At 42.9% G+C, this 288,358-nt stretch overlaps 1 protein-coding gene and 2 long non-coding RNA genes across 22 annotated transcripts; 2 read left to right on the top strand and 1 right to left on the bottom strand.

The window, feature by feature from the left end:
* Positions 1-20,524: 20,524 nt before the first annotated feature.
* LOC120554423 lies at positions 20,525-21,398 on the bottom strand. 6 transcript variants are annotated; one of them, XR_005638435.1, is made up of 4 exons: positions 21,207-21,398; positions 20,922-21,065; positions 20,830-20,887; positions 20,525-20,783 (listed from the first exon to the last, which is right to left on the bottom strand). It is a non-coding gene; the product is annotated as an uncharacterized LOC120554423 (long non-coding RNA). The 6 variants fall into 6 exon arrangements; XR_005638431.1 differs by having other exon boundaries at positions 20,830-21,065; XR_005638433.1 differs by having other exon boundaries at positions 20,525-20,759; positions 20,830-21,065.
* A 16,271-nt stretch (positions 21,399-37,669) lies between these two features.
* LOC120554425 lies at positions 37,670-39,652 on the top strand. Its single transcript, XR_005638437.1, has 3 exons — positions 37,670-37,854; positions 38,729-38,921; positions 39,063-39,652. It is a non-coding gene; the product is annotated as an uncharacterized LOC120554425 (long non-coding RNA).
* A 60,727-nt stretch (positions 39,653-100,379) lies between these two features.
* pou3f3b (POU class 3 homeobox 3b) lies at positions 100,380-284,812 on the top strand. Of its 15 annotated transcripts, XR_005638395.1 has the most exons (10): positions 100,380-100,517; positions 103,345-103,433; positions 108,701-108,829; positions 110,681-110,784; positions 110,886-111,052; positions 114,314-114,382; positions 114,617-114,724; positions 189,590-189,657; positions 235,201-235,313; positions 284,130-284,812. XR_005638395.1 is itself a non-coding variant. In XM_039793297.1 (2 exons), exons 1-2 carry the CDS (start codon positions 273,553-273,555, stop codon positions 275,219-275,221), a joined length of 1,311 nt encoding a protein of 436 aa, XP_039649231.1. In that variant the 5' UTR covers positions 272,860-273,552; the 3' UTR covers positions 275,222-276,272. The 15 variants fall into 15 exon arrangements, 1 of the variants encoding a protein (XP_039649231.1); XR_005638401.1 differs by lacking the exon at positions 189,590-189,657; XR_005638397.1 differs by lacking the exon at positions 235,201-235,313.
* The last annotated feature ends 3,546 nt before the right edge of the window (positions 284,813-288,358 follow it).

The raw sequence follows: 288,358 nt of genomic DNA, 5'->3' as shown, positions 1-288,358 counted from the left end.
ATCTGTGCCAGTGTCAGAAGAGGAGTGCTTCTCCTGAGATTGGGAGCATCTGACGGTGCTGGAGAAAACAGTCGATTCTATTCTGAGAACAAGTTTCTCTCTTTATCTCCAACGCTTGTTTTCGACTGGCTGACAGCCAGACCGTTTGATTGGCAGACACACAGGCAGGTTGGTAAACTGTAACCTCCAAGTTACCACGACTCCATAGCGCTGAATCCCATCTGTATGAGTACTTTACTGTACATCATTGTGTTGCTATATTTAGTGGACCATACTGCAGGTACATGTAGTGGGAGCTGTCGCATTAAAGTCAATTTGGATGTAATGCGAGTAAAAAATAGGACGAGGCGTGCTCAACTCACGTAGCTACTTAGAAAGCTTTGAAGGCTGGGTGCTGAATCCTAAAAGTGAATAATCATAAAGCTACTAGGACAGCACTCCAATTTGATAGTTTATTGCCACACAACGGACATTGTGGGGCAATTGCAAACCAATTGCAATTGCCTGTGCACACACTAATGTAACATGAGTACGAGCTGAAATAAATGAAAATAAACACAAACTGCCGGTGATACTGTAATATTTAATAAGAGGAGCGTGTAGATGGTAGATGCCACGAATGGTAGATGATCTTTTTTTAATTTGTATTTTAGTTCTATTCATTTATTTGTCAGGGACAGTGCTCATTGATCAAGACAAAACAGAATTATAAATAAGCCAGAGTTAGAAAGCTAATTGTCAACCAGCCACAAAAAGGCACCCTCAAAAAATTATAAAATGCCATACACGCCACATAATATATCAAAGATAAGAGTACACATCCAATTAATTCAATGCCAGAGTATGAAACGTGGAAAGTTACTGTGCAGGTTATGATTTTATGTGCAAATCATTCATGTTTATGAAAGTTGATGCAGTTTTGAAACTACCCAACATTATATAAACTGTGATTGACCTACTATACAATCATACAGAACACATTTTGATGTTAACTATTACATTGTGGTATTGATTTATTTAAGCAAAGGATATTAATACTTCTTTCGCCACTGCTTTAAATTTAAAGTCAAACGATAGAAACGACAAACTTGGAAGTTATATTCTTAATGCCGGACATGGAATTTTGTTCCTATTTGTGGGTAAATCTAATACGTGAACGTAGCACAGACACCCAGCATTAAGTCAACAGACAGGCAGCCTTCTGTCTCTGTTTACCCTGGAAAGGCAACAAGACAATGGGAAGGTCAGAGTTCAAACGGCTGTCTGGGGTCACCCCTTCGTCTGGGCAGGGGTCATTCATTTGAACACCAGAAGGCAGTTTAAGACCCGCTTAGGGAAAAATTATATCTGCTGAGGACATTAAACTGCCCCTGGGGCCTGAACATTTGTGTGACAGGTAATTATTTTGAAGTAAACAGAAAAATCTCACACCAATAATCTACAGATGGAAAAACAAAAAACCTGAGCAATTTACATCTCTGTTACACAATCAGTGGCCTTATTTTTGTCTTAAATGTACACAGTAATTAGCGGCTAAACCCTGTACAATAGCACAGTATACCTCTTAAGCTGAACAATACCTTAATAATTGCCACACATTTCAACCCCGGCCTCCGTAAACAATCTTCACAATGTGAATAATCACTTATTGTAATTATAAATGTAGAATGAAAAGGATTTTTTTTTTTTTGTTGCTCTTTTTAAATTTCACACCTCCCTGTGTTGACGGCTGTCAAATGTCAACTTAGGAGCAAATGTCTGATTTGGAAAAAAACTGACCCAGCTACTTCTTCACCAACTTTTAGTGGAAATAATTTGACTCCAATGGTCAGTCCATTGTTCCCTGGCAATATTCCAGTGACCCTGAGATGATCAGATATGTAACCTCAAAGAGTTACATGTGTGAACCAGACAGGTACAGTAGTAGGCGAACCATCAGAGCTCAGACCAGGAGGTCAGTAAGGATGGCGAGGAGCAGCTGGTGGTTGTCACCAGCGGCGGACGTCTCCAGGTTGGGCGGATGGGCCACAGTTTTTATTCCAAAGCTGTTCTCGCTGATAACTTCTCACTTGTACCGTTTTAAGTGTGGGGATCCTTGAGAGATAGCGAGATAGTGTTTGCTGTCATGTTTTCGCTGGAATTAACATCTACATGCAGCTGTGCTGTGATGGCACATGGCTGAAGTGTTGCTCTAAGCATTTTTCTAAAGTCAGACTTTTTTTCTGCCACTATACTGACTGAATGGGACCAAAATCTTGAAAATCTTGCTCGTCTGGGTGATCCAAAACATAGAGAGCTTAAACTGATCATTCTACTATGAAAAAGAATGAAACCTATTGCTGGATGCAGTTGTCTGTCTGTAAAGTAGGGCAAAATAACCTGTGGAAGTTGATGTTAAAAAAACAGGAATGTACATCTAATCACAGACTGAATCTTATGTTTAAAGCCGCAGAGGGCAGAATGCAAAAAAAACGCCAGGATTTGAAGTAGTTAGACCTTTTCCTGCAGCTCTCCCTCTCACCTCTGTTGCATGCCCAGAACAGCCAATAGGAACGCTCTCTCTCTATAAAACTGACCTATGATTGGCCAAAGTCTCCCGCCACAGGCTTGATTATCTAAAGCCTGAAAACCGAGCCAAGAGGAGGTGCAGAAGTCAAGTTTTCTTTCCGACCACTTAGAATTACAATATGCCGAAAGATTACTATGGAATTTGTGCATAATGGCGCAAAAATAAAGTGCCTACCACAGCGTTAATAAAGCGTTCTTTGGATGCAGATGTTTGAAGTGGAAGCTCAGTAAAGGACCGGGTGGGTGAGCAAAACATAATTGGCTCAAACAATATTTCATCAGAGGCAAATAATGTGATTAACAATTGGTCTTAGGTCAAATTTAAACCTTGGGAGTTGTGTTTTTTTTGAGCCACTGTTCAAGGATAGTGAAGACTTAGAGGAGAGTGACAGCTTTATTTGAAAGTTAAGCACATTTCGTGTTAATGTTTGAGTAACGGCCTTCAGAGTTATTTTTAGTCTTTGCCTCACTGCTCCAAAACTGATAAAGAGCAACTGTCCTTTTCTCGTCATAATAATCTTACCTTCCAAAGCCAGCAGGAAACACTGTAGCGACTGTGGTGTTTGTGGATGTGAGTGTCAGCTCATGTTTGTGTGTCCTCGCTGCAGCTCAGCATGATGGAAAAAACACTCCCTGCTCCCGCTAACTGCACACAATAAAAGCCTCGCTGACTTTATTTGTTCTCGCCCGTGATTCCCACTGAATGTGGCACCGGCAGCACAAACAGCCCCGCTTGTAATCCAATTGTGCCTCTGCCAGGTACGGCTGGGCAGAGTAGTGTTTGCGAAAGTTGACTTGAAGTACCGGAAAAGCAGCCTCTCTGTGACAGCCTGTCAATCACTGCCTATGGCAGGTTGCCTGGCACAGCGCTCTTACACACTCCGCCAACATCGACTGTTCAAACTGTTGTGTGTGTGCGCTGCTAGTTTGTCCGTGCGGAGATATCTGTCATTTTGCTCGGAAGCCCGCTCCTGTTGAACTTTTATTTCCAGCTTCTCCTTCTGTTTATTAGCCCCTGCTGCACTGTACATCTCTCTATGTCCCTTCCTGGATGTTTTCAACCCAGTTAAACCTTCTCAACTAACAGCCCCGCGACATCGAGCAGCACACCTCAAACCATTCCTATTAATTACTATCAATCTGAGCTGGCCAATTACAACCCAATGACGCCATTATCACTTCAAAAACAGACAAAAAGAGAATGAGAAAGGAAGGGATGGAGGGAGGGGAGGGACGGAGGTAGAGATCCAGCCTGTAATTAGTGGTCCTAACTGGAAGAGAGAACAGGGGGCCACATGGTTAGGGCATCTGCGGCCAAGTGTGTGTGTGTGTGTGTGTGTGTGTGTGTGTGTGTGTGTGTGTGTGTGTGTGTGTGTGTGTGTGTGTGTGTGTGTGTGTGTGTGTGTGTGTGTGTGCGTACACACACACACACACACACGGTCCCGCTGGCGTCTGGGGGTCCGGCAGTGTCAGCCCTACTCTGGGCCAGCGGCCAGCGCCTCTGTCCCTGTCATGTGGGCCCGTTAATGAGGAAGTCGCATATGGACTAGGGACCCTCGTTAGGCAGGCGGGCAGGGAAACACACACACACACACACACACGCTGTAATGTGGGAGGAAACGCACTCATTGAGCAAATAAGTAATGCATACATGCGCACACAGACACACAAACAGGTGCAGGTGAGGGCACACTCACAGATTGATGGACACGAGGCAAGGCGAGCAAGCTGGGGGCAGAGAAAGAACATGCTGTCATGGGCGACATGAGGGCAGCGCCAGACGGGCCCCCCCCACACACACACACACACACACACACACACACACACACACACACACACACACACACACACACACACACACACTCCTGTAGGTCCATCTCATCAGCGCTCACTCAAACACGCACAATACTACAGGCCTTGGAGCAGCACAAGCTCCCCCTTGTTAATGAACTGAACTGACTAGAGAGCCATGCTGAGAGCAGACCAACTACTGTATTTTAGGGAGGGCAGTTGGATCAAGTAGCTGGATACTGTGGAGCCTCGTTGAAATTCCACCAAGCAAGTTCAAATTGTTCCAGGTTACTTTAAATGACTGTTAAAGTCATAATCGTTGACATTTTTACACACATTAATGTGTTTGGTGCTCCAGTGTTACCAAAAGTGAATCAACCTGTACACTAGTTGTTGAAAGTGAAAGTGTGAAGAGTCTATTTTTGTTTTTACAGTCTGGGTTTGAAGTAATGCAGCAGGTTCCCTACCTACAGTATATGAGGCTCATTGTTTTCATTTTTCATTGAAAAGACCCAGATTGTGTGATATTTTTTTTTTCAGCCAGATTTCCACTGCTGCAAGAAACTCTCTGCAGTTTAAACGAGATCCTCCTGTAACGAGCAAAAAAAATGTCCCTAAAGATTTTGAAAGTGACAAAAGAGAAATGTAAATGTAATTGCTTTTCAAAATCAGATTTTCTTTTCTTTCTTAAAGATAACTCCACATTATTAAATCCTTGATTTCTTCTTTTAAAAGTGACATAGTCAGCAGCAATAGCAGAACAGATACATGTGGGAACTCAAACTTCATCAACAGATTCTGTGGTTTGATTGACGGGTGATTTCTGTGTAAAAAGCTTGCAGGGATGACCACAAAGAGCCACCGAAAACCAAATTGCAGATTGACACCTCAAAATGGCCAGTTTGCACCGCTCCACTGCCATTCTTGAACTCTCCAAAGAGACTCAAAGGGTGGAACGGACACAAGGGATGACGAGGCAGAGACGGCTCAGCTGCTGCCCAGCCCTTCGCCCCGGCCTTAGCTGTGTGTGTGTGTGTGTGTGTGTGTGTGTGTGTGTGTGTGTGTGTGTGTGTGTGTGTGTGTTTTTTGTGTGTGTGTGTGTGTGTGCGTGTGTGTGTGTGTGTGTGTGTGGGGGTGTGTGTGGGAGAAGAAACGGCAAGAGGAGGGGTGGCGGAGGCATCATGGGTGCAGCGCTCTTTCACACGGGCCTCTCACCAGCTGTCACCCCCAGCACACCGCTGAATGGGGCCTGTCACTCGGCCGGCCCCGTCGGGATTTAACTGGTCAAGAGAGGAGAGGAGAGGAAAGAGGGAGTGGAGGAGAGAAAAGAGGATGGAGGGCGGGGAGGCGAGAGGAAAAAAATGAAATACAAAAGCAGCTCAGAAAAAGCTGGAGAGCAGGGATTAGGGCGCACATGTGTAGAAGACACTAATGCATCTTATAGTAACTTCAACCTCAGCCCCCTTCCCCATGCATCCCCCCCTCTCAAAGCCCAGGATTAGAGATCACGGGCGGGCAAAGGAGAAACGTATAGGCCCGGGTCTCCACATCTCCTACTCAGAGGGCTATTATCCACGTAGCCCCCTTTTAGCTTATTACAGGCCTCATCGTGCTATTTCTCATCCCTTTGTGTCATAATATCTTTTCTGCCTTTGGAATACATTATATTTTCCTTTAAGTTAAGATGCGGATCAGATGCTTTAAGAGACTCGGAGGGGGTTGCGTTTGCGTGTGCTGCCACGACAAGGGCAGCACACGCTGATGGCGAAGAGCTAAGAAGAACACGGGGGTCGCTTTCGAAATCTGAACCTGCACGTCTAAATCTCTCCCCCGTGGTTCACTCGGGTCCCTCCCTCCTCTAACTCATCCCTCCCCTCTCTCTCTCCTCCGCTTTCTCCTTCTGTGTTTCTGTCTCTCGCTCGACTGCGTTTTGTTTGTAGAGGATGATAGAATAAGAGCAGCAGGTTTCGGCTCAGGCAAAGTCCTCTTTTCTGAAGACCTGAGGGAGGGGAGGGGAGGAGAGGTGTGTGCTGTTTGCTGCTGATACTGCTGCTGCCACAAACCTAAACCAAAACCTTCTCTCTCTCTCCCTCTGCCTCACATACACTCTGCCATTCGAATTCAGATTTAAATTTGCTTAATTGGCATGAGTAAGTACAGTATTGCCGAGGAAGGTTGTGCAAGGGTTAAAATGTACTAATACTTTCCTTGAGAGGAGTCATAATTTGAAGGAACTTAACACAGTTTAATGTGCTCCGCTTCTGTAGCAATGTTAGTTTGCTTAATTTTAGTAAACTGCTTGATTCCTAGTCTTCATACAGGCTGCATTGTAGCGGGAAGTGTTGCTCTGGCTCGACCTCTTGTTGGCAGAACCAAGCCGTCTGTTTTCTCTTGAGTTTGCCAGGTTCGTCTGTATCCACCAGTCTCAAAAGCCAGGTTGTAGTCACTCAAGCTGTTTATGTCTTTCTCAGCTGTTCATGGTGCCCAAAAAATGTGCCCTTCAGTATTGTGTGCTCTATGCTAAATAGCAAGTTTCCTGGAAGGACATGCTGTCTTTCTGTTTGGATATAAATTGGTTGCTCCTGCACTACTACAGTATTCAAAAACTTGTGAAAAGGGCAACTGAGTCATGCCTAGGCAGCGGCTTTAATTTTATTTATTTTTAGAAATGTTGTATGGCTTTCATTGTTCCGATCGCTGCCGTCCTCAAAAAGGAAACTAGGACTTTAAGAGGCAAAGAGCAGATTTAAAATGTTTGCTCTAGTTTGGGTAGTATTTTCAATATGGTTTTACATGGCGTATGCATGTTTCTTTTCCTTTTTTTTTCTTGTTTTTTATTGGGTTAGTGCAAATTCAGCCATGCACATCATGAATAGCCAAAAACCACAGTATCTTGCCCATAGGGGTCACTAGCACTTCACCAAATGAGTGAGGATTTGCAATGGAAAAGAGCTGCTGGTGGCTTGTCAGAGCATAGCCATGAGTGTGCGTGTGCTTGTGGCCTTTCCACACACACACACACACACACACACACACACACACACACACACACACACACACACACACGATACCACCCCATATGCTGAACTCCGAGCTAACCCACCAGCAGCTCTCACTCCTGCATGTATGTAGCATTTTCCCAGCATGCCTCTCTCTCTGTAGCGTGTGCCATTATCTGCATTTCTTCACATGGTGTGGAGGGAAAGCGAGGCCTCGGCTAGTTGGCCGCAGCTCAAGCCGGCCCTGATTAGCCGGGGCTACATGGATATGACATGTCCTCTCTGCCAGCGCGCGATGTCCCCCCCCCCCCACCTCCATGCACACACATACACAGACACACACACGCACACACCAGTGTACTGCCTGGAAGAGTAGACAGGCCTAGAGCGAAATCCACCCCCTCCACCCCATCACCCTACACACACCGCTAATGCAAATGAGCTCTCTGGTCAGCCAGGCTGAAAAGGCAAGAGAAGGCAGGAGCGTATGGCCAAACAGCGGGGCTCCACCCAACCCCCCCCCCCCACCCTCACCCCACCACTTCCTCACCCCTCTCCATCACTCACTCCCATGAGCACACACACATTTAGAAACCCACACGAATAACACAAACCAATAACACAATATCTTCCAACACACACCCAAACCCACCTGCTTCTCACACACACACACACACACACACACACACACACACACACACACACACACACACACACACACACACACAGTTTTTTGTGATGAGGAGAAAGTTTAGTTTAGAGAAATCCATAAAATATGGTTCACCATTGACACTGTACTTTTGGGAACAATTTTAAAGTCAATAAGAATAATAAATAAGATGACACTGACTCCAATTTTACATTTTTCCAAACAGAATATATGACTAGTATTGTGTACAGTCAATTTTAGCAATTTGACCCTTTTAACTAACCACAGAAACACAATTCCTCTCACCCCGAGTGAGGGACATACGTTCATTTTATTTTTATGAAAGAAAAACATACACTTTGAATAAATAAATATATTGGGATGACCTTGGATAATATGCTATATTCTTTTAAAGCTTGTTAAATATTTTGTCCCTAATGTCAAAATATCCCCATGTAGTGTGCGGAAGAGCCACAGGTGGCAATATCCCAAAAAGTATGAAGTTTGTCACAAGTGATAGCGGCCTAAAGTATGTTTTCTCGTGGGGTTGTAAAACCTTCACACACTCTAATACTAGTTAATGCAATGGAGATGTTACACATGATCATTCGTGGTGCTGCAAACTGAAACCAATATTTAAAAAAACAACCCATTGTCTTGGGATGTTTTCCACCCATGAGCCCTGGTAAGGTTAACAGTATTCTATTGGTGCTGTATTGACCCAAAGTTATTTTCAGTGCGTATAATCCCGTTGTGAAAATGTTCGATAACTGACCCTTCATGGCAACGTCAACGTTTTAAGATTCAGCCCAAGATCAGCCCAAATCTCCATTTGTGCATTGTGGTATTGTTTTCCCTGATGGAAAACAAATCCCATTTCAGGTATGAAAAAAAAATCATGTTGCCGTATTTTTTTTGCGCAGTTGGTATTAGCCATAATATATTTACATGAAGAGGATGGCCTACTTCTTATTCCTCCTCTCTGCCTCCTCACAGCTCACCTCTCAGTTTCTTCCTTGAAATATGATTAGAGCTTTAATAGTTCACAATGTTTGTTTACATAATTACAGACCCGCAAGTGACAATTGCTGTTTGTTCGATATTACCAATGACTTTTTGTAGATAACAATTATTGCTTTAAAAAGTAACATAATGTGCATGTTAATAATGAATGTACTTTGTTGTAGGGCGTGAGAAATGCTCTGATCGCTGAGGGTGAACTAAGTGGCGTGTGCACGTGTACCTTTGGAGTCCCTAGCACAACGTTTTAGCCGATGCACAAGACCGCTGTTAAGGCAAGTGGCCTAATTTCCGCTCACTAGATTCACTCGCAGCATCAATTTCTGCCTCTAATTCTCAATCACAGCAGAGCGACTTTTATTCTTTCATCACACTGGCATTGTCTTTAGCTCTCATTAGGCAGCTCTCTCTCTCTCTCTCTCTCTCTCTCTCTCTCTCTCTCTCTCTCTCTCTCTCTCTCTCTCTCTCTCTCTGTCCTCAACACCCATTCTGTTGACTACACAGTCAGGTCTGCAATCATAAATCAACACTCAGCAGAGGGAGAGCAGGGAGGCAAAGTCCAGAAATGAAGGGGGTCGGGAGAGAGATCTTTTTTGGGTTCATCTTTCCAAAACCAGTCTTCATTCAATTCTCAAAGTATTCCCTTCAACCTGTTTATATATTTGGAAACATTTCAGAATGGCTACATTTCAGAGGGTGTGTCTGCACAAATTAACCTAGTAAGTGTATTGTTATACCTTTTTTTTTTTTGTGAGTACATTTAACTGTGTTAAAATACTTGCATAGGCTAGTAAAGTGTGTTAAGGCTGCTGTAAAGGGTTGCCATGTTTTTTACTTTTTAAATTTTTTATATTAATGACTGTATGTCTTCTAAATTATTTGGTTTGATGAGAAATCTATTTAATTATAAGTCATATAAACACACTTTGTTGGTAATTTAATGTTGAAATATTAAAAAAATCAATTAATCTAATGAATGACTGTGAATGAAATTGAATAATTGGTTAATAAACAAGCATAACTGGTGCTCTGGTAGCAGTTACAAAGTGAAAGTTACCCTCCCATGAATGGTGCATACTTTGCAGTCTGACTCATTAAGCATTTAAATGTTTTTTTCCTGTATATGCAAAAACTCCATGCAGATTAATACAATTATTTTACAGAACAATGCCAAAGTTACAACAATTATTACAACGTTATGACAGCGCAATAGGTCAAAACTAGAAGACATGCTGTTTATTGGAAGTCATGTCTGTTCAATCATCCTTAGTGTTTCCCTCCTCATCCAGATGGGGGAAAAAAACCCTCTATAATTTCAACCAGGTCAGGGTCAACAATTCACATTTTAGCGAGGTCGTGAACTTGACCCTAAAGCGGTGACCCTGACGTTACAGAGGAATACCTGGGACATTGTTTAGCAAGCACTTAACTCAATCTCTCCCCCTCCTCGTCCCACGAGCTACAGTTCACGCTCCATCCTGCCCAGCTCCTAGGTGTGCAGCCGCCCGGTGATAAAAACGTTACCGCAACATCAGGGCCTGTCAGGGAAGTAGACGGGAGAGGGGCGTGTGGGGAGGCTACGGGAGGTTTTCACTCAGCAAAGGAAAGAAAATAGGGGGCAGAGAAAAGAGGAAGAAAAAAAAACACACACACACAATAACCGATGAAAAGATGAGATGTGAAGAGGGAAAAATGTTAGTTCTGGAGGCATTTTTCTCAAACCAATGAGAACAGAGATTTTCACCTTTTGTGGTGCAAAGGTCAGCTTTCGCCTCAGGCCAAGTCAGCCCAGACTTAGAGAAGCTACTTTCCCTTTTTTTTTAAACCATAGAGGGGTAGGGGTGTGTGTGTGTGTGTGTGTGTGTGTGTGTGTGTGTGTGTGTGTGTGTGTGTGTGTGTGTGTGTGTGTGTGTGTGTGTGTGTGTGTGTGTGTGTGTGTGTGTGTGCATACAAATTAGAACCTGTACATTATCATAGCTCATATAGCTATCTTGTAAAAATTGTGTATCTCAAAACATTAACTTTTTAAGGCAGGGAAAAGGTACGGGAGATAAAAAGTCCTAACATATGTCAAAATGTTGTCTGAAAAAAATAAATCCTAATATCCTTAATAAGCCTAATGTTTATTTCCTACCTACAACAAAATTTGTCAATATGAAAATGGGAAGCAGTGCAAAAAGGGAGATGTGGAAAAGTAGCTGAAAATGATTGACTCTGTCTTTAGAGTTATTATTCTAAATATTATGTTCTATTGGTTTAATGAGAGTCCATATAACAAAAATCTTCCGCCTTTTCCTGTGGTTGACCACTATAGTTTCAGCCATTTAGTGCTTTTATGCAACGATGTAAAAGTATTCCGGTCGTTTACTTGAGTAAAACTAATACCCTGTTTTTAAAAGTACTCCAGTACAAGTGAAAGTCCTGCAATCAAATATTTGTGCTAAAAGTACAGAATCATTAGCAGCAAATTGTTTATTAAAAAGTAAAAGTACCCGTTCAAATAATCTCCTCCTGTATTTTTATGTAAAATCTTAATCTGCAAATGAACATGAAACTACAACTGTCAGATCAATGTAATGGAGTAAAAAGTACAACACTTTCTTCTGAAATAGAGTAGAAGTACCAAGTAGCATAAAATAAATATAGTATATATCATGTACAAAATAAATACCTCATAAAATACATTGTCGTTGTATCTCAGTAGAGCTCAGTCCATCTGTGATAGGAGACTTTTTGTGACGGTAGTTTTAACAATCGTTCCTTTCTCTCTCTCTCTCTCTCTCTCTCTCTTTTTGACCATTAGATTTCTGCATGTAAGTCTTTACACTGTACCCCTGTGAAAAGGGGAGAGAAAGAGGGGAACACTTTGACTAACTAATGAATAGAGCAAAAGAGGGAGAGAGAGAAAGCGAAAGGAGTGAAAAGGGAAGGAAAAAAAAAAAAGAAGTCTGATTAATAATTGCAAGGCTGCTAGGTGCCGATCTTCTGGCTTCTCACTTCAGTGGGCCGGTGCGGGGATCTCGCCTTCGGCCGTGTCGGAGGGGCTCATTAGGGAACCTCGAGGGACCTGACAGAAATTGTTAGCGGGATGTGATGGCCGAATCAGACTCCCCACACCCCCCCCCACCGCCCCCCCACCCTCCTGCTCCACCACCACTATTCCCTTTACCCTTGCTTCCTCCCTAATTCCCTCCACCCACCCACCAAACATGCCCCTTATCCAGACAGGGAAAAGGAGTGAAAGAAGGAGAAGAACGGGACCACCGTTCCTCTCAAACACCCCCCCTCCGTCCACTAGTCTACAACAAGGCCGCCTGTGCTACACCTGTAATCAAACTGTTCCCAAAAAGCAGCGGGGTGGGGGGCGCGCGACCGGCTACAGGCCCCCGCTCTGATTGGAGCTGACGGTGGACAAGGCGAGGAGCACCACAGCCCCCGCTCCCGTAATTGATGTGTGTGCACAATTACAGGCCTCCAGACATCAGCAAAGTGTTGCACAAGCGCGCCTCAAGGATAGTTGAATTTTGAACAGCCGTTGCATAAAAAATCAAGGATCACTCTTTTCCTCTGACTGCCCACCCCCATCTCCACCTTTCCCCCTTCCCAATACATCTCCCGCTTTCCTGAATTTTGATAGAGGTGTGTGTGTGTGTGTGTGTGTGTGTGTGTGTGTGTGTGTGTGTGTGTGTGTGTGTGTGTGTGTGTGTGTGTGTGTGTGTGTGTGTGTGTGTGTGTGTGTGTGTGTGTGTGTGTGGTGTGTGAGAGAGAAATGTGCCAAGCTAGTATAATGGATGGGTGAACGTGGGCTCACTTCACTGGATGTGCATACGATTTCTCCGTCTGGTGCATATTTTTGACTTTAAGGGTATTCATTTGCACTTGTCCACTCCCATGAGCTGCACACAGTTGATCTATTTATTTTCTGTCGACCACTGGCAGCATAATCACAACCCATGTTTACCTAAAACTTGGGGAAAAAAAGAAGAAAAAAAACCTGGATTAAGTTTGTTTCTTTGTGGTCTTGTGTAATCTATGATATTACAGTACGGCTCAAAGGGTTTGGGTCAAATTACTTTGGTTTCTTTTAAAGGGTTGTTTTTTTTTATGAATTTTTAGGTTCATTGAAGTCATAAAAGGCTTCGCAAATGAACTTGACTTAGCAGTATCCATCATAATCAACCATTTCAAAGTGCTATGGCTCGAAACAAACGCATGAATAAGTTACTAAAAAAAAAAAACAGTGACAAATGAGGATTAACTTTGTTTATTGAATTTCATGGTTTATTCGATAGCATTTAATGATTTGTCATCTCCAACAATGACCAACAGTGTGAGAAACCTCCAAATTAATTAGTTAGTATACAGAGCTCACATTATGCTTTGAAAATGAACGCAAGTCTGTGCTCATTTAACCTTATGTTACTTTATATGGCTTATTTCTGAGAAATATTCCAATTATTCATTTATAGTTTATTTTTCTTTCATTAAAAGCTGCGTTTCAACTGATCTAAACTCAAGAGCCAAAACGACACAATAGCAGCCCAAAGCACAGAAGTACGTGAGAAGTGTTTTCTTATGTGCAAGTGCAGCGTCGAAGCACTTTGACCAAAAGGCCCCGCCGAATAATCTCTCGCAGAAATGAAAAGATTATTAATGATTAAGTCTCTGTACGCATGGGCGCTCCAACACTAATTTGGCAGTTCAGCAAAAAAATGGCCATTTGCAAAGTTTAAAAAAAATTTACATAAACCCTCATTTTTCAAGGAGGTGTGTGTGTGTGTGTGTGTGTGTGTGTGTGTGTGTGTGTGTGTGTGTGTGTGTGTGGATAGAGATTGTGTCTAGTACAACTAAATACTTGAATGCAACAGTTATATTCACTTAAGCATAATCTATTGTAAGTAGAAAAATGTATTTGCATTTTCAGATATAATAGACCCCTTTTCTCATTTTTTTTAGCGTTGAATCCCTCAGACAATGAAAATCATAGGTGCTACTGTATATGTGTGCTAAACAAACTGCTTTTGCTAAATAAAACAAAGTATTTACCAAAATGCAGAGACATGCTATTCATTTCAGACCATACCTCCCCCTTCTGATTGACATTTTTAACACTTTGACATATTTATAATACTTGGGCTGCATCTGTTTAATTTTTTTGTGTGAACTTTCCACCAAAGGATAAACTGATTGTATGGCAGCCAAGAATATAATATGATTCCTGCTACTCAGTGTTGCATTGTTAGAGAATAAAGTTAAACAGAATGAATAAGTTGAACTCTTGCATTTTTGAATAAAAGAAATCCAGTAGGTGAACTTGTTCATTAATCAGTGGATGACCTTTATGAGTTTTTTTCACAATCAACTGCACACTTTTAGTCGAATCTTTTAGCTGGTATGTGCCTCTGTGTGGGAGTAGGGTTAAAAACATATTTAAGATACAAACACATTCATGTAGGCACTCGTGTATGCACAGTAGGCTGACCTCTGAGTTCAGGTGGTTGCATTTTCTTTGGAAGTCAACCAAATACTTTTTAGATGCGAGCAGTCGAATCAACCCGCCTGAACCAGCCAAACAAAGTAAATCTGCATCTCCGTGTCCTCAGCGGAGAAGGAAGCTGCATAGGCTGAGAGAAGAGGAATTGGACATGTAGCACCGCTGAATCTAGTGTCTTCACCCGTGAGTGTCAACAGGTGAAAGTGGGCGATAACACTGTTTGATGTTGCCAGACAGAATTTCTACCACCCAACTTCACTTCTTCTTCTTCTCCTAGACCTTTCAGCAGACTTCAAAGCCCCCCCCCCCTCCTCTATCTCTCTCTTCTCACTTTAATCCACTGCAGCAGAGCCCTTCAGTTCAAAGCGCTCAGGAACACCCCCTCCACACTAAAAAAAAATAAATAAAAAAAGTAACTGCAACCCAAACTTTTTCTCCAACCTCCTACTCCCTCCTTCTCCCTACCCCCCCTCCCCTCTGCTGAGTAGCAATTACAGCTCAGCTAGCGCGATGACCAGCTCCCGCTATTAATTAATCCCACAAAGAGCGTTCATTTCCTGGCTTTCTCGGATTGACAAGAGATGAAGGGGAGAGAGGAGGGAGGGAGGGGGACGCAGAGATGCCTGTTTCAAAGGCAATTCAGTCTGACCAAGCCAAAGAGAGGAGAGAAGAGTAAAAAAAAGGAAAAAAAAATGAAGAAAGACCTGCACTCCTAAAGAAGGTGGAGGGCGCATTTGATACAGGGACCCAACTTGAATGTGATTGAATGCTTTGTTGCCGAGGGCTCTTTGCTAATCTTTACCTGCAAAAAAAGCGCTGGAAAAATGCCTCTGCCTGAAGGGCTTGTGAGTGGAGAGGGCTTTGGGCCTGGGTGGGCGAGACGGTTGGGAAGAGGGTTTCATGTCCTGTCTGCGCGCTCTCTCTTCCCTTTTTTTTTTTTCCCCGTTGGACTTTCTTCTCCAAAAAAGAAAGGAAACTCCTTCTCCTCTAACGGACAGTCGGTTGGTTGGTCGGGTGGGTGGAGGGGGATGAAACCACGCTGAATGAAAAGAGAGAAGAAGGAGGTCGAGAGAGTGGAAGGGGCGGAGCTGGAGAGGAACGTCGCCAGGAAGAGGGGAGCAAATGACAGTGAAGGGATTCAGACGTTCCATTCATGGCCTGTGTGCCGTTATGTTTGAACGGTGTGACAGAATCTAGTAGATTAATCATATTGTGCACTGAGGTATTATAACATCATTCAAATCGCACCTCAAAACCCACCTGTCTGAACTGGCTTACTCACTCCGACTTATTATTAATGAAATGCACCGATTCCCTCTCCACAACCGTATTTTTGAACTAGTGTCACATTTGTCTCTTGTTCCGTCGTGTCTTGTCTTTTTCATTGCCTCTTTTGTTGTTTTTATTATGTTTTTATCTAATGCAAAGTAGTCTCTAGGGCTGCTCCCTCTTAGTCGATTAGTCGACTAATCTGTCGTTTTGGTCTCAGTCAACTTAGATTTCTTTAGTCCATTAGTCATGTCTGATGCTTTTTTCATGCTGAATGACTTATTTCCAAGAAACGTACCAGCACATCTCTGGTAAACACAAGAATTAAAGTGGTGCTTTTGCATGACTCTTTGCAGAGAAACTCAGATTTACAGATCTGTCGATTAAATCAACTAATCGATTGGTCGATACAATTGAATGAGTGTTAGTCGACTAAGAATTTCTTTAATCGAGCACAGCCCTAGTAGTCTCGCATTACCAGACCTTCGTCCGTAGCGCGGCGGAGGAGGGTCTGGCTAGTCCACACAGCATTCAGACACATAAACCAAAATGAAACTTGTCTGTTGGTTAAAGCCGCGGCTGTAACTCGGCTAAAGAGTGTTTGCGATGGAAGAACCTCCACTCCGTAAGACTATAAAACGGAGTTCTTCTTAGTTCCAACAACTCTTCCAGAGTGAGACGCCTCCTCTCCCATTATGTTGATTCCAGGAGTCGTATTCTTTCACTTTCGTTCATATCATATAAAGAATTTAACCTCATAGTCTTAATAGTTTTAAACCAGGAGCTTCAGTATTTGGATCAAGTGAAACAAAAGATTAGTATTCCCCTGCTGTTAGTGTACACAGTACCCAACAGTACCTGAACATAAAGTCAATATGAAAATGGGAATAATCAGGCCTATTTTCCTAATATGACGTGAGTGGCTTTAAGCTACTTTGAAAGAAAATGCATAACCCGCTTTAGCCTGATGCTGCATCAATAAAGCCTTCGCTCACCTGATGAAGCATCAATATTTCACGCAATCAATTTCTTTTGGCGGCTGATTGAGAGCCTGAAATTCATTTTGAGACGTTGCACTCAATACAGTTTCAAATATTAAAGCATGGTCAGCTTCTCTTTGTTTGGTGCATCCATGAGGTGCTGGTAAAAAAAAAAAAAAAAAAAAGAAGCTGAATAAGAAATACCCTTTATTCCTTCTCGACTGGCATCTGAGAGAATCTGGTCTTTATTAACGTTTCACACAAACGAAGTAAGAACGGTGTATTTACCGTCAGCTGCTGCTTTAGTTTGCCGACTTCTGTTCTTCTGTTTGTGGATATTAAAGGCTCAGTGCCTCATGGCGATGCACAATTCCTCCACTCCAAAGTGTGTGAATTGGGTTATATATTTGGGATTCAATCGAATTAGCTGTAACAGTGAAGATACACCCAAAATGTAGCAGACCTTCCTCACCAAAAAAAACGACTCTATAGGTTGTTTGTACAAGCAGCTTATTACGACCCATATTTACCTTGTGCACAACATCTTAACTTAAGCAGAACAAAGCAGCAGTGGCACCAGTTAGTGTGGCGTTAGCTCCTCTGTAGTTTTTAGTATCTCCATTTTTTTCTTCAATTTTGTGTCTTTTATTTGTGGTTTATTTGTGGTCAGTTTTAGAAGAGAGAGAAATGTGATTAAGTTTAGAAGTCTTCCTGCAAGAATTTACGCTTTACGCATTAAAGTTATGAGTTTTAAAGAATAAGTTGTTAAGAGTACTAAATTGGGTTTGAACCCCAAGCCTTGGGTATTCTTCGGGTAAAAGTTCCAAGGTGGCATTGTCGATATGTTTACCTGTTATACAATTTTGCCATAACCCTACAAGTGGCGGGTAATGTAAACCTAAAAGTAAAGTAAAAAAGCACTTATTTTAACCCAAACCATGACTTTTCCTAAATCTAACCAAGTAGTTCCGTGTACCACAACGTTAACCACGTGTTTAGTACTGTGACCGTTTCACAACGTTAAATAGAGCGGTCTCTATGTCGTTTTGGGAAATATTGGCAAACCTATTCTGTAGTTTAGGTATGAGGAAGTGTTGACATGTACTGTACATACTGTACTGTATGTCTGATTGTGTCTTTGACGCTTGCCAAAAGTGTACCTGACTGACGGCTTCTGCCTTGTTTGCTGAATGAAATCACATGTTAGCAGTAGATCATATTTCTTCATCCAAGAGCAAAGCACTGGCAGGTGTGAAGGGAGCAAAACTCTTCGACAGAGGGAGTCGAAATTTGCATATTCCCCCAGAGGGGGGAGAGAAGGGGGGCCATTTTCACTGACCCCAAATGTCTGCAGGTCCAATGCTGGTCCTCTCTTTAGGCGAGTCCAGATGTTCTCGCACGTATATTGGTGTGAACATGCAAACACGCAAACCAGTGATCTCAAAAAAGGTGCTTGCACTGAGGGACATTGGTTGTTTTTCAATCATTCATCACCCTGGTGTCAGAAGTCATTATTTTTAGCAGTTGTTTTTATAAATGAAGGGCCAGCAAAAAACCTTGAAAATTAATGGCCACATCTGATTGGATGTGATCTCCACTTCCTGTTGTATGTGTGGCCAGACCTTCGCTTGTTTTTCTTCTATCAGGGTTAAGACATTTCCTAATTCCAACAGCTCGCTGAGGTCTATTTGCGAATCAGACAATGACTAAGATATATTCCACACATGTTTGAGCTGCCAGTTTACCAATAGCCTAGCTACTTCAACGCTCGGCGCTGTGTGGGCGTTTGCCCCCTTCTGCAAAATATGAGCTGGCACTCTGCAAACAGAGAGCTTCCTTCAGGATAATTTGGTCCTCAGGGATGGACTTATGAGCCATTAACAAACTTCCCTCTGCTGTTGCAACAGGCCATGATTGTAAGAAAAACTAACACTTGAAAAACTTAATTTCCCCTCCTTGTTTGGTCGACCTGATTAGCAGACTGCTAATTCTCCTCCCTGGTGCAATTAATCACATTGACACCTGTACTCCAGGCTTCAGCAGAGTCTTCATTCTCACCTTCTGCCAAGCGGCTTGTAACTGGTGCGCTGTAGGCACGTCAGAACGTGTTATTTTTGTTATCTCATTACAAGAAAATACAAGTCCAGAACCTCATGATGTCTTTTTCTTTTTTTTTTTTTTTTTTTTTCTTGAAGCGATGTGAAAAAAGTGAGTTTTTGCACCTTTCTAGAATCTGACATATCTTGATACTGTTTGAAAGATAATGAAGCAAAGAGTAGCACTGTAAACTCATCTCATCTAAACTGCATTATGTATTTCTGCTATCAAATGGAAAGCTTTATGAGAGCATGTAACCATGCTCAAGGCTATCTTGCTGTATGAATACACCCATTAAAAATCATTAGAATAAAGACTTGAGAAATTGTTTTTGATAGTGTTGCCTCTTTGGCTTCTTCGCAACTTTTAGAAAACCCAACACCAAGAAGCTGTACTTATCTGTGGGAGCAATCACAAATTATTATTATTATTATTATTATTATTATTATTATTATTATTATTATATGTATGTGTATGTTATTGGACCTTAAATGAGGTGAAACTGAATTAAAATCATATTAAATTATCTCACCACTTTACCAGCTTTTATGAAATTTGATTTCAGAAAAATACCAAAGGAAGATTAGCAACTCTTTTATGGTAACGTATAGGCATCTAAATACATAATAATATTAAATGACAACTTAAGATAACACTTAATTTAGATTTGTCTTTTTATTGCCTCTCAAGTGAGGAAAAAAGTACAATTTAAAACAAGCATCTCTCACATATTTACTTATCTATTATTACAAACTTTTTATTATTTCAGGTAAAGTTGGGAATCATGTGAGGTCACCAAACTTAAAATACCAGTACGAATGGCTGTTGTCTTGCCAAGCTGTAGATTGAGCTCAGGAAAGGTGTAGAAGAATTGAGTCGCTAGTGTGATGTCAGTCTTTATCCCATGCAGCATGGAGAGGAGGCTTCTGAATGCAATCCTCTCCAGACGTTCAGAATCATTTGGCCTTAAACATGTAATAAGTAAAACAAAGGAACAAATGCTAAACCTCATGACAATGTTGATTCAGTCTGGCAATGCAATATACATTTCCTGAGGCCTTCCCGAAATCCCAAGTCACATTTCTGTACTTCACAATGACCTTTGTCATGTGTTGCAACTGCCCACCTAGTGTGACCCACAAACAGTTTGTCAGGAAAACATGAACCTTTGATCATATGAGACTTTTGTCTCTCAGTTGACTGTTAATACATTTCTAACAATCTTAATACATGAAATAATCTTAAATCTACAGTCAAAATTAATCTTAGCGTTAGTTCATGACACATCTTTTAATATTGGAAACCCGATGAGTTTCCTATTTTCACTTGCCTTTAAGAAACTTAGGTTTTAGGACTTACTTTCCACTGAAACAGTGCAAATTATATAATTTTTTTATATTATTTGCATTCTTGCTAGGACTGATTAATTTAGAAAGAGTAGCTGGCTATTCTCTGCAGTGTTAAAGGATGGAGCAACACGGTATCACTTTTTAGAGATAATGTAATATCACATTTTACGAGTAAGCTTTAAAAGAAAATGTGAAAAAATAAGTTACTTGAAAATATTGTTCCTGAATAATGAACGTCTTCTTCACTTGAACTGTAATAATCTGCACCGAGCATCACACTTTACTGCAGCGTCCTTTTCGGAGCATCATAGAGCAGGCAGGTATTTAAGTGGCACCAAAATCTGTGTTGTTATTCGGTCCGATAGATACCGGTCGTTAAGGCACCGGTGTCGTGTTAGCACCGGGTGTCGGTACCCAACCCTACTGCTGCTGCTGCTGGCAACGCTTTGCCTCCACCACCCCAGTCTCCACCTTCCTAGTTCACCCAGTCTCCACCTTCCTAGTTCACCCAGTCTCCACCTTCCTAGTTCACACAGTCTCCACCTTCCTAGTTCACCCAGTCTCCACCTTCCTAGTTCACCCAGTCTCCACCTTCCTAGTTCACAGTCTCCACCTTCCTAGTTCACCCAGTCTCACCCAGCCTCCACCTTCCTAGTTCACCCAGCCTCCACCTTCCTAGTTCACACAGTCTCACCCAGCCTCCACCTTCCTAGTTCACCCAGCCTCCACCTTCCTAGTTCACCCAGTCTCCACCTTCCTAGTTCACCCAGTCTCCACCTTCCTAGTTCACCCAGCCTCCACCTTCCTAGTTCACCCAGTCTCCACCTTCCTAGTTCACCCAGTCTCCACCTTCCTAGTTCACCCAGTCTCACCCAGCCTCCACCATCCTAGTTCGCCCAGCCTCCACCTTCCTAGTTCGTCCCAGCCTCCACCTTCCTAGTTCACCCAGTCTACACCTTCCTAGTACACCCAGTCTCACCCAGCCTCCACCTTCCTAGTTCACCCAGTCTCCACCTTCCTAGTTCACCCAGTCTCACCCAGCCTCCACCTTCCTAGTTCGCCCAGCCTCCACCTTCCTAGTTCACCCAGTCTCCACCTTCCTAGTTCACCCAGTCTCCACCTTCCTAGTTCACCCAGTCTCCACCTTCCTAGTTCACCCAGCCTCCACCTTCCTAGTACACCCAGCCTCAGCTTAGCATGCGGCTTGGCTGGTCCAGGGAGCATTATCAAGAGCAGAGCAATCAGCGCCAAGCATAACTGTATTTCCCTTTGTTGGAATAAATGGTTACATCTATGACGAGAGTGTTCCTGACTGAAGTGTTCATTTCCCAGAATAAGCCATGGTGATACAGGTGGGAGTTGTCCCATCTCTGCAGGTGCAACAAGATATCAGTCAAATCCCAGTCTGCACACGGCCCTGAGGAGAGCTCTAATCAGCCACAACTGAAAACACCTGTTGGCGTGTCTCAAACTCTCTCAGCTGGCGCTGCGTGAACATGCAGACCAGACCAGACCAATAGGTACCTCAGCTAAATCACAGAACATGTTCCTATATCACTCATTAACCCCAAAATCCAATTTATTTAAAAAGTGATACGGCTGCAAAATTCCACTTTCTTTTGTTGCATGTTGAGGACTGCTGAGTTCCACATCTACATAACTAAATCCTGCATACCTCACCTATTATGCTAAGTATCCTTAAAAATCAATTGTCCAAAAATGGTTGCTATGGGCAATTACTTTGTCATAGCCATCATCATCTTTGTAATGACTGCCTTCTAAAAAGCAGGTAATGTTAGAGGTAATGACACTACATAATGCATAATGAGGACAAGCTTCACTGAGATGCATTTGTCGTGTGTACATGTCTACAGAATAAAAGTTTAGCTTAAGTAGAAGAAACTGAGAAGTTCTAAGGAGTTTTACAGAACTATACACATCTGATCTGATGTATTTGCTCCCCATTTTTTTGTCGTCACCGAATTCAGAGTGAACTTTCACCGCTCAAAGTATATTTATGATCCTAGAAAGTTATCCTGTCACAAATATCACCTTCTACATCCACGGTGGCACTCTGGATGCTACCCTAAACGCTAATGTAGTCACTGTGGGAACAACTAGTTCAATATCAGAATTGTCGTTTGGTATCACAACTTTAGTTTGATTTTGGCGAGAACTTGTCCAAAAGTTTGTGTTTGGGAGTCGAAAAATTATTTCTACAGACTTGTTTCGTGGCTTTTGAAATCCTCACCCAGGCTTTTTTGAAATTGATCGTGAATTGCGTCACCTTCCAGTCCTCAAAATGGCAGGCCTGCTGTTGTCTGAGAGGTCAGGGGGGCAATCTGTGCATCGAAATGTCCTGGAAGCCCTAATGTGACGGTGCACCTGCATTTGCATTTCGATCCTCACACCCGCAAACCTCACACCAGACATCGCCATCAAAGAGCTCGGCCCGCGCTGACTCACAGGCAGCAACAGCCAGGACATCTGTGGAGTGCTGGCAGCTGTGTGTGTGTGTGTGTGTGTGTGTGTGTGTGTGTGTGTGTGTGTGTGTGTGTGTGTGTGTGTGTGTGTGTGTGTGTGTGTGTGTGTGTGTGTGTGTGTGTTTGCATCCAGACAGTGTGTGAGACCTCACATTCCACCCAACACTGACTCCTAGTCAGACTATGTTTTGCTGGCAAGCCACTGGGAGCCGTGCCGCGTGTTACAAGCCGGCCACATCGCAAGCGGAGGCCTGGGGCTGCATCTCTGCCGGGGGAATCACTTTTACAGCATCCTGCAAAAAAAAACAAAAAACATACACACACATGTAGGCTACTCACTCGTAGTTTTTTTTTTCTGTTTTTGTCGCCCTAAAAACAGGCACACACACGTAAATACTTTACTCTCAGGCGCCCTTCGCCGCATGAATATTCATTTGCAACTGTGATGAGCTGTGACTTGCTTTTCCTGGCAGGGCTCTGGGACCACATGGCCGGGGTGTTGGAGGAAGAGAAAGGCCGTGTCGGAGCCTGTTACTCAGGCCTGCCTCATTCAATTGGATCCAACCACGATGGTCGGATTTCTCAATCTCAGATGGATTCCAGACGTTCCCTCAAAAGCCTGCTCCTCCCCTTTCTTCACTCTTTGATTTCAAAAGAGGGACTTTGGGGCTGGTTAAGGCTGCAGGGTGCATGCGTGTGCATTGTCCACATGTGGACGTTTAAGAGAAGAAAATGGAAACCATGTCGGTGAAATAGGTGCACCTTGCTCTACATCTCAGCACCTTTCTCAAATATGAACCAGTGCTTCTGGGTGAAGAAAAAAACAAATTCAGCCCCACTTTGATGAGATGTTGCTTTTGTGCGGGCGTCGGCACGGGAAAGCTGGCATGGCCAATCATGGCGGAACAATGGCGCCTTTCCACAGCCGCCCATTGTGCACAGATCTTTGCATTGTTGGGTTCACTCCTCACCCCCTTCGCCACTCACGCCCAGCCAGCTGGCACGGAGATGGCAGCGCCGTTGACAAGGTTCACAATACCCCCTCCAGTCCACGCCACAATAGAGGGACATGGACACAGGCACCTCTATGGCACACAAGAGGCTGAGGAGGGGATACTGGGGCCTCACAGGCAGGTGGTGCTGCCAACGTCTCTGTGATGTGTTGGTAGCTTTCAGTGCTGACAAGGGGCTGGCGGAGAGGTTTCTTCTTTTAAAATCCACATTGTTCACGAGGGACTCTAGAGGATGAGTGTTTGTGTACTGTTTTTTTTTTTTTTTTTCTCAGAGAACTGGGGAGCTTAGTCTCCTCATTTCTACTGCACACACATGCAGCAGAGAGAGGTGAACACATGAAATCCACCTTCTTCCTCTCCCTGTTGGCCCCTCAGGTTATTGCATTATTGCACTGACTTGAGACTTTTGTCAAAGCTTATCAATAAGGGAAAAGTGGCAGATTCACATGTCTTGGCAAACTGGTGGGGGAAGGAAAGGAAGGTTTTATTTTCCGAGAGAGGCAGAATGCGGAGGTATTTCAAGTCTCGGAGAGTCTAAGTGACAGCTGGATGCCAGTGTGCTGTTCCTCAAGTCCTGATAGAGTGTTTGCAGCGGGTGTCGTATTTGTATGGGTTCTCTTACCGGTGCCTGAGCTGCTGGTTTGTCATTTCACAAGGAGCTTTAGTGTCTCTGGGAAGCTCTGACTGGGTTACAAACACTCAAAGAGTGTTTGACAGCAGTGTCAATAAGAGAAAGTTGTTGTGGCCATTTGATCCACATGTCTATTATATTTCTGCTCTAAAGACTTGCAGATGATGCATCCTTTATTTTTATAATCCCTATCATATTGTAAGGGAGCTTTCATATGAACTAATGTTTTTCTTTGCATCTGTGTTTCGTTCCATAATGCCACACAGTACAAGCATGGCTGTTTGATTGGTTGTTTTCTGTTATTTATTCATTTCCTTTAATGGCAGGTTGCAATTTAGAACCTTTTCACCCGTGGACACCCGCAATGTCAAATGTTAATGTATGTGCTTGCATACATTCTGAGCAGTTCTGTTGTCAGTCGGCGGCTGTGTGTGAATTTCATTACTGTCAGGGAGGTAAACAGAAGGCCAGTGGCAGCGCCAAGATGGTTTCGATGTTGGGATGTTCCGCTGGTTTGGGTTTGGCAGCGAGGCCATGTGGCTGCGGTGACATCAAGAAATACCTGATTGGGGTAAGAGTCATCCTGAATCATAGCTTTATACAGTATTAACAGTGATTTAATTTATTTTTAAGAGCTTGTCTCCATACTGTATGTTGTATTAGAAACATTTTTAGCAGCAGCAGCATGACTATGCACAGCAATGTCCATTAGCATGTCTGTAAAGTCTTGAGTTTGCTTAAATGATGTAGCAAAGAGGACAAAAAGGAGTTGGTAATTGTTAGCATGTTAGCTGTACCTGCCAAACAATGCCTCCCTGGTCTGGTCCACTTTCAAGTTCTACATGGAATATGTATATGGTTCTGCATATAATGTGAAAATATGAAAGCTTAAATCTTTATGATGTAAAAAAAAAAAGGGCATTTGCTATGATATAAGTGTACAAATTTGACTTTTGAAGTTTGTTCATCCAGTCACATTGCATAACATATGCAGCTATAATGTTGCATGGAAATGTCTTCTGTTCTATTCCACTGCATCACTTGTTAACATATGTCCACTAGCATGGCTGTATAGTTTTGAGTTTGTCTAAATGATTCAGCGCAAAAGTATGCTAGAAAGCTTTTTTTTTTTATACAAAGAGGACAAACAGGAGTTGGTAATTGTTAGCATGTTAGCTGTACCTGCCAAACAATGCCTCCCTGGTCTGGTCCACTTTCAAGTTCTACTTCAAGTTTGTTTTATTTTCTAATCAGTCCATCCCTGTGGACCCCTCCCCCTTAATCTTACCCTCCTCTTTCCTCCCCTTTTCCCCTTCAACCCATCCTGCCCCACCCTGAAGGTTCTCCCCTTGCTGCTGTCAGTTCAGCACTTTTAAGGGAATTGGTGCTCTTTGAAATGCATATTCTGCATGGCCCGATACTGGCATGTGTACACTGCTGAGTAATTGTGGAGGGCCAAATGTTTAATTACACATGGCAGGCCAAGCAGCGGGAGGCCACACCGCAGCGGGGCTCAAAAACAACGGCCTAGCTTCTCTTCTCTGTCTGATGCGCCAATAACAACCAGCCCCCACCCTCCAAAAAACATACTGAGAGTACAGACGGCAGGCCGAGAGGAGGTGAAGGGAAGGGAGGGAGGGGAATTTGTTTTCATGTTTATTTGTGTAAAAGCAGCTTTAACTCTTAATTTCCCCTGCAGTTGATGTGTGTAAGATATCCTTCATGAGTGGATTTACCAAGCTGCAGTTGCGTGCCAAGACTTTGAGCAACAATACAGTTCACTGAGCAATGCATACCTACGGTACAAGGTGTGCAAACACTCAGCCTGAATATGTTCTTCTGCTGAATGTGCTTTAAGCTTTGCATTAGCCCTGTGGTGGTCTTTGGTCTTCTCAGCAGGCCTGGGGTTTGCAGTGGTTCTGCTAATGGATCAGGACTGGTCCTGGGGAGCCGGGTAGAGGAGGTGGGGCTGGGGGCAGGGCAGGGAGACTGGGGCCCAATGTCTGCGACCCCCGGGTGGCGGGAGGAAGTGCAGAGCAGCAGGGGAAGTGGGAGCACCTGTGCAGGTCAGTGGCAGCCTGTCAAGCTTAACTAATTTTGAATTTGACCTCCAACCTCCATTCCCACGGTGCACCGGGGTCTCGGGCTGAGAAAGGTCTGGTCTCCTCTTCCAGGTTGACTCCTGCTTCTAATTACTGGGTAGAACAAAGTTGTTATCTGATTAAGCCTCCTTATAAAACCATATCATTGATTGTATCCTTTGCTCGGTGTCGGTACAAATTAGCCCATTAACACACACAACAGGGATGTGGCGATTTAATAAAATGGAGCTAAAGCCGATAATGGTTGCAGTTCCTTGAGTGGTTGACCTACTGTGAGGGATTAGCAGGGCCGTCTCTCAGCCCTACACTGATACCAACACTCACGCACACACACACACAGGCAGTCAACTGCTTGCATATCCCTTATTGACCCTAAATTCTACATTAAAGGTGTAAAAAAAAAAAAAAGGCAAAAAAAATATTTAATGTAGATTTTATTAGTAAAAAAAGTCACTATTTACTTTTTACGCTTCCTACCATATGGTTACAGTTGATCAGTTTACAGCTTGGTGATTGGCTAATCTTGCATGTCAACATCAATGAGTTGGTGAAAACAGTCTAATCTGTTTGCGGGAGCTGTTAAAACTTTCTCCCACATGCAGAAGCCTTCACATACAGTACAGTACACATGTGTGAACACCTGCGGGGGTGTGTGTGTGTGTGTGTGTGTGTGTGTGTGTGTGTGTGTGTGTGTGTATGCACATTAAAGTCTGTATGAGTGTGTTTCTGTCTGCTGGTGTGGTCTGTGTCTATGTGCCTACAAGCTGTAACATGCTCAAACAATCACATAACGATTAAACCGCGGCGGCCCCTCAATTTTCAGCCGCACTCTGTGTCACGGGGAAAGCCGTCTGGCGAAAGGAGCACTGCCAGATGTCTGGATGGTACAGTTGTTTTATATTGAAAGAGGAAAACACATTTACTCATGTACTTCTTAGTAAAACCATTCTGTATATTAGCTGTCCTGCAAGTTGTCTTTAAATGATTCAGCGGTAAGGCATAATGTTTGTATTTTTAATGCATATTCTTTGTTCTTTTATTTATTTGATTGACCGTAATATACAGCAAAGGCTGCAACTAACAATGCACTTAATTGTCATTTAATCCAACAGTTTTTTCAATTAATCATAATATAATATCCAAATATAGTTAAGTTATTTCTGAGTCAAAGTGAAACTTAAAATTCCAAGCTGGAACCGGTAAATACTAGGCATTTTTTGCTTTTCAATTACTTTGTTACAAAAAAATATTGTTGTTGGCCAATGAATGAATTTTGGTTTGAGTTTTGGTTTGCTTATGTATTTTTTTTCTTTAGATGGATTTCTGTCTGGCTGTGGTGTTTATGTACTTGTCCTTGAGTGCCGAGAAAGGCGCCTTTTTAAATAAAATGTATTATTATTATTACTTGCCAGACACCATCTGTCAAACAGCAATAATGGGATGTCCTTATCCTTAGATTTCCTGTTGATTAAGTTTTTTTTGGCAAGCGGTCTTTACTTTGCTGCCTTGATGGCTTTCTGTTTCACGATGTGTACTCTTTTTCACTTTTTCAGTTTATTCCAGGCTACCTGCTGCAAACAGAAGTGACATATACTTCACTTATATATATATAAAGCTTGTCATTCTAAACACAGGAAGTGATGTTATTTATTTATATATATATATATATATATATATATATATATATATATATATATATATATATATATATATATAATAACATCACTTCCTGTGTTTAGAATGACAAGCTTTCCTGAACGGGCCGTAGGTTTGAATCTCAACCAAAAATGGCTACAAAACAATTTTAATTTGACGTGTCATCAACCTCCCATTTTCCTTTCATTCCTCTGCAGTGGAAGGACGAGTATGGATTTCAAGATGTGTTTTAAGGTAGACTGACCGATGAGCCTCCTTGTGGAGGGCACCTGAATGATGGCAAACAGTAGACGACAACATCCGACAGCAGGCTTATTTTTCATCCTAATTGTCAGAGCCTTTTGTCGGGGAGCAGGGGCGGCCGGAACGTTAGGCATTCTTGACTTCCTGCCAACTCTCTCTCTTTCTCTCTCTCTCTCGCTCTCTCAGTATCTATCTTCCTCGCTGGCTCTACCCAGCACTAATAAAAATGTTCCTTGCTTGTCGTTGCCATGGCGAAGTGGTTTATTGCCAGACGTGTTGTGTGTTGACACATCCTTTTGCTGTGCAACCGGAGTGTAAACGCTGTGAAGGAAAGGAGGCTGGCATTGGCAGATTGCTACTGAGAATGTTGTGAGGGAGGACAGGGAAAACCTGATGATGACCTCTGACCTCTGGTACACACGTGCAGATGCAGAGACCCAAAGTTGCAACAAAGCACCTGCATACATACATACATACATACATACATACATACATAGATGCATCCACACGCTTGCACACAGATGTGGATTTTTGTGTATGTATTTAAATTGTTTTAGTGCTGCAACATTAAAGTCAGTGGTTAAAAAATAACAAACGTACATTTGCACTTCAGTACAACATTGAGGTACTAGTACTTTACTAAAGTAATTCTTTTCTTCCTATTCTACTCCACTACATTTCAGAAAATACTATACTTTTTTACTCTACATTTATTAGACAGCTTGAGTTACTCTGAATATTACGATTTACTTACAATCATGTTTATAATGCAATGTTATAGATGAAACCACCCGGATACAAACTAGGTCAAATTAGCTCCACCACAATAAAGTGCTGCTTACACATGTATCTTAAATTACTTTTACTTCATATGTCATGGAGTTGTTTTTTTTTACACTGTGGTATTGCTACTTTTACTGAATACTCCGAGTACTCCATCTATTCAGGTAGACATTACGTGTTGAGGTGTTGTAATTGTTCTAATTTAGATACAGTTCAGAGTATGCAAATGCCCATGGCTTGTGTATATGGTTCTTCATATAATGTGAAAATATAAAAGGTTAAATCTCAGATAAAAAAAAAGGCATTTGCTAGTAGGCTGTAAGTAAACACTGCTACATCTTTATTTAAGCCACCTGTGATTAAAAAGATAAAAGTGTACAAATTTGACTTTAGGTGCATAACAATAATCCAAGTTTGTTCATCCAGTCACATTGCATATCACATATCAGCTATAATGCTGCATGGAAACATGAAACATTTTCTAATCAACTGCATGTCTTGTTAACGTATGTGCCCTTACAGATGCGGGGAGAATCATTTATTTATTATTTTTACTCTGGAAATACACCATACTCTGTAACAATAGTAACATACAGTACCCCTCAAATATTATAGATAAGCAATGGGTTATCAGCCATTGCTTTTAGGATTATCTTTTATCAGCAAGCAGGTGAGAAATGATTGGACTTGTGCATCATCTGAGGGGCTTTAAAGGCCCAAAATAGCTGTTTTTAAAAGAACAAAATCATCACTTTTTGCAATGATCAAAGTTGCATTTTCTGCCTAAAAGCATAATGTTGTGACAACCTTGATTTTTGCAGTTTAGGAAAACAGAAAAGAGGTCTGAGTTGACATTTCGGAGGCTTTCAGCCATCAGTGACACACACACAGACAGACACTCACACGCACCTCCTCTTATTTCCCACAACCATAACCCCTAAATCCCAGCATTCTCCCGTCATTGTTCCTCCGCTGCTACTCATTACCATCATAAAGGCTGCGAGGATATGCATGGTTTCATTCACAAAATCATCTCCCAGTGTATGGGCGATGAAATCTAGGGAGGAGTAGGAAGAGGGGGGAAAAAACTGCCCCGGGAGCAACAACTAAACGAAAACAGCAGTCTCAACCCGACGCGTGTTCACTCAAGCAGCGACTCCCAGAACAAAGGGGCTGTTGTGTGTTTCCAACAACCCTGGTGCTGTACGGGGGGCTTGACCTTAGCTGAGCTTGACCCTAACCTGTAAGAGAAGGGGTTGTTTGTTTGGAAAAGACACATTACACCTCATGTGTTGGACGACAAAGCTGCTGTCAGTCACAGCACTGCGTAACATCTTTGATTCTGGGCGTCACGGATTCTCATGAGCTGGGCCACTTTCAGCTCCAACAAAACGTAGCAACAAGTTTGAAACAGGGGTTAGCGTTGAACACCCTGTTGTGTGCACAAGCGCTGGGCCTTTTTATTACCATAAGTTTACATGCACTTGTCTGCTGATTGGGTATCACCTGTGACATAGTCTCTATAGTCCGCCGGATGTGCCTCTTTACAGCCAGATGTCCGTCCCCTTCCTCTTTATTTGTGTTAGAATTTGTATACTCCGGTGGATTTCTGAGGACTATGGTTAACTGCTCCTCACATCTCTGCAGGGTAAATCCAGACGGCTAGCTAGACTATCTGTCCAATCGGAGTTTTCTGTTGCACGACTAAAACAACCTTTAAATGTACACGTGTTCCTCCCCGAAGCTGTTTTGTAGAGGCACCGTTGCTCTGTCCGGCGAGTAGCGCCGCCGAACAGTTATGATTGGTTTAACCCTCTGAGACCGAGCTCGTCGTACACGACAAAAAACATCTCTGATTCATGACTTAATAATTTTATACTACCATACTGAGTGCTGTCAATCTGACAATTGTGATTCCCATTGGATCAGCGTGCTGTCACTTGGCTGCCTGTTCTGCCATTTTTTTTCCAGCCCTTGTCACATGACCAATTAATGTTTCCATGATAGCTATCCAAAATTCTGATACCATGGAACCACTGAAATTGTTTTTTGTTTTTTGTTTTTTTTAAGTGAGCCTATGGAAAATGTGTATAGTATTCAGATATACAATTTGTTTAAAATGAAAATGAGTGAAACTAATAATGAATGGGATGTTTTATTTAGCAGAATTACATTATGATGTTCTATCCTATACAATATTTCCAATATTTCCAATCATATTTTCTATGCTGTATTCTGATAAAATACCCCCCCCCCCCGACTGATTATTGGTCCCCCCTGTGCTACCCCACTTCAAAAATCTCCCTTGGTCACCCAGTGCAACAGTGTGGTTAAGCTTGAGCTCTATGGCACAGAGAAATAATATACAGTAGGCTTTGGCAATATTTGTGAGTACGATCAATTCATTTGGGTTTAGCTGTTTTCGTGGGATTTGTCGACAATAAGAAAAATATAAAACATGGCCAGCCTTATCGTTTCAAAATATATGTATATACTGTATAATATAACCTCTGTGAGTGACGGTAGGAGCTGGAGGTTGGAACCTACTTTGAATCAACTGTCCACTGTGACTGGTCTGAACTGTAAATACCTTGTTAGTGTTTCTAGCTGTTGTCCACTCTACACTAGTGAACGAGGCTTCCCCACTGCCCTTAAAGACTACGAACATGAGGCGGCACTCAGTGCATGCTGGGCCTTCAGGCCTACTGGGAAACATGGTAAATTTGAACAATGCTTTCCCCGAGAGAGAAGGCAGGCACAGAGAGGATTTGAGCCTGACCTTCTGACCTTAAGAGTGGAATTAACTGCAAACAGCTAAAGCTACAGTCAACAATAGAGAATATGGGTGGAAAAGGATATGCTTATAAAGAAATACATCCCGCAGGATATCCTGATTGTCCTGTGCAACGCCTATCAAAATCCACGTTAAAGAGTTTCAACATCAAGGCGTGGCTCCTGCAAGCACTTAGACAAATGCAATTTCAGTTTATCGGGCAGAACATATTTTAACAATCATCTCATTTTCCACTTGGTCTCCCTCTCACGTTCCCAATCTATATTATTTTCACACGCCAATATGGTGATCATACAGCTCATCCACCGGAGGGGAGAAGGAATTTGCATGCAGGTTCTCATGGTAAATGTTGGGACTGTGCTATCAGTGCAGGGGAATGAAAAACAGACATGGACAGACATAATGTATATGCATACATACAGAACGACTTTTGTTTCAAAGTGGTTCATGAACATATAACTTCCGCTTACTTGCAAAGGGATGCACAAATATGCCAAATAGTGTGTAGAGTGAGTACAACATCTCCTCTACAGTATATATGCCTAAACATGCATTTAACAGGGATTTAACACAGTATACTACAATTGCAAACATGCATGCAACACACATGCTGCACATATTCAGTGTGTGAAAAAAAACTTAGCATAACTGCTGAGCAATTCACAATGTATTGTTTAATTAAAGGGACACTACACCAATTTTAAACATGAAGATCTGTTGACTCGTCATGGGGAGCACTACTCGGCTTGTGAACAGTTGTATAACGACTGCCGGGACTCTGGAGGAGCTTTGCCAAGTCTGGGAAAATAACTCTGATGATGTCATAGTGATGTAATCAGGGTTACTTAACCTTGGGCTTGGATACTATACATATTTAAGTCTTTAAGTCTGTGTTGCATATTAGGGGTGTCAAGTTTGAAAAATGTGTGCATTATGTAAGTGGCAGGGAGAGTCTAATGATAGACACCATCGAGTTGCATAGTGGGAAATGTAGGATTCAGTGTTTTTGGAGCTTGAACCAAGCGCAAGAGATTGCATCAATCTGCTACTTGTCGTGTTCAGCGAAAAGTTGTAAAAACTGAAAATGATCAGATCACAAACGTTCCACATTTTCATACATGGACCCGAGTTAATGCACCAAGTTATAGCCTGCTCACATATTAATAAGAATAACCATTTCAACTCACACACTGTCCGTGTACACAAATTGCAGTTCATACCACATACCGCTGCCCTCGCAGGTACATTCCACATTCACAGAAAATTAAAACTCTCTTGCAATAATTAATGGAGAAATATAGATAATTGCCTCCCACTTCTCTCCCAGCAGCTTGTCTATGTATGTATGCCTGTTTAAATATTTCACTTGTGATATGTAATATGCAGGGGGAGTACGGCAGTGAAATAGCCCTCAGATGGTGAGTTTGATAATTGTAGGGTGCAGTTTTCTCTCTCTTCCTCACTCCTTCTCCTCTGCCCTCCCTTTCAGTTTTGCGTACCTTGCAGACCTGCGTTTACCGCTGACTTCTGAATGCCTTTGTTAAACATCCATTTACACCCGTGTCCCGTGAATACATTTCCTCTGGGCTGAATTCCATAATTTCTCATGTGCCAACGTGATGGATCGTCCCGATTTTAGATCCCAACTTTGACAAGCAGCCGAGGAGGGACCACACCACTGTGGAGTGGCCTTTGTTTTGCATTGCAGCCCATTTACTGATAGACAATAAATCTTCCCCATGCAAATTGTTATCTCCCTTATAAGTGCATGATGCTTTCTGAAGGTTAACACGGATTGTGATGAAATTTAGCATTTTAGCCACAGAATGGCGTCCGCGCTTGTCCTCACGAGGAAATAAGCCTTGCAGATAAACCGGCAATACAGTCGGGGATTAGTGACGATGAGTGATTTTATGTTGGTTGTTACAATTTGATGGCTCTTCCACTGTAAATGCTTGAAATAAAACCCATTAAAGTTTTTAGTGTACACTGTCTCTACACTCTCCCGTACTTTTACAAAACCATCTAAAATTGCCCCTTCAGGACTCCTATGAGCCGTGTGTGTGTGTGTGTGTGTGTGTGTGTGTGTGCGCGTGCGCGTGCGCGTGCGTGATTAAAATAAACCCACCAGCTTGAGTACCTGCAACCCGAGCGCCTGCGCGCAGAAGGAGGCACAACAAAAGCGGGCGGGCCATTCTCCCTCTGATAAACAGACATAATTCAAATGTCAGCATTTGAATGTCATCCTCAAAGAGCCCTCTCCATCAACGCTCGAGTCATTACAGACGATAGGGGGAGAAAAAAAGGAGGGGGACATTGTTTCATCTGTTTGAGCTTTCTACCCCTCTAATTATTAAAGCGCCTTTCTTCCTCTCCCCTTTTTTGAAAATGCACAGAGGGAGAAAGAGATTAGAAGTATTGTTGCCTTTTGACAATTCTATCCCCCCTCTCTCTATACAGGTTGAGTTTTAATTTGTGGCCGTTGAAGAAACAGAGCCCAGATGGCGAGGCACAACTCGTCATCCCTCTGTCTATCTTTCCTCTCTACCTTTTCTCTGCCTCAGAACCAGCACCGGATAACAAAGATATGCAGATGAGGCCGAAGCGGCGAGCTCTGGATCGGCGCCAGAGAGATCGTCTCTCACAATAGCGGGGGAACAAATTGATGTGTCCTGCAAACTGTGCCACAGTAGCAGCGGGTGACTTCGCGAGCCCCCTGCCATCCTTTCTTTCCAGTGTCCATGTATACTCCTTTCTATCCTTTCCTTCCTCCCTCTTCCATTATCCTTCCATTTCTCTCCATCCACCTTCCTTCACTCTGCTCCATTCCTCCACTCTTTCTTTATTTATTTATTCCTTCTTCTGCCATCTCCTCTATATCTATTCTATCCCTCCTTTCTCTTCCTTCTTCATTTCCTTATTTCCTTCCCTCCATCCTCCACTTTCCTTTCTCCATTTCCTTATTTATCTCTTTCCTGTATCTTCCACTCTTCCTCTTCTCTCTCTTTCCTGTCCATTCCTCTCTCTCCTGTCTCTATCTCTCCTCTGTCTCTCTCTCTTTCTCTATATACTCTCCTATTTCTCTTTCTCTTGCTTTTCTATATATCCTCTCTCTCATTCTCTCTTTATATATATACTCTCTCCAGTGTCTTTTTCTCTATTTTCTTTTTCTCCTGTTCTCTGTGTGTGTTTCCTCTTTGTCTTTCCTCTCTCTCGTCCCTATTTTCACTTGTCTGTCTCTGTTGTCTCTCTGTTGTTTTCTGTCTCTGTTTTTTCTTTTTTTTTCCTCTTTCTCCCTTTTTTTTTTGTGTGTTTTTTCTTGTGTGTTTGTGTTTGTGTGTTTGTGTGTTTTTTCTTCTTTGTGTGTGTTTGTGTGTGTGTGTGTGTGTGTTTGTGTGTGTGTTGTGTGTGTGTGTGTGTGTGTGTATGTGTGTGTATGTGTGTGTATATGTGTGTATGTGTGTGTTTTTTTGTGTTGTGTGTGTATGTTTTATGTGTGTTGTGTTCATATATTATATATATATATATATATATATATATAAACTTTTTTATATATATATATATTATATATATTTATATTATAATTTCTCTTTTAACTTATATATATATATATATATATATCAATAATTTTTATTGTTATTATATTTTATATATATATATATATATTATATATATATATATATATATATATATATATAATATATATGTTTTTTTTTTATCTTTTCTTATATATTTATTTTGTTTTTTAATTTATTTTTTATTTTTTTTGTATATATTATGTATATATGTATATATATGTTATGTATATGTGTTTTTTGTTTTTTTGTGTGTGTGTTTTGTGTATGTGTGTTGGTGTGTGTGTGTATATATATATATGTATGTTGTATTATATGTGTGTGTGTATATATGTGTGTGTGTGTATGTGTGTATATATTATATGTATGTATATGTGTATATGTATGTGTGTGTATGTATATATGTATATATATGTATATATGTATATATATGTTAGGGGCCATATGGGAGGTAACATACTTTGTCTTACCACACTATCATAATCTTGATATACACCCTATACTCATACACACACACACTATTATAATCTTTTACATGTATGTGTATGAGGAGGGTATAGTTGTGTATGTGAGGGAGTATAGTAGTGTGTGTGTGAGAGTATAGTATTGTATGTGAGATAGTATAGTAGTATTATATGTGAGAGTATAGTAGTGTGTGTGAGAGTATAGTAGTGTATGTGAGAGTAGCTATAGTAGTGGTGTATGTGAGGTATAGTAGTATATGTGAGAGAATATAGTAGTATATGTGAGGAAGTATAGTAGTGTGTATGTGAGAGAGTATAGTAGTGTGTGTGAGAGAATTATAGTAGTGTATGTGAGGGAGTATAGTAGTATATGTGAGGAGAATATAGTAGTATATGTGAGGAGGTATAGTAGTGTATGTGAGAGAAGTTATAGTAGTGTATGTGAGAGAATATAGTAGTATATGTGAGAGAGTATAGTAGTGTATGTGAGAGAGTATAGTAGTGTGTGTGTAGGAGTTTGATTGAAACGGAAGGGAGTTTGATTGAAACGGAAGGCAGTTTGATTACTCAGCTCCTGATTGGTTGACAAAGAAGCCGGTATTTGTCGGTCAAATTCCGGCACTGTCATTATAATAGTTTGGCTGAAGTGGAGCTGTAATGGATAGAGAGAGGCTAACTGAAGCTGTGGGTCTTCTAAATAATAATTTAGGAAATGGTGAGCTATTGTCAACGATGTCTCGACAATTAAATTAAGTCCAACAGATTCTGATTCGGAGATGCAGAGATTATTCAGGGGTGGAACTGCAAATCCAGTCAGACCTGGCTCCAGGCTAGCACTGCTACTTCTAGCTAGCTCAATGCAACACGGAGGACCCCGTTACCAAGGCAAGACAGCGTTTGGTTGGATCGTCGTCGAAATCAGAGGAAGAGGTAAGTTGATAAATCTGCTTACATAAGATGTATTGATTGATAAACCACAGTTTATTTACTGTACAATGTACATTTGACTTTGACTAGGAGAAAAAGCTAGCAGCTAGCAGCAGCAGTTATGGAAGCATACTGGTAATTGTAATACCCATTGCTGCGCTCCTGTTATTAAATTTCAAACACATTGTAATTTGCTATTCAGTGCGCAGCTTATTGCAATGTAGTTCTGCATTTATTGGATTTCACCTATCTTTGGGTAAAGAGAGAGTAGGCGTAGGCGTTTTACAGCAAAGATAGGTTAAATAAGAATGCTCGGTCTTCCATCGGCTGGCTAGCTAGCTAGCTGAGTTGCAATCATCTGACTGGGTGACGATATTTAGCCTGTGTGTGTCTTTGAGTACCATGAAAAGCGCTATATAAATAAAATGTATTATTATTATTATTAGTAACGAGTGCAATATACATGTTTACATATGTTTATTACAGTGAATAATAATCTAAATACTACTAAGCAGGGCTCTCAAGTGCTTATTAAGCATTTTAGAATGTCACTCTTGCCTGTCTTCAAAACTTGAGAGCCCTGATTAAGTGTGGTGAAGCCACATATTTGTTTTTATATTTCTGCAATCTGTGTGATTTGTTTCTGACTTTCATATGAATGTTTAAACCAGGCTTGGTCAGTGCTAAATATACTACTGTGATTAAAGGAGTTAAATAAAAGATGTCATTCATATAAATTCATGCATCACCTAATTTCATCATCACATACAGGCCTGGCCTCCAGTAAAGAACAGTTTGTTTAATATATCTAATCTTGTGTTGTTCATACTATACAATGATTTATTACAGATTATCTGGCCAATGCTGGGTGTCTAAGGCCTTTGAAACGCATAGAAGACAAAGATCTCTTGGTGGAGGATATCATCATGTTTCAGCTGGTTCATCGAGTTAGTGGAGCACTTTAAAGGTTTGTGTCACTCAATTTTTTAGCAAACAAAATTAACCCTTCTAAGGTGTTCATATTTTTGTTCCACAGCCAATGTTCCCGGGTCTGGTGGACCCACCACATTATTAGGCTTTTAAATCAATACAGCCATAAAAATTATGTAAAAAGGTTTACTTAAGCTCAATTACCAATGATATATACATCATTTATGGTTCATATTTGCCATTTACTCCTGTGAGATCATATGATCATGATTTTGTGAGTAAACAAGGAAATTCAATTATAAAAAAGGTAAAAAAAAAAATGGAAACAAGATTTTTCATTCATTATCATCAGTCATTATCAGAACAGGTGAAAGTACTTGAAATGTAACAATTTTGTAACTTTGTGTGAGAATAGCAGGTACAAAGTTTCACAGCACCTACAATTATTACACTTGGGTCCAGTAGACCGAACACCTCATTGTATTAGTTATGTGTAGGGGGGTGTACCGTGTACACTAATTGAAAATAAGTTATTTTTTATGTTCTTCAAAGAAAATGAGCCAAGGCCAATGAGTTTGAGTTACAAAACATAATAAATAGCATCATTTGTGGGACAACGGGTCCCACAGACCTGAACACCTTACAAGGTTTAAGAATAATGAAAGATTTAACATATTTTTAAAAGCCAGTGTACAACCAAACACTCCGAATAAAGGCTTGCATGTATCATATAAAATCTTAAAATCTTAAAAACGTAAAGAACATCACGTTTTAGATAGTGGTCAAAGACAAGGCCTTTTTGCATAATCAAAAACTGAACTGTCTTATAAGTCATCCCTTTCATGTGCTGTGTGATAATTTATCCAATTTGAAAAATTATATTTGTATCTTCTCATGATACATTTTTACAGGTTCAGGCAGGGGATGAAGACCCTTGGTGTTCTTGATGCAATAAGAATGCACCCAGATGCTTTCAGACCGCTGTTTTGTCACGAGCCATCCCCACTCACAGCGGATGTACTAGAACTGTCAGCAGTGGGCAGGAACAAAAGAAGGGCAGAGGAATGTGTGCATTTTGGAGGGACTACCTGCTGGATGTTGAGGGTAAGTATTATTGCTAGTTATGGAATAAAAATCTTTTCATATGCCCTTCTGTCTGTCTTTGTCTTTCCCTCCTTTTTAAAAGTTTTCTACATGCTAGGTTTAATTTATTTTTTGGTGTTCTTTGGTGTATTTCTTTTTCAGAGCAAGAGGGACCCTTGCAACTTGGGGGTATCCTGGCCTTTGCGACGGGAGCAAACGATATTCCACCCCTGGGCTTCTCCCCACTACCTTCAGTGGTTTTTCTCCATGAGCTGCCCCTCAGACAAGGCCGTCATTTACCCACCGCAAACACATGCATTAACTGCCTGCGGTTGCCAGTCCTGAAAAAATTCGAGGATTTTAAGGAAACTATGGATTTTGCATTAAAAACACTCAGGGATTTGGTCAGGAATGACTTCCAAGAACTCCTTAATATACATTATTAAAATCTGTTGCCTGTTGAACTTGACTAAATTGAAGAGGCATCGTTGTCAATAACTCACCATTTCCTAATACATTATTAATGTCTTGTTTAAACAATTGAAAATGGAATAATCATTTGACTGAAAAGGAAACTTGTCAATGGCCTTTTATTAACCTTTATTAATTGTCTTGACACTAATGAAGTTGCTCACTGATAGAGTTCACTAGGCTCAAAAATAATTGAATGTCATTGGCTAGTGGGTCTACAGTTTCTAGAATTCTGTTCATAACTGTTTAATTGAAAATAAAGTCATTTTCTGGAACAACAACATTGAAGTCTCAAAATGTACTTTGGGGGGCGGGGTCTTCATTCATTTCAGCGTTGTCACTCCTAACTAAAATGTTCTGCATTGCCTCTGCACTGTTGGGGCCCAGCCCGGAGCCACGTGTAAAAGATAGAAATTAAGGTCCCGTCGTGTTCGGACAAATATCTTCAGCTCTACACCAAAGCTTCCCTGATTGGCATCCTCTTCAAACTGCTGGTTAATCAAGAGCAAGAAAGAGATTGTCAGAGTATAACCATTGAGCTCAGAAATTTATCTTTCCAAAATGACACTTTCATGGCCCAAATTGTCAGTTTACCTCACAATTCTCTGAACACACCACAGTGTATCAGTGAAAAAAATAGCAATGTTTTCCTCATAACTATATACTTCCACAAACAATAACTGACCTTGAAAAGAAACTAAATAAAATAAGAATAAATGTTTTTGTCCAAAAAGGTTGTTTTTTTCCTTAAAGTTTCTGCTGCTTGATTTAAATGTTCCTTGTTCCTCTGAGTTGGTGCTAGCTGTACTTTCAAAGCAGCAAGCCCACCAGATAATGATAATTTAAAATGGCCCCTTTAGCCAATGAGGAAGTGAGAATTTAAACTGTCTTCCTGATTGATCAAACCAACTTCCTTTTCAACTATACTCTCTCACACACACTACTAAACTCTCTCACATACACTACTATACTCTCTCACATATACTACTATACTCTCTCACACACACTACTAAACTCTCTCACATACACTACTATACTCTCTCACATATACTACTATACTCTCTCACATACACTACTATACTCTCTCACATACACTACTATACTCTCTCACATACACTACTATACTCTCACACACACTACTATACTCTCTCACATACACTACTATACTCTCTCACATACACTACTATACTCTCTCACATACACTACTATACTCTCTCACACACACACACTACTATACTCTCTCACATACACTACTATACTCTCACACACACACTACTATACTCTCTCACATACACAACTATACCCTCTCATAAATACATGTAAAATGATTATAATAGTGTGTGTGTATGAGTATAGTGGTGTATATGCAAGATTATGATAGCGTGTGTAAGACAGAAGTATGAATTACCTCCTATACGGCCTCTCATATCATATATATATATGTATATATGTATATATATATGTATATATGTGTATATATGTATATATATGTATATATGTATATATATATGTGTATGTGTGTGTATATATATATATGAATGTGTGTGTGTGTATATGTATGTATGTATATGTATGTATGTATGTATATGTATATATGTATATATATGTATATATATATGTGTGTGTGTGTGTGTGTGTGTGTGTGGTATACAGTGTCAGTATCTTGAGTTAAGAGAGAGTTAAAGAGAGATTTGTATTGGAATAGATTCACACAATTTCCTTGGAAATATATATTATTCCAGCTCTTCAGAGAGCCCACCCTCAGTCTGAGTATTCATCTCGACCCGATCATCCAAGCTGCGGACCATGCAGGCCTGCAGAGACACCACTTGGCCCCTGGTGGGCTCTCTGCGTCTCTGCCTCCGTCTTTGATGCGTAATGAGTCTCCCTGCTTTCTTACAATCAGCACAAATCAATATACATGCAACAAACATGCCTTATCCCCTTCTGATGAATGGCCGGGGTGGGGAGAGAGTAAGAGAATGTAGAGACGGGGGGAGAGGGACGGAGGAGGGGATGAGAGATAATCATATCTCCACCCTCAGTCAATAAGCCTACGCCTCATTACCAATGCATGAGGGAGGGATGTGGGGGGGGGGAGATGGAGACAGTATGCACTCACATACTGTCATTACCTTAAATTAGCAGCAGAACATGATTATCCCTAACTTAATGCCACTCTGTTCATATATGAAAACTGTCGGGTGTCATCTACACTTTGAGCAGGAGTGTAGTGGACCACATTTGTACTGTAATTGCTAGTCACAGATTATTTATTTTTGGGTAAAAATATTCACTACTTGAGCAGAAGTCGGAAAGATAACTCTAAAAAGGTTGTGACTGCAAAATGTTCCCTCCCACAGTGGTTTTATATTCTAACAGTGCACCGTATTATTATGACTCTGAAGGTCTAGAGGTCTAAAAATTGCTCTTTTTTTAAGTAGGAGACTAGCTTATTTAAATGCAGTGATTCAGAATATCAATCCTCATCACCCACAACTCGACAGCAAACACAATGATATGGCCACTGCCCAGATCCAGAGAATCTGCACGACATTTGTTAAGGTGGTATTCTGCAGATTATTTTGTCTCTGTACGCTATAATAAGAGGTCATGTGTCAATCAAACAGTGTGAGGGGAACTGAGATCTTGCTTCTTTTTTTTGGGTGTGATTTGAAGTTTTTTTTTACCTTCTTTTCAGCATCCTTTGAGATTGTCTCTTGTCACTTAAAACATGTGAATCACATTATTATGATCATCACGTAACTCATCCGAGTCGAGCGTCTAATGAAAGTGGGTGTCGCATGCTGAGCAGATTGTTAAGCCCTTTAAGGCAAATTTGTGATTTGGGGCTATATAAATAAAATTGACTTGACTTCACATTTGCTATCCACTCACTCACAAGTTCCCACATTTTACTGGACTGAAAAGAGGTAACGTTCCGACTCTACCGAATCTCCAAAAACTAAACCATGTTTAGCAGGAGTCAGCATTTTGGGTAACGTTGGAGGTTCATTAGGGTTTCTCTTGCCAATATATTTTCCTCCACAGCCTCCATCCCTTCTTCTCTACTCTATGCAGGCCTTGAACCACAGATCTGGGTTTTTGGCTTTCACAGCTTCCAGGGGCCATCTCTCCTGAGGCTTTAAGGGGGCCCGCCAAGTCCCCCCCTCCCAAAGGGCCAACTGATCCTGAAGGTCCCCGGAGTTTGCCTCCTTCAGCCAGATTGACAGATACTAATAGCATGGATGCTTCTCATCCCACGGAGACGGCCTATTAGGGCAGGGAGCTGAGAGGAGACCAGGAAACTAGCCAACTAGCAGGCTGACTTATTAGCGAGATTGGCTAGTCTGTTCGCTGCTGTGGGGTGCTGCGCCGATATGTAAATGTCACATCGCCCTCTCCTCCATTCACTCCGTTCACTCCTCCATCCATCGTCTACTCCTATATTCCATCCCCCCCTTTGCTCCCTCCTCATCCCTCCCTTCATCACCTCCACTGCTCCTCTGCTTCACTTATTCTCTCATCACTTTGTCTACTCCCTTCTCCCCCCCTCCCCCTTCCTTTCCTCCCTCTGAAGGGCAGGTCCCCCATCCGAATTGATCTGTGGAGATTTCGGCTAACCTTCTTCCCCTTGCAAAGAGAGATGAGAGAGCAGAGATTAGAGGTGGGAAAAGGGGAGGAGGAAAGAAAGATGGATGGCTAGTCTTTATGCTGCCACTGATATAGCAATGCAACAGAGCCATTATGTAAACAACATAGAGGAAAATGTTTTTTAATAAGTGGCCACTGTGTTCTCGGCTTTTAATATATGTTTACTTCCTCACCTCGGGTTGGAATATGAACTGGACTCTCATTATTATGAGAGAAGAAGATGATTTAAGGTGCACTGCAGTTAATAAACAAAAAGAGAAAGAAGAGAAAAGGGATGAAAGACGCTGAGGATGTCCCTGAACGGTTCTGGCTTTTGCCCCTTTAGAAACCAGTGAGGTGATAAGCAGAACCATTATCCGAGCGATCGATGACTGGGGGACCGTGATTAATGTCACCCCGAGTTTGCATGTCCCAGGGCTAGGCCACAGGGACTACTACTGTCCCCTCTCAATACACTGCTAACAGTGGCTCATAACAGGCTTTATGGACATGCCAATTACTGTTCTGTTGCTTTATGGTGGACAATTTACTTTGAGCGTCATCTTGGATATCTTTATTCTCTCCATCTCTACTACTAAACTACTAAAGCAGATGTGAAATCACCCCCAAACCTCTTAAGTGTTTGTAGATGTCAGTGGGGTTTCGCAAAGATTTAGACTATTTCGGAATGTGGAAACATATTTTATTATTACAAGCAATTATCCCATGGTATCGCAATTAATTTGGCATTATACTGATGTGTAGAGACACTACCTTTAAGTGTGTACATGTACCGTGAAACCACCTATCCATCCATCAATCCTCTCCGTCCAGCTCTCTTCCCTTCCACTCAGCTATCTTCAGTGTCACTCAGCGATCAGAAACCAGCTCTCTCCTCTCTTCTCCATGCAGCTATTATTTACAGGATTAGAGTGGTAGAGATCTTAGCGTGAACAACACTCTACTGAGGAGTGGAGAAAAAAGACAGGCAAATTACCAGCTAATGGACCACCGGGCACTAATATCTAAATCCCCAATCTGTCTGTAATTGCTGCAAAATGCTCCGGCTTGTGCTTTATGGGAGACTTCTAAGCGACTACCTCTTTTTTTTTCCTCCACCCTCTCTCGTTCCTTTTCCTTGCTTTTATTAAAGCAACAAGGAACAGTGGAAGGAAAAAAAAGTACAAGTAGTGCTCTCATTTTCCCTTTGAGTCCTTTTACTTTCCCCAGTGGAATCCCCGAGACATCATTAATGTCTCTCCTCTCTTTCATATCTCGACAGAAAAGAGAGTGAAGTGACCGTCCCGCAGCTGGCTGCCTTCCTCCGCCGTCTTCCCCTCCGCCGAGGAGCGAGTGATTAATTTCCTCGCGAGGAGAGATACAGAGAGAGGAGAGCGAGCGGCGGAGCTCTGTTTGAAAGGTGCTTTATTTGCATTAGCATTCATAATTACTTAATGACGAATAAGATATGGTTCATTGCGACTAAGTGCAGAAACAAGCTGTCGGAATCATGTATTTCAATTAGAATACCGCTAAAACATGGTCCTCCATGACCGTCCAGTATAAGGAGGACTTTATTTATTTAGCTGGGGAATTATTGTTGGGGGACGAGTAGGCCCACGTTTCATCCTTCGTCATCGCACTAGAAGACAATGTTCCAATTAAATAATGAGTGTGAAGAGCTGGAGTCCTATTAGGAATGTAAAAATAATTAGAGATGAAGGGTGGTGGGTTTCAAGACAGCGCCGAAGTTAGGGTAACACCTTACGTCTTACTATCCTTATTTTTTTTTTACATTTTAAAGTATTTAACTGAGCCTATATCTTCACATATTCACCTTGTGAAAAAAACACATACATTAATGATGAAGTTATGGCTTACGTAGAGACATTTTATGTCTTAAGAAATGAAACAATTTGTTGGAAACCAGTAAAATGACTGTGTAGAATTGATATTGCTTTCTAACGGGACATTTTTTTTTTTAACAATGCTAACCCAGACTACATGAAGTAAGCTCTTGCTGGTCATGAGAACTATTTACAGATAGGAATGGTTAAAAGCGCAGAAGGCTCACACAACGCAATGTTAGCATTAAAACAAGCACGAATTTGCAATAGCTGCGACCACCAGTGGTGGAATGTAACTAAGTACATTTACCTCTTCAGATTAGCCTTCCACCTATAATAGTCTCACATATTATCCACTGTTAGTTACTGGTTTAATTGATTCAACTGCTTTTAAAATGCTCATTTGCTGTTGTTTTTATTGCTTAATCTGTTTTTAAGGTGCTAAATGTGCTGGTTTTACTGGAAAGTGTCTTTGAGTACCATGTAATGCTATATAAATAAAATTTATTATTATTATTATTATTATTATTACTTGATGTACTGTACTAAAACACATTTTATTGGATTCTGTCTCGAAATCTGACATCTTTCTTCATTAAACCGTTTATATCATCCAATTTCATTTTTAACATCAGAAACTCCTGCTGTGCAGCCAAACTTTATTCAAACTTTCAGAACTACATTTGAAATTCAAATGGAGTTGCCATAAGTTACCAAAAATAGCAAAGGTGTCAGGCAAAGTTTTGGGGGAAATTAGTCTAAAATGATTTATCTATTCTTGAGATACGGAACCCCAGGTTGTAGTATATTCGACTCTGATATAAAGAGAGTGGAATACAGTGGTGGAATGTAACTACGTACATTAACTCAAGTACTGTATTTAAGTACAAATTTGAGGTACTTGTACTTTACTTGAGTCTTTTCTTTTCATGCCACTTTCTACTTCTACTAGAAATATTGTACTTTTTACTCCACTACATTAATCTGACAGCTTTAGTTACTAGTTACTTTAAAAAATAAGATTTTTGCACACAAAACACATGTAGTTTATGAAAAACAATGTTTTATTATAAATTAAACTACCCAACAATATGACGACCTACAAGTTTTACATTAAACCCTTAACTTGACAGAACTGTTTTGATCGTTTCCAGTTTCTAAAATGTAAGGAGTACTTTTACTTTTAAAGCTTTAGTGCGTAACTTTCTGATATTAATGACTGTTACATTCAAGCCGTTGCCAAATGAGTTGCTACAAAGCTAATTAAGACTATCAGCTTCACACAACTCTCTCTGGATTTCTCAGAATGGCTATCTTCTGAAGATTGGGTCATCCGACGACTTTCTTGCGCAGAAACTCCAGTGAAGATAATGACCTCTTCTGAAGAGTCCATCATGTTTTTTTTAATCCTTCGTGTCCTCCTTGGCTACTAGCAACTGTGTGAAGGAGGGGTGGAGCGGTGCGTGATCACGGAAGGCTTGTATCATGTGGACGCGCAGACAGTTTTGTTGTCATTACTTAGAATTCCTCAGGGGGGAGAAAGAAACTACGCACTATAGCTTTAATAGTATATTTTACTTATTGATACCTACACACTTCTCCTTAAGTTACATTATTAATTCAGTATTTTTACAGTGTGGTATTAGTACTTTTACTTAAGTATAGGATCTAAATAATTCTTCCACCACTGGCGACCACGTACACCCACGCATCTACGGATTCATGCATTCACATGCACAACCTCTGACCTCCATGCCAAACTTCTGCCTCCAAGGGTGAAAACCAAGGGGGTAAGCTTCGCTTCTGAACGCGAACTTCCGATGGCGCCATTTTGTTGCTACAAAGGTATCACCTCTTGTTAGCATTCCACTGACCGCCATTTTTTTTTTACGTCACTTGACTACGAATAACTTTACATCTGAAGCGTTTAAAGACTCTATTTTTCCGTTGTTTAATTCTAAAGAAACAAGACAATGTATAAAAGGCTCCATTACCTTGTACCTCACGTTATGGCTCCGTAGCAGACGTTTTTGTAAAAATACGCTAACGATTGTGTCATAACTAAGTGACTTACTGTCGCACAGTAGAGGAATTACCGTATAGTACAGGAGAAGCTCGCAGGCAGTTTCGACTTACATTAGCTGTTTAGGTTTAATTACGAATGTTAACTAGCATGTTAGTTAGCAATAATTAGCCTGTGCTTATGTTATCTCCTTACATATACCTACACTCTCCGTCTCTGTAAGATTGGAAATGATTGAGATTTCTCTTGGCACAGCTACAAGAAGACTTACAACTTTCAGACACGTTGCTCACGTCACATTTACGTTGTCTCTGTCAGTTGGAGGCTGCGCAGTAAAGGAAGAGATCACCGGAAAAGTGCTTCTAATAGCCTTCACTGGTCTCCGTCCAGAGCAACGGGGTCTATTGGTCCATTAATATATATGTCAATGGTTAAAACTGTTGCTGCCACACCCACGACAGATGGCTTGTTAACACCGAACTATCTGAGAAGCCGTCACTGGAAACTGGGAAAGGGCAGGGGGAAAAAAATACCTGGCAGGTGATTGGATGAAAAATCTGTCTATCATGTCCGCCATTGTTGTATTGAACAAACAGTTGCTGCCGTCAGACAAGCACAATTGAACCACGCTTGTCGCTGCCAGTAGCTCCTCACAGGACGCTGATTGGTCGGTTCGATGCTGTTCTGACACAAACGCATTAATTGAAGCTGAAGAGATGGATGTACATGTAATACGTGGTAATATCGGGAGAATCCAGTTGCCTTGCAAGGTAATTAAAATTCCTAGCTCTGAGGAGAATGCTAATAGTTAAGTATACACGGATCTTACAGGGATGGAGGAGGCTCTCAGCCATTCCAGTGTGTTTCTAAAAAACATGTTTACACACATCTCACAAGTACATCCCTTCGGAAACCCTACCGGTGTAACCTTCTCAGTATGATCTTTGCGGAATTTCCATCGTAAAGACAAATGAAGAAGCAAAAAAGACTTTAGTTGGGTCTGCTAAAGTACATCCCTGAAAATAATGACTTAACTTGCTGACATCTCTGTAAAGACCTAATCATTGAATCTTTGTTCATCTTGAAGATGGAATGCAGCTAGTAGGCTTGCTTTTAATATAAGAACCCATTTCTGATAGTATCTTTAGGTGGATCCACAAAACTTGCAATACTTCAAAAAAAGAACTAGGAAAAGTCCTTCGCAACAAAGTAACTTCTCTTTTCCCCTATCACAGTGTGCTAAAAGTGCCACCTTAGCAATATCCCTTTTAATCAAGCCAAGCCACAATAGGAGACAGCAGGAAGCGTGTGTAAATAATGCATTAATAACCATCCCATCCACACTCCCGGAGGCAGCGCCGGCACGTAGGGAGTTTAAATATCTCTAAGGGATACCTTCATCTGAAAAGTGCTCAGCTCTCTGCTCTAAGCCTCTGCTGGAAAGAAAGGGGGGAAAAAAAACTCAAACTAATTGTGAGGAGTTCAATGGCAGTTCAACATTGAGTGCACTTTCCGAGGCCTCGGCAGAGAGCGATGCATGATGGCCGATCATGTCCGCCTCACCCTCGTTGACAGCTAGTCATTAGCTATTGACAATGGTTTTAAAACTTTGTTTCCCCCCTCTTGATACTGACATTGAGAGAAACCAAAATACTTCTCTTCATGGAGCTATATTTACTGCAGCTTACTTTACGTGCAGACTTCAGAGAAGACACTGACCTGAGGGTCAATTTTAAAGATCATCAAAAATATAAGAATCCTCCGCCCTAGGACATGTGTCCAGATAATGAATGAGCACCTTGTTTTTCTTTTCTGCGTTTGATGTTGTTTCTTGGTGTATTTTCATTTTTATTCCAATAGATATCTGGCCAAACATAACTGTAAACAACCTCATTGGTAGGCAAAATTTGTGCAGGTACAACTTTTTCATAGTTGAAACGGAGATGGCAACCTTTACTGAGTAAATGATGTGTGGATTACTGTAGGGAAACTGAGTGATTTGGTCAAATATTATATATAACTCCAACAGACCCCAGTGCATGCTTTAAGTCAGTGTTGACTTTTTCAACACTTAACCAAGACCACAATCTTTCTGAAACCTTAACCATATGCTTTCAGTTGCCTAAACATAACGCAAATCATGCTTTAGTTGATATTTTACAAAACTTTTACAATTAATCTTTGGCAAATACTATGTTCAGTTAGCCTGACAAGCCAGACCCACATCCAGATGTTGGGTCTGGGAACTCACCATTGACGGAGCTCAATCCAAGGGGCGTGATAAATGGTTGTCTTTCAAATTCCCTGTACATGCAATAGGATAGCGCTACAACCGGGCAGAGCAAGGAAGAAGGTAGCGGAGCTAGTTGATAGATTAAACTTTTGCCGTATCCGGTCGGCACATCTTCCTTTTTTAAGAATGATTTCTGTGCCGTTCTTTTCTCAAAGAAAAGCTTAACTCCAAGTCTTTCAGAAGACCGCTGTTCCCAGCAGCAGCAGCCATAAGCCCGCCCACCGACTCTATACACGATGTGATTGGCCTGACCAGATTTTGGTTTTTCCAGCTCGCAAGTCAACGGAGAGTGCCTAGACACCCCTGGCTGCAAATTAAATTTGCTGCCGCTAGGGTGCATCTAGATTTCTAGGCTAATGTTTGGTGTTAAACACTTTCCATTGGCAGAAATATTACCATTCTCAGTCCAGTCTCTGGCTGGTAATGTGATGATTATTTTGGGTTGTAAACAGCCAATGCATTAAGTATGGGCACATCTGCTCTGATGGACTTAAGATGAATATGCAATATTGTCAATTTTGAGGTGTTATTGATCAAAAGATAGATAATATGTCTGGTATGCTCTTGATATGTAGAAACAGCTGTTAGGGCTCTCAATACGGTGTAAATAATATGCAAATCAGCTTTCTGAAAAATATATATGCACCACTGTGGCTCAACTAATTCATATTTCACTGAATACTTTACAGTATGTTAGCCATACTGTGCATACCAAACACACTTTGGCGTTGAACCAAAGTCTGCTGGCCTTGCCTTTGCTCCAGGAAACTTTGATGAGAAGCCCAATCAATGTGTTGAAACCTCAACCAGCGCTACTTCTAATCCAATACTGTTTATGTCTGCTGCAGTCGACAGCCCGTAACCTTGGAAATGGGCGCGGCTCTCGCCTCCACATCACTGCTGTCATCGTGCAAAAAAAACTCACGAGTGCGATTTTCCATTTTCGCCACAGTTGACGGGGCTTTGCTGCGCGTTGAGAGAAAACTCAAACGTCTTGGGTTCACGAAGCTTTTTTAAAGCCAATCGAGAGACGTGGAAAACGCTCTGTCATCGCGCTTAAACCGAGGCTGTTTCACGGAGTCGCTGAAAAGTTGACATTTTAAAAGTACAAGGTTTTTACCCTACAGCGATGACATAGTATCCTGCTGTGGAAGCCTGGTGTGTGAATGAGAACATCTGGTCGGAGAGGGAGAGAGTGTGTGTTTGTGAACAGCTGCGTGTTCGTGTACACAATGACACAAACTCCCTCAATCCCTGCCAAAGCTTTGGTATATGAAACCCTACAATGCAAGTCCCTGCAGTGGTCCCATTCAACACGGGGTGCAGGGGCGCCTCGGCTCGCCACCAACGGAGAGCCTCTGCCAGTGTTAAGCCCTTTTAATGACTGGATTTCCTCCTGATTGCCAAGTTCCCGTGTAATTGCTTGATGGTCAGCCCGGTGCTGTGCCAGAGCCAGGGCTTGGCAGTCGGTTTGGTGTTGGCTTGGACAAGGGTGAGCAGAAATAGCTGCAGCGGAAGCTTTCGGAGTCGCCGTTCGGACAGTTACAGCCCCGGGTTTTCACACTGAGAGGGACCGGAATGAAACAGCGCCTTGTAGTCAGAGAAAAGAGGGGATAATGGAGAGATTGTTTCTGTTTGCTGAATCCAATAAGGATTGTGTTACCCCCAAAAGCATCCCTTTTACACACGCACACTGTGTTCCTCTTGCCTTCCTTCTTATTTTTACTTGCTATCACAGAGCTCCTTTTTCTGCCAAATCATTTTTTACTGTCCCTTTTTAATTGTCTGCGCTCATATCTGAAAATAGAAAACGCAGGTTAGCAGAATTAGGATAACTTCATGAAACGACAGACATTTTGTAATGGTTTTCAAGTACATAAATGGAATGGACGTCTGCCACCGTGGCTGCGGGTTGTCACTCCCCTTTGAGCATGTCAACTAGAACTGGGAATCGCTGCCCTTTTTACGCACATATCAGTGACCTTAAACCCACCACACTTAGCCGCCTTTTGTCTTAGCACACAAAGATATCCAGACTGTAGTTTTAAAAAAAAAAGAAGGAAGGAGATGTATGGTAATGCGCTGTCCGGCTGCACTGGCACTGCCGCTGTAGCAGACAAAACACTCTCTAAAAGACCCATAGAAGGGGGAGAGGTAAGGAGATACATCAATCAATTAACAATTACCCCTGCTGCTAATCAGCTGTCCCCGGCCTGCGCCGGCCGGCCCTTTTGTAATCCCAATGGCAGCATCAATTAAATTCTTAAGGTTAGTCTATTGAATTTTCTAGATAGTGAAGATGGGGGTGGAGGGGGGAGTTCGTGTGGAAGGACAAACTGTAGCCCAAACCTTCACCTCCTTTTCTTTTATCCTGCCCCTCCTGGCATTATACTGTATGTGGTATTCCATAGCATCTAACCAAGGCAGACAGAACTTAACTCCAACTGGAGTGGAATTAATAATATAGAATCAGCTGGGATAACGAGTAAAAGAGGAGACAATAAGATATAATAGGAAAGGAAAGGCTAACTGTACATGATAGAGCCGGGCAGGGGAAGCTACTAGAATACAATAAAGCATAATACAACAAGACAGAGCAGGACAATAGAACAGGAGAGGTGAAGTCTCAAGTGTAAAAGCACCGTAGGCTGGAATAAAAGTGAACAGGGTGACGGTGTTGTAAGCTGAAGGGTAAGAGGGTGTGATTTAATGAAGCGAGGTAGTGAAGTGAGACCATGTAGGAGCAGGGCTGTGCAATATGTTGGAGTATTTCTACCTCTGTGAGAACCAGTGCGAGGTTTAGACCTTGGAAAGTGAGAAGATTTTTGAAAAGCGCAAGGATTTTTGTCCAGTTTTCACATCTTTGGATCTTGTTTGTTACTTTCTATCTTACCCCCGAATCTCATTTAGTAAGTAGAAATACATGAATGAGACGTTTAAAGGTGCCAGTTACTTAGAGAAACAACGTCTTGTATTAGGATAAAACTCAAGATTGTAGTTTACTTCCTTCTTCTAATGGACAATTTATTTGAAACAGCGTCTGAATCCCCCTCTTCGCACACTTTCAGCTACACAACATACATAGATATCTCGTACTTTGTAAGAACTATTCATTTCAAGCGTACCAGGGCCTTTTAATAACTGTGATTAGGGTTAGGCTGAGGGAATACATGTACATTTATGTCAACCAAGGTCCTCACAAGGATATAAGTACAAATGTGTGCATCTCATTTGGCAGAGTCAGCACAAATGCACACAAACATACATGGAGCAAACAAAAGGTGGAGGAGAATCTTTGATAATGACCCGTAGGGAAAGCAAGAATCACATCATTATGTTAAAACAATCCGCCTTCCATTCACATTTGCTGACCATACTAATTACCCATCTCCTAATCAATGTATTTTTTAATCTTCTTCCCAGTAACACAAAGCTCTCTGGAAGATCCGAACGAGTCCTTTTTTTTCTTCTTCTTTTTCTTTTATTGCTTGCTGTTTATTGCTTGCCTCCTCAAAAAGCGTTATTAGTAATTTAAACTAGAGGATGCATGTGAACCTGGTAGGAGCGCAGCCTGTTAAATATAAGAATTCCCCCACAGAATTAGATCTTCAACATTTGGAAAAGATCACCGTAGTGACAAAGCGTCAATCTATTGCCGGAGGAAGATTAAAAGGAGGAGGATGATTAAGCTGCAAGGCATTTTCACTCCCATCGATTGAAAAGCGACGCTTGGTCAGGTGTTTGTTATTGATGCAAAAAGTCTCCTTTAGCGTCATATTTAGACGCGCTTGGTCGGGACTCTTGGCGTCACCATTTGATGCTCTCGGGACTTCCGTCCAGCCCTTTGGCATCATATTTAGATGCACTGGGTCGGGACGTACGTTAAACTGACATGCTACACAACAACGGGACAGTTAGGTTTAGTAAAAGTTTGTGGGTGGGGTTACAAAAATGTACATTTCAGTGAAACACGGGACAGGAACCCCGGTCTCCTGGGTGAATGTCCTGTGTTGTTTGACCCATTCACCACCCCAAACAACCTTCTTACGCAGGTTTTAGGTTTTTCATACTACTTTTTCATACTACTCGTATTTTTTCATACTACTCATACGCTAGGTCAAGCCTATAAAAAGTAAGACATGAAACCCTTTGTTTGAACTACTCTCTGAGGAAGATGTATGTAACTTGTATGAAGGGCTCCCAAATAGACTTTTTAAGTTTTTGTTTTGCATCTCCTCAAATGGACGGTTTAAGTCAGCGTAGCTGTCATGCTTCATCACATCATCTTCTATGCGCTTACCGTTACTTAGATATTCGACAAGTTGCCTAATACATGTAGTGTTTCTTGAAGAAGTGATCTCTCGAAAGTTAGGGCTTTAAAAACAAGGAACTTCCAGGTCAATCTGGGTGAAGAGAAGACATGAGGGAGCTCACAGTGCAGGTTTTTCAAACAAACACCCCGACTGTACTGTAGCTACTATGATGAAAGACTCTGCCAAAACAAAAGCAAAGGGGTGTGTGTTCCTTCTGCAACATCTCCCCATCCCGCGCCCTCCATCAGCGCGTCTGGCATGCTCGTCAGAGCGTGAACGGGCAGATTTTCCGGTAGCACAAGCCTGAGATGGGCTCCTGCGTCTCGGTGAGCTCGTTTCGCCGGGCCTCCCGCCGAGTTCCCCTACTGCCGCTGCACAGACATGAGACTCTGCAGCCCCAGGACACAGTCACCGCAGGGGGAGAGGGGATATAAGGGGGGTAGAAACAGAGGGAGGGAAGGAACAGAGATGGAGGCTGGGTGAAGAAAGGGATGGAGGAAAAAGATGCATGAAGTGTAGGGGCAGATAATGAGAGGTAGAGAAGATGAAGGGGCAGAGATGAGAAAGAAGGGAGAGAGGGGAGGGGAAGCAGAAAGAGGTAAACAGAAAGCAAGGAGAAGTCGACAAACGCAGTGAGAGATGGAGGGGGGGAAGAAAGAGAAGGAGAGAATGATTGCTCGCGGCTCATTTCTCCACACATGAGCCCATCTGTACAGCGCCCAGGGTGGGACGGCACCACTGCTCTGTCTGAAATGACTGAGCGAGCCAAAGACACCCCAGCACCACAGGAAGCCAAATGCAATCCCGCGAATCCCAGGCTCGCCTATTATTCTGCAGAAAGCCCTTTTAAAGTGCCATTTTTTCTCGCTGATGGCGCCTTGTTGATTTACTTTCGGTTCCATCATGACTTAAGTTGACCGTAATGTGTTTGAAAGAGGTTCATGGTTTAATGTCATGTTTGAGAATATTTTGGCCTTGCATACTCGTTATATATACTGTGTGTATATATATATATATATTTATTTATTTATGTCTGTGTGTATGTATATACAGAGAATTTCTCTCATGGTTCCATCTTGGTTTCATCAACATAGCAGCACCACAGGGGTAAAAAAAAAAAGGAGAAATTGACTGGCAGAGAGCAAAAAATGGTGTTTGCAGTGAGCATCTTGTGGTATTGTAATATTTACTGTTAGCACCTCAGGCTACATGATACGCTCCGCTGTCACCATCAAACAAGCAGCTCTCTGAAGGAGGGAGCACATCTGTTGTCACCCCTCCAACCCCTTCCCTCCCTCCCTCTCTCTTTCCTATCTCTGGAGTGAGAAAAAGAATTGAGTAAGAAGAGAGTAAAGCAAAGGAAGAGAACCCTGGAGTTAGAAAATACACAACTTTCTGACACCCCCCCCCCCTCCCACACACACCCACACACACACACACCCTTCCTCTTCCTCTGACCATGGCTTAGGATGCAGCCGATTCAAATTGATCATCCCTCTGACCAATAATTCATTGTGATGGAGCAAACATGGTGTGTGCGTGGCGAGCGCAGGCCGTGCAATGGCACCTGCATACTAAACAGCCCCGCTGGCCAATCGTGCTGCAGCGATCGCGGTCAGGTGACCCGCTGTTTATCCTCTGATAAATGGCAGGTCAAGCCAGGTGGCGCTCAGCCCCACATCCCTCAGCGCCATGTCACCCACACTCCCGACCACTCATCAAACCCCCTCGCTCCCTTTCCCTCAAACCCCTCTCGGTCCCCTCCACCCTTTAAACCCCTTCTGTAATCACTGCACCCCAACCACCCCCAGTATTTGCCCGGCATGCATCCATTATTCTCCACGCTCGCTGCACCGTCAGCACAGTCATGATTGCTGACTTCTCCTTCCACTGCCAGCCTCCACTTTGAACACAATTAACTTAGTAATTGCATTTGTTTTAGGAGTATGGGAGTGATTATCAAAGCCACCTATGATCCTCCAAGCATACACACTCGCTGCCTTGCCTGTCTGTTGATGGGCGCTTGTGCAGGCGAGACCACGGAGGGGGGGACACAGATAGGGCTGGGAGCACTTCAAAGCAAACCTCGCTTCCGTGCTCAACCTCATATACCTTATTAGAATCCCCTGATTGCCAAACCCCCTCTGTTGCTTTTGTTTATCTGTTTGTTTCTTGGGCGGCCAAGCCACCAAGGCTTTTGAAATCCAGGGGGGTCATTTTCGGCACAGCTGCCACTAACAATGCAAAATACAAGGAGAGATTGAGCAGTGGAAATAGCGCACACCTACACTACCCCATGCAGAAGCAGTTTTGATTTGAATTTGAAGAGGCTGATGTGAAAATGTGTGTTTAGGGTGAAGTGTTTTGCTTTTAAGTTGGTCTTCTGTTGTAATCAAAGGAAGGAATGGTCTGTGTGTTGCATTGGATAGGCCTAGACCTTTAAGTTATAGTTAGCATGGTTTAGATGTAATAAATTGGTTCCCATAAAAAATCTCCATCTTTTCAAGCTCTTGAAGTCTTGTTTTTTTTTAAATGGGTAAAAAAAAAATATATATATATATATATATATGCCAGTTGTGTTCAGCATCTTTCTTTTCCATTTGCAAATCTAATTGTGTCAGGATTTTCTAAATAGAAATTAGCGTCATTATCTTGAAAGAAGTCAGATTGCCGGATTACAATAAAAAATAAATAAGACACAATTTGAGAAATGTATTTTGTTTTAAGAAAATAAGACTTAGGAGCCAACAATAGACAAAACTCGTTTTTCAAAATGTATCCCGGGTCATGAACTCCCCACCAAAGTCTTCAACAATGCTTCCAAATGCTTCACTCATCTCCTTTTACAGCGTGGTAAAAACTTAACTATTCAGCCGTGAACATCCATTTCCATTGAAATACTGCATCCCTGCATTATGAGTCCAAACACAAGCTTGTGTGATGTCCCCGCATTATTACACTATACACAAAATACCCTATTCTGGCTGCATTTTGTGGATCCTTCTTACGACATTGACTTTGAATAAAGGACCAGTATTGCAGCCCTTTTTTTAATTGAAATGCAAACTACATCAACGGCCAGGCCGCGGAATTGGCAATACTCTCCTGGCGGCGTGATAAAGGCTTTTTTGCTGTTTCTGTGGCTATCGACTTGGTCATGTGTGTAATTGCCTAAAGCGTTTTCTGAAGCCTCCGATGCACCAATGTAAATATTAAAGAGAGCGCTCGGCTTAATAAAATGCTGTTCAAACAATATGGGGCCCAAGTTATCGCCGCCTGTCCGTTTTTCAGCGGGGGCCAGGGAGTCCAGGGGTTCTGCGTGGGAGATGGGGGTCAGTATCAAGATGAGACCCGCTCCTTCATAAGAGTCGGCGAAAGAAAAAAAAAAACGAAAGGGGAGCGAGGCGACAACCGATTAAATGCATCCGCTAAAGAGTGAATAGGGCTGAGGTAAGAAAAAGGAAGTGAAAATAGGAGATATTATGGCCACTGAGGGCTGTACTGAGGGGGGGGGAGAAGGAAGGAGACAGCAGGAGGGAGGGGAGTGATGGATCAGACAGATTCTCTAATGGTATCGATCCTGGCCAAGGCCACGGTGGAGACGAAGGCCTCCCTGCACAGATACCCTGCTGTCACCTTGGCCTTGGACCAATCCCTGACTTCTGACCTTGTGACCCCTCCAGCCTGGCCTTTGCTGACCTCCCATCACCTACCCCGGCCGATCCCGCTGCGCCCGCGCCCCCTTTCCAAATGAAAATTGACTTTGCTGCTGCGTGCAAAGGTGGAAATGCGGGGTTAAAGTGTGTCAATAATGTTTCACGAGAACATTTTCTCTGGCAGGTTTTTGGCAGACGGCGCGACGCTTTTGACATTTGCTCGCTGCGCAGATCCCGTAGCGTGTCCTGAGAGGCATTTGAAGGGAGTAGCGAGGCCCGCTAACTGCCTTTAGCTATTGATCCGTCAGGTAAATTGCATGCACACAGAGCGAGCAGAGAGGGAACATTGAGAGTCAGCCGCTAGGGTGACGCACACTCGGCTCAGGATAGCCACCATCTAATGGTAATTGCTTTCGATCTCTCCCCAAAGACACACGATTTACCGAGGCTCCTCTCCTCAATAGGTGACACCAAATATTTAGTGTGTAACGTTTGTGTGTGTGTATGTGTGGGCGAGGGAGGAAAAATGTATCACAGTTTGCTCTCACGCTCAGGTAGTTGAGGAACTGTACCAGAAAGAAAGACGCCAGAGAGAAAGAAGAGTTCATCGACACCAGGAAGAAGGGAAAAAAAGAACAACGGTTGTACAAACACGATAGTTGATCATCTCTAAAATGGACACTTGGCTTTCTCCTCACCCTGCACTCCATCAACGTGTCGCCGCTGAATGGTGTTTAGGGAGCGGAGGGAAGGGGGGGCAATGCTTCTCTCGCGGCCCCCAGGTGATTACGCTGAATGGATTACAGCGGGAAACGGCTGTCCTTCTTTCAAACTGCCAGGTGGCGTCTATTTTTCTCCCGGCCTCATTGTTCGGGCTCTGTGTACGGGACAGATTTAGACGGCCCAATGAGGTCCCATCTTTAGACGCGACAGTTTGATGCAGCACTTTCTGATCTCAACGGGGATACAGTAGATCAACTGCCTCGCCGTTAACTTGATCGCGCAAAGACAAAAGGTAGAGCCCTGAAATGATGCTCGGAGCTCGCGCAGGCTTGGAAATCCTCCATAAGCCGTTAAAACTGAGCCGCTGGACATTTTCCAAACTAATCAATCTTGTGCGCATTCGTTCGTCCCTCAACTTTTTTTTTTCTTTCTTCTTCTCTCCCAGCTCATCTCTTTCCCTTGTTACAAACAGCCGAGTTCATTAGCTGGTATTTGCATCAGTCCATTCCCTACGGAGCGAGGAGCTGTTTGTATCCCTCGTAGCCTGCTACCTGCCAATGCTAATCCTGTTTACAGTAGCACTAAAACACAACTTAGTGGGCCATCCATCCCAAACATCCTTTCCACCTGTCAATAGGCTTAACACATACACCAAATTTACGTCAGAGTCGTTGCATGGGATTATGTTAGTCATTTGGACCACTTGTCCTGCCATTTGCTCACCTTTCACAAACAAATCACAGTTAAAACCTTGTGTTAGTACTTTTCAAAGCTAACCCTCAGACTGTGTTTGAATCCTTCAGTTTAAATGCCCCTGAAACATGGCTTTCTACTATGAATAATGGGATCCTACATTATAAACACAATTTTCTGCCACATTCTGGACAGTTTTCTTTATTCCACATGAAGGATTTCTGTATTTCGTTCCTTGTTTTAAAGTTGGTGGGGCTTCTTTGGAACTAGGTGATTTCATGCACCAATCAGGATGTAGCAACATTTGAATTTGATGACAGTTAGTGGGCTGTTTGGTCAATCATTCCTTTTCTACTTTGATTGATTTTTATCCAGTCATGAATATTTGATCTTTGCAAAGAAATACTTCCGATTTGAAGCCAGGTTTTTCAGGGGCAACAACAAATCAACAGACCTGGAGTTGGGAGGTTTTTACCCAGCAACAACAAAATAATGAGCTTGACAATTAGTCAGCTGCTCGAAGAGGAAGCTTGTTATCCATCATCCTTTTTAAACGTGGATTTGAGGCAGCTTGGAGACAATATTATGAAAAAAAAAACTCAATACTGGATCTCATTTTAATCAGGTTGCATAATATGGATGCAGCCCTCAGTGCTGTCATCGGCTTCACGAGGACCTGATGTATCCTAAATCTTTGATTTCACCCGGAGCTGATGTTAAAATGGATTCCTGGAAGTTTTCCAATGCTTTTATTTTTTTTGTTCTGTGCCTTTATTACGGCTCGAGTATTGTGTATGATAGAGGGGCCGCTGGGACTGTTTGTCACACTGATCCTCTTATGCCGCCTCTATCCCTTTGTTTAAAGCAACAATTAAAACTGTTAAGCCACCGACTGTTGTATTTTTTTTCCCTCTAAGAGCATTTTTTTTATCACTTCAAAGAGTTTAAGAGCCTTGATAAAAATACCATATTTTTGAACAGCACTCGTTTTTATGTGAACAAATAATGTCACTTTATATTATAAGCAGGGGGAGAGGAGTGCTGTAGGTAGAAGTGCCCATGACATGTTTTTCCCTTTATTTTTAGCTTGATCTGGACTTTACACATTCATGTCCCGCTCCATATACCTAAACCCCTTATATTGTGTTAGGGTTTGACCGGTTCAGTTATGTAAAAAGTACCATTTATTTTTATTGTAACAAGGCTTCATGATATCCTCAGAAACAGGTATTCTAACACAACAAAACATGTTAGTAAAATTCTAAATGTTTCCAAAAAAAAATTAGTTAAATCACGGGTCAATTTTGACCCACTAACAAAAGAGATGTGTGCACCTTTCGAAAACATTACAAGAGTTATGAGAAAATGACTCCATTGACTGGAATAGCCAAAATTGTTACCTTTTGTTTACAAGTTCCAACTACCCAGTCAGCACAGTGATAACTCCCTCATAATAAAGTCATTTTCATTTTTTCGGAGTATCCTTGGCCTTGCTCCAGGCTCCCTCAGATGGCGACCAGATGTCGAGACGTATCTCTAAAGACTCCCGACACTTCAACATTTCATTTTTACAGGATTCTTCTCTCGACATGTGAATCTGTCATTCACACATGAGGGGAGGAAAAAAGCATGGAATCAGTTTTAAGCTTATGTGTTTGTTTTTTTTTTTTCCTCCTTCGTTGAAAACCCTTTAGACTCGAAAAATATTGATCGGCATCCATGAATCCTTTGAGTGAGAGGGTCTGGTTGTTGGCAAAACATTTAAACATGCAATTTGGTAGTATCGGCCTGTCTCATTAAGCCACTGCACAAGGCTGAATTTAAAGCAATGACAAGTAAGTGGCGAGTGTAAACAGGCAGGGGTTTGTTTGCCAGCAGAGGGAACAGTGTTAGTAAGAGGTCTAGGGAGCAAAGAAATAGTCTTGAAATATTTATAGGGGTTGACTTGGATCCCTCCCCGAGGATCGAGCATTGAAAACTTGCAATCTGTGGAATCGCCAAAGGCAAACTGACGCAGAGGTCAAGCCTATAGGTTTTTCTTTACATGAAAACAACTGGTAAAAAGGGAAAAAGACAGAGCAAGGGGAGAGAATAATATATTCTGCACCCGGGAGCAGGATTTTAACTTGAGAGGGTTATGGATTTTCTTTCCTTTTTTTCCGTTTCCCAGTTTTTTTGTTGTTACAGACATCTCCCCTCATTTTCCCGGGATCAAAAATCCATTTTGGATCATCCATTCAATATTAAATCTGGCAGGTACTTGTATACACAACAAACTCAATTTGTCGAGGCGATTTTGAGATATTTCATGGATGTGTCAATGACAAACAACAAAGATCCTTTCTTTCATTTTTAACACGACTGGCGACAGGTCGAGCGACATCTAGATGCCTTTCTGATGCACTAAGGGGAATGGACAAGTCACTGTTTTTGGACGTTTGTTTTCATTGCCATGCAGATATTATATGAATATTGAAAATGCTATTCATGTCATAACATCTATGAAATGGGGACCTTATCGCACTTTCTTCTAAGATACCCTCAAATCCATTTCAGACCAAAATGAGTGACCACTCCACTGAACCGCCACCCATGACTCCCGCCAAAACAAAGAGAGGTCGGCTTCTCATTTCCTCATGGTTACCCAGGTAATGAGGCCAGGAAATTGGACAGTAGGAGGCATCCTCTCAGTGCACCGTCTGAGATGCCTCAAATCCCTCTCAAAGGAGTCCCTTAAGAAAAGCAAGACATATGCCTGATTACTTTGGGCCATCTTTATTTCAGCTCCTCCCTCCAATCTGAAATATTACCATTTCTGCAGAAAGCAATTATTTTCCATTCCAGCAACAAGAACTCTGTCTGCAATTGTCCGTCCAGTGCGTGGTGTAATCTCCTGAAATGAGGCGAGACTCGCGTCCTGTGGTCTCGAGTGCTCTCGTGCAATATTCCGGCGCTTCAAATTGCCGTTGTGTGGATCCAAAACGCAACGCGCAAAGTAATTACGAGGCAACAATTACCCAGGCGAGCCCAGACGTAATCGATAGGCCATCAGACAGATGGGTCAGGGGGCCAAATGTCAGGGTTCAAAGTTCACCTTCTCTCTAACTCCGTGTGTGTATGTGTGTTGTTGGGTTTTTGTTCTCTGGAGGAAGAGGATGCTGACTCATAAGTAGCAGGGGGATGGACAGTGAGGTGGAGTCCAGCTGTAGCTCCATGATCTATTCTTCTTGAGGCGTTGAGTATTGATTAGAATCTAGCACGTTATTATAGCCCCGAGGAGAGGCAATGCAAACAGCTGGGATAACACTCGGGGTCCCATCACCAACACACCTGGGGAGTGATACGGTGAAAGTGATAACATCACGTGTGTAAAATATGCCGTTCAGTTGATGCGCCTCGCAGAGAGAAATCCATTTTCCGTGAGGTGGCCTGAAGTTGTGTTACATGAAAGAAGTCAGAATTTAGAATTTTTTCCTAAAACAGAACATAAAAATGAGCTAATGATACAGGGAAGTTAGCTGTTGCAGGCTTCATCACAATACACAGTGTAGAAGCATTCGCCTTCTACTTGCTATAAGTGAATATAATATAATATCTTTTAAATCAGAGATCTTCAACAGGGGGTCCGAGACCCCTAGGGGGGTCCTCAGAGTTGCACCAAATTGGGTGCAATAAGATTTTATGAAAATTAAAATGTCTTCAAATCTTAACAATATCCAAACTTGATTGTTTTTAAAGAACTGATATTATTTCTTATCCTATTTATTCTATATTTAAACCTTATGTTTTTTTAATCATAGGCTAATGAATTACTGCCACTGCCGTATTGCTTGTCCTGAGAGCAAATTTCGTTATCCGTGTGTCTAACATGCTGAATGACAATAAAATTGAATTGAACATATTATTAGCAAATAGAAATCAGCTTACTTGTAAAAATAATACCATTGATACTGGCCTATAGGTTATGTAGTCACTAAGGTAGATCCACCTTTCTCCTGCATCCACAGAAACAGTTATGGTTTTAAGGATTCACTGAGCCACATATATGTTTAACATTAAAACATGATTTAAAAAATCATGCCAACAATTATTATTTGAATAGCTCTGTCTCTCTTTAAGTTAAAGGGTCCTTGGCTCAAAAAACATTGAAGACCCCTGGGCTAAATAATGGGAATCTTATGCTACGTTTACACGTGGCCGGCTATTTTCATAAACAGACATTTCAACCTCACCGTTTTCAAAAATAACATCGTGCACAGCTGTCAGTTTTCAGAAGTGTTCGTTTACACGTACCCGTTTATATATATATATATATATATATGCCGTCAATGCCGCCAAGAGCACGCCAAACCTGTAGGTGTCAGTGTAACAATCAGAGTTACCGAAAATAATCAGCCTAGAAAGTTGTAATCGGTGCATCTCTGTCTCAGTTTTTCAAAATAACCATGTACGTGTAAACAGGGTATTACTCCACATGTTCTTTCTTCCAAATCACCAGAGTCTGGGCCTGTGACATCGTTATTCTGATTTATGTTACTTAGCAACCAGCTGGCACACCTGGTGTGTATTAGCTGTTGATTGTGCCATCTCTCCCAACTGATGGTGGTTTTTAAAGTAAAACTGAAGACAGAAACAAGATTCTTTGGAATAACCTTTTTGGTTAGCAGAGCATGTCCTTTTTTTGTCAAACCTGCTTACAGGTAAGATTATTTGTTCCATGTTTTGCTGTGATTCTGAGCAGTTTGGGTTGAACTATGTGGCTGGTGCAGTATGTTTCTGGAGCCATCGGTGCAAAATGAGGCCTTGGAGTAGGCCCATTTTAGATGGGTTTTTATTTTCAACCACATCCTCTTCTGACTCATTAAATCTGTTGCTCGCATTGCTGTCAAACTTTGTGCTGCCGAAGTGAGGGGGGGCGGGGGGGCAATTGTCCAGAAGGAGGATTTTTATTGAAAAGATCCTCTACCATTTGTCTCACTAAATTGTGGATTCCAAGGAGCCTACATTTCATTTATGATTAATGGAAACACGGAGAAATACTTAGCCGTAATAGCCCAAATTTGGTGGCCTCTGGCACATTCTAATGTCATTATTCCATCATATACACTGATCTTAATTATTGCCTTTTAATGAGTTTTCCTCTGTATATTTGTTGAATATATTTTTATTATATATTTTACTATTGCCTATATCTATGAGTCTATCAATCAACTGACAAAACCTAAGTAACATGCATGTCGCCTGCTTATAATGCGTTCATATCAATTCAGACGTGTTGTAAGTGTGGGGGACAGAGGGCACCGACATGGGAAGTGCGGGGGTTAATTGCTTAAAAAGGTGGAATGGATGTAAAAGTGAAATGACCTATAGTAGAAGCAGATTTACGGAGAGAAAAAAAAAGGACTTGCTTGAGTCCAAGTTGTGAATTTTCCAGTGAGAGATGGTGACACATTTTGAACAGCATGAACTTAACACTATGTCTTCCAACACTGTGTCCAATCAAACTTGTTCAGGTGACATCTAGTCTATATCGACGGCGTTTACGGGACAGTTATGCTGCTGCCAGAGGTTCCGCCGGATGTCCCTCATTTTCGTCTGGATGTCCATCACTTTCTGCTTTCTTTGTGCTGGCATTCTAAACTCAGGTCGATTCAGGAAACATCCTCCGAGCTAGAACCGACAATCAAATTATAATCTTTTTTTTGAGTAAAATTCTCATCACACACTCGACATTTTAATTCCAGAGATCGCCTACCTACATGCGCATGTTCCACCAAAACAAGTTCCTTCCCGAGGCAGCCTGGTCTCACAGAATTCCGTGAAATGATCACGGATTGTTAACAGCGCATTACGTGGTGGTGGCACGGAAAAATCTGTGTGGCCACCACAGAAAGCAATGCCAATGTAAAGTCAATGAGAAGATGGCGTAACTTTAAGAGCGACTACGGTAGCGAGAAGTATGTAAGGCCGAAATTCTGCGTAAGGAGGTTGGTTAGGGTGGTGGCTGGGTCAAACACAGGACTTTCACCCAGGAGACCTGGGTTCGTGTCCCGCATGTCAAGTTTCCTAAAGTCGCTTTCTTCTTTTCCGTCCCGTTGTTCCCGCGTGTCACGGAACCGTGAGCCCACCCACGACCTTTTCCTGAACCCAACCGTCCCGTTCTTCCCACGTGCCACAGAACTGTAAGCCCACCCATGACCTTTTCCTTAACTTAAGGGGCCGTGTTCATTTCACGGAATTCTTCCGTGGGCCCATCACGGAATGTTTAGCGATTCCGTGAAACTGCCACAGATTTTGAGTTAAGGAGCCGTGTTCATTTCACGGAATTCTGTGAGATCAGGTTGCCCGAGGCTATTTTGCAAGGGCACCGTACCTGCGTCCACCCAAGACGATTGTGATTGGTTTAAAGAAATGCCAATAAACCAGAGCACTTTTTTTCTCCCATCCCAGAATGCTGTGTGGACTAGCCAGACCTAGGTGACATCAAACTGTATCAGCTTTAGAGAGGCAAGCGGCTGGACCAAATGATCCAGAAGCTTCTCTTGTAAAGTGGAGGGCCTGCAATGCACAGGAGGAAGAGGTACAGTCCATCATCAGCCTTCCCCCCCCCTACTCTCATCCATCCCTCCCTCCCCTCCCTAGCAGGGATGTATCCATGAAATATGTGCAACTTCCCGTTGAAATTAGAGGGCCCTGAACCATGAAAGGCACTACAGGTACTGGCTGTACGGCAAGCAGCGGCGGCCCCCGCTACACGCCCGGCCTCTGTGTTGTAAAGCTCCGACGGCGGAAAAGACACACGACCACTCGTCTGTAACATATTAAAACGAAGGGAAATAAATTACCCCAGTGCTATGATGAATTATGAGTTGTGTCTCAGGAGCTGGACATGCTTGGAAGTCTTCTTTGGAATATGGTGAGCATCACCTGATTTATTTTCTTTTTCTCCCTCCGGACTCTTCGCATCCTGGTTAATCACTATTTTGAGTTGCATAGCACGATATCTCAACAATCGGACAATGCTCTTATAAAGCTCTTTTTTTTCTCCTTGCATTAATAATAATAATAATAAGAAGAAGAAGAAGAAGAAGAAATGTCTAGATTTATCCAGAAGCACAATGCACATTCTGGAATGTGTACTTCTGGACTTGCAAATCCAAGTGATTATGTAAACAAACAGGAGGTTTTTTTTAGTGCCATGTGGCAAAATAAAGCAATTTGTAAAACTTCATTTATGAAAGGATGCATCTCAAGAAGCCAAATATACAGAACTCAGAAGCACTCCGGAGCTCGCACAACAGTCAACAGGAGAAGTGAGCAACCAGGCTGCAGCTTTAAATTAATATGCAATGAGAGTTTCTTCTCTCCCCTCGCGCTGTTTCAGAAGCACTATTATTGTTTAATATTTTGGCGAATGTTACACTTTTGCTCAGTCATAGCTCAAAAGCACGTGTTATTTTATGTACAGACTGAAATCTAACTTTGACACTATTTATAGCAAAAGGAAATACATTGACATTTTGGGGGTAATTTGAACGCAGAGTACAAATACAGCTCGGCAGTAAGCTTAGTCACACAACCATGTTTACACTTCTACAGTTAGTCTATATTTTCCTGTCGGTAAATCAATACGAGCGTCTATGATAGATCCAGGCGTGTTTCCCTCTCTGCATCCTTGGTGCTCAGTAGCTTGTGGAACAATGCAAAGCAATGCTGTTATTAACTTACAACAGTAAATGTGTAGGAGGAGAAATCCAATCGGAGAGTAATGAGTTTAGGCCACAGGCAAACAAAGTAAATATTTGTGGAGTTAATAAATCCAATCCATTGTCCGATTCAATTAGGAGGCAACCTTATTGCAGTCCTACCCCTCTCATTGGTTCATCCGGCCATGTATGACCGGTACAGTGCAGCCTGGAACATCTTCATCAAGCTGACTGTGCACCAGAAAACTGGTATTTTGAGGGGCATCTCTGACATCTCTGACACGTTTGGCATCCATCTCTGCACCGTTTAAAGGAGACCAACTTTATCTTGCGCCACGTTTAAAGAACATCACCTCCGTGCAATCTCGGAAGATTGATACTGTCAGAAGTGAAACATTGTCAAGCCACGTGAGTGATGGGCCGCTCGCAGGAAAAGTGGAGCGCTTGATGAGATATTAATCAGGCAGCGGCGGGAGGGGTGGAGCAGCAGCGCTGTTGCGCGTGGATCCTAAAATGCGAGATGTGATGGAGATGTTGGAGATCTGAGGTGTCTTTGGCGAGGCGGAGCTTGTTTGGAGGGGAATAATGAATCGCTCCATTAGCATATTGTCACTGGTTGTCTTGTTTACTCCGAGGTGTTTGCCAAGCAGCTCTCCCCAAGGAGAAACGGGCGCTTCACAGTAACTTCTGGAGTAAACAGTGATATGCTAATGCACATACAAATACACACACATGCCCCGCACACACATAGTGTACGCTCACAAACGGCAAACACACAATAAACTTTGCTTTTAACAACCTGTGACGGGGCGATGGCTCACGTTCTTTGTCAATATTTATTGCAAAGAGGGAGGATGGGAGGGCTCAACACGGTAATGCAAGGCCTCATACTTCTCATCTAATACCGCTTGTTGTATGGAATCAAAGGGTACAAAACAGCCAAATTTACCCACAGCAAACACACGAGCTGCGCTTCCAAATGTCTATATTATCCACATGGGCAAAACAGTCCCGCGCAATCATGTTTCTGAAGCTACTTTCATTGACGTTTCCATCACCGCTCACGACCCGTACATGCCTGTATCATTATTTACCGCTGATTACACTTGTATTTGCAAAAGGGGCTGGAATGTTCAGGATCAGACACAGCTTTGTCAGTTCATTCTGTCCCCCCCCCCCCCTCCCCTTGTCTTTTCCCCACCTTATTTCTTTCTCCACCATCTCTTTGTCTGTCTATATCCTTCTCCCTCCTAAACTCTCTGTCGGTGCTCGTTCAGGCTCTCGTAATTGCTGGTAGTCTGCTTAACAGTCACAATGCCTTACTGTAATCAAAGAACTGACAAAAGACCTTTCATTTCACTGTCTGTCTCTGTGTACAGTATAATAAGCTTCCATCTTGCTCACATGTCGAGAAGCCAAGGACCCCAGCGCAGTAATTTTGCATTGAATGAGATGAAGGTGATCAAAGTCCGCATAGTCTTTTTGATTCTCTCGAATAGCCAGGCCCTCCCTCTGCTATGCCTTTTGAACATCTTAAGATTCCTTAAAAAAAAAAAAAACCGGAGGACAAAAAAAATATGCTATTCCTGCATTCTTCTTGTAGATATTTCCCCCATACACCTCTGCCTGGGAAGCTGTCTCCCCAGCATTTTTTGGAGGAAACTTTAAAGGAAAGAAAAGGACAAGCAGCTTTTGGCGGAATGAAACCCAGACTTTGTCTGTACATCTGTTCAAGTGCAATGTGTACAGCAGCGGTGAGAGGGCCGGAATTATTAGTCTGGAGGGTTTATTTGTGTGCTAAATGTTCATTTCTGGTGCATTTAAACCCTGAAAAGAAACTGTGATGTAATAAATAAATATGAGGGTCTTCTTTTTTGGTAAAGTCGAGGGACTTTCTTGCTTTACTTTAATGTCCTGTAGATTTAGATTTTCAAAATCTCAAGGTTTTTTTACTTCTGGTGCATTTCCTTCATGATGAACAGGTCAATATGTAAACATTAATGGATGCATGACAAGTTTATTTTTCCCTTAAAGCTATAGTGCGTAGTTTCTGTCTCCCCCATGAGGAATTCTAAGTAGTGACAACAACACTGTCGGCGCGTCCACATGATACAAGCCTTCCGTGATTGCGCACAGCCCCCACCCCTCCTCCACACAGTTGCTAGTAGCCAAGGAGGACACAGAGGATGAAAATAACATGACGGACTCTTCAGAAGAGGTCATTATCTTCACTCTGCGCGCGAAAGTCACCGGACGCCACAATCTTCTGAACATAGTCATACTGAGAAACACAGAGAGAGTTGTGTGGAGCGGATAGTCTTAATAAGCTTTGTAGCAACTCATTTGGCAATGGCTTGAATGTAATTAATATCTGTAATTATGTAATAATATGCACTAAAGCTTTAAAACAACTACATAAAACTTCATATGAAAAGAAGCAATAGAATTCCCCTGAGACAAAAGTGTGACTCTTCCGGGGTGACCTCTAGCTCACCCAGTAAGAGCGTTCGCCCCATGTTGGCTGAGTCCTGCAGCGGCACAGGGTTCAAATCCGACCTGCTGCCCTTTGCTGCGTGTCATTCCCCATCTCTTTCCCCTTTCATATCTATCCATTGTCTAATAAAGAGAAAAAGGCCCAAAAAATAATCTTAAAAAAAAGTGTAACCCTTCCTCCTGATTCTTTTTCAATGTTCTTGAATAATCAATTTTCTTAGCAAATGTCAGCCTCATGCATCACGTGGGTTGTGGTGGTAGGTGGTGTCTGGCAGGCAGGCAGGCTGAAGTTGGGAATACCTGCAGAGCTGCGCTCCGCACTCCCACATTCAATTAGAGGATTTCTCAGGTGATAAGGCCAGCCAGCGAGGGCAATATCATGGGGCTCGCGGCCGTCCCCTCTCCTCCTGTCCCTCCATCCGTCAGGGGCTCCAAATCCATTGTCAGAATTATGGCGAGCAGTTCAATAATTCAGATTAGAGCTCATGTTTATTAATGTCCTACATCTGTGCAAACAACGTGTCAAGCCGAGAGTTTATTGTAATTGCCTGAGCAAACAAAACCTGAAAGAAGCAATTTCCAGTTACAATGTGCTATGACAAGTAATGAGGCCATTGGCATTCCGCTCCCATCGTCACCGCTGCTTCTTTTCATCGCCCCAGTATTGTGTGTGATAGATATTTTTATAAGGAATGAAGGTGCTGGATAATGTGGTGGCGCCACTAGAGGCAGGTTAGTGATTAAAGATAATCATCATTTCCCCCCCCTCCTGCAAGATCTTATTAGGTTTCTCTTAGCATTACTTACCCTGACTTCCACGTGGGAACAAACGGCGGCACGGCCGTCCCCACAATGACCGCGACTAGATGACATCTATTCATTTGCATTCTTGGAAGAAGGAAAAAAATAATAATATTGCTTTGTGCCACCTGAGGGATGCACACTTGCCTCACAGTTATAAAAATAAATAAATAGCTGTTGAATAATCTGCCAAAGCAGCTTTAAAGGAGAGCTCTAAATAATTGGAATTGACACAGGATATCAACCCTGAGTTTCCTATCTGTGTCTAACATATGAGCCATCTCTGGAAATGAGCTATTATTGCCTAATTGAATTTTGGCTGCCAAATGTCTAATTAAATGGCAGTTGTAGGTTTATTGAATTCGTCCTGTATTTTGTATAATGGCCGAGACCGGTGAGCAGATTACGGAAAAGTGCTGCGGATTGATACATTTCCTCTTCCCTCTACGGCGTTTTAATGTGATCACAGTCTTTGTTTTCAGTCACAGATGGTTGAGAGCAACCAGGGGCTTGTTCTGCAGTAGACAGCCATGCTGTTACACTGGAGCTGATGGACCCATGAGGACTCAGGATGCCGATTGATGTCTCTACTTAGTATTGTGCGATGTACCTAAACTCATCTCTTTTGGGTTAAATAGAGCTATACGCTGCTGAAATGTGCCGGGGAAGACATTAATCTTGTCGGAGCCTCTTGTATCTGGGGAGTCAATGAAATATGATTTTGCTTTAATACACTCCAATTAATCTCATATAATTTCTGTTTTTAAAATACCAGGACAGATATTATTTGGGTGGATTTATGTTTGGAAAGCGTTACATGTACATATATTTTAAGAAGGTGGTCCCACAGCTAGGGTTTAAGTTCCCCACTTTGTTTCTGTCATAAAGTGTTGTCCATGCTGTTTTAATACTACTCTTTGGATGAAAACACCAGGAAGGCCAAGCTACCACGCTGTGGCACGCTTATCAGTTTCAGAAACAAAATTTCTCAGCTTGACCCATTTCCTGTTTACATTTTTGCCATTGTTGAATTTCAGGATTTACACAAGGACTAAAAAACTGATCATTAAACAGTCGTGTGGCCAACACAGTTGGGTATGGAAACAGAAACATGCACTTCCACTCTTCCAACAGTTCCACTCTGAAAGTGATTGTGCCTCTGTGTGTAGCAGTTAACTGTACGCTAAGTGTGTGTTTACAGCAAATGGGAGGAGGGGGGGCTCACTCCGTGACAAAATGTTTAGGTTGCAACTCTGTCTGATGGCTCGGGGATTAGAAAATCCCTCTTATGATTGATAGATTTATTTGTCACCGCTGTCTGGACACGAGCTGCTTACGCCCCGCCAAAGCCGGGGACCATTAATCAGTGTAAATAACGCTCTTCTTATACACATATCAGGAGTCCGTACATGGAGACATCTGACACGGGGGGGACAGCAGCCAAGCATATTTGCAGCAAATAGGCGTGTGACCGGATGATCAGAAAAGTGGCGTGCGGAGGAGCTGACTCGCTGCTCGAGGAGTGCTGCCTTTGCTGCTGACGCTACCCAAGAGGAAATTGGTATTTTTCGCTGTGGGGCTTAGGTTGTGTAGTTTTGGGACAGTAGGGTGTGATATGATTAATGGCTCTATCGGATGGCCCCCTGTTGAGGACCGCATCTTACTCTCTGAAAATATCGATGGATTTATAATTGAGGTTATGAAAGGATTGCAGATAAAACATTTTTTTCCCGTGAAAGTTGCAGATAAGTTTGTCTCCAAAATTTCAATCCGCCTCGGAAATGCAACACAATCCCCCTCATTTGTGTGTTTCATGATAGCCGGCTAATTATTCCTCTATTATTCATCATTCTTAATACATTCAGGGCAAATACATATTGTGATGATTATCACATGGTTTAACACACTGCATAACAATGGTCAAACATGTTCGCCGGATGCATTTAATCTCAGCCCATTGTTGTCCAAAGAAATGATCTGATTGGGCAACTTCTCCAGGGTATCGCCTCAACCAAGGTTTGCTATTATCTTTGCATAAATGCACACCTTGTCATTATTTATTGCTTAATTAGCGAGCTGCTTAATTAAATCGGCATTAATCAAGGAGACAGAGGTGGCGCTTGGGGAACACTTTACACATGTTAGCGATACTGTACTTTATTATCCAAGGAAACATAAATCAAGCGTCCCTCACTGGAATTAACTGATAACAGTTGGTTGTTAGTGGTGAAAAAGAGGGCTCCTGCGTTCAGGTATCACCACAGTGCCATGGAGGTTTAGCGTGGGAGGGTGGGCAACAAAGGAGACGTTATCACCTCATTTCTCCCTGGCAATACTAAGAAAATGAGGTCTTTGCTGCTTTATGGGCCAAAGGACAGAGAGGGAGAGGTGATAACATTACAATCTGTGCTTTCTAATCTTTCCAGAGATACTGTAGTTAAAAAACCTAGTTGGTGCCATACTTTGGCATCTGATCTGAAACATCGTGCCCATACACACACACACACACACACACACACACACACACACACACACTCCAGATCTCTCCAAAGTTTGTCCAAATTTGTTGAAAGCAAAACCCCAAATACATTTGGTTAGATTTTTATGAAATCATTCCCACATATAAGCATGCTCAAACACATGAATCATTTTTAATTTGCTTCACGGATCAAAACATTTGTCATGTCTATGGGAGAGAAAAAAAAAAAGAGAGAAATAAAACCAATCTGTGAAAAGACATTTGAAGCTGAAAATGGTATTTTCTCCCTGCTGCATGTGTGGAAGTGGCAGACTCTGCAGGCTCCTCTACCCTCACTCTCTCAATCTTAATGGAGAGGAGACAAGGAGGGCTCCCCTGTGGAGAGGGAGAGATAGGCATGGCGGGGGGGGGGGTGTATGAGTCGGAGGAGAAGGGGAGGGGGACCGGAGGAGTCATCTCTGTGTAATTAAAGCTGTTTTAAGGGGAGGTGCCAGGCAGTGGAATGGAGGTCAGTCCCGACGGAGACGAGCCCCAGCACAACCAGCCCCGTGCCCCCCCCCCCCAACCCCCTTGTGAGGTGGGTGCAAACTCTCCTTTTAGCCCGCTGCCACTAAGAGGATTTCCCCGCCGGCCCTCATGGGGAAGGGTGCTGTGGTTAGAGGGAATGGGGGATACGAATGGGAGCCCCTGCTACGGCACCATGGAAAGCCCTGATTAACTCTCTCCGCCAGTCCAAACCCCGCCATGCAAATGAAGGCAGCCCGGCGCTTTTTATGAAGGGGCGGGGGGGGGGGAGCGCTTGTCAGTCAGGCTTGGCCGTCCCTTGATGTGCTTCCATTGTAATTCTAGGTGTGCTGGTTGTACCGTCTTAGATAGGAGCACAAGGTTGATTCATCCCCATAGGATTGTTAAAAGGTGGATCCGCTAAGTTTTCAAAGTGACTCAAAACGGGGGGGAAGGAGAGGGGTGGCTAGCACTCTCTTGTCAGCTCTTTCTTGGCCCATCACAGACATTGGTTTTGAAGATTTTGCTGTCTGACTTTGTGATAATACATAATGGGGATTCTTTGACAGCATAGTCGTCCCCTGAGGACAGGAGATATGTTTGCACCCTGAAGCTATGGTCTGTGCTGTCTGTGCATCGTTCACAGTCATTTAAGTGCTCTATTGAGCGAGGCTTCTCCCTTTCCATTAAGTGTTTCCACAGCCATTTGTAGGCAAGATTCTTTACACTGTTAATTGCCACTGTTTAAAAGAGGTCACTTGAAATTGTGCACCTTTCAGTGTTTAATGGAATACAAATAAAATATATCAGGGCCTTTTAATAAATGAGCACACAGCAAGCGTTGCCAAAGAAATCTTTGGGGTCATGGATTCACATTTTTCAACTAGATGTTTGTTCCGTTGTTCCTACACGGTTCTTTGGACTTTCTCATGAACCCTTTGGATGCTGTGTGAGAGCTCATTCTAGGAAAGCAGCCCACTGTAAATTAGGACCGCAAGGTATGTTGCGGTTTTCTGGGGTAACACACACACACAATTTCTCTCGTCCTATTCTGGCTCCTCTCCCTCTCAAAGATTGTAGCTAAGCAACCTTTATAATGAGCCCCGCGTGACCTTGCCAGGGCTTTTTCCTTCTGCTCCGTCCTCCTCTTAATCACTGCCAATTCCCTCCAAATGTGATCATCATTAAGGGCAATGTGGAAGCCAAATTTCAACTCAAGCATTTTCCCAAACATGCCAATAATTCCTTCGACCTGCTTTTTGACCTGCTGTTTGATCTGCATTTTCAGACATTTTCAGAAAAATATGAGCATTATCTCACATATGTGAAACAGATCATTCAATCTGCTTTATAGTGATGAAACTCTTCCACCATTTAGACTTTCTTTACGACTTTAGTCATTTGTAAGAGTGAATTAGTTCTGAAAAGAGAAACGTGTGCTCCTCCTCACCCCTGGCAGTGCACTATTGTTGATGTTAGGAGAGGAAAAATACTGCCTTGAAATGAATGGATGGCAACCTTCCCATCTCCCACATTTGTCATTTTGTGAACGCACTTGACCTCATAATCAGACTGCAGGCGCAACAAGGCAGCAAACAAGTTATGTCATGTTATCAATTTATCCAACATGACAAAGTAATAACAGCAATAAATGAACATGTACTTTGGAACGGCGGCGTTGCAAATTGAAATGCCGGAGTGTGAGATGTGCTTCTCGCCAAAAGAAGGAGCAATGAAGATGATGGAAAATCTAATATGAAGGAAGACAAGTGTTTACATTGCAGCTTTGTGCGTTTTACATCCTAAGTACTCTCCATCTCTTGGTTAGCATCCCCAGGGCTGCTTCCACCGTTAGCAAAGCATATGAATGCAGTTCCAGCTCTGCACAAGGAAAAGGAGCACTGTGAATGTAGCGAATAAAACGTACTTACTTCATCTAGTGAAACGGGGCAAATTGATTCATTTGGGCTGTATTTGGTTGACTTTGCACACCCTATTGGGTGTGTGTTTCTCACACATTAGGGCAGTTCAGTTGGTTCCAGTTTGAGAGTCTAAATCAATCCATCAATCACAGAAGAAAATGATTTCAAAGACAGTTCGACTCAAGCTGGAATACATCTCGATACATATTTCATGCACCTGACCGGCCTCTGAAGTCACTCTCATTTGACATCAATTCTCTGTGCGGTGCACGAAGGCCTCTGGCAGTTCACCTGCACAGAGGACAGGCTGGCCAGTTAATTTACCGCCAGTCCTTCTTTATTCTCAACGCCCCGGGCACTTCACAGTTCAGCAGCTCTGCACACCAAACAGCACATCGGCTCGACAAATCCAGAAGACTGAAATATCACCATGTCCTCCGCTGTGTTTATTCACATGCTGCACAAGAGCAACAGGCCTGCCAGACCACATGGAGGAGTCACCTGGAACCATGAAGCATCAGGGGAACCGTTGAAATCGCCTGTACACCTCCAGGTCTGGGATCAGATCAGGCCAGAGACCTCTCCTCCACTTTCCTCTGTGTCTTTGGTAGAGAAAAAAGGATGGAAACAATCAAAGGTGTGTGTGTGTGTGTGTGTGTGTGTGTCTAATCCTAATCATAGCGGTGGCTCATTTCTAAAGTTAATTTATTAATTAGGATGGAGAAGTTGTTGATATATTTCGGAAGGTTACAAACAGTGTCCCATAAAGTGGCATTGTTATTGTCACCCTGATCCAGTTTAGCTATCATGACAGACGGTTTAAAATACAGTGCTTACTTCAAGTGCTTACTTCAATTGCCATAGCGCTCTTGCAATGCAATGTACATTGAAAATCATTCTCAGTAAAAGCTGCTACAAAACTATTAGCATTAGCCATGAGCAAGTGCTTCTGTAAAATTCTGCATGCAGGTATAAATGCGAAGTATTTTCTAATTATAGTACGTTGTCAAAATTAACGTGTTAATGTATTAAAGGGTAAATGCTGCATGTTGTATACGTCAAAATGTTGTTTTTTAATTAGCTTTGAGCTGTCACTCTTTCTTTGTAGTTCTTTGTGTTAGTGAAGAGTTCCTAGACACATACTCTCAATCTGATTGGCTGTCAATGAAAGTTTTAAACTAATTATACAGCAGCTAGTATGTGAGGGGGGGGGTTGAAGTATTATAATGATGACAACAACACACAGATGACCAGCGACGATGACCAATAAGTGTTTGCATGTCATTAAATACCTGCTCTCTCCCACTCATGGCACTACCAGACCTGTCCCCTCCCAACTTCCATCCCCAGCTCCAAACAGGATCTGAAGCTAAAAGTATACCCTGTCATCTTTAACTTGTAATTGCTCGACTTGCCGTTGCCCCTTCGTTCTCCCAGGCTCCAGCAATTACAGAAAATACAATGTGGTTGGCTTTTCTCGCAGGGTGTAGAATGTATATACTAATTCAGAATAAAGTGCTACAGCTGTCACTGCATTTTCTGCTCGGTTACTTCAATAAATTGGAACTCAGAGTAGGAAAAAAAAGAAACGTGAATATCGTATTATGTGCTTCCCACACTAGATGTAGGGACTCCTCTTGCAAACACAATTTGAACAATTCCATTTTCCTCAGATGAGAAACTGTGGCTTGTCGTTTCAGAGATAGACAAACGCTGATGCCTCAGCGCCCTAATAATGGATTTCACTTTTCAGGAAACAATTATTACGGACTAGAAATGAAACAGCAGCGCAGTTTTATTTTCAAATTATGGAAATTGACAGGAACAAAACTGCTTGATTACAGTTGGCGACCTTCTTCTTTGTCTCATTGAAGTGACCCGCTTCACCTTATTACGTATATTGTTAAAAACTGATGCTGTGTACGCTCTGGCTTGACCCTTACCCATGGTGCTTAGAACAGCTTCCTCATTGTTTAGTATCAATGATGGCCAGGGCCAGCTGGAGGGTCAGAGTCGCTTCCAGATGATTAGCCATTTTTTCGCCCCTCCCCGATCATTGGGATCTCTCTTTCCGTCTCCCTTTCTCTCTTTTTTTTCTCAGCGCTGCTGTCATTCACATCTGTTCCCAATGGCTTATTCGGCTCGTCTTGGAATCTGAGCCGGCCAGCATCCGGAAGCGCCGCAACCGCAATCCAGAAACTGTGCCGGAAGCGTCTGAAATCAAGGCTCTAATGATGCCACTGCATAATGCAGGATCTGCAGGGTGATGATGTGGGGAGGAGGCAAAAGGGGGGGAGGGGGGGTTGAGGAAAGAGGGGGTACCCAGCAGCCAAATGAAAGCAGAAGGACTGACAGAGAAGTGAAGCCAGAGTCAGTGTTAGCAGTGTTGTTCTGTAACTGCATGGCGTTAACAGCTGCCCCTGCCATTAACACAATGGGAGAGAGAAAGAGAGAGCTCCTTGTTAGGGATCATTTATTAACTGAGATCATCTTTTGCGTTAGCCTTGGGGGTAATGACTAATGTCAATGGCAAATTTCACAGTTGTCTAGAGAAATGAATTAGATTTGCAATAAAAAGGCCCCTTGGCTTGTTGTACATGCTCATTTGCGGGAGTTGGTGAACTTGGAGAACTGTAAAGAGACCAAGGTTCCTGGCTTAATACCCTCTCGCTTTTCCCCTCCTCCCCCTCGCTAGACACTGACCTTTTTCTCTCATTATAAAGGGGGGGGGGGGAGAAGCACAAAGGGATCTACAAGAAGCAGCATTACAGTATGTGCCATAGTGCTGGTAACATCATTGCTGTACAACTCATTCAGCAATGCAAATGAGACCTATGGATTGTAGTGTAACCGCCAAAGTGAGCGTTTAGCGAAACACACACACAAGCTGCGTGGGACCCGACCCTGACAGACTCAATTCAGCTGTGTGTGTGTGTGTGTGTGTGTGTGTGTGTGTGTGTGTGTGTGTGTGTGTGTGTGTGTGTGTGTGTGTGTGTGTGTGTGTGTGTGTGTGTGTGTGTGTGTGTGTGTGTGTGTGTGTGTGCAGTTCAAAGATTAAGATTCAGGCGTATTCTTTAATCCGCCCATTGAGCAGGAGCAGAGTGTGGAGACAGAATGGACTGGGTACAATGACCCCCCGTCGGTGGCGACTCACGCCATCTCCGACGCTGTTGATGGCACCACAAAACCGGCCCTCACCTACACCAAAACCCCGCCCCCTCCTCTCTGACCCAAACCCCCCTCCTTACAAAAGAACCTGTCAGGATGGGACCCCCTCCCCCTCCCTGCACACACACACACACACACAGAAACAAACCCTCCACCCTACACTGCTGTCATCGCCCCTGGGGGTACCCGGGCTAAGAATAGTGGACCCCCAAAAAACAGCACTCTTTCTCCCTCTCTGTGTCTCATTCCCCTTCTCCCCACTCTTTTCTTTACAGGACAGATGACACAATGCGGTGATTCACACGGGGCTGGGCGCTCCCATACTGTAGGCAGCCTCTATTGGCCCATGTGTGGCTGGCTCGCAGCGTGGGGTTAATTGCGACCGAGGTTAACAAAATAGGAGACAAAAATCAGTTTCAGAAGAGGCCGGGGACCCAGGAGGCTGCACTGGTCTGTGTGTCTGTGTCTGTGTCTGTGTCTGTGTGTGTGTGTGTGTGTGTGTGTGTGTCTGTGTGTGTTATTCGCAAATAGTTGTTGCTGTTTGTCTTTGTCTGGTCATCTCAACAGCCAGGGGTGTGGTTTACAGGATGTGGATGGAGTTACGAATGACTATACTAACAGTGACTTTATAGTAACACACGTTACTATTTAGAAATGTTTATGTCCAATAACCAATGCAAGTCCGATATTCACTCTCCTTTTATCTCTGTTTTGGAAAATAGCCATCTCTGTAGCTGCTAAATGCTACAGTATGTTCACTAGCTAGCTGTTAATTTTGTCCATCCATAGTTTGGTACTGTGCAGGTAACACCCAGCTGTTTTTTTCGGGGGGGGGGGCGCAAAACTTAAACAACCAGCTTAAAGACGCTAAAATGCTCCGTGGGGATGAAGGGAACTTTAGCTTTGGTTGATAATTCTCTTGTGGGTTTGTCACTTTGAGTGATGCCTTTCACATTTCACATAGTCATTTCATCCATTGCTCATATAGAAATTTTATTCATTAATCAAAGAAAAAATGCATAAACAGCATTTCCTCTTCTGAGAGGTTCTGTTTTTCTCAGTTTTATATCATTGTAAAAGGAATATCTTTGGGTCAGGTAATATAAGCAATTTGAAGATGTCACCTTGGGATCTGGGAAATTGGGGTTAGGACGATTATGTGACAAACGATTTCTTATAAAAATAATCAAGATTATTTATAATGAAAATAAGCATTAGTTACAGCCCTACATAATAAATCATACACAGTTTTTTCACCTTTATTCAACCAGGTTTGTCTCTTGAGATTGCGAGAGTTGTATAGTCATGCCATACGAACCGGTTTTCTCAGATGGAACTGACCAACATGGGGATTAAAACTATGGCACAAAATATTCTACAAAGCAGGGCAAAAGACGTGGTTTGCATGAATGGATACACGATGCAAAGTAGGTGTAACACCAACATACCACGCTGCATTAGTACCGTACAGTGCCATAAAGCCTCAGCTGTTGGTTATTAGGGAGCATTCTAGCAGTCACTTACTGTACAGTTTCTCCACAATTGCATTTTTGAAAATGGATGTAACATTTAGCTGTTAATACCAGCTGCTGGAGTGTTCGTCTTCAGATGATTTAATTGCCCGGCAATTTTCTCCTGTCAAAAAAGCAATGTGCACCTCGGATGAAAACGAGAGAGCGCAAGTGGGAGAGTTAATTAGCGACCTCGTTAGGGACCTGAAAGTGTCTGGTGGGGCCTCTGTGTGTGTTTGTGTGTGTCCGTGTCGGCTGTGTGTGTTTGAATGTGTCCGTGTCGTCTGTGTGTGTTTGTATGTGTCCGTGTCGGCTGTGTGTGTGAGAAAAAACGGAGAAGGCATATATTAAAGGCCTAGTCTCTCATTGTATGTATACATGACCAGTTTACCCTGTGTGACTGACAGGATGTTCATACTGTGAGCCAATTGCTTGATGTGTATGTTTCTACTGATGCATTGCAGGCAGTGGCAAAGGTTGCTATGGCACCTACATGGGGACATACAGCTAAATCCAGCTATGTGTTTATAAAGAAATTTTTTGATTTGCTTTGGGAGATTTGTCACTCCGATATTTTAAACATAGCTAGACACAGATGCTAACAATTAGGTTGTATTAACCACGGATAAACAGAAATGTAATGGATAAAACATGTCCTTGTACCAGCGACAGGCACACCTGAGATACAGTGTGTGTGTGTGTGTGTGTGTGTGTGTATATATATATATATATATATATATATATATATATATATATATATATATATATATATATATATATTAGTACAGGCCAAAAGTTTGGACACACCTCATTCAATGTGTTTCTTTATTTTCATGACTATTTACATTGTAGATTCTCACTGAAGGCATCAGAACTATGAATGAACACATATGGAATTATGTACTTAACAATAAAATGTGAAATAACTGAAAACATGTCTTATATTTTAGATTCTTCAAAGTAGCCACCCTTTGCTTTTTTTGATAACTCTGCAAACCCTTGGTGTTCTCTCAATGAGCTTCATGAGGTAGTCACCTGAAATGGTTTTGCCTTCACAGGTGTGCTTTGTCAGGGTTAATTATTGGAATTTTTTCCCTTATTAATAAAAAAGCAAAGGGTGGCTACTTTGAAGAATCTAAAATATAAAACATGTTTTCAGTTATTTCACACTTTTTTGTTAAGTACATAATTCCATATGTGTTGATTCATAGTTTTGATGCCTTCAGTGAGAATCTACAATGTAAATAGTCATGAAAATAAAAAGGAAACGCATTGAATGAGAAGGTGTGTCCAAACTTTTGGCCTGTACTGTATATACGTTGTGAATGGAAAAAGTCTAAGAAAAGATCATGGTTTGGGTTAAAATAAGTATGTGTTTGTTGTGTTTGTACATTAGTAATTTAAGTATATCATTTATGTGACTTAAGTTAAGTATGTTATGTAAGTTGCATAAGTAAGTTAAAATTCCCGTGGTTGTTTAACACATCCATCCACCCTGACATCTTCCCTAAGCAGACCTTGATTAGAAACTTATTTGTGATATGTCAAAAGTAAATGTAATCCCAGGAAAAAAAAAAGAAGTTTCCCTTGAAACATAAATGAGAATGCCGTTTAGTTGTATGGAAAGGTATTTTTTAGGACACAGAGCTGTTCTGTCTCACCAGTCTCAAGGCTCTGTGGGAAAGGAATCCATTTCCAGTGTTTGTGACGACTTGGTCAGGGCTTGTGACCTGGCAATGAAAACGAAATAAGAGAGTTTAGGGCGGACTCTTAGAGGTTGAAGTTTCCATTTTTTTGGAGCGGATGAAATTGAGGTGTAAGCTTGTGGTTTGGCCCGTGTATCATCTATCAATTTTGTTATTTAATTCAATCCAGAAATTGGAAAAATTGTGTTTTCATTTTTTGTCTTCAGGTGGTTATGGTTACATTGTGCAAAATTGAAAGTTCTAACGGAAGCTATTACTCTTGAATATACTCGTGGTTATACTTTTTAATTCTCCAGGAACAGACAAAGCAAGCAGGCAAGTATACAGTCATTGCTACTTGTATTAAACCTCCATGCAATATCATGGGCCTAAGTAATCGCAAACCACACCTTGTGGATGCATATACAGTGAAGGAGAAAACTGTACTAACTGTTTGGTTTATCAGTGATGATGGGCGGCCTGTAGCTTCAGTTCAATTTCTTCAATTCACAAAGGAAACATCGAAGCAGAGTTTATATCATCATAGTGAACCTCTCAAAGATCAGTGGAACTTCTTTTCGGGTTACGTCAGGAAACCCCCTTCTTATCTGTCAAGACAAGGAGATCACACTGGAGATGTTCTCTCAGACTGATTTGCTGAGACATGTCTCGCTTTCAGAAATCATTGAATTACACTTGAGATTTAGTGCCTTGCAAAAATGTCACCATCATATTCCAAGGGCATGTCGGAGAGTGGAAACGGGCTGCGTGTGGCGCTCTGGCTGAGTGAACTCTGTTGGTTTGGGGAGCGACGCAGTAATTTGTTAAGACTGGGCCCCTGAATTATTAAAGGCATATGAGTGTAAATAATTCACTGATCACCAAACAGCATGACAGGCCATTCATCAGCGTGTGTGTGTGTGTGTGTGTGTGTGTGTGTGTGTGTGTGTGTGTGTGTGTGTGTGTGTGTGTGTGTGTGTGTGTGTGTGTGTGTGTGTGTGTGTGTGTGTGTGTGTGTGTGTGTGTGTGTGTGTGTGTGGGGTTGCAGTTTAGATTCTGAGTTTTGAAGAGAAAAACATGTTTGGAGGCCACCTTCCGCATGGTTTTGCATCGTCCCTGTTTTGCTGCTAAGATGTATTTCTGCACCAGTGTACCTTATTACACTCCTACGAATTCACATATGACCAACAGGATAGGGTAAGCAAGAGGAGAACTCCCAGTATGTCAGCTTTTGCACTTTGTGGAAATATCTGAATGAAAGTGCTTCATCATAACCTGCTTTGAATTTTTATTCCCGGGAATCTAGCCTTGCACTGTCTACCTTCCCCCTCTTTAAAAAAAAAAACAAAAAACGTGTCTTCTCAATGGCAAAGCGAGTATGGTGACAAATTGCCATAAACGTGCGGAAAGCATGCAAATGCAGCGAGGAGACAAATGTCCAACCTTGTGTTTAGTCGGAAGTTAAGGTCATCCACCCTCCCATCTATCACTGTTCTAATCAGCTCCACGCAGCCCCAATGCATAGCTCAGTACCTGCTGCATAGATAACACAGAGAGAGGGAGAGGTGGAGAGAGATAAAAAAAACAAAACTGATAAAAGATTCAACAAGTAAACATTCATATTGCTCTGGAGCAGCTTGTGTTTTGTTCAGGGTTTTGCTCTGTTCAATTCTTCTGGCTGTTTTTTGCGTGTTTCCTCTCTTTTGCTGGTCAGGTGTAGACAGAGGGGTTTGACCTAGGCTCGCAGAGCTGTATTTGAAGGTGATTGGAGAGGAGTTGTTATTTGAAACCTTTTTTTTTTGTGTGTTTTTTTTTTCCTGTAAACGGTTCGAGGAGAGAAGGCAAGACAAATCCACATGTCTGGCTCGGTTGTAATTGCAGTTGCTCTTGTCTTTTCAGACTGCAACACCCAGGTCCATAATTGAAAAGATAGAGACTGTCTCCTATTTTGATTTGACTTTTTATCGCTCCCATTTGTTCTTTCTTCAGTTCATTTTCACATGAATTGAAACCCAAACTGCCTGCTATTTGATATCTCACCCTTCCGTTCTTTCTGTCTTTGTGCTCCTGATGTTTGGTTTGCCCCCATCAAGCGATCCAGAGATAGTTGAATTAGAGCCCTGCCCAGCGCAATTAAAATCGTATTATTGCTCGAGTGTGACCCGGCCTAATTTAATTGCTGTACATGCTCAAAAATGATTAATAGATAGAGTTTGTAAATAGCCTGGGCAATGACGATAACACCAAAGATATGGTTAGTTGAGTGCATTATTTCTTGCTAAAATAAACATTTGGAAAACACATTTGGCTCGGCACATTGGATTCCTGAAATGTTAGCAGCAGCGGGAGGGCGTAAACTAGGGAAAAGAAGAGTTATGTCTCATGCATATAGCCAATTGATCATTCAGCTTGCCTTCTCTTATTACTCGCACACTTATTTTAGCTGGGCGACACTATGGTGGATATTTGTGATTAGACATTTTGTCCCGCAGACACAATGCAAGTGTTGCCAAAAAATCTTGCTTAACAGTTTGAGGTGGTGTGTGTCTGGATGTGTGTGCCTGTACCTGCATGTAAGCGTGGATGGGTGTGTGCTTACATGAATGTTCTCAAAAGGATAGAAATATACTAACCGTTAGGACTTAAAAAATGTTAGAGAATATTTTTACTCAATAGAAATTTCCTCACAAGTATTGTTGTTCAAATCTAAGCATGCGTTTTTGTCCATGCGTATGCCTTTGTGTATCCCGTTGTCCAGCGGTGCAAGGTAAATGGGTGTGTGCTCATTAATCTCAGAGTGTGTGATGGAGCAGAGTGGTCGGCCAAGCTGCTGAATGTCTAAGCAGGGCGCTGTGCATGTGATTTATCGGGAGGAGCGTGCATTAGGGCCCATTCGTAGCCATTAGCCCGGACAGCTAAGAACGCCGTCACCTCCTGCTACAGCCACAGGGACGGAGGGCGGGGCCTGTCGTGTACAGCTTGGTACATTCTGTCCAGGATGTATAAAGGGGGCACAAATGACATGTCAATAAGTGTTGATGAAATAGTGAGATTTGATGTACAGTACGTGACAGGATTGTGTGGTCTTTTTGGACTGCACTTCCCCGGCATCATCTGTCAATCAATCAGCATGCACACTTATGTCTTTTTCTTTGGATTTTCTGTTGGTGCGGCTTGCACTTCTATAGCTGGCACGCTTTTCTTCATGCCCAATATACTTAGAAAGGCAGAGTGGCTTCTTCCTCGTGCAGATACTCCACACGAACCCAGACAGCAGTTGTTATACTGGCTCAAGGTCGAAAGTGAGCCCAGATTAAAGAGAAATACAAATGTACTCTACTCACCTCCAGGAAGCTAGTGTGTCTTTGGCTCTGTAATGGTTCTGTAGCTCATGTGGGCTCAAGATTAGAAGTTAGAAGAAGGGTATCCATGCTAAAACATGCATGCTCAATGGTGCAGCAAGGTTGAGTATTCACCAACTGGCATATGTTATGAAAAAAAGAAAAAGGAGAGGGACAGTCACTGGCTCGCACACCAGTTTTGTTGGAATTTTAACCATTTTACCATTTCTTGTATTTCTTTTAACCCCTTAACAAGCAGCAGTACCATTTTCAATTAAGACATTGTCTGAAAGCACAAAGCCTCACAATTCTAACAGTTTAATCCATTTGCCAGCAGTGCCTAATTTGTGCATACAAAACAGAACACTAAAATACATATTCACCATGTTTGTGCCTCTGTAAATTCAGTTAGGTATCACATAGACAATACATACAGACATAAGACATTTTGATTGTAGACTCCAAAGAGATACCTTTCAGAGGAGACCAGGGTCATGAATGTAATCGAAACAGTGCAAGAACAGAGCCACTTTATTTGGGGTATGTTAGGCTCAAACCAGGGGGGGTGGTTGTTAAGGGGCAGCAATCACAAGACACAGAGCTCGGATATGATAAGTGTTTAATGCACCTTTGCAAACAAACATTGAATTAGTGGCCTTGGCAGCACTTTCTGAATATTTAGATTATAAGTCTTGTGTGTGTGTGGGTGTGCGTGGGTGTGCGTGTGTGTAGCTAGTCTATATCATCCAATGTCACTGGCTGTGTGAATAAGCGCGGTGGGCGGGTGGGGTTATGGGGGGGGGGTGTCACTCTATTTTGGCTGAGGTAATCCATCCATTGTGTTGAACTTCTTCATCTGTATCAATTCATTGAAAACACACCAGCCCTGTGGAGTGAAACTGAGCCTGCCCGGCCCTTTCTTGACAGGGCAACGAGAGAGAGAGAGAGAGTATCACGGGATGAGTGTGGGGGGGGGGGGACGGGCTGGTTCTGGGGGTTTGGGTGGGGGTCCATGAGGGGAAACTTTGGAGGGGGGAAAAAGGGGGTAGCGGACCATGGGAAAAACACAATCCCTGGCCCCTCTATAGCACTTGTTCCACCCCACTTCACCCGCACACCCACCCTGTGTGTGCCACTTGTCACTGACCCTTGCAACCCCCTTCTCATTCTCCCCAAGCCTTTGAGCCGGTCTCTCTCACTGGGCTGCAGATGTATGTCAGCCTTCCCCCATCCCCAACCCACCTCCACCACCACCACGCCCGCTCCTCCTCCTCCTGAGACCTGTGGACCTCCACACTCTAAGGCCCCTACCTTTACCTCGCATGCCCAGGGATGGTGAAGCGTGGTGGGGCAGAGGCTGCGCCCGGACCCCCGCATCGTATCCCAGCGAAGAATGGACCAAAGGAATAAAGAATAACAGAGAGGATCCCTTTTCTTTGTGTTTGCACAAAGAGGAAGCAGGCTGGGGCACGCAGTAGAAAAAAAAAATGTGTCTGTGAGTGTCTGCGGTTATTGTGCACATACACATGTTCAGGCTGTGTGTATTAAGTATACTGTGTATATGTCTGGTCTATGGGCCGTGGCAGGAGGGGGAGGATTATTGCTGCAACATGCGCCCTCAGTGACAGTACAGTAATTGGTGTAAGGCATCCGTTCCCTTTGCCACTAGTGACAATGTAAGCTTTCATTAAAACATACGGCAGAAATACTTATGAAATGAATCATTACCACGGACCATTAGCCCGTCTACTTTCAATAATTGAATTTGTCAGCAGTATCCTTTTCAACCACGAAAGCCTCCATCATATTCTGATGATGAAGGCGATCACTAACAACAGTTACAGAAATATCTGTATCCCTTAATTATTCTCCTCCTTCTTCTTCAGCCTGTCAATCACTGTTGTTGATGAACCTGAGTCAGATGATTAAGAATCAGCGCCGACATTACAAGATTGATTTAATCTGTGACGAGGTGTTATCAATGTCATTGATTAATTGTTAGCACGTGCCATTTGCTGGATGCTTTAATCCGGAGTAATTACAGTAGAATGAGTGGCTGTGTTTATAGCCTGGGTGGCCCTCTGGCAGTGTCGGAGCCACACTTTCAACATTCAGATATGCAAGCTGTTAAGTAACATTTGATGCTCCTTTGCCATGTAAAATGTAAAAATAATGGTAATTGCAACAGCACCGAGGGATTTCTGCATTTCCCAAACTCATGACACAGCACTTGGCGAAATGCAAATCTGCATTACAGCATCGCCCCGGCTCTTTTCCTTATGTTAAGCTCTTCTAGAGCTGTAATGCTAAAGCAAGCCTGTGAGAGTCTTTTTAGAGGGAGGAGGAAGGAGAGAGGCAGCCAGCAGGGGGAGGTAAGACAAAAGGAAAAGTAAAAGGAGAGCAAGAGAGGGAGAGGGAGAGGGGAAGTGGGAGAGGACATGGGAGGGTAAACAGAGGAAGGATGGGGAACGGAGGAGAAGGCAAGGGGAGGTTGAAGGAAGGAGGGAGGCTCTCTGCTGGGGGCTCTGATCAATCCCATTGGTTTTTTGGTCGTACATCAAGCGCACCCCCAGCTGAGTGGCCGCCTGGCCGGACCTCCCCCATTTGGTGGCCTGGGGAGAGGAGGGCAGCGTGCCGGCGGTGCTCTGGCCTTTCCTTGTGTCCAGCTGTGTGCTCCGTAGGGACTACAGTACAGTATTGTAGCGCTGACCGGCAGAGAAAAAGCACCTTACTGTACATTTACACCAGGGAGGAAGGAGGGAGACTGAGGGGGAGGGAGGGGAAAAGAATCATATGTGTTTACTTTTCAGCCTTGCCATTAAACAAGATTAGCACTTACTAACATTATTCAAAAAAATTCTTTGTTCAATTTCGAGGGAATTCACTTTTCCACAACATTTCATCTGCTAAATTGACATAATTTTTCCTATAGCCTGGGGACGGCTGATTGACTTCAGTAATATCACATAGTGAGTTCATGAGTGTCATATTTAGCGAATGGGGCCTACAGTATGTTTCGGTTTGTATAAGTGAGCGTTCAACAGCCAGAAATGAGCAAGAAGTGTTTGTTCTCCCTCCGAATCTGTAATATCAAACTGATGAATGTGCTTCGACCCAAAGAGAATCAATTGGAACAGAGAGAGAAGGAGGCTGTCAGAGGCCCCCTAGGGTTGTTTTTTTTTCATGGTATATTGGTGTATTTTCTCATTGAACTTTCCCAAATAGGAGTTCTGTGTGATTTAGTGATGCATAAATGTCAAAAATATATACTTCTAAGCACATAGACAGCATTTAGGGACAAAGCTCTCCTAAGTCTAGCAGCATTCACCTCTAAGCGGTGTGTTGGCTGTTTTAAATAATATATCACTTAGTTCATTTTCATTTTTATCAGAGCCTGAAAGAAAAGAAAGCGTTTAAGTTCACAGTCTATTTTCAGGGTGTCAAACCAGGAAGGGCTGTGAAGTTTTTCCCTTTGCAAGAGTCTCACTCAACTGCTGACATGCTGCTCAGCTGCAGTTTCCACTAAAACAACAGGAGAAAAGAGAGAGACAGGTGTGCAGGCGCGTGCGTATTGTTGGTATAATCCTATTTTTACTCTACCTGTACTGCAGCTACTGTATCACACCACATACAGCAGTCTATGCTGTTCAAAAGAGCGCCACTGTATATTTAGCCTCTCTAAAAACCAAACAAACGCCATGTTTGACAAAAAGTGGACCTTGCAAATTCTTATTTCTTATTCTGTTTATTCGCAGGGGTTTTTGTGCATGGTAAAAAAAGCTTGGTACCCCTCTTCTGTACTTCATGCTTTGACATCCTGATGGACCATACTGTCCTTTCACCATGTTCTCTCCTCTGTTGCTCTTCCTGAGGTTTCTTTCATTTTTTTCATGTTAAAGGAGTTCTTGGGGGGGAGTTTTTCCTTATCCAAATCGAGGGTTTAAGGATCAAGGGTGTCGCATGCTGTGTACAGATTATAAAGCCCCTTGAGGCAGCTTTGTTATTTGTGATATTGGGCCGTTTAAATAAAACTGGCTTAAATCTTTTCTCCACATAAAAACAAGCCACTTGCTGTTGTTAAGTATTTTTCTTTATCATTTATGGCTGCAAACACGAAGCCTCACTCTGGCTTTGTGAAACTTTCCGTTTTATCACAATTCCAGAGCGCCAAGTATTGCTTTACATGCTGCTCGCTGTCAATCACCTGACACCCACAGGAAGAAACCGAAGCCTCCTCCAGGAAATAATCCTTCAGAAACATGCTGCTTTACAAACTGTACTGTCACATCCAGGTCTCTTTTTTTATTTAGAAAGTCTTTGTTAGCCAGGATAGCAGTTACTTTAAGGTTGGATTCCAAACTAGAATAAAAATAAATAAATTCAATTAAATTCAACTCAAAACAGGAGTAAATTAGCGCTGAGGTGTTGCAGCAAATCACAATGCGTGTGGAGGTGAGTCATGCTTGGTTGCTTGAGTGAAAGGTGTTAATGGTGATGGTGGAGGACAGATCGGGGAGAGCGTCCAAGAGCCCTCCAGTTTGCTCCAACGCCCGGAGCTGCCTCCATGCGTGCATGAGCCTCGTTTCTCTGAGTTGAGAAAAAAATAAAATAAAGGATGAGGGGTTTTCGAGGGGGGATGAAGGAAGAAGAGGAGAGGTTGGAGAGGTGAATGGGGGAGGGGGGGCTTGCTATAGCTGTCCGGTGAGATCCGCTCACAGCTGCCTCCCCTCCTCAGCGGCTCCTCCGGTGAAAAGGGCCCTGAGTGGCGAGCGGATCCATTTCAGCGTGGAAACCCCACACACACAAAGCTCTGAAAGCTGCTCTTATGCCACCTCTCGGTATCTCTTACCTGTTAGCCCGATTAATTATTCCCCCAAGTACAGGAGCCAGGGAAAGGAGACACCGCGGATGGGCCAGCAAGATAGGACTGCACTCTCTCAACTGAACGAGAGAGGCCAGATAAAGAGAGAGTGGGTGGTGGGGTGAAGGAGAGGAAGAGGAGGGGGAGAGCTCTGTTGTCTCTTTTTTCCTCTCTCTCAGCCTACACTAGGAACTTACAGTCTCCAGCTAATGTACTAGAAAGTTGTTCTTACACTATACCCACACTTTCTTACAGTACAGTCTGGTGAAAGAGCCAAGAGTGGGGGTTGTGTTTTTTTTTGCATTCCCCAATCAGCTCAGGCGGCAGCATGCCGGACACGTGAAAGACCCTTCATCCCTTCTGGAAAAAAAAAGTGAAGTTGTGTTTCTGCTGTTGGTGTTGCGCACCCTGGAGCATGTCGTGTGGATGGCGTTTTTTGGCAGCAAAACCCCTGACGCAGTGACCAGGAAATCCATTAAACGTGGCACTCGCTGCACGCCTTGATTGCTCTGACCAGCAGGCCCTGGTGTGTCTTTGTGTGAGAGTGTATAGGCAGCTTATGAGACAAAGAATATTTGTCAGTGTGATGTCTGGTCAGCACGTTTTAATTCAAGAAAGAGTTACATTCCAAAGACCAAAGAAATATTCCAAAATTCAAAGGCATAAAGCGGTCCCAGCAGTGCTCTCTGCGACTTCTCGACAACATCCGTTCGCCCTCAGGTCTGAGCATCCAATCGCTTTCATGAACGAGCACTTCCTGGTTATGCAGAGCAGTGGGTTTCCATGGCTATCAATCGGCCAATAGTGGCGCAGCTCCTCAGAACAGCGTGTTGAGAGCGAGGGTCTCTGGGGCAGCCTGTCTTTTTAAACAAGGCCAGACACTTCACAGACAGGGAGAGGGCCAATTAATTCTGCCGGGGGCAACACTCCTAGGTTAGCATTTGCTTATAGTGATAAATTGGCGCTTTGTATCCACAGTAAACTTCCTAGGCTCCCCCTGTTTTGGCTGGCTTGGCAGGTCCAGGAGTGATGTCATGGGGTTCAGGCTGATTAGTCGGGTGTGCCTCGTCCTTTTTCACGGGGTCACTGCACTACTGTCTGTGTAAAATTAATTAAAAGCTGGCTGGGGTTAGTGTCTGCGCTAATTCCAGCTAGTCGCCAACATCTGCTGAGGAGGGAAATTAGGGGGAGCATTAGTGTGGATGCGAAAGTGAAAGAGAAACCTGGACATTTATAATATTGGTGAACTAAATGGGGAAGATGGAAAGTATGCAAATGTTTCTTAAATTTGTACATTTTTAGATCAACTGATGTCCAATTTGAGAATCCGCTAAAATAACATTTGAGTAACCGGCCATTTTGCAAAAATAAGGTCACGATAGGTTCAAGAAATGAGACGGACAAACAAAACAATCAGTAGTGACGTAGAAATCACCCCACTGAGCTTTCCCAGTGGAACTTGACGACTCTGCAATGATAATAAGTATGAATAACCGAATCTGCATGAAAACCGAACATCTTCATCCCCGCTCCCCTTTCCTCTCTTATCCCAGTTTCCAAAAGCTACCGTGACTAGAAGTAGCCTCTGGTGACTCCACTTGTACAGCCATGTGGCCATGTGGTCTGAATTTAGCCATCCTTTATCTCCCTCTCCCATCCGGCTTCCTTTCCTTACTCTCAGTCTTTGCTAAGTGGTTGCATACATACATGTGTCTTAAGAGTCCAGAGAGCACCAAAGCAGCAATATTGCAAACCAAACTGTGGAGGAAAGAGGGGGGGCGGGGTGCGTCTCGGATATTTACTTATTATTTAATACTTTCTTTTCCAATGCCTCATTATTTCTTAAGCTACAGTGTAGCACGTCAAACATCCTCGCAGCGTTCCCTTTAAAATCTCCCCCAAGGTGAAAGAGGTCGATCATTTTTCTTTCTTTTTATGCGAGCAGCGTGAATGAAAGTCACGGCCAATTTCCCTTTTAACGTGGACACGGGAAAAACAACAAGTACTAGAGCAACAAAACAGCCTTCAGTTGCTGAAGCAGGATCTTTGATTTGGCATATCAAAGGGGAGCGCGATCCCTGGGTTGCTGTGGCTCCCAAGGTCGGAACACACAGGCCTGAATCCGATTGGCTGGCGCCTCTGGTGCTGCTGCACATTTGCCTAAAAAGGGGGCTCCATTAGAGTATAGGTAGAACATGTATTTTCCACTAATAATAATAATAATTTCCACTAAATAATCAAAGTGCTTAAATTAATTTGGAGGTGTTTGTGACTGTAAATTATGATGAAATAGCACGCAAACCCTAAACTGCCTTTTATTTGTTTATCACAGAGTTGTAAATTTAATTTCCATCAAGGACTCTCACGAAATCATGAAAATGCAAAGCACACCCATATTGATGAAATGAATGCAAAAAGAAAAGACTTTTGGAGCAAAAGAAGAGCTTTTTGTTGCCAAAATTGTCCTTTAGCAAGTAGAAATTTGTAAAAACTAGCTTTTAATTGAAATAGTGAAGCTCTATATATAATATAATATCAATAACACATACGCTTTTTGGAATACGCAAAAGCAAGCAAAACAAAATGCACAAAATGACAAATATTGCATGCACATAGCTGTGTATGTGTCTGTCGAGCTGAAATAAAGCCCCTGTCTCCATAACACACACATTACTTTCAGCTGACTGGTTTATCAGAGCTGTTTGGTCTCGTCTGGTTGCAGGCCGAGGGAGCCGCTGATCCTCCGGCGGATCGACAAGGGAAAGTTGATATCATTTCCACTGTCGGCTGAGCCGGATCCAGAGGTTTCCCCTCATGGGGGGGTCCTGAGAATGTCACTCCCTTACAGGAGACCCCTCCTCCTTCTCCCTCCTGCTGTTATATTCACCTACTTTATCTCCAAATGTCACAGAGTATAGTCTTGCTTTGCCTGACCCTCCTCCAAAGTGCGCTGAAGGAGGGTCCGGCTACTCCACATAGCATTCAGGGATGGGAGGAAAATGTGCTCTGGTTTATTGGCATGTCTTTAAACCGATCGTCATGGGCGGCGCTAAGCTCCACACAGAGCCACTGCAAAATAGTCGTGCGAGAGAAAACTCCAATTGGGCATATAGTCTAGCTAGCTGTCTGGATTTAGCCTGCAGAGATCTGAGGAGCAGTTAACCATAGTCCTCAGAAATCCACCGAATTTAAAATTCCAACACAAAGAAAGCTGAAGGAAATGGAAAATACACGCATCCGGCGGAATTTCCCGTGGCACTGGAGCGATCCCGGAAGTGTAACGTGAAGGATATAGACTACAGAGAGTAAAACCAATAGAACAGGGAGGATTTATCAAGGAGGCTCTGTCAGGTGCTTGAAGGAAGCATGTAAACCTGCAAAAGTGATTTTTAGCTCCATGTACTCTTTGATACATTTATTATACACTCAACTGCTGCAACTGAGTATTCAGGTCTGATTATAATGTCTAAATGAATACTTCTTTTACAGTGTTTATATGCTCAGCTCTAAAAAAGGCTAAGAAGTTATTGCAAGCAATTTGTCCTCCTTTTTGTATGATATGATATGGTACAGTACCATACGGTACAGTACCATACGGTACGAGCCGATTCTGTACGAGCCGATACGGTACGATACATTATAGTACGGTATAGTACGATATGGTACGAGCCGATATGGTACGATGCGGTACGGTACGATACGTTATAGTACGGTATAGTACAATATGGTACAGTGTGATACAGTGCCATATGGTACGATGCGGTACGGCACGAGCCTATACGGCACCATGCGGTACAGTAATTTGCAGTATGGTGCGATACAATATACTTAATGTCCCTGTAGGGAAAGTTGTCCTTGACTCAAAAGCTGCACACTGACGCATAATATATTGTCTTATCATATAGCTGCCTCCATAGTAGTACATAATAATACAAATTAATAATAAATATATATAAATAAAGCAACATTGCACATACACAAACGGCGATAAGAACAAGCAACATATTACACAACCCCTCGCATCATATCATGAATCTGTTGCACAACCCTGCCGCCTCAAGCAAAATTATTTAAAACTGTTTATTGAGGCACAAATTAGTTTTTAAAACGGCTGAGTTCACATTGGGGTACTCCATATCGTCTGCCAGAGGGTAAGAGCTTATATTCGATATTAGATGTCTATTAAAAATAAGATGTATGTGTCATCCCCTGCTAATATCAGACATTCTTGGGATCAAATTGGTCACATTATAATACAGTTATATGAAAATATATAACATTTATTTTGAAATACTTATTCCTTTTAGAACAAAGAGTGCTGCAGAATAGGATATGGTGTAACATTTTGTTAGTTTCGATCCTTTCATAGGGTTTTTTGACAATAACAAAAACATAGAATATCACCAGCCTTATCCTTTAATATGCATTGATCCATAATGGTACAATAACCCTGTGCATTCATGTATTGGACCTACTGCACATGGAGGAACGGCAGAATGTGTACTCCATACTGCAAGTGCCTGCATCTTTGTACTTATTCCTATGTTCATTGTCCTTCTGATGAAATTCAGTAATATTCTGAGAGCTATTTAGCATGTTAAATACAGGATACATGCACATTTGAGTACAACTACTGTCAGCATATTTCCTCTGCTGGCCCAGCTCATTATAGCTGCAGCTTTATGAAATTTGACACTGTGAATAGTGAAAGTTTTTTTGCATGAGCCTCGAGTTCAATTGGAACAGTGGGATATAACGGATTTCTCCTGAAAGGGTACAGACACCTGGTGGTTATGGGTTTGGACAGCAGACATGTCATATTGACGGTTTCCCCCCACTTCAGCAGCACCCCAAGCTCCGGCTTTTGTGGATTTCTTTTTTTTTTTAACACTCTGAAATTGTCAATCGAGTCAGTGGCCTGGACAAGCTCTTTCTTTGTGGCGCTGGGGCTTTAAAATGGTGCCAACCAAGCAGCATGGACGAAGGATTTTAAAAAGGCACAATGAGCTGGGGGAAAGAAAAAAAAACCTAGCTACCTGGGAAACAAAACCAGGGGCAGGCGAGAAAATGTCGAAGAAAGAGAAAAGGGGGGCGGGGAGGGGGACCCTCACTCCCCTCTATTCCCCAGCCAATTCTGAGTCCTCAGAGTAAGCGGCAGGCATTTCTAGTCTTGAGAGGAGTGACAGAGAAAAAGGCGGGGACAAAAAAAAGAGAGAAAGAAAGTGAGAGCCCGTCTGAAAGAGGAGGAGAACAAGAGAGAAGAGAGTGGCAAGGGGGAGGGATGGAGGGAGAGCAACTGGTGGTAAAGGAGGGGGGGGGGAGGGGGGAAAAAAAAAAAATTTGTTTGGAGGGGCGGGGGCCAGTTTTTCAAGGCAAATAATACCGCCCAGATTTAATTGGGAGCAGGTATTGCAAGGGGCTGTATTACTTTAATTGGGTAGGGGTTCTCTAAATGGAAAAGACAAAGTATAATGGCCAAATTGTGGTGCACAATAGCACTTAGCCCGGGATTGTATGCATTCGCTAATCTGCCCTGGAATGAGGCAATTCTGAACAATTTTCTCAGTGAAACCAGCTGCAGAAAGCTTGTCCCCCTTTTTTTTCTTCTCCCTTGGGAAAGTGTAAGATTGAAACAGAAAATACCTTTACCCGGGCAATCATCTGCCACGTGTGGAAAGCGGATACAGCAGTGAGTGGTGGAAAGAAAAAAGAGAGAGGGGAATCTTTGTAGCAGGGAGAATGGAAGGCAAAAGGAGATAAAGCGGGGCTCAAAGTGGGGCCTGTCACGGTCGCCAACGAGAGAATAAAGTGATGACATTTACAGTGACAGATGAGACTGCAAGGGAGAACTGCCCACTATTTAGAGGAAGGAATCTGATATTTAACAGACATGGCCTCTGATAATTAACAGTGGACATGTATTTAGTGGTGGGCCTTGTCATTATTAATGACAGACTGAGATCCTGATATCTGCACCATCTTAATGAAGTACAGCCAGCCATGCCAGTATCGGGATGCACGCCGGATGTTTGTTAGGCTTGTAACAAAGTTCCATTTCATTCTATTGTGTTCTAACTAGTTTTAATTCGAATGCACTCCTAAGTTTATCTGAAAGGAGTTGAAGAAAACCATCCCAGTCATAGGAAAAATGCTGCAACTATAACCCCTGCACTTGCTGTGGACAGGAAGTGCTTAGCAGCACGCTGCCACATTATCCCAGCATGCACTGTGCCAGTGCGCTCAGTCTTGTGTATCTTATCGCCAAGGGAAATGGAGGGAAGAGGAGCAAGCAGCAGAGAAGTTGAAGCCATGTTCGCATCAAAAGAAGTCTTTTTTATTTATTTTTTTATTTTGCTCTCCTACTCTCACTTTCTGCTGGGAATGGAGGAAGGCAGGGGTGCCAAGTTGTACAGTAATTGTGCCGGTGAAGTGAGAATGATTGCTTTTTATTGTCCATTGTCCCCACAGGTTAGTGCAAGGAAGGTATTGTGTATCCTCATGGTGAAGAGGGAGAGGGGGGGGAGGGGGCAAAGCCTCCATTGGCGAGGGCCTCTCCTTTAGCCCAGGTGGGTTTCGCATTTAGCCTGAAAGCCGGCTGAGATGAGAGATAGCGGCTGGACACTGCGCTTAAAAAGGATACCCTGCTGGGTTTGTCGCCGCTGTGCAATCCAGAACACTCCTTCCATTAAAGGCACATATGCTTACATTCACAAGGACTCAAAGATTCTGAGTACGGCAGCGCCACTCTCTTCATTTTGTCGTCAAGAAGTCCAATGACTATATCCCGTATTCTGCATTGTGACGAGAAAAAAAAAAAAACCCAACAGCAGTATTGTCCCAAGGAAGCAAACCTTGGCATATTGTTTGAAGGCTAAATTGCTCCCTGCGAAATGCACCCTCTGCTTTATTGCAGGCGTCTCTCCCATTAAAATGTGTGGGTATTGTGTATGGATTACAATAGCTAAGAGGAACCCAGGGACAGCTTAACCGTTCAGAGAAAGTGAGATGGAGAGTCTATAAAAAGCACAGAGTGGCTGGGGTTTTGTCAGGAGACGCGTACTCTCTTCCCCACCTGGTGAGGAGAGGAGAGTTTTTTTTTTTTTTTTTAGGGAAGAACTCACTGTCATGAATATTACATGTGAAGGAGGAAGTAGCCAACTCCAGAATAGAACATTCCTGTATATTAGATTACAGTAAAGGGATTCCTTAGAGGGAAATTCTTGATTAACTTGTACCAAGTGTGTCTGGCAATTAGTTACACTCTGCAGCGGGTAATCCATTGGTATCAGAATGACTTAGTAATGATATGTAATTAAAAGATGAATGAATATGTTACTCACGTGTAATACAAATTGGATCTAGAGCGCACTTTGAAAATATGCTGGACTCATTTTTATTGGATTAATACAACAATGCATCAAATTCTTAATTTCACCTGTCAGCCTAAACAGTCTGGTCTTTGTCTAACAACTTGAAACAACCTCAAGCCATTTTCAGTGATGACGGGGTTTTTTTTCCCTCCATTACACTGATCAGGAAATGGATTTTCTCATCAGTTGCATCACTATAGATAGAGCTACTGAAGTTCTGTTTACTGGTGTGATTATCTCAAATCGTGCTTTTTCTGCAGCTTTACAGATCCACTGACGCTAAAAAAATGTGGGGAAATAGGCGCAGAGCTCTTACATTCTCACACTTAAACGACGGAGTAGGTTATTTGGAATAGGTTGTTTGCCACTGACTCCCAAAACGATATGTAAGAGCACACGTTGCGAAACAGTCACAGTTGACATTTGGTTAACGTGAATTGAAACAAAACTACTTGGTTAGGTTTAGGAAAACATCATGGTTTAGGTTTGTTTGTTCCCCAACTTAATTTACGTACGTAAGTTAAAATGAGTCAACAGAGTTCACACGGGACATGAACAGCGGTCTCCCGGGTGAAAGGCCTGTGTTTGTCGCCTGACTTCCTCCTTTGCTCTCGTCATAATTATTTCTGTATGTGTCCACTACAGGTCGCTGCATACCAAACGTAAAAATGGGTCGTAATAAGCTGTTTGCACACACGACCTTTATGTCTGTTTTTGGGGGGAGGATGGTCTGGAAATATATGTTGCAAAAAAAAAATGTTTTGCAACATAAGTGAGGTTTCTTAAAGAGTTTTGTTACCTAATCGCCAGCAGTAGCTTGTTCATTTGCCATCTGTGAAAGACTTAATTTAGATGACCACTGGCTAACCAAAAATAGTTAGCTCTACCAATGTGAGCTGTCTAAACCTGGGTGTTTTCGGGGTCTAAGCCCTCGAATGCACCACCATTACAGAGCATTAGAGCTCCAGGGCTATGACAGAGCCATAGTAGCAAAAACGTTGCTACATAGTGAAGCAATGGATTATATTGTTTTATGGTATGATGCGGGAAAAGGCATATGACTTCATTTCTGTATCTTAATGTGTATGTGCATGTGAACGCAGATGTGGGGAGAATCTGTGCGATGTATCGTTCCCTCTCGCTTGACTTCTTGGGTTTCAAAACACTTTTTCACAAGTCTCTCTCTCACCATCCACATCACACATGTCATTCTAGCACGTAGTACTTTCAGTGACTTCTTTACAAATCAGGTATTTGTCACTTTTAATGAACATTACTTCACACCCGGAACGAGGACAATCTGCCGTACAGATGTACGTTATTCCAGCGCTGCTGCAGCTTGTGTTGGACCGAAAGATTCACGGAGGTGTTATTTTGTTGGAGCAGGATATATTTTTAACACATCAGATTATCAAAAAGCTGAAGATGTAAGAGGAGTGGATGGAAGGAAAACAGTCACTGTATCAGATTCATTGGGTGGAAATGTAATTAACTGCAAATGAACTGGCGCCTGATACTTCAAAATGCAACCAAAGCAGCACTTTGAAATGATTACTTTGTTATCTGCTCTTTTAAAAAATTGCCATCTTTTCCGCTGATTATCCATTAAAACAACTATTTATTCAATTCATCTTTAAAAAGACAAAACATTTTCCTTTCAATACACATATTTTTAACCGATATCAACATCTGATTGAAGCAACAGAAAAACATGTCAACAACATAACAGACCTCGATTGTCCTACTTTATGGCTCCTTTCTCCAATTAAGGATACATTATTTCACTCTATTATTTTTGGCATCACAGATTCGGGTGAACAGTTTTAACCACGGATGGAATACCATAGCATTCGGAAGAGATATTTTTTAGGATTAATCCTAATATCTGTATTGACACCCCCTGGCCTTTTTAGCACCACTACAACATTGACATTTTGGCTTTTTAGTGACCTGTATGGATGGTTTGCCATAGAATTTTGTACACATATTATGTTCAATCAAACTTTGGACCTCAACCTCTATCCATCTCTCAATTTGTTTTTCTTTATGAGAATTGTAGCTGTATAGAGCAACTAGTATGGCACTTGACCCAATTCTTCCAATTAAGGATAAATTATTGCACTGTACATTTTTTTTTATGTGGGTGAACTTTCCAAGCAAACTGTAAAAACCTTGTCCAGAGCCACAACAGTGTGCACTGACGCTCAAAGCCCGCTTTGTGTTGGGCACGGGGAGTTACCTTTTTTGAAACCACAGGCGGAATATAAACACTGGGCATCCATCCATCAGTGTAAAAGCAGATGAATCGCTCTGATTCTGTTAAAGGGTTTTTAGGGGTAGGAGGTGGCGAGAGCCGGGCCTTAGATTGTATGATAAAGTATGGCAGGCAGATTAAAACAAATAGGGCCAAATGAGCAATCAGTCCTCGCTTCCCCCTTTAAGTCCCTCATAACAGAAGTACCATTGCGCTGAGAGTGTATGCAGACACTATAGTCTGGTTGTGAGGTAATGCGAGCTTGTTTTGGGGTAGGGGGTGGTGGTGGTGGTGGTGGGCAGTGGTGGTGGGCAGTGGCAGGGGGTGCTGCAAGTATAATTTGTTCTGTCTGGCGGAGATATGTTGTGTTGATGAGGATGGGGGGCATTTTGTACACTTGCTCCCAGTACGATTCCAGTCTGGGGTTGCAGGGCCCCGGGTGGCGGTAACATAGCCACATCCCCCTGCAATGTGAGCCGACAGAGGCCTCTGTGCAAGATGCATAGATATAAAACACACACACACACACACACACACACACACACACACACACACACACACACACACACACACACACACACACACACACACACACAACCCTGGAAAACAATGTTTCCTTTACTCACAGTTTAAAATTTTTTTCCTCATCCCTTCGTCTCTGCAACCTGGGCTATTTTCCCGAACAGCGTCTCTGCAGCCGCCCCCCCGACCTGGTTGTCAGTTATTTCATGGTGACAGGGAGAGTTAGGCCGACATGTGTTAGCGCCAAAACCCTCCCTGCAGTGGAGTCTGGCGGGGCTGCAGCTGATGAGAACAGACAGCCAGGTAGATCCAGAGGCACGATAGAAGTCAATGGAGGATTTCTAGGCTTCTCGAAGGGTTTCATCAGTGGAGGATTTCTGGGTCCCTCACAGTGTTACATCACTCCCACTGCAGTGATATACAGTTCTAGAGTGTGTGCCTGTGTAGAGGTATGAGTCCTAAAAATGTGAACGGTGTCTCTATTATATGTTCAGTTTCTGTGTTGTTTTAGGTGGATCAGTGTGATTTACAATTATTTGAAGCTTTCATTTACAATGTCTACCATTGTCACTCAGTTCTCTTTTATATTGTTCCATTTTTCTTAGCACACAAATTAGTAACAGTAATAGCAGGAAAATATATGAGTTCTAACCACTAAATGCTAATTAGCTGGTGTCTAACTTTGTTTGTTTGGAAAAAAAGCATGTTATTTAGTCTTGTTGTCCAATTGTTTTAATTTTTTTTGGGATTTCCACCAACTGCTGCTGCTCTTTAGCAGCTGTTTTTTACCTCCTTTTTTACGGAAGAAGATTAGGGCGGCATGTGAAAATTTAAAGTTTAAAGTCAAAATTATGAGAATGAAGTCAGAATTCAGACTTTAATCTCAGAATTATGTTATATTAAGAATTATTAAAGCACTTTGTTATCATATTTTTACCCCTTTTAACTGCTGTCTTGATATTTAAATCTTTTTTGTTTTCATTTGATTGTATTTTTCTTTGATATTCCACTTTACTCAGATGTAATTTCAATGTAATTTCCTGATTAATATATAATTAATTAATATAATATAATTAATATATATAAAAAAAAATAAATAAAATAAAATAAAATATATATATATATATATATACAGAAAATAAAACCCATGTAAATAAGATGGTGCTGGCTTTGGACAGCAGGGGGCGCAGTTTGAACGTGTCTCGGAGCCGTGTGCTGCCAGAGATCAGGGAGGGAGCTACGACATAGCGCGCTATTTTCCCGGGGGTGACTGCTGTTTAGTTTCTGACCGATTGCACATGGTTGTGGCACAAAAAAAACAGCCCGGAGCTGGTGATCCGTTAGTTAGGTAAGAAACTGTTGGGATATGGTTGGGATTAGTGATTTGCTGCTCTGTTCGTGTCTAATGTAGCTACGTAGCACCATGGACGCGCTGTGTTTCCTCTGCAAGCTGAAGCATAACGTTAGCTATGGGTACGGTTAGCACAGAGATCCTACTGCGTTGTGGAAGAAGTAGGCTAATCACATGTTTTAGTAAGTACCACAGTGTAAAAGTACTCTATTACAAGTCACATCCATTCATTCAAAAACTTAAGTAATCATACAAAATTATTAGCATCAAAATGTAGCCTACTTAAGGTACCCACAGTGATGCATTAAAGTGTGTAAGAACCAATTAGTGCCCTTGGTATATATAGGAACCAATCTTTGGTTCCTCGGGTGCAACCCGGAAGCACATACAGTTTTTGACCACACACACCTACACCACAACACTACCTTAATACATCCATGAACACTACTCAGGCATACATACAAGCAGTGATTAATCTGGAAACCCAGTTAAGAACTCATGGAAATAAATGGAACCAAAGGTTGTTTTTGCTCCAAATGTTTTTTTATTGAGCCACAGATTATAATTTTTTTCAGTAATAATCTAAATCTGAAAAATAACTACAGCTGTCAGATAAATGTAATGGAGTACAAAGTACAATATTGGCTTCCAGGTATTAGTACATGGAAATACTCAAGTACCTTAGACAAGTACATTCCTTGAGTAAATGTACTTAGTTACTTTCCTCCACTGGATTTGCAGAGTATACTGGATTTCTTTTTATTTGAACAGTAACCTGTTTCTTTTGTAAAGTGAAAACCATTTCCTTCAGTGGAAGCCAAGCTGTTATGTCACAGATGAGAAACATACAACTGGTAAGACAATAACAAAAAAGTCACGGAATTTCTCAAACTCCTAATCCTGGCCTGGAAAAAATCTCATGCAAAAGTTGCGTCCATGAAAATGTGTGCGAGCTCTGCAATAAAGACCCCACAAAATAGCAAACTAACTGAAATAATTAACACATTTCCGAACTATGTAACTTTCCCATCAGCGGCGGTAGCTCCACTTCCCTACAAAAACGGACTTGTGCATGTTCCTTGTGAAGAGGTTTATTTACTCCCCCTCTGCCCCTCTTCTCTCCCTGCGAGGAATGGAATGATCCTGCCCGCCGAGAATAATCAGACTCATGTTTGTATACATTTCAGCGAGCGTGCCTGTGCTGTGCATGTTTCATAGCTCGTTGCTTTTCCTTCCTCGTGTTGTTATATGAGTCACTGCTGTTCTGGGGTGCAGACATATGTCTGGTGTGTTGCAAAGTGGGCACATTTGGGAACCCTTGTTCCTGACTGGTGCTGGTTCAAAACCTGTTGAGATGGACTGGGAAGCTTGCATTGCTGGGAAACGTTCAGTTTGACTTTCCCTGGATAAATAAAGTTTAAAAAGTAGTAATGTGTGTGTGTGTGTGTGTGAAGGAGAGGGGGGGCAGGGGTCGTAGCCAGCAGCAAGGTTAATGCAGAGATCCTTTCACACACAGCCGCCCTGCTTTGTCCCTTTGCTTTGTCTTTCTGTCTCAAAGAGGTCGATGTAAAGACACACACACACACGCACACACAGACACACACACACACACACACACACACACACACACACCGTAAGTTCAAAGCTGAATCTGTTATTTGAAGTGGAGGCCATATTGTAGTCTTCCTTAGGCTGGACATTCAGTTTTTCTACAGTAGTGTGCAGCCTCTGTTACTTCAAAACTTCCACTGATCAGATGTACTGTCCATTTAGTCCCATATATTGTAATAGTAAAAGAAAACACTCCCCCACCATGGCAGCGCTTTAATGCTGAACAAATTAATAAATGCATTGCATCTGGTTTTCAGTGTCCGTATCTCGTTTTGCATTACCGTGCGACTCCATGACAGCTGATCAAAACTTCCTTTAAGCATTTCAACCGCAAGTTACAGTAAGTGGCAAAAAACACCATACACTTACTGTCTCATCAACATGCGGCATGTGTCATGAAGTTACAGACAGGATAGATGTTTTGTCTAATGGCGTACAACAGGAGATCCTTCAGGAAATGATTCCCATCATCCCTTCTTGTCGTTGTTAACAGCGCTGTTTGTTGTGAAGTCCGCGCGCTGGCTCGGAGATGACACGGCCGCTGATTGTCCCTGTGATTTGTGATATCATCGCTCACTATGTCTCATCCTGCACCCTCTCTGTCTGGGGGTGTATGTCGGAGATGTGTGTGTGTGTGTGTGTGTCTGAGAGATGGCGTGCTTCGAGAGAAAACGCAAAACACAGCTGTTGTTTCCTCGCACGTCTGGATCCAATTAGTTGTTTGGTTGTGCATTTTCTCTTATTTCTGTGGGAATCGGGACAGATGATGAGCGGCCACAGAGACTTGGAAAATGGTGGAAGTTATCATAACTGTATCACAACATCAGCGTGTTTGAAATCCCTGTTCTGCCACTGTATAAACTGCTGTACAAAGAGATGCAGCATGGTTTGCATTTCAGATTTTTTTTGCCTTCTTATTTAATGAATAATATAGATATAGACATGGAATGCAGGCAGGAAAAGAGAGTGAGGTTGATGACACGATGCAACAAAGGTCCCCAGTCAGTCGCTGTTGGGATTTGTGCGTCTAGTTTAAATTATAGTTTGGTAACGAATTGTCTGCTTTGAGCAAATATTCACTATGTCACCAAGCTTCAAGCCTGTTTGGCTGTGCCACTTTCTTTTCTGACTGCACACTTAGTCCTTTAGTATGAAAAGTTAAATGTGACCTTTTTCTCTCTTCTCTTACCTCGTTGCTTGTCTTCGGTTTCAGTGGTCGTCCTTTCCATCCCGGGCTGCATGGGACGTCTGCTCTCTGGGTGCCTTCCTGTAAAACGTGGGAAAACCCCCCAGCTAAAGAAGGTAGGAATATATAAAACCTGTCACCTACAAACGTAAGATAAGATAGGATAAAACGTTGTCTGTTCACGCAGAACTTTTTTTATTGCATCGTCTGCTCCGACAATCAACAGATAACATTAAAAAAACACAAACATTAAAAAACATTGGTATGGTCACCCAACAAACATCTGACACACCTTTCCGGCCTCCTTTAGTTTGAACGGGCAGGAAGCCAGAGCTCACAGACACACACGCACTTAAACTCCTAAGCCATGACAAACACACACACTCACACACACACACACAGAGAGATGCACATACTGGACGTGAATACACACACACACACACAGAGATGCACATACTGGACGTGAATACACACACACACACACACACACACACATGCAATTCATAGCATACACTTAGGTATAAACCAACATTCTTTGCTGCTTGACAGATAATAGGGTGTTATTTCCATGATGATTGGTGACATGTGGACTACACACACACACACACACACACACACACACACACACACACACACACACACACACACACCAAATCTATGGGCGCAGACCTGAGTGTGGGGAGTATGTACGTGTGTATGTGTGTGAATTGTCCTGAGTTATACTTAACACACAAACAAAACATAAGTTTTTTTCCCCCATTTCTTGTGAGGTATTTCATTAAACACCAAAAGTCTGAACACGTGATTGTCCAGAGTGTGTGTAACTTGTTGACAGCAGTATTTGAATGCCTCCCTGATGTTCTTGGCCCCGCGTTCGTCCTAATGAATTAGACAGGCCGCTAACGAGAATCCCCAAAGGGGAGACGGGAGCAGCTGACAGTTAGCAGTTCTCTGCGGTGACACTGGTCACCTGAAAACGGGACGTCAGTTTTTACAGCTGATGATGATCTCAGTCAGATCTCAGTCAGAACCACCCTCACTGTATATTGTGAGGAACTTATTTTTCTTTGCCGGATGCAGATTTTGTATCTGTTTGTGTCCTGATATAGTTCTTCACACTCACGTCTTTGGTGTGAAGTTCTACTGCAATTATTTTTAACTTGTTTGCTCCGAACATGTTGTCACGCTGATGTTTTTATGGCATATGTTTTTTGCTCCATGACAAAGAAAAAAAAAAAAAACTCACTTAACCTCAGAACAGATACTTGAGGCCCCGTATGCGAACAGAAAACAGCTATTAGGGGTGATTAAATAGAGCATCTCTTGTTGAAGGGTCTAATCTTTTACCCGGACCAAGTTGCTCCTTCAGTATGGGGTGGTTAGAAGATATGTACCAAGGTCATGTTTATCTAAAATATAAAAAAAAGGGAGAAACAACAAGTGGAATAAGAAAATAAACTGCCGTGACGCAATGCTTTAGCAACCTTGGCCTTTACGCGTCTTGTTTACACACTGCTTTTAGTGTGATTTGTGTCCTTTATGGATGTTCTTTTCAAGGAGATCAATTCCCCCACAAAGCCCTTTATTTAGCCATTCGGCTGGATTATGAAAAATGTATTAATTAAAATAAGAGCCTTCTGGATGGCATCACGTCACTTAAACAGATCAAAATAGAATATTTATTGGTGACGCTCGCACGGAGCGCCGGAGATAAAGTTGATCTGACGTAACCTTGGTTGCCGGCACAAACTCAAGCAGCTAAAGTTTGTGAGTTATGATCCAAGTCTTGATAGCATTGTCATCAATCAGTGAAAGGACAGCTTTGCCTGTTGTCCCTGGCTGGATAGCTAGCTTTGCCGGGGGGGGGGGAGGGATGATGACGTACTGGCATCAGGGTGACCTCTCGGCACGGACTAACACTGGTGTTTTCAGTGTCCGCAGTTGTGTATTTGATGTGTGACGACCACAAGCTGGGGAAAAAAAGGTTAAAAGCTGTTTTTTTATATCCTACTTCAAGCTGCAATCTTTAAAGGTGCAGTAGGTAAGTCTTCTAAAACTAACTTTCTGTCAGATTTGCTGAAACTGACCCTATGTTCCAGTAGAACTACATGAAGCAGGTCATTAAAAAAAAGAATCTGGCTCCTCTGGCTCCACCTACAGCCTGTAGTGCAATTTGCAAAAATCCACTACTCCCTGTTCAGATGCACCAATCAGGGCCAGGGGGGGTGTCTACTAACTGCATGTCAATCACTGTTCATGCACACACATTCATTCTCCCTTGTGGGGGGAGGGGCTTAGGAGACCCTTTTGGGCTTTAGCAGAAAGGGGGGGAGGGACTGAAAAGTTGTCGATGTTCAAATTTTTTAGCTAAGTCCTGGATCTTCACAATCCTACCTACGGCACCTTTGAGGTGTGAACAAAAATCATCTTTCATCTTTCCCGTCTGTTTGATTTTCAATTTAAGACTTCAGCATGAGATTGAGTATTTTGATTAGGGATAGACCGATTATCGGCCCTGGCTGATTATCGGGCCGTTTTTGGCAGTTTGCAGATTATCTGTATCAGCGTTTTATTTGCCTGATAACTGATAAAGTTAATGAATTAAAAGTGGTAAGGTGTTACTGGGGATTATGTTGAAAGTTTATGCCTTGAAAAACCAGCATTGGTCGATCCCTAATTCTGATATATAAAAAAGAATTCAGTCCAACCCAAACACACACTTTACTGTACACAGCATAAGCAGCGTCTCCTGAAAACAAGTCGACTTTGAGCGTCTGCAAGCCCTTGTCTCAGCTCCAATGATTGATTAACGTAACAATTAAAAATTCCTAGCTGAGATTGTTTTGATTAATATTCCCTTCTTGTCTTGAGGTTCCAAACCACCCATGATGACATGGAAATAAACACACACCGGAGCACTGGCAGAATTCTCAGAGAGACAAACAACATCTACAGTACCCAGGATCTTTGGCACGAGAGAGAGAGAGAGAGAGAAAAAAAGAAAGAGAGAGAGAGAGAGAGAGAGAGCACTTCCCATATTTCTGCGGCTGATTGACAAGGCTGACATATGGAATAGTTCACCTATTCCCCAGTGACAGGAAGATGGGGGAGAGCGCAGGGAGAGGCGGGTAAACTTGCCTGCGAGGCTGAGCACAAATTTTTTTTTTTCTTTTAGATTCAGTGCTACTGATCAAAAGGATTCGTATCTCCCCTACTAAATTTAGCACCAGTGGCAATTAGTGGCGGAGTCACACAGCCACTCCAGGAGCAGCTGACAAATGGTACCTTAACAAGTCGGAGATGTACGCCACAGTTTGATGGATTTGTGTGTGTACAGCTGAGGGGAACTTACTGGAGTGGTGTGTGTGTGTGTGTGTGCGTGCGTGTGCGTGTGTGCGTGCATGCGTGTGTGTGGAAACATGCTGATCAGCTTCAGCTTGTGTTGGTTAGTGAGCTTCAAGCCGTGCATCCACGCTTGCAGCTGCGTTATATTTGTATATAAGTTTTGATAAATGCTCGGCCACTTAGGTAATTTATCAGGAAAATATGCCAAACATGCCGTTCAAATTTCTGATATGTGAGAATTTTCGCTGGAAATCTCTGGGAAATTGGGAAGGTCATTGTCAGCTGTTGAATAACACTTGCAAGTTGACCATGAGGATTTTGATCTTTTTTAAGCATAATGTCCCAGGAAATACATGCTTATAGACAAACAAATAGGGCTGTGTGTCGTATTGTTCAGCACCTACTACGTCATTTTTCCTGCAGGTCTCTACGACGTGTAACATTAGACAGTCAATCACAGACATTATTACACATGATGAGATTTATTCCTTAGGTATTGAAATTGGGCATTGAATGACAAGGCATTTTTCGATACTCAATACTTTAGATGCAATTCGGTCTGTGCCAAAAAAGTATTGAATTTGGTTCCCAGCCCTACATATAAATCCATGATTCATGAATCTCAACTGCACCAAGGCAATGTTGATTCAAAAAACAACAGTGTATTTGCAGCATGAAAAAAAGACAGAACTTGAGCCAGCATGTGCACTCACCTTCATCATCACTATGACAACATCATAATTACAACAAACGATGTTACTGTCAAAACACGCAGATCCGATCTGGTCACTTTAAAAAATGTGGACAGAAGCAGAAGGAAAGCCAGACACACTGAGAGACAGCCGGCTGAATCAGACGACCATATTGCTAACAGAGAGGATAGAATGACATCATGGCTCATTTGAGTCACTTCCCAGTTAATGCAGAGACGCCGTGACATCAACAAAGCAGCATTTGCTGTAAATTACCCAAACAGAAAACCAGGAACACTGCAGTTATTTATTTCCATCATCTCTCTGGTGAAATATTTGTATATAATTTTAAAAATGATATATTTATTGAAAGTATCGGTAGGGCTGGGTACTGAATTCCATACTTTTTATGCACTGACCGAATTGCCTTCTTAGTATCGAGTATCGAAAAATGCCTCTTCATTCAATACCAAATTTCAATCCCTAAGGAGCAAATCTCATCGGCGTGAGCGAGCCAGTAAGCATGCAGCATTCTTCTACCAAGATCTAATAATGTTTGTGATTGGCTGGCTATTGTTGCACATCGTAGAGGCATGCAGGACACACAATACGTTGCTCACGGAGACGGGGAGATGAAAAATAAATAAGATTTGTGCCGTAATGTTGTAATTTATTGTTGTTAAAATTTATTTTTATAAAATTGGTATCGAAAAAAAAAGTATCGCTCAGGAACCGGTGTCAAAGTCCCAGTATTGGTATCGGTACCGGTATCGAAAATCTTGAAACGATACCCAGCCCTAACGATCGGTCCTCTATTAATTACCTGCAGCTACACCTTTTGAAGAATTGTTCTGTGTTGCTGCTGCATGAAGTGAAGTCGATGAACTGCCCTTACATCATCCTCACCTACCCAGGAGAGTCTGTTGTCTGTTAGATGCGCACACACACACACACACACACACACACACACACACACACACACACACACACACACACACACACACACACACTCTTCACATGGCTAGCCAACCTCCTGAGAGAGAAGGCAGCTAACCGTCTCAGTAGAGGAAATTAGCTATCTGCTCCACTTCTCTGGGACAGGCACACACACACACACACACACACACACACACACACACATGCAGTTCCCCTTGACATTTTTAGACTATCTGTTCTCCTTGCAGATCTTCTGTTTGTTTGTATCTGTGCGTGGATACATGCATTCAAAGCTGGGGTTTTTTATGTGTGTGTGTGTGTGTGTGTGTGTGTGTGTGTGTGTGTGTGTGTGTGTGTGTGAGCATCCCAGTGAGTGAGTTTGACCTTAAGCTTCTCCTCCCTCTTTACAGTGCCAGCTCCTGTGTACGTTTCCTGGGCCTCCAAGATATGAGAGGGGAAAATATGTGCCGACAGCCCATCACAGTTCACGGCTCTTTGTTTATCCATTAATAATTGAGCATAGCTGAAGACAATATAAGGTGTGTGCTTGTGAGAGTGTGCGTGTTTAACTGGGATGGAGAAGCTAACCGGCAGCTTTTCTCTCTGAAGTGTATCCATAAGACAGAGGGAGGCAGCATGCACGTGTTGTTATTGTTGTTTGCCATAAGATAAAGTGAAATAATTTAGGATTTTTAAATCAAAAAATATAAGTTTAGTGTAAGTTTGATTTGAAATGACTAGCTTACCTCTCTGGTCATTTAAACTTGACTTTGTTAGCATGTTAGCTTGTGTGTCACACTAGTTAGCAAACGAGTGTATTTGGTTTTTTAGTCAGAAAAAAACTTAGTTTAAAGCGGTCATAATTATTTTTTGTGGCCACTTGGGGGCAGCAAAACATGCCATTAACACAACACTGACATATTATCGGCGTATAAAGTTGATATCGCTAACGTGTTAGCGTTTTTTACACTGCTGTAAATAGTTATTCCAGAGCCAAGTCTCAAATACACTGGACCCTACACTTCCCATAATGCAACGAGATTTTGTTCTTTTCTTTGGCTACGTTCAGACTGCAGGCCAAAGTGGCCCAAATCCGATTTTTTTGGGGTCAAGTGACCAGGTCAGGCTTCTTCAGAAGTAGTGTGAACACTCAAATCTAGCCCAGATCAGATTTTTTCAGATCAGATTCAGGCCACTTCCACATGTGGTCCTGAATCCGACCCAGATCTGATTTTTGTCAATGCGACCGCAGTGTGAACAGCCAAGGTGGATTTGATGTGACTTTTACCTCAAAAACCCTCGCTGCGACCCGCTCCCGCGAGGCGGCCCCCTGCTTCCAGTGCAGCTGTTAACCGGGGAGGACTGTCCTCAGTGTTCCCCAACCACGCGTCGCGTCGCCAGGGCGGGGATCGACTCACGTAAAAGGTGATGTCGGCAACCCCCCTCCCGACCCGTCTGTAAAACGGACCAAGGAGTTTAACGGCTCGCCAAATTCGGGTTCCGCCCGTGGTGCAATGAAAGTGAAAGCCGGGTGCGCCGCCTGAGGTGGGATCCCCGGTCCCTCCGGGTCAGGCGCACCACCGGCCAGTACGCCGCGACCGCCCGAAAGAGTGGAGGCGTGTCGCGAAAGAGCCAGAGTGGTGAAGCCCGTGAAGCGTCCTGACGTGCAAATTGGCCGTCCGGTCACACAGACCTCTGTAGTGAATTTGCAGCCATAACCCCGCAAAGTTGTCTCTCTTTCTCTTCAGTCTTCTCCTCCTCAGCATCTGCGTATTAATGTTATGGCTGCCATTACACAAACATTTTAATAAAAATAAAATAAAAATAAATAAATAAAAGCGAAAATGCTGATTTCCTCCATAACCTCCCTAACTTTAGTGCAACAGCGTGCTGCGTCTGATGTCATTGTTAGTGTTCTTTTGCGCATGCGGGTCAGTTCAAAACCGCAAACAGTTCACACTGGAATCTGATATAGGCCACATTTTAAAAGGTCATGTGAACAGCCAAACAAAAAATCGGATCTGAGCAAAAAATCAGAATCAGGCATTAAGACTTGCGGTGTGAACGTAGCCTTAGTCTCCAAGTCAAACCCAAGTTATTGCTGATGACATCACTATGACATCATCAGGGTTATTTTCTCAGACTTGACAGAGCCACATAAGGCGTTATATAATTGTCTTCAGGCTGAGCGGTAGCCTTCTCTTAATGCCATATTCCCATAATGCCATACCTCTGAGATGTCAAATGTCAGAACAGGAAGTCAGCAATCCTTTTTAAAGCATTTGTTTGTAGACATTGCCTTTTGTTGCAAGACTTTTTGAAGGAGAGCACAAACTAAATTGCAAACCATTTGGGAAACAATTAAGAAGTGTTTGTCTTCCTTTCTTCAGGACTATTTTCCACCCGTGTCCCCACCTCAACTCAGATGAAACGACTACACGAGGACAGTAAGATGTTTCCGGGGTGCTGACATCAATATGTGGCAGGAAAAAAAGTGAGTCTAAGCCTGAGTTGATTTACTATTTTAAGGTGCCATCTAAAGCAGGGTTTGTCTTTACCTCTCACTCCCTCCTCTAATTATGTGGGCCCTTTTAGACATTTTTCCCCACAGAGCGCTCGCCGACCAGAACAAAGTCGAAACTGTTTCCCCCTCGGAGGCGGCCCTTAAGTGAGAGTCTCCTGACGTCTCCTCTGGGGGCTTTCAGCACAAAATAAGTCGTACAAGCAGGAGCCTGTGACGGGAAGTGAATTCACAAAAAAAAGTAAGGGACACACAGAAAGGACAGTAATGAGAGAGTGATTGCTGTTTTCTCTGTTGATTGCTCGGGATGCCATCACTCCATATGTTTCGTATGATGGGAGAGTCAAATAAAAAATGTAGGCTAGTGATTAGAAGACACTGTAACACTGGGTGTTAAATCCCTCCGGTGCTAAAAGCGAACATTTTGGTCCCAGAAAGTGAGCCCCCCCCCCCGTGTGTTCTGACAAGTAGGTAAAGTGTTGATTAGCATATCGCACTTAGGTTGACAACGTGTGCTCCAGTACAGAAAACTGCAACTCAGGACATCTTATGTCAGCATCTGCATATTCTTAGACCTAACAACAAATTATTTTACCAGAACTACCTGTGCCGTGACAATACACAAAAAAATACCTTTGCTCCATCCCTATTTGGATATTTGGATTGTATGTCAAAAGTCCCTTTTTTGCTCTCTTTTTAGCAGTCAAAAAGAATGGCTTGGAAAGAACTAACTCCAAATGTACAGGCAGTTTACGGTGCCTACTTCTATAGCTTAACCAGTACATAAATAAATAAAACATGCAGGGCATTTAACGGCCTGATCTAATTGGTCTATTCTGTTTTTTTCTTGGTCTTTGTACAAGTTTGCCTTAGTTGTCTGTTTGATTTGGGAAACATTTGGGGGTCTTGTGTATCTTCACCATTTGGCTGTCCCATGCATTGTTATATGCATACTGTAATCCTCTCACTTCATATCTGTGAGAACTCCTGAACATATATTCTTGTATTGAAATTTCCATAAATAAATCGTACATAAAAAAAAAAAATGCTTCCATCTGGGTGGTGGTTTAGTTTGGTAACATATAAAAGCAAAAGGAGTAGGTAGGAGAAAGTGAGAGCTGTATAGGTCTTTAAAGTACGTGCACATGGCTATTTCCTGGAGGCAGTATCAATAGAAAAGACACATCTTTGGCCAGCACTAGATTGAGCGACAGGTACACACAGAGCTGACTGACATCCACTGTCACTTGGCAGTATGGGCACATGAAGAGATGTTGTATCTGAAATCTGAGTCTGATAATCATACAAGTAGTGTGGGTGCTGTGGTAACTCTTGTAGAATCAGTCTTCACTTCATCACGCTGTGGTATGTATCATTTTTGCTTTGTTTACTGTGAGGCAGCAAGCAGTAAGGTATAAGGAGTCACAAAAACTAGCAAATTAAACGGTTTACAAAGAAAAACGATTTCATGAAAGAGGTCAATGAACAGAACGTAAATAGAGCTCTTAACGCAACAAACTCAACGTACAACTGACCTTACCAGGGTTTCCGCGGAAGTATTGTGTTCTAGGTCTTCAATAATTTCAAACAGGTCCTAATTATCCTACGTCCATGTAACGCTGCCTCTAATGCTCATTGAAATGTTTCTGTTTAATTCTGTGGTGTTGTACTTCTTTCTTTCGCTCATCCAAATATTATTTGCTGTATATGTACAGATTATTATTACTCCGTGTCACATACAATTTTAATACATTGATTTACTTTGCAAGTACTTTTGTGAGTCATTTCGTTGTTCTTTTATGTCGTGATATAGGTCTTAAATTTGAGATATGTCTTCTCTTGTTTAGTGGGAGTGTCTCTGGTTTATTGGTTGTTATCCAAGTGATACCCAATCAGCAGAGACGTTTCTGTAAACTCGTGGTTTAAAAAGGCAGAGCGCTTGCGCACACAACAGTGCGTTCAACGCACCCCATTTCAGTGAAAAACCAAACGTGTTGCTACGTTTTGTCGGGGCTGAACGTGGCCCAGGTTTTGACACACAGTGGAAACTTTACCATAAAACATTACTAATTAAACTAAAATCAAAAACAAAACACTTGATCCAAAAAATTTAAACTTAACGTTAAACATAAACCAAAACAAAAATACTCAGTAGAATGTAAATCAAGTGACAAGATATCTAAAGAAAGAAGGACGCTCCCCCATGACATGACGAGTAGTGGAAGTGTCCAATTTGGCTTCAGCCCTGTAAAGCAGCTCTTGCTCCAGGTGCTAACCTTTTGCCCAGCAGACCGCATGGAGCCATTCCAGAGAGTGGAACCTTCAACACCGGTGAGCTCCAAAGAAATCAAGTTCATAAGAAAGAGACAAGACAATCCAAAAGTAACTAGATGTGTGCGCTGCAAAAGATACCCTGGTACCATCAACTAAATAAAGCATTTGTATGTGAAACAAACACTACGTTTCCTGTAAATTCTTAAATGAATGTTTGAAACAAAAGCCTGTATGTATAGCGTGTCTGAGAAATCATATGAACCAGTCTTAACCCTTGTGTTGACTTCGGGTCAAATTGACCCGTTTTTAGAAAATGTCAGAAAATATGGGACGTAGAAATAAGCGCTCAAAATGTGTAGAAGAAAAATTACAATTTAAAACGTTGGAAAAAGCAAAAACAAACTGAAATTTTTTTTTCAAAAAAAACAAACTGGAAGACAACACAAGGGTTAAGATAAAAGTGTGAGTGCAAGAGGTTCCCACTTATTGAGCGTGGCCATCACATTCACATTGAATGCACACGTAGCATTTAGTTGCAGCTAGAGTTTGGAGCTCCCCTATCAATCCTGCTTTGTTGGTTCTGACCAATTAGCGCACCTGTGGTATATAGGGAAAGTCATGCCTGGGCTAGCTTTTGCTGGCCATGTCAGGTAAATGGACAAAATAAGGCCTTAAGTCTTACATTTTGTTCACAAAAGGTCTAACATTTGTGTTGTCCTTTCATAAGATTAAATAGCTCCATTGTTTCGTCACAAAGTATGTATGTATTGAATAGTACAATAACCTGTCTTATGTTCAAGTACTTGGTAAACAATTTTTTTTATAGCCTAAAATCCTTTTCTGATATATCCTACATACTTTTGCCAGTATGTTCATGAAGTTGGTATTAAATTGAATTCTTTCTAAGATTATTTTTTGGGGTTTTTCCCTTTTCATTATATAGTGACATTGGATAGACATGAAAGGAGGAGAGAGATTGGGGATGACACGCAGAAAAGGGCAGCAGGTCGGATTCGAACCCACGCCACGGCAGTACTCGGCCAACATGGGGCGAATGCTCTTACTGGGTGAGCTAGAGGCTGCCCCAGTAGTCATGCATTATGGGAAGTGTAGGTCCAGTGTATTTCAGACTTGACTCTGGAATGACGTTTAGCTTCAGCATGAGGCCAGAAAAGGCTGAGAAATCCAGATCTTAGGGCTGTAAAGTAACTCTCCTCTCTTTTTACAGCCACTGTTGATTTACCATGATCTGCTACCATGGAGCTGCTGCTGAACGTGTCAACAAATGTGTCTGTGTGTAAGTATCTGGTGCTGTCGGTAAGATGCACAAAGACAGTAAAAGGATATATAGATGCAAAAATAATGCACTCTTTCATCTGAAATGTGTTTCTAAAAGTCTTATTTGTGCCTTTTCCTTAACTAACATGCTTATGTTTATTATAATGCAATGTCATGTCTGTTTTTTTTCTTTTTTTTGTTTTGTTCTGCCTGGTCTGTGTACATTCCCCATCACTCTCTTTGTCTCTGGCAGCTTCTCCAACTGTCTCCTCACGTCCATCACGCGTCTATAGAAGTCCACCTTCCTGCTCACCCATCAACATGCCAACAGACAGCCGAGGATGGCACTCCCTTTGATATGGTAAAGCAATATTGTACTTCATCTATCTTTTTATCTGCCCATTTGTGAAAGAGATGCCATTAGCGGAGTATTGTTGTGCTCCTCCAGCGGGGGGAAAATAAAATAATTCTCCAAAAGGATAGTCAGTGGCCGCCTGCATCCTGCAACGCCTCATTAGTGCATTGCCTTTCGAACAAACGTATCAACAATGTTCTGAGCTAATAAGCTTTTATATTCCCAGGCTATATGATGTAGAAAGAGGCAGAGCTGAAGGTCACGGGTGCGTTTGAACGCATCAAGTGGCTCCGTGAGGGAATGATTAATCTGGAATTATTGCTGCGCTTCGCTCTAGAGAGTTGGCTATTGATGTGTGCGGATGAAATGGCTTCCTCAAGAGGGGAGATTTATGGAGCTTTGGAGGTGTCGCGTTTTCGCTTTTGTCAGCTGGACACGGGCTCTTCTCTCTGCAGCTCACATGCAACTTTTTTTGGTGCACACGCATGAGTGGCAAAGGGAGCGTTTCCTGTAACCGAAACATTGTGGGGTTGACTTCTACGTATATAGAATGGATTACAATATATGTATGCCTGGTTTTTATTCAGTTTTACAATTATTTTAAGGTTATTTATTTATCCATATGGTTTTAGTGTGGAAATGTGTGGTGTCTTTGAGCTGCGGGACATCTGAATTTCCCTATGGGGATGAATAAAGTATTCTGTCGATCGATCTATCGATCGATCGCAGTCGAGATGTACTTTAAAGGAACACTCCACCCTAAAATACAAGAATTATTAGTAAGACCACAGTGAATATTGGCATTTCTGGTAGGACTGTACAATATATCGTTTTTCTATCGTCATTGCGATATCAACTGGCGCAATAAACACATCGCAAAAGCCTGCCCTAATTTCTGGGTCCATTTTGCTGTTGTACCTTTCATGTTTCTCTACTTAACTACCCACATGTAGACCAGTGACATTGCATTATGCAGACAATGTCACTTTAAGACACTTACGATGCAGTATTTTTTCATCCATCAAAACATCATTGGGATTAGATCAAATTTCCCTTAGCTTTAAAGAGCGAGGACGCCTTTCAAAACCCACGGTGTCCACTGATGTTTAACAATCATGGAGGCATTAATCCATCATAGAGGGGCAACAGTTACCCCTCTCTCCGTCAGCTGTCCTTAATTAAATTCCGCTACAACACATGTTGCATATTTGACAGAAGTGCAGCAACATCACTATCACTCTCTCCCCGCCTACGCATTTTTTTTTTTCAGTTACTGTATGTGGTTGGAAAACGTTCCTGTAACCTTACCTAATCACTCCAAAATCTAAGTGTCTAAATGCATGAACCCATGTGGATACACGTAGAGGCACACGTAAACAAACATACATCCAGCATCCCGCTCCAGCCCTCCTGATCATTGATCAGCATTAAAATGCAATAACGAGCGAGGTAACAAACTAATTATCCCAATTAGCTCGCTGTTCATGCACGCGAGCGCGACAGTATTTGTTATCATCCTACTATTCCGAAAGGCGTCCTCTGGGGACTACAGCCTGACACACACAGTCATGACCACTTTCCTGCACAGCATCTGGCCACGCACGATGGGACGCAAGAATCTTTATTCTGTCTTTATAGTTTTGAGATTTTTACCTCAGTGTTTGCATCTCTGCTATCAGGAGCTCTGTTTTCTTGAAGTTGTGCTGGTTTTCAGGCATTCCCCCCGCCTCCCTTGTGTTGATTTCAGTGTTCCTAGTGGGATTGTGGGAGTCGGAGTACTGTCAGGTCTAATTGCCGTGTGGTGTTTGGTAGAGAGACGGGGCCTGATTAGGGAGGAGGTGAGGGAAAACATCATGTCCCCACTCTCTTCTCTCACTGTCTCACCCATTTTCTGTCTTTCCAGCTCCCCCCCCCCTTTTCTACCCTCTTTCTCTGACTCTCTACATGACTACACAGAATGATGGCAGTCCTGCATGGCTCATTAACTGGCAGAGAGAGACGGACAGACACAAAAGGATGGCAGAAGAGAGAGGGGATGTAGAGAGGGCAGCTCACAGACTTCTCAAACACAGGTTACCACGGCGCTCGCCTGGCGTCTGCCGACTACATCAAAGCCGTTAGATGCCAGGCGAGGGGCAACGCGGGCTGCCAAATGAGTTTGGAATATAGAGGGATCAGGAAGAGTAGGTAGTGGGAGGAAGTACTTGCACGGACTAAATGAATTTCATATATTTAATTTCTCTGATTTCCTTTCTAAATCTTTGTCTGTTTCACCCGCCTCTGCTTTTAACTTTTTGAAATGGATGTCAGCGCTCACACTGTAATTAGCCCGTCCAGCAGTCATGATTATAGTCGGTGTAACATTTTAGCAGTCAAGAAGTGTGAGCGATATGACTGAAGGTTTTTGTTGTACAGAATACAAAAAAATGAACTGCATCATAAGAAATGTAAGAATTAGGAGCTTAGTCGACTCCTAACGCTACTGGTCGGCGTTTTATCAAGCATCACCAGATTTCCTGTTCTTGACGAATCAGTGAGTGTATACGTTTTTGTATTTTAACGGGATGGTAGTGGTGGCTCACAGGAAGTATTGACAATGCTAATGATGGTTGCTAACAAATGCTTGACTTCTGGGGAGTTTACAGTCTCTTAAAGACATGAGCATGAGGGGGTTATTCTTGTGAAAATTTGACAAATCTGCTTAACTCAGTGTCCTCTTACGGGCTTTTTCTAAGGCTTTCAACCCCATCTTAAGGTCTTCATCAGTGGATGAATTTTCCTTGGTTGTCATGGAGAATTTTTAGGTGTCGGGTGATTAAAAAGTGGTGGTACATGGAGTGAAGATGAGGGCTGGGTACTGAATTCAATACCTTTTAGGCACCGACCGAATTGCTTTTAAAGTATTGAGTATCAAAAAATGCCCCGTCATTCAATACCCAATTTTAATACCTAAGGAGTAAATCTTATCAGCGTCAGTGAGCCAATCTTCCAAGATCTAATAATGTCTGTGATTGGCTGTCTAACGTTAAATGTCATAGAGACACACAAGAAAAACTGTAGAGACGGGGCTTATGTAGTAGGAGCTGAAAAAGAAATACAAAGATTTATGCCATAATGTCATAATTATTTTTTGTTTCATAACATTGGTATTGAAAGGAACCCTTATCGAAGTCCAAGTATTGATAGATTTTTGAGAGATACCCAGCCCTAATGACTAATGACTTTGAGCCCATCCCAGTCTATGCTGTGATGAATTTTGAGTGATGAACAAAGCATGATGGACGACTGCAGACCAGAAAACAATGTAGCTTTTAAGCAAACGAATGAGAGAAGCCTACATCCAAACTATTTTTCCAAACATCTAGTCAGAATTGTAAAACCCTCAAGAAGGAACTCTGCGCAGCCGATGCTACGCTGTCTTGTTCCATTAGTATCGAATGATCCATATTGAAAGGCTACTGGTAGTTGTTTAATAGGCTTCAAGGTAAGGATGCATTGGAGAGATGAGGCAGCTCTCTGTTCGCTGCTTTGTAAACCTCTTCCTAGATGAGACGAGGCAAGAAAAACCCACAAAGATGGTATCAGCACGCTTCCGAAATAATCATCACAAGATCTTTTCCTCTTTTGAGTCACGGGGTGAAGGATAACGAGAGACAGACAGAGATGGAGAGGGAAGATGGGATGGTTGCAAGAGGAGGAATAAAAAGAAGGGAGAAAGAGCAAGGCCTCACGGACCAAGGGTGAAAGTCTAAATCTTTCATCCTCACTCTGGGTTCAGAAGGAGAGGAGAGTTGTAGGTTGGATTATCGGTGCTAAGCCGCAGTACGAGCTTAACTATACCTCCTCTCCTATGTCCTAGACACAGGCAGGCTGTCTACCTGACTCACTGTCAGACAGAAGAACCTGCAATCATGACTCACTGGCCTCTGAATGGAGGTATTGTGGACCCGAGGGTCATCTCATTTGCCATTTAATTTCCTCCTTGAATAGTATAACACTGTATGAATTCCTCCTGATCATCAACAGCACCATCATCGATCGTCATTGCTATCTAAAAGCAATGATGCACTCAGCATTTGTAGACGCTGCTAAATTTGCCGGATCTGAATTTCTGTGCCGTTATCCGGGGGAGCAGGCAGTGGTGGAATGTAACTAAGTACATCTACTCAAGTACTGTACTCGAGTAATAATGTTAGGTACTTTACTTGATTCTTTTCTTTTCATGCCACTTTCTACTTCTCCTCCGCTACATTTCAGAGAGAAATACTACATTAAACTGACAGCTTTAGTTACTAGTTAATTTTACAAATTAAGATGTTTGCACACAAAACACATGTAGTTTATAAAATACAATGAAAACTTCATGAAAATGAAACTACCCCACAATATAAATGATTAGACCATTAAACACTTAGTTGATTGTCAGAACTTTTTGGATCGTTGACGGTTTTCTAAAATGTGAGGATTTTTCTGCATTGAGTACTTACTTTGAATCCTTTAAGTACGTGTTCTTGATGATACTTACATACTTTTACTTAAGTAACATTTTCAATGCATGATTTTTATTTGTAATGGAGTATTTTTACTATAAGTACTTTTGACTTAAGTGAAAGGATCTGAATACTTCTTCCACCAATGGTTGCGCGTGCGTTCGAACCGGCTGCCACCTCGGCTCCTCGAGCCCCTTCACGTTGACGTCGGCCTGTTATTCAGTTGGGAGATTCAACACGAGTCCAGGAGAAAACACTTGAAACCCTATTAAGCCTGTAGTGGGGGGGCATGTGTGTGCCGGTTGTAAGCCTGCTCTTGTCAACAGGACTGTAGGATGCACACAAGTGCACTGGCTGGATGGAGAGGAAGGGAGAGGGAGATGCTCTGCAAAAAATGCTCGACCTAACAAGCTGTTAAGTCACACGTTCGGTCTTGAAATCAGATTATTCTTTAATCGAGTGATAAAATGTAGGTAATTTCTTTTCTTACCCATGACAATTCAATTTTGTCAGGATTTGTTTTGCCGAAAATGGCAGTTTTAGGGCAATAATGTTCACATATAGCATGAAAAAAAAGCAAATCGTCACATCAGTATTAACGTATTTGTACTTTCTTGAACATATGAAGTGTAAACATTGTGAAAAAAGTGACATTTTCTACCTTTGTTGGCAGGTTTCTTTGCTAGTTTCCAAGAAAAGCACGACTGATACCCAGTGCTGGATTAAATAACTCGAGAGGTTGGATATTTCTTGCAGTGGTGGGAGAGGTTGAGTTGGGGAAGAGATTGCTTGTCAGGGCCCTGATTTTCTGCGTTCTCCGCTGATGACGATAATAATAACCATTCGCAGGAGTGGCAGCAAATGGGGAAGAGAGAGCATAGACGTCCTTTTTAAAGAGGCGTACCCGCAGTTACTTTCTGCAATCAAAACAGATTTCTGAAGACGAGTTGGAGCAGAAAGCACACACACACGCTCGAAGAACACTGCCATAGATTGCAGTGTGCACACATCCTGTTGTTTGCCATCGACGGAGAATATTAGCCTGGTATTTGTGTACAGTAATCAGTAGGCCCTTGACAGACTAGTCTCTAGACAGAGGCATCTGAGGAAAGATTGTCTGGTAATCAGGCTATGCGGTTTAAGGCAGGGGATTTGTGGAATAAAACCTTGTAACTCCAATTATGGCGATTGTTGTGTTTTTAACGTTGCGAGGTGAAGCATCCAGCAGTTGGGAAAGTTTTTTTTTTACATCTTTTAAAGTTTTTTTTTTCATATTTATCTTTCCACCGTATGTGACAACAGTGATATGCAGTTACCTGCAAGGGTGGTTGTATATACTGTAGTGTTTACTGTTTTCCCTCCCCTCCCTGTGTAGTCCACATGTCACCAATCATCATGGAAATAACACCCAATCATCTGTCAAGCAGCAAAGAATGTTGGTTTATACCTAAGTGTATGCTATGTATTGCACGTGTATGTATGTGTATTCACATGTGTGTGTGTGTGTGTGTGTGTGTGTGTGTGTGTGCTACTAACTGTACACCACAAACTGTATTACTGCATTTTACTTTCACGCTGTTGCCTTCAGATACTTACTCTCGTCTCCACTCCCAGATTCCTCCTCATCATCTTGATTTTTTTCTTTCTTTCTACCCCCATCTTGTCATATGCGTGATCACTCCCTCCCCCTCTCTCCTCCTTACTCTGCATCCCTCTCCTCCCACTATTCCCCCTCGACGCTTTTAATCTTGGGTTGATGATACTTGGTGGAAGCACTTAAGTTTCTGTGCCAGGTGTCTCCCTGTGCTTACCATCCCAGGCTTTGCTCCTCATTTCTATGGCTCCCTCCCCTGACTCCTGAACAAACACACACACACACACACACACACACACACACACACACACACACACACACACACACACACAGTGTGTGCACATATAGCTACTGGCTGTTTGCTCTATATACAAATACATGCACAGGTACAGTACATGCGCACAAACATTCAGAAGATATCTGCATGCCTTAAAACATGCAAACAGCAAGCTTTTGCACACAAGCCTTTTCTAAAACACACACTCATATCCCTAAGATATTATCATATTCAAGTCTCTACATTTTATTATACCCACATCCTGCCATATTTTGCTTTTATGAAGTTGATTGTCTGTAATTGAGTCCTAAAAACTTTTATTTTGAACAAAACAAAGAAGAAAAAAACTGCCAGTACTGCAGGAATATTTCAACCAGTCTCCAACAGAAATAAAGTTTTTAAGATTGTTTTTTTTTTTTTTTTTAATTAGTGTCTGGGGGTGTTTTCACACCTGCCTTGTTAAGTTCGGTTGAATCGAACCCTCGAGCGTTTACCCCCTTTGGCGTGAGCAGGTGTGAACACGGCAAAACTAACTCTGGTGTGCATCAGTAGGTTTTCGTTCGTGGTGAGAACTTGATCTGACCTCGATCCGACCCAACTAACAGGTGTACACCGCAAGTTTGAGCTATGCGGCTCCCGTAGTCAGGCGTGCTTTGTAATCTGCGATGCGCCAGAGCATCCAAACTGTAGCAGCTTGCAATTTTTCGGTCACAGAAATATACTGATTCGGAACAGAGCAAACAAGTACAGGTAGGTGTGAAAGCGCCCTGAATCTGAGTCGGGTTGCTGCATTTGCATCGACAAATATGAGCTGGTTTTAGAAAATACTTAAAAATTTGAAGATATTTGCCTGAAAACAGGATGAAATATTGTTACTCCAGTGGCAGATGTTCACTTGTTTTGAGGATAAAAGTTTAAAGGGGTTTAATTAGAGTGTAAGGGGTGTCTTTAAAAACCCATTATTCTCAAAAAGTGTATCTGTGCATTGTAGTATTTGTGATTACAGTGCGCTGAAATGGATAAATCAAAGCTACTGTAACGCTTGCTGAGTCATATGGATCTGCGATTTGCGTCGACTGTACAAAATGCTGTTTACAGCTAACGTATCGTTTTGGAGACTTGGGCGATGTGTGGAGAATTTGTGTGCTGAAAGAGTTTGCTCAGCGTTGCTTTGTTCTTTAAAGACACACGAGAGGAGGAAGGAGGCAGCGGAATGAAAATGGGAGAGAAATAGGGGAGGCGAGGAGAGGCAGAAAGATAAAGCGAGAGATAGCTCTCATGTGTTTATCATATGTTTGTTTGTGTTGCCGCGGGGACCTCCTTTCTTCACCCCCACATTTCCTCTCCCTCTACCTTTTTTTTTCTTTGCTTTTTTTTAAGTCACCGTCTGAATATTTTTCTTTTCCGTCATGTATCTGCCGCCTGTCCAGGCAGCGCTCTATGTTTCGCTCTTGTCTGATGTCTCAATTAAAATTAATGTGTTCAGTCTGCTCAGATAAAGAAGAAAGAGGAGGAAAAAGCCTTTCCAGGAACAATGGCAGCTTCTTGCATATTGGTTACCAATCCTTCCTTGTCTGGGCCCACGCTAATGCTTCACAATATTGACAGCTCTAATGGCACAGCTCCTCTAAAGCGCTGAAACTGAGGGCCAAAAGGAACCACGGCGTGCGTATTGGATTGCATACTGATTTCAGGTGGATTTTATTGTGAAAGGGATTGCCTGAAGTTTAACTCAGTTCTGAGGCAGCAGCACCATCGCCTTCCTCAGTGTGGGGTAATCAGACAGACCGAAGGATGCAGGTTGTGTGTGGTCATCCACACACACACACACACACACACACACACACACACACACACACACACACACACACACACACACACACACACACACACACACACACCTCTGTGCTCCATCCTCCTTCCCATGTTTCCTTGTCCTTGAGACGTCTTAATCCCTGGGCTTGGCGGTGGCGCTCCTCTGGCCCTTCATCAGGACAGAATGCTGGTGTCAGCACTGCCGTTCCCTTCCTCCTCCCCCTCTTCCTTTCCCGCCCTCCTCCACCTTTGCCTTTATCTGTCGCTTCTTCCAAAGATGCTCTCTCCATCTCCGGTACCACAGGGGTCAACTTGGTGGAGGAAAAGGCGCAGGAGGGAAAGAGGGGGGAAGGTAGGTAAAAGAAAGGAGGGAGGGGGAGCACCTGACTCAGAGGCAGAAAGATAATTTCGGCCCGAGCGGCTCTGTTTAAGGTTGAATCCTGATTTGCATTTCAAAAGCGGCGGCCGGCCGTGTTGCCACCTCAGGGACGCCGTCGGACCAACTGGCGTGTCATTTAATGTCAGCCGGCACAGTGCCTTGATGAAATTAATAGAGCAGCCTGTGATTGATAACGGCACCGTTCGTCAACTCCGCCGTCGTGACCATCCGCCTGTCGTCTCCCACGAGCCCAGGTGTCCGCCACAGCACTTTCAAAGATCCCATCAGCCCCTTCGCCTCTCGCACCGCCTTCATCTGAACGCTCCTGATCTCCTAGCGGCGTCTTAGCGAAGAGATCATCTTCTGTTCGCCAACAGGACGATGTAGAAAAATGATCTGAGTGCTGTGGGGCTTTAAGGTAACCAGGGTAACCCCAGCTGCTGTCATGGCTGGATTACCTACTGTGGAGGAAGCGAACGTGCCTTAAGGCGCCAGATGACCAAGAGCCCTGAAAGCTCCAGCTTTGCATGTAAAGAAATTTGTCATATCTCCCTGTACAGAGAAAATGATGTGAGTCTAGAGAAAAGAGATCCTGAAAACCTACAGAAACAGAAAGCATGAACGAGCTCCTGGGCAACGTGATGCCAGGACTATCAGAGTGACTACAAGTCTCTCTTGTAAACTTACTGGGTTAGGATGAGTTCTTGTATGGTGAATGAAAGGCTTGATATGACGAAGTAGGTCATCCAATCAAATCGAAGCATCGACGTCAATGCTGCTGCCAGTTCTGCTGTTGTTTATCTTTTTCTTCTTCTTCTAGTCCGTAGAAAGAGCAAAGTCGGTAGCCTTTGCTCATTAGCGCCACCTCTGTTCAGGAGAAGACTGCAACTAGTGTCGCGACCACCAGCGCGGGTAAAAATAGTTTCCATGACATCACATTTGCGAGTGCCAGCTGGGCTGCGGCTACTGTATAACTGCCTTAACTAAGCGTACGAGCGTGGCTGTGTCAGGGAAAAGCGAGTCCGGGAGCCTGAGACAGGAATGGTGTCACGCACGCAGCGCACTCTTTTTGTTTTTGCGGTTATTAGAGCTGGGCAATATATCGATATTATATTGATATCATGATATGAGACTAGATATCGTCTTATATTTTGGATATCGTAATATGGCATAAGTGTTGTCTTTTCCTGGTTTTAAAGGCTGCATTATGGTAAAGATGTCATTTTCTGAACTTATCTAACTGTTCTATTATTTGCTTTTACCCACTTAGTCATTATATCCACATTACTGATTATTTATCAAAAATCTCATTGTGTAAATATTTTGTGAAAGCACCAATAGTCAACACTACAATATCGTTGTGGTATCGATAGCGAGGTATTTGGTCAAAAATATCGTGATATTTGATTTTCTCCATATCACCCAGCCCTAGCAGTTATCAAATTGCACAGAGTGACATCACAATTGCGATTTAGATTAATCACGTGGCTCTATACTTTGAGAAATATTTATTCAATTTGTAACTTTGCTTGCATACTCACATTTAAATAGAAAGTAAAAGGCTTGCATGTGCAAATGCAATGTAAGCCCAACCAACTCATGCCTAGGCAGAAACTTTGTCACTTGTGCTTTGTCACTGGGATCGGATGCTGAGTCCCATTGAGATGAGTAGAATCCCTTCAACCTATAACTACTGTAAAGCCCAACCCCGTAATTCTGGATGTCAGCCACAACAGTGTCTCCTGCTGCCGACGGTTTCCCCCTAATACCCAGAGTGTTTTGCAGCGATTTAAAAAAAAAAAAAAAAAAAAAATAAATAAATATGAACGTAAAAGCCCAGAGAGTAGCGAGCTGAGGCCGTCAGGAAAAGAGGGAGAGTCGGAGACGGAGAGGCCCAGCGGGTGGTGTCAGTGCTGGACAGGGATGAAGCCGTTAGCTCCCACTAATGGATGTCCTGATCCTAGAGGTTGGTGGTCACCAGGGTCAGACTCGGCACACATTACACCTTCCAGACACACCTCCCAGGCCTCTGAGTGTGGACAGAAGTGTGTGTGAGATGAAGGAAGGGACAGAAAAAGACAAAGAGCTGGAGGGAGTGGAAAGCGGCAGTAAGTAGGGTTGGGTACCTTTCGCATCTGAACCAATACCAGCATCAATACCGGTATCTCAAATTCGGTTCTGGTACCCAACGGTACTTTTTTCGGTACTTTCCCCTCTGTCTGTTACAAAAAACAAAATTCAGTTGTAAAAATAATTCCAAACCTATTTATCTGAACATTCTGTTATTCAGAATATTTTACACTGACAGAAATTAAATAAAAATAAAACCCCTCCCTCTCTCCTCCCAAACCTGTCCCTACAACCTATTCAATTGAATAATTATTAAACTTGTATTCTTGTATTTGTATATTCTTTTTTTTTTAGCCTGTTTTATTTTCATCATTACCGTTTTTAATTTCTCTTTAATGATTTATGTAAAGCTCTTTGAATTGCCTTGTTGCTGAAAGGTGCTGTAGAAATAAAGTTTCCTTGCCTTACAACCTCAGCCTGTCAGTCAGTCCCCAGGGCACAGAACCCACTGTTGTGCCCGCTTGTCTTACAGGAAGTGTAACGTCAACAGCACCGCGACCGCTTTCGCCTCGCCATTAATATCATATCGCAGCGATCGCTGTCTGCGTGAAGTTTTGAAAAACTGTAACCACACTTGAAACCACTTTATCGGCATCGCCAACATCGTGACTTCAACAAAACTGCAGACCTGACGACGTAGTTTGCGCCGTCTGCACCTCCTCTGTGTGTGTGTGTGTGTGTGTGCGTGTGCGTGCGTGTGTGCGTGACCTCTGCTCTCTATCAACATGCAGAGAGGACAGATAAGCTGTCGGATTTTACGTGAACCAATACTCTGTAGTACCGATGTGATTCGGTCGGTACCGGTAAAAGTCCCGGGTTCGGTACCCAACCCTAGCAGTAAGAGAGGGGTGTTTTCAAACGAGAGGCTGAGGGAAGAGAGATGAGAGCGAGAGATCTGCTTGTTCTGGAATGACTTGATAGGTTGTCAGTCTTAATCTCTGGGTGTTGTGGAGGAGCGGGTGGGTGGGTGGGTGGGAGGGGTTGAGGCGCCCAGTAATCTCCTTTCCAAGCAACGGACACAGCTCGCCGTTTCCCAGCCCGCATTCAATTCCACAGGCCTCTCCAATCCCCTCTGTAAGAGCACGTTATTTTGCACACCTCTCTTTTCTAAAGCGTGCACTTGAAAAGACAAAACAAGAGGTAGACGAAAGGGTGATTCACATCCTTCTTTCTGCATTCTCTTTTTTCCCTTTCTCTCATTCACTCATTTACATCAGCCATTATCGGTGTATATTGAAAGCGGCGAGATAAAGGGAGCGGGAGAAAAAAAAAACAAGTGCCAGGAGAAAGGGGAAAAAAAAGAACAATAAAAGGAGGCAGAGGAGGCGCAGCAACGTTTGAATCAATTACATCCTAAAGAATCTTTCATTTGCATCCGTATCTGTTCAAAACCCGAACAAATGCCAGATGCCTTTGTGTGTCCAGTTATTTATAGTGGGTGTTTTTTCCTCTCGTAATTGTGCAGGAAATATCAAATTTGCATAGAGTGATTATTGTTGATTGTTTATCTAGCCGTCAGGACGTTTCAATATTCGAAGGATGACAGGTTGTCAAGTACTTAAAACTCATTTATTTGGGGAAATTTGCATGTAATTTGGCGGTAATGAGGGGGGTGTCTGTGGTCATGGATTAGATGCCGGAGATGCTGCAGGGGAAAGAGGGATTCTGTCTGACTGGCATTCCTCCACTTGAAACGCACGCTTATCATCGCCTCGGCTGCCGGGGTGATGCTAATGCTACCTAGCGCCGCACACCCAAAACAACAGAGGATTGTGTACAAGCGCTTGCCATAGCTGTGGACTTAATAACAGAAGCAGGAGCGAGCCAGCAGCGCAGCGCTACACAGGAAGAATTGTGTTGAGCGCTGTTCTGTCGCCCTGCAGGCCCGCTTTCTGAGGCGAATAAGACACGCTTGTAAACAGAGTAGTTGCAGTATTTCTCAGCACAGCAGATGCTAACTTGTCTTGCACAAGCATGTGTTTTCATATACTGTAAATTCTCAAATACTAGGCCGGTTTCAAAATAAAGTCTAGGAGTCTCAAATGATAAACAAAGCTAATAACAGCCAGGTTAAAACATGAAGGGGGAGTGAAATTACATCGACTATAATGGTGCACATTCAGCATAATATACAAATACAGAATACGGTTTCCCCCAATAAATAATTCCATTTGTTTCTACTTTGCCTTTTTTTTTTTTTTTAAATCGGTTATCTCAACACGTCCCTAAGATGTTTCAAACTGAAAGCCTACAAGCATAATTAAGGGCTATGCCCTTTGAGCTTCTAGAGGATGTTTTTTGTGTGTAACGTGTGCAGGAACTGTTGAGCTTCATTGACAGAGGAGAAGATGGCAACTAATCATAAGATGGGAACAGTATTTCTTTTTACAAAGAGCAGCAGCAGTATGACATGGCTACATTGTTAGAATTAATGGTGGAAATGCACATTATCCTTTTATCAAGCCAACGAGTAAACCATGGAGGATGTGTTAATAGATTTAAAGGGGACTTATTATGCAATTTTTCTGGTTCGTACTATGTTGGGTTTTCTACTAGAATATGTTTACATGCTTTACTTTAAAACTTATTTTTTTCTTATACTATGTCTCTATGGGTTAGGGTTAGGGGGTTTTCACCGCATTCACCGTCTTTCTAAAACACTCGGTTTTAGCACCTGTCTCTTTAAGCCGCCCTCCGAAAAAGCCCAGTCTGCTCTCATTGGTCAGCCTTTCCGGGTCTTTCTGCATCTGCACTCTCCCGGGCACTCTGCACTGTCATTGCAGCCGTGGAATGCTTTAACGGCACTGTAGCGGCTCTCTCTACCTAATACCTAATACATAGTATAGTTGTGACATCACAATTGTACAGAAGTCCTGACGGCTCGTTTAAAGGCACAGTTTCTGAATGCGGGCTGTGTTGATTTTCTCTGCATTTAGCATTTTGATACTTTCACAGTATTCATATAGCATCTCAAGAGATCAAAGGATTTTTACAACATTGGACCTTTAAGTTCATTTACAACGTTAAACAAACAAAATCCTACTTTTCTGTATAGCATATATTGTTTCTTGAGTTGCACTTGTTTTCCGCTCGGATGGATAAATCACCTAAATTGAAATAAAAACAATCGTAGAACAGTTGGTCTCCCCGATCACAACAACCACAGAGCAGACCCCACCCATTCCTGCAACGTGGCCGAGAGAAGTGGGCTACCAGTGGGCTTTTTGTGTGCTCAGTTTGTTGCTGTTGACTGCATTGTCTTTCATTATCAGTCCTTGGCTTCATCTTTCATTTAGCAAGGTACTGGACGTGGTGTGCTAATGAGTAAACATAGCTGGGGGCGACTGTGGAAACGCACACACAGAAGCCCGACTTTGATGAGTCGCTTGTTTGTTTATCTCCGCTTGAATTTCAATATTCCAGCGCTCTCTTTCACCTGTCACAGAGAAGTTCCTTGAGAGGACGGGCAGTCTCTGGCTGGGATGAGATATGAGCCCGGGCTTCACACCACACAGCAGTGCATGAAACTTTGAGCGCGCGTTAAAACATTCAGCGTGTTTACCCTGAGCCCAAGGTCATCTTCAAAAAGAAGACTCGGCAAAGCGAGCCCTTAGTTCTCAGCTCACAGACTCACTGAGTGATTGGCTGACTCACTCGCAGCGAAAAACACAGAAGAAAGTGCTCGCCGCCACCCACAAAAGCAACTCCCACACCTCTGTGACTCACTCAGTCACCTCAGCTGCAGGGTTAAACGCTCACTGTATTCCCCTCTTAAATATAGATCTATCCCGGAGCCGGGGCCATAGCCTGTGCCAATACGAGCCACTTGGTGGATGTTTCTACTATATGCATGTGTGCCACAATACGAGCCACTTGGCGGATGTATCTACTGTATGCGTGTGTGTGTGTGTGTGTGTGTGTGTGTGTGTGTGTGTGTGTGTGTGTGTGTGTGTGTGTGTGTGTGTGTGTGTGTGTGTGTGTGTGTGTGTGTGTGTGTGTGTGTGTGTGCGCGCCACTCTCACTAATGTGCATATATCTCTACGCGAGTGAGTGTGCATGCATGTTCGTGTGACTTTTTTTAAAAGGGTGAGTGAGGATAATCGGCCCCCAGCACACCGGACTAAAAGGCCGGGTCAGAGTTTTAAAGAGAAGCTATGTATTTCTCATCCCTGGATAACGGCGATGAAGTGGGCCCTTGTGACTCAACCTGAGAGCATGAAAAGGGCCTCAGAGGGGACCCACCATCGCCGGCCCTCTCTTCATTGTCCTAACGGCTGCCTGAGCTCTCTTCTCCCAGCCGCGGCGAAGCGAGGCGAGAGAAAGGAGTGGAGTGGTGGAGGGCTCTCAGTGCTTTACCTACCCAGCAGCCACTCTCCGCCATTAAAGCCCAGGTAATGTCCCCTGTTCAGCGTAGTAATATTTCAAAGAACACCAACCTTGGGGTGTGTGTGTGTGTGTGTGTGTGTGTTTGCGCGAGGCCTGTTATAGTGTGCCATTTTTGCAGTGAAACTATTGACTGTGGTTGAAGTGGCCACTGGTTAATCTTTACTCTGGAGTCAGTCACTATTATGTGGCCAACTCTTTGTTTACAGACCACATTACTTTCCATATGTAACAGGGCAGAAAGGTCATAAACTCATAACAGAATGTCAGCTATAAAGCTGCAGGGTTCGCAGTTTACTTTTGCTCTGCTCACAGGTGCAGTTCAGACACAGTTTGGTATGCGTTTTTGAATTATTATTACAATCTCGAAGATCTTTTTTTTTTTTTCTTTGGTGGCACCTATGACAATAAGCGGTAATTGCAGCTGTGTTTTTGGATCTCCCGTTCACTTGTTTTTTAAGTTGAATCATCTGTAGTCATTGCTCTCTTCTTCGTTTCTTTACTTGCAATGCTAACAGATCAGAAAAAACAGTACGGCTTCCCTCTCTGGCGGACCAATCACTGCTGGGTGATGGAACAACACTGTGTGTGCCACTTGTGATTTTTCCCAGGAATGTCACCACAGACTCCCAGTTCGTAATCCTGCAAATGCCATCCGTGGGCCATAGGCTCAGTCACCCTTGAGTTATCTCATTTGGCAATAGATAGTGACTTAACAGACATTTATTTACATGAAAACTTACTTCAAGAATATTACTTTAAATGTATTTGATTGGTAATACAAGTAATGTTAGGGCACTCAGCTGATTTTATGCATCAAGTTCAGTTAAGTCATGAGGAGTTCTAGTCATCCTGTGAAAGCAGTTGTAAAATGTCGTCTGTGGCGCTGGATGAGCTTTTTCAAGTTTCAAGCAGTTAGTATAATATCAGGTCTGGGCTTGGAGACCACATCAGTTTGTAATGCAAATGAAAGTGTGGCATTTGAAAGACATGCAATTAGGGCTGGGCGATATGGAGAAAATCAAATATCACGATATTTTGGACCAAATACCTCGATATTGATACCACAACGATATTGTAGTGTTGACTATTGGTGCTTTCACAAAATATTTACACAATGAGATTTTTGATAAATAATCAGCAGTAATGGAGATCTAATAACTAAGTGGGGAAAGGCAAATAATATAACAGTTACAACAGTCTGGTAAGTTGAGAAAATGACTTCACTTTACTGTAATGCAGCCTTTAAAACCAGGAAAAGACAAAACTTATGCCACATTACGATATAACGATATCCAAAATCTAAGACAATATCTAGTCTCATATCACGATATCGATAGGATATTCGATATATTGCCCAGCTCTACATGCAATGTAGACATCATTCCTGTCGTGTAACTGTCCAAAAGAACAATGCAGAATGGTATACAGTAGAGTAAATACTGTATGTGTTTATCTAAAGCTTGTGTGTCACTACAGGTTGAGCCGTCTGTGTCTTTGCCATTCATTTGTGTTTTTGGTTAAATAATATTGAAGAATTTTTGTTTGGATTGTCTTAATTCATAATCGGTTTGTCATCTGGTCATTCAATTAAATCTGATTTCAGCACCAGGAGCTGTCCACAGTATGAACTGTTGATCACCATAGGGCTTTAACCTTTGTGTTGTCCTCGGGTCAGATTGACCCGTTTTCAAAGTTTTTTTTTTTTTTTTAACAGAAATATGAATTTCTTATAACCAAATTGGCCAAAAATAACTTGGACAATTCATAATTTCTGCTTTTTTTAGGTATGTCGGGCGCCCGGATGGCTCAGTTGGTAGAGCGGGCGCCCATATATAGAGGTTTGCTCCTCAGCGCAGTGGTCGTGGGTTCGACTCTGACCTGCAGCCCTTTGCTGCATGTCGTTCCCCCCTCTCTCTCTCCTTTCATGTATTCAGCTGTCCTGTCAAATAAACATCTAAAAATGCCCCCCAAAAAATTTGGTATGTCATTTAAATTAAGTTTATTTACCATGACTGCAAAAAGCGTTGAAAAGAGGGACAAAAACAGTAAAAAAAAGCGACACAAATGTCAGAAAAAGTTTCAAAAACAAGCGCGTTTTTCAATGGTGAAGACGATGGTGAAGACAAAACAATGGTTAAATGGGTTGTATGTATGGTAGAGATGCTCACAGGTCTTTGAGCTAGAGTCCAAGTCAAGTTTTAAGTCTTTGAGCTAGAGTCCACATATTTTGCATCCAGTGCTTCTTTTGTTTGGTCCTTGTTGTGCGAGGTTTTATAGCCAAAGCTTCTGAATTGCACAGCAGCTTCCAGCGCAGTCAACAGGTTTGTCATCCCCTCTAACATGTGGCTGCGCGCAGCACATACTTTACGTTTAATATAAACATTCATGAGACATTTCCTAAAAATAAAGATTGTCCACGAGTCACGAATCTCGAGGTCGAGTGTCAAGTCTGAAGTCACCGTGTCTAACTTCAGTGCGACTCGAGTCAGAGTTTCAAGCTCGAGTCCCCATCTCTGATCCATCGTTCCAGATAAAGGAACATATAGGAAATAAGCCAAATGTTTTGTAAAGGACGAGATTTGGCCCATACGTTGCTATTTGCTGTCCACTAATCCGTCTGGTAGATGTTGTGGATGGTTCAGTGTCCTTTAAGTGTGTCCGTATCGCCTTGTATATAAATGAGTAACCAGGTGCTCTAGTGCTGTCCATCCCAGTAGTAACCAGCTATCGAACCCCAGCTCCAACAGAAAATAATGTTATCACTGACTCCATAGTGGAGTTTTTTCTTTAAGAAATGTGATCATTGTTGAGTCAATTTCCTGTTTTCCTTTCTTGTCCTACAGACGCACACAAGGCTATTTGGGCTTTCGTGGGACAGTCAGCCAAGTCAGTGAATGTTGCTACCGGTCCGTCTCGGCGCTCAGCATTACAGCGTTATTAATTCTTATCGCTGTACTTTGTGTTGACAGCAGAGACAGCAAAATATGTAAAAGTTGACATGGCTGACATTGTGACAGGCTGACAGAAATATGAAGTAGAGGTGTATATGTGCTTCACAGATCTATAAATAAGTAGTTTGGATGGGAGCTATAAAGAGTGTGCCCCATTAGTTTTTTTTGTTTTTTTTTCCCCTCTTTTTCTTATTTTCTGGGTTCTATCTTTTTTTATTTTCCTTTTTTTTTTGACAACACCTCCCTTCCTCCCTCCTCAAGCATCTATCTCTCTCTCTGGATGGCTGCCTACCTCTGTGCCTGTGTCTGGGAGTTGGCTGGGGCAGAAATAAACCACAGTAATGGCTTTGCTTTGCTGCTAATCTTGTCATAAGAAGGTGCGGCCCTGAGAGGATAGCTCCTCGCGTGTGATATCCTAATTTAAACATCAAAAGATTCCATCATTAGGAAGCGTGCGTCTAGCCCCAGTTTTCAAGGGAAATTATTACATCTTCCCGCCGCAAAAGTGTAATGCAGGAAGACATTGCTGTCAAGCACACGCGTAGACACACATGCACAAACCTCACCGGACTTGATGTTTGTGCACTTGAAGAAAAACATCATCATTAGCAGCTTTCTCTTGTGATAGACGGAGCGATGACTTTTTGTGTCACAGCCCACCGTGGGCTCTGATGATAGCCTTCATTTGGAGTCGCTGCTTGCCGTTTGAGATTTGAGATGGGGATGGGATCTGGCTAAGTGGGATCCGACCCGCCTTCTGACAGCGTCTCTGGTGGGTCTCCCTGCGCTTCAGAGCCATCACGCTGAATCTGATGCATGTCGTGCAGCAAGGGAGCATCAGGGACTACCACACCTGGTTAATATTGTCATATACTGTGACAGGTGCAAATCCACACAGGAGGGGGGTGTGTGTGTGTGTGTGTGTGTGTGTGTGTGTGTGTGTGTGTGTGTGTGTGTGTGTGTGTGTGTGTGTGTGTGTGTGTGTGTGTGTGTGTGTGTGTGTGTGTGTGTGTGTGTGTGTGTGTGTGTGTGTGTGTGTGTGTGTGTGTGTGTGTGTGTGTGTTGCACAGAATGTATCCTTGGGTAGCAGAGGCATAGCTACAGTGAAAGACACTCAAGTCATGACTTTGCTATTGTTTATGGGACTTTTGGGGCAACCTGGCTTGGGTGGATATTTTATGGGCTGATTCCATTATTCTTTAAACTCTATTTAAAGTTTAAACCTGACTGATCTTTTAGCAGTTTTCAGCAACAACAAAAAAGTCGACACTACCTCCATAACCCCAAACAGTGCTCGGACAAATTAAGTGACTAAAGAGAGACCGAAACCGAATTCAAAAACAAGACTCGAGAAAAGACTAGATGACAACTACTTTTGCTCTGTGTCTGCTGGTCGGGTAAATAGGCAACCGTTTGCTAACACGTCAACTTTATAAATTCAGTGCTGTGGCCCTGTTTGGTTCATGTATTTTGTCTTAAAACTAAGTAAACCACTTAGTACAACTGACCGAAAAGACATTAAATGAAGGGATTCAATATCTTCTATACGCCTGGACATTGAAAATAGAAGTTTATGATTGGTTACCAGCTGTTTTGTAGCAACAGAAAAATGTGTTGGGTCCATATGTAAGAGATTGGACAAAAGAATCCGCACGGTCTTACTTTTAACAAGCTGCGATATCAAAAGTAATTTCTTAATTTGAGACGTTACAGCAATAAAAACTGGCACTTTGAATTCAAGTCTGGAGTTGGTTAATAGGCTGGCAAACTGTTTTGGCTCCCGTAATTTGAGTGTTCACATGGGACGGCACCAGGTGTATGTGATCTATTGCTTCACAGCAGCACTTAACGTCGAATTATTAGTTCGACTGATGATGGATTTAAGAGTGAATCAAGAAATACCATGTTCCATAAGAGAGTGCCATCAAAAGACCAAAGAGGTGTTTGCTCTTTCCGTTTCCCTTTCTACTCTCTTTTAGTCTCTCGCTCTCCTCCTGCGCTGTCTCTGAGTCTGTCTCTCTCTCTCCTCTCTCTCTCTCTCTCCCTTCCTCTTCAGGAATAGTACTACAGTCGGTTTCAGTTGCTGTATGATTTATTCATTGTTGTGTTTTTTTTTCCCCTTCTCCTTGAATGTTTGGTAGAGAGGACAGGAAACTTTGAACCAGAGTACAAAGCTGTGTATATTTGGGTCACACATTTTTCACATCTCGCTCTTCCTCTCTCCTTACTTTGTCTCCCTCACTCTCTTGTCTGGTGACTGGGTCGACTTCTCTCCTCTCCGCCAACGTTTGTCCTTGAAGTGAGAATCAGCGGGGTGCCCCGATCCGAGGGGAGGGCTGGCAGGGAGGAAGCGGGCCTGTGATGAGGGGGAGGGGGGGAGAGAGGAGGCAAACAGGGCAGAGAGGTTGGGAGCTAAATAATGGATGATTTCTTATTGAAATAAAGCCTGGTGGAAACAGAGGGAGGGAGCGAGCGTGTCATTACCTGGGAAACGGAGCAGAATGCTTAATACTAAACGCCGCGCGGCAGATCCAGGCCCCCGGCAAAGCCCTGGCGTGGTTAGTGGCGTCGGCGTTGGCTGGGAATCATCCCCGAGATGTCAAATTCACTGTGATACTGAGCCTGTTTGTTAGGTGTCATCACAAGCAATGCAACACCTAATAGTGTTACGTCATGGCGTCGGTGTGAAAGACTGAGCCAAGCTCCGAGCAGCATTGGCTGTCCCCCCCCCCCCACACACACACACACACCGTGACTTTGACCTAACACCATCACAGCTTGCGCTGATTGACTCAGCAGTCATTATCCCTCCTCCCTCCCACCCCCCCCCCCACCATACCCAGACAAAACTTGTCTGGCCCCAAGCCAAGCCTGTAAAATATGAGCCGACACTGAACCCATGACACCACTTCTTCCCAGATACATTAGCAGCACTTCCCCGAGCCTCACCTTCACCACAGACGGCCCGCCCCCCCCCCTTTAACACAGCGTGCTTTTCAAATCTTGTGCACATAATCAACATAGTCACACCTGAGGGGAAGTTGTATATTTTCCTCCGGTGTGAAAGTTGATAAATAGCTAATTTGGGTGTCAAGAAAGTCAAATGAAAATCTAAGCTCGTGGAGGCATCGGGATCGGACTGATTTGCAGAACGCCAACTTCTTTATGCTGTTCCAGTGTCAAAGTGTGAATGTTCCCCGTGCGCTCGACTGTCGCAATGTTATTTATTTATTTTTTATTTTTTTTGCAAGTTAATTATTCCAGCCCCACATTTTCTGATGATATTTTGAATTATGAATTCAGAAATAAGCAGGAAACGGCAAAACAAAATCAGGCTAACGATGTTAGCTGTAATTAAAATGGAGAAGTAGCAGGCTGCCGTGCTATTGGCTTGGAGAGAGATGTATTAGCCAGGCATATGGTTATGATAATTAATCCCAGGACTACAGAGAAACAAATAAACACACGCTAAACAAACAGAGGGGACCAGCTGAGGGCTGCAGGAATTGGTACTTCTGGGGAGGAACCCAAAAAAGGAAAAAAAACAACCAGATCCTTATCGTCATTGCTGCAAGAGCATGACACACACACACACACACACACACACACACACACACACACACACACACACACACACACACACACACACACACACACACACACACACACACACAGCAAGGAAAGAGGGGCATGATGGAGCAGAAAGCGGAGGAGAAAAGAGACCATGGTCTTTCCTTTTGTAAACTACACAACATTTATATCTTAAGCTGTAGCAGGAAACTTAACCTTTGCAATCATCTGCCACTTTGCACAAATACCATAACATTGAGTCATTAATATGAAGCCATCAGTGTTGATGCCATTATCCCCGTTTTTGTTTTCCACAATACAAACAAGCACAAAAGAACCTCATCTTCTTACAGGCTCTGAAATAACTGCCAGCCCTTTGTACGGGCTTATAAATAACTGGAAATGCTTTCTTTTCCCCCCTCTTCTTCTTCTTAGTGTGATTCAGGGCTAAGGAAGAGGAAGGGAGAGTAGACGGGGGAAGTGGGGCCATCCAGGCCCAGTGGCGTGTGAATGGTGGTGAGGGTTTGTGGTAAATCGGAAGAAGAGACGCTGGGATAATGCTCTCTGTTTCCCTCTATCTGCTTCCCAGTTGGAGGATGAGGGAGACAGAAGGGAATAGCTGCTAATAAGGCGTTGGGTGAAAGGCTTTGGGAAAGCTCCCCGTGGTGCTGGTCTGTAATGGAGATAAGCGTTGCCGTGTTGTTGTCTCACAAAAATCAACAAAGGGAACATGCGATGGGAGATTTGCGGCCACGTCCCCAGTGAAAAGCGGGGCTGTCACGGCGCCGTAATGTTTAGCAGCATTAGAAATCATTAGGCCCAGCACCGAGGGGAGAGCGTGCCAGACGCCCGTGCCCCAGTTAACGCTGTTTTCAAAAGCCGCCCGTAATCCATTCCTTAAACTTGCTTTCTTCCATTCACCTTCAGATGTGGGCAAATCTGATGGGAGGGAGAAAAAAAAAGGACGAGCTCTCTGTGTTAGTTTGTTTGTTTGTTTTAGCTGAAGATTTAGCCAATCTACATCCCTGCGCCTTGTGATCTGCAGCAGTGATAAGGCCGCGGACAGGCTTTAGTTAGACTAGCAGCAGGTGCCTTGCCAGGCAGTGGGGGGGATACAGAGGATGCTGATAAATGGGGCGAGTTTCCCCGCATAAAGCACAGCGCCCTACGGAGGGAAGAACGATAATGTATGCAGAGTTCACAGGCGCTGTGGGTTTCTGCTGCAGGGCGGGCGGACATCTTTAGAGCAAAAATGATAGCTGCATAGAGATGAGGGGACTTCCAGGAGGTTATTTCGGCCGAGATGTGCACTCGCTGGAAATGGACTCCTGTGATCTGCAGTGCAACGACTGCACGTTAGCTTTACTCGGATGAGAGTAGGCATAATGAGGAGTGGTCAGGTATCATTTTTTTTTTTTTATTATCAAACTCTAGGTATGCATAGTATGTAAAGGCCATGTTTAGAGTGTGGACCTAAAGGAGGTTATCGTCAGACTTAATGCTGTTAAGGAGGGAAATCTCAACTTCCTAGGATCTGAGAAAATGTGTTTTCAGATTAAAAAAAGGTCAAAAATAAGCCTCCATGGTCAAGATTATCCAGAGTTCCACATGCTTCAAGGTTGTTGAAATGTTCACACCCTCTGACAGTATCACACGTGTTCTCTATCAGCTTGTTCCAGCTCTTTAAGCTTTATGATGTTTACAGTGAGTACAACATTCATACCCAAGTCTCCATGTATTTATAGCTGCACCATTCCAATGGAAACATTTTAGATGCATAATTTCATGCACATGTACCGAAAGATTTAGACGCACTGGAATGTTAATTACTAGAATTGTTGGGACTTTATAAATTATAGAGTGTGGTCTAGACGTACTCTATCTGTAAAGTGTCTCGAGATAACTCTTGTTATGATTTGATACTATAAATTACATTGAAATTGAATTAATAAGGTAATATCCCCATATAGGCCTTTATCTTCTATCATATGCTATACCTCCATGTTGCAACATTCAGCGACAGTTAACTGCAAAACCACAAAAGCAAATACTAAAGTGCAGCTAACAGAGGCCTTTATGTGGCCCTGTTAAGCAAGCTTTAACCTCTAACTGCAGTTAACTAGCCGGAGCTAGCCGTGCTAGCACTAGCTGCTAACCAGCAGATAATGAATGCACTGAGCCTGTGAGGTCAAGCCTGGTTGTCTGGGGACCCATTAGCGAGGCAAGTGAGCCCTCCCAGCCCCGCGCTCTCTCCTTCCCTCCCCTGCACGGGCACTCTGTCCTGCAGGCTCCAGCTAACAGCGCAAGCCCCAGTACAGCGCCAGAGGCCAGGCCGAGCTCTGCCCAGGGACCCCACCTCGGTGAACTGTCATTTGTCTCAGCCATCCGGCCACGCCACAGGCTACGTTAAGCCTTGATCTATGGGGCGGACCAGGCTACTTGGCCCTGGGATTCAGACGCTGTATCTGCTACAAAACTGCACCGAGATGGGCATAGGTTTGGTATTATTAATGTAGATGTATTAATGTGGACTTGTTTAAAAATACCACATTTTTCTCCCCTGATCAGTCATTTTTCATAAAAAGAGCTATGCTACATTTCACCCTCAGCTCAACAGTATCTTGTGAATCGAACAAAGCTGTCGAGTGAAGGCCTTTATCTGCCTGCTGCTTTACAGTATCTCCGTGTCCTGGCTCTGGTGTTAAGTGTCTTTCCAAAGGGTCTGTGTTGCTGTCAGCACTCACACGTTCACTTTTCAGCGCCGGACTCCTTCAGATGGCCTCCTCGCTCTCCCGCCCCTCTCGCCTTATCTCCAGGTTTCCTAACACGGTTGTTAAGCTGTATGTGATGAAATGAGATCCAGGGTTGAGCCCGGCTTGACCGCACCCCTTCTTGAGTTTCTCAGCGGTGACTGCTTTGTTTTCCTTGTTACGCGGGCCCTTTGGTGGTGTAAACTACTCTACCGTCCCTGGAGCCCGGCCAATCACCAGGCCTAGACGAGAGCTGTCAAACCCAATTCTGCCAATGGCGGGTGTCGAAAGCTGGCATGGTAGACATTGAAGAAAAACCGGCGAGCTGCTGTCACATTACTCCTTAGTTGTGTGTGTGAGTGGGGGGGGGGGGGGGGAGTTGCAAGCAAGATCATTTTGCAGAAACACTGTAAAGCTACATCAAGAGGAGGGAGCCCAGTTGCTGGCTCCCGAGCCCGGTTTCTGGAAATAGGCAGTGGGCATTTGCATGTTTCTTTCTAAGGCAGTCTATTCATTAGATTAGTGTTGTGCTAATGTGAAGACTAGCCAGACTTAAACGCAGGATGTCATAAATCATAATGTTCATTTTAAGCTCATCCACACACAAATACTCGCGTGTGCGCGCACAGAAACGCGCAGTAATCGCACACTCACGCAATTACACACTTAAACAAGCCCAGTGTTTGTGTTCGGCGCATGTCGGAGGTGGACATCTTCCCGTCTCTCCAGCTTTTTGTGGAGCTCCCATGAATCATTGCCTCTTATTCCTTTCTCAGCGCGGGGGAAATCACATTAAGTGGAGCGCCGTGTTTGGCTCACACCAGTCTTGTCTTAATAGCTGTAATTTGGAGAGGGGAGAAAGAAAGGGAAAGAATGGAGAAGAAAGCTCGCTCACAACACTAATTCCAGTCAACAAAAACACCCCTCTCCAATCCCACCACATTAATTTGCATTAAAATATCCAACAGCTAAATATGTAAAGACAAAATAGTGGCATACTATTTATACCCAGGCACATCTCCTGCCATGTGTGCTATGGCAGCAGCTGTGTGTGTGTGTGTGTGTGTGTGTGTGTGTGTGTGTGTGTGTGTGTGTGTGTGTGTGTGTGTGTGTGTGTGTGTGTGTGTGTGTGTGTGTGTGTGTGTGTGTGTGTGTGTGTAAAACCTCCTGCTACTGTAGCATGCTGAACAGACCTCCCACACCACCATGGTTAACCATTCCACCTTCGCACAAGTTTTGCGAGAGTGAGAAATGCCCTGTGGAAAGGGAAAAACAAGAGTGCCCTCAATATTACAGCCACCTGTTCTTTCTATGAAATTAATTGTTCAGCTAAATGCTGGCTAAATGCTGGCTACTTGGTGAATTTCTTCGTGATCTGTTACTATCACTTCAATTGAGAAGAATTGATCCAGTTAAGAGGAGGATAACGATCAGATATATTTAATATTTTGTCTTCTCTGCAGTGTTTCTTCTCTGACCTTCTAAAGCCAGATCTCCTCTTTTGATATAATGTATCTGTACTCAAGCCAAACCCAGGTCTTCCTCTTTTTTTTTTCTTTCCGAAGAGACCACAGTTTCTACTGCTGGAAACATAAAATCCATCACTTCCTGCGTACCCAATGATTTGTCCTTGGAGATAAGGTGTTGTAGCACAGTTACTGTTAAAGCTAAGTGTCAGTTGTAACTCCTAGGCACACTGGGCTCATGGTGAAAGAGTCACTCAATCTTTTGGTGATGTTTACAGTACCAGATGAGCTTAATCCAGGCCAAAGCCATTATTCTTTATTCCTAATACCAGTCACAAGAATGAGTTGTACAGCGGAGAAAGGTTTTTAGGTGACCGATACGTAAATCGTGAAACAGCGCTGACTTCAATGTCTCTTCCCACCGTTAACATACTTTGTACATTCATCAGCATCTGTGATGACAGTAGGCTGGGGTGCACCCACACAGTGCAGCCGAGTTCATGTGTGACCAATATATCTCATACGAACACCTAAAAAGCAACAACACCTTCTCAGGATGCGTTTTGTATTCCCACTGTTCCTAGAGGATTGAAACAACAAATAAAATAAATGTTGGTTAAATGTGAAACGAATAGAGGGGGGAGAGTGTTGTTTAGTGCTGCCATGTTTTCTCAACACGGTGAAAAAAGACGCGTTTGATCATCCTTTGTTAAATACCTGTTTACCTGACAAGACACGAAAACGTGATGACTTATAATTCGAAGATTTACCGTCAAGTTTGATTCTCCACAGTGCCTTTCTATATCTGGGACTCATCTCTTTGGGGATAATGCAATGATTTTATGGCGATTCTCTGCTGCTGAATCCGTGGAATTATCCATGCTAATGCTTCTTTCTAATGCTACTATCATACTGATAATAGTATTATCTAATCCTGCCGGTGAGCATTTGCACCTCAAGCTGTTGCAGCCGTGATCCACATAATTCCACTAACTAATGCGCCAGTCACTCCTCACACTTCCCAACTGCTCCGCTGCACAGATGAGCACCTCTCATGACCTCGAGCCTCCCAGAGCACCAAAATCAATATCCAGGCCCTGTTCATGGTCTGGCCACAGGGCACTCTTTCAGTTTATTTGCAAAATTATTAAATGCATCGCGACAAAAGACCGAACAGAACATGAAAAGAAAGGGAAAAATGGCAAAATCAATGGAACTACACTGAAAAATGTCCCCTGTGCAGGTTTAAATTTGCAAAATGGCATACATAATTATGGTTTTAGTAAGTTTTTCTTGATTTGGATATTAGAGTTGGACAAGAAAAATACACTTGGCAGAGAGAAGTACACCATGTTAATGTAAGTAGTGCATTCTCTAACTTTTTTCACCTCTGGAAATAAACAAAAAACATGGCAATCCTGCCCTAAGTTCAACCCTCAAACTAAATTAGTCCTAGCGTGATTAATATTGATATCGCAAAGTAATTTTGTAGCAAACATAACCACACTTATTATAAATTCAAGCATATACAATTTGTTGGATCAGGAACACATCAAATCCAACAGGACCATTTAGTACCATAACTGGCACAATGGTTCGTTTATAGCTCATACATGCATCCAGTAACTGTTTTCTGCCCTCCCTAACCTCCGCTCCCCAGCGATTGCCACCCACTTCTAGCATTTCCACGGTGGCTGCACTAATCTTTGGCTTCCCTCCTCTGTGGTCGGCTGTGCAAACAGCCCAATCTTGGACAGAGGCTCCCTCTCTCTCATTTACGGAGGTGAGGGAAGGTGAGAGAGATGGGTGGGATTGGAGAGGAGGTGTGCATGCCACAGAAACATCCAGAGAAATGTGATGTGGATTTCCTGTTCAGATTAACTAAATGAACGCAGTCGTTTGGTGGTGCATCTTCAGTGCACGATCCCCCTGGAAACTAAACATTTCTGTTACTTGGGCATTGAATGCAACACCTGTTTTAGCGTGGATTTTTTTATGGCCATGATTGTAGGAAGTCCTCATATTTACCTCATAATGTCTAAAACTATTTTACACCTGCTGCACAGGCATAGCATCATGATGATAAATAGGTTTTATTTCTTGGGGTTGGACAAAGGACCCATTTTAAGCATTAGAAATAGGATATCAGTTTGAGAAAGGGTTTATAATTTAACAGGTTGGTTAGGAAGGTGGTAGATTTGGTAAAAAGAAGCATTTCATTAGGGCTTATTCTATATTTTTCTCAGTAATACATTTCACGGTTGCACAACACATAATCTAAAATCAAGGCTGGTGTAACACTGCCTGAAATCAATCCCTAGTATGTAGGTCCTGAATAACTCCACTACCAATTTTAATAGATTGTCAAGTAACTATGGCAACACTAGTGCCCTGATCTAGGCACTTGGCTACATTATACTGTGGAATAAGAATCCTATTCAGAAACGGCTTCATTATAAATATTAGCAGTGGCTCTATTTGCATGCACACCTAATAGATTGACTGATGGAGTAAAAGTTTAGTGACGGTCCCTAATTCTGGTTCCTGTTAAACCCATTTGGGAGATGTCATTTCAATACATAAAGGCCTCTATAGTCATGCACGTTGCCTGGGGACTGCATGGAGAAATCCTTCCACTCTGCCAACCCTAGATTCATAGCCCTGTGTGTTTGGCTAGCCATTTCCTGGTGCAGCACTTGCTATTTTATTTGGCCCGCTTCAGCCCCAAGGATAGGGGGACAGTTGTCTTTCCCTGCTGCTGAGCCCGGAGAGTTTACTTTTCCTCTGCTCTGTGGGAGGAGAAAGTGAAAATGAAGATAACTGGATGGAGGCCCTGTTTGAGTTATTAGTAAAGGGTGGGAGGCAGGGAGGGGATGAGCAGAGGACTACAAAAAGATAAAGAGGTGTAGAGGGTACTGCCTTGTGTTTTCTCTCCCATGCACACCGAGTTCTCACCTCTCAATGCTTCTTGGACTGGCAGCAATCGGCTGACACCAGCGCTTCATCCCCAACCAGGCACCATCGATTGCGTGGCTCAATCTAAACGGATTCATACACGCAATGTTTACCCACAATGCTTTCTATGGAGCAACATTTTATGGGAAGACAAGTGAAGTGAATTGAATTGCAGGGTGAGGGACAAAACTATCTTTGGGGGCCACACTGAAGGAGGCTCTGTTTGCAGGTGGAACTACAAGGCAGAAACGCACCGAGGCCAAAACACATTTTCATATTACGCTCAGGTGTTGATTTGCTTTTGGCCCTCGAAGAGTAAAGTGTGTGTCATTTTTGTGCTTTTCAGCCTGAGGGACATTTACGATGATAGTTTGGCTGAATTCCCTCCAGGTGTGTGCTATGGATTGAGGGACAGCGAGGCAAAGAGGGATAAACGGAAAGAAAAAGACAGAGGGAGAGATGCACCTGGCTCTCCACCACACCTGGGAGTAGAGTGGGATGGTGTGGGCTAATGCTGTGGTTTTAAAGCTTGCTAAACACTGCGAGCAGCACGCTCTGTCCCTAGATGGCCTGTGGTTGGTTACTTCTCACCACAGAATATTCCAGAGATGTTGCTCCCCCCAGCCCCGTCTCCGTCTCTTCCACTAGAATGGAACTTTTGTATGCACACGCATTCCTAGACATTTGATGGTGTCGCGTGGAGAATTTTAACCTAAATAAATCAATAAAATATGAAGTTTTCGACTTAAGTATACAAGTGTTAGCCTCTCACAGCCTTTACACTGAAATTTACTTTGAGAACCACCAAGTTGTTTTTTCTTTATAGAATAAGAAAGAAGGCGCTGTTCTCCCAGAGCATGTTGAGCTAAAATGGCTGAGAAGTATCAGACATGTGGTGGAATATTGATTTCCAAATAAGATCCTCTTTGGAACAGAAAACAGCAGAGTTTGTGGGAAATCGGATCAAATTGATGAAAACTCATCATGGTCGTATACCTGATTGCACGGTTGATCCAAAGGGGACGCTACAATAAGATGTCAAACAAGGTGACATACTTAGATAGGGGTTACGTGAGGGTTGCAAGTCCTTAACATCCCATCCTGGCTAGCTGCCGTCTCATTAGCTTCTTCTTCGCCAACTCTATCGCCAGACAAGAAAGTTGATATTGGACGAATCTGCAAAACCCCACAATGGTTCAGTGTTTCTAATGTCCAATGATAATGTAATTAGTGAAAGAGCGTTGTTACAAAGCACAAAAGTCCTTGTTTTCTGCCTTGCTACATTTAGTGCAGACTACTTTCTGCATTGGCACTGGATGTTGGCATTGAGGATTCGTCCAAATATATATGTTATGGTGTTTGTAGGCAATACTAATGTGAGTTTGAATGACCATGGCACTGGTAGTTACTAAACAAAATTCTGGTGACAAAAAAATGTGGCCTTTTAATGTCGGCAACAAAGGAAATATAGGAATGGGATGAGAGTCGCGCAGTGTTTCCCACACTGGTGATCTGAGGAAGATGTTGCTAAAAAGCTTTGCACTCAAAAGCGGTCAACATACACAAGAATCCTCCAAATTATCACTCTAGAAGTCAAATTTAGCAATACAAGCCTTTCCAATTTCTCGCATAAGTCCATTTTACACATTTTTGCTTTTTATAAGTAGGCACTGTACAGTAGCTTCTTCTCTCCTCACCCTCATCCAGCTTTACTACAGCATCCCTTATCCCTGTCTAATGTAGCTGATCCCTCCACACATTCCTCTCCCTCTTCCTCACTCTATCCTTCCTCCCCTGGCTTTTGTGAGAAGGAGAGGTGAGGGGATATGTGTCTTTAACAGAGCTGGAGCTCTGGTGCAGCTTACCTCTTACTGCTAAGATAGGATATGTGCTCTGCTTTGTTACTGCTAACCTGCTTGTTTGGGGGTGAGATCAGTGTATTTGTGTGTGTGTGTGTGTGTGTGTGTGTGTGTGTGTGTGTGTGTGTGTGTGTGTGTGTGTGTGTGTGTGTGTGTGTGTGTGAGTACTGAGAAATCCCATTATGGAGCCAAGTTTCTGCCACGCTTTCCCCATACACACTGTGAACCCAATGTAATCCACTCACACACTCACCATGCATCCTTGTTTGTGCGCGCACGCTCACACAAACACATTTCCCCTGTAGACTCAGTGGTGAGCTGTGTATCCGCATGCACTGTTGTGTTACCTGCCGTGAAACATGACAGCTAATGATATCGAAAGGCTTTTTTAAAGGTGCGTTTGTGTTGGTGTGTATGTGAGAGCTGGAGAGCTGGATTTCTTCCAGACTGACATCGATTAGCAGGGAAAGAGCATTGGCTCAGAGTGAAAGCTACAAAATTAAAAGCTATGCGTTCATGTATCAAATTAATTGAATTCTACGCCCATTTTTTTTTCTTCTTTTTTTTTAAACCATACCATTAGGTTACTTTTCAAGCAAAATTCAACCAATGACTGCTCATATTTACTGATATATCTGATCATTTTCTGAGGTTGAATCTTTGCAGTAAGCATGGATTTGGTCATTTGCAGACACCCAGGTTAAAACTGTCTGAAATGACATTGTAAAGTAAATAATTTTAGTCTACATCACACACAATTGTTTCTACATAATTTCAACGACTGTTTCTTTCATTTGTAGCAAGGACCTGCTTTATAAAATGTAGTCATTTAGTCGCGAACAAATGGGATTTGTGGACGATATGAAAAATAGAATATCCCCAGACCTTTGATAGGTTAAGTGCTAAAACACAGTTGTATGTATCCTTAGCTCGCTTTTAACCTGGTTGTAGATGCTGTTTTTCCTGCAAATCAACCCATGCTTGGGCTATGTATTATATGTATTTGACTATATGATCAAGTCCTGTAAGATTGTGTTGCTTTCCTTCTCTATTTTCCTGTTTATTGTTTTTACTGTTAAACTACTGAGTGCACCCACTGAGGGGTTTTCCACTCTTCTCCTTTAGTCTCCTCCAGGCGGAGCATAGGGGGCGCTGCACACACTGCGTTGCACCTGGGAGACAGACACAGAGGGGAGCCTATCCGTCATCACTCTCTGCCTTGCCATTGAGTGCTCACTCACTGTGTGTGTGTGTGTGTGTGTGTGTGTGTGTGTGTGTGTGTGTGTGTGTGTGTGTGTGTGTGACACACACACACGCCTCTCCATCCTGTCCTCCTCGACTCTCTCCTCTCTCTCCCCCCCCTGACCCCAGCGCCATCTTCTCTGTCTCATCCTTTATGCATACTGACAGCGAGCCCCACTGCATAACGTTCCCTCATTACCGCCCAGGACTCAGAAACCCAAACGAAGCAGGGGGAGAAGGAGGGAGGGGAGGGAAGTGTGGGGGGGGGGGGAAGAGATGGGGTTTGGGTGGTGGGGAGGGAGCGATATAGAGAGGTGGAGGAAGAGAGGAGAAGTGGCAATGATGACATTCGCTTTGGCTAATATTAATCTGATTCATTTGGCACGCCAGGAAGCATCACTTTAACTGTTTCTGTGCTGCTGCGCTGCTCCTTCATACACACTGATGCCTGTGTGTGTGTGTGTGTGTGTCCATATATTTGTGTGTGGGCGTGGGTGTCAGGAAAGAGGGCAAACATGCAACACACAAACAATACACCTTGAGATAGAAAGCAGATGCAGACAAACAGAAAAGATGCACTCTTCCGGCCATTTGTTGAACAAAATAGGCACACACCATATTTGAAGCGTACACACAAATGCATGATAACACTACATACCCACGTGTTGCAGTATATACACTTAATGCATACACACAAATAACACTAGCACAGTAAATACATTTATTATGTTAATGTTAATACATGATTACATGCACACACAAACTGATGCATCATGCACACGTGTCACTTAGTCTCGTGTGTGTGTGTGTTTTTTGTTTGTGTGTGTGTTGTGTGTGTGTGTGTGTGTGTGTGTGTGTGTGTGTGTGTGTGTGTGTGTGTGTGTGTGTGTGTGTTACATAAATGCCTACAGTACATACACAGAGCCCAGATATACACATCAGCTGGTGCAGAGTGCGCGGGCAGCTTGTGTTGGCTGTAAACAGCAGTGCAGGCAGTATGGAGAGCGGCGGCTGTGTGAGCGCCGGGCCGGCCAGCCAATCAACCCCTCGATCTCCTGTCCCTGCCCTTCCATTGATCCCCATTAAAATCCTTAGCAGATGCTTGGCTTGAGAGAGAGAGAGAGACAGACAAGCGTTTTTTTTTCTGCTGCTATTTTCATTTGTATGCTCCTTACCGCCAGCCCACAGTCTGGAATAGTCATTTTGCCAACTGGGATACCCGCCCACTCTAGACAGTACAGTAGCATCCATTCAGACATAGCAGGATGTGTGCTAAACTAACAAATGTGTCAATGTTGAATGAAACGCCGTCAGGTCTGCCTGCAACAGGTTCGAAAACCCAGTTGTGCATTTTGTGCCAGAGTGACAAATCAACCATCTGGGGTTGAGCAGACAGATGCTCACCTGCGTTGTTTTGTCTCATCAGAAACGTCTGGAATTCTTGTGAAAATGTTTTATTCCATTTTCATACAATTTGGATCTTGTCGTTTCAGCCATTTTCAATATTGGTAATAAGAACATTTTAGTCACCAGTAGTATTGCTCGGATATCGGAACCTGGGGACATCTTATTTGTCTTTTTTTTAGTCTGAGAAAACAAAGGGGGAGCATTTATGTAGTCATGGTTTTGTTTCATCTTTACAAATCATTTCTCAAACGGTCATAAACATCATTTAGAGTTTACAGACTGACTTTTTGGTTTCATATTGACCTACTTTTCTTGCCGTATTCTGCTGGCTCACAGTTGCCCTGTGCAAGTAGGGATTAGAACAGAGATTTCTGGTGCACCAACTTTGGATTTTAGCTCCAAATAAAGTGCTTTAGATTATTTTGCTAAACCTTTGGCTTGTCTACAACCTTTCTGAGTGATTGTATGACTCGTGTTTCTTGTCAGGCTTTGTCATAGCAGCGTTGCAATAGTCCCAGATCTCAATTTCTTTGGTGTGGAAACAGGGTGTAATAAACCAGAATTCTCCTTCTGAACTACCTTCTCCACAACCAAAATAACTATTCCAACAACTTTGGCTTCTGCTTTTGTGGGGATTTGGTGTTTACCAATGACTGGTGAGGCAGATTGACATAATACGACTGTAAACCATTCCCCCTCTGTGTCTCTCACCCTTGGACACACACACACGCTCACACTATAAACATCTCATTTGTGACATAATCCTGTAAGCAGCGCGTGTCTGGAGCATGTGGGGCAAAGTATACCAGGATCAGGACTGGTTTGTGTTGTTTTGCCAGCCAGTCAAAGAAAGCAGCTATTGTGTGTGTGTGTGTATGTGTGTTCATGTATGTGTGTACCCTACATGCAAACTGTACTGTACGTGTCTGTTTTGTGTGCACTCATGTCATGGGTGAGTGTGTAAGACGTTTTCTTGCCACGCATGCATACATGAGCATCTTTGTTTTTGCGCGTGCGCTCAGACATTGTTTTTTTTTTTGCCCGCGCACCCGCACGGTAACTGAACCCGCTGTCTTCCTGTTACTGTATCTGTGTGTGGCACTAGCCTCGGAGTACAGGCGGCATACACTAGCAGGCTTTGTCTGCCCGGGGGGCTGACGTACGTCCGTGGAAGAAGCACTCAGCTTAGGGCCGCGGCTATGAAAGAGGCTCTGTTCTCGCGGCCTGCCAATCACTCCCCAGCTTGTTGAAAGGGAGGAGAGGATGTCCAGGGCTCCTTAAACTTCTTCAAGCGTGTAGAAAATGCAGATATGCCTTTTCGATCTGAACCTGTCTTGTCTGATGACAAAGCAGGACACGGCGAAAATGGAGAAACCACACCACTTTAGTTTAGGAAACAGACTGGAAAATAGGTTATAATGGCTTTGAAGGATCACAGGAAATGAAGGATGTTTGGCTGTCATGAAAACGACCTATGTCGCTGACATATTGTCAATACCATCCATCCATCCCTCAAGGGGTGCCAAAAAAGCATAGGGGTTGTGAAATGGTTAACAATATTGGAAACTTCTCCCAAATGATGTGAAGTGCTGGCGAGTTTGACATCTAAAAACTATTGATATTAAACAATGTGTAAAAGGACCATTAATAATTACAGCTCAAAGACGTATGTATGCACCTGAAGCACCACACAGCCAACAGTAGAAATGAAAAATGCAGACCACACACAAATCTCATCAAGAAAAGATAAAACAAGTAGAACAATAAATAATCTGGTCTGGTTGGAAGAAAGCAGGAAGTTGACTTAAAAATAATCTTTAAGGAAAATTGAATTAGTTTTTCAATGTACCAAACAAACATTTAACGTGCTCATATTATGCTCATTTTCAGGTTTATAATTGTATTTCGAGGTTGTACCAGAATAGGTTTGTGGTTTAATTTTCAGAAAACACCATATTTTTGTTGTACTGCACATTGCTGCAGCTCCTCTTTTCACCCTGTGTGTTGAGCTCTCTGTTTTAGCTACAGAGTGAGACATCTCACTTCTGTTCCATCTTTGTTGGGAGTTGCACATGTGCAGTACCTAGGTAAGGACTACTAGCCAGTCAGAAGCAGAGTATGAGGGCGTACCCTGACAGTACCTAGGTAAGGACTACTAGCCAGTCAGAAGCAGAGTATGAGGGCGTGCCCTGACAGTACCTAGGTAAGGACTACTAGCCAGTCAGAAGCAGAGTATGGGAGTGCCCTGACAGTACCCTAGGCTACTACCAGAGAGTTTGGGTGCCCTGACAGTACCTAGGTAAGGAATACTAGCCAGTCAGAAGTAGAGTATGAGGGCGGGCTACGCTAGCAGCTAGGCTAGCATTATAACGTGTGTTACAAAGTGACCCACATTTGTCTCTGAAGTAAAGGCTGGACTACAGTAGAGCTGTTTGGAGCAGTTGGTGAACAGTGTTTTCTGTTGGAGATGGTAAGTTCTTTTGGGGTGGACTTTGGGCTTTTTCACTCTGCCAACCTATAACGTGCACAAAAAGGAAAGGGAAAAAGCATCATATGAGCACTTTAATGAATGAAATCACCCTGGAAAGCACTATAATTCCTTTAAAAATATTAAAAAAATGTTCTATAAAACGTCCTCTGCCTTACCCTAGCAAACACAAAGTAAACACCAGCACAAACATACATGCGAGCACTCGTACACACACTTCCCACTTCTTGCTTCCCATAACCGTCACAGTGAAAGACATGAGACATGTTGACAGCGCTCCATTTAGTCGACAGGAAAACTCTGACAACAGCTGGGACGGTGAGCTGGGAGTTGCAGAGACGCACAGAAGATACGATAAGGGGTGAGGAATGCTTGGGGAGGAGAGGGGAGGTGTGAGCGGGGAGGGACAGAAGCTGAATTTGCAATGTCATGCGGCCGATTAGGCAGCTAGTCTATCTCGCAGGCGTCGGGGGAGGCCCTGACGGCAGTTATACCGTCCCGCCAGCACATCGTATCCATCACCCTCCCTCCTCATGCATGCACGCACGCACACACACACGCATGCACACGCACACACATTCCGCGCCTTCTCTGTTCGCGTCAGGATACATCATTCCCTTCTCTGTCACCTGCTCGGACCAGGAGCATGAAAAATGGCTGTAGCGCCGACACCCAAAAAATGATTGCTGAAAACAAGAGGAGAGGGAAAGCGGGTTAGGAGGAGGCGGCAGGGAAGGTGAAATTGGAAGAAACTCTTGCCAGATTAGGTGCGGGTTAAGAGAATATTGATCTGTGTGCCGAGGACTGTTGATCTCTCTTAGCAGCACAAGACAAATGGCAGCAAACAGAAAATCGAGCGCTTGCCTCCTCTCCAAGGACAGGCTCAGCCTCTCTCTGCCGTTCCCCTTTTATTGCCATTTTTTTCCCCCCTCAATTCCCCCGATTTGGAGCACTCCTTATAACAACATCCAACTTCCCATAACGTGAGAATGAAATGTTTAAATGGACAGGTATTACATTTTGCCGCTCAAACGCAGATAAGCTACCAAACTAATGCAACATCTTTGCTCGTAGCTGAAGTTCAGTGGGGAATTTTCCTCTCTGCTTGTAATCTCTGTCTCCCCCAGCTCCAGCACACAACCTTGTTACAGAACCAAACGCACACACACACCTTAGCTAAATGGTAAGAAGCAGGAGTTTGTGTCAATGTTAGATGCCGCTGAGTGATTCTGAAGGTTGCCTCGATAATAAGTCTTTTTCTCCCATTTGGAGTGTACGAGGGGGTCCGCGGAGGCACCGTGTTTGATTGGGGCCACAGCCTTGGCCCGGCACCCAGCCGGGATGTTTGATGATGGGGAGAGAACTCTGGGAGGGGGCTGAGGTTCATCCGCGCCGGCTCAACATCAAACAGCTGGGAGCAAAGGACTCAAGCCCTTGGGGAAGCCTCCAGCACGGTTGCCTGGATAGGTAGATACACTCCTAGTCGGATAAGGAGGGAGGGAGCAAGGGAGGGAGGGGTGAGGAGGGAGAGAGAAGGTGGGGAAAAAAAACAAGAAAGGGGCTTGGGGTGGGATGCAGAGGTAGAGGAAAAGAGAGAATGATGGAAGTAGAGAGAAGTTGCAATGTATCAAAATGCGGACGACAGAAAAGAATCATTTTGGGGTATTGCAACTTAATTTAAGCTCACTTTCTCTTTCTCTCTGCCTCTGTTGATCTTCTTTCTCACCCTCAGCCTCCCTGCCTCTTCCTCTCTGCATCCATCACCATTGTCTCTCTCACTCTTTCACCTTTCAACCCACTTCCTCTCCTGCTCTGACTTCCTCCATCTGTTGGAGGTAGGAGGTAGTTGATGCACTTCTTTTTTAAATTTTTTTTTTACTGTATTGATTTTTTATCAAGTCAACGTATGCAGCTGCTTTCCTTTCTCCAGTCTCTCTCTCCTCCCCTCCCCTGTCTCTCTGGCTCTGAGGTGTGTGTGTGGGGTGGGGGGTGAGATTGATGTTGCACCTTTGCCTGACTGTTCACCCTTCACCAGTCATGTTTCATTACAAGGCCTCGGTCTTCCACCTGTCTGCATGTCTATCTCTCGGTGTGTGATGTTACATGGTTAACATGGACAGGGCGTCCTGGGAATGTGGCAGTTTAAGGGTTAAACTGTGTATCGGTCTGATTAGGGCCAGTGGTGGTATTCAGATCCTTTTCTTAAGTAAAGTACTAATACCACACTGTAAAACTGTTACAAGTAAAAGTCCTGCATTGAAAATGTCACATAAGAAAAAGTATAATTAGAAAAATGTAGTAAACGTATTAAAAGTACTCAATTCGGACAAATTCTCACATTTTAGAAACTGGAAACGGTCCAAACTGTTCTGAGTTCATGCGGAGAATCATGTCAGTTGGACTTGTAGGCCATTATACTGTTGGGCGGTTTAATTTATGATAAATGTGTGTTTTGTGTGCAAACATTTTAATTTGTAAAGTAACTAGTGACTAAATCTGTGAGGTGAATGCAGTGGAGTCAAAAATTCAAGATTTCCCTCTGAAATGTAGCGGCGTTGAAGTAGAAAGTGGCACGAAAAGGAAAGACTCGAGTAAAGTTCAAGTACCTCAACATTTGTACTTAAGTACAGTACTGGAGTACATGTACTTAGTTACATTCCACCACTGATGAGGGGGCTCAGAGGGAAACTTCATGTGAGGGGAACAAATGTGGCAACGCACGTACAGACAGACAGACAGACAGACCTACAGCTGCAAAGTCTGTCGGTCTGTCTCCATTTGTACTCCATGGCCAAAAGGAGATGGACACCCACATGTTTCAAAACCATGAGCATGCTGCTACAACAGCCTCGACCCTTCAAGGAAGACTATCTGCAATATTTTGGAACCTCACTGGACGGATTTAGCTCCCGTTCAGCTTTTAAGAGCATTAGTTAAAGGCAGCTACTGACTGGGCAATAAGGCCTGGCTTTGTAGTCAGCGTTTCAGTTCATCCCAAATGTTGCCATAAAGTTAAAAATGATTCTATTTCCCTTATTTTTAAGTTTAAGTGTGATAAAACGGCCCCAAAACAAAAGTGCCCAAATGCATGTGGACATACTTTTGGCCATCTAGTGTATCACTTTCACATCTCTAATTGCAACTTGAATATTTGTGAGATCTTTTTGGCTTAATACACTTCATCAAAGCAAAAAAAAACGAAGAAAAAAAAAAAATCAATGCTGGCAAGGATGTGCTGCAGCTAATACGGTAGCCCACGTAATCAGATGCACCAGGCAGAATGCTCCTCAATTAGCGGAGCAAAACTCTGGAGAATATTTACAGTAATCAATGTACAATTCTCAAGTCAACATTTTTTTTAATTAATTCTCTTCAGCAATTAACTCCAATGAAAAAAACACCCACAAAGAAGACCTCTCTTTGTGACATTAAACTTATTGCCAAAGCGGGCTGTCTCATTACCCTTCTTGGCTGGAACAAACAAGTGTGTTTTTGGTGTGTTGAGGAAAAAAAAAAAAGTGTACACACACACACACACACACACACACACACACACACACACACACACACACACACACACAAAAACACACACACACACACACACAGGCTAACAAAACAACTACTCTCTTGGTGTATACTCACTTACAGTGGATGATATTTCTAAAATAAAATGGGTCAAGCTCACTATGTAGTTTTCCACTGCAGGGATCGAGTCGCCTACCTCTCCTCCCACCATCCATATGGACTCATGCATATGCATGCTCTCTGGACAGGTACGCCAAAAAATGGGATTTTTTTTTTTTTTGTTATCCTAGATTCGCGGTTTTGTGGCGAAGATTGGTCGCTGCGACAAGCTGTCTTTTGACTCCTTTTGAAGGGGTCACGTGCTAATGAATTCGGCAGAGGGAGACGTGGCGTTCTGCAGGAAACGCACGCTAGTCTGTAGCCGGCGGAAAACAAATGGAATAGTTGATATCAGTCAGAGGAAAACAATAATCCAGGGCGAGTTTTGTCGTCGCCCCGTAACTGATCGTGGCAATTACGCTCACATTGTGAGGCAAGCAAACAGAATTACAGTGAGATTTTCCCTGTGATTGGGGTGTCACACCCCCCACCCCCCCCCCATTACTGTTGTGCCTCCTGATTGATCCTCTCCCTCTCTCTCAATCGCTCTCCTCTCCCTTCCACTGCCTGTCTTGTTTCATCTTTTTCCTTTGTCTCACTCTCTCCCTCCACCTCTCATTCTCCGGGCTAATGAATCTAAAGCTGGGGGGGGGGGGGAACAGCCTGGCCCCGGTGAGACCTCCAGCCTGCTCGGGCCCCATTTCCTGCTCCACAATGTCTTCAGCTGTCCATCACTCTTCCTCAGGTCTCCGCTAACACTTTCACTACCTTTTTAAATTAGCCACCGTCACCGCCAACCATGCCTTGGCGCCGCGCGTATCCAGATGTTGCGGGCAGCTTTTTTTTTTTCCCCCAAGGCTGCCGCTGTAAATCTTTCCTTTCCATAGTGGGAAGGCAGGCAGGATGGCCTGGAGGACGGCAGGGCTCACCTCCTCCCATCTGTTTGCTCAGGCTGCATTCGCACGAAAAACCCATCCTTTATGTTGTGGGCTCGTGTGGCTCAGGAGGAGCCACATCAGTTACACAAAGACACGTTTTCAGCTTGGCATCACAAGATGTATGCGCTGTCACCCAGCATTGACATGTCGATGGGGGGGGGGGGGTGTTGTAGTTAAGATGACACCAGTTGCGATTTCATGTACTGTAGTTCTTCATGTAGAAGATGGCGATGCAAACCAGACTTGAAGATTGAATGCAAGTATCAAACAGGAGATGTGACAGAAGAATCAATGTCTGTTTAGAAAAGGGATTCTTAAACTCTCACCATGAGTGCAACTTCACTCCAGGTTCTTGTTCCTCAACAGTTTTATTTTTTTTTTGCAGTGAACATAATGTACCTCCACAATGGATAGCTGCGAGTGTCAAAAAACCACAGCATGTTCCAGCCATGCCATTGGGGCTTATCTTTTCGAGACGGTAGATCAGCTGGGCAGATGCCACTTGTTCCTGCAACGCTGGCAACATTTCAGTACAGCCGTAAGCACCTTACGTTAGGTAAAGTTTGTAATTGCATTGTGTTCGGTTTCATGGGTATTGGATTTCCAAATGGAAACTGCTCAGTGATAAATCCAAAATGGACCCTGATCTCATTATGTCTTATTTAAATAGAAAAGTACTATTTTAAACCTGGAGGAACTTAAAGAAGCCTGTGTGAGCAACATAAAGAGAAGAGGGTTAAAATAAACTGATAACTCTCATCTGTGTCTCCTTTACTTCCCTATCTTCCTTGTCCTCTTTCCTTCTCCCTTCATCCTCACTGTTCCCATTCTCTTCCCCCCTCATGTCTACACTTCCCCTCTCTCTCTCTCTCCTCCGAAGCTCTTTCCCTCCACTGCGTCCATTCATCCAATTAAGAAAAGCCCTTCAGTTTTGTGTAATTTAGAACAGAACACAGCAGTTGTGGATGTTATTAGAAGCGGTATCAATCAGTCTGGGGACAGTAAGGAGACGTCCCTAATGCCCCGTCACGTAGCTCGGCTCCTGTATTTATGACCAGGGGCCTCTACTGCACGGCTGGCATCACCCAGCCATCAGATGATAAAATAAATCAAAACGTAAGTTTTGTCTATTTGCAATTTCCCTTTTGGTTCTCCGAATACGAAACCAGATGTTTCCGGCATCCTAAAGATGCTTTTCATCTGCTCCTTCTTTCCCTTTTCTTTTCGGCCCGTCTGTGTTTTTCTGTGTTACCTGTTCTCGTCTTCTGTACCCTCTTTGCCTCCCCTCTGCTTTCAAAATTAATGTAAGCCCAGGAAAAAAAGAAGGGAGGCTTATAAAAAGTGAAATGTCCTCTTTGCCTAAGGAAGTAGTCTGTTTTGCATTGATAGAGAGGCACAGGCAGCCCCTGGCCATCCGAGCCTGAGCCTGTTTTTCCTCTGTGATATCCTGCCGCCACATCTCTGCCTCTCGAGTGCCTCCAAGTAAAGCGGGCGGGTCAAAGCAATAGCATTCAGCCCCCGGCCCACCACCACCACTGTCCCATCCCCCCCCCCTTTCTCCAATCCTCTAATTGGAGGTGCTCAGGTTAAAGAATGTCCTGGTTATCGCAAAGCCAGCAGAGAAACACAATTCAGCACTATAATTCCACTGATGAGTGGCTTGCATTTTCAAATATTTAGCGACGCTGTTTACACAAGCTGCGCGTCATTATCTCATTCATGCACATTCAAACGTTGACATGAGTTTATACAGGAGAATTAATTCCAAGTCAACCCCCGAATGGGATTTTTAATAGATTCTGGATATATGTATGGGAATTCAGACCCGCCCCCCCCAGGACAAAATTTTTTTTTTTTTTTTTTTTTTTTTTTTTGTGGGTTTTTTTGGGGGTCCCGCTCTTTTCTTTTTTTTAAGGGGTTTTTTTTTTTATGCCTCTGGCCTCTGTTCATTTTTGACAAACCGTGCGTGCTTTCTGCCAGTCACTTCCAGGCAACCACAGCTACAATAAACACCAGCCATTCCACCCCCCCACCCCAGCTCGAGGCCCAGGTTTGATCCCGAGCAGAACCCCAGCCTGCTCACTTCCTCCTGGGGCTTGAAAGAGGGGACCAAGCCCAAACAAACAGGAACTCCAACATACACGGCAGCTCCCCGTGAGCCCTGCACCTGCATAGTGTTACACTGGACTTAACGGCTCCAGGTTTAGCCGGCAAGGGTTTATGTTTGCGAGCGTGGTGCTGCTGAAATTTGCCGACAAATAAGCAAAAGCATCCGCCGCTGAGGAATGCCCCAACCGAAATGATTTGTAGACTACCAATGCAAGGATTTTGTTGGTATTTGGATATTTATTTTAAAGGGAAACTCAAATAACTTTCCCCAGCAGAAATAAAAGCCCTTAATAAAAGTCACTCAGCGGTATTTGTTTAATGTTTAGAGATGGTATCTTGAATGCCACAACACGCAGTAGGGAAGAGAAAACTGAATGAGCAACCTTGAATTGGTATTATGAAGGAGTCTGTCAATAGTAGAGTCCTTAGTGCCTTATTTGCTTTGTGACTAGATCTTAAGTCTTGACATTTACACCCAGCTACTTAAGAAAAAAAAGTCCCATGTTTACAGAAATTAAAAGAAATTCCTTCCTTTCAGGGAACACAAAAAATGTAAGCGCTGACAACTAACAGCATTTTACACCTACTGTTAAATACACAAGTCCAATTATGGTTGTCCTCGTTAACGTGACAGGATGTTAAACAAGCACTTCCTGTTAACTGCCTCTTATCTTAATTGGTCTAGTCTCAGAGGAGGGTCCGGCTCTGTGCTGACTATCGTCACAGAGTCTGCCTCTTGTCTGGCTTAACCCCGCACAGTCTCATTTTGTTGTCACCGAAAGCACTTCTAAATGTCTAACTTTATCCGAAGTGCCAGTGGTACAAACATCAGGAGGTGTCTCGGGCAGGAGCTTTGATTTTTGAACTACAGAAAAGTCCAATCAGTTACAGAAATATGGACGCTGTGGCACATGTCCTGAAAATCAACGCTCCGCTCCCTGATGATGTTCAACAATAACTCATTAAATAATGGTAGCGATTCAGTGGTTCCAGTAGCAGAAACCTTTCCCTTCTAAGTCTAAGTACTCATTTTCACGCCGACGTCCAAGCACTGCCTCCTCTTTGGGGTTCTTGACTACGACAGAGGGCTGCACTCTTAATAAAACCCAAATGCAATCTCCCTCTAACCCCAATGAGATGCTGGGGCTCCTCAGCTCTGCCATAATGCACTATTCATGCTTTTTATTAATCTCTTTTTCCTCTAGCCATTTTTCAAATCACTCCTTTTGTTTACTCATGAATATTTTTCTGCCTTGTTGAGAGAGGGAGAGGGAGGGAGAGAGAGAGACAGAACAGAGGAAAAGGAGGTAAAAAGATAGACCATCAGCATGGCGTAGGAATGGCCTGGTGGCGCTCTATCCGTGGGTAATTTGTGGCAGGGAAGCCTTGTATTTCATCATGGGATAATCTAACCTTAGAGGTGTTTTACAGACTGCTTCCGAGCCCAAAATAGGTCACTTAAGCAGGCTTAGCAGGCAAGGCCAGCCTGATACGAGGGCCCAGCTCCCCAGGGACACCTAGCCGCGGTAATTGGTGGTTATGGCCCGGGGTTTTTATAGGCAATGAACAAAGTTGGCCATCTAATGTCACATTTAGGACAATGGCGTGTTTTCCGGCCTACATTGGCGATAGCGTGCTCTTATTAACGAGCTCTAATTTCAGACCGAGTGAGTGGATGACACTGAAAACCACTGGCATTTTTTTTTAGTTCAATGTTGTTCATTGTGGGCAGATGTGCAGCATCCCAGTCTGTGTTGGATGCAAAGCGCTAGTGATCATATTAGGCAGACCGCAAAAGGTACCCAGCAGCATTAGGCTAATCTGTCACCCATTTCCATTTTTTCAGATCTAACATGAGAGGGAAAGAGTGAGGTTGTGTGCGCAGGGGAGGGGAGGCATAATGAAAAGGGCCTAAATGACAGTGGGTTGACAGTGGGATTGGCTGGTAAATGACTGCGGAGTGGCTCGCCTGCGGTGAGTGGATGGAGGAGGCTCCCAGTAGGCCTGATTAATTCCACTCTCGGCGGCTGCCAGGGGAGAGCCGGGGTTAGCGGCTGCTCGAAGAGGAGCCTATTACCAGTCCGCCGCCGAAACTGATATAATCAGCTACACAGCGACCCAGCCTTCCTGGTGACAAACTTTTCCAGGGCTCGCTCCCCATTCGTTCCACACGGGGACTTAAATACGACTGTGTAGGGAAGGGGGAGTCGGGGTTGAGGTGAGGGAGGGCGTCAGGTCTGGATGAGGGCTACAAAGGATTTTCTTTTTGAGAGATGGTTAGGGGAGCTTTGTAAGAAATCCTCTCTGCTATTCTGACTCCTCTCTCTCTCTCTCTCTCTCTCTCTCTCTTGCTCACTGTGACTGTATCTCTTTATCCCTATCTCTCTCCCTCTCTGGCTGATTTCCTGCAGCTTTGATAGCGACAGACCCTCCCCTGTGGCAGCAGCTTTAAGTCTGGTCAGATATGAATATGTCACAGCTCTTAATCCCAGACGCTTCTCTCGCAGCTTCACAAACCGCTGCAAGTATGGCACGTTTTTTTTTATTTGATGTGGGCTCTACAATATGAAGCACCTACCCCCCCCTCCCCCTCAGAACATTCTCCTGAACCCTGCTCCTTCTGTTTTTGTGGGATTGACCTAGAATTTGAATTGAGTACAGGATAGCATACAATTATCCAAGTGACATACATTCATCTATGTTACAGGTATGTCTCATACTGCAGCTGCAGTTACATCTTTCCAAAGTACATGCCCAGTGAGGATTAAAGGATTACCAATGTGTGAGAGGTGTGTTTGCTGGCATTTTCTGACTATTTTCTGAAAATACAGACTTTGAAAAAACATTTTCTCAATTTACCTCTAGTGGTATCGGTATTTGAGATATTTCCGCCTTCACCCAAATACAATGAGGGAGTGAATGGAATTGTTTGTGTCTTTCTAGGAAAGCCTTCTGATAATCCGTGTATCTCACTGTTGCATCGGAACTACTTACTACCAAAGAAATAGTCCCTATGAAAGCTGTTAACTGCAAGGTCATGGATTAGTAGAGCAGTGTTCAAATGACACCACTTTTTTTCATGGGGTCCCTGGTGGGGGTGGGGGGGGGCATGGTGCTTGTAATTGGATACTTAAAGTTGCCTCATGTATCGCAACCAGTGGTGGAAGAAGTATTCAGAGCCTTTTACTTAAGTAAAAGTACTAATACCACACTGTAAAAACACTGTTACAAGTAAAAGTCCTGCATTGAAAATGTCACTTAAGTAAAAGTATTTATGTATCAGGAAAATGTACTTAAAGTATTAAAAATAAAAGTACTCAATGCAGAAAAATCCTCCCATTTTAGAAACTGGAAATGATCAGCTAACTTTCAGCTGGACTTGTAGGCCTTTATATTGTTGGGTAATTTATAACAAAACATCCTATTAAATAATTTACATGTGTTTTGTGTGCAATGGAAGCATCAGTGAGACGCGTTTGTGCCTTCATCAGTGTGAGAAATACAAGGTGTGGCATGTGAGAGTGTGAACTGATTGAAATGTGTTTCTCACGGTGAATTTGATTAAGATTTATTTGATTTTTGATTAAGACAATGCACATTAATCAACATTTCTGTAAATGTGCCAGTGTTAGCCAGTCGGATAGTTTTCAACTGTAGTCCTAGTTACCTAGCATGCATGTCTTTATGGTGGGAGGAAACCGGAGCACCCGAAGGAAACTCACGCAAACACGGGGAGAACATGCAAACTCCACACAGACAGGCCCTGCCCGGACCGGGGATCAGACTTTGCCCGGACCGGGGATCAGGCCCTGCCCGGACCGAGGATCAGACTCTGCCCGGACCGGGGATCAGACTCTGCAGTGCCAACTTGCTGTGAGGCAGAAGTGCTAACCACTGATCCACTGTGCTGCCCTTGAATATGTGAGACTTGTTGTTTTTCTGAAATGTAGAGGAGAAGTAGCATGAAAAGAAAAGTACAAGTACCTTAAATTTGTATTTAAGTACAGAACTTGAGTAAACACTCTTAGTTCAATCCACCACTGATTGAAACCTATATATAGCCATAACAGCAAACGTACTGCTGATGTAGATTGTAGTTTCCCAGTGTAACATAATTTATCGCTTTCCTTTTGATACTCACGCCACTGTTCATTTAGGCCCTGGATTTTCAGTGTCATTTTAGTCATGCATTTTAAAGAAGTGTCTTGAAGCTACCGCTGTCATTGTGTGTGTTGTTTTGCATGATTATGGGATTTGCTCTTGCGTACAGTATCGCGAGCAGAAAAGGCCCACGTCATTCTCCTCACGCACATTCACGTTCCATCCACAGCACTTGATAATGTTACCGGAGCTATAAAAGCCTGCACGTTTTCATGGTTTGTCCCAGCTGTTGGGTTGCTGCTTTAGCAGCCATAACACATGGAAGAACTCTTTGGGCCTCGTGTCTGATCACACATGTACAGTTTTGTGTTCTATGCATACCAAACTAAAAAAATCTGCTGGCTAGATACTGCTCGAGGTCTTGGACGTAACAAATATGTATTTTTTTTATTTATTTTTTTTTATTTGGGTGAACCAACCTTTTAACAATGTATCTCTTGGCTTATGGATGTGCTCCTGCAGTCAAGGATGCAGCCACTCTCAAAACACACACACACACACACACACACACACACACACACACACACACACACTTTAATTTGTGTCCATTACACAGTCCTATTCATGTCCCACATAGAGCAGGCCCTCTCCCTGCCTCAGTCTGAAAAATGTCAGCCCTCTCCTCCATATATCCCACCCGTTCTGCCTCCCTCCATGCCGATAAAGGTCGTGAATAATACATATTAAACACTGCACTGAAGGCCGTAACCGAACTGTTAAAATATTGATCTTGGCCAATGATAATAAAGACAAATTACTGAACGCGATCCATCACTATAAGCCAAGTGTCTGCTCCTACTCCAGGCTTAACTTACTCAATTTCCCCCCTCTGTGTAGCGCCACATTATGGCTCAATAATAATAAAGATGATATCAGCGCTGCAATTGCCGCTGTGTGCGCAGTGAAAAGGTAGTGTGTTGTCATGCAAATTAAGCGACAACAAATCCATAACACAACTAAATATATTTGGAGGATTACGTCCCGTTCATCTGTGGAGAGAAATAAATACTTTCAATATTTGCCAGTGCTCGCTCATCTCTGCTTTCCAGATTCCAAATGGTGCATGACATTTGGGTTGTGACGTGTGTGTGTTTGTGTTAGATGTGCATGAGGAGGAGTGTTTGTATGTGGAGAGAACATTTGTGTGTAATTCCACATACTGCATGAGGATTTTATATTGTACGTGCAGACACAAAACAGTTTGTGCTTGTATGAGAGTGTGATGAGGAACATGTGTCAGTCCAGATTGTGTGTATTATATTGTAATGTGTAACCTGTGTGTGAGAAAGGTGTCTGTTTATATATGCATATACTGGATGGATGGATAGATGGATAGATAGATAGATATCTGTGTATAGAGATATATGTATATCTCTAGCTATAGGTGTATGTGTGTGTATGTTATATATATATATATATATATATATATATATATATATATATATATATATATATATATATATATATATCGAGATAGATAGAAGAGTGTGTGCACTTTTGTGTCTGTGATTCCAAGTAATGCATGATATTTGAGTTGTATGCATGTTTGCATACACATTGCGTTAGCTTTGACATCCTGCACAGACATGTGTATTTAGTTGTGTGGGTGGGTGGGTGGGTTTCCTGTGTGTGTAGGCGAATGAGAGAATATTTTTTTTCTGGGGTGAAAAGCAGCAAACTGGAGGTTGGAGTCAACTTAAAGCAGCTCTGATCAGATGAGCCGCTCCACTTCCAACCTTAAACTCGCGCTGACATTTCACACGGTCCGTTAATAGCACCTAAAGGTGATCATACAAGGCTGCCTGCCCAACTAAGCGAGACGGTTCCCCACGCTTAATGAGTTTTTAAATATTAAAAGCAGCACACATCGTCGTCACTATTGTGAGCTCTTAATTTACCAAGCAATTAGGCGCGGGGCCTCATTTATCAGCGCGTGTTCATTTGCTGAAAACCTAGTCACTTTTTATTAATCGATGCCATACAAACTGCGAGGTGAAATTAATGTGCGCCCAGCGGAGGTCACGGCAGCCGTGCTAGCTAGCTGCGGCTCAGTGAGACAGGAGATAAATAGGAAGTCTGCCTTCGCCGGTTACACGGGAGATATGTCGAGGCGTCGGCGCGGACGCCGGGGGACCAGCCTCTGCAGCAGGAGAGATGAGGAACAGAAAAGCTGCTTGGCTTTGGCGGGGTGTTTTTTTTTCCATGCAGGAGTTAAATTAACCAAATGCCTTTTTTAAAAGGAAAAACAATTATAGTTTTAACCTCACTGCTTCGGTGCTTTTCCCTACTTCTTCTCCTATATCACACTGCGATGATCCTACTTGGTATTCATATAGAAAAGTGGGAATGAATCAAAAGTTATTTTGTCCATATGTTGGTATTATTTAAATGGGGAGCCTTGTCTCATGCTGACCCCATGCTCCATCCTATCCATCCTAATGGCTGCTGATTCATGTTCATATTCTTCAACACATGCAGGATTAACACACACACGTAGCTCTTTTCCATAGGTTAACACACAGGTTAATACGAGGCCTTTGTAAAGGAAAAATTTTACCCAACCTCCAAATTCTCACCGTCAGTATGATGTGCACAGAGATATATATTGTCTCACATAAACACAAAGCCCGGCTGCTGGTAATGGATGGGGAGCCACCTGCTCGGCTCATGTTTACAGCAGCATGCTAATGTTAGCTCTACCCTGGCATAGCTACCCGCTGGGATGTGCACAGGTGTTGTTTGCCGCGCTGCCCCGACCGTCGTGCTTGTCGGTCAGAACGGCCAGTGCGGGATTCCTTCATCTCGCTGCCGCCACGGGAGTGAGCAAACATACTGTACGCCTGCAAGATAATTTTACCGCCTCATGTGAACAGAGTGTAGTTTGTGATGCCGGACGCTTACTCACTTGTAGCCAGAAACTTTGCTATACCGCATTCCAGCAATGATGGAAGGTGTTTGTGTGGAGAGGCTGCACAACTTTTGACGACATCTGGGTTGAATGCTTTTATTCTAACTTGGGACAAAAGCATCTGCTTCATGAATGTAACGTCATGCCACCTATGTTAAAGAATTTGATTCCATGAACCAACACAGACATTACTCCAAATCTGTTATATTCTTTATGGAATTAATATTGTTAACCTCTCAGGACAAAAGACACACCGGCGTGTCCAAACGATGTTTGAAAAGAACTCCTCCTCAAAAAGCGATATTACAGAATTTTATTTGCTATTTTAATCATATATACTACTTTGTCAACCTAAGACTTTGGTAAACTCATTTTAAGCACCAAAACAATTCGTACAACACATAAGTTAAGATTTGTTTTCAAAAGTGATTTGAGTATTTTCAAAAAGCCAACTTCAACTTTTCAGCTTTAGCGTCAAATTATCTCTTTACACATTGCTCTGGGACAAATTTGGGTCTCACTATACGGGAATACGGAGTTTGTTCTGAACATTTTGATGTGAAACACATTGGGATCAGTGATATGCAAAAATACCCTAAAAAGGTCAATTTTAAGAAGATATGTGAAGATGCCCTTAGACCTCAGAGGGTTAAGTAACTAAGTAAGTTTATCTTAAAGGTTGTTTCATCTAACGGTGTTAAAATGTACTACCGTAAAAGTTCAGCTTGGAAAAAACCCTTCTGAATAATTTCTAATCCTGTGAAGATGCTTGTTTTATGGATGTATCTGGATCTCCACAATCACTGCAGAACCCCCTCCTCCATCCCTGTGTGCCCCTGATCCACGACCCCCCATGGGTGTTTGCAGCAGACTGCGATGTGGCTGTGCCAGGTTGTTGCTGCTCCAGCCTCGGCCCCAGCCCGTCCCAGGCCCGGGCCCGGCTCTGCGCTGATATGCTCCCATTTCTCATCCAGACGGTCTGTAAAGCACTCGGGCAAAATATTCTGTCTCCCTGAGCAGCTCCTAATAAATTGTCCTTTCATCGACGCGCAAGACAAATTTTTTGCCTTCTCTCCCTCCTTCTCCTCTCAGCCCCCTCCCTCCCTATCTCACTACACTTTCTCACTTTAACTGTGTTCACACGCTCTGGAGCTCCCTCTCTCCCCAGTTCCTCCGCTCCCTGTGGTTTAGCGAAACTGGCACACTCACTCTATCTCTCAATAAACTACAGGGATGCCAGGGGCGCAGCTCGGTTGGCCAGAGCCCTCTGCCAAAGGGTGACGGAAAGGAAGACAGACAGAGGAGGCAGCTAGGGGATGGAGGGGGGGGGGGATTAGCAAGGTACAGTATAGGAAAAAGATTTTTTTTAAAGAGGGAGAGATGGATATTTGTGCACAGTCCTCTCTTTGCTTCCCTGTCTCGCTCCTCCCCACACTGCCACAACACGGTACCGCTTCCGCCTTGTAATTGCACAATTAGTGCCACAGCCTGGTTTTCATATATCACAAATGGCTAGCTGCTGCTATTAAAGCAGCCCCAGCGCTGGGGCTAGGGGGCATGGCTAGCCGAGGAGCATTAAGGGCAGGCTTTTGTAAAATGTGAGCCAATTTATCATGATCTGTTTTTCGCTCCCACCCACTGCTAAAACGCCCCTACTCCCTTGTCTTTGAGCCTGACCTTGTGCTGCGTGCGTGCGTGCGTGCGTGTGTGTGTGTGTGTGTGTGTGTGTGTCAGCGTGCGGAGGTTCAATTTGCTCATTGTTACTTGCTTGCATAATTTCATGCGGCTGGCTCGGCACAGAGCCTCACACTGAGCCACACACACGCCCGCAGTTACGCACACAAACATACCTTTGTGTGCACAAACGCATACACACACACACACCTCCACAAAACACGCCGGCCACTGATTGCTTGCGTTGCCACTTTGCCTTCCTCTGTCTCTCATTCCACTACGCTCTTTTCGTTCTCTTTTCCTCTCCAAGCAAAATCCACTCATTTATATGCTGAGGCTAAACGGTATTCATTTGTAAGATGGCAAGCGGTATAACACTGGTAATTCCTCCTCACCAATTTCCAGCGCACTTTCCCCTTTAGCTGTCATAAGCAGTGCATTAAGTGAGTGAGGCAAATCCGCTCCCCATTCGGCGCCATCTCTCCCTCTCTCTTCCACTCGCCGCCCTCCCTTCCCCACGGTTGCATGTTGTTGCCGTGAAGATTTACAATGCACGCCTATTCACTCAGCCATCCCCTCTCTCTCTCCTTCTCTCATTCCTTTCATTTTGCCGGGGTCGGTGGAAGCCGCAGATGACACCCTTAGCTCATCAGAGCCCTGCCGGCTTTTCACCCCGGAGAGCTGCCCTGAGCGCCAGGCGCAGCGCGCTGCACTGCAGATACCTGCCCCACCCCCTGCTGAGTAGCCTGTAGCCCAGAGAGAGGCTGAGCCGGCGGGGGGGATGAGGCTCGGGGTGGGGCTGGAGGAGGCCGAATGAACGGATTTGAAGGTGGGGTTAGCCAAGGAAGGGAGCAGAAAAGTCGAAGGGATGAAGAAGGAGGGCTGAGGAAGGGTTTAAGAATAGAGGAAGGGGCTGGGAGTGGGGGTTTGTTCTGGAAGAGTTGGGGTAGTGTTGTCAGAAGTGTGTGAGATTGCTAGTAACATGGACTTACTACGAGGTGGATTATGGGTTGGATGGAATCGGACCTAGTTTGCACCGGAACGGGAAACGCATTTTGGAATTTGTGTTGCACTGGCATTAATTGAAATAGATTTAGGGACTGAGAAAGTATCCTTATAGGCAGGCTGCAGGGTGTGAGGCCTGAAGGAGTCAGTGTGCTGAGGGAGGGGCTGCAGGTACAGTTAGTATGAAAGGGCTGGAGGCAAGAGGAGGTCTGATTCTCCTCTTTCCTTCTGTCCATCACTCTTACAACATCTCCACCACTCCTGGGTTTTCTTCCTCCTCTTTCATCCTCGGCCTTGTTTCTCTGAGCTTGTCCTGAAGGCTCTTGTTCCCTGGATGAGGATGTTGGGCAGAACTTGCTCGCCCCTCCAGGCCAGAGTACATGAAATCCTACCCACCGTCAGCTCTCTGGCTCCTGCTGTAAGCTGGTCCCAATCACCGCACTGTGACGACGACTGTTCACGAAGGCCGACACAGCCTCGGCCAAATGAATAAACAAATGCTGCGTTGCCCTCCCCCCCGCTTTGACAGCCGTTCCATCATCGAAACTCATCAAAACGTTTTTAAATGTCCCTGTTGTTGTGGGTGAAGGAACACAATTGTGGTGTTGCTGACAGCATAATTATCAGGTGGTTAGTATTATTTGCAGATAACAGGTTTTAAAGTTGTCAGATAAACACATTTCACCACGCTTTTACGTGAGTTTTTTTCCCAAACAACCAGTGTTATAGGAGATTGATCAAAATAAAAAAATAAAAAACAGGCTGAAACATGTGCTGACCAACACTCTGCCACTGAGCTACCATTTCTCCCACCTTGGCGTTAATGCGTTTGTCGCTACTTGTCAAACACCCACTTGTTTTGAAGAGTATTGGCACCGCTGCCTCGTAGTATTACCGGCAATACGGACAAGAGAGCAATCATTGTTTTGTTGTTTAGAGTGCCACACGAGTTGCTAACTTTTTGGAGGGCTTGGCAAGAGTTCTTTTTATTATTTTTATTTTTTTGCCTCATCCCCCCCATGTTGATAAGTGGCCAACTACCAGCTGGGAACGAGGTCAACACAGGCCAATGGACTCAACCAATTTCCCTTTGTACAGGGGTGCAAATTGAGCAAATAAAACATGGAAGTGATCACAACTGTTGCATACATCTACTCAGTCTCACACATTCAAATCTTGAATGTAGTTCACATGCAGGAAGCATGAAGGTAAATTATCCTTTTTTTTAAATTCCAATATAACAAACACTATAATAAGCTCCGTCTGTGCCGTCTCTTCATGGGTGCCAGTAGGGAGGATGAGATGGTGGCGGAGGGGTTCTGTAAATGGGTGTTTGGCTCCACCAGATGTGGTGTTTAAGACTAATGGTAATAAAATATTTGCAATAGGGTTCGACTGATATTGTTTTTTCAAGGCCAATACTGATTACTAGTAGTTAATAAAACCGATAACCGATATGTGGAACCGATATGCATTAACAGTGAAATTGAAAATCTTTTAAGTGAAAATTAAGATTTTGGAATTTTACAAACTCCAACACAAAACTTAGTTTAGATGCTTTAAGCAATTATTTATTAAATTAGAAACTTTCAACATAATACCCAGTAAGAGAGTCAGATAGTGTTGTGGGCGGGACATTGAGTCAGACTCTGTGGTGAGTGACACCGAAGCAGAGGGACAGACAAAGAGCTGGAGCCGAGCCAAAGTAGAGCACTTTTAAAATAATTAATTTATCGTTGATCAGGCAAATAAAACGCCGATACAGATAATCTGCAAACGGACAAAACATCGGGCCGGTAATCGGCCAGGGGAGAAATCGGTCAATCCCTGATTTGCAATATATTTGTTCTATCTTAAAATCGTAACATTGGATTGTTCTTATCAAGCTCTGAGTATTGACAATATGTAGATTTCATGGGGTGATGGAATCCAAAATGATGAAATGATGTTAAATTAACCAGCATTTTAAGGTACTGTAAGTTCTACACTGAGAAAACTGTATGGACCTGGCATGGTTGTGTTGAAACAGAAGAGGGACTTAAATGGTTAGAAGCACACTGTTGTCTAAAATACTGCATTTTTGCACTTGCATAAAAGATATTCCTTAATTGGAACAAACCATGGAAAACAGCCCCAGACAAAAAGGTACGCACGTCTCTATAGCGCAGATGACATCTACTGATGAATATTTAATAAGACTTATTTGATGTCTCATTGCTTCTCCACTATTCTGTGTAAGTGAATCTATATACAGTAGACACCAGGGAGTCGGATGTGCCTTGCCCTCACCCCGAGCTGTCGGACGGCACCGCATCATTATTCCGCTCTCGTTCATTTCCACCAGGAGAGCAGAGGTCAACCTTCGGACAAGTCCCCCGCTAAACACAAGTCACTTCCGTGCTGGGACGGACTTCATCTGTCTGTGGGTGAACTGTGGAAATTGTAATTGTATCCCTCTGTACCGCTCAATCGGTTCAGGAGTTTCCACATTTGGACGTCACAATGAAGGGCTTTTCAATTCCGTTCAAAGTCCTGTTTGGTGACATTTAAAGGACTCAAGTTTAGTTGAGTTTTGCAATAAATGTAGCCTCCCTTCACTGATATCAATGGGGTGGACAAAATCATAGAAACACCTGTCTGTATAATGCAATACATTTCAACAGCAGCTACATCCTTCAAAATGGCCGTACCGTTTTGCATTAGTTTAATCTAGGTGTACCTAACAAACTGGTTCAACTGCTACTGTTCAAATGAGTTGCACTGCACCATATGATATCAGTGCCACAGGCTATTGTACATATACAGGCATATAATGAGAATAATGTGGCATTTTCTGTCCAAATTTTGATGCTTCTATTTTTATATACAGCTTTTCATATCTTTCTGTTTTGACTATGGTCACTGGATTAGCCACTCCTGCATTGAAAGCCTTGGACTGATTAGCTGTAGACAAGCAGATTCACAACCGCAAAGCCATGCAAGAAACACACCTAGGAAAGTGACACAGCCAGATAATTGAAATTTATTCCCAGTTACGCCACCCAACAAACAACCCTCCCCCGATGGTTTTCTTCCTCCCGTAGTTCTTCCACAGTCGATGAGCGGCAATCGCTGCGCTGCTTTCCTTTGGGAGGACTTATGCTTTGGCACTGGGGTGTGATAGCTGAGAGAGTTAATGTAGCTTAAACAGCCAAACTAATTGTCTCTGTCATATTTGTCTAGTCGAACACTCCTAAATACCACAGCGATACTACCTCGCAGCCAGGTATGGGGAGACAGCGTCTATTCTTATTCTGTTGCATGTGTGTGCACTAAACGTGTGTGTGTGTGTGTGCGCATGTCAAGAAAAGTGTAGTCGGGCAGATTTGTCCCTCCCTCCCACACGTACTAATGGAATGGCTTGTTTTTAAGTAACCGTCTTTCTGTCTTAAGTAAAGCTGAGGTATAGAGAGCTGAAGTCATGACCTCACTCCCTGTCCAGCCTCCGTAACGCAATGCAATTTTACGTTTAGCATCTGTCTTTCTGAAAGTTGTGGTCCCTGAAGAGTCTTCGGAGGAAGAAAAGTAGCAGGGAACCCTGGGAGATCTAGTCCAAGCCTTTCGTCAATCGCCTCTCTTGAATGCGGTCTTTTTCAGATTAGCGATCCGGGTTTCCATCTTGAAACTGATTCAAGAAGGATGATGATGGATAGGATGTTTTTTTAAATATTTAAATTTTACACTGCCTTCATTGCTGCTTTTTCACTTTGTTTGAATGAATAGAAATACATGCTCTCACATCTGCGCAGCCGACTGTAGCATTCGCTGCGGATCCCGCTCGGCGATACATGCAGGTCAGTTTGTTTGCGAGCAGTTTGCCGGTGTGTATTTGTGTACAGGTGTGTATTTGTGTACAGGTGTGCAGCGACCGTGCCTCAGTGTTGGGGCTTGTTTGCCAAGATCAGAGGCAGGCGCCCCGGTGTGTGAAGTGTTCCCATCATGCATCGCTCCATGCTTGGGTGGCCCACGCCCACTCATCATCCCCACATTAGCGCTCATCTCTCCTGCTATCTCTCCCATGCACTGAGACACACACACACACACACACACTCGCTCTTCTTTCTCATTCTGCCTGTGTTTCTCTCTCGCGCTTGTGATCTCTCTGTTTATGTTTGACCTTTTTGCGGTTCTGCACCGGCTAATGATGGAACAGGGATAGCAGGTGTGCAGCATTAGCCGACTTCTGCCGTGGCGGAACAAATTAGAGGTCCACCGCCACCGAAGGCCAACCTTTCACCGCCAATGCTCCCGTTAGTGGCAGACACACCCACAGATGCCCACGCGCTCTCGCACAACACAGGCAGATATGCAAACATACAGTACTGTACCGACCGTACACACACATGCATACACACTGTCAGGTGTGTGCAATTTGAGCAAAATGACACAACCCAGCCACATAATCTTCTCACCTGGAAAAATGGGAAAAAGAGGACAGGGGAGAACGTGGAGGCGAGATATATAATCATGCTTTGTTTGAACAGCTAGCCCTGGTTTACAAATACTATACTCTGTTGATTTTGCATAACTAGACGACAGTGTTGCTTTGACTTGTTTTCTTCCCCCTGCAGGGTTGTGCGGTGTGTTGAATTTGAAGAGAGATTGAAAGACTGAAAGATACACAGAGGGAGAGATTAATGCCTCACACACACACACACACACACACACACACACACGCACCCTTCCCTACATTATAACACACCGCCTTTTCTCCCACTTCCCTCCAACTAGCTGCTTCACTCTGACTTTGCAGAGTCAAATCTGGGCAAGCCTCCCTCAGTAAAAAAAATCAAAGCAGCTTGATTTGGATCCCTGCTGCTGGTGAGCATTTGTGGGAGCCAGTTTCTAGGTTGCATGAATGCAGATGTATGCACACGTGCTTTTTTTTCTTGGAGGATGGGGCAAAAAGCTGAATTGTGTTCTGTGTTGACTTGCATTTAAAAAGTGAACATGGAATGCATGCATTAATTTAGGCTAGTTGTTCCCGGCTAACTAATAGGATTAGCGATACAGTAATGCTCAGCTTTATATATTTGACAGAAAAGATTTCCGTTTTTGTGCGAGTATTAGAGACAAAACAAAATATGTGCATCACCTGAGCAACAAAGACAAAAGAGGCCCATCACAAGTTTCGACAAGACAAAGAATCAAACCTTTTTATGTTGAAGGATTACTAGCAGTGGCAGAGAAAAGGCCTCCAGTCCAGAAATTGTACAATCAAGTGAGATGTTAACAGCAATTGTAGCCTTCAAAAACCAGCTGCCCTGAGAGACGAGTAAAAAGGGGACGAGGAAAATTAACCATACACTTGACGGGAGGGAAATTGCCCCCTGCTTGCGGTCTCGCAACCGTTTCACCTCGGCAAATGAGCACCTTTAGGAGAAAAAAAAAAAAAAAGAAATCACTTTCCTTATTTCTGTCTCTGTCAACCTTGGCCAAAGTGCTATTCTGTTGTCTGTCATCGGACTGGCTCTATTGCTGTCATTACGGCAATCGGCACCGGTGCTTAATGTGTTTGTCTATGTACACAAGTCAGTGGCGGCCCGCGGTTGAATGACACCCAATCTACATGGAGCGGGATTGCCTTTGGTTTGGAGGGAAATGGGAACCCGTCCTCTTCCTCTTAATCAGACATTTTTGATTGATCTGCCCATACGCTGCTTCACACACTCACACTTTTGCTGACTGACACGCGACGAAACACTCCCCTGACCTCGCTCTCCTCCCGTAATAACTATAAAGATGTGTTCAGTCGTCACGCCGAGTGCCGAGGACAACTGAAAAGCAAGACAGGCCCGACTCTTGGCCTTAATGGGCGAGCACATGTCGCAGGCTGACAGGTTTCCCACTTTTTTTATTTATTTATTTTTTTTGCATGGCAGCTCTGAACCCTGGGAACTTACGGGCTTGGAGATGAAAGGCAAACAGCAAAGACAGGCTTGAGGGGGGTGGGGGGAGTCTTTTACTGCTTTTCTTCTACTTCTTGCTGCTTCATTCTACGGTTCGAGTGGGACGTCAGAACAGACGGTGGTTCGCCTCCGGAGGGTATTCGCAATAAAGTGCAAGAATCGCTTGCCCAAGGCTTCTTCAGTTGATTCCAAGCATACGTAACACACTGCCCACACTGTGAGAGGAATAGTGTGTTTTCTGAGGGAATCCAGTCCTCTAGGACTCCAGGGTTTTCCAGGCAGACAAGTGGGCTTTCCACAGATTTGTGTTTTGCGAGTTTGTGTGGTGTGTGTGTGTGTGTGTGTGCTCTCCCGCGTCGGGGATATTTTTCATCCACGCAGGCCTCAGGAAGCAGTGGTCTGCTCGGGGATCAGCAGTGCGCCTTCGGAGACACCTCTATGGGCGCAGTGTTTAGCCACTGGAACGAGTCTCTCACACACAGTTACCACTTCACGTCTGTACACATTCAAACGCTCACGTAAATACACTAATGGACATATGCACACACACACAGATTTACCTCCTGACCACCATCCAAACACACACGTACACACATGCAGCCTAAACCACAAACCATGTATCGCATTACAGCGCCTCAAATCTCATGCGAATCCCTCCAGAGGACAGAAAATGATCAGATCTGGGCACAGGTTAGCATGTGGGGCCTCTATGGTGGAAGGTCTCAATGTTACCAGCCGGAAGCAGAGATTCCCCCTCTAACGTAACTAAACACCTAATCGTTGCTAAAATAAACATTTGACAAGGTCTCTTTCCCAGCAGTGAGATGATATACGATGCTGTAAATGCCGAAGATGCTAAATGATTGCGTGGTTCTTAAAGCTTAGCCACTATAAACATAATTTAATGGATTTTGGACAACATCCATGCTTCTAGAGTGTGTTCCAACAGATCTAACAAATCAATTCCATCATTAACTTTGGCAAGAATCACGCAAAGTGGCATGATTGAGAAGAACAAATAAAGGAAAATATAGGTGAAATTTGCGGATCCAAGCAATACCAGTGTTTTTTCAGCAGTTGAAGTTGAAGAGTACTTTTATTATGACACGTATATATTAACAGTACACGCTACAGTTCAGTTTTAAAATTAAACCGCAGTTGATTACTTTACTCTGACTCCCACTGCCTCAACAGGCAAAACACAATTCCGCACACAGCCCCTAATATTGATATCACACAATTGATATTAATGAAACCATATGGAATGTAGCTGCGGCGACACATTCATCCACTGCGGAATGTACACGGGGCATCCTCTGCGAAATGAACCAAAGCCGAGCGATCGCTTTGAAAATTAAACGCCATGATTTGTTTGCGGCGCCAATGCATTACACCTGATTGTGTGTTTGCTCATGTGTGTTGAAGACGCGGCTAATGAGGCATTACTGGCGAGGGGGAACCCAATCGATGGCCTGCTGTCGCCGGACAATGCTGATCAATTGTACTGTATTGACTGCATTTCCCCCTCATTAGCTTCTATGAGGTGTGTGTGTGTGTGTGTGTGTGAGAAGCGGGGGGGGGACGGACGGACGTGTGTTTTGGGTAAACACATTCAGGTGGCGATGCAGGCCTGTGCCATTTCTCTGCTGTGCTATGTAGGCTGGTAGCAGGCATGGGGGCACTGATTACTCTTATTAACACGGAGGGTGTCAGGCAGCGGTCCAAATGGCACCGCAGCGCCTGTTAGCTCACACACACACACTGGCGCGCACACACTTTCGGAGCTCGTTGGAGTCAAGAGCCTGAGCCAAGAGTCCCAGCTGAACCCTGCCGTTAGGCCCAATGTGTTGCCATGAGCTCAGGAGGAGATCTTTGTAGTGAGCTGTCTGAGTTTTAACTAAGCTAATATGTCGCTCTCTGAAGCTGTTGTCTTCGATGCCGTTCCAAAAAAACAGAAAAGCCCAAAAACACCTGCTTTTTGCCAAATCCCATCAGGAATATTTCAGTAGGAGAAGCCGATGGGTTCTCGTTTTTATGTCTTAGGTTCCTAAGGTTCTCTCCCCTCCCCCACCCCCATCCTCCGTCTGTACCCACCCGCAGCTGACCATTCAAAATCCAACCCATGAAGCCATTTAGCGGCATTTTGGCCTGCAGCCAACTTTCTCAAAATGCTTTCAACTCTGAATCCACACTGTACCACTCAGCTTGGCAGATCCAGAGCCAGGGATCATGCATTCATGCTGTTCATTATGTTGATTTCTTTATTATTCTTTCTATATCTGGAGGGTTGAAAAGTGTATTGCTTCGTCCTCCCTGATCTTTAGTCTAACTTTTACAGTATCATTAAACCGTTAACACCCCACAACTGCATTTCCTTTTGTTTTATCAGGGTTTAGGAGGTGATGGTGTTACACGCCCTCATTTTGTTGCCAGTCTTCCAACATGGCAACGTGGCCCCCGAATGATATTTTCTTAACTTTTGTCCCCAGCTCCTTCCTCCAGAACCAGTTGCAGTCCTTATTCTTTGAAATAAAAATGGATCCTACTCCCTCTTTCCCTGTCTCTTTCTTCAGGTCACAGCTGATGACAGTTAGCTCATTAGCATCGTTAAACACAGGTAGTGCTTGAGTTCACATATCCCTTGTGTGTTGTGTTGTGTTCCTGTTTTGGGAACATGAGGCGTGACAACTCATGTTTGTGACTGATCTTCTGATTTAATAGTTTTAGCTGTTTGACTTTTTGTAGAAATCAAACAGAAACCACGTTAAACCAGCACAGTTACAACGTGGAAATATTTTCAGCTAGAACGGAGCTCGACACCAGAAAATTTGTCATTGCAGGTTTTGGTGTTCTGCTGCATTCGTGCCATGTCTGCATAATGGGAAGAATGGGGAAACCCTGCCGTTACACAAATCACTCCAAGGTAATGGACCCCATCGCTAGACACGTCACACCAGATAGAAATTAAGCTTAAATTAGCTGTTAGCTCAATTAGCTTTGTGTGAGTTGTATGTAGCTAACAAACGAAACCAGATACAAAAACAGTGTTAAGTGTGTGAGTGTGGGGATTGAACATATTCTGTTACATAGTCTATTACATTTGTGTTTGGGCTTCCGGGATGCTTCCATGATTATTCGCTCCTTCACTGTATTATTAATTTGATGTCGATGTGAACTGTGTTACAAGTCAAAAACTGGCAATTGCATGAATGCGTCACAGGGCTTCTTTCTGGAACTGTAATTTTAATGCAGACTTCCACTACAGAAGAAGCTTACAGCCCAGTTTGAACCCCAAATTAAGAAGAAACAACAGACTAGAATGCAGCTTTAGTTGGAGTTCAAATGCTGTTTTCCCGACAGCTAAAACTCTTCAGAATAAGTAACCGATCCACTCAGCAGTCTAGTTTGAGTGCCTGAATCACTTTGCCGTCAGATTTTAATCTAAATTTCATATTAGTGTCTGCGGTTTGACTGCAGGGTGAAGCGAGTTTAATCAACCTTTCCTGAACTCGTTCACTACCACTGGACTGCCTGAAAGAATTTAGTTAGTGAAAAGACTGAAGCTTCCCACCACCCTCACTCAGGATAACTTTTTTCTATCCCTACTTACAAATAACCTGCAGCTGAGTGCTGTAAGTGTATTGTTTTTAAGTAGGTAAATTACACTTGATCACAAAATAACTTGTGCTCATAGGGGAACGGCGAAAAATGATGGTTGTGCTCGGCCCCCGAGAGAGAAACGGTGAAGTTTGTCTGCACCGGGAAGCTCCCAGCAGGACGTTTTTAACGGAGTGTGATGGAGGGAGTTGTTCAGAATCAAGAATGCATTGCTCAGCAAAGAGAGAAGTATAAAATGCGATGTTCGTCACTGCCTCCTCCATGTTGGATCCACAGCGCGTGTATCAGGAGAGCCCAGCTTCCCGACTGTAAGATGATTGGCTTCCACAGAACTTATTAAACATAATTGCAAACTAATTAGTACAGCGATGGCTTGGCACCTCCGTCTAGTGCCAGACACTCAATGTGGGTTTACAACATGCATTTAAATTTTACACTAATTGCCAATCCCTGATTAATTCATGACTGGGGTGTGCTTTATAATAGTTATTAATAGGGCTGTATAGATTAGATTAAGAATTAATTTCCAAATAAAAACCTGCCATTACATGCATGGAGAAAGCCATGTGTTGCAGAGCGACCTGCACACGCTGATGTATGCGTCGTGTCACAATGCATTGCCAAAGCACTTTGATTTCACAATCGGGGTTTGTGTTTGTGGAGCGGCAATTTGTACGGAATCACTTGATCTAATGAGGACTTGCTTCAAACTGCTCGTCTAATGACCGTTTGCGTCGAATTCGCTATTGAAACGACTGACTGCACCCACAAAACATTGCTAATAAACCAAAGAAAAAAACCTTCACACAACGTGCAACCGATGCCCTAATTATAAAAACAGACGGCGTACGACACATCGCTTTGTCTGATGCCACCTTCCACGCTCGTTAGTGTCCCAACCTAAAGCCCTACTGGATGGTGACCTGTGAGGTTCTCCATCTTGCTCTCGAGGTATTAATCCTGGCCCACACTCCTTGTGCTTCTCTCCAACAACTAATGGTCACAGCGTGGACCTCACAATGCTTCCCTAATTTCCACTAATTGAACGGTCGTTAGCAGCCACGGGCCTTGGCACTGGAGCACGCGTGGGTGTATGTGTGCGTGTGTGCGACTGTACGGATACGCATGAATGCTTCTTCATCTAACTACATGTTTGCCTCCACGCGCACGTGTATCGGAGTGTATTTGCTCTGCATCAAATGGCCTGGCACCGTTTCGGAGGGCGTGCAGGACACCGGTGGCACAGGGAGATCATTAATTCGCCCTGCCTCTCTGCACGGCTTATTTTGATGTTTTTGTAATGAGCGCCTGCCAGGGAGGGTAAACAGCGAGACTCGTCGCGGCCTCTTTGATGTCAAATGATGTGAGAGGCGATGAGGGTGGAAAAGACATGGAGGAGCAGGTCTTAGGAAGGAGTAGATGCTGAGAGGCCCGCAAGGAGCGGCGAAGATGAGGAGAAATCGCTCCTGGGTCGAGTGGCTGCTGGTGATTTCCTGTCACACACAGGGAGGTGTGAAGAAACTAAGTTGTGTGTGTGTATGCTTGTCATGGCTTAGGAGCATAAGTGCGTGTCTGTGAGCTCTGGCTTCCTGCCCGTTCAAACTAAAGGAGCCCCAAGGTATCTCAAATCTCTTGAATTTGGAATGAACGGGGGGGTTAAGCATTAAGTTGCTTTTTAATAGTGAAGTTTGATGTTTTCATGATGTTTAATTGGTTAGTGGAGCAATGAATCAACCTTTACATGTAATGTAAGGTTGATTTTTGTCAATTGCAATACTAGGTAAATAATGAACTATCATGCTTTACTTTTAAGCTAACATGGATGAGAAGTGCTGCGGATGAAACCATAAACACTACTATGCTTGCATTTTTCCATCTCCATGACAACTCACTGGGCAAACTCCACCCAGCGATGAAGACTGTGATACGGTTGAAAGCTGCGGGAAAGGGTAGTTGGTGAACCTGGAGATGGGATTATTTTGTCAGACCAAAGACGTGATTGAGAGTTGTTTTAATATGAAATGATTATACTGTCTAAAAAAGGCAAATATATGGGAAAATATGCATAATATGTGTGCATTTCCCAGTGGACAGTATGGGTATAAATAAAGATGGACACTGTGACATTTTATTTATGCATAGGTAAACGCAATCCTTGTACACTATAATTTGTACCTATAATAATTTGAGGTTGTGTTGCTGTGCTCAGTAACATAGTCCCCAACATGGTAACTTGCTCCCTCCCCTGTCAAATTGACTCCAACCCTAACTTTGTCTGCCTGAAGGTGTCGAACCATAACTTTCTGCCTCATCAAATACATTTATTTGTAATTCCACACGCACACTCGAACAATAAATTTAAAGTTCCAGGTATAATTTGCAACCTGCATGTTCAAACTCTTCAAGTAAACAGCTTCGAGGGAAGCAAAAATGATTACTTTGAGTGGGAGATGGACAATTTTCCAATGTTAAATTAGTTCATCCCTTTCTGCCCCGGACTTGCATTGGTGTCTCAATGTAGTTTAATTTTAGGTCGGGGAAATATCATCGGGTAAAGTGGGCTCTTGACTCACCGGGAAGGTTCGTGGGACTCGGGTCTCCTTTCAATCACTCGACTCTCCCCAAACACTCCTTTTCTCAGCCGTTTTGCTTTTGATTCCTCCCTTTGTCAATATTTCTAGTGTTTCCAATCAGTCCACTTGTATCTTTTCTCCACCGTCTCCCTCTCCATTTTCTCCTCGTCCTTTACTGTGCTACTGTCGACCACAATTAGACCCCTCCTTCGCTGTTTACCGGTGCGGCGTGCTGAGGCCCCAGCCGAGGGTGACATCTTGACAGTTTCCTGTTATGCTGCAAACAAAAGGACCTTTTTTGAATGATGAGCTGTTATTATGTAAATGGCCTCTGACTGATACTGTCTCAGCACGGCAGAGTCCCAACGTCCAGTCGATGGCGGAGGCTGCTGCAGTGATAGCCATCATTTTCATGATTGCGGGGACCTCAGAGAGGAGATGTGACCGGGGGTTACGTTGGATGAGCAGGTCTGTTCACTCCACAGTGACTGACCCCCATATGGAAAACATAGCTTTGTGCTCTTGTCTTGATTCAATGGATTGACTTTGAGCAGTACATCTCAGGCACACTTGAGGCGCTCAAGGTTAAGAAGTTGCTGGTAATTTATTTCATGGGAATCGCATGAAAAAGTAGGCATTATAGTTTACTTGTGAGTTCATCCCAAATCTTTCAAGCGCCATTGCTTGTATAAAAGCTCTTTGCATTAGAAACATTGTATTTAAAGGGGCGCTGCCTTAATTTCGTAAACGCCATGGTCGTTGTGTGAAAACGGTTGTATAACGTCTGCTGTGCCTCTGGAGGAGCTATGTCAGGTCTGGAAAAAATAACCCTCATGATGTCATAATGATACCATCAGGGTTAGATTGGATTGAGTTTTGAGATTACAAATGTACACCATAATGTTTACACAGCAGATGTTGGAATAGATCAGACAGGGAAAGTGTGTTAAAAATACACTATTGATATGCATTATGGGAAATGAAGGAACCAGTATTTTAGTATCTTAACTCTTACTAAAGGCCAGAATATCTCGACCTCTTAAATGTGTCTAAAACTTATTTTTTTCAGTATTTTAGCAATCTTTTTGCATAAGCACTGCATATTCCTTTCTTGTTCTTTCCTCGGCGATTCACAACCTTTTCTACACTTCTTACCCCGTTACAACAACCCCCTTGTCACAGGTAGCATATGTCTACGGGTTTTGAGTAGATGAATTATCATTTTTATGTACGTAGAGTTAAAATCCATAGGAAGTTTAATCAAAAGAAATTTTCAGTTCAGCTGGCGTTCGGTAAAAAGGGCAACTTCTCTAAGTAGCACAATCCCGGTCTGATTCACGAGTCTAGAATGAGATGCTTCAGTAAGACATGATAATATTGTTGCTGCATTCCTGTGGGCTAAGAACACTTTATAATTGATTTTCTGTAAATAAAACCTCGGAGGCAAAGGCCTAGCGCACACGGATGTGCTCACATCAAAGTACAATCTAGCCTTCTGTGTGTCTTTATCTGTGTGTGTGTGTGTGTGTGTGTGTGTGTGTGTGTGTGTGTGTGTGTGTGTGTGTGTTTGTGTGTTTTCTAAACTTGTGTGTGCGTGTAGGCCTGTGTGGTTGCAGTGACTCACTCTCCCTGACCTCCGCGCTGCCCACACACACAAACACAGAGAGGAGCTCGGCGCTAGCTTCGTGCTTTCTCATCAGCCGACCTCTGACCCCTGCCATCAGCCTCTCTGACGTGGAGCTGAGCCGTATTAACCTGGACCTCTTCTGTTTCCAAGCACAATCATCCATCCGCATAACAACCGCGATCGCCAAATCCGTCGCACCGCCGCTCCCCGCCATCATGCAGGTTAGATGTGTAATAATACATGCGTGCTCACACCGCAAATAGGCGCCTCGCCGCTGTACGGCACACCTTCGCAGGGAGATCAGAAGAAGAAGAGAGGGGGCGGTGATGAATATAAGGAAAAGGTGGGGGGGGGAGGCGCAGTGAATGGAAAAGGGAGGGAGAGCGCTTGAGAAAGAGGTTTTGTTGTAGACGAGGTGTGTTCATATTCTTCACTTCATTGGGTCTCATTATTCCCCAGCATGGCTGTGAGCATGTCCATGTATGATTCATCCAGAAGCACCTCAGCATGGCTCAGGGAAATTACCCTGCGTGACATACACACACACACACACACACACACACACACACACACACACACACACACTGTACAAAATGTTAATCATATTTGCTCTTACCAGGAAATAGACTGACCAGATGAGTCCAGGTGATGATTCCATATTGAATTTGTCCATTATATTCACTTTGGCAAACGTAGCCATGACTAAATCTGTATTCTATTTTTTGTTAACAAGATATTTTCATGTTTATAATGGCATATTTTTCTGGTCATTATACATACCGCCCAAATAATGAGATAAGTAGGTTTGAAATGTTGTTGTAACCAGGAAAAGATCCGGTCAAAGCTGCCGCTTCACTGTGTCGGCTGCTGAATGGCATTGTACTCATAAATTATGTTATCAGAAAAGTAGAAGGTCAACGTCATCTAACCGTTTTAGGCAGTTGAATTCAAAGGGTTACCAAAGGGTCTATATCCTTAATGTTACACTTCCGGGATTGCTCTGATGCTGCAGGAAATTCCGCCGAATGCATGTATTTTTCTTTTCCTTTCCGCTTTCTTTGTGTTGGAATTTTAAGTTCGGTGGATTTTTGAGGACTATTTGTGACTGCTCTTCAGATCTCTGCAGGATAAATCCAGGCAGCTAGCTAGACTATCTGTCCAATCTGAGTTTTCTCTCGCACGACTATTTTGCAGGGCTCTGTGCGGAGCTTAGCACCGCCCATGACGATTCTGATTGGTTTAAAGAAATGCCAATAAACCAGAGCACGTTTCCTTCCATCCCCGAATGCTGTGTGGAGTAGCCAGACCCTCTGTCAGCGCACTTTGAAGGAGGGTCTGCCAAAGCGAGACTACCAAAAGGGCATAAACGCACCACAGCACAACTGTTATCTAAGCTTAATGTTCTTGTGGCCAATGTGGAGAACACATGGAGCAAAAGTGGGCAAATTACTAAATGCTCCGTTGTCTTCTGCTTATAATATGAGTGAGCTAAATGAAGTGGAAGTAATGTGACTACTTGTGACATCTTAGTTCCAAAATTGATGTACAGTATGACTTACTGAAATTAGATATATAGGCCTGATTAAACATAGGGAAGTGTTGTGTTTTTTGGTTGTAGTTTTAATCCCCATCGATAAACAGTCAAACGTGGCACCAGCAGGAAACTGTCGCCCTCTAATCCATCATAAGGCCCTAAGATAAGGCCATTTATATTTATTTATATTCTCAACATCAAAATGCTTTGATACTAACATAGGCACTACCTAATTTGATGCAAAATACTGAGGCATGTGTCAGGCATGATATCATAACTGCAAAACATCTCTATTGCTAGGACTGCTTGCCATTTAGCTATGACAGGGTGACTTCAAGACAGCCATTCAGACCTTAGACATAGGACACAAGTTCACAATATGGCATCAAAAATTAAAAGAACCACTTGGAATCCACAATTTGTCTGGGAGTTAAACTTTTGCGGACACTAGGTAACTTACACTACACAGTGGATAACTGTAGTCAGAGCGTTGATTGATGTGATTAGCCAGTGTGCTGTTGGGGTATTAAGGTAATTGTGTAATCTAATGTAATTAAAGATTAGATAATAGTCCGTGGATATGTCTTTGCACATGGAGCATTTAGCACAACCAAAACCTCTCGTTACAGTATTTTATCAGGCGTCAGATTGCTTGTTTATGCTCCCAAATGTGATACAAATGTCAGTGGACAAAATGCACTTTGTTTTTGGTTATAAATTGAGTTTTGGTGATGAAAAAAAAAACACAAAATGAAAGATGAACAAACAATCAAAACAAGTGCATCTACGTAGTATAATAGGTTCGCCTCCTCTCTCCGATCAACACCGTCCCACACAATCACAACACACTCACCTGCCTATCCTCCTCTGCTCAACAGTTACACATCCAACACACCCATCATCTTGAATACTAAAAACACACACACACACACACACACACACACACACACACACACACACATTCTCTTACTCTCCCAGCCAGACCAGTATTTATGAAGCTGCCCGCCTGCCTATCTTTTCCCCAGCCCGGGCGAATGATTTTCTTTGAGTGCTGTAACTATCATGTCACACCATGTTGTCATTACAGTGATTGCCGACGGCCCTGATAACCTCCCTGCGGTGATTTGTACCATTGAGGAGTAGTTTCATTTTTCTCTCTTTCTCTCTATACTCTCGTTTGTCTGCTCTCATCTTGATTGCGGCAGCTCCCATCAGCACCCGTGCCCTGTTTGTAGTCGCGGTGAAAGAGATCTCTCCTTTCCACGGGCAACATTTCATCTGCCAGCCGAGGGGAGACGCAGCTCCATCATCCTTTTCTAGCTCCTTCCACCCCGCCTCCCGTCCTCTCGCGTCACTCTTCTTCTATCTCCCCTTTTTTCTCTCCCTCACACGGCTCGGTCTCCCTCCTTCCCCCAACCCCTCTCACTAAACTCTTTACCCTGTACCTCACATTCCCTCTGTCTTTCTCTGTATCCCTTTTCGTTTCACAGAAAGCTTCAGCCATCTCCTGGTATGATACGGCTTGCCATCAGCACTGTTTACCGCCCGCCTTTGATAGAGGAATCAGCTCTCCCCTCCCTTTTTCTCTCCCTCTTTCTCTTTGTTTTCTCACTCCTTTATTTCTGTGTCTCCCCCCCTCACGTAAGTTGTCATTTGTTGCCCATTGTCTCTGTGGTATTTAGTGGCGGGGAGATTAGGCAGCTGTGAATGGACTGCAGCTGTCTGTGCTGGATTAGGGGAGTTTAATCAAAGTATTTTCTAATGCGCCTCGTAATGATGATCCATAGGGACGGAGGCTCTTTAACAGATAATGATAGCTAGGCTGGCTGCCGTAGATGACTCGCTTGGAAGCAGCACAGTCGTATTGTCGTATACAGTCATATTGTTGCTTTGTATAGGCCCGGCTTTGCTGTAATAACGTGCTACGCTACAGCCCAAATAGTTGCTTTTCAGGAAACAGCAGGAGTTGGCTGCAGAGAGCTCTAAAGGCTTTGTTTAGACTCATATCTTGTCATGTCTCTAAATGTCACAATTTGGTACTCGCACAAAAATGGCGCGATAAGAGCGGAAACAGGTGTTGATTGGCCCCTTCGGTAACCTCTCTAGTGTTAATGATATGCCTCCTTCGCTTGATACAAGCAAACAATTGTCTGTGTACTTGGCTTTCTTCTGGACTTGGCTTTCCTCAGAGTGTGTTGGTGACAGAGAAGTCGGTTTGATAAGCCTCTCAATCCTTCTGTAGGGCAAATGTATCTGCAGGTAGCCTTACCCAGCAGAAATGCATTCATTTGAATCAGAAACAACGTTTTAATGCCTTCCTTTCCCAGTGTTGTAAAGTGCGGTGTCCTGACAAGTGACATTTGCATACCACTTGATACAAAAACTGAACCCAACGTTGAGTTTAAAGCGATAATTCTAATGTAATCGACTCACTATTTCAGCCTCACCTCAGAGGGCAATAAAGTAAATATTTGAATGCAGTTGTCTGGCTCCTGACAGCGGAAAAAAACTATTTGGATCAGATATTCAAAATATGGCAAACACATCTTGGCTAAACTTACCTGCAGAATCAGTGCCAGGGGTGAAAGAGGAAACTGAGCCAATAAAGATGGAGGAACACTTTATGTATTAAAAGGTCCATATTGTTTTTGACTGAGTACATAACTGACCACTCATAAGCTCTTGATCTGCCAGAAGTACAGTGGAAATCTATTTGAGGTGTCCACAACCTTAAATAGATTACACTTTGTGTTAATCTTCATGCATCTCATCAGACACTCATTACAATACTGATCTTGAAAATTGGTGTGGTGTCAGTAACAGGTCCCATCATTTTCTAAAACATATGTAAAGGACAATTAAAATCTGGTGATTATTGGGAAATTGGAGAGAGTTGGTTAACTGAACCTGCAATAATGTAGAATGGGTCTACAGGCAAAAAATGTTTCCAATAATAAATGAATATGTTGTGCATTTTAAAGTCAGTTTTTCCAATCATTAAGATTTCAGCTATTCTTTCCAGGAAATTTGTCTGAAAATAAACATTTATTTATTTTTATATTTTATATTTTCCCTATAAATTGTACCAAATTGCTTAGTTAATTTCAGCAATTTCAAGTAGATAATTACAAACCTTGTAAATGTGTTTTACCTGATTTTAAACAGACTGTTTTTTTAGATCTATATATTTTTTTCAATGACAACCTTGGCCATATCGGCCCGTTACACAAACCAAAACAGAACCAACACTCACAGATGAAAAACTTTTAAATCTTAGCTAAGGAATTGCCCAACACTCAATTGTAACCAAGATCCAACGTGTATCCTCTCTGTATGTACATAAAATACAACACGTTGTCTTGAAGACTACAGCTCAGTCTTTGGATGAATGGCTCCGATATGCCACGTTACTCATCCTACTCCAGCCTCTCACACACAGTTCCAGTCCGCAGATATCCATAGACCCGTCTACCTCTTTAAGGACTCTCGGAGTTGTTCAACCTTCGTTAGTAACCACTCAGGAGGCTCTTTAGAATCCCGATTGCATTCTTTAAAAATTAGGTTTTATTTTTTTTTCGTATCTTATATGAGGCTCTGGCGTCATCTGTCCTTATCACCAAAGCAGCTTGGACTTGAAACTGCACAGGAAGATTAGCTAACTGAAGCAACATGGTGGACTAAAGAGACAAAAGTTGAGCATTAAAATAGGCCAGAGCAGGGGAAATTTGGACCTGATACTGTAGGGGTAGACTTACAGTGCCTACAGTGTACTGGATTGTTGAGATTATATTCCAATAGGTTTTTCATTGGGAAACGTATGTATTAGTTAATTTGGCACGGCTGTCTGGACTAAGGTATATGGCTAAAACCGAGGCAGGAGTTAATTTAAAACAAGTCAAATGGGCATCAATTCGTCATCTTCCTGGAGTGGGTAAAAGTGGATCAAATGGCACCCCAACAGAGCCAGCATATGGAGCTGATCATCTCACAGCCAGCTGACTTCATTTTGCACCTTTATTACTAATCATTACAGCTAAAGAGAGATCTCAGCAGCAATGGGAATGAAATGAATAGGATGCAGCACCTTGTTATGCCTATTAGCCTCGCAAAGGTGTTTGTGTTAACATTTTTCTGTCCTGACACTATAGTTAACTGACCCTCCAACACTCTTTGCCCTTATTTGACCTATATTAAGACCAGCAGACTGCAGTACTCTTAACTTCTCATTTAAAAAACAATCTAAATGGTTAGACTGAGACTCTATTCTCTTGTTTCCACTCTCTATTTCCTTATACGTTTCCACCCTTCACAAGAAACGGAAAAGAGGTGGGTAGTAGTGAGATTCTCCCAAACATTTAGGACAGCTCCTCCGTTCGACTATGTGCCTTATCTACCTCCAGTATTTTGACAGTGCAGCACAGTGTGTCTCAAAGAAACGGTGTCTGTGTAAAGGAAGTGGCGGGGAGCTGGCGTGTCTGGTGCTAAACTCACAGCAGAGCACGTCGTGTTGTGATATGACCCGGCGCTGACACGCAGATGATGGAAGACAAAAAAATAAAATAACTCAAACTGAGACAAGAGAAAGAGGGAGAGAGAGAGAAAGAGGAGAGAGGGTCTTTTTAAACTCCAATGTTGCCTCCTAAATAATGAGAAGAGAGAGGCGGGGGGTGAATCAGAGATGAAGGGATGCCGCCTATCCATGGTTTCCTCCTTCCTCCTCTCTCCTCCCTCCTCCTCTCTCCTCCCTCCCGTATGCACGGAGGCCCCCATGCTGCTCAAGACAGATGCTGGGGGAAACAGCGAGGCATGTTGCTACTGTGGCTTGTTTCTCAATCAGAGGCTTAACTCAACACCTAACACACACACACACACACACACACACACACACACACACATACAAACACAGTATCTTGGCACAAAGATGGAATTTGTGTGCTCATACACACTCGCACGCACACACACACACACATTACTCACACATCCGGATAATATCCGTTGAGATGTGAGATTACAAACGCTATAGCTCCACCTGTTCTTTGCCATAACAGGTGCCTGTGATAATTATTTCACCTCTCTCTGATGAACCTGGCTCACACTAGACAGCATGCAACTATAGCAAACCAGAACATTTCATTAAACTATTGCTTTGTAATTACTGTATTTGATTTCTATTTGATCCCTTTATCTGCGCAAATACAGCTTTCTTACCAAAATCAACATGGGCTATTCGCAATGGGCTTTTTTTTCCTGTTCCTAGGAGCCAACAGATGGGCAAGTGTCAAAGGTCACTGTTTGGCTTTGAGGTAACAGCCGCCGTTAGGAGGGGTCAATCTGTGTGCTCAATAAGCCGGGGACCTGGCGAGTGCGCCAAATTGATTCAGTCCTCTACGGCACGCTGCTGGGATCCGCACTCCTGTGGCTTCCCCCTTGTCTTGGTTATCTGTAACAGCTATCAGCGCTAATCGGAAGTCAGTCTCACGCCCTTATAGACAATAGGAGTCGTGAAATCAAACGTAGCATGCAGAAGACCTAAAAGAAGGTCGAGGTGTGGCCGTCGAAGATGAAATGCATGCATTTGCACGCAGTTCCTAATGCAAATGGAGACAGGAAAAAAAAAACTTGATGCCATCATTTGCAGGGAGTGGCAGATGAAAGCAATGCGTCGCATGCAAAACGTTTAAACAATCTTTTCTCAATTAATCTTTTATTAAATATATGGTGCTCAACATGCAAGAGCCTTTCAGGCAACCTCTCTAACGCGTCGTGGCGACAGCATCCTCCATTCCGCTACCAGTTCCCTAAACTTTCTCTTCACCTGTCTGGAATGTGTAGAACTGGAATCTAATTGCAAAAGTCATGACACAAATTTTTTTTCTAATGGTGCAGGACCCATCAGGGTGGAGTCTGCAGTACTCATCATCCCTGTAGTTCCTTTCTAGCATCTATTCAAGCATTCAAATTCAGATGCAGTTGAAAGCCAAACGGTCCTGAGTTAAGCTCCTTTTGGCTTCTTGACTATCTGGTCATAGTTCTCTCTATGTTGTAAAGACTGTACAAGCATCTACATTGTGACTCATTGCCTTAAAGGAACATATTTCTTCCTTGGGTCTCATCTCAAATGAAATGTCTCTTATGAACAGAACTAACAAGGTCACAGCTGTCTTCTCCTCGCTGACCCATCGTCCTATCTGCAACTCTCTGAATAGAACAAGACAAAGAAAGCCTTTTTTCTTTGGTGGAAGTTTGTGAAAATAATCTATTGCAGGGATCCTGTATCAAAAATAATGGCACGACCGGTTCTCTCTGTCTCTCTCTTTCTGTGTGTGGGCTAATTTCGGCACTTACTTTTGACTTCTGGCTTTTGATAGCTCTGTCTGCGTTGATAGATGATATCACCGTTGCTGGCTTGGAAGTACACCCGATTTTTTTTTTCTTCACAAGCTGTAGCGTTGATGATATACATTATCGGACTAAGTGTGTGTGGAGTATGATTCTGGTGCTGCCTCATTACTGCAGGATTACATGTGCATCCATTGGCAAGGGGGGGTGCGCTCAATCACTCTCCCCCTCTACTCCTCTAATTCACAGAATGATGTAATTATCCCTTTTTTCTCCCTCTGACACCTCACACACATTCTCTTGAGCACAAAAAAACATTGACGTCCACAGTCACAGGTATTTTCTCTGGCTCTCTGCATCCCCACACACACACACACACACACACACACACACACACACACACACACTTGCAAAGAGAGACTGAAGGCCACTGTGTGACAAAAGAGGAGCATTTTGTGCCTTTGACATGATCTCCCCTCCCCACAGTTGACGAGGGCCCACAAAGCCCGGTGGTGAATGAGGGTCAGCTGCAGCCTGGCCCCTGGGAGCCTCCCGTCGAGCCTTTTAATGAATGTCATTTTCTTGCATTAACCACCCCGATTGTTGGATAATGGCCTCCCAACAATAACATTTAACCAATTCCCCTGTCTTTTGGGCTGGCTCATTTGGGCCTCAGCAGGGGGTGGTAATTGATTGTGTAATTCCAATCAGAGCTGTAAACAGATTGGAGGTTCCTTCGGAGCTTCCTCTCCAACATACGTACAAACGCACACACACACACACACACACACACACACACACACCCCCTCCTCTCACACAAGATTACATCAAAGATTCGTGCAAAATAACCTCACTTTTCCTAAAAGGAAACTGTTAAACAGTACACACACACATAGAATGAAAGCTCCTTTAGTCTTTATCTTCAGTGCAAAAAAAAATAAAAAATGAATGTGGCTTCTGTGTGACCCTGGCACTGTTGTGTGCTAACATGTTCCACTGGCTTTTCTTTTACCCCCCCACCCCTCCCTTCCCTCTGCTCTTCTTTTTTTCTCAGATTGATTGTGTTTCTCTCTCATCGTCTGATGCACAGATCCAGAGACTTAGGAGCTGACTATGGAGGAGGTGAGGGGGTTAACTGCACTCGCCAATTTAGATTTACTGTGAGACAGACACTAGTTGGGAGAGGGGGGGGCATGTTGTCTCCATGGAGATAAGGGAAAATGGCACATTGCGTGTGGAAGTGTGTATGCACATGCTCAGGCGTTCAACTTATTGTCACCAGAAAGCTATTTATTTACTGTGTGTGTGTGTGTGTGTGTGTGTGTGTGTGTCATTCTCTGTGTACATGATTCTTCTCGTTTAGCTTAACCACGGGCTGTAAGTGTGGTGCCTGTAAGCTATCTGGTCAGGGTTTTTGTCACCTTCCTGGGTCCTCCTGTCGTTTTCTGACTGACAGTGTGTGCAATGCGAGAAAGTGAGTTCCCTCAACTTGCCTTCTCTGCTTTAGTTCTTAACTTCTTGCGTTTCACAGGATAATGTTTGGCAGCGTAGACTTGTTGCTTTCAGCTGCGCGTCCTATCAGTTCGTTGAGTCTTCTCTTTACCTTTCCCACAGTGAATTTCTCTTCCTGAATGATCACGGAATTGTCTTGCAAAGGCTTGTGGTCTTCTCTCTGCAGGACTTGGTCATAGCTTTTCGTAGCTGTTTTGCACATATCTTCATATCCGTGAGCAGGTGAAAAGATGTCTGGGTGTATAATCCGTGCTAAATTTGGTTTGTGTGATTTAGATTAAAAAAAACAATTTGATCTGAAATTGATCTAAATATTTTTTATTTTTTTTATTTTTAGGCTACTTGTACACCTGTAGTTCAGGTTATTCGACCTGCACCTGAAGCATTTTGTAAATACTATATATCAGTGTTGTAGTACTCGAGATCGTTCTTCACTTTTTAGAGGTCTCGGTCTCGGAATCGACCGCATTTTTACTTGGCCTCGTCTCGGTCTCGGATAAAGTGGACTCTGGATTTTATTGTCATGATCACAACTACAGAGATATCATGAAGTATATATCTCAAAGTAGTACAAAAAGAAATGAAAGATCCACTGAAAATAGGATATTTCTGTAAACAATCTGTGATATGTAACATTATTCCCGCATTTATCTTATGAAAAAACAGTAAATATAATAGGGAAGAGGAATAAAAAATGTTAAACCAAATGTTACACCAAACATTCAACTAAATATTTCACATTCGATTAATTGCGGTCTTCACGATTAGCTAATCGCATTCTTTCAAATCGCCATTTTGATTTGAAAACGATTAATCGTTTCACTCTTAAAGAAAACTGCTAAAATACATGGACACGGGCACAACCTGCTGCAGGCAAAGTCCCCATACTCACGTGCTCATGCGTACATATGTTGTCATGGTAACCAAATGATCTTGCATCATTATATACATTGCTTTTACAGATATCGTAGACGATAGCTTTCTTGACAGTTGTGATGAGCAGATGGATTTAAGCGTGGTTTAATGTCGTTGAACTACCGTCAGAAAATCCTGTGGTTGATCTGCTTTTGTTTCCCAATTAGTTTGGAATGTTCCAGAAGTTTTTGGTCAGTCAGTAGTTTAGTCCATAGCACATATAACACCTTCCTTAAATGAACCACATCAAGCTGGTAAGGTGCAAAAGCACCTTTGATCATCTAGCTCTTGTGCATGCATTGTTTCAGCGTGTGTTCATTGATTTAATTGACATATTAAGTGTGACGTATTAAGCCTAGGATGATGTCAAGTTGTCTATATTTGACCAGGTGTTTAGGAGGCAAGCATACTGTACACTATCTAACAAGAAAATAGGGCTCCTGGGTAGCTAACCTGGTAGAGCAGGCAATATAACATAGGCTGCAGGTTCAACTCCGCCCTGCGGCCCTTTACTGCATGTGAGTCCCCCTCTCTCTCCCCTTTCATGTCTTCAGCTGGCCTAATAATGTCCCCAAAAAATCTTTAAAATAAATAAAAATGGGCCCAGAAAGGAAATGTATCACCAGTACTTGAACTGATATTGCTAAAATAAGCCATGTATAAAAATCTGTATTTTTTTCCAGGGGTATTAAGACATCCTATTGTTCCCCCTCTGGAAATTAAATCACCATCTTACAGGCTACAGTGTGTTTTCTCTCCAACTCTGACAGCACCTGGTGATTACCTCTATCTCCGGCATAATTCAACGTTCACACAGCCTCCACAGACGTTTGTACAGTACAACTACATCCCGCCAAAGTTAACCATTAAAGATCCCACCCCAGATGGTTTCTGGGTAATGGTTTTCCTCTCTCATCATCAAAACCACTCGAGTTAGGAGATCAGCAGAAACGAAAGACAATCCTCAACCTACCCTCACCCTTCCATTCAAAAGATGATTATATTATTTTATTACGCCTCAAAGACTAAAGATTTATGCCGGCACCCAATCTGCCGACGCTTAGTTGGGTCTGGGTTCATTTCAGCCTCTGCCTCCTCCCGTCTTTCTGCTGACTCTGTGCAATCCGAGGCTGGTGAGTAAATCTAATATAAAGGCGTTATTGATTTGCAGGCCCTTAATCACTTTGATTTGGCCCAGTTTTCACTGACCCCCACTGCAGCTATGAGTTCCCCAGGGGTGGGCCTTCAGCATCGCAGACGGGCAGACACTCGGAAGCAAATGTAATTTTTCTCCGATGCCAAAGAGATTTAGAAATCCCATCATCAATCATCTCATCACTAATATTTATACATGTGGGGTGGCGATCGATGTTTATATATATATATATATATATATATATATTTTTTTTATTCAGCTCATCAGTGTGCTGGAGGAACTTTATGCATGAGTGTAGTGTATGTGTGGAAGCAGTGCATAACCTAAATGACTGTGTATGGAAATCTTATAACTCACAGATCTGTTATTAGTTTGAAAGTTTTGACTTTTGAAACTGGTCAGATTGAAAAAAGAAGAGTTGATGGCCTAAAAGTATTTGGACACTTGCACATTGAAGCCATAACGTAGCAGTTGAAACCGTTAACAGCCCCCACTTTGAAGATTTATTAGTGAGTTTGTAGTCTCGCATTGCCAGACCTTCCTCTGCAGCGCTGCGGAGGGGGGTCTGGTTAGTCCACACAACGTTCCACGATGGGAGAAAAACGTGCTCTGGTTTCTTTAAACCAATCACAATCGTCTTGGGCGGCTCTAAGTGCCGGACGGAGCCACGGTGCCTCTGCTAAATAGTCTCAGGAAGGAACTTGTTTTGGTGGAACATGTGTACGTTCAAAAGTAGTTTTAGTCGTGCAACAGAAAACAGATTGGACAGATAGTCTAGCTAGCTGTCTGGATTTACCCTGCAGAGATCTGAGGAGCAGTTAACCATAGTCCTCACAAATCCACCGAGTATATAAATTCTAACACAAATAAAGAGGAAGGTATCCAACATCCCGCCGAAAAGAAGGACATCTGGTGGAATTTTCTTTGAGTTTGGGAACTGGCGATAAGGTCTGGCTGACAGCAGTGACAGTTCATCCATAGAGCTCTGTGCAGACTCTACCACCCTCCTTCAGTGTTATATTTCCTATTATTCCCATGCTTCCAAGTGTAGCGTATATATTTCTATGGCAATTAATATTCTATATTTTCATGTTTCATAACTGGCAATGTTTTGCATTTCAATTGAATATTTTGCAACCGTTCAAAACAAGAAATTTGAAGGCGTGATCTTGAGAAAATACAGATTAATCAACAATGAAAATAAATGTTAGTTGCAGCCCTATTTTGGACGCAGAATGCTAAAGTTGCAGTTTCTCAGATCTTCAGTTACCATTTGCTATAGGTGAAAAGTCAATGCATTGACATTTTAATGTTTTGCAGCTAAAGTTTTATGAATTTTTTAGCATAAATCTGCTAATTACCAGAGCGGTTTGTTGAAGCATGAGCCTGTCAGGGCTGAAATGCTGGAATGTACTTTTGAGAGCCTGTGAATACTTTGTTTCTCCATAGTTGCACTTTTGCAGCTTAATGCATGGTTATGGATATAATGTATTTTGAATTATTTGTGTATAAGTATGTATTATTCGCATTTATGCAACAAATTATGCTCCAAAATGAACATTTCCCTTAATTGGTAATACGGGTTTTAGCCCAAACCATTAACAGAGTAAACCAAAGCATGTCATTTTTTTGCAGTATATTACACACAGATGATTTTCACTTTATAGCAGCAAGACACATTTTACGGTACAGTACAGAAGGAACTTTAAATCAATAGTTAATATCAATAATCTTTGACAGGAAGTAAAATATAATCTTAGCCCGTGTGCGCTCACACATAACCCCCACCCACACACCCAAAACCTACTAGAATGTATATATTTTATGTGTATCTCGGCACGGCGTGCCCATGTGACTGTGCGGGCCATGCGTCTAATAGATGTGTGCCGCTATATGCCGGATTTCATGAACCAACTGTCACTTGGTAAACAATGCTAATTAAGAGAGACAGTTGGATTGCCTCGGTGACCCCTCTCCCCCATCAGTGTTTGTTTGTTTTTATTGTTCATGCTAATTAGGCTTAATCCCCTGTTCTCTCGCCGTGGACTCTGACCAGCGTCGGGTGTCCGTGCTGCAGCCAATCACGTGCAGCCATACTGCGGGGTTGAGACGTAGAGGAGGGGTGATTGCCGTGTGGGTACATGAAGAAGGGAGAGGAAAGGGGAGTTGAGCTTCTAGCTGGACTGGTGTGTGTGTGTGTGTGTGTGTGTGTGTGTGTGTGTGTGTGTGTGTGTGTGTGTGTGTGTGTGTGTGTGTGTGTGTGTGTGTGTGTGTGTGTGTGTGTAGGGGGGTATCATGTCGGGTGGGGCCCCTGGCAGCCATTGTCTTGCAGTACAATGATACGGCTCACAAGTGAGCAGTGGGCCAATAATGAGGAGGAGGCCCCACTGAACAGCGTGTCCCTGCCAATTGTTCTCCCGCCACAGTGGGAGAATGGAGCTGTCCACACACACACACACACACACACACACACACACTACACATCTATACTCTTAATACCTTCCTTGCAGTATGCCCACTCTCCTCTCTCTATGCGTCACACTCCCATCTCATATCTCTGACATGGGGAGTGTGTTCACTAATGGCTAATTAAAACAGGACTATTAATGAATGGCCAAGGAGCAGACATGATAAGGAAACTTAGAGGGGTGAATTAACACATCCTTAACGTGTCATCACAACCAGCTGTGTGTGTGTGTGTGTGTGTTGTCTGTGTGTGTGTGTGTGTGTCTGTGTGTGTAACAACATATTTTTTTAGATAATGGACAAACAGGCATGCCGCTCCTTTAAACACTGAATATATGAAATATTATGCTGATAAATATTACTGTGGTACCAAAAGTCACTTATTGTTACAGTAATAGTATTAATTAGTGTGTAAATATAACAAGAAATGCTTTTTTTTTTAAAGTGAAATGAGCTTTATCGGTACCGACTGTAAGAGTTCAAGCAGCCAAGGAAAATCTTATAACGTAAGGTTTGAGGGAGAATAGATGACCTTGACTAAAATATTAGGTTTCCTTGATGTCATAGAAGACCATGAAAGTCCTTCAGTTTCATCTCTTGGTGTGCACAACTATGCAGATCTGATATAAAGTACTCAGAATTAGGGTTGGGTATTGTTTTTTTTATTGCTAAGGCCATATAGTCAATTTTTTATTTTAATTTTATTTGTTTTCTTCAGGCCTTTATTTGTATAGGACAGTTTTAGACTTGAAAGGGGAGAGAGAAGGGAAATGACCTGCAGCAAAGGGCCGCAGGTCAGAGTCGAACCCGCGGCCGCTGCATCAAGGAGTAAACCTCTATATATGGGCGCCCGCTCTACCAGGTGAGCTAACCAAGCGCCCCACATGGTCAATTTTAAATGATATATTTAAAATGTAATAACAAATAACTTATAACAATAACTTATGTCAGCAGTCAATTTCTGTTAAACGACAAAAAGAGCCACTAGATGGCAGAAGGGATTCAACAACATTGAATGCACCATGCGCTTACGAGGTACAATTGAACGCATGAAGTCCCGTCGGTGTTGTTTCTCCGACGACTCCGGCAGTGGGCACGGTGTCTCAAAGTGCAGCTAGTCTGCTCTGTGTCTTTAGCTGCAGACTGTTGCATGTTGGAATCCTTTCCAGTGAAATAGTTTAAGCCAGCTTCTAGCTAACAGTAGGCTAACATTACCTGCTGCCAAGTGTAGTGTTATCTAGCGTCATGTGCTGTGATGATTCTGTTGCCTGTAACGTCCATTTAAGAGCACCAGGTGGCACCGATATGAGGCAGTGAAATCTGGGTTGTCATTCGGTCCGGTAGATACCAGTCGCTTAGGAACCAGTGCTATATTGGCACCAGGTTTCGGTACCCAACCCTAATCAGAAAACATAACAGACATAATGAAGACATTTCTTGGATGGTTTGAGGAGGTAAAGAAGTGACGTAATGGGAGTATGTTTTATAACAATCTCCCCAGCCGTTCACTCACTCAGCCTCGGTGCTGCCATGCTGTGAGGACTGGGGCGAGCTCGATGGGGCATGATGGGGCATGATGGGTCGGGGCGTGCAGCCAGAGGTCACCAGAAGCTATTACCGAGGGCGGGAAGTGGAATTATGCACGACTACCTGTGGCTTTGTCCCAGTGGCTCAGCAGTGGTCAGCGGGGGTCACTCATGCCTCAGTTGCTGCCCAGTGAGCCCTGTCTACTGGTCGTGTTGGTTGTAATGAATTAGGATTATATGTGAAATATTTTTTTTCCCACTCTGTGTCACGGTTTATTAAGAGGAAATGCACATTAACAAGTGTGTCACCTCCGGGATTTAAAAGCCTTCCTCTCTTTTTTATTTTTTTTTTGTTGGTAGAATTGAGTGTTCCAGTTGAAAGAGCGGCACATTTCTGGCTGCCTGTGAGAGACACTTTGGGGAGAAACTGTTGACTGCTCTTCATATCGAGGCTGGCGGCAGGCGGTGCTTCCCCTTCTCAGAGCTGCCGTGTTGCACAGTCGAAAGTAAAACTCCTCCTCGCCGCTGCGTGAGATTCTGACGGAGGGAAATGGCGAAGGGGGGGAAAGCAGAGTTCTTTTTTGTGAGCGCTCAGCAGATTTAGAGGTCATGCAAGGTAGTTCTCGGAGCTGGAATCCTTCTGCAGAGTGCACACCAACATGCACACACTCTTTATTTTCTCACAGCCACACACACACACACACAGAAAATGTCACTTTCACACACGAAAAAAGGAGAAGCGATACGCAAGCGGAGGTGAGAGAGCGGGGTCAGATGAGGAGGAGTTGGGCTGGATGGAGTGAGAAAAGAGGAGTAAAAAGTGCTGAACACATGAGAGGAAGATGTGTAATGATTAGCTAGCGAGCCGGCCAGTATCAGGAGGCAGTTGGGGCTTTATGGTTGCCTTCATGCTCTGTCAGCTTAGCCCCTCTGAACGACAGGAAAGCCCATTTCCTAGCCCGTGGCTCTGTGACCAGTGGAGGACAAACTCACACTTACACACACACAAAATACACCTAACTTCATGCACACACTTAAAACATGGTATGTGTAGAAACATCAATACATCATTGTCAAATTCATTGTGATACATGAATAATGAGACCAAGGCCGACACGATGCAAAGTTCCTTTTTCACACCGTTGCTATTATTTCAAGAGCTTAAAGGATTTTTATTGTTTGATTTCATTTCTAGTTTCACCTTGCATTCCTTATTGAACAGGGAAACTACGGAAAGTAGACAAGGTCAAAATTGAACCTCAGTCAGTCTAATGGTTTGATGTCTACAAAGGACAGTTTGGGTAATAATTTTACTGCTCAGCTTCGGTTTTCTCTTCAAAATAAGTTTCTTACTTGGAAACCTGTCTGTTTTTACCCCATCTGCGTTCTGTTTTCTCAGTAATTAAGTTAGTAAGTACAATAATAGTCTTACAAACTGGCCAGAGCTATGGAAATGCTCCCAAAGTTGTGAGTTGTTTCTTTCCTTGACACCACATTTCCCATAAATCCCTTTGTTTAATGTATTAAAACGATCATTGGATTTCTCTTTACTGAGAATATATTAAAAAATGATTTCTATCGAGTAGTTTTCCCTCCAAATCCGAGCTTTAAGCGTAAGCTCAGAGTCGGGCTGCTAATCATGTTTGTTTGCAGCAGTTATATAAAATCCATCAAGGTAGCACCTTTAAACATGCACGCACACTCAGTCACCAAAACACACACAGGCCTATGACTCATACACACACGCAACGCTGACAAGTACACACGTTCAAACCTATACAGGCACTTTCACACCTTTTATATCCCAAAAACAAACACTGACAGATTGGCCACAGATTGACGTACGCTTCTTCCTAATCAGTAAAGCTGATGAATTTAGGCGGGCGTCTCCCCAGTGGCTGTTTTGTGAGGTTCAGCTCAGCAGAATTACCTGACTGGCTGCTATGGAGAGGTCAAAGGTCGCCCTGTCTGTCTGTCTGTGCTCTCCTCAGCAATCTCCTCTTTCCTCGCCGCGCATCCCTTCCTCATATTAAATCACACTTGACACACCTGGAGCACTGAAGCAGCCTCATCCATATTTTATCTGTTTTTTTTAACGCAGCAGCACTTTTTTTTTTTTTTTGGGAACTGATATATTTATTAACTGACCAACGCCGCAGCTGCGTGCTTGCGCCATCATGGGGGGGAGGAATGATCGGGTTTGTTCGGGAAATAAAATGAAAAGGAGCTGTGACAAGTTTATGAAGTAAGCACGACGGCCCTTCATTACTCTGCCGAACCCCCCCCCCGGCCGCCGGCGTTTTCCGATGCCGGGTTACACAGCGCAGTCATGGCACAGTGGTGGTAAAGCGAGTGACTTGTCATGGAGAATCTTCCTTGTGCTATAACTTAGCCCTTAAAGGCCTATTATTCCTGAAGAAGCCCGCTGCCGAAACCAGGTTACTGTCATAACTCAGGGATGGAAGGCCCTTTTCTCTCTGGTGGCAGGGGGAGAATGTTTATGGAGGAGGTAAATAATTCAATCGGGTGCTTTATCGCACAGGGGCCTCGCTGTCATTCACCCGTTTTTTGTTTTTTTTGGCTTTCTTTGGTTTCTTCTCCACACTCAAACAGTGAGATAGAATGGGCACAGTTTGCCCTTTTTTAACTACACTTTAGCAGAGCAAAGCCCTTTAAACGTATGAGGAGAGGCAGGGTTAAGTGGGAGAAAAACAGGAAAAATACCTACTTGTGTGGTGTGTATATGGTGTGTAAGGATACACACTTGTCACCTGCACACACTAACAAAGTACTTTTGGTGTTTTCTATGAATCATGTCTAAATATTTGGCTTGCATTGTTGCTCACAGTGTTAACTTCCACATATTATACTCTCAAATGTGTAGCTACCATTTTATACAGAATAAGTTTTTGCAATGTTAAAGCCAGATTGACCCGTGTGACTAAATGTGCACGTAAAAGTAGAGACGTATCTGCATTTTATGACCCAGAAAGGTCACGTGGATCAGTTAATCAGCCACTGAATGGCGATTTTTAACCGAGCTTTCCTTCATCCACCCTCTGAGCTCTCATTTCCTCCCTCGTTTCCTGTACTTCATCTCTGCTTTCCATTCTCCCCACGACTGCCCTTTGCCATCCCTTCTCTCTGTCCCCACCACATACTTCTCTTTCATTCTGCGTGTCTCTGTGGGGAAATATAACCAAATTAAAAATCCATAATCATTTATTAAAGACAGTTTCACACCCTCTGAAGTATGGTATTTAACAAAACAGCCCTTCAAAGAGAGACCTCAGAAAACGTTTTTTTTATTCTCTTATTTCAGTCATTCAATCTGTAATTTTCTTTCAGCCTACTTCATGTCTTATTTTCAACATGTCATGTTGAATATATGCAGCAGTAGGTATTGATCTTTTTTCTTTGTCTGCCAGTTGAAATAATACATGTTTAAGAAAGTTCTCTATAAACATTCAGCATGCTACAGTATACTATTACTAAGATCTATAAACCTTTATGCTTCTATCTTCTTCTCCAGGCAGACGCAGGCTGAATTATAGTGAGTGTGTTTTGTCTGCCTCACCATGCTGCTATGAATGACTAACTGCCCACACCAGGTGTGTCATCCTCCAAGTCAAAGTGTGTGTGAACTGCTTCAGGTGCAGATTGAGAAAATTTATGAATGTGTGTCCGTGTGCATCCGAGTGTTGGTAGATTGAGAGCGAAAGTGATCACCGGCAGCTCCCGTCTCTCTCCAACAGTTCTTATAAATTGCCCTGTAAATTCTGTGTGTCCTTTTTGTTCTAGCACGGGCCCACATTTGTGCTTTGGCCACTGAAGAGTCCAGTCCTCGAACTCCGTCAGAAACCCCCCATCGGCTGCTATTCTCTTACTGACCTACCAAATGCCCAAACAACGTCTTACTCCAGCCTCTCACACACCAAATTCTGAACCTCAATAAAAGCGTTGAATGTAAAAAATAAAAAAATTTAAAAAATACTTTCGGTAAAGCCTTACAATTGCAACATTGCAACACATTCTAGCTGCAGGCATATTGAAACAACAAAAAAAAAGAGGTTCCGGTCAACCAGGAAAAGGGATCAAAAGTGTTTGTCCACCTTAAAAAATTGAAGGGACATCTAATATTGTCTGCCCCCAAATCTACTCCTCACCACAGTTCCAGACTGAAAGCAAACATTGCTTGAGATGAAGTGAGAATGCATGCCAACAAATAGAAGAAGGCAAACAGAGAGAAAACTGAGGCAAAGAGGTATTTGTTTGAGTCCAAACTTCATGCGAAAGACAAGTGAAAGTCGATCCCTCTGAAGCCTGTAGGTCAGGAACTGCACTTTTGTCCTTTTTCCAAAACATCCTGTGTATTCCATCTTGCAACGGACTGTCAATCATCCTTCATTTAGCCCTTCCTGATTGAGCTAATCATAATGGTTGTGACGTTTCGGTAGCTTTTTTCCTTTAGGTCATTAAACTGCTTGTCATCACACCGACAGAATGTGACAGTTTGTAGTGAGATCCCGTTCACGTGCCAGATTGTCATGCTTTTGATTTTTCCCAGAGGATTTCTGGAGAAAATAAGAAGTGTGTTTTAAGATGAGCAGAGACTATATGGATTAAGTTTAATATTTAACCCTGAATTGATCGCTGCCGACTTTAGATCGGGCTGAATTCTGCCAGATCAGTTGTCGTTTGACGCGCAGTTTGAGTTACCTGAACCATCAGCGATCTGGCTCTCGGACAATAGGCAGATCATAGATTTTGGTCGGCTGGCCACGGTCTGATTTCCATATTACTGCTGTCTAAAGATTTGTTCTAAACTGTAGTGAGCTTTAATATTATTGGAGGAGTTGTGGTTAATTGTAGTCTTGACTTAGACTACGGATCCATACGTATCTTTTAACTTTCCATCCATAGTAGAATTGCCGAAAGTAATGTTGTCTTTCTCTCTTTTTGTCATCAATGTTGGGGACATAGTCGCCTCGTTTGGAAAAACTTTATTGGAACCGTCAATGGACACAACCGACCGTGGGTTCCGTGTTTATGAGTTAACAAAACATCAAGTCTGCAAAAGATCTCAGTGCCATTTTATCGTTTAGTTTTTGAGTTGATTGGAGTCATTTCATGCTCTCTCTCTCTCTCTCTCTCTCTCTCTCTCTCTCTCTCTCTCTGTCAGACACATAGTTAAGCATCATATCCTTTTCTTTGAATTACTCTCCAGAGCGCTCTCCACCCCTCAATTGAGTTCAATTAATTTTGTCGACAAGAAATACAACATTGCCGAGGGCACACAAGCAGCATCTCTTACTTTCCATTTAGCAGTTTCTTATATCCCTCTGCCACACGTCTTTCTTTCATTGACTTCTTTCACAAATCTTCTTCAACCAGAGTCCAACCAGACCTGAAGGTGACCCACTTATTTACCATTCCCTGCTAACTGCAGAGTGGCTGCAGACCGAAGGGGGTTGTGATGAATCTTTTGCCTTTTTTTTTCCTGCCATCCTAATCAACAGGCATTGATTAATTGGATTAACCTGAAATGATCTTAATCACTGATCAATTTCCATTAGACATCCTTAAATACATCTTAATGGGATTGGAGGAGTGTCAGGTGTGTTTATACGTGTGTATGTATAGTGTGTTCATTTAAGTCGGCATGCACAATATGTGATGTGTTTGTGTTTATACTTCATATTTTTAAGTGTTAATGTGAACTAGGGCCCGGTATCGTTCAAACTTTTTCAATTACCGGTACCTATACCAATACCGTGGCTTCAATACAGGTTCCTAAAAGATAGAAAATTACTACATTACGGCACACATCTTGTTATTGTTCAGCTCCTACTACGTGCCTGCCTCTACGACGTGTTACGTTAGACAGCCAATTGCAAGCATTATTGGATCTTGGTAGAAGCATGCTGCATGCTTATTGGCTCACTGACTCTGATGAGATTTGCTCTTTAAGTATTGAAATTTGGTACTGAATGACGAGACATTTTTCGATACTCGATACTTCAGAGGCAATTCGGTCGGTGCCTAAAAAGTATTAAATTCTGTACCCAGCCCTAATGTGTACGATTGTATTTTCCTACATTTAGTTGTATTTGGACGGGCATACCTGTGTAGGTGTGTATACACATTTGCACTTCAGTATGTATACATGTGCATGAATTATTAGTCCGTGTGCAAAAGTATGTGGACACCTGACAAAAAGACAATTTTTGCCATCCCTCACCTGTTTCTTTGTGGCCCACAGGAGCACAGAGCGGTCTCAAAGTGAAAAAGGAATGATGTTTTTATTTCATTTCCGTAAATCTGTAACCCGTCGACTCGGGTCAGGAGCATTACACCGCATTAATCACACCTGTGGGTGCAATGTCACCCTCTGAACACATATTTATGCTGCACACCCACACACTCTAAACACTTTTCCTACTGACTGGAAAAGGAAAAAGATTGACTGCTGTGACGATGAATGGTTTCAGGTTCACGTTCATTCATAAAACCATCTTTACATATGTCCACATACTTTTTGCCATATATTATATATCTAGCTCCATTGATTCCATCTTTTGTTAAAGGGAACTCACTTTTAAATGGAGTCTTATTTGTTTGCAGTACCTAACTGCAACCGTGCCTTTACAACCTTAATAAAATATCCAGTGTCTTCCCTCCACCTCATCTCTCCCCTCCTCTTTTCTCTCTCCCACTGTCTCTCCTCCCGCCCTCCCTGCCAGCTCCTCTGTGATCCCACTGTCTCCCTCTGTTGTTGTTCTAAACAAGCAGCAGGGGGTTGTGGGTAGAGGCCTATACTCACGCTGGGTGTGTGAGTCACCGGAGGGGGGTGATGGGAGGGAGATGGCGAGGAGGGTGGGAGTGAGGCTTCCCTGCATCAGTCCCCCTCTCTTTCCTTTATCTCTCTTTTCTCTGGGAGCCAGAGGTCACTCGCTCGGCAGAGCGGACCGGGCATGCTGATATTTAGGTTTTAACTTGGAATAGTTTAAAAAAAAAATTTTTTATTGGAATAGTTTGGAAAATCTGGTTTTGAATCCGATCATCGGTTCCAACTTTAACATGCCTAAAGGTCCAAACGCACTGAAAGCGATGACTGCCGCGCCTCAGTTGACGCGCCTCAATTGATGCTTCTATGGCACACTGCAGGCATCAGATTTGAAGCGCTGACACCACAGAACCAGCAGTATTTTAGAAAAGGTAGCTATTTAAGCAAAGGTTTTGTATGTTACAGATCCCCCTATCAGTGGGGCCATGAGACTTTCTCCCTTGACGGACAGGGTTGTAAAACCTCCATCAACCCTGCAGTCACTTTTCATCACGAAGCAGATGATTTATTTTTAAATTTTTTTTTTTGCAGTGACAGCGCAGGTCACTAAAAACATTATAAATATGAAGTTATAGTGCTTGTTCTTCATCCTCCACCCCATTAATTGCTCATTATTTCAAGTCATTTATAAACACCATCGCAATTTTGTGAGTTTTGGTTTCCATAGACGCTGTGGAGCACATTAAGCTGCGCTCTAAATTATGGCTTTATTTTACCTTGGAAAAAGCCCGGTTTAACTGTAAATCACAATTGAATCAAAATAAAATGTTCTTCTTATCTGTGAAATAAGCATGTGACCCGTTTCAACTCCGCCCCTCAAAGAACCGGAATTGTTAAAATCAAAGCGATGCCCAACCCTACTGATAGCACACTGTTTATGCAAGAGGCAGATACACTCCTTACATCTGGCCATTTTATTCAGACAAACTGAATAAAATCCCCTTTTAATTCACAAGTTTAATTGTGTGTGTGTATGTGTGTGTGTGTATATATATATATATATATATATATATATATATATATATATATATATATATATATATATATATATATATATATATATCCGCATTACGCCGAGTGTAATCGGCCTCAAGGACACATTCATCAACAGAGACACTCAAGCATAAAATAAAGTAACACACACATACAGAAGAAAACCATAAAGCACCATTAAAAGAAAGCGCACTCGCACATAAATCTTCACCCTGCAAGCACTCGGGCGTAAAAGGTCCCTGCTCTACAATGTATCCAAAGAAGAGAATCATATGCCATAACACATAAACATGTAAACAAACTCCCACACAAGCTGCATTATAAATAAACAAATGGATACATACTGACTGTTCACTTGCAACCAATGTTTTCTCGCGCTGACTATAGGGATATAAACCCTGGACGCACGCCTGTATCCAGAAATCTGTAAGTTTATTGGCAGGGGAAGACGTTCGGCGATGAAAGTGGCAGGCAGGAAACAGAAGGGGACTGATACTGAAGGAGGCGGCAGGGGGTGAAGTTAATTCACACTACATGGATGGAGATATACAGCTGTATCAGAGCTTTTTGTGTACAAGCAGAGAGGAAATGCGCAGCGTGGATCCCCGTTGTACACAGCTGTACGGTCCACATCTCTGGTGGAATACTTAGCCAGGGGATTACAGGGGCCGCCTCCATTTGCATAACTCCATTAAGGCATCTTTCGCTCCCTCTCTCTCCCGCTCTGTCTCTATCTCGCTCGCTCACGCAGAGACACCTGTGTAGGGAAAGCCATAAAGACGTTACCCCCGCGGAAAAGCAGAATTACATTTTCTTTCACATTTGAGGAAGACATAATCCGCGGTACAGCTGTGAAAATTGTGCAGTGATACAGAAAGAGAAGACTTGGCAAAGAATAAAAATAAATAAATAAATAAATTAAACCTTTATGCTTCTCAAATTTCACTGCTTTGGCCCTGACCCAACATCACGAGGTTGGTGCCACATCAAGAGAAAGGATTCAAATTATGCAGGTCTTCATTAAGTACTGATTTTAAGAGAAAAAGTTAAATTTCATGATGAAATGTTTCTCATACGAAGCAGGTTACCAGAGAAAAGGAAGACTGACCCAGCCTCAAGAAAACTGAACCTCTTCCATTCTTTGGCCGGCCCGGAGACTAATGTGCGAGAAAAACGTTTCCCTTTAAGCATCAGTAGGGAGATTATTCCACCTTTCTTAGTGAGTTAATCTGTAAGTCTTTAGTAAATTCTCAAGGAATATTTTTTGACCAGATCAACCTTGGCTCCATTTTGGGATATTCACTACAAACATTAAAGGATTTTTCGACTCTTACAACTTGGGCCTTATTTATATTTAGTTCTTGGCCATTTCTAGTTGTAGGTTTTTTGATAGGCTATTGATCAAATATTACTTTTATTATTTTATTTGTAGGTAAAAGTAACAGTCAGTGCAAATGAGATCTTAGCAATAATCACTTAATGTATGTGCCAACTGTGGCCAGTACAGTAGGTCACAGTTGAACGAGGAAGTCAGCCTGTAAACCATGATGGATGTTTACAGTTTGGGTGATGATATCACTGTTCAATACGATTGCTTTTCACATTAGAATCCAAGTTGTAATACAGTGGAATGATCCTTTAATTAGACTATAGACAGAGGCAGACTATTTTTTAATGCATAAGATGGAAAAACACTTGCATATTCTGCTGTGGGTGAGCTATAGTTGGTGTTTGCTCTGATGCTGTTAGCTTGATGATATTACCGCCTTCTAGGATCAACCTCTCTTTCTTCCTTTAAGACGATGAGATCAATCTGGCTCGGCAGCTATAGATAGCCCGGCTGTGTGCGGTGCTAAGGAGAGTGATGACCCTGAGGTCGCCTCCTTCCCCTAGTGTCTTTATTCCGCCGGCCCCCGCAGTGTCCCCCTCGTATCTCCCCCTCCTCCTCCTTCCAGCCACTTTCTCTTCCCCTTCGTCTTTCTTACGTCCCCTCTCTGTCTGTCTGTCTCTCTCTTCTTCAGTGGCATGAATCATGAAAGCGAGTCCTGTGTAGTCGATGGGGCCTTTTTCCTCGGCGGTGCCTTTCTGCAAACAGAGACAGAGAAAAAGGGAGAGATGAGGTATTGATTTGAGAGCCTATGGGAGGAGAACAATAGGTCCCTTACTGAAGCCACTCTGAAGCACAAACACCTTCCCTGCAGCCTCTCGGTGCCAGAGAGAGACCAGAGAAGAAGAGAAAGGAGTTAAGAAACTGCTTTGCTTTCTATCGCTCCATCTCTCTGCACTTGCAGCTGATTGCCCGGAGGGGAGGAAAGAGGGGGAGAGGAGGAGGAGAATGCCAGACCTTGGCACTCCCTAATTCCCTGCAGACCCACTAGCTGCACAGGCCAGGACCCCAAACCCTCTGAACCCGCCCTGCGCAGACCGGCTCTGAGCCAATCGCATAAACGCACGGGGCCTAGAACTGTGACACCCCGCAGGTCTCCGGGTTCAAATCCAATACTTGGACGCCTAAAGGCACGCTGAACTTTCTTGGCATGTAAACCCAACCCACCCCGACTCACCCCGCCCCACCCCCCTCTCACCACCACCCACCCGCACACATCTTCATGAATTCAGTCCAGGGTCGACAGTTTGTTTGGAAAAAAAGCGTTCAGCTTTTATCCAACATGATGAGAAATCTGAGCGAGCGCGCTCGGGACATGATGTCATTGTAAAAAAGGGGACGCGAGGTTATCCGCGGTGAGGTCGATGACATCATCAGCCGGGGGACGTCAAAAGCACCTACTCTCCTAGTCTCCTTGGTTTATGAGCTTATGAGTTGTCCGGGGAAGTCGCAGCAGAGAGAAACATACAACATAGTTACTTTCTGTCCTAATCAGCTGCTGTGAAACACGAGAGACGGCGTTCTTTACTGTGATTAGTGTGACAGCAATAAATCTATTCTTTTTTTTTTTTTTTTTTTTTATAAAAAAAAAAGTAATATTTTTTTTAATATTTTTAAAAAAATTTTTTTTTTTTTTTAAAGAGGAAATTTTTAAAATTTTGGAAAGGGGGGGGGGGGGCCAAGAGGCTGTGGAATAGCATAATCTGTGGAGTCTCTCATATGTCTGAACATTGTTTGTATTGATTTGTGTTTAGAGGGATCCTGATGCTTTGAAGGACCAGGAGGCCTTGTCCATTTGAAACTTTCTGTTATGTTGATTATGTTTCTCCGTACGGAAAAGTGACGTTCTGCTTGGTTTGTTTGCTTTCTGCATCCTTGTTCATTTGCTGCATTCAGTCAGCAGAATATTAGCTTGATTGATGAGGATATATGCAAATACCTAACGCGCTGCAATATTAAATGCAAGTTCAGAGTGTTAGTAGAGGACAGGGAGATGCAATAAATCCAAACTTTGTCCAAGAAAGTTGTTTTTTAGTTTCTGACGATCCATTGTGTTCGGTGATGGATGACCAGCGGTGATTCATATCACAAAATCCTCCTATATATTTTGCCCACAATGCACCGCACTTCTCAACAGGAAATGAGACAGGCTCCCCTCCGATAACACGTCGCAGCGGGAAAAAAAACAACAATTTCCAACTTTTCAATTTCGCCACCGTGTCACTCCCTTAGCTTTACTGGTCACCGCTGCATGTGTGGACTCTAATGAATGGGTTTCATAAACGGACATCAAGAGCGGCTGCTGCAGACGGCAACTTTAAGTTGTTCGACTGTGCGTTGCCCCCTTTGTGCTTCATCATTGTGAGTTAGCAGCAACAACCACCACCTCGCTAATTTCCTATGCCTCCTATTCGTCGACAAGGGCTATTAATTTGGCACAATGCTGTTCCTCAATTGGGTGTCGGAGCTGTCACGTAACGCCATATCTCAGCAGGATCGGTCCTCTGCCACTCCACAAATCTTCGGGTCTCCCTGTAGGAAGGGGAGGGGCATTTTGAAACCCTTCATCCTTTTCTTCTATCCTTCCAGCATCTCTCTGTCTATCACTCATCTGTTTCCCTCCTTCTCTCCCTTCACTCAGGTTGCCTAAGCACGCACAGTATTTAATAAAGTTCAGTCCCTTAGCTCACTAACAACCACACCAGCAGGCACCTAGCCGCCTTAAAGGGACCCAGGGGGTCATTTCCCACTTCTTCTTTCAGTTCTCTTGGAAAAACTAAGACAGAGGAATTCATATAAACTCACCCCCCTCTCCTTCTGTCCTGGTCTTCTACCACTTTCTCTCTCTCTCTCTCTCTCTCTCTCTCTCTCTCTCTCTCTTTTGTCACCAGGCTTTTCTTCCTCTTCATTTCTATCTCTTCCCCCTCGCTTGCAGCTGCATCACAGCGTCAAGGCACTGGGAGAATTTTAAATGCTCAGGATTAATTGTTTGTCTTAGGTAGGGGAGTCAAATGGCAGCAGGAGACAAGGAGAGGAGTGTGTATAGAAGGAGGAGACAGTGGGGGGGGGTTGGGGTTGGGCAGCTGTAAAGAGGCTTGAGAAAACTGAAAGCTTGCCAGGGATGCATTGACGCAAACCGCATCAAAAACGTGGCGTGGAAAGTCGTCTTCTTGTGTCTTCCATCATATGCAAGGCCCTAAGCGGGTGGGGCCTTGATGGAGAGGTGTGCGTGGGGAGGAGGGATGGTGGAGGGGCGATTGTAAGGCAGAGATGGGTGGGTTATTAATTTCCACTATGCAGTATCATGCAGCTGGTGGCTCCAAAGCGAGGTTTGGCGGTAATGAAAATGGCCTGAGTCGAAGATTAATGGCTCATAAAGACAGAGCGTTTAGATGGGACGGCCGCCTCAATCTGGACGCCGGTGACTAATCGCAACGGACGCAAGCACGTGCTCACTCGCCCACGCATAAACATGCACACAGCTTCTCTGTTACCTCAATTCTCGGAGCTGGACTCCATCTCCAACCCCCCTCCTCTTCTGGAGTGAATTGTGGCGGGGTCAGAGTTCAAGGCGTGCAGAGAATCATCTTGATTTATGCCCCCTGTGCTCGGTGCAGGTCGTGGTGTACAGCGTGGCAGGCGGTGTGTGGACCACGGGGCTGGTGAGATGTAGGGGTGAGGTCCTCTCTTGCCCCCTATTTTCTTTTTTCCTTAATAGCTGCGACGGTGACAGGGCACCGCATCATCAAGCCGGACAAATGGGCTCGCCGGGCGCCAGCGATTTTTCCTCCTTTGCAGCTGAAGGTGCATCATATATCTCTAAAACCACCCAATAAGGTTGTGAGAAACACGTTTTTAACACAAATTGATTTGGATGCTTTACAGTTGTGTGTGTGTGGTGTAATAGCCGCTTGGGAGGACGATGCAGTTGTGGTTTTAACTGTGATGGTTTAGCACCAGAAGCAATGGCAGTGCAGGCCATAAAACAAGTGATTTTCATCAAGACAGAGAGTCAATCCTGTTTTATACTATTAGGTTGACGTGTGTACACACTATATAAAGCAGGCGTGGGTCAAATGCTGTTTTGTTTCACACTGCTGAACCTGACACGGGAGGATTTATCACATCACTTTAGCTGTCAATCACTGAAAGGTGCACTAAGTGAATTTTTATCTGCTTGGTTGTCTAATTTTGACAATATGAAAGGAACTAATTGCAGTCAGTGGCCAATAGTTGAAACCTGATTTTAACCTTTGAACTTGTAAATATAGGATGATGTATCTAATTATAAGCCATTGAGCTTAATTTGCAGCTTCTTCAACCGTGATGACGTCTTGATTTCCATTTCTTGGGTCTGAGGGATTTGGAAGTACACAGCCTGGAAGTACAAGCCTGGAAATACAGGTACATGTTTCACATGTAACCATAATCAATACATTATTCAATGTTGATTGGCAGCAGGTCTTAACACTATGCTGCTAAGAAGTGACTGAAAATGGAAAATATCTATCAGCAGCCCTGTTAGCTGATTTATAGTCTCTGTGGCATTGTCAGACATGTGTGAGCAGCCTTTGAGAAACCAATCTAAATGTGGGTCTTGGCCTAGGACTAGATTGTGGTCAGGGTCTGAAAGACTAGACTGAGTTTAATCCTCCAATCTAAACACGCAAACTGCTGGCGAACAGCTGCAGAGGATTCCCGGTCCAACTCGACACACAGCGAGATTTCCACAGTGTAGCCTGACGGGTAGAGCATGGGAAAGAAACACTGCCAGGATTAGAGGGATGCTGTCCCAAAATTCTGTTCAATCAAGCATGGGAGTAAAAATATAGAAAATAAATGCAACACTCGTGGGGTTTAGGCCCCACTGTGGCCACCAGTGCTGTGTATGTTCTGCACACACCAGAACCGTCAATTGATGATATTCTATACCTATAAAGCAACTCCTGAAAATGTTATTATGAGAATTGACATTCCAGTTGAATCTAATTTCAGTTTTGTGCTGCGTATCAAAGGGGAATTGATTCCAACTATGATCCACTTACATACACAAGGACACAGACATAAATTTACATAGCCTTCCTTCATCTGGCAGGCTGACCTGGACAAGCTCCTGTCAGCCAGTAAGTCTCCCTCTCTCTCTCCCCTCGTTTCCACCCATCTGATGTGCTTGCTAAATTAGGTTTGTCTTTAATTTAGCTTCTCTTTTAATCAAACTTTCTCATATTCCAACTCACTGTAGTCTCCCTTTTGAAAGTAAAAAAAAATGTGGTTCCGTATGTGTCATATGAAGTGGGAGATGGAAAAGATTCCCATGTTTTAGACTTGCAAGCGGTCACTCCATTGGACAACTCAAGATGGGTGTATGTTTGAATGATGCAGAGTGGGTCATGTGAGGGTTAAAAGATATATGCATTGAGCATATAATATATTATTAATTAAATTTGATTTCAAATAAATTCAATTTATGTTGAATAAAGGACTTTGGCTGATGTGAGGAGTAATGGCATCAGGTCAAGAGGGTAGAGGAGAAATGACAGGAAAACGTAGCTTGGCATCAAAACGGTGGCATAGAAAGTGTAAGTGTGGAGCTCAGCCAACCTGGCTCATGTGTTGTAAAGGTATACTGAGTTCTGCCACCTGTGCCTTACACAGCGTGCGAGACATGCAGAGTGTTCCTCTTGGTGTTAGCAGCTGGGTAGTTAGTTGTGGAAGCTGCAAGGGTGTGTGCATGTGCAAAAACCCGAAATATTTAGCAATGATGATATAAGTAAAAGGGCAGGCAAGAGTCCCAGAGGAACATTTGTTAGACAAAATCTTTCTCAGAAACTTGATCACCATTATTCAAATTGTGACAGTTGCCTGAACCTAACTCACACCTTGATAAACGTAACCAACGATCAAATCGTTCCACGTGGCAAAAACGTGAAAACGGCGTGTCCAATCCGTGCCGTCGTCGCATAATCCTCTCACAGCGGAGGAATGTAATCCTCACATTATCCGCATCCACCATTCATAATCTGCGTTTCCGAGTCCGTGCTCGTTTCACGTCGTTGCCCAGACTCTGCCCCGGAGGGATTAACCCCCCGTCATTTGCTCCGCGTGTTTACAGCGTGACACGCGTGCGTCTGGGTCCGCCTATCTGCGGGCGCAGCCTGTATGATTACCGCTACACCGGTCTGTGTTTGCTCCCGAGTCCCACCTCGGCCTCTCCGTCCATCTGATCAGCCGCTGACACCTGTGTGACTGTTTCCCATCGGCAGAGAAATTGGCGAGCGCCCGTGTATGATTTATCACGCCTCCGCCCTGTCGCTTGTTTCTCCCGTGAACCCTGCGCTCGCCATCACCGTGACTACCCATGCACAGATGTGTTTGAGGGTTGGGTGAAGGTGTTAGGGCGGCGTGTGTATATTGTTATCAACTCACTGACAGCGTGACATGAAAATGTATTTGTTTTTTTTGTTGTAAGAGAAGACCATTTGGTGTAAAGAGGGGGGGGGGGGGCAGTGGCGACCCCTGGAACCTAAACTCCATCCAAACCTCATCTTCGCCACTCCAACAAATTGGAAGCCCATTCCTCCCTGCTACACGTCCACCACGTCCTTCTACTCCTCTTGGCGTGCCCTTGCACCTGTCCCCTCCGCTGGAGCGTGTCATCCATTCTATCTCTTCTTAAGTCGTCCCAGCATGTGAGGAGAGGGGAGGGTCAAAGGGCTTGGGGTGCGTGGGGACACTTTCGCTGCTTGCCTCCAATTTCGACAGGAGCCCATTTACTCCCGCCGTTGCCTTTGTGCGACTTTAGTTTTAGCCCGTTTGACTTGGAGACGGTGTTGAGAAAAAAAAAAAAGGGAAGAGCGGCAAAATAGCGCGGCGACGCACCGAGAGAGGCTGACAACGCCGCCTCCTCCTCGCCGGCGGTGAGGGGAATCCGCTGTGTTGATGGGGAGGAACAGGAGAAGGGAGGGGAGGTGTGTGAAGACCAAGAGAGTCAGGGAGGAAGAGAAGGAGGGACATGAGGCGCTGCTGATTCAGCACTGCAGTATAGATTTTCATAACCCCTCCACACACACACACACACACACACACACACACACACACACACACACACACACACACACTCCCTTCACAGGCTTCTCCTCCTCCCCACGCTCTCCGAGTCAGAGCCCAAATGAAGTTCCCAGTTCACAAATCTAATTCCTCCCCCTTTTTTTCCTAGGGAAAACCTATTGAGGGCCATTAGATTTTCCCTGCCACATAATCTCAAGCAAGCAGTGGCTCTAAAGAAATCACCCTCTTGAAAATAAATGACAAATTGGGTTTGGGTCCTGTGGCGCTTCTGCATGCGTCTTGCCTCTTTGTGTGTGCGTGTGAACCCTGACCCCGCCCCAAATGAAGGTAGAAAACAATTCCCACACATTTGCTCCGAGAAGTTTTCTTTCTCATCCTAGGAGGTTTGGGGGGGGTTAAGGAGGGCTGCAGGGAGAGATTTACAGCGTTAGAAAGAAGCTGCTGCTTTGGCAGATGTGCAGGTTTACACAGCAATACCCACATGCAGAAAACACCTTAAACATCACCTAGAAATATACCGACCTACCTTACAGGCCTGTAAATATATACATACGCGTACAGACGCCTACTAACACATTCAGTAAATGCAAACGCACACATACAGTGACACACACACACACCCACCCCTGCACACATACAGGTTCTAGAGCCCTGTTGCACTGATAACTGAGCATCTGCAGCCGGAGACTATGCTGTCTAATTACCCCAAGTGGGAGCAGCGGTGGGTAGGGCTATTCATTTCCACGGTAAAATAGCCCCCGATAATGCGCCTTTTTTGTTGTACAGTATCGCAGGGGCCAGTGATTGAATTACAAAGCATCCCCCGGTGACTAAGTGGCTGTAATTACGGCGTAATTTAAGATTACATTATTAACCGGCTGACTTTATTAGAATGTAACTTCACCTCCGCAGTTAGTAACATCCTTATCATAAAAAAGGAGATGATTAAGGGAAAGAGGAAATTGCAGCAATTGTCCTTTTGTAACTGCGAGTGCGCCGGGCTTATTAGCGGCGCGATGCAGGGGCCGGAGCCACAGGAGGATTTCACTGTGGTGTTTTTGTCAGAGTTCCATAAGGAAGTAAAAAGCTAATCTGTTGCTGGCCTGAAAGAGAAACCCCACCTGCACTGTTGTCTGATCTATTTTCTGCTGCGTTGGGTGGAGATATTTCTCTCCGTATGATTGTTTAATGTCAGGACAGATAGATATATGTGACTGTAATGGATCTAATTAAAATGTCTGCTTATCCAGTGATCTACAGTACAAGAGCCATGAAAATACACTTTTAATATCTAGTTGGGATTTTTGGAGACATGAAAAGGCCAACTCACTCACTCAGATATTTGTACTTTTTTTTTTTTTTTTACTCACCCCTGTCTTCACTTTACCCTCTTTTTGGGATCTCTTTCTCATTACCATTGTTGTCTTTTGTCATCTGTGACAAAGCTGCTTTATTTAAAATGCTTTTATGCCAAAAAAAATCTGACATGACTATACTTGACCTGCTAATATCATGCATTCGCTTGCCGAGTCATTTTGCACCCTGTCTGCTTTTCTCCTCTGTATTTCTGTATATTGTACTGACATTTAAGATTTAGTTTGAAATGCATGGATACAGGTGGCTGGAATTTGGCAGAACAGTCAGCTCCTTTCATCAGACAAATCATTTTATGAGGGATGGATGTGCATCTGTGTTTATGCATGCCTGTTTGGGTCACTGAGTAAAAATATGAAGGAGCAGGGAGTAGGGCTGGGTATCGTTAAAAAAAAGAAAAGAAAATACCAATACCATGACTTTGATACCGGTTCCTAAACGATATTTTTTTCAGTACCAATTTTATAAAACAAAAAGAAATTACAACATTACACACTATGTGAGCCCCGTCTCTGTGCGAAACATTAAGTTTTTCCTGCATGTCTCGACGTGTAACGTTGGAAAGCAAATCACAGACATTATTAGTTCTTGATAGAAGCACTACTTACTCCTTAGGTAGTGAAATAGTGTGTTGAATGATACTCGATACTTTAGAAACAACTCGGTCGGTGCCTACAAAGTATTGATTTCGATACCGAGCCCTAGCAACGATTTAAATTAAGACCAGGCACTCGCCATCCATTCATCCAATTCATCTTTTCCTCTCCGTTTTGATCTTCAGTTCCCGCTTAAGCGTAACTTATGCTTCTGTGTAAAATCTACGCCGTGGCTAGGTACGTGGAGACACGGACCTACGCTGGACCCTACGCCTGACATGCACCTTTCGAAAAAATAAATAAATAAATTTAACTACATGTCGGGGCGACACACTTGGCTCGGCCGTGGCTTGGTAGCGTTGCATTCCCCACCCCACCCCCCCACCCCCCCAACTAATTTCCCACCGTGGTCCGAAAGAACAGGGGAGACACTTAGTTTCTCTCACTAGGACTCTAGGGTCACTACTCTCTCTGAAGCTAATCGCCGTCACTCTCTCACTTCTCCCTCGCTCTACCACACACTCCCCACACACACACACACACACATGCCGGCTAGACGCACAAGCGCACAAGTATAAACATCAGACCACTTACGTAGGCTACGGCGAAAGCTCTGCGTGGAGCCTCCGCAGAACCACAAATCACGTTTGAGTCGACCTTTTTTCACACCACAACTATTTTTGAAACCAAACTTCTCAGACGCCTCCTTAATCTCAGATGATTTTGGCATGGGAAAAAGTGATTTGACGATGTCTGAGTGAAGCAGCAACGGAGGAGTTTGTGTTTGTTCAGGTGTTTGACACAAGAAACTGAAAGTATGTAAATGAGAAACGCTCAACTGTGGGTCCAGCTGTATCTAAACCCAGTTTCGGTGATGATGGCGGGGACAGAACGGAGGTTTAACCAGCTGAGACTCAGCAGGGCCGGGCCTCCACTGTTTCCTTGTTTGCCGACCGAAATAGGATGAAGAAGAAGAGGTTTAGCCATCTATCTATTGTTGAGTGTTTCAGAAAATGACCTGGAAACACCTGTGGATGCACATTATATTCATGTTAACAGTGATTTTAAATTTAGCCAGTATAATAATAATAATAATAATAAACTGAATTTATATAGCGCTTTTCACAAACTCAAAGTTTAGTGGGTATATAGTAGTTTTACAATCTAATATTCACACATACACACCGTTTCTACTCTGCTTTTATTTGCAAATATGGCCTTTGATGAGGGAAAATATTAATGATCTGTAATCCTGACCTCCAAATACAGTAAAACACTACCAAATGTAGTAATAACATTCACATTTGCCCTTAAGCGCTCACTCACACTCAACAGACAAGGCTCACACCAAACAGTCAAACTAAGTAGCAGCGCGGTGTCAAAGTTGACCTGAAACTGAAACGAGATTAACCCCGATCCCAGGATTCGCAACACAAATCCTCTCAAAGTGCAAAAAAACATGAGCCCGGCCATGGATAATGATTACACAGCCCTTCATTAGCATCATATCGCTGTTATGGATTAGACTCAACAATAGCAGCCGTTGTAGAAGCTGCTATCGAGCATCTACCACACGAAGGGCTGAAGACCATTCTCCCTCGTAGGACAGTAGCTCCTATCGTCAAGCAACTAAAGAGTTAAATCAATGTATTTCCAAAACATGCAACATTAAGCAAGTTGGGTCTGATTAAATTCACATGTAATCAGCTTTGTAAAAACTGTGGAGAGAAACCTTAAAGGGATAGGTAAGATGTTTTGAAGTGTGGTTGTTTGAGGTACTTCTCCATATTCGGTGTGTTGGCTCCAGTAGATGGCGGTTGGTACACCCCCACTTTGGAAAAGCAGGCAGGAGTAGCGACATGGAAGCTAAGCAATGTCCTGCTGTGGATGGGGGCAGCAGCTAAACATATTTTAGACATGTCATTTCAGTTTAAGTGTACGCTATATTTAGAATATTTGCACCACTAAAGCTTGCTGTAGACAGCTCTTTCTGACAGGGAACTGAACGTTATATCCATCTCTGCTCTCTTCAAAGCCACCAGACTCCCTAAAAATACCAAATTTTTCATTGCAGAACACGGGAGTTGCTGGTTTACCGCTGCCTCGATCAGGTAGTAGGTTTGTTAGTTCTGTTAGTTCCTAACCCTGGTAGACAGCGGTGGAGGAAGTATTCAGGTCCTTGAGTAAAAGTACTAATACCACACTGTAAAAGTACTTTTTACAAGTAGAAGTCCTGCATTGAAAATTAACTTGAGTTAAAGTATGCAAGTATCGTCAAGGAAAATGTACTGAAAAAGTAAAAGTACTCCTCATATTTTAGAAAGTGTAAAGGTTCCAACCAGTTGTGTGTTTAATGGTCTAATCATCTCAGCTGTGCTTGTAGGCTGTTACATTGTTGGCTAGTTTCATTTATAATAAAACATCAAATTTTATAAAGTACATGTTTTCTTTGCAAAAATCTTAATTTGTAAAGTAACTAGTAACTTAAGCTGTCCGATGACTGTAGTGAAGTAAAAAGTAGAATATTTCTCTCTGAAATGTAGCGGACTAGAAGTAGAAAGTAGCATGAAAAGAAAAGACAAGTACCTCAAATTTGTACATAAGTACAGTACTTCTTGTACTTAGCTACATTCCACCAGTGCTCGTAGACCAGCAACTCTCTCCGTTCTGCGAGGTAAAATGACCGTCTTTGTCAAAGGAGTCTGGTGGCTTTGAACACAGCAATATAACGGCTTCAGTTCCCCGTCACAAAGGGCTAGTTGACAGCAAGTAAAGCGTTGGAAATATTCTAAATATAGCGTACACTAAAACTGATTTTAGTGCAGTACATTGCTTAGCTTCCGTGTCGGTACTCCTGCTTGCTTCTCCAAACCTGTGGCTCGCTGTCCGCCATCTACTGTAGCTAGTACCTCATACAACGCCACCGAAAACAATTCAAAATATCCCTTTAAGCTGTTTTATTGGTCACATTCACAACAGGTGGTGGGCTTGAAACTAGCACTAGCTTCACTTGTTAATTTACCTTTGCAAGCTGTTTGCCTGCAGTAATTACTGGGAGAGGCCCACAGGCTGCAGACAGTCACTATTTCACAATAAATGAGCTGCAGAAGATTCAGAGAGAGAGAGAGAGAGAGAGAGAATTGATGGAGGAGGAAAAGAGAGAGAGAGGTGTGGGCTGGTAGGTCGGGCCGTGTCAAAAACTCTCCTTGCAGTTCCGCACGTGTAAATTGATTTCTTACAATATCACCTTGCGACAGCTGGAAAAAATCACTACACCTGTTAAGATGATGCAAGACAAAGAGAAGGGAAATCATATCATGGTTCAATATCCTGAATATAAATCGTAGCTTTTTTTGAAGTGAACTAAAACCATATACTTTCCTGTGATGTTGATGAGGATTCGATTAAATGTAACGCCAACACAGCAATTATTGACTACTCTTTTCTGTGTGAAAGAGGAAAGGTCCCCCAAAAAAAATAAAAAAATAGAAAACTGAGAATGCTCTTCAACGTAACTGTTATTAGACGACGAAAGCTACTTGTGTGTGTGTGTGTGTGTGTGTGTGTGTGTGTGTGTGTGTGTGTGTGTGTGTGTGTGTGTAGGCGGTGGTATGTTTTGTTTCTGCTCTGTTTGCTGGTTTTGTCACCGTCGTGTGTGAGTGCGTGTGGATGTGTGTGCATCTCTCTCTTTGCCTCTCGTCTTAACACACACACACACACACACACACACACACACACACACAGTCTAGAACAGTAGCTATCTCTGCAACTCTGAATGAACTCTAGCTTTTCAGAGCTGCGGGCATCAACAGCTTAGAAATATTTGGGAGGTAGGAGGAGAAGGGTGGTGGAGAGAAGAGGGGTGTGTGTGTGTCTGTGTGTGTGTGTTAACAGTGTGTTTCTTAGACCTTTTAATGGACTTGTTTTGGGGGTTACATTTAGGTTCAATTTAAAGATTATTGCGCTATTCATTTAAATGTGGGGACATTGCAGCACATACTCTCTCCTGGAAGCTATTCACAGTGTTGCACTTTAAAAGTGACATAAATACAGTAGTTGTGTAAATTATGAAAAAGGAAAGCTTTAACTGACTTATTGCTGGAGTGAATGATTGAATTTTTTTTTTTTATAGGAGACATTAGTATCCTCCTTCCTTGTCTACAAATTTGAAAGTGTGATTGAAACTTTACATTTGTTATTGCTGACCAATTGTCCATTTGGGGTTAAAAATATCAGAGAAAAAGTTAGGAGACGTTTTTTTTTCCTTCATGGTTTAGTTGTAGATTTAATTGTTTTAGGTTTAGACAATGCAGTGGTTTCCCTCAGGTGCACATATTTTTGTCAGGAGGTTTAGGGATCCTCCTGCAACAAAATGTGTCCAAAATGCAATTTCACATAATTTTGGACCATTATTATTACCATTTTTGTGTCTAAAACAGTTAAAGCGGATATTAAATTAAAAACACTCAAAAAGCTCAAATGCATACTTGCTAAAAAAAAAAAGTCCACTGGGGACCAACTACAATCATTAGATCTGAGAAAAGTATCTTAGTTAGTTTATTAGTAACGCTCACAATGATTTCCCATTCATTCGGCTTAGGTGCTGCCCAAAACAGCTTGGGTGCTCCGTCTAAGTCTTATAATGGTAGGGAAAACTCTGCAATGGAAAGTCTTCAAAGCTGTTTCTCCACCTTTCACACCTGTGTGTACATGTTTGTCTGTTTGTGAATGCAAAAGCCCCATAAAAGCATGAATGCTGCATGTGTGAGGGCCTAGCTCTGTAAACATTACCTCATCACTGTCATGCTGAGGGGCCCCAGGTCTGTGGGAACTGAAGCCCACTCTTCTGGCTGGAACAAAGGGCAGCCCTCCCTTGCCCCTCGCCCCCAGCCCCAGCCACCGCTGCCCCCAGCCCACCTCGCAACAAAAGGGGCCACGGGGCCTTAATTCCCAGGCAACGATATAAATGGTGGTCCCGACTCCCAAAGACGAGGCAGGAACGAATGGCCCTGAAAAACAAATGAGAGAGGGGGGCCAAAAAAAATGGCAAAGAAGTCATAAAAGAGATGCCCCCCTCCCTGCCCCCCACCCCACTTTCTCCTCCTCCTCATCCAAGAGGTCCTTTTGTTGGTCCGGGTGAGGGGACAGGGGGGTGGGGGATGAGGGGACCAGGGTGAGAGGAGACAAAGGACAGGTCGGAGAAAGTGGCAGGGGTCAAAACTGCCTACCACCCCCATCCACTGAAATTTCCTATCAAACACAGACATCCCACACCAGCGGCTCAGGAAAGGGACCGAGGAGAATGTTTCCCACACAGAAATCTACACATTCCTAAACATGGATCGGTGTGGTGATGTTGAGGCACCATTTTGGTAAACTGACTTGTCGTGTCTTTGGCCCAGGCACTATGAAAAACCCTGTTTGTTATCACGACCAAAAGCAAGGTGTACTTGTAGTTGAATGAGGGTCCAGTATTAGATGGGAGATGGACAGTATGCGAACCCAGGACATCAGGGGTTTGGGAAGAAGGACATCAGGACGCCTCATCTGGGACTAGACTCGCTTCTGTCTGTCTCACTGTGGTGGTTGTTTTCTTATTACAAGTAAACCTCATTTTGTCGTGTGTCAGCAATGTAAAATGTGTAACTTGTGCTGCACTGATGGATTCTTCCATTTTTTGCAGATTTTTTTCTTTAATGAAATTAATACTTAGAGCCCACAAATCAACCGTGAGGAACTATATATATATATATATATATATATATATATATATATATATATAATATATATAATATAATATAATATAATTTTTTTGCAGTGTAGTTGAGGTGGGGAGACCACTGGGTTGGTGAAGTGGCCGGGGAGAGTGCAGGATAATTGGGGCTATGTTGGATCTAGTGTCTGTGGCACTTCAGTGCTGGGGGTCAGGGACCTGAAAACACTGGCTCAACAGTTACCAATCATTTCAAACCCCCGGCCGAAGAAAAGCATCCTGGGCCAGCTTTCTCTCAAGGCCACGGCCTGTAGCGGTTCAAAGGGACTGTGTGTGTGTGTGTGTGTGTGTGTGTGTGCGTGTGCGTGTGCGTGCAGTCTTTGAAGGCAAAGAAGAGCTCAGAGGCTAGAAGCTTGAACAATTAGAGCAATTTTACTTTGCTTTCACTCCATCTCTCTTTCTCTCTCACACACACACACACACACACACACACTATTTCCCAAACAAAGATTGGTGCTCTATAGTCTCCCCTCCTTTTATTCAGCACACAATATATTTAACTTCTGAGCAGTGGAAAACATTCAACATTTCCAGCGACTCGGATTCTGTCCTGAAATTAAAGACGACTTGATAATGCTCTTGAGACTGGTGCGAAATTGAAATTTAATGTTTTGGTTCATCTTTAAGCGAGTCATTTTATCGCCACAAACAGCAATAAAGAGAATTTTCAAAGCCTTTTGCCCCTCGTCAGCTTTGTGAGGCGTTTTATTTTCGCTCCGAGGCAGGGTTTTTACCGAAGACCTGTCCCACCCGCCTCCACCCCAACTTATTCTCCCCTCTTCCTCTGCATAACACTGTGGCCACAGATTGTGTGGAATGCAATTAGAGCGCCTAAATTAAGTAGTAATGGAGAACCAGGTCTCCCTACCAGTGTTGCCCTGGCAACGAGCGCTCACAACACCGCCTCTAGTAGTTTTGCTACTTTATCTGCAAAATGCACAATTGAGCTTTAAACCAGCTCTCTGTCTGCAGGAGCCAGGCAGGCAGGCAGGCAGGGCGGAGGGGAGGATAAAGGATGGGAGGGGAGAGCAGGAGAGAGAGGGGGGGGGAGATGAACAGCTGCGTGCTAGGAGGTTTCTCTGCATCTTGTGATATTGCCGGCCGTCAAATATTTATTCCACAAACTGTCTGATGCGCTCCTGTGTGCGGATGAGGGCCAGATTTCAAAGACCCCCTCAAAGGATGACTTGTGTTCGGCGAGCTTTGATTGCGCACTTCCCCCTCCAGTCGCAGCGCTACGTGACGGAGAGAAGAGGAGGCTTCGCTTTGTAAACAGCCCGTAGTCGCCGGGGCCTTGTTGACTAATGTGACAAGAGCTCTGTAAATTGGAGACAACATCATCACGAGCTGCAGATTTTAGGAAATGGGATTAAAAGTTTAACAAAGGAAAAAGAGGTGCAAACACACCTGCAGACTTTGGTCTGAAGTTTGCTAGTTTGGGTTCACACTTGTATACATTTACAAGTTAAACCAGGACTTGTAAAAAATCACATGAACCCTTGAGAGGTTGAATAACTTATTCTCTGCCTTAATGTAACCTCTCTGGGGTTCGCAGTGTAGCAGTGAACAAAGAAACTAATGGCTTCATCCAGCGGGAGTATCTGCAATCAGAAGCTCATAATTTATCTTCCAGAAGTTCTGCTCAGTTGAATTTCCTCTGGCGGCACATGCTACTCTCTTGAATTAGCTGTAACTTACGCTACTTTTGTTTAAGGTTAAAAGGCTGTGGAGAAACCTCTGTGATACATGCCAGTCAGAAGGCAACTATCAAAATACACAAAGGCCATAAAGTTCCTGGACCCATTCTTAGAGTGCATATATATATATTTATGTAACGATATCATGATGATATAAGGTCCAGCTAATTATCAACTAGGCAGTTTTCTCTCGCTTTTCTGTTGGCAAATCATATCGTAAAAAAATGTGAAAAGCCAAATGTGAAAGTTTCATGCTTCCAGAGAATTGTTTGCAACCTTTCTGACTTGCGTAAAGAGGAAAAACTTGGAAAGCTCCATCAAATGACGCGTATCGGTAACGAGTGGACAACACAAGGACTTAATGGAGAGAATCTGACCTTGGATCTGCCGTGTGTGCAAACAGGTAACAGGTGTTGTGTTTATTATTTAGCTCGCAGTCAGCTTTGAACCAAGCGTGCGTGCCGCAAGTCAGGCTTTGTTGCAAATCAGACTTAAGTGACGATAACTGGGCCACCTTGTTGTCCTCGGGGGGGGGGGGCTTGCCTCGCCTCGCCTCTGCCCTGCAGATGTCCGTGTGATGTAATTTCACATATGCACGTACATGCAGCCCAAACGTATGCGCTCAAACTGTTTTTCCTTTTTACATTTTCACACAGCAGCTGTGTGCGTTTAAAGATGACCGTGGGTTTTTTAATTTGAATCGACACACACACACACACACACACACACGGGAGCGGAGTGAGCAGGACACACAGGTGCTGTGCAAACATCTGACTGTAGCCGTGCCAAGAGGATGTCCCAAACAGAGAGCAAACAAGTGTATGGCCCACACATGTTGTAGGAGATTGGGACTATTTCTACAAAAACAGCCTCTCCACAAAAGACAGCGTGTATCTGAATGGACTCAATGTGTTTCCACTTGCCCGGCAACTATATATATTTTTTATTTTTTTTGCTGGTGATTTGTACTAAAAAGAGGGGGCTTTGCTAAACTACTGTCTCTGTTGAAAAGTGGTTGACCTCGCTGAGTGAGAGCAGCCAGATGGGTTTTAGTGGAGCATGAATGTTGTACGGTAATGTGTTGGGTTTTGAATGATCGGCCCGTTGGTGGATTTACCCGTTGAGTTTCATTATCGGCAATAAAATTGAGCGACAAGAAGCAAAATCATTTAGAAAGTGGAAGTTTTGTGTCGGAGATTTGTTAAATTTGCCCCAAAATATGGTTTAAAGGGACTACTTTTCCTGTTTCCTAATGTATCTCAGTCCAACGTGAGTACATATGGGTGAATTTGTGCTAATCAGTTAACAGGTAAGTTGACCGACGGCACAAACTCATTGGTGTTTTGCACTCGGAAATTATCACACCTTACATGATGCTGCAGAGGTGTGAACGAACAGACTGCTGTCCACAGTGCGGGTGGTAAGGCTCGAGGCTGTATTAAAGGCAACGTGAGATGTCTTAACACTCAGCATCACCAATGTTGTGACATCTCTTGATGTTTTAGACGGATAAATATACCTCGCTCGCTGTTTGGATGTCTGCTCATCTGGCTAGGTGAGAAAGTAAGGTAGAAAACAAGAGTGGGGGAGGGGAGGAGGATGAAGTGGTGAGGAAAGTGAAGGAGAGGAGAGAAGCATGCTGTTTTGGTGTTCCAGGCTCAGCAGGATGGAAGCCAGGAAAGCAGGCCAAGGTGTGTTGTTGTGGTCTACCGGCGCAGCGATCGCGGGGGTCTGCTGGAGAGAACATCACACCGCTTCATCGCCGTGGCAGCAGCCAACCACAGGGGCCCATGCCAAGACGCTTGGCCAGCAATCCCGCAATCCTTTGGTGCGTGTCAGCGAAGTAGGAAGAGACCTCCATAGAGAGAGCTTTTGGATCTGCATCAATTCAGGGCAGAGTGTAATTTGTTTTGATAAAACATCAAATACATTAGAGGAATCATCACACTTTTGTACTGAGCTCTGTTGAGATCACTCGATGCACCTTTTCTGAAGTCATTTTTTACCAAACCTGTGGTTCCCCTTCCTCCTCTCTGTATTATTTAGAAGTTAAGACTGGCATTGCTCTACAGTTCTCTAAAACCAACCAAGCATCGGGAGAGTCCGGTACAGCCTGACTCTGGAGATAAAACTGAGATGAGCGCTCAACTTTATGTTCTGCTGGTTCAACAGATCCAGGGTACAAGCGGCCGAAATGGGTTTCCTCAGGAGGGTGGCTGACGTCTCCCTTAGAGATAGGGTGAGACGCTCAGTCATCCGTGAGGAGCTCGGAGTAGAGCCACTGCTCCTTCGCGTCGAAAGTTGAGGTGGTTCGGACATCTGGTAAGGATGCCCCTTGGGCGCCTCCCTAGGGAGGTGTTCCAGGCACGTCCAGCTGGGAGGAGGCCTCGGGGAAGACCCAGGACTAGGTGGAGGGATTATATTGCCAACCTGGCCTGGGAACGCATCGGGATCCCCCAGTCGGAGCTGGTTAATGTGGCTCGGGAAAGGGAAGTTTGGGGTCCCCTGCTGGAGCTGCTGCCCCCGCGACCCGACCCCGTATAAGCGGACAAAGATGGATGGATGGATTGTTCAACAGTTGTTTTGGTAAATTGCTCTTAAACACATTTAGAGATGATTTGAATTTTACTCTCAATTCTTGTCATTTTGGTGCTGGTGGTTTTTCTTCGAGGCTGGCTAAAACTTCTTTGGGAGGCGCCAGAAAAACCCTGTACTCTGACCCTTTTATTGCTACTGAAGATGTAAATCACAAATTTTAAGATCACACACAGTATATATATCAGTATATCTTAATTTTTAAGAAGGTTAAACAATCTAAAACAGCCGGGCACTTTAGTTTTTAGATAACGTACCTAGAGCATTTGTTAGGGACTACTTTCAGCTGCGGATTAGTTTGAATCTTGTGTAAATCATGACACTCCTTGTGGAACTGATATCAATGTAAACACAAATACTTGCCTACTCTCAAACAAAAAGTCAAAGAAGGCACGTTCCAGATTTTCCAGAGATTTTTTTTGTGTCTCCTAGGCTGCACCATTACCACAGCTCGCATTTCCCTTCAGAAGACGCACTATAGTGTGGGATAACTAGCTTCCCCTGTCCACAAGAAGCGTGAGTTTTACTCCTTCTGCCTCGCTCTTTTGTTCAGTTCCCTCAGACTGTGAAAAAAAGACCATCCTAACCATCCATTTACTGGGTTGTTTAGGTGACTCAGGCTGAGAAGTCAGACGACTGTCAGTAGGAGAGCGCGTTTATGGCATAATGTAATCCATTATGAGCGCTTTAACTAGGCCACCCTCACACCCTTTTACATAGCCGGTAGCCCACAGTACTCTTTTCCTCCTGCTGGCCTCCCTTCTCTTAATGTAGCAGATCAAAGCAAGAGGGCTTTCTTGCACTCTGAAGTCAACAGTTCATTTGGTTATTTGCTGGGTTAAACATTTCTTTGCAAATCTTGAATTCTACATAGAGACAAGAAAAGGCATAAATCAGAACCTGACAGATATACAAGTAGTATTCGACAAACAATTTACAAACGAGAGTCCACATCTCGTTCTGAGCTCTCACCTCATACGGAGGAGGTGTGAGGAGGCATCAGGAGGTGCAGAGAGGCTAGAAAAACAACAAGAAGGAGGTGTGTGCAAGATGGACAGAATGTGCCGCTTCTTCTGTCTCCCTGCCTCTGCGGCTTTGACATGGTGAGGAGTGTGAATCGCGTACGTTCTGAACAAACGCGTTCGTATCGTCGCTCGCACACTCAAAGACAGCGGTCAGGGTGTGAAGCATGAATCACACGTGAATGTGCGAGACATACATACATGCAGACCCTCACGCTGAGAATCACACATGTAAGCGAATATATATACAGTACATATAATATAGACAGATTTTGGTTGGTCTAGTCTTAATGACACGTGTGCAGACACGGCATGAAAAACTAACTTTAAAAACCTGAAAATCAAACTCCCCACCCACAAAAAACGCCAAATATCAGATGTGGAAGTGGCTCAAAACGTTTCAAATGACATTTGAAGACATTTTTTTAAAAAGACAGCTTACTTCATCCACAGATCCACCCAGTACTTGCGCTCTTCAAAAACTAAAATCTACCGAGAGTTTGTTTTATTTTTGTCGAGATCCGGTGATGTACAGTATTTATGACACCGCTGACGGTACCAAACGGCCCGTAATTGACTTTTGAATGATCGAGAGGGACGAGAAGCAAAAGACGGAAAAGGGAGCCAAATGAGAAAGGGAAGGAAAATGTAGTTTATGAAGTTTAGGAAATAAAATTGCAGTCTGCTGAGGGAAGCAGCAGAGAGTGCAGCACAGTCCCTCTCTCACACACACACACACATCTACACACACACACACACACACCTGGGGAGTGTGGATACAGTACTCTCCTCTTTGGCCAGAGGCTGGTAAATAATGGATGTGTTGGTGGAAGCGCAGGCAGTTTGAAATGTAAATGTGACGGATGGAGAGTAGTGTGTGTATGTGCACGGGTGGATCACGGGTTTTCTGTGTGTTGTGTGAATGTGTGATGCTGTCACTTGTGGCTGGGACTGGTTGTGTGTGTCTAGAATGGTGATGGGCCGTCCTCCCTGAAGGAAAGCAGGAGAGGAAGTGCAGGAAAGAGGTGTCGAGTGCTCAAAACAGCAAAGAGGAGTGGATGCAAGGGAGACGCAGAGGGAAGAGAGGAAAGTAAAAGAGGGATAGGGAGGGAGGGTAAGAAAGAGAGGAGGAAGAGGCTAATTAGCTCTGCTTTGACCCTAGAAATGAGGTGGAATGAGAAACAAAGTGTTGGTAGGAATGATGTCTGGTAGTGTGGGCCAGCTACTTCAGCGTAGTCATAGCTTATCATATCAGATGTAAAGTCAGGGCAGTGTGGACCAATGAGAAAAACGCATTACGTGTGTGATAATCAGCTAGTAGCTTCCCTCACAAAAGAGGCTTTTTTTTATACTGTCAGGAACAAGCTTTCCTGCCCGAGTTTTCAATTGGCCTGGGCTAGCATAAGATCCTGACGGTATGATAACCTTCAGCAAAAATATCACCGTTTCAGGCTATTGCGGTATTGCAATTATAGCTTTAAAATGTATTATTTTGAAATTTATGACACACACACACACACACACAATATCATAAAACAATAACCAAATGGACAATAAACTGTGAACCAAATAAATGTATGTATAGCACATAGTTTACGGTTTGGGAGCCATCTAGAAAGCGTACGTACTTTCCCCCATTTTCTAGCATCCAATCTGGCAAACCGCCCGCATGACAGCTTCTCAAACGCACTAATGAATCTCGGAAACATGCTAATATCTTTTGGTCATCAATCCCCAACGCTTGACCTAAAATTTGCACTGTGAAACACGTACGACAACATCTTATTTAGATCTTTGGCGACACCGCAAAGGACGAAAATTCTGTCATAGAATGTAACGGCCAGCACAACACTGTAAGCTCCATTTCAGCTCACTGTGCATTCAGGCTTTCATGGAACTGCACCTGTGCATCAAGAGAGTTACTAGTCCCTGATGAATCGTTAAGCTCCCAGTAAGAGTACCTTCTGTAAAAACCACATCCCTGGTCTAATGCAGCGGTGGAGGTCAGCTCGTGTGTGTGTGTGTGTGTGTGTGTGTTTTTTCGTGTGTTTTTTTTTTTTTTTTTTTTGTTTTTTTTTGTGTGTGTGTGTGTGTGTGTGTGACGCAATTGGCCAGCTGGCTGGCTCAAACATTACAGAGATGGAATGAATGGAGGAAGGAGGGAGAGAGAGAGGGGGGGGAGAGAAAAAATGAAGGGAAGAAAGTGAAGGCAATGGAGAAAGGGAAAGAAGAGGGGAAGTGAGACAGGAAGAAGGGAAGGAAAAAAGGGGAAGAAAAGCGATGCATGGATGGATGGATGGAGGGACAACGACGAGACAGGGGGGGGGGGGGGGAGGGGGGGGGGGAGGGGGAGAGAGAAAGGGGGGGGGGGGGGGGGGGGGGGGGAAAAAAAAGAAAAAGAAACACAAAACGGCCCCCAACCCCCCCCTTCCTGTGTTTGTGTGTGTGTGTGTGTGTGTGTGTGTGTGTGTGTGTGTGTGTGTGTGTGTGTGTGTGTGTGTGTATGTGATTTTTTTTTTTTTGTGTGTGTGTGTTTTTTTTTTTTTTTGTTTGTGTGTGTGTGTGTGTGTGTTGTGTGTGTGTGTGTGTGTGTGTGTGTGTGTGTGTGTGTGTGTGTGGAGATAAGACTGAGGAAAAGGGCCCAGATGGTCTGAGGGGAGAGTGACAAGTGGCTGTCAGGGGATTCAGACAGCCTGGCCCTCTGCTGCCCTGCTGGCTGGCACTCACAGACACACACACACACACCTCCATCTCTTTGTAGGACCTCTCCCTCCTGTGGGGCACCTGTTCACCCTGTGCTGCATCTGTTTGTGGAATGGTCTGACATATCTTTGGTGTCCTGCAGAAGCAGAGAGAGATATTTTTACCCCTTTGTGCATAATCGAGTGTTTTTCAGTCCAAAACAAAGTGGAAAAGCTCATTGTGTTTCTTTTTTTATTTCTTTTTTTTATTTGGGCCACTATAAACAAAGCAAAGCTTGGGGGGAAAAAAACTCACGTGGGCACACACGTAAGTTGATTTTTGTGATTGAAGCAGTCATTTGATGTGAAATGAATCAGATTCCTGGACTTTTATCCCAGCAGACTGTTGGAACTCTCAAAGCAGGGAAAGCACATGTGGAACTAGTGATGTTAAAGATGACTCGGTACCAGCATTTACTACAATGCAATGCATCTGTTAAGTTTTAAAAAATGTGCCACTTTTTATGTGGATGTCCGGTCAGTGTTGATGGTAACATCAGGTAGTAATCAAGTAGCTGTTTGGAGTTGGATTCACCTGTTTTGTACATGTATGTGCAGAAGTGTGGAAAACAGATTTGTGTATTTTTTTTATATAAAAAATAAAGCCTCCTAATTATTCTTAGCAACCATCTTGAATCCCTCCCCTTCCATGTAGGCATACAGTACGTTTCCTCTTTATGATTATAAAAAAATGTGTCGCACCTGTTGTCACGTCCATTCATTCTTTATAGGGCAATACATCAAGAGGGAAGTTCTTTCCCTGCCACAGTATCTCATTGTACATGGTCGGAAATAGTCCAATATTAACTCCATTGATGATCTGAATAAGCACAGTATTTCTTTTATCCAGATTTTTCTCTCACAGCATTTTGTCTCACATATGGCAACCCAACTGTTTGACGACACATACCAGTGATGCGTCTCCGCAGGAAAGATGCACCCTCCATTGTTTTGTCAATTAGACAAGCTCTTCACCAGAAGTACATTTGAAACCATATTTGTGCATACTAAAACTCTCTGAATCTATTTGGATACTCTCATGCCGTAAAATAAAACCCTTTTAGTCCCATTTATCAGCAGAGCTAGAATTAGATAGCCACCATAGCAACAAGCAGGTTTAAATACTTAAGGGAATGTCTGTCATTGCCGCTGATGATGGATACCAGCCGCTGTGTTTTGCCCACGTTAAATAAGAAGATAACTTATCTGTGAGTGCCGGAGGTTTTAGTTTTCTTCGATCTTTGTCGCTGCCGTGAACCCGATATGCTGTTTTAAGATTTGAAGCTGTGCGGGCTACGTTCCTTTTTTTAGAATATAAATATCTGAATACTGTCTGGCTTTCTAATATTTGTGCCAGATCCTTTGTCCCTCTGTCCCACTTTTCTAAATTTCTCTTTGACTCTCTCCAGTGTTTTAACACGACATGTGCGCTGACCGACAGAGGGATTGTACCAACCAGTCCGAGTGTGTATTATCTGTCATTTGTGCGCCATGGGACTCAGTTTAATGGATAAAGCCTGCGGAAAGCCCACACTGCCAGCCTCTTTAGATCTTTATGGGTCATACACTCATCTTCCCAAACACCATAATACGCGTTATCTCTCACACTCCCTCCTTCTCCTCTTTCTCTCGCTGCATAGTGGACACACCAACACACACACACACACACACACACACCTTAACTCAATTGCCCTTGATTTGTGTGATCCTGTGATTCTTTTTTTTCCTTTTTTTCTGCACGTCCTTTCCGAAATGAGAGGAAATGAAGGATGGGACTTTGGGCTCCGAGGCCATGACCCTCGTAGTCCCACAGCAAGGCTCCCTGGGATATGTAGGCGCCTCCGGACTCAGGGACATCATCGGGTCTCCCTCATCGGAATGGCGTGTGTGTGTGTGTGTGTGTGTGTGTGTGTGTGTGTGTGTGTGTGTGTGTGTAGTGAGAGAGAAAAAGAGAAAAATTAACAAGAGACACTGGGTGAGAGAGGAGATGAGGAAGTGTGAGTGTGTGCGTGTGTGTGTCTGTGAAACGGGCGAGCGTAAGTGTGTGTGAGGATGACAAAAAGAGCGAGCGGAAGGAGAGAAATGAGTTAGTGAGAAAAAGAGCAAGTGTGTGTGTGTGAGGGACAGCTCGTCCTTCAGGCTCACCTCGGCCCCCCCGGGGTCTGTCTTCTCGGCGGCAGCAAGCAGCGTTTTACTGGGCCCGGCTGACGGCCATGAAATGGCCAGAAATGTACTGCTCTGGAGCTTATGGGTGTGAAGGCAGAGTGAGGACATCTTCTCTCTTTCACTCTCTCCCTTCTTCCTTTCTTACCACTTCACCCTCTCTCACTCCGATCATCCTTCCCGCCCTTTCAGCTGCCCTTCGTTCCCATCCATCCATACATCCTCCCTTCCTTTTCTATTCATTTTTCTTTTCCTGTCCTCACATTTCTTTCTCTCATTCCCTCTTCCTCTTTCCTTGCATCCTTCTGTCTTCCCTTATTGCTCACCATTTTCGCTCCAGTTATCCTGTACCTGTCCTCCCTTTAACTTCTTATTTCCTCTCATTTTCTTTACTTCCCATCTTCTGTTATGCCCTGTATTTTTCTCTCACTCGTTCTCTCTATATTCTTCCATTTCCCATCCCACTTTATCTTCCTTTATCTGCCTGTTGCAGTGTTTTAAGCTCGGTGATTGGATGTTCCTTTCCATAATTCACCTTGGGAGTTGTGGTGAACATCTCACCCGTTCCTTCTATGTTCACAGCTGTTCATTGTTTGTACTGATGATCCAGTTTGATGCACATCTGAGCAGTAGAAGTTTTCCAACTATAAGCCACCTGAAATTGTCCCTGGTGAAAACAAATTCATCCATAACCAAGGGCGCCCGAAATAGTTCCCCATGTCTCTTTACTATTTCCTTCCATCTTCTCTTCTTTTACTCCTCTCGCTCTATATGTTTCCCCGACTCTACTCCTCTCCTCATCCCTCTCTACATGTTTACCTCTATCCTCCCTTTCACTCCTTTTCCCTTTCCTCCAAAACTTATGCCAAATATTCACCACAATTATGTATGGGAGTACATTGCTGTGTACACCTAAGTTTTAGTCCTTTGCTTAAAGCCATATTTGCCACAGCAACATAAAAATAACAAAACCACATATTATAAAGGTAATTATTGGAAGCAATAACTTTAATTAAAGTAAGAAAGGTTAGTCAAATCAAACGGAGCCATAAAAAAAGAAAACAAATACCCAGAGGTCCTTTTAAACATCAGCAAATCCTCATACCTGCCAGCATGTACGATAGTGGGGTGGGCGGCGGGGCTGTGGGGGGGGGGTGGTAAGAGAAGGCCACGCAACCATCACAGTTTGGGTCTGTCATCCAGTAAAAACCATTGGTAAGAGCTGGAGGGGTGTGTGTGTGTGTGTGTGTGCGTGTGCGTGCAGCCAGAGAGCCTTTAAGCGTTAGGGAGTAGGAGGGGAATGTAAAAGGATTAGCAGTTCCAAATTAATACTTGGAGAATTTTTCATGCAGAAATGTATTCACACACATGCAAACACACAGACAGACTCCACACATTGCCTTAAGCTAATTTCTGTACAGTATGTATGCACAAATATACAGATATTTCATTTCGGCCTAAATGTGAGTGAGCTGTATCCCCTTACATTGGTGAGCCGACGTACTAAACTACTGCTTGCCAGAGTGCATCTCCTATCTTCTGACATGTGGAAAGAGAGCAGTGTGTCACTTTTCTGAACGCCGCAGCAAGATTTCAGTAAAATGTCAGATTCCTACAGTGTTTGCTACTACATGTGCAGTACACTGTATGTCACATTTTAGGGATGTAGCTCACACTCTTCAGCAAATAGTAGCAAAAGCAGACACAGTTTATGGAGAAAATCCAACACTGACATGCAGCTTAGTAAGAAAAGGCAATAACATTTTTGTATTCAGTGAGAGTCTAGGAACAGCAGTAACAGTCAGACAGGTTTTACCAACGTATTTGGAAAAATATGAGAGTCGTACATGTCCATTGCAGACTGACTTCCAGGACCGATTGTACCCATTTCATGCAGTTTTCCTTTGCAGTAAAGCATAATTACCTACGCCAAGGAGGTCATGTTTTTGGTGCAGTTTCTCTGTCTGTCTGTCTGTTGTGTGTGTGTGTGTGTGTGTGTGTGTGTGTGTGTGTGTCTACCCATTACATTTTGGAGTGGATCTGAAACACAGGGCGGATACACAAATTATTTCTCACTTTCAATAACATTGCAAAACAGTGCATTTGTGCTGCCATTTTGTGGTGTCGGAATAATTGTAAACATGTATTCCCCACTGGGAAAATTCATGTAAAGCCCCCCTCAAGTCGGAATGTTAACATTGTAAGACATGCAAGGCATGCCTTGGCGGAGGTCTGCGCTCTCTCTGAGTGCCCTTCAACTTGGTGATATTTCAGTAGACTTTAGACTTAAGTCAGAAAAAGAATGACTTGAAGTTTGACATCAACTTTATATATGTGTGATTTGTCTCTTGTAAAACTTAACTGGAAGCAAAAAGCTTCAAGTCTCAAATTTTGATATCTAGTATCTGATATAAACTGTATGATATTTCTTCATGCATTAAAAAGAACTTCAGGATATTAATACAACTTTGAAAGGAAGATATCAAAATGTCATTTTAATGGTCAGCATTCAAAGACCTAAAAGATTTCCAGTTGCATTTTGCCTATTAGAGATGTGAAACTGAACTTGGATTATAGACTCACTATGTCCTGTTTAATCTTCTACCATAGAATAATAAGAACTGAAAGAGTCAACATGCCCTGATAATTTTCCAGAGTTAGAATTTGTGTGTGTGTGTGTGTGTGTGTGTGTGTGTGTGTGTGTGTGTGTGTGTGTGTGTGTGTGTGTGTGTGTGTGTGTGTGTGTGTGTGTGTGTGTGTGTGTGTGTGTGTGTGTGTGTGTGTACAGTCTCCAGCATGTCAGCCGTGAAAGGCCTCTACACGCCGTTTGAGCTCTCCTGAGTGAGAGAAGTGTGACAAACAGCTCAACAGGCTTTGGCACGCCAGCTGTCCAGGGGGGACACATACAGGCTGGAAATTCACACATGCACAGGTCCATTCACATGCACATCCACCCATATAAATTATTGCACATGCACAAACGTGCACACAGTCTATCATATCACACACTCAACATAGAAGAAACACACAATAAAACACACACTGCTGCCAAGCATGGCGCGGTAATCTTCGGTAATGCCATCGGTTCTGGGGGCACAGCATCTGAACGATGCCAACGGCCACACAACATCAGAGCCTCGGCGCCCTGCCTTCCCACAATCCCCCTCTCCATGGGCAGCCAATCCACTGTCGGACAGGAAAAAATTGACTTTTCTGGCGGCGCTTCACCATTTGAGTTCTTAGGAGGGAGGCCGCCGCTGCGGGAAAAGACAAAACGGTTGGCTGAATGTCGAAATGGCCTGCCGCTTTATGGTCGCCATGGTGATTTTCATCAACACCCATTAATATGTGTAAACCTGTTCATTAAAACTTTGACTGCTCTTTTTTAGCATTTCTTTTCAAGATGTATAATAGGCTACATTTAGCATGAATTAAGAAAATATCACAAACCAGAATTTGGAAGCACATCTTTTCCTCCCTGTAAAATCCAGACTGCAAAAAGCTCTCACTTAGCAATGCCATTTAACATGCTTATCATGACTCATTTGTGTAGTATGTGCATTCTTGTCTTGTCTACCATACTATTTAATATGCCACAAAAAGATGTGATATCCCAATAAATAGTATGTCAAATGTAGCATGCCAAAAATACCAGGATGTCCTACTGCATCCGGTCTGATTTTGCCGTATGCAAGCCAGCATGCTTTTCTGGCTATTCTTACCCACAATCCTTTGAGCAGCATATATGAGCAATTGAATGCATAGTGCATGCAACAGTACATACTTTGTATGGGCTGCTGCAGTGTATATACAGTACTAAAAGTAAAAAGCAAACAAATGCAATTTGGAACCCAGCCAGACTTTCTAATGTTACTTTTGTGCTGGTAATTTATTAATTATTGGCTGGGTGAAAATCCTCTTAAACATCACCTACACTATAATAGTTATACTTTGTCTTACTCGATACTTTATGTCAACAACAACTTTAAGTAAAACTACAAAGAGCCATATGAAAGTGCAGCTTTAAGATTATATATACTGTATATATAAATAAAAGATCCATACATTCTATTTAATTGTTACATTTTAATCAGGTTAAAGCTGCAATTTGTAACTTTTCCGCATGTCTCCCTAGAATCACTGCAAACATGGTGAAGCGTTGAATGTTAACAAGTGAAGAAAAACCTCAACAATATATATGACTTTAAAATAACCCCAAATCCATAGCTTCTGCAATGTTGACTGGATTCTAGCATGTTAACTCCCTTGCTGTTTGAGACCATGTTGCGTCTTGTCAACAGCAGCCACTTCAGCAAAAAAATGCCTCTTAACGGTACATTCTAACTTCTAGTGTAGCAGTAGCACAAATATAAGTAAAGTATGAGCTGACATTAGCCACCATAAGCTACTGGTTATACCAGACCAAGTGAGGCTCTAGCTGTAAAGCTGCCAAGTGTATTGAATTGAGCATGAGTGCGTTTTATTGCATATGACTTCAGCTTTTAATTTGTGTCAGGAAGAATGTATTGTCTCTTCTTCCAAAAGTTATTGAGCCTGCTTTAAAGCTAAAAACTGCAGCTTTATTGTCCTCCAACAACCCTTTATGTTGGTGGCATTTTAGACTTTTGAGTCATTGCAAGTCTCTTTCATTATATAATAAGATATTTGGAAACCAACAGCTGCATGGAACATATAAATGTTTTTTTAAGAAATCAGTCAGTTATATGGGTTAAGAATGCAAAAACATCAGCCCAATTATTTAAAATGCAGCACAAAGGAGCCATTTAAAAGAAAGGTTGAACTCCATCATATTTTTGTTTACATTTAATTGCAGATTGGCTGTTGCCTCGGCCTCAGGCTGGACACCGAGTCAAGGTTGACAGCTCATCAAGTTGAGTGACAAGCGTTTGGGCGGGAACTCGACCAAATGAGGGGCAGGAAGGGAAGGTAGGCCCAGTAAAAACACCTCACTGGCTCCGGGCGAAAAGCAGCATATTGGAGCTTAAAGTCGCCTTCACCTTCTCCTGTTCGGTCATGAATTTTGCCGAGCACCTAAAGAACGGTCATCTTTTAATTTAAGTTGAAAGAAATTGCAATGCATGGAAGGAGTTTGAATTGAATTTGTTTATTTGCACAATAAAATGAAGGCAACAGAAACCCAACAAGAAAATGAAACTAAATAAATAAATAAAAAAATTGTGCAGGTAAGATTAGGAAAAACCCTTAAGGGCTTATAGAACGAATCTTACCTAAGGAAGAGTAGAAAAAAATGTATAATGCAATTACAAGAGTCCTACAATCTATAAATTGAACACAAGTAAAATAAAAACAAGCATACGGTTGGCTGCATAAAACAACATAGGGGGCATAAAATAATAGGGCATAAAATACAATAATATAGATAAAATGAGGATGTGTGGACTTATGTGTGTATGTGTGAGTAGGTATGAGAGACCGGAAGGCCAAACTAAATCCAATATGAACCGTTCCGATCAATACGGAGTTAAGTTTGGTTGAGGACAGAGGATTCCCCGCCATTCCTCTCTCGGGGGTGCGTTGGGCTGAAAATACGTGAGACGTGGGTGGTCAGTTAGTGAAGCCATCAGTCGTGGGAGGTTACTAGTTATTGTAGTAGTCAGGTGAAGGTGGTGGTGGTGGTGGGGATGGGGTGGGGGGTGGGGGTGCTGAGGCCTTCAGGCACCCACCGTCCAAGCTGCTGCATCGCCCACGGGGTGAACCTCAGCTGTTCTTTCTTTCTCCTTTATCCCTCCTGACCTTCCTCCTCCTCCTGTTCGTTTCATCCCTCTCTCCTTTTAAGAGAGGAGCTGCTGGTGGGGGGGGGGGGCTGTCAGGCAAGGAGTGAAATGTGTGTATACGTGTGTGTTTGTGTGCACAGCTGAGGGAGGGGTCGATATGATGAGGCTTCAGTGTTGTCGAGATGGATTAGCCGGATGACTTTGAGGGGTTTGTTCTCTTGTCTTTGAGCACACAGCCGACTCACTGTACTCTCCCCCCGCCCCCCCCTTCTCCTCCAAATCTTCATGTCTCTCAATATTTGTCTCCATCCTTTTTCTGTTTTTTTTTTTTTTTATAGGATACCTCTTTTGGGGGGGCGCCTCCGGCCCCCCCCCCCCCCCACCCCCCCCCCCCCCCCTTTTTTTTTTTTTTTTTTTTTTTTTCTTTTTTTTTTTTTTTTTTTTTTAAAAAAAAAAACCTTTTTTTTTTTTTTTTTTTTTTTTTTTTTTTTTTTTTTTTTTCCCCTTTTTCCCCCTTTCCACCAGCATCTTCCTTTTTTTTCCCATTTCATTTTTAAGTTAGTGTCTGGCCTATTCCATTTGTTTCATTAGCTATTACTTACCTTGAGATAATTATCCTGAATAGATGAGGCCACAGTCAACATGATTAGTAGCCTCTATCACACAGCAGCAGCATTGTTGGTGCTTGTCTTTGTTTAATTTAAAACCACTTTTCCCATAATTCTTGCTGCCCGCTCTGTTTTGCTATTTCTTTTGGCTTGAATAATCCCCAAAGTCCAGTCCTGGTCCGGGCCTGTGCATTCCCACCTGATTTTAAACCTTCTCATTATTCCAACTCCGCCTGTATTATGATTAGGGCTGGGTATTGTTAAAAAGATTTCAATACCAATACCATGAATTTTTTTCAGCTCCTTTATACCTATGTGATTCACACTGTAGTCAAGCCTCCCAAAATACAACCAAGCCCTGTTTCTGTGTGCAACGTAGCGTTTTTCCTGCATGCTTCTTAGCCAGTCGCAAGCATTATTAGATCTTGGTAGAAGCATGCTGCATGCTTATTGGCTCACTGACGCTGATGAGAATTACTCCTCAGGTATTGTAGGTATTTGATATTGAATGACACGGCATTTCCGATCCTCGAGACTGTTCGGTCAGTGCCTAAAAGTATCAAATTTCGGATTCCCACCCCTAATTTTGATGCTATCTACTCCGGACTTATTTTTTTCCTTTTCCCAGGAGGCAGCCATTTGTAGTTTTTGTGTGGGGCGACAGCGTCGGTTGTTTCAGCAAGAGCCCCAAAGCAAAATGTAAGGTTAAGGTGGGGGTGGATGGATGGATGGATGGATGGGTCCCCAAAGCATCAGACTTGAACATAGACAGCTGTTCCTTTCCTGTTTTCAGTTGAGAGACAAATACATTTTTTATTTTTTTTAAAAGCCTGACAGGGATGGTTCCTGAACCTTAACCACATGTTCATTATTGTAATCATGACGACGAAGGTCCCCTTACCGTAACGGAGTAGCAGGGCTGCACAATATATCGTTATCAAAAGACACCGCTTGTTTTGGTGTTAGCTGAAACGAAATATTAGTAGAAAACTACACTTTAAAGTCTGTCATTACTTTTTTAGTGATGCCTTTTATATTCAACTCTGTGTGTGTGTGTGTGTGTGTGTGTGTGTGTGTGTGTGTGTGTGTTCCATAAAATGTTGGAAATGGTTTATTTTTTTCTTTTAAATTCAACAAGCAGCTGCTGCATTTTAGCAGAAATGCAGAACTGACTACTCTTAAATATCTGTTCATATTATTTATATTATATTTTCCTCTACAGAGTAGTGATTTTAACCCAAACCAACAATCTTTTCATAAACCGAACCAAACCTTAACCGTAGACTTGTCACCGTCAAACAGATTGATTTGCTATTTATCATTATTCTATGTGTGGAGAAATTACACATTTCATGGTTTAATTTGGGGGACTTTGACTGTTGTGCTTTAGATAGAAGGAAGAGGAGCAGTTTGGTGACCTTTTTAACACGTCCAGTGGAATGTTGCTAAGAGTACAGATGTCATTCATCTGAGATCTGATTGCTATATACATACAGGATGCATTTTCACCCTTACGTCAAAAATCGGTTTATGTCAAAGGTAAGTCTCATGTGGTGCTAAAATCTCTCAACACTTCCTGCCCTTTAGAAATGTTCTGAGGAGGTGGAAGTGATGTCTTTCTGAAGTCGGTAGCCATGTGTTTAGTTTTGGACATTTTCAGTGTCGGAAAGCAATCATCAGAGAAGCCTTTGTTTTTTATTCTTTCAACCTGCCACTTCTCTTCTACTTTGCACTCCTTTGACATATTTCTTTTCTTCCTCTCTCCATTTTTTGCCTTGTATTTCTCTTCCTCTGCCTCCCCTTCCCTCCTTCCTCTTGCACTCGTCTCTGCTTGCTACCACCCCACCCCCACCCCCATCTCACAGTGTGTGATTGATGTCGCGAGGTAGCATTAACACTTCTCACGCTGCTAGTACATGGACGGGGGGAGGGGGGGGGGGAGATGTACATGAACGATTGATTACCGTACTGCTACTAGCTGCGAATTCGACTGCTCCAACGATGGCTCCCCTCGAATCGATAACTGGTGCTCCTTCTTTCTTGTCCCCACCTTAAACTTTTCTCCCCCTATTCTTCAAATCAGAGACGAGGAGCTCATGCAGCAATTATGAAGGAAAGGTGCATTTGCATACGAAAAAATAATTAAAACAAACAAAGTGAGGCTGGGACCCCCTGGAGAGAGGAGCAGGGAGGAGGAAGTGAATAATGTGGGCATAAAAAGAGGTTTAATTGCTCCACGCTGGGGTTGTGCCATTTATCTTCAACTCTCTTGCTCTGACGCAATTTCATTTGTCACCGCTGCGCAGACGAGAGTTTATGTAGGTGTTCCTTTGGATATCTGTTCCGAGGTAAAGCACCCAGACAGGCACACGCCCGTTCACAAATAACGCATTACACTTTAGGTGCGAATGGAGTGCCGTCGATTTGGAAAGATGACTCCGAGCTCTCCAAAGTTAACTGCGTCCTTTCTCTCACGCACACACACACACACGTTCTTTTGCTTTACTTTACAGCTCTATTAAGAGCGGTTACATAAAAGAGTCCAGTTTTCAGAGAGAAATGTTCTGCTCTTTTGCTGTCTGTATCCCTCAGAAGCAGTCATTATGCTCCTGGAGCTTCCATACTGACTACTTAGTTCCTGTGTGTGTGTGTGTGTGTGTGTGTGTGTTTATGTGCGCATGTACTTGTGTGTGCGCATGTACTTGTGTGTGTGTTTGTACTTGTGTGTGTACTTGTGTGTTTTTGTGTGCTCTGATTATCGTACATATGTACTGTATGTGAGTCCCCATCTTTGTCTCTGTGTGTGTGTGTGTGTGTGTGTGTGTATGTGTGTGTGTGTGGTGCTTTTAAGCAGGCTCCCCGCTGACGCCGCAGGGGTGCGAGTCGTCACGCACTGAGGGCCGTCCGCAACGTTAGCGCCAGAGCAGCTAAAACTCCATTTTCAGCAGTGTTTGAAGCCAGAGGATGAAAGTCGCTGCTCTCTCTCTCTCTCTCTCTCTCTCTCTCTCTCTGTCTTTCTGTTTCTCTCTCTCTCTCTTTGCCTCTCTCTCTCTCTCTCTTTTTTCTCTCCTGACGCCTCTGATGGATAACTCAGTGGTCGGCCACTTCTTTAATTAAAGGCACATTCTGCCGTTTTTTCCCCAGATTAAAGAGTATTGACCTGATGGGGCTCTTGATAGATAGGGACGATGTGTCACTGAACTCAGTTTGGTCTCCCAAGACAGAGTGTGTGTACTGTAATGTGGCCAGAATCAACACTAATGCAGCGCAAATACTGTGTACGAGTTGAATCACTACGGTTATCGTTTTACTGGTGGTTCTAGATCACAGTTCATTAGAGGTCGTGGTGAACAGCTCTGTGTACAAAGCGTCGGACTTTAACACCAGAGGCTGTGGCTGTATGCTTTCTGTCTCCTACCAACTGTCAGCGTTGGTTTCTTTAAACTGTGACCACGGCCCTTCCGTGTCCTTCACCAAGTAGTTTTAGTTGTTTGACGTTGAACGATAGATGTGACAGATGAGGAAACGCTTGTTTAAATAAATTCCTCAACGGTCAATGCATTTTCAAGAAGCCACTGACAATAGGGTTGCCAAATCAGAAAATACGTACATTTTGGAAGGTAATGCCAATTACATCTGTGGTGGTAACCCAAGGACATATTCCTGGTGGACTACTCTGTAACATGAACACTATTTTCTACTGTTTACCTCCTGTTTACATTGGGCAGTCTTTTGGCATTTGATAAGCCTTCAAAACGCAATTTACTCCAATTGGATTTCCTGGATCACATTTCATTGTCTCACCAGTGTCTTGGCTGAAGTAAGGCAGAGCTGTTTTCGGTCTGAATTCCAGTTTAATATGTCCTAATAAGCCCCAAGGGGATCCAAGCAGACTTGCTATCACGTAAAAAAAGATAAAAGATAAAATCAGAATCACCAATAACATGTTACAACCCTCTCAGCTCACAGAAGAACTTATGAAAATTAATAACTTCAAAAAACTAACCTCCCGGCTATATACAATGATTTCCAACATAAACACAACAATAACACTCCCAACAAACAAGTGGGAAGCTGATCTGGTCTTCTCTCCCAACCCTGAATACTGGGAACTAATCTGTAAGAATACCTTCTCCATGACCGCTAACACAAACCTGTAGCTTATACAATATAAAGTCATTCATAGGACTCACATCACCTAAACTTGTTCACAATGCACCTTAGGTAGCACAGACGATTATCCTCACGCCATGTGGCTCTGTCAACCAGTTCATTCATTCTGGATCACGGTCACCGAGACACCACCCTGAGCTACAGAATCCCATCTTCTCCAACACTCTGTCTTCTTGGTGATATCTCCGAAATCCACATCCCGCAAAAATTCAGAAATCCGTTGTTCATTTCTCTAGCTGTCGCTAAAAAAGTAGTCCTCCAAAACTGGAAATCAAAGAATTCTTGCTACATCAATCACTGGACAAATTTAATCTCAGAATACATCTCAATGGAAAAACACAATGCACACAGAAAGAAGCAAATGTCAGCCTTTGAAGATACCTGGTCCCCATTTCTAACATTTCTTTTCATTATTTCTCCCTTACAGTTATCACTTTACTCATACACACATACACACACTAGCAACACCATCCACACTTATGCATAACATGTTTTTCCAACTCCCTTCAAACACGAAAACCGTGATCAACCAAATATGAATCGTAGATTATTCTACCCAATTACTAATAATACATTCTGATGTTTGTCAACTGTTCTGTCCAGTCCCGTCTTGTCAGTTCTGTTAAAAAAAAGACTTGCTATCACGTTGTGGCAGAAAAATTGCATCTTTTGTTGAGGCAAGGTGAAGTGTAAATTTTAATTTACCGATACCAATTTTAATGTTCTCTCTCTCTCTAGATGGGTTTGTTTGGGTTAACCGCATTTTGAATCCAGTCTGATTATCTTCTGGTTCTGGTGGTTCTTGCGTCCCTTTCCAATCGGGTTTCTTTTAGATGCACATTGTTTTTGGATAGGTTTTCAACTAATCCGAATGCCAATGTTACTGGGTTCAGTTGTAATGTGTTGCTAAAAATTCTATGTATGTCGACCCAGAACAACATGTTTCAAGTGTTATCAAACCCTTGAAAACACTTGAAAATCCTGCTGCTTTTGTTACTCACAAGTATAAATATATAACATCAAATTAAAATCCTGCTGCTTGTCTGCATGTATAGAAAAGCTACATCTTGCTTTCTGAACACAACAACTAAATTAGCTGATTTAACCAAAGCTGGCATTAGGCTCTACACCGCGAGAGTGAGCTTGCATGTTTTTTCTTTTTCAGATATTTGTAGTCTACATTAGCATGCAGCCAAAGCAGCCTAGTTCTCCCTCTGTGAGGAACTCAACATCATCTGAGCTGGCTGTAGCTGCGGGCGAAAACAACAAGGCTTTAAACGCACCCTGTCGAAGAAGAAACGCTTTCCGTCTCTTAGAGCTCATTCTAATCGCGTGCTTCCTCTTTTTGTTGCTCTGTGTGTGCGTTTGTGTAAACCCCTCGCTGTTTGTGAGCTTTGCGACACTGCTGGGTGCTCTCTGCGTCTGCTCCCTGGATATCAGGCACCCAGGGAACCTCAGAAGCAGGCATTACCAGTTAATGCACCTCTGAAGAGAACGTCTGCACTTAAGACAATTATTCCACAGATGGGTGGATGTGTGTGTGTGTGTGTGTGTGTGTGTGTGTGTGTGTGTGTGTGTGTGTGTGTGTGTGTGTGTGTGTGTGTGTGTGTGTGTGTGTGTGTGTGTGTGTGTGTGTGTGTGTGTGTGAAGGAGAGACAAAGAGAAAAGGGTGAGGGAGACAGACGGAGAGCATGATAGGAAAATAGAGGGAAGAAGAGCGTTCTATGCCTTTTGCGTTTCATTCTCCTCTGAACCAAAATCCGTTTTCCTCACCTCTCTTCTGGGTTCACGACATTTAAGGTTTATTTTCAGGGCCTTGCAATCGCACCTTTTTTGCAACAAAGTCAGCAGTGCACACACACCTTTTCTGGCTATCTCATTTTTGTAGAATTGGCTGCGTCTTCTGAAGGCAGGTACACACTTGTATCTTCAGTCGTAACCAATTCTTTCCAGAAGTAGAAGAAAACCACATTGACGCAGCTGCTGTCAACTTAAAGAATAAGAACTGGTCCAAATATTCTGATTCTCAGAGGCTTCTGACCTATTCTGGGCACCAATTATAAAATGTCTGGTTTTAATTGCTTTGGCCACTATCTTAACCAAATTAGGCCGTGTGCAACGTGTCTTGCTACCTGATGCAGCGTCCCATTAGGACTCAGTGTGCTGTAGTCCAACACCAGTCTGTGCTTTCGGTTTTTGTTGTTGATAGCGCTGTAAGCCCACAGTCTGCTTGCATCTTGATAGGGTTGTGCTCGATTGAAGAAATTCTTAGTCGACAAACACTCATTCACTTGTATCGACTAATCGATTAGTTGATTTAATCGACAGATCTGTAAATCAGAGTTTCTCCGCAAAGAGTCATGCAAAAGCATCACTTTAATTCTTGTGTTTACCAGAGATGTGCCTGTATGTTTCTTGGAAATAAGTCATTTATCATGAAAAAAGCATAAAACATGACTAATCGACTAAAGAAATCTAAGTTGACTAAGACCAAAACGACAGATTAGTCGACTAATCGACTAAGAGGGAGCAGCCCTACATCTTGATGCATAGACATCCTGTCCTTTGACACATGGCCATTGTGTGTTGCACTTAAAACTTTGAACTGTAATCTCCCAGTATCTGTAGCCGGTGCCATCTTGGATGTCCACTGAACAGTTGGCTGTGCAAAAGTATTACAAAACAATCGATCATAACATGGCAATATGGAAACTAAATGTGGTTGTGTGTTTGACTCAGTGCTAGTTTGTTCTCACATGTAGGTTTCTTTGACAGTAAATGCTGCACAAACTGTTGCTGCGGCCAAAAATTGGGCTAAACAAACTAGAGATATTTGTTGATTGGTGAGCTGTAGAGGGGCCGGTAGGTACCTTTGTGCGGTCCCCTCGGGGATCAATAAAATATCTATCTATCTGTTTCCAATCTTTATGCTGTTAGTGTTAGCTTCATGTTAACCGTACAGACACAATAGCGATATCAATCATGTCATCTAGCTTTCGGCAAGGAAGCGAGTATTTCCAGATATGTTGAAGTTGTGAGTAAAAGTTGGTTCACTCGTGATTTATGGGCCTTGAGGAAGGATAACTATTTTTCGAAAGTGTGCGCACAACAGAATTTATGGAAGGAATCAACTTAAGTTCTAAATAAGTTAGCCATGAAAGTGCTTCTTCGTACCAATGCAGTTTGTACCGTCGGCTATTGGGCAACCAATGAAGCTAGCTAGGTGGTTAGCCATGTTGTTACTATCAGTGTGATATCTCTTGATTCATCATTGATGTTATAGCCAATACCTCCTCCTGTGTCTCCTATGTGTCAGCGAAAGCAGTAAGTTCACATACTGCTCACTGACCTCCAACATGGCTGCCAGAAGGTGTGTTACACCACCCGAAAGGTCTCTACCAGGATTATTAGCGGCAAATAAAATATTCAGTACATTCTGGTTTAAAAGTTTGTTGCACTCAGCTGCCCCGTGTGTCAGCAGAACCTTCTCCCCTCCAGAGGACAGCAGGACGGACACTAACAGATTGGACCCCCCATATGTCAGGCCTGTCCCATCCTGCGATAAATAAACTGCTGGCTGCTCTGACCTCTGCTAGCACCGAACATGTGCTGCTGCTGGATTGGAAGAGCTCAGCGGGGGAGGGGGGCGTTCTTCCTCCTCTGCTCCCTCCATTCCTCCCGCTCCTACTTCAACGTTGTTTCTCCCCTCCGCCGGAGTCAGCGGTCCATCTCGCGCCGCAGATTGCCTATGACAGCCGCGCTATTTCAAGTCAGGGGTTTGAGCTAAATTGGAGTGAGCAATACCACCTGTGCCTGCTGAAGGGCCGCGCTGGTTTGCGTTGTTGCTCCGCAGAGGGGAACTGGGAGGAGGGGGGAGTGGTGTGATGGGGAGGGCATGGGGGGGCAAAAAAGCTGCTACCTGCAACCATCAAAGCCTCTTTTTCACATGCAATCTGCCCAGCTGGCTCCCCTGTGAGGACGGGTTAGCTCAGAGCAGCGCTGGATGTTTGCTTCTCTCTCTCTCTCTCTCTCTCTCTCTCTCTCTCTCTCTCTTCATCTGTCGCTCTGCTCCTCACTTTGCTCTCTCTACAGGTGTGTATCTTTCTCCCCCTACTCTCTCTCTTTATCTTCCCTGATCTTCCCAGCTCTCTCTCTCTCTCTTTATATCTCTTTTACATTTTCCCTCCTCTCACTTTTCTCACTCAACCCTTTCTGCCTCTCCTTAAAGGCTCCTTTACACTGTGAAGTTTTGAGCGGTTATGGTTAAGGATGAGAGTCAGCAGTGGTCAAAGATGTTTGGTAAATCTTTGCTTGTCGGTCCACCGACAGCTGATTTACAGCTTTGAAGACCAAAGACAGCCTTCATCGAAATTTTGGACCAAAAATGTGAAAGATGCTAAGATCCATGTCTACAAACCAACCAATCAGAATACAGCATGTAATGATGCAAAATACGCTGACTATTAAAGGTGTCTGTACAGGAATTTAGTCTATTCGGGGTTTGGTTAAAAAAGACGAGTACTCTCAGAGTGCTAATTAATATTACTTAATATACTCTAGTCTGTCAAAAACATTATTGTAGCTGTGCAAACAGAGGCCTCATGTTGACCTGGAATCAGGCAGCATTATCGCAGAGAAACAACAGAAGTAAGAATCGTTGCTTACCTCTTTTCTTTGTTTTATAGGGGAAGAAGATTTCACTTTCTGGTTTGTGATGCCATTTTTATGTTTTATGTGAGATTTCAATTTTTCCACATCCTTTTGATTTTTGTATACTTTGACCTTACTATATATATATATATATATGTGTGTGTGTGTGTGTAGAACCAAATATGCACCCTTGGTTATTTTGTATCCTCTGCTTTAGCATAACATGCTCATCTAAGGGCTGACAAAACCTGTACTATTTATCATAAACTCATGTAACTCTTCAAAAACCTTTTTCATAACCTCTAAAACACATGGTAGCCAAGCTGAAATGAACGCTGTAATTCTATTTATTTACATCTATAATTAAAATTCATAAGAAGTTCAGGGAAATTGGGGAATACAGGGTTTACTGAACAGCATATTTAAAAATACACCAAAGCCTCCAGGTGATCTACTGGTATGTGTGTTATGTTCGAAGGAAGAGAGACAAACACATTTTCAGACAGGAATAGGTTTGTTTTATTTGTATGAAACTTGTAAATGTTTGATTTGATAAAGAAACATATTAAAATGTATTTTGCAGTGTATTTTCGTGACTTGTTGAGTTGCTGACCTCAGAATAAGAGATTTACAACAGCAGGAAGTTGGCCCGAGCTTGTAGCCATGCGGTAATTTAGCTCAGCTAAAAATGTTTTTAGTTGAATGAGACGATATATTTTGATATATTTTTTATTGACGTTTGGATTTGTCAGCATTCCAAAAGCCCAGAAGGCATTTTAGTGAGTTGGATCATTAATCATAACAAACTCATACATGAACCCATTATTCAAACCCACACAACTTTATTTTTAAATTCATCATATCAAAGTTTTCAAAGATACAAAACAGTTTATCAGGCAGAATTTTAGAGTAGGATATTTTTCCATTTAACGTAAGGTACCATGATAAAACAGATCTTCGGTTATAATATTTCATTAATTTTAAGTATTATATGGCTGCGATAAATAAAAGAATATATAAAGTATATATCAAAATCTACTCATATGTCCACTTACTAGCTGTTTATGGAACTTTATACTGGTCTTCTTCAGCAAATGGAGTTGGCCCAGGAAGACCATGAGATGCTATTGAAAGCTCTGAAACGCTCGTAAGTGGACCTTTAATCTTAATTATTTAGTTTGACGTACAGTTCCCAAAAGTGAAGCGTGGACATCCAAGCTCAAAAACAATATTTTTCTTAGAATGCAGTCTTTGAAATGCTCTGAAAACTTCAAATCTTAAGAATAGTAGTAAGGACCTTTTAATTATTATATGCAGTGGTGACTGAAAGTAACTAAGTACATTCACTCAAGTACTGTACTTTACTTCAGTATTTCCATTTTTATTTATGTTACTCGTTACTATGCAGATTCAGATTAATAATACAAAATATAATCAACAAATAAAATATGAAGTATTATTATAGGTAACGGAGTTAAAAAATAACCCCGCTTTTACCAGTGGCAACATTAAATGCATCAATAATATATATTTCAATATTATATTATTCTGAAATGGGCCAATCTGCATAATGATTACTTTTACTTTTAGTGCTTGAAGTATATTTTGATGCTGATACTTTGGTACTTTTGCTTCTAAGTAAAATGTTAAATGCGTGGCTGTGGTTTTGCTAATTTTTCTGAAGTAAAAGATATGAGTACTTTGATCACAAACGACTAGTCAAACTGTCCCTTGCAGATAGAATTAGCACGTCTTAGCTTCAGATTGGCTGATGAGAGCAAGCTGGCAGTGTGTGGGTGTGGGGGGGGGGGTGCTGGGGGAGTTTAGGCTCCATCCTCCCCCTCCTCCTGGGCAGGATACAGTAGGCATCATTTAGTGGGGAGAGCGGTGGAAACAGTGTGGGGTTAGCCACGGGGTCGCCACACTTACTGCATGGCCGAGCTCATTTCCACTGCTGTCCACAGCCCGGGCTTCCCCTCAGAGAGAGAGACAGAGAGAGAGAAAAACTGCAGCCAGTGAAATGGCTCATTCACTTTCTGATCACAGCCTGCCACTCTCTCCCTCACACACTCAAACTGACACACTTGCTGTGCACACACTCACATCCGAAGCTGTCTTCGTCGAGTGGTTATTTGCTATTTTCGTCCCTCACTTCCCCCGATGTCATGAGATATTTCTCAGCTCTGACAGTTCACTTTGTGATCGCCACTACTTACCAGACTCACCCCATTCCATTAAAAAGTGGACTTGTTTTGTTAAAGCTTTGTTAAAGCTATCCGTGCATCACGTGTCCTCGGATCGAAATGTGTTGGAAAAACTCAAAATAAACCAGTGTACATAAAGCCAGTATCACAATCCTGTTGATCCCTTTTCTCTAACTAATCTGAGAAGTACAGCTAATGATATTTCAATGAGTAAGTTGTGCCAAAGTGGGCTCTAGCTGTCACACACTGAGTGCATGTTTTTTCACAGGAACACACACACAAGCCTGTGTCTTTTCCACACCGATTTATGTGCAGGCTCCCCAAAGGCACGGCCGCTTTTGTTAACTTGTACCGCAGCCAACTCTCACTAGGACGCCGTCCGATCAGCTAAATGGTCAAATGCCTGAGATAGACGGCATTGACTTACACTAATGCTGCATGCTAAAACAGGGTTCATTCACTGTGGAATACATTTGTAGGATGGCATCGGAAGCAACAGCACAGACGTGCAGAACGTGTTGGTGTCAATTCAAACTAAGTTATTACAATATGGCATCATGGGATCCAAAAATACGGGGCTTCGACAGCTTTGGAAAATGTGTGTACCGAAATGCAATGCAGGGAGCAGCTTACAGGTTCCCATAACTTCTTACAGGCCATCAAATCAACACCTGTTCAACCTCAGAATCTCGTTGACAAAAGATATGACAAAATGAACACATTTTTAATTTATTAAGAAATGGTAGTTTTGATTAAATCCTATGAGATGAATCATACTGCTACTAGCAGAGGGAGGGATGTTTGTAGGAAACGTGTTCTACAAGCCCCCAGATATGATATGGTTTTTTTTTTATTCTTTGGGTGCTGCAGCTATATATGTGCTAACCCATTTTATGTAAAGGCTTTAGTTCAGTGTGGAACATAAAAGGCGCAGGAGGCAAATTACCTCAATTACTCCATGTAAAACATATACACCTACTGATGGACATTTGTCGGACGCATAATTATGTTAATACCGGGAATCACTTTCCAGTTGTCCCTAATCTATTTGTGCGAGAATCATTTTTTTGTTCAACTCTCTATGGGAACAATCTGGCCAAATTGTATCTATGCACGTTCCAGTTGGTTGCAGGTAGCAGAAGCAGCATATTTTGGGGGAATGTTTTTATTTCTTTAAATCTTTGTAGATTCCAGAGTGAGAGTGTCAGAGTGGTGTGAAACAAAGTGAAAATATAAATACACACTCGAGGAGCAAAAAAAAAAAAAAAGAGCTTGTAATGATATCAAAGGGTTCAGGAAGTGCCTGTTTCATTGTGTTCCTTTTTGTATTCTTATTTTTTTTTTCTTCAACTGTGCATTTTGTTTTTAAGACATTACATTCACTTGACAAAACGTCCACGCACGAGGCTCTATTCTCCGAGCTAAAAATCACTCCCACTCCGATTGTAAACTTGTCTCCGATACAGTTTCCCTCCGCTGCCCCAGTGTCTCATCCAGAGATCAATAGCACCACACACCACCACCCTTTACTCACTCTCCAGCCTGCCAGTAAGGGATTGCAGGGAGCTGGTGGGTCAATGGCCGGGTCCCGGTCGGTTGATGGCCGTTCGTTAAAGAGCGGTCGACACAGCGGGGCTCGGTGTTAACGGTGTCAGCCCTGATACTCCCGCCGGGGCCGCTCTCTCTTAATGACCGGCCAATCGATAGCCGTCTGCCCTCAGCGCTGACCAATCAAAGTGACATCTCTTGTTGACACATCGAACCGGAGGGGGAAGAGGAAGGTTTAGCCAAGTCCATTCAATTTACCAACGTGTGGCTGCACTGGCGCATGACGGTGTCGCATTTTTACAGACACTAATAAAATGTTATTGATTAATTGGTAGGATATTTACAGTTTCTAGCAGGGTGATTAAATGGAAAGTGAGTGATTGTGTCCAGTATGGTGGCATATGTGAAGGTGTTTTTGTAGTACAATGAGAAATCGAAGGAAAGTAAAATAATTACTAAAGGTTTCTCGTCTACTCTGTATGCAGAGAGAAACTCTACAATGCCACTCTGGATTAGTTTTTGGCACTATTTTGTTTCTGTGACAAATTCACCTGTGTCTGCTGGTGAACTTGTTTTTTTTTCTCCCTCTTTTCTCTTTTGGGGTGAGATATTTTTATCAGCTCAATGGGGTTTCTGTTTCTCAACCGCGCAGTTTGTATTTCTGCCTCTCTGTCTCTGTGCTCTTGTCAGCTTTTGGCGTTTGTATTTGCGAATAAACCAAGAATATTTATATATAAATGAAGCCGAGAGCTGTTTGAAAGTGGTTATCATTTGGAAACGGCCCGATCTTGTTCTCTCAAAACAACCGATCCATTCTTTAAACCGTCCTGTTGTCCTTCGGGTCAAATTTGACCCGTTTTTCAAAGTTCCTAATACATAAATGGTGGTTTCTCTCAACCATATTACCCAAAAAATAACATAGATGGTTCCCTACAACACTATCCGCATGTAAAATTAAGGATCAGATCACTACTTTCATAGAGGGTGTTTGATTCCATTTTTTAGCATGTGACAAAAAAATTGTGAATGGTTTCAAAACAGTATTTTGACTAAACTTTGTCTGAGATTATTTATCAACATACATTCCTCTGAACTATTAGTCAAAATGATATCATAAGTTTAGCTTTTTTTAAACTGATACTTTATAGATATTGTTTTACGTGTGTATGTGTGTGTGTATGGGAGGGGGAGGATATTGTATGAAGCACTTTGTGCTACATGTACATGTATGAAAAGTGCTATATAAATAGTTTGATGGATTGATTGAAGGCGCGGTGTGCAGCATCATGGTTTGGTGTTTGTGTGAGTGCAGGGACAGGAAGTGGCCGTGTTGTGGAGATGAAAGGGGATTGAGGCCACGTGGCGGCGGCCACACTGGATCCTCAGTCCTCTGTGTCTGTCGCGGAGTCACCCCGTCCATCCATCTGTCCGCGTGCCCTCAAAGGGACGTTTGTCCCCCCCCACAAGGGTCATTCACACACACGCAGATAAAGATAGAAAGACGCACACCCTCTTCTGACTGGACAAACGGCCACTCGGTGACTCTGAGCGAGGCACTTCAGCACCACTTTAATCGCCTCGCACAGTGACAGTAAAGGACTTTGTTTTTTTAACGTAAAGACGTGAGACGTGAACGTAGAAACCCTTAGAGGACAAAGCAGACATGGAGCAAAGCTTCCGTTTTGTTGTTGTTGTGCGCTCGATGACATTAAAGCGAGCAAGGAAGTAGGCCATAGACAGGAACAGAATGAGACAACATACAGCATTTGTTTTGCACTCAGATCAGTGACATTTATTTGAGTTGTTCTTTTAGAGTACAGTCAAGAAAATGCATTGTCACTCTCCTTGTATCTCCAAAACATCAAACTTTTTGTGTGTTTTTAGCTTTGTGGCAAAGCGTTTCTCCCAGATAATCCAATGGGTGTTTAATAGTTTCATTACTTTAAAAAGTAGTTGCCTTTTTCTCGGCCCATAAACAAACCTTTTATGGGACACTTTATGAACACTGTCCTTCAATTTATTGAAAATATTCGAAATCACCAAATTTGGAGATGCATGGTTTTCACTGGACAGCAAGGGCGTGTAATGTATTGGATTGTTTTGCACGAGAGACCACTTTTCCTTTACTCATATTGGTGTTCTGGAGTCTAGAACTGCTGTCCAGACAGACAGAACAAAATGGCAATAAAAATGACACTTTTCTCCATGAAGAAAAAAAAACCCGCTACACTATTCAGGCACAAGGAATTCCTTCAAATACACAAGTGTGTTATGTAACATTATGACACTGTTGCAAAATTTGACATTTACCTCGACATGGATGTCGTCATGCCCTATGCACCGCTTGTTTACTTCATTCATAAAAAGCATTCATCACGTCAACACATTGTGAACGTCACATTTTCCATGGCACAAGGTTAAAAGAATTGGATAGATGAAGCAGAAAATGTCCGGTTACATAAACTGATAAGTCCCACCTCAGCTCTGCCAAAATACCTTATGAAACAGTACATGTGAGAGGAGCTGTATTTTCAGTAGGAGATGTGACAATGTGACATCATGCTGAGTGGAAATGAGCACGAGCAGAGATATATATATATTTTTTTAAATCTACCGGCTCTATCCCTGAGCTTCACTGACAAAAATGTCTTTAGGTGGTGAGGATTATGGATTAATCTATAATAACTAGTGAGGGGAAAAAGAAAGGAAGGGGGAAAAAAAAGTCTCCCGGGCCCCCAAGTCTACCACACCACCACGAGAAACACATGCCTCATCATCTAATGTTCCCGCTAATATTCCCAAATTATATCGTTTAGACCTGTATCAGCGCCGGAGAATTAATCATCGTTTCTCTGACACTGCCCGTCCCCAGAGTTCATTAAATAAACTATATCTCCCCCCCTCTAATTTCTACAAGTTCTGGAGATATCTTTTTTTTTTTCTTTCTTTCTTTTTTTTTGGTCCCTTCACCCCAAACCCCACCCCTCCATTCCTTGATAATCTGTTTATCCGTAAGTGTCACATTACATTTGCAAAGCAGCTGGGGGGACCACTGCCATCTTGTATGGAGGGGCTTGAGTGTGATTACCCGGCCTCATATTTGGCGTACACTCAGACTTGTCAAATCCTTTGATCTGAACTGTCTCCATAATCACTTCAAAAAGTCTTCCAGAGAGCGTGAGGGCTTTACAAATGGGCTTCCCACTATCACAGAGCTACTCTCTCTCTCTCTCTCTCTCTCTCTCTCTCTCTCTCTCTCTCTGTTTTCTCTCAATATCGATAGTCTCTACTTTTGTTCATGTCTCTGTCCATGTCTTTTCCTGTGCTCATGTTCTTCACTTTTCAGTGTGTGCGTGGTTGTGTGTGTGTGTGTGTGTGTGGTGTGTTATATATATGTATATATATATATATATATATACAGTGCCTTTAAAGTATTCGCCCCTTGAACGTTTCGACCTTTGCCACATTTAACCTCAAACATAAAGATATAAAACTGTAATTTTTGTAAAGAATCAACAACAAGTGGGTCCCACATGAAGTGGAACGAAATTATTGTCATTTACATAGAAAATCACTATTCTAAATTCCATTTATTTGTGATGTATAAATGACCTTGTAAGCGGGAATTAACCATATTGGTTAGCTATTTATAAAATTTCCCTTTTCACTGTGCAAGTAATATGGTTACCACTCATACGCTACATACATATCACGTCCAGAGATAACAGGGTCCTAGACAAATTGGAGGTTTTTTATCTTGTTTCCCCACCTAAACAATTGGTGGTGCTGTGGAGATACTTTTTGCACAATGCAAAAGTATGTTGTGTACACAGCTCATACCTGACAACCATCCCCACTGTAACATGTGGTGCAGTCATGGTTGGGCCTGCTTTTCTTCGCAGGGCAGGGAGATGGTTAAATTGTGGAGATGGATGAGCCAAATAAGACCATTCTGGAAAACTTGGGTTCGACCTGAGATGACATTTGTCTTCCAACAAGACATATCAACATAAAGAAAATAATTGTTCACAATAAACATATCCATGTTAGATGCCAAGTCAGTCCCTCAATCGTTATTTGTAATCTCCTCATCACTAGTCGCTGTTTTGAAGGAGAATGGGCAAAATGTCAGTTCTCGATGTGCAAAACTGATAGAGACATACCCCGCCGACTTACAGCTGTAATCGCAGCAAAAGGTGGCGCTACAAAGTATTAACTTAAGGGGCTGAATAATTTTGCACTCCAATATTTCAGTTTTTATTTGTTTAAAAGGTTTGAAATATCCAATAAATTTCGTTCAACTTCATGATTGTGTCCCACTTGTTGTTGATTTTCACAAAAATTACAGTTTTATATCTTTATGTTTGAGGCCTGAAATGTGGCAAAAGGTCGAAAAGTTCAAGGGAATACTTTCAAGTATATATGTATATATATATATATATATATATATATATATATATATATATATATATATATATATATATATATATATATATATATATATGGCTGAACGATTAATCGTTTTCAAATTGAAATTGCAATTTGAAAGAATGCGATTAGTTTATCGTCAAGGCTGCAATTGGTTTAACATTATTTATTTCTCTTATTATATTTCCTGTTTTTTTATAAGATAAATGCTGGAATAATATTACATATCACTTGGAACGCTGGCGATATCACGCTGGAAATTCATATCTATGTTCCTCGCATAAAAGATATAGAGCAGTTTTGATGGTGTCTCATGTTATAATGTTCCATGACCTGTTTTGTTACACAGACAATACTGAACTTTAGCTAAACTTAAAAAAAAAAAATTCAAATCACAAATCGAATCATAATCGCAATATTAATACGTAATCATAAGTTTATGAACCCATGCTAAAGTTGACTAAAAAGAGGAATAAAAAATCATCTTTTGGAAATTGATCTTAATGCCTTAAATAGAAAAATTAGGAAAAATCCAGCCTTTAAGGACACCAGTTTTCTTTGTGAATGAATAATGTATCGTAAATAAATAAATGTTCTTCCATAAAATACAGGGGGCACCCCTATGTTAAATTCCCATAGAGGCAGGAAGATTTTTATTTATAAAGGCCAGTTATTTTCATGGATCCAGGATACTATGTACTCCTGATAAAGTTCCCTTGGTCTTTGGAATTAAAATAGCCCCCCATCATCACATACCCTTCACCATACCTAGAGATTGGCATGGGGTACTTTCCATAAAATCATCTCTCAATTCAAATCAAACCGGCTATTAGGCTAACTGAAATAAAACCATGCCATGAAGTACATTTTGCTAAGGATACTCTTTTACTCTTCAGTCACATTTTAAAGACAGAACATGTACTTGGATTTTTTTACACTGGTGTTATGACTTGTACTTACCTAAAGGATTTAAGAACTGTTCCCGGGACAGTGTGTGGGCGTGTACAGTGTGTGATTGATTGACACCTCTGTTATCCCGATAAATGCATGGAGCCAGGTGACGTCACATAATCCCACTTTCAACCTGAGCAGAGGTGTTAATAATCAGCCAGAAGTGAAAACACCTCAGGGCCTTTAAATTACATCTTTCTATCGCTCTGTCTCCTGTGTCCATCATTTCAATTAAAGTAAGATTTATCAGCAGAACTGTTAGGATGCTTCCAGAGCAGAGTGGAGTCTGTTTAGCATACATTACTGTTTGTACAGTTTATAAAGGCATGGTAAAGGCCTCTGCCTTCCTCTTTCTCTCCCTCTCTTAGGGATGTTTCTAGGTCTGGCCTTGTGGTTTGTGTGATGGAGTTCATTATCTCAATAGCTGCATGTCTCTGACTCTTTGTGTGTGTGTGTGTGTGTGTGTGTGTGTGTGTGTGTGTGTGTGTGTGTGTGTGTTTACAATTGGGTCCAGTAAAAAGGCCTCTACTGAAACAGACAATGGTGGCCTTTTGGCATATTTTCAATATCCTGCCCTTGTTGTCTCTCCCTCTCTCATACCTGAGGCCCTCTCTCCCTCTCCATGTAGTGGATGGATGGATAGATGGAAGTGGCAACGGTGGCAGCAGGGAGGTGAGGGGGTGTAAAAGAAGCACCCCTCTCTCTCTCGCTCTCTCTCTCTCTGAGTTATGCGCTTCAACAATAGCATTTGCATATTTTTATACTCTCTCTCTGTCTTTCTGTGTGTCTCTCTCAAAGAAAACAGCCTGAAGCGTGAATTCTCCAGCAGCGGGCGTGCAGAGGAAAACGGAAGCTGGGGAGACGGCGTGTCCGCTTTTGCTGGGGGAGAGAGACCGTGCACGCACGCACGCACGTGCATGCATGCACACACACACTAAGGCCCTTACCTCCAGAGGTTGTGGATCAGGGGGAACAAGGAGGGGAGTCATAGGAGGACAAACACAAGGGGGGTGTGTGTGTGTGTGTGTGTGTGTGTGTGTGTGTGTGTGTGTGTGTGTGTGTGGGGGGCCAGGGGACTCTCCTAAAAGAGGAAGAGACAGAGAGAAAAACATTAGAATCAGATGAGGCCACTCTTAAATATTACACTATGACAATGCAAATCCGGTGGAGGAGAACAAGTACAAGTCTGTACTTAAGTAGGCTACAACTTTGAGGTACTTGTACTTCACTTGAGTATTTCCATTTGATGCAACTTTATATATCCACTCGACTACATTTCCGAGAAAAATATTGTACTTTACAACTCCACTACATCCATCCATCCATCTTCTTCCACTTATCCGGTGTTGGGTCGCGGGGGGAGCAGCTCCACTACATGTATTTGATAATTACAGATTACACCACCCTACAGGATATAAAATAGCTCCACCTCGACCAAACACAACAGGAATATGCTACTTACAAAGGAGCAGTAATAAGAATCAGATAAAATAACACTCACAGGAGCCATTTGTCTGCGTCAAGTACTTGTACTTTTGATGCCTGTTACTTTAGTACTAAAGTAACACTTTGAATGCAGGATAGTGTGGTATTAGTACATTTACTCAAGTACAGGCTCTGAATACGTCTTCCACCACTGGTTACTTAAAATTTCTACTACACTACACTTCAGAAGACAATAATGTATTTTTTTTACTTTCCATTAGCCAGATATAGTTACTTTGCAGATTAAGATTGTGCATACAAAACAAAGTGATGCATTATTATAGATGCATCTACTTGTACCACTAGCACTGTTCCATGGACCTTTTTCATAGCATTTTTTGTTTTTTTAAGAATATTTAATTTTTTTTTTAAAAAAAAGCCCAGCCAAACAGATTACCTTTAACGGTGCTTCCGTTTCATCCCGTGTCCCAGTAAGATATTTCAGTGAGTCAGCATGCACAATACCAGGACCTCTCCTAAGTGGAATGTAGCCATCATTAATGGTTTAATACCAGGACCTCTCCTAAGTGGAATGCAGACATCATTAATGGTTTAATACCAGGGCCTCTCCTAAGTGGAATGCAGCCATCAGTAATGGTTTAATACCAGGGTCTCTCCTAAGTGGAATGCAGCCATCAGTAATGGTTTAATACCAGGGCCTCTCCTAAGTGGAATGCAGCCATCAGTAATGGTTTAATACCAGGGTCTCTCCTAAGTGGAATGCAGCCATCAGTAATGGTTTAATACCAGGACCTCTCCTAAGTGGAATGCAGCCATCAGTAATGGTTTAATACCAGGACCTCTCCTAAGTGGAATGCAGCCATCAGTAATGGTTTAATACCAGGACCTCTCCTAAGTGGAATGCAGCCATCAGTAATGGTTTAATACCAGGGTCTCTCCTAAGTGGAATGCAGCCATCAGTAATGGTTTAATACCAGGACCTCTCCTAAGTGGAATGCAGCCATCAGTAATGGTTTAATACCAGGGTCTCTCCTAAGTGGAATGCAGCCATCAGTAATGGTTTAATACCAGGGTCTCTCCTAAGTGGAATGCAGCCATCAGTAATGGTTTAATACCAGGACCTCTCCTAAGTGGAATGCAGCCATCAGTAATGGTTTAATACCAGGACCTCTCCTAAGTGGAATGCAGCCATCAGTAATGGTTTAATACCAGGGTCTCTCCTAAGTGGAATGCAGCCATCAGTAATGGTTTAATACCAGGGTCTCTCCTAAGTGGAATGCAGCCATCAGTAATGGTTTAATACCAGGGCCTCTCCTAAGTGGAATGCAGCCATCATTAATGGACCTTAATACACCTGGGCTTTTCCTACTATGACAAGTCAATATGTCTGCCAAAAAGGTCTAACTGAGGCCCCGTTTACACGAAGGGAAGACGCAGATATTTTCCTGCGGTTTGGCCTCTCATTTACACGAAAACCCTGTTTTTATCACAGAAAACGATTATTTCTAAAAACTCCGGCCAAAGTGGAGATTTTGGAAAACTTCATTTGCACATTTGCATGTAAACTGAGACAAACGGAGGTTTAGAGAGAAGAGAGAAAAAAAAAAAAAAAAAAAAAAAGGACGTGATTGGTTGCTGTTGTTGCTATTGTCGGGATTCTGATTGGCTAACGTGGGCTTGAGCTTCTCGTTACACTGCCACCTACAGGTCTGGCATGCTCTTGACAGCATTGACGGCATATATACACGGGTACATATAAACAAACACTTTTCTGAAAACTGAGAGGTTGAAATGTCCGTTTATGAAAATAGCCGGCCACGTGTAAACGTAGCATTAATCAAGCCAATTGCAAACCCCTGTGTGTGGTTTTGTGTTAGTGTCTGCTCTGTGCTGCGTACTTGACAGTGTGCGATGAAGATTTCCTTGATAGAAATGTTGCTCCGTGGAATTTAATTCACCGGGTGCTATCAGTGCAGTATGTAGCTGTTTTTCTTCTAACTATCCATCTGTGCGTACGACTAAACTCGGCTCTACCTTGACCACTTTGACCATGCATCGATACAATAGTCTAATGATATATTTTAATCTCTGTCCGGTGGAAGCCATGTATCTCCGCTGTTGGTGATTTTGAGTTGTTTTAAGATACACTGAAGGAATACAATTCTATGACATTTTAAGATAAATTGATTTTTTTTTTTTTTTTAAACCTGTTGGATTATGTCACAAAGATGAGAACAGGGCTGCGTTTCTTAGCTCAAGAAAAGATTTCATTTTGGAGATGTAGTAATATACAATATATGATAATATTGCTCTGAAAGAGGCCATTCCTTATGAGTAAATTTACTTTATTACTTCATTATCTGTAGATAATACCTTTATCAAAGTACAATTTTGAATGCAGGAATGCAGGACTTGGATTTGTAAATCTTTTTTACACGGTTACAACTTTTACTAAAGTGAAAGTTGTTAATATCTCCACAAAAACTAGAAAACATTCCCCAAAAGAACTGGTCCTCCCCACGTCACTTTTGAGACCAGAAGGGACATTTTCGCAGATTTTTGAAAATATTTGTCGACGTCCACTGCCTGTAGTTCAGCCTATAGCAGGTTGACGAAAGCTTTTCCGTTTGCTGCCCTTCGATGTTTTTTTTATAAGGACTCTTGTTGTGTTCATTGTGATATTTTCTTTCTATTTATCTATTAATGGATAAGGTACCAGCAGGTTTTGGAAGTATGCCTGAATGTGAATGCTCTATATAATTTTTTGTGTCCATTCATTATACAGAAATCAACATCCATCTACTGTACTATAGATTGCTCTGGTATGATATATATATATATATATATATATATATATATATATATATATAGTTACTATAGAGGGGTTGTATTGAAGTTTAAGCTCTGTCTATAGTAATATGTGAACGAATGTTATGTATATATGCCTGATTTCATGTGGAAGTTGTTGATTGGTGCACAAAAACAGTCACCTCCTACATAAGGTGGCTTCTCAGGATGGAACACCATTTGCCTGAAGATGGTCTAGTATCGAAACGTTGCCTACTATTAAACTTGATATATTTTTCGCAAGTAAGACCGTGTGCTGGAGTTTCTTTGCAACGTTGACCTGCTTGTCCCCCTCCGACGCACCTGTCTCACGTTGTAGATATGTGACGTATTCTTCTTTACCTATTTGCTGTTCTAAACATTTGTCTGTCTGGGAGCATGCTGTGTTTTCACTTTGTTTGTAGTAAGCGGAGGAAGAAGAACAGCGCAGTTGGCGTAAGCAGCGAAGGCCCTGCTAAGTGACAACAAATGCAGCTAAGAGACTCGTATTTCAACAACAGAAAATGTATGTGAAATGATGAAACAGTTCCGCCTACACGGTTTGATTGACAGGTGATTTCTGGAAAGTGCAGTAACAGCAGTGAGCTTCGAGAGGTGGTGACAAAATGAATACATTGTTTTCATCAAAGCTGACTTGTTTTATTAAAAATAATAACTAAACATAAGACTAATTGGCTATAAAGGTGTGAATCAGCTTTTGGATAAAGAAAGTGGTAACACTTTATAATAATGGTACATGAATTATCATGAATTTATGCATGAAAAAGTATGAATTGATTCATGTAGTACTTCATGAACTATCAGTAATGTACAAGGATTAATAGTATCTCATGCATGACTTAATGCAGGAACAATATGTTAATTAATGCATCAGTTAAGGTTTTTCAATCATCATGATTTCTGATTTATTCAAAAAGCTGACCAGTCACAGCAGTATACCTTTTATTTTGAAGAATTGTAGTCTTGTAATCAAGGTTAACTAAACATTACTTTCTCATTACTTCATCATGTTTGTGGCCCATAGTTCATGAAGTACTACATGAATTAATTCATGCTTTTTCATGCAAGAAGTCATGCATGAATTCATGATAATTCATGTACCATTATTGTAAAGTGTTACCGATAAAGATCAAGATTATAACTGGGGCTCTAAGTGACCCCAACTGGGTAAAAACTCCAACCTGAGCGTTGTAAGAAATGCACCATGCCTTCCACAGTAGCAGGAGCTCCTGCCTAACCTTGAGATCGGCAATTTCCTCAAACATTTTGCGTATGAACAGACATTTAAACACCAGAATATGGATCACAGCTCTGACAGACTCCTGTCGGAGACATAGAGTCAGATTACTGGGAGAACAGAGCAGCGTTACGTAACAGTGTCATTCAGAGTGTTAGCTGCAGGTTTGGTAAATGTAGGCTAAACAGAGTTCCTGTGGCAGATACTGACAACGTATTGAGACGTGTGTGAGTCACTGTTGGGAGGATTTGTGCTTGCGGACTGCTAATCCGAAATGTCTACGACAAACGCAGCCGCGCACACCGGGGAGGACTGAATGTAAAAACACACACCAACCACAAGCGTAAACCGCTGAGAGTTGGCCATGCTTTGCTAAGCTTTTGTTTCACACCTCCTATACGAAGGTTACAGTCTGAGAATAAGACGCACAGCAGAGGAGAGAACAGCATGCTGCATGTCATTTCATTTTACATGACACCCTGCATTATCTCAAGTTCAGTCATACAAAAGAGGTGTCCCTGTGGAAGACCTTGACTTGGAGGTTGTGAGAACATAATACAAGCTTTCAGCCTTTTCTCCTGTTTTGACAATGTTGACATCCACACGAGCAGCCAAACAGTTTGAGGCGAAATATAGATTAACGCCAGCATGTGCGTTGCCATATGTTGCTTTGAAAAGTCACAAAAAAATGTGTTTTGTCCCAAATTGACAACATGCGACTCTCTCGTTAAAAAGAAACTCTATCGAGACAGAATAACCTGTTCCAATCCTCAGGACATATTTAATGTGATTCCACTCTGAAACCAAAACGCTGAAAACAAATCCTGGTTTTGAAGAAAATGCTCGACAAAAACGGGCAACAAATGGAGAAGCGCGCACACTGAGACAGTACACATGTTCACAACACAGTCGGCATCGCTGACAAACTGACAGTGCACGAACCGAAAAGCCAAAAGCTGAGAGGCATATTTGACTTGACAGTCCATGCTGAGGCAATTTCCCAACATGGTTGAATAACAAAGTTCTATTGTGCTCTATTCTGTGCCGCATGGTTTAATTCTCTTCTAACAATCATTTACACAAGCATAAAGATTCCCCTTCAAAGTAAAACAAAGAAAACTTGGGTTCTAAAACGAAAACAGAGGAAAGAGCGTGGAGTTCCCCCCCCCCCCCTTCCAGTCTTGTGACATCCACTGTTTCCTAGCCTGGTTTGCAGTCTGCACCGGGGCCTGCTGGTGAGTAATGTGCGGTGGGTGTGAGCTCAGAGGGGTCGGCGGCCAGCATGCAATCCCCTCAAAGCCGCTTTTGTGAGGCTGCTGGCTTGAACGCTCACACCAGGCCTGGACGAAGGAGGAGATAGGGGGGGGGGCGAGCAGCAGCTCTGTGAAGCAGGGAAGAGAGAGCGTGCCTGTAAGTGTGGCCAATCATACTGCTGTAGAGGCTTTTGCAGTTGTCGCACATCCAGAAATCACGTCTGGTGTCTCTACTCGAGACTTGAGTGAAAAGGTCCCGAAGAAATGTTTGACTTGTCAACTTCTGTGAGCGAGAAGGAGTTGCACCAGCACTTAGTATACTTTAAAAGAATTGTAATTATTTCACAAGTTATCAAGAAAGTTGGAGATTTTTCAGAAGATATCTCCTGAAGGTTGAGATAAGTTGACACTGAGCAACAAACACCTAATAGCTTTGTAGCTAACCAGGCTAATCAACCAAAGCAATGTTAGTTATAGCATTTTAATTTCACCCATAAAATAATAAACTCTTATTTGCATAGTACAGCGCTGCACTTTCAAAACTAAAAACATTCAAATAACAAATGATTGGGATAATGCAACTACAAAAATAGGTTTTGATTTAAAAAGATGAGCCAAAATAAAATCAAGAGTGAAATAGGGCTCAAAAATAATAACTCCTAATTCAGAAATAATTTATAAAGCTTTTCCAGAATTTGTGCATTTGCTGTTATTGCCCCCAATTTCCTGTAGTCTTAAGTCTAAAAAATGGCACCTTCTAGTAAAGTTTTGTTGCAGAATCCAGGGTATGTATGCTAGAGTCAGAACATGGAGTTCTTTTAAAAGTAAACCTTAAAAACATGGTCTGAAAACCTAATTGTGTGTCTCTGTTATGTTAAGTATTCATCTCAAAATAAGCAAGTGTTATTTATGAATAATTTAACACTAAGCAGCTCATATCATTGACTGTGTTCTGGTCACATAAACACACAACCCCAACAACCCAAACAAGTCATCAGATTTTCCTTCAAACACTGCTATGTTCTTATTGGTGCACAGAAATATGTGACATCACATTGTCCCGAACAGAGTCCCGCCCACTTCAAACCAGCGAGAAGAATACTGAAAAAAATAACTACAGAAATCTCTTGTTAAATAAACGCAAGTGTTCCGAGTTCAGCAGATAATTGGTGTGTTCACGTAGGATTGAATTGTTCGTTGTAAGAAGCTGGTTGACCAAATAAGTTTTCAGGGCCATAAGTCTGGACCACAAATGTATCCTAGAGCCAGAGCATTAAAAAAATCAACTGGAAGCAAATACAGAGATGCAGTTAGATGGGTTTGAAACCAAACAGTGAGGGTTATATAGCCTGAAAAGCAAATTCTATCAGATTAAAACAATATCAAAAATTGACCCACGGTCATTGAATCTTACAGAAGGAGCTAAAGTCTGTCATGGAGGAGCATGGTGGGCTATGCTTAACCATCTGCCCTGCTTAATCCCTCCAACATGGCCGACAGAGAGTGAATAACATCACCTAAATGCTCTCTATTGCAGTTGATATAGCTGCATGTGTGTAGCTTCCTGTGTGTGTGTGTGTGTGTGTGTGTGTGTGTGTGTGTGTGTGTGTGTGTGTGTGTGTGTGTGTGAGAGAGAGAGCTGTAAGCCCAGGGAGGGGAGGAGGGGGAGTCATTTGGAAGAAGATGCATGTAAACCCATTTCCAAACAAATGGGCCTGACTGCACGGCAACAGGGAGAGGTGCCATAAGCGTCCGGCGTGCATAATGCCCGCATGAATCAAGACTTTCCCGGCTGCCGAACGTGACCACACAAGCTTGTGTATGAATAGCACATGTCACCCGCGGCCGCATATCATCAACCACAGTCACGTACCCCAACAGCAAGCCCCCATTCCGAACGTTGAGAGCCACTGATCATTGTTATAGACGCCTTGAAGCTGCAGCTAGCTAGCTAGCCACGCTCAGCCAATCCTACATGTTTACTCTGTGTGTGTGATGGAGACGCAGTACAATATAATACATGCAAAGCCTCCATTGACTTATACAGGGGTCTCAAAGTATGGCCTGGGGACACACAGGGGCCCTGTGGACGCTTATAAAGGACCGTGCATTGACATGTTTTAGCTCCTTTATACACATCATGTATACTTTAGATGTTTACTGACTATTTTCCAAGGCATGCTGCACAGTTTGAGTTTTGGATTTATTTTTCCAACTCTTTCAAGCAGCCATTGGTTTCCATTCATTTTGAAACAATGTGAAAGTCAATTATCTAAAAATCACGTTGCTGTGTTTGAGCATTCTGGATGCATTTCCCCGACTGTTCCAGGCAGCCATTGGTTTCCATTCATTTCTATGCAGTGTGAAAATAGATTAGCAGACACTTAAACCTTGCTTTGGTTTGTTATTCGTCACAGTAAACATTTAGTCTGCATACGTTTTTCATCAACGTTGCAGACTTAAGTTTTACTTCAATACATTTATGTAACCGTCAAAATTGAATGCAGTCAGGCACGTTTTAGGAGTCCACTTATAGGTTGGGAAATCAATTAAAACCAATGGCTGCCTGGGACAGTTGAAAAAAATATATAAAAAATTGTAAAACTCTGCAGCTTGCTTTTTTAAAAATACAAAAAAGTATACTGGATTTGCAGAAAATATACAACGTAGCATTTCATATCCTACAGAAATGACTGGAAGGCAATGGATGACTGGAATAACCAACACATTCAGGACTCTATGATCTTTTAATGGTATTACAACAATGTAGTACATAGAAGCAGTTATCTTGCGTTTGCACAATAACACTGTTATTGTGTTGTTACTTTACTTTCCCCTCCATCCACCCTGCACTGGTCTCATTAGAGCTGTAGATTTTCTGCTCATTTGCTAAGCATCATGGATCATCAGACGTTATTTGATGGCGAACAGTTTGTCTGTCTCTGCGTATGCATCACACCTGCACCTTGACACGTACTGTATATACTGTACAGACACACGCGCACACACACGGCTGGGTAAACTTGGCAGCTTTGTTTACAGAATTATGGATAGTGTACACACTCACACATAGATGCTATAGTAATCAAATGTGCAGCTCCATGTGCTCTACAAGTGGAATATTCCTAAACAGAAACACAATACACTTATACACACACTTAGTACATGTATGGTACGCCATGCAGGCAGGCTGCCTTTACCCCGAGAGGCCTGGCTCTGAGTCAGGGCCCCGCCGGTGACTCCAGCTACCCTTCGTACCCTCTAGCAAACATGGCAGCTGTGTGTGTGTGTGTGTGTGTGTGTGTGTGTGTGTGTGTGTGTGTGTGTGTGTGTGTGTGTGTGTGTGTGTGTGTGTGTGTGTGTGTGTGTGTGTGTCGTGGTGGCAGGGTTGCCTCCAACACGGCGCAACGAGCCCATCATTTATCCCTGATTGGGATGAAGGCAGGAGCGTTGAATTTGCGATACAATGCGGCGCCCATAAAGACCGAGAGACGACATTTCCTCCCCATTTCCCTCATGAATATCAAAGCCGCCGCCACCACAACACATAAGGAAAAATTACAGCCCTATTATTTTATTTGCATTACCTGTAATAGGCAGCATATTGGGTACTGTATTTATTGCCTTATCAGCACCGGCTTGGCTGTAAACATTTGCTGATTTACTAGCCATGCTGGCTTTGCCCAAACATCACACGTAATTACTTAGCAAATAGTGCAAGGGTGGTATCAGGAATTGTTGTTTTTACTACTTTGTGGGGTTTGCGATGGATTGACCAGACTTAGTTCAGAGAGAACAGGCAGCTTTGGTGTTAGAGGTTGACGCGTGTATTACAGATGGGGGGTCTTAGAGGCTAGTTTTTCCTGCTGCTGGCTCGGACCCAGACATGCCTATAGCCTCGACAGGGAATCAGAGAATTGCTGTTATTTGTACAGCTCTATATCCAGACTCACTCCTGTCGGAGACGTGGTTAGGTTAGCGGGGTTTTTTCTCTACCTGAGTGCGCGCTTCCATCCAATTATGTTGTTTGTCTTCTCAAAGGCCTCAATACCTCCAGCTTTGCAGCCCCCCCTCCCTGCTGTTCCACACACACTGTTCCACAAAGTTAGATAGAACTAGATCCATTAAGTTGGTGAAATGAGCAAAAAACAGCGCAAGAGAGGGTTACCCTAGATGCGCCCGTTCTTCTGTTATCCAATTTTACTGGGATTTGGAGTGATTTGCGCCTGGCTCCCCGAGGGAAATAAATACTTTGATTAATGTAATCCTGGGCAGGGAGGTGCCACAAACCCCCCCTCTCTATCCTCAGGGAACGCCACTGTTTAACAAACAAAAACAAAAAGCAGGGACTATAGAGAGACATGCACAGTGGCTACAAACACGCTGCTGAAGCAACGCGTCTTCCATAGATTTGATTTCCTGCGGATTTAGTTTATTTATTAATTACCCAGCCTAATAACACAATATCATTCTTGATTAGCATGTGTAATACACTCTAATAGAAGAGAAAAATACCAGCGTGTCCGTCTGCTGATTTGCATACACAATAAATCTGTGGTTTGTTTTGATGCTGCTGCTGGAGGTGGGGGTTTTCAGGTGTGTGTGTGTGTGTGTGTGTGCATGGGGTGTGGGATGTGGCCGGGACGATGAGGCAACCAGGGTGGAGGGACGGGGGTGGGGTGAAGCTGAAGACAGACAGACAAAGCACCCCCCTGCCCCCCTCCTCGCCCAAACGCACACACACACACACACACACACACACCTCTTTCCTCTCTCTCCTCAGTCACTCTGACTCAGAAAGCTGCACTTCATCTTATCTTTGCCGATCTGTCCCCCGTCACTCACCTCCTCACCAGCGTGCGTGCGTGCGTGCGTGCGCGTGTGTGTGTGTGTGTGTGTGTGCGTGTGTGTGTGCGTGCGCGCCATACAAGCACCTGCATTTACATCTGCCATACAGATGAATCTTTTCCTCCCATACATCTTGTTTTCTTTTTTCTTTCACGACAAACTAACCTCACTGCAACTTTTGACCTTTACTCTCAAATTAATTCACGCCTCAATTATATTTCTAAAATAACAACATAATTGGTTGGTTCTCATTCTCTCTGCCCCACAAATAAAAACGTAATTAATTGTCTTATTGAAACCTTCTTCAATCCTATGCTGAAATGTTTAATTTTATTGTTAGAAAAACGGTTTTAATAATTGAATTCAATGCCAAAGCTCCCATAAACGAAATGTGTAAACACCAAACACCCCCCCCCCTTTAAAACAGCATTTTCCAACACCACAGAACCCTGTTTTAGGCCAAATTATGACATCCGTATTGATTTCCAATCCCAAATCAATACCAGCTGTGCTGATACGTGTCTGAGCCATGACTCTTGGTGAAATGAGCACTGAGCACCACTGGAGAGTCTGTGACAACACTAAACATATAATCTTTACCTGCATGTCAGCCCATTTACAAGCTGTATGCCCACAGCGCTGCACGGCTCATGCAGGGCAATTACTAACCCCACGTAGTGGAATAAGAGGTGTATATAACACTATATTGGCCTTTATTAATAGAATATTAATAAAGAGTCTCTGTCTCGTCTGAATGGGTTAAGGAAAAAATCCCATTCATGTCTGAAATTGAAGGCATGTTTAATGCTTACACTGATATTCAGTGTAGCCCATTTAATTAACGGTATGGTAGCTACATTATCATTTAAGTGCTCCAAGTTGAATTTGGCTTTAAATCAACGTTTGGCCTGACGTGAGACACACTCAACGTATGTCGTTTCGGATTAGTGGCTGGACCAAGGGGAAGAAAATAAATTACGTAGCCCATAGGCAACTTAAATAGGCCATAATTAAAATGGCAGGAATTTCATCAATTTAATCTGAATATTGTAACCAGGGCAAGTGGAAGCTACAGGCACCCACGCTGGGTTTACCCACCTATTGAGGCTCACATAAATCTGCATGTCAGGTGTCATAAATGAATGGCGGCTGCAGAATCAAAGTGATGACACTATGAGGATGTTTAATGAGGGAGAGAGTAGATGAATGTTGTGGGTGAATTGACTTTTGTTCATACTGGTGTTTTTGTCTTGTGGTCATTGTCAAGTGGACGTGATTTTGATCTTATTTAACATGTTGTTTTATAAAATCATCTTTAAAACACCTTTTAAATTCAGATGTATGCTCCATTTGGCATGCTGCTTCTGATGGGGGGGGGGTGGAGGAAGTTCATGAAAGCATCTTGATGAATTAGACAATCTGTTCCTGGAGGAATAAATAAATGGCCTCCTGCTACCAATAACCATCATTGTACGGCATGACAGAATGGGTGCATAATGCAGAGCAATAACGCACAGTTGCTGCTTTGATGCTTTGTTGCTGCTGCTGGTGTTAGTGGTGCTGCTACTGATGACGATGATGAAGAAGAACACTGGATGGTGCAAACACTAAATGGCCGGCCAAGCATGTGGAGAAATTGCAATGCACTAATTTTCCGGGATGATTCATGAGTCCTGCCCAGCCCTCTTTTGCTAATAATTCTTGAAGTCGCCGGTTAGTCATATGTTTCCACACAGACCTGCTAGCTCAGACTTATGGCTTATAGGCTACTGCAGATGGCGACTGGCTTAATACAGCGTGCAGGGGCCTATCTAATCCCAGACTATTTGCATATCAACTAGGGGCTGTCATTGATAGGCTGCTTGTCACAGGCTTGTACTGATCAATACAAGCATGTTTCTTCATTCACTCATTGTAGAAATATGTGCAAAATAATAATTAATGTGGGGTTCTGGCTTGCAATGAAATTGGGTGGGATATCTTTAAAAAATGAGATAATTAAATTTAGGTGATTTAATTGCCTCTGGGATTGAGGGATGAACCAGAATATAGTCTGAGCCCTCGTTGTGTCTGGTGTGTTTGGCCTGAATTAGCAAGATGCAACATTTTTTAAACTGTGTGTGTGTGTGTGTGTGTGTGTTGTTTCTCTACAGTGACCCGTTCAGTCATTTTCCTCCTTCAGCCCAGTGATATCTTAATTGCCAATCGTGTCATCCAGCCATCAATTCATGTCTGTTCTTGAAACGGTGGCCATAAAATTATAAGGAGGCTCCTTATACACGACAAAAAAAATATAGATCTCCATTTCAAGGGGTTTAATTAAGTAATTCGGTCTTAAAATGTCACTTATTTTGAAAAAAAAAAACGTGCATATAAAGCAGCTTGGTTAAAAAACATATTTGAATCAAGAGATTTTACTTGAATGTAAAATGACCTTAAAACGTTATTTAATGAAAATGCGCGTGGAATCAGCTCACCATGTCAAGATGTGTAAAAATAAATAATTCTATGAATATTCTGAAAACAAGAAAAATATTCAAAAATGTGACATAAAATGGACTTTTTTTTTGCAGTGTAAGCTATACATATTTGCATCATGAGTGAGCGCGACACCTGGCGGCAGTTATGATTTATTTTTTATTTTTTTATTTCTGATCAAGCCAACAATGACTCCTAAAATCTATTTACCCTCCGCCCTGACTCAGCACCATGCAAAGAGACACACGTTGGATTACAATCCAAAAGAACATATTAGTCTTTTCTCGTGACTCCGATCACGGTGATTAAAAGTCATAATAAATTGCAAGTAAGTGGGGAAAGTAGCTCGTTACATTACGTTTCCGTTACGCACCAAAAAAATGAGTTTTTGATCAGTTTTTAAAACATCGCGATAACTTGGTTTGTCTTTTAAAAACCCAAGTCAGAAAAATCAAGTCATGATTTTTCAAACTTGAGATGTGGTTATTTCCCACGACCAAATGGTGATGAAAACGGACATACCGTAATCCTAGGTTGTTCGTAATTAAACCTAAAATTACAACAACAACAAAAAGGCAATACAACCAGAAGAAGTAATTATTGTTATTGGAGTTTTTTTGGGAGGGGGGGGGGTTGCAGATGGAGTAATGTCGTTACAGTAACGCGTTACCGCCCAGCACCAATGCTGCTGCTGGCCCGGGACACCGAGCCTCTTTTCATCTCGACTCCAGTGCACAAACATACAGCTTAATGCGACTAGTGTTCCCCCCTTTTATTGGGCTCACCATGGCTACCAAGTGCTGGGCTCAGAAATGCACTCCCCATCAATGAGGGGAAAAGGAGTTAACCCGTGAGAAGAAAAAAAGAAAAATAACCCCTTAGCAAACCAAACGACTTCTTCATCCACAAATTCGTGGTTCATGTGTGATAGATCATGTGTGATGGACTTTTTTGAAAATGTAGCCGAAAGTTGTGACAGACACTAAAATGATTAGTGTCTGCCATTAAATAATTGCCTGGGACCAGATGTCTTTTACAACTGCGCTTCTTTTAAAAATCTGTCGTTTTTAGTTTTCTTGACATTTCCTCGCGCTCCTTGAACAGCTCCAAAACAACAACCAAAAATAAAGAACAAACCAGCATCAGCCTCCATTAACATCGCAGGCTATTTATGAGCTGTGGCTGCCTGGATGGGTGCAGGTTAGGAGCGAGCTATGGTCGACAAGCTGCTGCATATAAACTTTAAACAAACTTTTGCAGCGGCGAGATCGATTTATATTAAACGATTTCATATTGCACTTGCCTACGCGGTCCCTCTGGAGGATTCAACCGAGGGATCTCTCTCTCTCTCTCTCTCTCTCTCTCTCTCTCTCTTTTTCACTCCCTCTCTCTCTCTCTCTCTCTCTCTGCCTGCTTAAAATGTGATTGATTGCACTTTTCTCCGGTGGACATTCACTACAAAACAGCCCAGCTTATCCATCTGCCCGCTATTTATATAAAAAGCAAAAAAAAAAAAAGGCTGGGGCGCAAAAGCAAACTGCAGCGCGCGTATTGATTTTTACGCATGCAGGGTAAAAGGGGAAAATAATGACACGCATTTGCAATTCGGTTTTTAAATATAAGAGAATCTGACTGCACCTCGGCGCAGAAAGAAGGCTGAAATATCATTTAAAGTGGTCTTTAAGTAAGGAGCCACGGTGGAGGCAATGCGCGAGAAGGCGATAAACTCAACATTCCTCATGCGTAAAAAAGAAATCCGCATAGATAATTGTTGACTTACCTTGTGTCCAAGAAAAGGGGAAATAGCTTCACATTGTTCACACGGAGCCTGTAAATGGTTATCTCCCTTTCCTACGACTCGGTGCTCCCTAAGATTTTCTTTCCTCTGCCTCAACTGAGCAGGAGCACTCCTCTGCTCCCGCTATTATTTTCACTAAAATATATGAAAATTTATGCAAATGAAAATCAGCACTAACTGTTCGTCTCTTGTTATACTTGGGGATGATTTTTTTCCTCTCCCCCCTTTCTTTCTTTCTTTTTTTTTTTTTTGCATACAAAATAAATGAACTCCCCCAGCAGGGAACTTGGGGACCTTTTTATAATAAGCAAATAAATAATAAACACATCATATATCAGAGAGGAGTGTTTTTATCGCCGCGCGGTGATTTCGGGGAGCATTTCTAAAATGCCTTTTGACTCTTCTTCTTCTTCTTTATATATTACATATTATTTTCATTTTGAGGGGTTATCTTGTGGAAGGAGCCCTCAATTCTCTGCACCTTGGTGTCACGTTTGTGCTGGCCGCCTGAGACGCCCTTTTCAAAGCGTGCAGTGTGGAAGGAACAGCAGTAATTTAGACAGATATCCTCACTGTATATTAATGAATAGAGGGCCCCATGGTTCTGGCCCCTAGCCTGCCTATTCAATGTAAACAAATCCACGAGGCTCCCTCGATTTTGAGCCCAGTCCAAATTAAATCTACTGGGATGAGAAGAAGGGAGGGGGGGGCACTGGCATGGAGTATACACAGCCTGTGCCCTTAAATCCCTTTTGCACTAAAATCTTCGCATCATCTTTGATTTGGGGAGCTGTGGGGTTACGCGTGACATGTAGCTCTAACCTTTCTACAAAATACAGTTAATCCTGTCAGAGAATCACCTGCCACAGGCCTCGTTTCGGTCAGGTGGACTCAACAGGCTGCCGACACCCAACCAATGGGTGCAGTGGGAGCCTATTACCACCCATGGGTGCGTCCATAGGCGCAGAGATGCCACGCACTAACAAAGGCCCTATTCATTCCGCGGGTTGTGGTCATCTTGAGGGATGGTGCGCGTTTTAAGGGCTACATCTCTCGATTTTTTTCTCTCCTTTTTTTTTTTCTTAAGCCACCCTGCACGCACACATCCCCCAAGGACTGCTCAATTTGCCCTTGTTTTGGTTGCCACTTTCTCTTTCCCTGTGCTTCAGTGAGGTTGCCTGTGCGCGGCGTTTCCGCATGGAAGCCTCTCCGCAACCTTTGCGCGTTAACTCCTGAGGAGCCGAGGCGCAGAGCTGCACTGGCTCAGGGGCTGCAGTGCCTTCAAATCATCACACTTCCTCTCTGTGTTGTGCTTTACATGTTTACGTGCTGCTTTGAGGTTTAGGGTGCAGCGTCATGGTTTTCTGAAAGACATTCTTTTTTTTTTACTTATATGCTCATAAACAATTAACCTGAGCTGGTACATTTCTCCAAACCGTTTTGAATTGCTAATCTTACTTTATTAACACACCAGTGCTCCTCATCTACATGTAACATAACACGATAAAGCATGTACCATTTAGTCAATTTTTTTTTTTCATTTTTTGTTATACTTTTCTGTATTTTTCACGGGTGGCCCAGAGGGAATTAGACCCCTAACCGTGGCAGTAGGGATGCCTTATTCTATTACACAACCAGGTCAGGCTACCAGACAATTATAATCGTTACCAATAGATCTTATAGTGTCAAATGCGCGTGCAGGTTTTGAATACACTCGAGCCTTGCATTAGTCCAGGATGTGTGTTTGTAACAATAACAGAAGATAAAACTACTTAAATGCAGTTTATCCATATATTTTAATATCTAAATAGTATTAACAGGCGCTTATATTAGAATGTATACTCTCAAACAGGTGTGTCCTTCATATAAATATAGAAGAAAGCATATATTGAAGCTGTTCTGGAAAAAAGAAAAGCCTCTCATGATGCTGGTTTGACTTCTGATGATCACAACAAACTAGAGGTCACACTTTATCGCCCTTTTTGATTGACCCCTTCACCGCTGTTTGTGCACTAATGCCTCGCTACTATTTACTACCAACTTGTGTTCCCTGTTTTGTTTGGACTGCAATTAAAAATCAGCCAATTGGAACAGCCGGAAGGAGGGCTCGTGCGCCCGGAGCAAGGGCTGGCGAGACTTGCCAATCACACCCCGGGTAGCCAATCAACGGGGACGCACGGGGTAAACATCCGCGCGTCGTCGGGCTTGGAAGGGGGCGGGACTACACGGCCTGTCAGGGAGGGAGAAGAGAGAGAGAGAGATTTAGAGAGAGAAGAGGAGAGAGAGAACGAATGAGAGAAGAGGCTCGCAGGCAGCGCCGTACACTGTTATACTGGATTGTACTTCATCGGGAGTTTGCGGTTTGGCAGGTTTATATACATCAAAACAGAACAAAGAGAGAGGCTCTACAGTGCTATAAAAGAAGACAGAGAAAAGAATAAAGCGAGGGAGAAATCTCGGCGACTGAATTACAAAAGAACCAAGGACACTCTGCTAATGTTTTTCACATCCAAAGGGGACATTAACTGGGACTTTGTACATTGTGGAGAATTTGCAAGGCTTTTTGTTTTTTGCGTGCACCAAAAGTTTGTATGGGACACCGCTTTTTTCCTCTATATTTGAATTTTTAATGCTCACAATTTCATCCCAGTGCAAAACTTTCTAAACGGACTGCACATGGTTCCAAAGGGCTTTTGAAAACCTGGAATTGTATTCGCCGACTTCCATGCACAACTGTTTGAACTAGAATGTTGTAAATACATGCGGATTTTATTCAGTTTTCTGCCACCGTTTTTAAAGCTTTTTTTTGTTGCGTTTTTACGCGCGTCGATGGTATTGCCAAAAACCTACTCATACTTTTAAAGTTTGAATAATTCATGAGATACAATTTGCCTGCTCGAAAGAAGTGACTGTAAGAAGGGAGGGGGGTTATCCACAAACATATTCATAAGGGTTGACGGAATGGCCACCGCGGCTTCCAATCCTTATCTCCCCAGCAATAGCATCTTATCGTCCGGCTCCCTCGTGCACTCTGACTCTGGAGGTGGTGGCATGCAGCCGGGCAGTGCTGCGGTTACCTCGGGGTCTGGGGTCTACAGGGGAGACCCCTCAGTCAAGATGGTACAGAGTGACTTTATGCAAGGCGCAATGGCAGCGAGCAACGGGGGACACATGCTGAGCCATGCCCACCAGTGGGTGACATCCCTCCCGCACGCCGCAGCGGCCGCAGCAGCAGCCGCGGTGGCTGCAGCGGAGGCCGGTTCCCCCTGGTCGTCGAGTCCCGTCGGGATGACGGGCAGCCCGCAGCAGCAGGACGTGAAAAACCCCGGCAGAGACGATCTGCACACGGGCACCGCGCTGCACCACAGGCCCCCTCACTTAGCTCCCCATCAGACTCACGCCGGCGCTTGGGGGAGCACGACTGCGGCGCACATTAACTCCATATCCGGGGGACAGCAGCAGCAACAGTCGCTGCTCTACTCCCAGCCGGGGGGGTTCACTGTGAACGGGATGCTGAGTCCTGGGAGCCAGAGCCTGGTGCACCCGGGCTTGGTGAGGGGGGACACCCCGGATCTGGACCACGGCAGCCACCACCACCACCATCACCACCAGCATCAGCATCACCAGCACCACGGCGGCGTCAGCAGCCACGACCCGCACTCGGACGACGACACGCCGACCTCGGACGACCTGGAGCAGTTCGCCAAGCAGTTCAAGCAGCGGAGGATCAAACTGGGCTTTACGCAGGCGGACGTCGGCTTGGCTTTGGGCACCCTGTACGGGAACGTTTTCTCTCAGACGACCATTTGCAGATTCGAGGCTCTGCAGCTCAGCTTCAAGAACATGTGCAAGCTCAAGCCTTTGTTGAACAAGTGGCTCGAGGAGGCCGACTCGTCCACTGGCAGCCCCACCAGCATCGACAAGATCGCGGCGCAGGGGAGGAAGCGAAAGAAGCGCACATCCATCGAAGTGAGCGTCAAAGGGGCTTTGGAGAGCCACTTCCTAAAATGCCCCAAACCTTCGGCCCAGGAGATCACCAGCCTGGCGGACAACTTGCAGCTGGAGAAAGAGGTGGTTAGAGTGTGGTTTTGCAATAGGAGACAGAAGGAAAAACGGATGACGCCCCCAGGAGTGGCGCAGACGCCGGAGGATGTGTACTCTCAGGTCGGCAATGTGAGTGCAGAAACACCGCCCCCCTCCATGGACTGCAAAAGAATGTTCAGTGAAACATAGAACAGCACACGAGAATATTTTATATGAAATTAGACTGATTAAAAAAAAAAAGCATACAGACTATCGCCAAGATAGCCAATTTTTTTTGATACTGTGATTGTGAGGGAATATGAATGAGACTGCAAATGTGTTATCTATTTTTCACCAGAGAAAAAAACAAACAGAAAGAGAGAGAGAGAGAAAAAAAACTTCCCCTTCTTCCTCCCAACCCCCTCAGAAAAAGAAATCGCACCGTTAACCTTCTTCCAGGCCCTGAAATGTCTTAACCTAAAAGGTTCCTTCTGCTTTTTTCTTTCAGGGGCATTTTTTAGTAGATTACTTAAAAGATGCAAGTGAAGCGAGCGACCAGAGGGTGACAACTACAAGTTCATTCCACCAGGTAATTTTGGCGCATTAAAAACAACCACCAAGAGGAAAACCAAGTATTGTTTTTATTCTTTTTTTCTCTCCCCCCCCTCCCCCCCTTCAAAAATATTCCCCCCCATCATTATCTTGTGTTTGATTGAAGAAAACAAAGGAGCAGGCATTTTGTATATTTAGAAATGGGACTGAACCGCCTTCCCTGCTCCCCCCATGCCTATAACAATGACAAGAGGGGAGAAACTGCAACAATATGAACAAGAGTGACATCCACGAAGCTTCCATCGTGATTTACAGCATTTTTGGGGGGTTTTGTCTGAGGGTGGACTGCATGGTTTCATTGACACACACGGAGGATTAAGGTTTTTTTTTTTTTTGGGGGGGGGGCATCTTGAGGCCCAGAAAGAAAGACAACCAGGACCAGGACAGTCTCGTCTCCATGATCTCAAAGATCACCTTCTTTTTTTTTATTATTATTTAATGGACTTTGACACCGTGAGTGGATCTTTCCTCTTTTATTTTTGCCTCTCCAACAAATACAGCATAAGACATTTGAAAAGACTTCAGCTGCACTTATTTGAGAAAAAAAAATCTGTTGCCAAGTGTGACTGAGTGGGTGCTGTGGATATACTATTATTGCTGCCCTTTCTAAGCAGTATTCTTTGGTAGGTTTTAATAAACAAAAACTGTGTAAAGCCGGCAATATAGAACACTAGATCAGATACTGATCGGAGTTATTTACTTTATATTTTTCATCAGAATGACTTGTTTTAATATTTTATTCGGAATACATATGAATTATTCCAAACGGTAATTTATTTCCCCAACCCCTATACCCAGGAACTTGTGTAAGATGTTTTCCCTTTTCCTTGTTTTATCTTCATTTCTTTCTTATATTTCTGTTGTTGCCCTTATTTGTTTTTAATTTTGTATTATCGTTTCTAAAGGAGCACAAATCATCATAAGCTGACGTTGTTAGGTAATAAGGGTATATTTTGATGTGATCATTTGATTGTAATTTAATTTCAGTAGTGGTTCCGTACGAGCTGATTGAGACACAATAAATTTGTTAGAATGAAATGCAATCACCTTGTGTTTTGAGATTGAAATTCTTAAGGTCTGTTGGGCTGTTATTTCCTTTTTTATTTCTTTTTTGAAAGGGGAATTACTTTGTGTGCTATTTTCTGCCTGCACAAGCTAATGAAGAAAATGGTGGACTATTTAGTCCCAGATGAAGCTGCGAGCTAATAATAACCTCCGTTAGAATAATAATGCAGAACAAAGACACTTTGTAGAGAGAAACATGAAAATACTCAACCTTTTAATATTTGTTTTTTGTATTTACGAAAATATAAAAAAAATACACACATATAATTTGGCGTATTAATATAGCATTCACGGTATTGAGAGCTCATAGGTTATTGGCTCAGCTTAAATAAATGTCCACCAGCGTTGTTATCATCCCATAACTGTGTACTACCATTTCAATGGAGCATCGCGGTCAGTTGCAGGCCTGCACAATGGCTCCCTGTTTGTTTACATCTGCTGCCTCTTGAGGCCTTGGGCAAAAAGCATGAACCTTAACCTCAGGCTGCAGGCTGGAAAAACAGGCACCAATGTATATGTTGTGTTAAAAAAAGAAAAAAAAAAGAGCGTGCAAATCGAGAAATTCCTCGAGAAATTCAAAAACGGATGACGTCCATATTGTGGGAGTGAAAGTATATAGAGTTCCTAATGTCCTGACTGCATGTTATGTAACATTTACGTTGCAGCTTATATAGTCCAGACCCTGCATCCCATAATACTGATAAACATAATTAATAGCCTGATTCATGCGCTTGTCAGTGCAACAAAAAGTCAACTGTACGTACAGTATAATCTGCCAAATTGATTTACACTCATTGAAATAGCAAAATTGAATTTATTGCTGCAATTTTTTTTTTTTTATTTATTTTTTTTTGCAAGCGTATGAATGCAAATGCTTCACCACATCATGCATCCAGGTTGATGTAAGCTCCAGGACATCCAGGTGTGTTGTGCAGGTAGCTGACATGTTGTGTTAGGATGCGGGGCACTGGGTCACAGAGAGAGCTTATTGATTGGGTCTGTCTCCAGCACACTTTACTGAGCATCAAAGTGCTGTTTGACAAGTCGGAGCGGTGCAGATTAATATCTGGATTGTTGACAGGCTTAGTGCGGGGCTTTTTTTGCGGGACAGATGCAGGAAAAAAAAATAATATTCCTAAAGGGGCTGATAATGCGCATGTGTGACATTATTGTATTCGATATAACAACACTTTGGCTTTGTTATTTTGTTTTTTAACAACAGGACTATTTTTCGTCACGGCTGCGAGAGGCAAAATGTGTTCCTGTCTTCCAAACTTTTTTTTTTTTTTTTTTTTTCTTTCTTGAGTTGTCTTGCTCGCCTATTCAGCAAAACTCACAAAACGTGTCTTCTCGCTGCAGGATTTGAATTTCGCGGATGATTTCCCATACTAGTTGCTTAGCAACTGAATTCAATGATATAGAGAAGTGGGCATCATTTTTCTTTGTCTCCATTAGCAGAAGTGGCAGCAGAGACGCGCTATATGTGCTCCAAACTTTATATTTTCAAACGCAATGTATACAGTACACAAACGTGTTGATGGCATTTGCAAAGACGTTTCAAAAACGTTAAAGAAAAAGACTTATTATGAGTCTATTCAAAACAACACAGGATTGGTCTGTTTTTTTATTATAATATCAATAATATGTAGCACATGCTGATAGAAACACAAGCCTTTAAAAAATAAAAGCATGTGTGCAGTGAGGCTCCACTTTAGCCTCGTGTTCCTATACCTGTGCTCATTATGCATGCACTTCTGGTGCTCCTCTGTAAAAAAAAAAAAAAATAATAATAATAATATATATATATATATTTTTTTTAATTAAAAATATTTAAAAAAATACCCAATGCAAAGTGACATGAGGTGCTAACATAAGCCTGCTAGCTGCCCGACAGCACGAGAGAGGGACACTTGAGGTTCCTCACTACTATCCCAACAAATCCCACAGCGGACCTGCGCGTTCACGCGTGTGGATCCCGTAAAATATAAGCTCTCTGAGAAGCCAAACGGCTTGCACGGCTCGTGCAGAAATATCCCAAATGTAGTGAGAGATTTTTACCAAAAGGCGACACAAAAAGAGTTTAAAAATCTCCTAATGGGTTTTGGTCCGCCTATTCTTCAACAGCATTGCCTTTTTTCATGGGTCTTCAAAACCGTGGTGGCTGCGTGCGTGCGCGCGTGCGTGCGTGTGTGTGTGTGTGTGTGTGTGTGTGTGTGTGTGTGTGTGTGTGTGTGTGTGTGTGTGTGTGTGTGTGTGGCTATTGATTTAGGACGCCAGTGGCCCAACAGGCTCGCCGCGCTAATTAAAGCTGCTCGTTGTCACATCACTCTGCTCTTTAAAACAAGACTTAAATATATTCTCTAACACTTAATATATCCGCCTAAACAAATAATAGTCTCATAATTAAAAACAATATAAGTCCATTACACTTTACATATAGTGGCCCATACTTAAGTGTAGGCTATTTAAATATTACACTTAGATATTGTTTTGTAGATATGTTTTATGCGTAAATAGGATGCCCTATGTTTTATTATCACCTTCAGAGTTGCATTTGCCTTTATAACACACACTTAAGTTCACTTTTTACTTATATATATATATATATATATATCCTACACATGTTTAATAATAATTAGTATGTGTATATGTGGCTTTTCAGACGATTAAACCAACTTAAACACAGGGTGTGTATACTGTTGAGGTGGGCCTATAAAATAAAGTAATGTACGCTTTTACTGTATCACACACTCAGTTGCTCTCCACTTGCAATGGTGATATGTGTGTCATTTCAAAAAAGGCTAATACAGGCTCCGTCTAACCTGGTGGAAAGGTTCATGTACACAATGGTTCCCCTGCTCTCATACTGTATTTACTCCACGTGTCGAGCGCATGAATATGGATTATTCCGAGCTGTTCTCCGCAGGGAGCCTTCCTCTTCCACGGATTTCTCTCCGCTGCAGAAAAGCCGCTCAGAAAGCTATCCTTCTGTCTGCTTGTGACTGCTGACTTTTGATCATTATTAGTACTGTTACTTTACAGTAAGTATGGTGGCTTTATTTCTTCGATCCGTCCCTTATTTGTGGTGTTGTCATCCTGGAAGCAATGTGGCTGCGATGCAAAAGTCTGCTTCACTTTATTATTATTATTTTTATTTAATTTTTCTTTAGATCCTAAACGGCAGCAACACACGGATGAGAAATAAGCGTGTCTATTGGGTTCATGTAGGTCTGTATTTCATTTGATTTCAATTGAGTTAATATTATTTTTTTGCATTTCTATTTCGGTCAACACATTCAGTTGAGGCGTGTTGGGGCCTATAGACACATCCATGGGCTATTATTGTGTTTAACCTGTAATGTATAGGCCTAATTAGAATTATATATTATTATTATTATTATTATTATTATGCAGGCTTATATATAAATATAGAAGACAGAATTGCATTACGGGACACAGAATATAACAAATAATGATTAAGTACAGTATTTGAAGAACCAACTACATCACAAGCCTACATGTAAATGATCTCGAGTCGTTTGGTGGCATCAGAAGAAGAAGAAGAAGAGGAGGACGTTATAAAATATGACGTGACTCTCGGGGGTTTCCTCTCTATAAATTGTGAAGGTCATGGTTTTGTGAGCAGCGGGATGGATAGGTAGAGGAGGGGGGGGGCTCAGCCACACAGAGGTAGAATATGCTCCAGTATCTCATCTGCCTGTCTGCATTTTCCAAAAGCACATAAAGCCTGCTGGAGCTTTCTTTTCCTCCCTCTCCCCTCCGTCCAAATGCGGATTTAACGCCTTTAATTCAACAACATGAGTTATTAGATTTCATTTACACTTTCATAACTTGACAGTCTTCTTCTTAAACGTCGATCATTGTCTACTTAGACAGGCCTATTTAAAGTCAAGTGACAATAAACCTTTCAACTTAAATCCCTTTAAGATGAGGACCCCTATAATAGTCCTATATTGTTTATAACATTGTTCTCATAATGTTGTTTTTACTTTGTAGTGACTTTACGCCGTTTATAAACCCGATCATTTTCCTATAATATTCACAATATTCTTATAATAGCTAATAACAATCTAATATTTTCCCCATCATTCCGATAAGTGCGTTTAAGTAAAAGTACTATTATCTACACTGTAACACTCATAAATGCCTCTATAAACTCATAACATATATAACATTCACAATTTCCATATAACTGTACTGTTATACGCCAATTGCTGTGTTTTAGTAAACTAATATTACCTTAATTATTACACAGTAATACACAATGTCTCTGTAAACTTATAATATTGCTATACTATTCCTTTTTGGAACTTTCTCACTTTGTTTGTTTTATATACTTTACTCTTAGTACATAGTGAATACTATACTGTACTTTATTAGCACCCCTCAAACACACACACACACACACACACACAAGCATGTAGTATTATAAGTGTATACGTTTTTATTCTAAAGTTCTATACGGGAAGTTTTTTGGAGAAATAATCCTGGCTGGGTCAGTGTGCCGTGATCGACGCTGATCACGGCACACTGACCCACGAATAAATACAAACTTAGAATAAAATAAATAAATCAGGTAGCCTACATGTACTTATCTGTGTTTTCTCAGCAGATTGTGAGTGGTTTAGCTCGGTTTCTAATTGAACTCAGTCGTGTTGAAATCCGTCTTCAAGACAGATTTGGTGGAAAAAGGTGCAGCAGCAGTAATAAGCAGGGCCACACTGAGCCACTGACTGTAGGCTAATACATCTCTATAGTACAGCATCAGTGTTAGTGGGGCGACATTGGCTTTATTTCCTGCTCACAGAAATCTTCGCCTTCTCACAAAGGAACAGGACACAGTTTAGTATTTGTTTGTTGCAGTATGTGGCAGAAAAGAAAGCAGCTTTAATAAAGGAATCGCTTCAGTAAACGCATTTAAAGCAGCGTATTCATGTAGTTTTCAATTATTTTCAAAACGCTTTAAAACAATAATCCCTTAATGATTGCATTAATATTATTTCCACAATAAAATACTGCCATAATCCAGACTTCTTCCCCCTCCTTGTTTGATGAAACGCACAGGAGTAGCGCTTCCCTGACCTTACAGCGCCACCCAGTGGCCGGTTAACCGACTCCACCAGCCAACCTCTCCTGTCCTTTATCTCCACTGGAATCAGCTGCTTTAATCTAAGTTAATAATAATATTACCAATGATGCTTTTTATTTATATAGCGCTTTTTGTAACACTCAGAGACACTTTGCAGAGTTTTTAAAAAGGAAATACACATGCCACGAAAATGCACACACTAAAATACACACATTAATCAAACATTAACAAGCAGCTCTTAAAAGGTGAGTTTTGACTTGGGATTTGAAGATGGCATGTTGATGTAGTTTGGATCGGTAATATTTAAATTTTTAATTCTGCACAGAGTGTTGGCCACTCTAAGGGTCTGTATGCAGACATTTAAAACATATTCAGTCCTGAATGGAAATAGCTAAGTCTGTTTGCTATCGTTTGAAAGTGCATTGTTTACCGTTGGGTTAAACAATGCAGACAATATTAGAGTTCCAACTTTTTCTACTTCCAACCAAGTGGATCAATAGCATGTCTTGCGTATTTTTATATCTTCTTTTATTCCAGTTGTTGTTCCCCACGGTTTCCACTTTTCACTGTGTCCAAATTGTGACATTTCAGATGATTCTGTGTGTGTGTGTGTGTGTGTGTGTGTGTGTGTGTGTGTGTGTTTTATTTATTTATTTTTTTAATGTGTCCTTCAAACTGAAGAAGCGAAAGAAAACCCACTTCAATCATATCAATTTATGTGACGAATTTAAGATCACAACTTTTAGAAGTGCAGGGTTTTCACAGGTTGGTGATGATATGTTGCATTTTGGGAAGTCATTTTATAGCATTGTCCTCTGTAGCCTCTGGCTCACATGGGCTTTTGAGCATATCTCTGTTTCTTTTAAATTATGCTGGACAGGCAATTTTACTTTCTTTCTTTTTGCAATTTTATATTCTGTTAAGATACATTCTGATTTCTGTGCTTTTTCCTTTTTAAAACACATCATATAAACATTATCTATCTATCTATCTATCTATCTATATATATATATATATATATATATATATATATATATATATATATATATATGATACTTTAGATACAGTATCACTTTATCTATCTATATATCTACATCTATCTATCTCTATTTTTATATCTATTTATCTATATCTATCTACAGTATATATCTATCCATCTATCTCTATCTATTGCTATCTATCTCTACCTATCTATCTATCTGAAACAAAGTTAGAAAAACCATACACGTAAAGAAGAACAGGTGTTTCATGGCTCAGGGAACGACATGCAAATGAAGTGAGGTCAAGTCCTGCCATGTTGTTCTTGTATATGTACATACAGTATGTGCGTTAAAGAAGCCTCCATAACATTAGTTAGGCTATTCTACACAAACTATACTCACTGTAGCTGTCCAGGGAAAAATCATGTAGCCTATCGCTACATGTGGGGATTTAGCATTCTTCAGACTGAGGACTCAGTGTTCCTTTATGGCTTTCCTAGGACAGAGTCACAATTCTCACTATTTCTGAAGTCATGTTTCCACCTTCACTGGTTGCCTGCGGACTGTTGTGTAATGCTTCAGTTTCTGTCTGAGCATGTTTTATTCAGTCTTCACACAAACACACACACACACACACACACACACACACACACATGGTATATCTTGTTTCAGCCAGTCAATCCGCCGGGTTGCTTCACCCGTGCTGATAATCCCCACAAAAGACGGCTGGCCCTGCTTTATTGGTTGCCATGGGAACCAGGAAGCTAGTTAGTGATCTTTCACATTTACTCTTGTTGTTTATTCGTGTGACACGAGAGACAGCTTTTCTGTCAGAGCACATGTGTTTTGGAAAGCATTGTACATAAGACCTAATGCAGTTTGAGGATTATTGTGAGTAAAGGCCACTTTGTTGGTGCTGATGCTATCATAATCCGAGTTTGATAGAGCGGGTGCAACATTTTCTCTAGAAATGCAGTGCAAAAAAATGCATTATATAAAACATTCCCCTTCCCGGGACCTAGTGGCATGTGTCTGTAAAGTTCTCATCGAACACATTGCCTCGTGATAGTAAATGCAGCCTGTGATGTAAAACTTCTTGGTCCCTACCCATAGTCCCTCTCCCCCAAGAATTTGATCCCTGCATCCAGCCGGGTCCCGCATCTCGCAGCGAGAGCTCGGCTGCTTCCAAAGCCTCGTGTCAAAAAGCTGGTCAGCGTTTCAAAGAACTCCCAACATTCGTGGAGAGACTGACGCCCTCAGCCGCCGATGGGCCCGTGCCAACAACCGCTTGTGTTGGCTCTGAGAACGATCGTACACAGAGAGGGATTCAGAAGTTGCCAAGGAATGACTTGGTAACCTCGAAAAAGTAGAAAAGAAGAAGCATTTCTACAAAGACGCGCCAGGACTTTTCTGGACGTCTTTCTTCAGCAGAGATAGAGTCTGAGGCAGATACAGTTTAGGCTTTGAGGAAATGCTTTTGGGGACTTTTATGGCATTTTGCTGTCGAGTTGGATTTCAGGACACTGACATTTTATCACCTAACCGATAAAACAATCTTTTTTTGGCTTTCTGGGAGAGTTCCTTCGATACAATAAAGCATATATGTGTGTTTACAAGTACATGTGTGAATATGATTCTACATTAATGCCTGTCTGAGTGGATTTTGTCTTCTTCTGTCTGTCTGTCTGTGTGTGTGTGTGTGTGTGTGTGTGTGTGTGTGTGTGTGTGTGTACCCTGTCCTATACCAGGGAGCGTCCCGGGTGGTGACGGATCTCAACAGCAGACGGATCGATGGTCGGGGACAGAAGCAGGGGTCGTTGGTCCTCAGGGGTCCGCCGGTGACATCTCCTGCCGTCCGGCCAGCAGTTCGGGTCAGCTATCCCAGCAGGCCGTTCGCTCTGGCAGCAGTTACCAAGGTGACAGCATGTCAGCACAGCCCCGCAGCGCCGCTGAGGGCGGGAGGGTGCGCAGGGAGCCCAATGCATCACCAGCTCTGATGGGTTTGTCAATACTGCTTAGATCCAGTGGGAGCCGGGCCCGTCGTGACACACACGGGGCCCCTCCAGAGAGCAAGCACACACACACACACACACACACACACACATAACACACATCCACAAATGCATATAATGTAAGCAAAATATGCATTTTGGCTTAGAAACAGACTTACACGAATCCCAGAATACACCCATCCATTTTAAATTGTGGCCTTATTTTCACACCAGCATTAAGGCACACACATACTGTACAAGAAAGACGTGAAAAATATCACCTGCATTTGCTCATGATCATGAAGAGACTCGTACACAAACTTGTTTTATTCATTTAGAAGGACATCGTAGTGACTTTTTGTCCCTAAAGGGACAATGAGCCACCATTATGTGTGAACAGAGTTTTGTCCCTACGATTAATAAAAGTACCCCTGCAAAGACACATGCTGTACAATACATTCACATACACATTCACAAGTGTGCAACGTGTGTATTTTGGCTAAGAAACACACGCCATATACTTGCACATTCGTACATACCCACAGTGCAGGATACAAACACATATGGTGTTGTGGTTTTTATTTGCATATCAACAGAGTCACTTTTTGGCTCAAAAATACAAAAAAGACTTTTTTTGGGGGGGATCACATGTGTTCACTTACATGCATGATCAAACAGATACAAGCACATTGCACTCTTTTACATTACTTCCCTAGAGATTTACCCTAACCATAACCACTACATGCCTACCCCCAGCCTAACCCTAACCTTAACCTAAAGCCAGAGATGTGTCCCAATTCCATACTACATCTAAGCAGCTTTTGAGTATGCAGTATGTTCACACTGGCAAGGTGAAATAATTAGGGATACCTACTTAAAAAATCTTCAGCATGCAAACTACAAGCTGTACTGTTGATTGTACCTAAAAGCAGTGCACACAGAAATAGAAGTTTTACTCACACTCACAATTTTGATGGGACAGAAATATCTCAGAAAGCATAACAACCATTGGGCTTTTACTTGTGGAATTTCATTGCCGCCAGACCGTGCACGCATTGCATTATTTCCATTCAGTGTAAAACAGTAATTTATTTCTTGCACACTACCTGCATAAACAGGATACTATAAAGATTAGTGTACATTCATGGAATTGGGACACCGATCGTGTCTTAACCCTGAAATGTAATGGTTGACCCTGTGGGGACCTGGTGTTTGTGCACAAATGGAAAGCAAGTCCCCACAATGTCATTTAGAGAGGTACCCCTTCAAACACACATTGGCATGCACGTGGGCATACTGCATGTACATTTAGGCTTAGAGACACACCGTACACTTGCACGTACACATCAAAACTTGAGCAAAAGAAAAAGAAAGACATGAAAAACAAGTACATTCTCTCATTAGCATCAGCATACACACACACACATAGCCATACAGTCCTGACAGACTGATTGTTGGAGGAGACGGCGTGGATTAAGCTGTTGGTGCAGGAGTCGAGAGCGAGCTGGCAGATAAAAAAAATGACTGTAGCGTGTGCTGCAGCGCCAGAGAGAAAAGAGAGAGAAGGAGAGTGAGGTGAAGGAAGGGAGAGCACGCATCGGGTCGTCTGACTCTGTATCTCATTAACCAAAGCGAGAGGGGGCTTGGAAAAGCAACATCAGCCACGTTTGGCTCAGAGGGGTTTGCAGTGTAACCATTTCTAGGCCCGTGGATTTAATAGATTACTAATGATCGGCCACAGGTATTTCCAAGTTAGACATTAGACGCGGGTGCCCGAAATGAGATCACTTGCTAATCCGTACATTTTCACCTCTGCGATTCTTAAAAAAAAAAAACACTTTGATATGTGAATAAAAGCAGGGTGTTTGTTATGATGTATAGGGGGGAAGGAGAGGTTTACAGCAAATCTTGTGCTGCTATCTCGGTGTGGCGAGGTGTTGTAAGTACAGAAGGAGAAGGTGTGAGGATATACGGAGCGCTCATGATTCCTCCTAGGCTCTATATCCAATCTGACCAATCCTCTTAGCAAGAGAGAGTTGAGCTCTGCCTCCCCAGAGAAGTCTCTTTTTTTTTTTTTCATTCCACCTATTATGTCAATGTTTAATGCCTAAGGATGGAGAGGTAAAAATGCTATGAGTGGAGCCTTGGCAGAGCATGTTTGCAGCCACTGTCACTTTCTCATGGTTGTTTTAAAAACTACAACCGCATCCGCAGCACCTTCCCCCTTCTTACCACAATAAACCTCAGCGTCTCAGCAAATGCCTGATTTAAACAAGTTAACGTGCGGCGCCTGGATGCTCATCTCTGCGAGCGTCAGAACACGACTTACACATTAGCAAACACGGAGGTTGCTTGCACTCAAACATGGGCGCCATTCGAATGGCTTCCGCTGCCGTTTAAAAGCTTTGCTCGCTGAAATAAAAGTAATTAATTGGTGTTATACACCAAGGACATAATTATCTTTTCCAGTAACTGGCACATATTTAATTACCAGTAATTGTTCCCCGAGCCTTGTTCAAAAGTGTTGCGCGCCAGACAGTTCTGATATATTATACACTAATCCTGCACTTGATACTCAGTCAATTAGGATATGTGTGTCAAAGAGCAATCATGTAAACAGCACTGTGGAACACACAGACACACACACATCCGTCGGCCTTGTGGCCTGTGAAACGAAGCTCACATCACATTTTTCTCATTTTTTTCCTCTTTTTTCGTTTTTTCGGTACAAATCCCTACCTATCCCATTCCTTCCCAAGGTGTTAATGCCTGCCAGATTGGAGGAAAGTAATTTGAGATCATTTCGCAACAAAGGCCGCAGATACTGATTAACACGGGGGCTACTTTCTAGCCAATTGGCACGGCCCCATTTAAAAAGCGTCAGGAGCTAAATTTACTCCCCTGTGCCTTGGGGGTGTATGGGGCCAGAGGCTGCAGTGGGGCCCTTGAACATGAGAACAGGGTTTAATAAGTAAACAGAAGAGGCAGAGAACAGTGCTTCTGATCAGGGCTTATTTGCCCAGCCGAGCCCCTGGTACGCGCTACTAGCTGATTAGCCCTGCCGATTGTACCTTGTAATTGCAGTGCCTTGACCCCCTCTAGGCAAATATTAGATTTTAGTGGTTTAACCTTTCCAGTCGTCAGAGTAAATTGCCCAACCAGATGTTAAGGAGCCCAGCGGTAGTCTGCAGCCCTTCTGATCAGCAGGGGTGGAAAAAAAAACTTGCAGATTGAACCTTTTTCTTTTTAATATTGTCTCAATTTCCTCTGGCCTTTCAAGCTGATTTCTCTCAGCGGTTTCCTTCTCCAAGAAATGCTCATACTCCCACCCTCATCTCCTCCTCTGATGTCAGGTTACAAGCGAGACATATTATTTAAAATCAGTCCAGTCGCAGTCATTAGTGGGGGGCAAATGATCAATGAAAAGATCAATGGGAGATATTAACCCAGCAACTAGTCCCTCGGTTCAATCACTCCAGCAATTTGTCACCTGGCGAGGTACAGTCCACGTCCACTTAAATAGGTCTATCATAAAATGCTTATTATTTAGTTTACATATAATGCATCTTATTCACTGCCCTTAAAATGCACAAAATGCGTAGGCAGTTTGTCATTGTGCATAATTAGAAGAAAACAGCAACTGCTACTGTTGTTATTAGACTCCTTTGCTCATCTAAAATAGTTACATTTTTACCAATCTATGTTGCAACAGACTGCCAAGACTTTTGTGGTTTAGTTTTGAATGCAACCACTTTCTCCAAAAGCCAGTGAACACCCTTTTTTCCTTCAGTAGCACAGGAAGAAGATTCCCTTCTAAGTATGCTACAATGCAGCGTATAGAGAACAACAAATTGCTGACAAAACAATGGGTTGTAGATGTCGTCAAACTGCCTAACATGCCTGCACGAGGTCAAACAAGCAGCAATCATACAGTCCCGTTCCTCAGATAAAAAGCATTATTTTCCGCAAACTCCCTCTTTGTAATA

The sequence above is a fragment of the Perca fluviatilis genome, chromosome 24 (genome assembly GCF_010015445.1).
Source record: "Perca fluviatilis chromosome 24, GENO_Pfluv_1.0, whole genome shotgun sequence".
NCBI lineage: Eukaryota > Metazoa > Chordata > Actinopteri > Perciformes > Percidae > Perca > Perca fluviatilis.
The sequence above is the reverse complement of the archived record's forward strand: the minus strand, read 5'-3'. Positions and strand labels throughout refer to the sequence as shown.

Coding starts and splice junctions, on each gene's coding strand:
- pou3f3b (XM_039793297.1), top strand. CDS start 273,553: ATGGCCACCGCGGCTTCCAATCCTTATCTCCCCAGCAATAGCATCTTA. Junction 274,765..275,122: donor TGTACTCTCAGGTCGGCAAT/GTGAGTGCAGAA, acceptor TTTTTCTTTCAG/GGGCATTTTTTAGTAGATTA.